Raw genomic sequence first — 203,069 nt, forward strand, 5'->3', positions numbered from 1 at the left:
AATTTGTTAGTCTCTAAGGTGCCACAAGGACTCCTCGTTGTTTTTGCTGATACAGACTAACACGGTTACCACTCTGAAACCTGTCAATTCTTGTTGGTTTAAGTTACAGCTGAGGGTGCTTAATCCCTCTGGGAGGCACTCAGCACCCACAGATTTTGGTTCTAAGGGCTAGCTTGTGACATTAGGCACAGCCCCCATCACAGGCTAGTGTGTAAGCTGAACTTCCCCCACACCTCCGAGTCACAATTCCTCTTCCTCTTGCGCCTGGGAAATGGTAATTTACAACTGGCCTATATTAGCTGCAAATTATAACACCCAATGCGCTAGCTCAGCTGTGCTGGCCAGCAAGTAGGGGGAGTGAAACCAAAGTTCCACTCAGTCCCATCCCTATTCATTCCTGGCCTACCTGCTGCACGCTATGTGCCCCTTTCTCCTGTGTACCTGGATTCAAGGTCTGGATAAGTCACACACAGGTGTAAGGGACGTCCTTATCATCCCTAAAATAAAAAAATAAATTAATGTAGATATCCTATCTCCTAGAACTGGAAGGGACCTTGAAAGGTCATTGAGTCCAGCCCCCTGCCTTCACTAGCAGGACCAAGTACTGATTTTGCCCCAGATCCCTAAGTGGCCCCCTCAAGAACTGAATTCACAACCCTGGGTTTAGCAGGCCAATGCTCAAACCAACAGAGCTATCCATCCCTCCCTTATATTCTTGCACAGGCATGCTGTCCAAACCATTCCTAGCCCAAAGTTAGTACTAGATGAGTCAGTTTTCCCATTGTAGCCAATAAATAAGAAGTTCAGCTACTCCACTCGGCTTTTAGAGCTTTCTTTTCTTGTTACTTTACTAAGTAAAATAAAGTTCTTCTGTTCTGGCAAAAGACAAAGAAGGGAAACCCTTCTATTTCTTTCATCCCTCCCCCTTTTCCTCAATAACTTTGTAATGCCCAAGCCATACAGTATATATGGCTGAGAGACACATTTTTCTTTCATATTAATTTCAGTTTTATTGTCATGCTTTTATTTCTCTTTTCATGGTACGGTCTCCTTCAGCTAGATCCCAACCCTTGTCGTTAGCTCATTTGTCACCAACGAGAGTTGTGTTCTCAGGGAAGACAGAGTTCCATTAGTTCTAATATCAGATCAAAATCTATCTATGTTTTTAAACCACATTCATCGCCACGGTACCAAAGTGCCTACACTTCATGGAGAATGGCTGCACTTCATGCAGCTAACATCTCAGTCATATAGTATACAGGATGGGTTACAAAGAGCAGTTTTTCTTGTGCACTCATATTTTGAAGTAATCATTTTATTGTGCCTGCAATGGTTATCCATGTTGCTGTCACAGAGGGATCATCTTTGATCCATTGCTGCAATAAAACATGTGTTTTAGTTTATGAACTAAAAGCTCTTGTGAAGTACAGCAGTGTCACACAATCAGAATGGTATAGACTCCTGTGAAATCTTTATTTGCCAGCTGGAGTTTGGTAGGAAACTTGGTGTAATGCGGTATGTACCTTTGTTTAGGCTCGTTAGCAGGAAGTGCCTAAAGTTTTCTGCACTGATATTGAGTGTGCACAATAATGACATCTCTAGTGAGAAAATAGCCAAGCCGGTCAGAAGTACAACCTCATCTGCTGAGGTCAGCCAATATGCCCTTTAACAGCTAATATTTTGGGCTTTCAAAGGGTGGGAAGTTTGCAGACTATTTTTTCCCTTCTCTCCCAGGAGAAAGTATAAATACCAAACAGGCCCATTTGAGATCTGGAAACTAACAGCTGGAGATGAGAAATGAACTTGCTCAAATCATTGAGTGACAGAATTTGAGCCCAGGGATTAATTTAATCTTTCCTGGTGCAAGGAGGGGTAAAGTACACCTTCCTGTGTGGACCTGGCCTGTTGTGCCCCCAGGAGATGGTATGTGGCCTCCCGCTCTGCAATGTAGTGTTGTCTGCCCTCCCTCAGGGTATTTATCAGGGAGGTCAACTTCAGTCTCCCCCCAGGGCTCCATTGCAGCCCTACTGGTAGAGCGATACATGGCATCAGAGCATCCCCTGCCCTAACAAAGCCATAAGCTTGGCCAGCTCTGTCCAAATTTGGGGATAGTTCTGACTGGCTTTGAGCCCTCTTTCCTAAGCTGTTTGGGACACTCTCATTTGTACAGTGCCTAGTACAATAGTGCTCTCCTGGCACTCTCAGGGCACGAAGTACCCCAAAAGGGGAAGGGTGGAAGCAGATTCATAGCTTCTCTACTCCTCATGATCAGTCCCTGGAACTACTTGGGTATGGTGCAGGGAACAGACTGTACCAACCAAAGGCACAATCACTCCCAGAACTTTGCTGAGGCGGGCAGCTCCGCATTGCACCCAATATGTGCTGGTGGCTAAATGCCATAAACTGGCTTCATATTTTCATAAGGCCTGTTACATGACGATCTGAATGAGAAGTTCCCCTCTTCTTACCCTATCGGTAGTTCTGAGGCAAAATGTTCATAATAGCTTGTAAAACAATTACTCTTTGTTACCAAGCGCATTCTAGGATTGTACAAGGAAAAAATAAAAAGCTCATTTGAAAGTGAATTCAGTCATTTCTTATACAAAAAGCACCCTCAGGAAGAATGCAATTTATATTCATATGTGTTTTTTACCTGTCATTCCTTCATCTTGATGGCTGTCAGAATACTAGATTTTTTGTAGAATTGCAATTGCTGAAGAACTTAAATATACCCTGTGATTATATTCTGCAAGGCCGACAGCTGGAATTCTGAATGGCCATCTGTAATGCTATTGGCAATACTATTCTCCCTTTGTTGCAGAAATTCAGGTGCCTGTCTTCTATTGTAATTAGTGTTTGATGTTTGGAATAGTTTTTTTTCCCCTCTCTCTCTTTTTTTTAACATTACTGATACAGTCAAAAACTGCATAAATTATTATTTCACCCAGCTTCGGAAGCGGGGTTCCAGCTTGATTATTTGACCTTATGGACATGTAGACTAGTCTGTTTCAAAAATCCTTGGCAAACTATACAAAACTGTGTGCTTTCTAGGGACCACTGGCAATCTATAATGTAAGTAAGAAGAACAATCACATGATATTTGATTGGCCAGCATGGTAACATTGCAGTTACTAATAACAGAGTTTATCTAAAAATTAAATGTGACAAAATTTTATAGCCAATATAAGGAAACAATCATGTGTTGAGGGTTGTTTGTTTTTTGAGAGAGAAATGGTAATCAAACATTAAATATTTCAGAGAGGCTAAAATGTCTTTAAAGGAGCAGACAGCTTTATTCTTGTTACATGTTTTAATTATTTGCTTTTCTGCATACTTCCCCATTCAACATATATATATAGGGGAAGTGTACAGAAAATATATATACATATATAGTTAACATGTTTTTGTTCAGGGTAAAATGGTGGACAGTGAAACTAGAACCAAGAAATGGCAAGATATGGGAGGTTTTTTTTCCAAACTGTCATTCTATTCTTGAAAAAAAAAAAAAAAAAAAACCATTCACCTTAACACCTGTGGAAAAATCCAATCCATATTTCTTTTCCAATGCATTTACAGTGAAGATATCAATTATTTTCTGAGCTATCGTGAACTGGCATGCCAGCTTGTGGTAACCAGAAATGTTACCTGCCATGCTACTGGACAAGTTAATTTGCATTGTGTGATGTATGGAGGCATGGCCTGTACATGAGTGTTGGGGCTGTACAAACACTGCAGTTTATGTGGGCCAAACTGAATCCTGCAGGGTCTAATCAAGTGCTGGCAGCAAACCAAACCTCACACATTTTCTTTGAAGTACATTAACCCAGTAAAACCATTTAAATCCAGTTACAGTATCTGCCTCCATATGGCACAGCTAATGCATTTTAGCTAGACCTCAGCATTTTACCTGAGGGGGAAATGTCCTCTACTCTCCAAAAATATTTATTATTCTAACATGATTTAGTCACTACTATCTCAAGAAAAGCTAGAGTTAAAAACCAGTGCTTTATATAGTGAATGCTTGAAATTCTGGCTTTCAAATGTAAAGCACAAATGACTAACTCCAGCTTTTAATGAGATAACAGACACTATCAGAACTGAAGTGGAAAATGCCAAAGTGGTAGTCAGGATGGTGGCCTATGGGCAGATTATTTAGTAGCTGCCTAGTGCAAAGTTCCTATGCCTTCCTCTGAAACAACTGGTACGGGCTACTGTTGGAAGGAGGATACCGGACCACGTGGAGCACTGATTTGTCTTCCTATGTCTGCTGTCTTGGAATATTCAAGGGCTGCAAATGAATGCTATGCAACCCCAGAAGACTGAGAATCCCCTGATGTGTAGTGTATGTTTTGCTTCTACTACATAGAATTTACAAGACATTGAACCTTAAACCTGTCACTGTTCTCTGACTAATGGTAATTCTTTTGAGCTGGCCCAGGATTCAGTATAAGGGCTGGTCTACACTGGGGGGGGGGGGGGGGTCGATCCAAGATACGCAACTTCAGCTACGCTATTCGCGTAGCTGAAGTCGAAGTATCTTGGATCGAATTACCTGGGGTCCACACAGCGCAGGATCGACGGCCGCGGCTCCCCCGTCGACTGCGCTACCGCTGATCGCTCTGGTGGAGTTCCGGAGTCGACGGTGAGCGCGTTCGGGGATCGATATATTGCGTCTTAACGAGACGTGATATATCGATCTCGGATAAATCGATTGCTACCCGCCGATACGGCGGGTAGTGAAGACGTACCCTAAGTCCCTGACCTTGGACTAGTGTAATATTTATTCCCTGAGAGGATTCCTTTATAGAGGGTAGGAGAATATCATCAGCTAAGCCTGGGCTGAGATTCACAAATATATAAGACACCATAACCCTCCCTTAATACTAAAGTTCCATGTGAATGGTCACAGCTCTTTCATTTAGGGCTAGATCCTACAGTCTTTACTTAAGAAAAATATCTTTTGAAATCAATGGGGCATTTGCTTGAGTAAGGCCTGCTTTAAGGACTTTAACAGTAAGTTCACTGTGCTAAGTCATGTATATATACTACATATTGACATGGAGAGTGGTTAACACAAATGCCCACAGCCCTGCTAGAGTTAGAATGTCCTTTATTTTGTTCCCTGTTCCAGTGCAAGTTGCCAACTGGAAGTCAGTTAGACAGCCATTCAAAGTTGAAAGACCAATAAACAATTGAGTCAGATCTGTCATTTACTAGGTTGACATTTCCAAAAAGAACTGGTGCACTTGATTACTGAATATATTATTTCTGTGCACAGAATATAAATGAAAAGGAGTTAAAATAAGACTCTCTTACCCTGCCTGAAAGTCTGACTGCTAGCTGTCCCTCCCAGGCCTTTCAGATTTGAATAGCTAGCCAATGCCTATGACCTAAACTAGCAGCTACATGTGTAAAGATGTGGGGTTTATAAGTACAGTGTGAAAGATAGAAACAAAAGGAGATATACAGGATCTGATTCTCCCCTATAGCTAACAGAATGTTGGGAATCATTAGGAAAAGGATATATAATAAGACAGAAAATATCGTATTGCCTCTATATCCATGGTACGCCCACATCTTGAATACTGAGTGCAGATCTGGTCGCCCCATTTCAAAAAAGATATATTGTAATTGTATAAGGTTCAGAAAGGGGCAACAAAAATGATTGGTATGGAGCAGCTTCCATATGAGGAGCTATTAATAAGACTGGGACTTTTCAGGTTGGAAAAGAGACACCTAAGGGGGCGGGCGGGATATAATAGAGGTCTATACAATCATGACTGATGTGGAGAAAGTAAATAAGGAAGTGTTATTTACTCCTTCTCATAACACAAGAACTAGGGGTCACCAAATGAAATTAATAGGCAGCAGGTTTAAAACAAACAAAATGAAGTATTTCTTCACATAATGCACAGTCAACCTGTGGAACTCTTTGCCAGAGGATGTTGTGAAGGCCAAAACTATAACAGATTTCAAAAATGAACTATCATAGATAAATTCATGGGGGATAGGTCCATCAATGGCTATTAGCCAGGATGGGGAGGGATGCAAAAACAAGCTCTGAAGTGTCCCTAACCTCTGTTTGCCAGAAGCTGGGAATGAACAATGGGATGGATCACTTGATGATTACCTGTTCTGTTCATTCCCTCTGAAGCACCCAGCATTGGTCACTGTCGGAAGACAGGATACTGGGCTAGATGGACCATTGATCTGACCCGGTATGGCCATTCTTATGTTCATATGTTCCCCTTATGTCCCCTGGTGTAAATGAGGAGTAACCTTTTGATGTCAATGAGAATTCACTGATATAAAGCCATTGTAAAGGAGAGGAGAATCAGTCTGACTATCTTTATGGGTAGTTTTCTCATACTATACTAAAACTTACTTTAAATGTATATGGCGTAGACCTACATTTTCAAATAATCTTTGCATACACACATATAGTGTTATGCTGTATCTGAGCACTCTTCTGTATGTAGGAAATGGGATCTGTTTTCAAAGACATATGTGGATGCCTAGGGTAATCTGAAAATTAGGCCCGAATAGTGAGTGAGCAAAGTCTAAGTGCTGTGTGTGTATGCACAGATTTGAGATTTTGGATAAGGGGCTTTAGTTTGTCATAGAAGATCTCTGTGTAAGCTCGAAAGCTTGTCTCTCTCACTAACAGAAGTTGGTCCAAATGCCCACTTTTGAGTGGCTTGGGCCAGCCACATGCAGGGAGGGGCACTCGGGCCAGCCCCAGGTGGGAGTAGGGACTCAAGTGGCTCGAGCCAGCCCCACATGGTGGGGGGGGGGGGATAAGTGTGTGGGGGGGAGATTTGGGCTAGCCCTACGCAATGTCCTGTTTTCCCTTTGGGAAATATGGTCACCCTACACATGAGGCTTTTTTTCCTGAAGGCTGCTCCAAGAACTGAACTGTGTTCAGAAGCAAAGGATGTGTGAGAGAATAATCCCCTGTTAGCACTGTGAGTGCTCACAGGAGTGCTCAAGTACAGTGAAATCGCACAGCTAATTGCAATGGTCCACAGCAACTGTTGCTAGGTATTTGGGCAACGTACAAAGACAATACCAAAAGACGTGGAATTTTCAACGAATTTAGTGCTTGTGAAAAGTATCAGATCAAGGCCTCAGTCCTCTATCCCCAGAAGAACAGATAGAGCACAGACAGCATCTATGTAAACTTCTCCAAGCTTTGTTTCCTTTGTGCCTACACCTTAGCCTGGAAGGATCACCATTGGTGTGTGCAGTAAGGCGAAGTTGCCTCCTTCTGAGTTGACAGGAAGGAACCACTCCCCTCCCTCTGGTGGAAGGAGCCAGGCCGGACCTGCTCCTCATGCTAGAAGCGGAGGGGTGGAACAGGAAGTATAAGAGGCGGGGCCTCCAGCTCAGTTGGGCCAGCGCCAGGGAAGGAGTCAGACACCTCTATCATGCTGCTTGCCCCTCCATCAGGGACCAATCTGTGCCGACCCCTGCTCCTGGAGGAGGACCGCAAGAGAAGAGAGCTTCTGAGGCTGCCATCAGCCAAGTACCCCAAGAAACTGCTGGGACTGCTGGTTTCTGAGGAGCCTGAGGACCTGTAAGCAACAGAGCCCTACAAACAAGTAGGGGTAGGAAGTAGCCCAGGGAAACCAGACATTATAGATTCATAGATTCTAGGACTGGAAGGGACCTCGAGAGGTCATCGAGTACAGTCCCCTGCCCTCATGGCAGGACAAAATACTGTCTAGACCATCCCTAATAGACATTTATCTAACCTACTCTTAAATATCTCCAGAGATGGAGATTCCACAGCCTCACTAGGCAATTTATTTCAGTGTTTAACCACCCTGACAGTTAGGAACTTTTTCCTAATGTCCAACCTAAACCTCCCTTGCTGCAGTTTAAGCCCATTGCTTCTTGTTCTATCCTTAGAGGCTAAGGTGAACAAGTTTTCTCCCTCCTCCTTATGACACCCTTTTAGATACCTGAAAACTGCTATCATGTCCCCTCTCAGTCTTCTCTTTTCCAAACTAAACAAACCCAATTCTTTCAGCCTTCCTTCATAGGTCATGTTCTCCAGACCTTTAATCATTCTTGTTGCTCTTCTCTGGACCGTCTCCAATTTCTCCACATCTTTCTTGAAATGCGGTGCCCAGAACTGGACACAATACTCCAGCTGAGGCCTAACCCTAGTCCGGTTGTGTTGCTGAAACCACAGTCATCATGGGAAGGATCCCTACTGATCCAGTTGTGGGACCACTCACCACTGATAGGGATCTGGGCTGAAACCTGGTGGAGTAGGGTGGGCCTGGGTCCCTCTATCCACTGCTGGCAACCCCATCCCTGGGGTGACAGCCTACCCACCTGAGACCGGATGGCCTGTGTCTGTTTGCTGTCTGACCCAGCCAAAGAGCTGGGCTCAAGACTGCTACTGTCCTGCCAAAGGTGCTTGAGCCTGACTGTCTTTTCTGTCTGACCCAGCCAGGGAGTCGGTCTCTAGACTGCTAATTGCAATGCCCCTAGGGGCCAGAGACTTAGACTCTTTACTGACACATACCACGCTAATCTCCTGCCAGTTGGCTATCAGCTGCTAGGTGGCGTAGCTTGGCGGAGTGATCTCCCGCCGCGGCTGACAGGGAGGAACCACGCAGAGCCACTACAGTGGGGAAAGAATAATTTAGGCCCACTTTCCTACATAATTGTACAAATGATCCTGTATTGCTTTTAGCTGTCTTATCGCAGATAGGAAAAAATATGGCTTGGGGTGGGGGGAGTTCTCCAGTATCTCTTGTGTGCAAATCTGAAAGAGAAGTTGGCAGATGGATTGTAGAAGGCAACCCTTCCCACATACAAGGTGACTATTCTTGCAGATCCAAATGTGCAGCAGTTCCTGTTTGAACTCAGTATAGTAATGGATCAGCCTGCCTCCCCTTGCTCCTCTCTCAGCCTTCCCCAGAATACATCAGTATGGGAATGCAGAGGTAACCTCCATGGAATTGGATTCCATAATAAGGGTGGGAACCAGTTTTCCTATCCCGTGAAAATTTGTGAGATTCTGAAAAATCTTCCCATCCCAAATTGGGAAGAAAAGTAAAAATCTCAAAAATATTTGTGAATTGAAAATAAAAAATATATATATATGTGTTCAGGTCAATTGAAACATTTCATTTCAATAACTTTAAAATATTTTCTTTAGATTTCATTTTTATACTGTCCTTAAATTTCTAAACAAAAAGTCATTTGAACATGAAAAACTGAAGTTTTTCATTTAAAAAATGTTGAAATAAACATTTCAATAATTTAAAACTTTAAAAAAAATTTCTAGTAAAATAAAGTTCATTGAATTCAACCCTTTCACACAAGACGTTTGTTTCAAATAGGCATTTTTAGGACAAAAACATGTTGACTGTGTACTCTACTCCACAGTACATAAGGATCCCCAACTCCTGCCTCCTAAGTACAGCAGAGCCATACTGGTTCTGCTACAGGCCAGGCTTTGTGCAAGCACAGACAAGGGGCTGAATTTTTCTCCTAACACAGGAAGCTGTCTTAAAATATAAATAGCTCTGCTGTTGGCGCAACAAATGCAAGGGTTGCTATTGCACAGTAGAGCCTGTAGTCTCAAAAAGAAAACCAGAAGTATGTAAACTGGCAAGGAAAACTGTTCTTAGTTCAATTTTTCACAAGGGAGAAATATATAAATATGACACACTTCTATATTTGTCTAATGAGACCTATTAACCCACCACCATTACTGATCAGGAAAATATATACATTGTTTTAAATGGAATATAGAGTATTTCTGCATATTGCACTTAAAGAACAAACAGAAGAGACAACAAAACAGTTATGTATTTAAGTGTTGTGTAAAATTTTATCTGCATGAATCCCATTGAGGATTCACTCCTTCACACTGCTCTGAAATTTTCGGTGAAAATTGTATATACTTAAGAGTGGATAAAGCATTGAGAAGACTTGAATGGAACACAAAATATTTCACACTTTTATTTTGTTTTTTGCTTCCGCTTCTCCATTAAGGGAATGTGCTGTAATTACATAGCGATAAACTTTGACCTTAGCAGCAATTCATTAGATTTCTTGACTGCATTTCAAGGCGAGAATCTGGAGAGACAAAAATAAAGAGTCCTTCTTACAAGGACAAATTCCAAGCTGACGAGTGTACAAAGAACCCAGCTGATTCCAGCTGTCTTTCGCTGACTGTAGATGCATACTTCAATGTTCAAAATAATCCATCCTGAAGATCATTCACCTCTAATATTACAGAACATTGCCAAGAACAGGATATCAGTTTGCAGTACCAAGTCACAGTAAAAGCCATTAAAATAATAACATTTGCCAATGGTTATCACACAGTGACCACCAGTGTCTCTTTTTCCAAATGTTTTAGCAGCAGAGAGGAACAAGACAGGGAATAATCTTAAGAGGCCATGAATAGATCATTCTTCCCCCAACATTCCTCTGTATACACCAGCAGGATCTCTCAGCCTGACAGATTTCCTGATTCCCCCAGTAACCCTTTTTTCAATTTGAGTCTCATTTTATACTGAACTGAATTTGAAGTATAATCTGTATAATCACAGATGCCACTGTGTAGAGCCTGTTGGCAAATGTACCTGTGTCAGGTATTGTTGGCAGCAACAAGGGCCAGGTTCAAATAGTTACGGTCCACTCTTAAAACTAACAAACCCCATTGACTCGAGCCCCACCCAGAATTTCTGGGATCATTAACTACGTATCCTGGGTGCTCTTAATAGGTGATATGTCCCTATTCACAAGCAGGGAGTCTGTGTATAAAATAGGGAGAACACAATGGGGCAAAGGGAATATAGCAAAAATATATCTAAATAAATGAAAAGTAAAATACACCCCCTGTGGCAATTTTGGCAGTAACTGATTAGCTTGGCTCTCCACACACCAGTGTGAATGTCCAATTGGCAAATATCTCCCTTTACCACATCACGTTCCCAGTCCCTCACTCATGGTTTGGTATCAGTAGGTAGTATAGTCCCAGAGTCCTGAGGTGCACTCGGGCAGGCCTGTATCCAGTCCCTTAGGAAGTGCTGCCTGATCCTGTCCTGAGGCTCTACTGCACCACTGAGAGATTTCAGCTTTATTTAGTGGCTGTAAGAGAGGCCTCACCAAAGGCCACACAGCTCTGCTGCTGTCCTCTGTGGCTTCAGCAAACAGGCATCTCTGCGCTGCACCTGTTGAGAAGCCACCTCTGCGTCATGTCTCTTATCCTGAAATCCTCAGTCTGTGTCAGCTCTCTTCACCAAGGCCTCTCAACTGCACAGGATCCTCAGAAGAGGTGAAACAGTGGCACGTAGGAGTAGGACTCTTGTCTTGAGCAGAGTCCTTGCTTCTGGAGAGACACTTCATACTGCAAGATAGGAACCCTTTTCCCCCTCGTTTAGTTCCACTAACCAGCCAGTTCTGAGTTTGTGTACTATGGTGGTGTCCAGAGTATCACTGGAGGAATTCTTGGAAGAAAGGTCATGCAATTGAAGTGCTCTCTGTAACCATACTTATCCTGTTCACCACAGGGTGGGGGCACAGAGCTCCTTTCCCTTTGGAGCATCTGTCCATCTGGAGTTCTGAGTACATAGTCATGCAGATGAAACAGTCTGTGGCCATTCTTCCCCCGTTCACCAACAGATGGAAGCAGAGAGCTTTTTACTCCTTGGGACTTCAGTATTGGGCCCCCATATAAATCTTTTAATGACAACCACTGAGGCCTTCTGCAGTCTAGTCCCCTCCCTCATTATTGCCTTCCTCCCCTCACTTTTACTTCTCCCAGCCCCATCCACTTCACTATTTGCAAACGATAAACACATATTTTTTGATTCTATCATTCAAAGTTCAACCATCACACTGATATGTTAACTGGTTAGCTGCATAATAGACTGTGAATGTACATGTGACTTATGTATCTATCTACATTTCAATAACATTTGTTTCTGGTTGGGTTTTTGTGTGTGTGTTTCTTTTGTTTTTAGCAGTGTGTACTATATAATGGATCTGACTTTTTGAAAGTCATATTCAACTTTGCTTGCTTTTTTTGTCTGGTGTATGGTATGTGGTGATGCTAGCAATGGCTCAGACTCTCAGCAAGTGTAGGTCACAGTAGTTCCATTGGCCTCAATGGCGCTTCAAGGATTTAGACCAGCTGAAGATCCAGCTCTTTAATTTTAGAATAATAGCTGTCAATAACTCATTAAATAATGTAGCACCATCAGGTTAGAATTAAGTGCATTGCACCGTGTTTTTCTGTTTTCTGATGTGTGCATTGTGGGTGATGGTATTGTTGTTAATCCCTGCTCTGATCAATACTAGTAAGATCCATTTTGAAATATTAATTTGTTCAACTTTGTAGATTTGTGAAGACATTTAGCAGGAGTCAAAATGGGATTAAGAAGATACTGCAGTTTATTATAGATTTTAAAGCAGTGTAATTTCAATCTATTTGATAACCAGGCAGTCCCACATTATACATTTACATCTTACTCTCGCCCTTTCACATCTCCAGCCTCTGACTTGCTGGTCTAATTCTGGAACTGGTTAATTTATACAACATTTAGTGTAGCCGTATAGCTTTAAAGCCCTGTTTTAGTTATCTTTTAGCAGTTCATTATCTGATTTCTTCTTTTATCTTGTTCCCATACTAGTTTAAAAAGGCCTTACTATTCATCTTCTTCTCTATTTAGATGTAGAGATTAATAAAGTTTTATACTTGAATGGCTTTGTCCCCTTAAGTAAAAAATGGCTGATTTTTATCATTAGTAGACGGAACCGAATATTTCTTGAAGACAGTGATGGAGTTGCATTTCCAAAATACTCGTATGCACTAAAAGTGGGCATTACTATCCCACTAGTAACTGAAAGTCCTTGCTGTAGCATGGTTGTAATTCATAAAGTCATGTGTGTAAAAAAGCCAAAAATGTCTGAGAACTTAAATATTGGATAGTAAGAGATGGTGAATCCCAATGATGATTGAACCTGGTGATAGTCCAAACAAAAAGACATCTCAGCCATGTTTGTAGCTGTTTCCATCACTTCACACTGACTTAATAGATGTTCTAGGCTTCCGAGTGATGTTTGATTATAGTGGATGTGGCTTGTGTTGTGCTGAGAGAGTTGTGTGGACTGCTGCAGGTAGCAAATGAGGGTGTGTGCTGTTGCAAGGGGCTATATATACTTGGAGTTAATGCATATGCTGGTTGTGTTGATTTGTTTGTAGGGGGTTGTGCTGGGAGATTTGTGTGGATTTGTGAGGCAATTGAGCACCTGGGGGTGGCAGTTGGGCCAAGTAATCCCTCATGTGTGCTGTCTCCCTCATACACCAATTATATTGTTGTATGCAAATTAGCTGTAAAGTAAGGGTAGTGATTGGATTAGTTACCTCTCCTATCACAATGGTCTAGGGGAGTCTTGGCATGGCATAGATACACGCCTTACTGTAACTATATACCACACAGGTATAATTTGTAAAGTCAAAATGGCAGAGAACTTAAAAATTGGATGGTAACAGATCACAAAGCCCAATGATGATTGAACCTAGTGATATTCTAAACAAAAAGAGCCCTGAACCATGATTGTGGCTGTTTCTTTTGCGTTACACTGACTCAACAGACATTCTAGGCTTCAGAGAGACACAGAGAGTGAGAATCCTGGAATCTTATTACATAGATTGATGACAAGCCTAAGACCACTTTATATGTTTTCTCTTCCCATTATCTTCAGCATGTTAACTTTCTATATATTCAGGATTATTGTTTATTTCAAATATGTCATCAAAGTTACACCAGCAGTATCAGGCCCACAAGGACTCAGATGAAGGCCAGGCACTGTGCACTCTGGCCTTACCCTGACATGGAGGGGAGCAGCCTGGTGGCATAGGGATAGGTTCACTGGCTGTACACCACCCAAGAGTCCCCTGCCTTGTGGGAATCCTCAGCTGCCCCTTGTGCTGTCAGGTCAGGTACCAAAGATCTGGTCCTAAGCTCCTCTCCTTCAACAGGAAATCTGGAAGGAAGGCTGTGCCATCTATTTCCCCTGGGAGTGAATCCCCCCTTGATTCAGGTGGGCAGGCTGTTGCAGAGCAGTGTAATTCACACCTTGCTGAACCAGCTTCAGCGAATCTGGGTAAATATCTCCATGTATATATAACTGTTAGTATATATATATATATATATAATTTTTAACCCTGGAGCATGGTAGTAATACTTGCCATTCCTGATATGAACTCCTTGCCCTGAACTTTCCGTCTGACGAAAGCCAGGCAAACATTTATGAAAAGTGTAACATTTCCAGCAGTTCACGAACTGTTATTGAATACAAACCTCAGATTCCATCCTATTTCTTGTTTAAAGAACAGTAGTGTTCTGAATAAATCTTAGCTAGAATTTCACCCGTAGTCTCTTTTCACACTGGTTCCTTTGATGCTGTTTTAATTCCACTGACATCAGTGCAGTTACTCCTGATTTCCATTGGTACAGGGGCCCATTCCAGCTGCCATTGAAATCAGTTAAATCTCCCACTGCAAGACTGGACACTAAAGTGGGGCAGAATCAGGTTCAATGGGGCCTGTCCTTCAGTTCTTCCTTAAGGTCAATTCCCATTGTAGCCCATGAGAGTCTTGCCTGAGTAATAAGGGCAGTATTGCAGCCATGGTCCTCAATAAGCAGGCATGAAGAATTGACTATGGGCATAATGATACTGCCCTCCTTTGTAAAGCACTTTGAGATTTACCAATTCAAAGTGTTAGGTGGTGTGATGCTGTATTATTGAAATATGATCATTTCTATCAATGATATTGCCACTATTAAACAATTGCAACAAATCTTACAAGAAGTATATCATGTAAGGTGTCAATGGAAAAGTTATGATTTGCTAAATATGATGATCCTGTTTATATGCCTGTATCATTATCTGAAGTTAAGAATATTGGCTATGCACTGGTATCTTATATATGTGCTGTATTCCTACGCAATGCCCATCAGATAAGATTTGCATCTAGGCTAGACAGCTTTGTGTTGATGGCCCATCAGAGATACTTAGTTGTCACAATGGGCCATAGAAGAAACTCATTCTGCCCGGATGGTTCTTCCTGAAGATGCCTCAGTCTCCGAGGGGACAATGACCTGTGAGTCCTCAAGCCATGCAAGGACATATGATATGCTCATGTGACCCTGGAATCCATCTTGTGACAGTAACATTCCACAGACTGGGCTGTGAGCTTTGTTTGACACAGAAAATTTCCAGGCACATAGCAAAGGGTATAAAAGACCCATGGAATGACTCCATTTTGCCTCTTTCCTGCTCTGATTCTCTGGACTGTGGATTTACAACTAAAAGGAGAATATTGGCTATGGACTAAGGAACTTCCAATCTTTTGGAAGTTACCAGAGACTTTAAAAGGCTACACATCTGATATAAGAACCTTCCCATTATTGTATGTAAATGATCTATTAACCATTTTTAACTCTCTTATTTTCTTTTATTAATAAACCTTTAGATTTCAGTTGCTAAAGGATTGGCAGCAGCATGATTATTAGGTAAGATCTGAGTTACATATTCACCTGGCTACGTGGCTGATCTCTTGAGATCAGAAGAACCCTTTGTTTGATGAAACTGGTTTTCAATAACCACTCATCATAAAGTCTAGTGTCTGGGTGGTGAATCTGGAAGGCTGGAATGACTTCTTATTAACCAATGTGGTGAGACAGAAGTTTACTTTTGTTCCTGGTGTGGTATATCTAATGATAAAATAACCACCAGTTTGGGGTGAGTCTGCCCTATTTTTCAGCAGTTTGTCCTGAATCTGGCATTCTCAGCTGTGACCCACTGAGGCATGATGACAGATGGTATTATTATTATATGATTAACTAGGGTCTGACACATCCCTAGAATACCGGGCACTCTTGTACTTCCAGTAATGGCAAGGGCCTGCCCCTGCCTGCATGTTCCCACCACGGGGTTGCTGCATACAACAGCATAGAGAACACCATTTTGAAGAGCATGTTGCTCAGCTTCTGCCACTGTGACTTTGCACACATGGTGCACTCTTCAAAATAGCATCCTCCATGTGTGATAGCAGAGAAAACCACGTCCAATTTAATATCAGAACTGGACAGAGTACAAACCATACAAAAACAGGACTTCCTGGTTAAAACCAGATGAATGACCTGCCTAGGCACTGATCCTATAGGCCTTACTCAGGTGAGGCTCAAGTTACAGGAATGGGCTCTCAATATTCGTAAGTAGAGCTGTGCGAACAAATGCTTTTTTCTTTTTTGGTTCTCTGGCCATATAAAAAAAATCAAGAAAAAAAACTGTGTTTGTCTTTTGAGCTCTTTAACAATTTTTAAATAAAATTGAAGTAATTTTTTAAATTAAAAGTGGTTTCAAATAGAAAAATTGAAACATTTCATTTCAATATTTTTAAACAAAACATTTCAATTTTTTCAGAATGTTTTTTCTGCCAAAACAATTCAGTGACTTTGATACAAATTCACAAAACATTTTTGTCAACCTGAATCTGCATTTTTCAGTGGAAAAAAAGTTTCAGCCAAAAGATTTCAACCAGCTCTATTTGTAAACACTTTGTAGATTAAACACACTATATACATGCTAAGTATTATTCTATAGGATTAGTAATTGGGATTGGGGGTTGTTGGAAAAAATGTATTCATAAGAATTTTTTTTGATGTGTGAGAGGTTCTGAAAAAGGCACTTTTCTCACAAAGTGGCAAACTGGATAATATTACCAATAAATTATTAGTGGTAACAGACTGAAATAAAAATGTTGGAGTTTTAAGAAGTATTTTAGCTTCTTATTTGTTCTTATTGTGCTAACTCAAGCTACCCAGAGAGTAGGATTAGAATGTTCTAGTTTTTAAAATTGAGATTAAAAGGGTAAAACAAAGCAGACTTGTGTTAAACTGATGGGAACTGACTAATGTAATATCTTTGTACATAAAAGGCAGCTCTCCAGCTAGCAACTAAAATAAGAGTGAGAACAACTCAGCATGTGCCCATACTTACAATGTTACTCCTCTCCTAAAACAATAATCTCCCAAGGTTTGATCTCACTGAGTTCAGTGGGGAGACTCCCTTGACTTTCATGAACTTTGGATCAGGCCCATAATGTTTGTTCTTATTGGAAATTATACTGAAATACAGAATAGAAATGGATAGAAGTTTGTCTTTCGATGAATCGTAACCTCTTTGGGGCAGAGCCAGAGGGGCAGATCCTCAGCTGATGTCAATCAGTATAACTCCATTGATGTCAATAGGGCTATGTTGATTGTCACCATCTGCGCATCTGGTCCCAAGTCTTCAAATATGTTTCAAAAGCACTGGGCACATTAATAGGCAGTACTCCAATCCTCACCATAATAAATAGCCAAATAATTTTCTCCATTTAATGCTTGAGCCCCTTCACTAGGTGACATTTTAGTAGCTATATTTTAAGTTGTTATATCATTGTATCCAAATGTCATACTACATTTTAAAACACCTTTAAATGTTATATAAATAGTTTCACAAAAGTGCAATGTTTTCTGATCCTGCAATCCTTCCTTCCTTCCTTCCTTATTGCCTCTGGCATTAATGGTACTATGCAAGTGAGTAAGAGCTCAAGGACTTTGTCCTTTAGTTACTTGAGTTTTAAAAACAAAGGACCAGAGTGCAGTTGGCCCTGATGTAGTGGAGAAGGGTGGAAAGAGAGCACAAGCCTCTTTCATACTAAGCCACTCTCTGTAGGTCTGGCCACAAGGCAGCCCAGCATCCCATGCTGCACTTCCTAAGACATGGCACATCAGCCATGCTCAGTAGGGGAGTTATAGGGAGCAATATGCCCTACTGAGGCACAGTGCCTCCCAGAGTTCCCCATGGGGCAGCTACACACCATCCTCTGCTCAGAGCTGTGCCTTCGTGACATTCCAGCTCAATGTTTAGTTAAAAGTACAGTTCTAGTAACATCTGATATGAATTTTCTATTAGAGATTGGCCAAATCAGTGGCTCAGATTCTTCCTAGCTCTCAGCTCCATCTGTTTCTGAACTCTGGGAGCTTTATCCTGATACCAAAACCCTACAGGTTGCCTCTGATTTCAATCACCCTTTGGTTTATACCAGAGATATCTAGAGCTGCGTATCTGATGCTGAAAAGTTTTAGAATCCTATGGGATACAGGGGGAAACTCTGAATTTTGTTCCCAAAACTTTGTTTCAGTTACTCCCCAGTGCTGGGCAGCAAATATAAACTTTCCATATTTTCTAGTTTAAATTTATGTGCTCATCACCAAACAAGATACTGCTTGCCCTTGCAGCTCACTTCATAACACTCAACTAGAGCTTCCATCACTCCAGCTGCTGATGCTGTGGTTTTTCCACTACTAGCCTGCCAAAAACAAAACTGAGTGTTTAAAACAGCAAATGCCATTACCAATGAGGTAAACCACTCATAACAACTAACAAGTGAATCGCACTCAGAATAAACAAAGAGAAATAGTCAGGCATCCTGCATTGTAAGCTTACTGCATACTGAGAGCTCCAGCAAGCTGATTCCTTTCTGATTAGCAAAGAAAGCTGAGTGATTTTCACAGATCTCTGCCACATATCCAGCACTTTGGCTCTGGAAAGACTGTGTGAGCCCTTCATCCTTGAGAAGCAGTTCCACGCACATTTTCTGTACGTGAAATTCATTTCTGTGGAAAAGACCAATACAGGACCTATAAATGCACCACATACATATGAATTAAATTCACCCAGTGTGAGATTCTTTTGGCCAGGGCCGGCTCCAGGCACCAGCCGACCAAGCACGTGCTTGGGGCAGCACCTTGTAAGGGGCGGCCAATCTTCGGGTGGCGGGGCAGCGCTGTGGGTTATTTGTTTTTTTTTTTTTTTGGTTTGGAAGGGCGGCGCTCAAGGGGTTTTTTTTGTTTGCATCAGTGGGGCAGGGCGGCGCTCAGGGGGGGTTGTTTCGGCGGCGTGGCGCTGGGGCGGTTTGTTTCGGCGGGGCAGGGCAGTGCTCGGGGGGGTTTCGGCGGGGCAGGGTGGCGCTGAGGGAGATTGTTTCGGCGAGGCAGAGCGGCGCTTGGGGGGGTTGTTTCGGCGGGGCAGGGCGGCGCTGGTGGGGGGGTGTTTCAGCGGAGCAGCGCTGCTTTTATTTATTTATTTATTTTTTTTTTTTTTTTTTTGCTTGGGGCGGAAAAAAAGTTAGAGCCGGCCCTGCTTTTGGCTAACGTCTTCATATCCATGGTCTTGCCTGCTCTGTGTGGAGCATATTGTTAAGGCTTGTCCTGGCATCCTCAGCCAAAAACTCCATGGTCTGGCTGCAATCCTCAACCCCCTATGTGGCTGCATTTCAATGGCAAATTGATTCCTACATGCACATAGTTTGTAAATAACTGTTTCTTTGGAATGAAAGAGGCAATAAATAAAAGCTGTTATAATAAATGCACAAAAGTAGTGTTAATACAGCCCTAAGGATGTGAGAAAGCATAGTCAGAAGTCAGGAAATTCTAGAAGATAAGGTTGTTCCAATAACCTTAACTCAGCCATTGCTGTATATCCTATATACTTTATGGAATAGATTCATAACAAAATAATGTATTAAGGTTTACAACTGGTGCTCAGTCCTGCAATCCTTACTCATGTGAGTAATTTGTACTCATTTGAGCAAACCTAGTGACTTCAATGTGATGTGGCTGTGAAAAAGGAAAACGCAATCTTAGATTGTATCAGGCGAGACATTTCCAATAGAGATAGAGAAATATTAATGCTATTGTACAAGGCACTGGTAAGACAGCTTCTGAAATACTGTGTACAATTCCAGTCACCCATGTTCAAGAAGATGAATTCAGACTAGAACAGGTACAGAGAAGAGCTACTAGAATGATCAGGAGAATGGAGGGCCTGTCTTATGTGAGTAGACTGGAAGAGCTTGGCTTTAGTTTAGCAAAAAGAAGTCTGAGGGTGAATATGATTGCTCTCTGTCATTAGGGGGGCAAATACCAGGGATGGTGAAGAACTATTTAAGCATTTAAGATAATATTGCGACAGGAACAAATGGATATAAACTCATCATGAACAAATTCAGGCTAGAAATTAGAAGAAAAGGTCTAACCATTAGAGGGATTCTGGAACAAGCTTCCCAGTAGGAGTTGTGGGGACAAACAACTTAATTAGTTTTAAGAGAGAGCTGGACAAATTTATGAGTGCAATTGTGATGATGGGGGCAGGGCTTAACAACCTTGGGGCTCAATTCTGGTTTACATTTTATGTTCCTAAAAGCTCATGCTTCATGGTTTCAGTTGGCCAGCTGCAGTGGTCAGGAAGGGATTTCCTTTTCCCCCCATATTGTATTCTGTTGTTTGGGGTTTTTTTCTCTCCTTCCTCTGAAGCATTAGGGATGGCCAGCGCTGGAGAAGGGAGATTGGACAGGGTGGGCCAGGGCTCTGAGGTTTCCCCAAACAATTCTCTCTCTCAGATGCTTGGCTGGCTGGTTATTGCTCACATGTACAGAACCTAACTGATCGCCATATGTAGGGTCAGGAAGGAAGTTCCCCCTCAGGTCAGACTGGCAGTGACTTTGAGGGATTTTTGCCTTCCTCTGCAGTGTGTGGGTATATTTCTTTTTTAATCATTTCCTTGTCACTGTGAAGGCCTCGGGCACTGGTGCACCTCAGTCCCTTCTATTCTCTGCCTGCAGTGTAAAACATTCTAGTTTCCCATGGGCTGTAATATTTTGGTCTAATTACAGTTATTGGGTTTAATGTGTGGGTGCTGGGTGGTTTTGGTGGCCGGTGATATACTACTCAGACAAGGTGATCTGATGATCCTTTCTGGCCTTAAACTCTGACTGTAATGGGACTGTTTGCTCAATCAAGGATTACATGAGGAAAGGTTGCAGGACTGAATCCTTAACAAGAGAAAGAGAAAATATTACATACTATATTTGCTGTGTGGTCAAATTAATATTGCTGGAGTAATTCTAACTTTGAACATCCTGACTCTTGAATACTTGATCTCATAACCTTAGCATTGCAATAATGTGTTTGTGGTTTGGTTTAGAATTTTTTAATGTCATACGTTTTTTAAGGGGAAACCTGTAAAAGAAAGAGAATGTGGAGCCAGTGGAATTTGTGTTCTTTGAATAAATAAGTGCAAACATATCTATCTGTGCACACATGTATGTTTCAGCCAAATTTCAGGTAGCTGGTCATTTTAATCTGTGAATACCCACTAAATAGTTTTCAAATGCTTGGGTATTTGTTAAATCAAATACAGGGCTTTTGGGTTTTGCGCTTTCCCCCCCCAAAAATCAAACAAAAGTGTTATTTCTCTGTGATGGGTTGTGTACCCCACACAGGCCCTGAATGGGTTAAAGTGGGCCTAAGAGGCCAATTAACATACCTGGTAGCACCTGTGAGAGAGAAAAGGCGGGGCTTCACTGATGATGAAGCCCAGCTGAGGAGGGGCTGGGCAGTGATTAGGAAGCCAGGAAGTTGAGAGCAGAACGGACAGCCGGGGAAGAGAGTCTGTATTCACTCTCTAGGAACAGAGAGGTCGTAAGGAGGAAGCCCAGGGGGTAGAATAAGTCCTGGGATCCTAGCCTGACTAGAAGAAGCCAACCAGCAACCAGGGAGACATGAAGCAGCCACTGAAGTGCAGCAGGCTCTGGGATTTGGACTGCCATGGAGAGAGAGAACCCTGGAGGAGGTGGATTAAATTGTCACTTGGCCGGAGGGCCAAGTTATGGGAAGAGAGACCACCACAGCAACAGAGTGACCATTGACAGGGGGCGCCAGACAGCTGCTATGCAATGTGTGGCCAGAAAGAGCATGCTCTGGTTCATAAACCTCTTCACACCCTGAAAAAGGCCTGTTTTCATGTCAAGTTTTGTTTCAAACCTCAGCTCTTTTAGCCAAGATCCTGTCTAAAAGGCTATGGTTACAACTTTTGAAAAACAGGAAAAGGATTTTTCTCACACACCCAAACTCAAAAAAAAAAATGGCTGCTGGGATTTTGCTCAAATTTTCCAAATACAAATTGCCTTTAGCCAGAGAAAAATCATGTAAAAGTATAGCCTACATTTTGAATATTTTTGGAGAGTTATGAGAACACAAAAACACAGGGCCTTAATGGAATTTTAACTTAAACAGATGCTATAAGAATTCTTTATAATAATCACATACCAACAGCAGTCCAGCTCTGAAGGGCTGTCTATCATATTTTGACAGAACCTTCCAATGGCATTTCACCCACGTAAGTACTACAGGATTGGACTCTAGGATCTAGAGTCTTTCCAAGTGCAGAAAAACCCATGTAGTGGTGGGAAACTCCTATCTAATTTTATCATATTTGTGGAGTACCTGTTACTATATTATCTGAGTGCTGTCTCAGGGGTTCTCTGACCTACTCCCTTTCAACAAGTGGCACAAACTTTTGAAAAATATTCTTAGAAAAAACATTGGATTGTGGGATTAGAAGCAGGAAGGGTTAACTTTGTAACATTATGAGAATGGGTTCATGTTGTGTTCTTTTCTATTTTAGTTACACAGATTATCATAAGAATGAGATTTTTAATCCCTCCTTGTTCACTGAAAGACTCTGGGGTAGCCTACTACACTGGCCTTTTAAAGGTTCCATAATTTGATTGGCCTTTCCTATTCCCCTCACTTTCCTGTCTGAGCAGCCAGAGCGTGGTAGAACAACCATTCAGCCAAAACACAAAATATTTTAAAAGGTCACTATAGCAGTACAAAATTCTGTTTATTACAAAACAAACTGGATTTGACATTAAAACTCTTGCTTGGCAGATGCAAACCAGTCAAGCCAAACCACAGCATTGTTATCAACAATGTTCAAGGCACAAAGACCTCCAGGAAATTGAGTAATTTTACCGTCCTCAACAATATGTGTCATGATTTGTGACTGCTCACATCGACATAGTGGACTGTCTCTAAAATGCCACCAAAATTCCACTGCAACACAAATTCCATGTCCAGTATGAAAGCAGTTCAGAAGGCTCCATTGCCTTTTCAGTAAATCAAACCCGGTTTGACACTGAGTGGGGTCCAAGACAAGATAATTATTTGTCACTTTCTCTGCGGACCATGAAGCTCGTCATGTGTTCTCTACTATTAATCCCTCACCCAGTAAATTTATCCACAATGGGCGACGTGAGGGCAGACGACCAGGTGGTGGATTAAACAACTCTTTAATTAACAGTAGATGTGGCATATCATGCAGTTTTATCACGACCTTTGCTACACTTTCCTCTATGCGAACACTGGAGCAATATTGCAGAGAACTGGTAACCATGGTAGAAGAGTAGATTTAAGTGTGCCTGAAATAATACGCATGTTGGAATTAAGCTATACATCAATCATCTTTGTGTGAGACGAGCAAGCCCATACTGGAGCGCAATACTCCGCTGCTGAATAACAGAGTGCCAAGGGTGAAATTCGTAACATTTGGGCATTGGCGCTCCATGTTATTAAGGCCAGTTTTCCGAGCAGGTTGTTGGGCATTTTGACCTTAGTCACAGTCTTTGTAAGATGGTCACAATATGTGGGAGAGATATTCTTGCTATTATGAATGAAAAATAGGACAAGTGACACTGTTTTGCTTCTCATCAAGATCTGTAATTTGCTCACTTCTCTTAACACCAACAGATACATTGTACCACCCTGTTCTTGTTTGACTTAAAAGTATTGCTTATGTTGTATGCTGAACACTGGTGATTTCAGTTGCAAACCTAAGGTAATTGTTAAGTATGCAATGTGACATTACGATGCAATACATAGATGGTGCAAGGCTGAAGGTCAAAAGACTTTAACCACTCTACAACTGCAATTATTACCCTGCATTGTACTACCTTGTTTCCTATTGATATCTAAAATTAAATTTCCATTTAAAAAAAAAACTAGACATAGTGTTATCGACTTGGAACAGTAGACCTGAGAATTGCATATTGCAATTGACAACCAACTAAAAAGCTCTTGTCATGTCCAAAATTTATGTGCTATTTCAGGTGTTTTTGTGCATGTGTCCCATGTTTTCAGGTATGTTCGGAAAGACTGATGATGATTACTAAAATGCTTCACCATAAATCTGCTTTGCAATTGAAAAGCAAAACAATCAGTTATCGCTGCTTACTGATCACATGGGTGTCAGAAAATTGGCCATACAGATACATGAACAAGGAAACTGATATCTGTTGGCCCTCCTGGTACAATGTAAAGAAGCTCCTACTACCTGAGAAATAACTTCTTCTTTTTTTTTTCACTGAAAAACTGAAAGTGAATTTTAAACATAATGTAGACATTTTTTTTGTCTATAAGCTTCTCTCCCTCATCCCCAAAATATCCAAGAGGTGAAAAGTATGTTTGAAATGGGATCTTTAAGTTTTGTTTTACAATAGCTCTGACAAGTCATTTGAACTCCCTGTTGTGTTCCAAAGACCGTTGCAGGTAATCAGAAGCTATAGTTGTATCAAATCTACCCGCTCTTGCCATCAGCCTTGCAAGTAATACCAACTGCAGGTGTGACTGGTGGCTAATATTTGGGACCTCCAGACCTAACCGCATAAGTCTCTACAGCTTGAACTAAAACACCAGGCTATCTCAAGCTAACAGCTGTGACATGACTGCATGCTTTATGGTTTAGGCCCAGAGAGGGACATATCAACCAGTGAGTTATACAACCTCTTCAAATTCGATAAAAAATAGGCTGAGGCTGTTACAGTGAATATAAAACCATAATTTACTGAAAGAGGCTACTTATTGTAAATGGAACCAATCCCAAAGTCCTTACTCAGTTTGAAATCAATAGTTTTGCCTGAGAAAGGATTGTAGGGTCCAGATTCTTTCCTTCTGCAGAGGAAAAACAAGCCAAAACAGAAAGAGGACAGGAAACTCCACCAGGTTCCAGTCAGAGTACCCACCCACCTCCATGGAACTGGCACTTCCCCTCACATCCACCCTGATTTCTGAGAATCCATCAGAGACCCGAGTATTCCCTGTGGCAGCCCTATGTCTCCCCAGTGACTCCTGATACTCTATGGCTTTCCTCATTCCTCTGTCAGCACAATGGTGATGGAGCTATGTTGGCAGGGCTTTTGCTTTATGAAGCAACTCTAAGAGGTGTCAGGGGATTCCACACAATCCAATGGTAACAAATTCATAGTGGAGCTCTCGGTAGTTTTCAGGTGGAACAATGCACATGACACACCTATTGTCCCAGTCTCTGTCCTCCCACAGATCTCCTCTCCATGGAGGGCTTTCCACAGAGTTGTAGAGTAAGTTGGGGAGAACAGTGGTTAGAGGTGGCACTCAACCCCCTTCTATGCAGACAAGGATTGCATGGCTCTAGCTTTATTTCCTTCCAGGACCAAAAACTAGAGCAGCTGTAAGGATAAGCCTGCCATATGCTAGAGACACACCGATTACAAAACAGGATCTATACCCTTAGTGCCATAATATCCATCAGTCAGTCTGAGACTGGACAAGGCTGAGGTCTGATCATGTCAATATCAGAAAAAAATGAAGCCAAAGCTAGTGAGAAACTGAAAGAAAATAAAAAATAGTATTAAAAATTCCTGAGATGCAAAGGGCTCTAAAAGATGTGTTAAGAAACAAAAACTCCACTGTGATTCTAGCCAGGAATCGGGATTGGCTGGTTATCTGCTTAAACAGCTCTCAGACTGTCCCGGCAGCAGAATGTCCTCCTCAGCCCGTATGACCAAAGCCACAGTTATTGGAAAAACTTCAAGAAATATAACATAATTCTGATGTACTCCAGAAACTTCACAGTAACTAAAAGCTCTTTCTCTTCATTCAGTAAATAACTGCAGCTCCCTGTTGAAAGACAGGCAATGGAATGTCTCACTTTTCGCCTGGCTGGGAGTTCAAGCTCCTGGGAAAAGGTGAGAACCACTTTTACCCTGAATGTTTATGCTAAAAATTGCCATTGCACACACAACCCATTGTTCAGCTACTTGCAGCAAGTGCAGTTTCCTTTCAGGCACTGGCTACATTATTTATTTGGGATGGGCGGTTCACTGTGCGGTTCATTTTGTGTTAAAATGGCACAAGTCTATTTGAGGTCATCTATTGTTTAGTTACTTTCACTTACAAATTAGATGACTTGAACAAAAAGAAAAATACCCAATGTTATCACAGAGAAAGAACCTTGAACAATTTCCAAGGAATCTTTAAACAAGCCCTGAGACGTAAAGAGTGTGAAGAGATACAAAGTGTTTATGGGGGGTGGGGGAGAGAAGGAAGAGGGATAAGCCAGCAATAAACAAAAATCATATGGGATAAATTCTTATCCTACTGATGTTGATGGCAAAACTCCTGTTGATTTCAGTGGGCATAAGATTGCCTATAATTCAATTTCTGGAATAACTACAAAGCAAGATTAACTATGGAGATAGAAATGTAACAAAATTGCAATAAGGAAGAAGAGACCTTGTGAGACCCTCTTTGCCACTTAAATCCCATACAAGATGTCATGGAAGCAATCCCTATGCATCCCAGAGATTCACTTTGTACTGGCTTTGAATTTCACCAATAGATTAATCTAATTTATGTGTGGTCTGGTTTAGGATTTTGTGTCCATTTACAGTTCCTTAAGTCATTCTAACATTTTTGTTCCAATTGGTTGTCTAAAGGAATTTATTTTTTGTCAGTTGTAGTGAAGTGGCCTGGCTCCCGACGGCCCCTGAGAGGGAGGAGCCAGAACAGCCACCCAGGTGGGCGGAGCCAACCCCAGAGGGGGAAGAGCCAGAGCCGCCACTCAAGTGGGCGGAGCTACCACCACCTGTTCCCGCCCCCCGGAAGTCAAGGGGCGGGACAGGAAGTATAAAAGCCCGGCCCCAACACTCAGTTGGAGCCGAGCGGCCAGAGAGGACAGACGTTCCGGCCCGAGCTCCTGCGAGACGGAGCCTACCCCGAGCCCGGTACCTGGACGCAGACGGGCCGAGCCTCCCCAGACCCAGGCACTCTCATACCCAGCGCCGCTCGAACCTCCCGCTCGGCAGGTACCCCGAGGTGGACTGGCCCAGCCTGCCCCGAGCGCGGTACCCCGAGGCGGACCGACCGAGACTGCCCCAAGGAAAGTACCCCGAGGTGGACTGGCCGAGCCTGCCCCGAGCGCGGTACCCCGAGGCGGACCGACCGAGACTGCCCCAAGGAAGGTACCCCGAGGTGGACTGGCCGAGCCTGCCCCGAGCACGGTACCCCGAGGAGCCACCCGGACCTGAGCCGGACCCGAGACCGGAAGAGCAGCCCGACCTAGATGACCCCCAGCAACCCGAGGAGCCCATGGTGTGGGACCCCGCTGCCGAGCCCAGCGAGGAGCAGGTACCCATGGAGGAGGAGAGGGGAAGTAGCCCGGGGATAGCAGACCCCGAGCCTATGTCAGTGTGTTGCGGGCAGGATCCCCACTGACCCCGCGGCAGACGGACTGCTGCGGATAGGGCCCCGGGCTGGAACACAGTGGAGTGGGTGGGCCTGTGTTCCCCCCTGCCACCCCCACGCCGGGTGGCAGTCTCTCCTCCTCCCTGCCTGAGGGCCTGAGCCCTGAACTGCGTGTGTGTTTGCTCAGCCCCTCCCTGAAGGCCTGAGCCTAGAACTGCTGTTGTGCTGCCCCGCCCTGACTGAGGGCCTGGGCTTAAACCACTGACTTTGTTGCTCAGCCCTACCTAAGGGCCTGAGTTTAGACTGACTGTTCGCTGCCCCGCCCTGATTGAGGGCCTGGGCTTAGACTACTGACTCTGTTGCTCAGCCCTACCTAAGGGCCTGAGTTTAGACTGACTGTTTGCTGCCCCGCCCGGATTGAGGGCCTGGGCGGAATTACTGACTGTGTGCTTGCTCAGCCCCTACCTGAGGGCCTGAGCCTAGAACTGCCGTTTGCTGCCCCGCCCTGACCTAGGGCCTGGGTTGCCGTTATTTGCCTGCTCACTCCCTGACTAAGGGACTGGGCTGATTGACTTTGTTGTGCTCAGCTCCAGCTGCAAGGACCTGAGCTCCCCTGAACTAGTATTTGTCGCCCCGCCCTGACTAAGGGCCTGGGCTTCCTGAGCTTGTTAGCGCTCAGCTCCCGTTGCAAGGACCTGAGCCCCTTTGGACCATTGTTTGTTGCCCGCCCCGACTGAGGGCCTGGGCGTACTGACTTTGTTCGTGCTCAGCTCCTCCTGCAAGGACCTGAGCCCCTTTGTACCCCAGGGATTACCCCGCCCTGAGCTAGCATCCGGGCTTTATTGACGTAACAAGTCCCCAGCTCCGGCTACAGGAACCGGAGCCTGGGACTAGTTCGCTGCCCAGCCCAGTCTGAGGACCGGGGCTCCTTGCAGCGGCAGGGAGCCGCTTGGTTAGCCCCCGCCTAAGGGGCGGAACCCCTAGACCTCCCTAACGCGAGGTCTGACGTGGCCGTGTAGTGAGGCGGCCTGGCGCCCGACGGCCCCTAAGAGGGCACGACCCCCGCACCGGACTATTACACGTGGCGCCCAACGTGGGGCTGGTTGCCTAGCATGTGGGCACGAGCCCTAGACGCCGGTGAGAAGGGGGCGATGGGAGAGAGGCCTCCCGCTAGAGAGGGAGACCTATCCCAGCTCCTGACCCGCCTGACCGAGAGTCAGGAGCAGCAACCGGCGGCCCTGGTGCGGGGCCAACAGGAGCACCAGGCCGCCCAGCAGCAGCAGCAGCAGCTGGTAGAGCAGCTAGGGGTCCAACAACGGCAACTGATCGTCGAACTGGTCGCCCAGCAGCAGGACTTCCAGCAGAAATGCCTCCAGCAGCTTGCAGCGGCCCTAGCCCGACCGGGGGAACCCCTACCTGGGGTCGTCCCAGGGACCCCGCGGCCCAGCCCCCCAATTCGGTTGACGAAGATGGGACCCGAGGATGATCCCGAGGCTTTCCTCGTCACTTTTGAGAGGGTGGCTGTTGTCGCCGGCTGGGTCCCGGAACAGTGGGCCACCATCCTGGCCCCATACTTAACGGGGACTGCCCAGACGGTCTACCGGGGCCTGTCGGCGGAAGCAGCCCAGGACTACAATCTAGTGAAGGCCGCTATTCTGGACGCACTGGATGTGAGTCCAGAGACCTTCCGCCAACGCTTCAGGGACCTGGTCTATCCCCCAGGGGCCCGACCGCGGATGGTGGCGCAGGAACTACAGGAGACTTGCAGAAGGTGGCTGCAACCCGAACGCCGGACAGCAGAAGAGGTAGTGGAACAAGTGATCTTGGAACAATTTACCCAGGTCCTCCCGACGAGGGGAAGATCCTGGGTCCTCCGCCACCGGCCAACGACGGTGTCAGCCGCCGTCACCTTAATGGAAGACTTTCTCGCGGCTGAGGTCCCGTCGGGGTCCGCTGGCCGGGCGGTCCCAGCCCGGACGGAGCGCCCCAACCCTGAAAAGGGGGGGCCGCCCTCCCGGACAGCCACGAGTGTTCCTTCCCGCAGCATGGAAGGCCGGGCCCGGGTGGCCGGGCCCTCCGGAAGGCTCCCACGGAACCCGGTAGCCACTGCCGGGGGATATAGCCGGGCCTTCCCCGGGGGTGACCCAGGGGCACGGCCACGGCCGGAGCAAGCCACCCTGGGACCCTGCTACTCCTGCGGCAAGTATGGCCATTTGCGGCGGGATTGTCCTGAACAGGGGTGTGCATTTGGCCAAGTATATTCCGGGGAAGGCCGGGCTCGACGTTCACAAGGGGCCAAGATCACCGTGCCCGTGGCCATTGAGGGACGCCAAGCGGTAGCCCTCCTCGACTCCGGCTGCGGCCAAACGCTGGTCTGCCAGGCCTTAGGTCCACCGGCCGACGGCCACCTGGAGAAGATTCCCCTGCAGTGCATCCACGGAGATGTACGACTCTACCCCAGTGCCCGGACCCAACTGACCATTGACGGGGTCACCCGGCAGATGACGGTGGGGCTGGCGCCCCGGCTGGCGTACCCAGTGATCCTGGGGCGGGACTTGCCCGACTTTACGACCGTCTTACGTCACCATCTCGGGAGCAGCCCGCAGGCCACACCGGCCTTGGGAGGGGAGTCCCCGGAGACCGAGGAGGACGAGACGGAACCCCCCGTCCCCACCAGTTCCCCAAAGGGGTGAGAAAACCCGCCCCGGGGCGGGGGAGAGGATTCCCCGATGCCCACAGATTTCTGCCGGGACCAACGGGCTGACCCCACACTTAGCCGAATCTACGAACAGCTAGCCTCCGTGGACGGGACGATTCTCGACTCCCAGCGAGCGGCGCAATGGCCCCATTTCGAGTTACGACGAGAACGCCTGTACCGCGTAGAGAAGGACCCCCGTACCGGGGACGTCCGGACCCTGCTTCTTGTGCCGAGGTGTCACCGCCGGGCGGTCATGAAACTGGCCCACGACGTCCCGGCGGCTGGGCACCTCGGGCACGACAAAACGCTGGCCCGGATCCTGGGACGTTTCTTTTGGCCCGGGGTCTATCAAGAGGTGAAGGACTATTGCAACTCGTGTCCCGAATGCCAGCTGGCCGCCCCCGCCGGGAACCCGAAGGCCCCCTTAGTACCGATGCCTCTAATAGAAACCCCCTTTGAGCGTGTGGCCGTGGACCTGGTGGGGCCCCTCCCGAAGAGCAGCGCAGGCTTCCAGTACATCCTCGTCATGATGGACTATGCCACCAGGTTCCTGGAGGCCATTCCTCTTCGGAACATCTCGGCCCGCACCATCGCCATGGAGCTGGTAAAGGTCTTTGCCCGTGTAGGTCTGCCCCGGGAGCTCCTCACGGATCAAGGGACCAACTTTACATCCCGGCTGCTCAAGCAAGTCTGTGAAACCCTAGGGGTCAAGCAACTCCGCACCTCCGTCTATCATCCCCAGACCGATGGTTTAGTGGAGAGATTTAACCGGACACTGAAAGGGATGTTGCGTCGGTTCTCCCCGGAGGACCTTCGCCGGTGGGACCAGCTCCTTCCACCTCTGCTGTTGGCCATACGAGAAGTTCCCCAGGCATCGACTAAGTTCTCCCCCTTCGAATTGCTGTATGGGCGGCAACCCCGGGGCCTGCTGGACCTTATGAGAGAGACCTGGGAACAGGCTCCCTCCCCGGCCCGGGGTCTCCTACAGTATGTGCTCCAACTTCAGGAACGCCTAAGGCAGGCGGGGGATCTGGCACGGGAGAACTTAAAAGCCGCCCAAGAGACGCAGGCGGAGACGTATAACCGGGGAGCACAGACTCGGGAGTTCCAACCCGGGGACCGGGTATTGCTCCTTCTCCCATCTAATGAGTCGAAAATCCTGGCCCGATGGCAAGGCCCCTATGAGGTGGTCAGGAAAGTGGGCCCGGTCACGTATGAAATTAATCAGCCGGACCGGAGGAAGAGGATCCAGCGCTATCACGTCAACCTCCTTAAACCTTGGAGGGAGCGAGAAGGGCTGTTGATCAACCCCTGCCCACCAGAACCAGAACTGGGACCCCAGGTTCCCCACCCCGGAGACCCCGAGGAACCCCAGCTCGGGGAGACCTTAACGGAGGACCAGCTCCGACAGACTCGGTGCCTCCTCCGAGCTTTCTCCCGCACGTTTACGGACCAGCCGGGATACACCTCCCTGGTATACCACCGGATACAAACCGAACCTGGGGTAGTGATCCGGGGGACGACCCGGCCCCTGCCCTATCATAGAAGACAAATCGTGGAAAAGGAGGTACAGGCGATGTTGGATCTGGGCGTGGTGGAGCCGTCCCAAAGTGAGTGGCGCAGCCCGGTGGTGTTGGTGCCAAAACCCGACGGATCCCAGCGGTTCTGCATTGACTTCCGACGCGTCAACGCCATCTCCAAGTTCGACGCCTATCCCATGCCTCGGATAGATGAGCTGTTGGCCCGTCTGGGGGAGGCCCAATATATCACCACCCTGGACCTGAGTAAGGGGTACTGGCAGATCCCCCTGGATCCCGCCTCCCGTGAGAAAACTGCCTTTGCCACCCCCACAGGTCTCTATCAGTTCACGAGGATGCCCTTCGGCCTCCACGGAGTCCCGGCCACCTTTCAGCGCCTAATGGACCGCCTCCTCCAGCCCCATCAGGATTACGCGGCCGCCTATCTAGACGACGTTGTGATCTACAGTCCGCGATGGGAGAACCACCTGGAGAGAGTCGCAGCCGTCCTGAGGTCCCTGAGGGAGGCCGGGTTGACCGCAAACCCAAAAAAATGTCGCATCGGCTGGCAAGAGACTAAGTACCTGGGCTACGCTATCGGGCATGGACAGGTAAAACCCCTGATCGGGAAGGTCCAGGCCATCGCTAACTGCCCCCCGCCGACCAAAAAACGCCAGGTGCGGCAGTTCCTAGGCTTGGCCGGATATTATCGGCGATTCATCCCCCGGTTCGCCGCGATTGCAGCCCCCTTAACAGGGCTCCTAACAAAGGACCGCCCACGACAAGTAAACTGGACTACTGAGTGCGACGAGGCCTTTCGGACTCTTAAGAGGTGCCTCTGCAACGAGCCGGTCTTGTATAGCCCCGACTTTAACCTGCCGTTTGTCTTGCAGACCGACGCCTCGGAAGTGGGACTCGGGGCTGTCTTGTCCCAGGACGTAGGGGGTGAGGAACATCCGGTCCTTTATATTAGCCGGAAACTGTTCCCACGAGAAAAGAATTATGCGGTGGTCGAGAAGGAAGCCCTAGCCGTGAAGTGGGCTTGTGAAGCGCTCCGGTATTACATCCTGGGAGTTCCCTTCACCTTGGTCACCGACCATTCCGCCCTTCAATGGTTGGCCCGCATGAAGGACCACAACATGCGGGTGCAACGGTGGTATCTGGCCCTCCAGCCGTTCGCCTTCACGGTTCGCCATAGAGCTGGTAAGGAGCACGCGAACGCGGATTTCCTCTCTCGGCTGGGGGGTGAGGAATGGGCTGGCCCCGCTGCACGGGAACCAGCCTTGAGGGGGGGGCCGTGTAGTGAAGCGGCCTGGCTCCCGACGGCCCCTGAGAGGGAGGAGCCAGAACAGCCACCCAGGTGGGCGGAGCCAACCCCAGAGGGGGAAGAGCCAGAGCCGCCACTCAAGTGGGCGGAGCTACCACCACCTGTTCCCGCCCCCCGGAAGTCAAGGGGCGGGACAGGAAGTATAAAAGCCCGGCCCCAACACTCAGTTGGAGCCGAGCGGCCAGAGAGGACAGACGTTCCGGCCCGAGCTCCTGCGAGACGGAGCCTACCCCGAGCCCGGTACCTGGACGCAGATGGGCCGAGCCTCCCCAGACCCAGGCACTCTCATACCCAGCGCCGCTCGAACCTCCCGCTCGGCAGGTACCCCGAGGTGGACTGGCCCAGCCTGCCCCGAGCGCGGTACCCCGAGGCGGACCGACCGAGACTGCCCCAAGGAAAGTACCCCGAGGTGGACTGGCCGAGCCTGCCCCGAGCGCGGTACCCCGAGGCGGACCGACCGAGACTGCCCCAAGGAAGGTACCCCGAGGTGGACTGGCCGAGCCTGCCCCGAGCACGGTACCCCGAGGAGCCACCCGGACCTGAGCCGGACCCGAGACCGGAAGAGCAGCCCGACCTAGATGACCCCCAGCAACCCGAGGAGCCCATGGTGTGGGACCCCGCTGCCGAGCCCAGCGAGGAGCAGGTACCCATGGAGGAGGAGAGGGGAAGTAGCCCGGGGATAGCAGACCCCGAGCCTATGTCAGTGTGTTGCGGGCAGGATCCCCACTGACCCCGCGGCAGACGGACTGCTGCGGATAGGGCCCCGGGCTGGAACACAGTGGAGTGGGTGGGCCTGTGTTCCCCCCTGCCACCCCCACGCCGGGTGGCAGTCTCTCCTCCTCCCTGCCTGAGGGCCTGAGCCCTGAACTGCGTGTGTGTTTGCTCAGCCCCTCCCTGAAGGCCTGAGCCTAGAACTGCTGTTGTGCTGCCCCGCCCTGACTGAGGGCCTGGGCTTAAACCACTGACTTTGTTGCTCAGCCCTACCTAAGGGCCTGAGTTTAGACTGACTGTTCGCTGCCCCGCCCTGATTGAGGGCCTGGGCTTAGACTACTGACTCTGTTGCTCAGCCCTACCTAAGGGCCTGAGTTTAGACTGACTGTTTGCTGCCCCGCCCGGATTGAGGGCCTGGGCGGAATTACTGACTGTGTGCTTGCTCAGCCCCTACCTGAGGGCCTGAGCCTAGAACTGCCGTTTGCTGCCCCGCCCTGACCTAGGGCCTGGGTTGCCGTTATTTGCCTGCTCACTCCCTGACTAAGGGACTGGGCTGATTGACTTTGTTGTGCTCAGCTCCAGCTGCAAGGACCTGAGCTCCCCTGAACTAGTATTTGTCGCCCCGCCCTGACTAAGGGCCTGGGCTTCCTGAGCTTGTTAGCGCTCAGCTCCCGTTGCAAGGACCTGAGCCCCTTTGGACCATTGTTTGTTGCCCGCCCCGACTGAGGGCCTGGGCGTACTGACTTTGTTCGTGCTCAGCTCCTCCTGCAAGGACCTGAGCCCCTTTGTACCCCGGGGATTACCCCGCCCTGAGCTAGCATCCGGGCTTTATTGACGTAACAAGTCCCCAGCTCCGGCTACAGGAACCGGAGCCTGGGACTAGTTCGCTGCCCAGCCCAGTCTGAGGACCGGGGCTCCTTGCAGCGGCAGGGAGCCGCTTGGTTAGCCCCCGCCTAAGGGGCGGAACCCCTAGACCTCCCTAACGCGAGGTCTGACGTGGCCGTGTAGTGAGGCGGCCTGGCGCCCGACGGCCCCTAAGAGGGCACGACCCCCGCACCGGACTATTACACAGTAAATACTACTGTGTCAGATAAACTCAGGTAAGATTCATGAGATTTTATAGAAGTCAAATAATGCTTTTTAACAGATAATTATCCCTTACAGTGTAAGGAATTATGTAGCCATTCAATAAAATATGGATTTTTTTTTTTAGTTAAATTGTCATTTTAGGGGAATAAGATAGAAGATGAATGTTATCTAATCTCAATATAAGCCATAACCAGAACATTTTCACTTGATTGATTTTATCTCTTGAGGGAAACACTGCATGAATATAATTTTGGAAACCAGCTGTTATATTTCAACTTTTTTGAAAGGCTCTATACAGTGGAAATGAAGAACATGTGCAACAAATATAGTTTTATCTATGGTTCATTTGAGAAAAAAATTACCTTAAACTGGAATGCATGACATCCTGTATGAAGCATTAACCTACACTATGCTTCCTGCAAAACCTCATCTTGTTAATAAAAATTCTCAGCACTTTTTTCTTTAAAAAATGTTAAATACTGGTATTCCATTTATTAAGGATAACTAAAATCCTTGGAAGTGCCAGCAGTAGGATAAAGAGCTCCAGTTTCAGTCATATCCTACATTGTAGTCTCAAACAGCATGATTAGTTTCAACAAAAGCCAGTGTGTCCTGGACTTCAGGAAAAGGAGTGGATGGCTTTTGTGCACCAAACTTCCATAAATCTATGTTTACAAGGAGTTTGCTTTGTTGCAACATTTCTAAATCTGTTGTGATTCTCCCTAGAAAAATGCTGACTTCATTGGGGCATATGGCTATCTGCCTATGCTTTCTTTCCCTAGGGCAAGTGTGTCTGTTGTGGACACATATTAGAACTTGAGATCACATGAAAGATATCATAGCCAAAGCATATAGTAGATGTAAAATATTTTTTTATCAAGCTGGTTATATAATCTCATCAGCTATTTATTGTACCACCTGTTCCAACACTGACCTGTATGATAGGAGATAAACCATAACCTGCCTGATAATGAATATGATAAATAATATGAAAAATGTCCCTGCTTTCTTGATCTCATGATGTCATCTCTGGAGCTTTGGAGGATCCCAGAGACAGTAGGACAACTACAGTTCCACTGCACAGAGACCAAGGCAGGATTTGGTGAGTTGATGTGGGGTGCGGCAGAAATGGTTAGGTAATGGGGTTGGAACTGAGGAATATTTTATGCAAATGAAAACATAAGATTATGAACTGCTTTTTTATCTTATCTCTAAGCAAATATTATAGTATGTTTGTAAGCATGATGTAACTATCATCACCAAAAAATAGTAGGTGGACTCTTTAAGTAACTAATGAAACAGAAACATATTATGTTTGTGTTTGTAACAAGAGGTGCTGCACACCATACATCTATAAGTGTTACAGCTCTGTCAAATCAATAAAGAGAATGGTGAAATGATGTCAGAATAAAAAATGCCCCAATATATATATTGAAAAATATATTATCTTGATTCAAGTTTATGTACTATACTTTATATTTCAATATTATTTTGTTCCCCGTATAATTTTCTGTCCTGGTGTCAAGGAGAAACTTTTATGAAGAGAAGATTAAAAACAAAAACAGGATATTGTTATATCATGTAGTGAGTTTCATTTCAGCACTAAACCTTAGAAATAAAATTAGATAAGATTTAGGTTTACAACATGTCATTTTCGCCTCTAGAAAAGCTTGCTACGTCATGTGTATAATGAACAGGAAACAGATGTCTCCTGGAGATTTTAAAACATATTTACTAAAATGTGAACTTGAATCAAAATACCTACATACCATTAGAGAGATAAGGTGGGTGAGATAGTATCTTTTATTGGACCAACTTCTATCTCACCTATCTTGTCTCTCTAATATCCTGAGATACAACACAGCTATGACTCTGCACACTTACTACTAGTAAGCCAATCTGTTTGGTAACCTAAAATATATAGATTGGTTGCTGTTGGTTGGTTTCTAAATTTACCCACACCATTTCAATAAACTGGTGTAGGAGATACAATTGAATGTTGTGAATGAAAGAGTTTTTCTTTGCATCTGAAACTCAACAAAAGGTTAAAAGTTAATTCCAAGATAAAAACTTTGTTACAGTTGAGTTAAAGTTGAATATACAGATCTGTAACTTTAGGTGAAATTTTCTTATGTGTTTTGAACCTTAAAAGAAAAAAAGTTAAATAGAAAATTAAAAAAAAAAAAAAAAAAAGGAATAGCTCTATCATTAAAAAGCGACAAAGAGTCCTGTGGCACCTTATAGACTAACAGACGTATTGGAGCATAAGCTTTCGTGGGACGAAAGCTTATGCTCCAATACGTCTGCACAAAAGCTTATGCTCCAATACGTCTGTTAGTCTATAAGGTGCCACAGGACTCTTTGTCGCTTTTTACAGATCCAGACTAACATGGCTACCCCTCTGATACTTAGATCTATCATTGTAAACCAGAATCTTCTTGGCCAAATGGGGCTACCACTATCATTCAAACACATTCTCTTATTTTCGCTAGGGCCGTTGTAGAGAGCAGGAGTGAAGAGATGGCTTTATGGCTACTGCTCACATCTTTCCATTAGAAAAACACTGGCAACTGGCATTATCCACTGACACAGAAGTCCACTTCCAGAAAGCTCATCTCTGGATAAGATCCTACAAGATCAATGTTCTCATGAATGATTATCTTATTGCTGAGCCAATCTTGTTGAGAGATCCTTTAGTAAGTACAGCTCTTAGGATCAGTACAGATCTTGCTTCCCTGTGGAAACTCATGATCTTGGTGCTTCTGTGCATAGTCAAGTTGTTTATGGGACCTGATGAAAGATGACATTTGGCTATATGCAATCTTAAAGTCAGCATAGCCGGCAATACTTCCCTCAGCTAATGGTCTTTGTCTTCTCCACCTTAGGCAGAATCCTAGTTGATGAGTTTTCCCCCAGCTACCACCCTGGTAACTTACTGTGTTTCAGACTTCTAGAACTGGAGTCTGGGAAAACAGAGAGGGCCCTTACTCTTCCTTGAAGACTTCTGAGACACTTGGAAGCTGTGGGAATCATAATAGGAAAGCCTACAGAGGGTGCTTCTTACACTGCCTTTTCATCTGAGGCTGTTTTGTCCTGAGGTGGTCAGAAGAGGGGTGCTTATTAATTTGCAGACTCCATTTGTCAGCCCCTTTTGTTCTGAGTAAATGAGGCATAGATTTCTTAGAAAGATACTCAGAGAAAGGGCTGCCATATTTGAAGCAGTAACCACTACCACTGAGCTGCAGCATCACTGAACCCACCCTTCCACATTTTTGTTTAGGATTGGAAAACACTTCCTTTCTTTGTGTGTGAGGGCATATAGGGACCCTCCAAAAGTTGTGACTGTGTGATGGGGTGTCCACCCCACAATTGCCCTGAAAGGGTTAAGGCTGATTGAGAAGGGGGCTAATTAACCCAACAGGCCACAGCTGAAAGGAATCAGGTGGATAAGCAATCCCCTGACTGAGGGAGAAAGCCCAGCTGTGGAGGAACGAGCTGGGCTGGATTTATAAATACAGGAAATTGGAAGCAGAGAGGGCTGCTGGGAAAGTCTGCAGTTGCTCCCTGGGAGAAGGGAGTTGTGTTTGGACTGGCAATCCCAGAGTGGGGGAAACCAGGAAGGTAGGACAGGAATCAAGGAAAGGCAGTAAGGTCTAAGAGGGAACAGACCTTGACTGCTGGCTAGAGGGTCCCTGAGCCAGAACCCAGAGTAGAGAGCAGGCCCAGCTTCCCTTGTCAACCAATGCGGGAGTGGCACTACGAGACAGTGAATAGGAAGACTGCCTGAGCCTGTTTGTTGGAAGAGACTTCCCAACCCAAGAAGGAGAAACTATTATGTGACCTGGCTGGGGACCAAATCACAAAGAGGCAGCAGCAGTTCCTGGAGTGAGAGAGGGACTGCAGATAAGAGATGGAGAGATGGTGTGCTACTGCAGAAGGGGCATCTACCTCACAAACTAATTCCCAGAGCAGCCAGGAGAAGGTGCCATCCCTGTGGTAAGTGGACCACCTTGTCACAGGCAGCTATTGATGAGTTGTAAAATTCAAAATTAACAGTTTTGAACCCTATATCTAGTGATCGCATTTGGGCAAGACAAGCAAGATAAGGCTAAACAAACCCAGCTAAATAGTCTTGAGTCAGTCAATAGTCTCTGAGGCAGTGTTCAGCTTGGGAAGGCCTCTGTGGAGCCCAATACAAAAAGTAACCATCCAGCATGTGCACCGCACTCTCCACAACACCACAGTTGCACAGTGCGCTGTCCTGGATGCCCAGGCAGTCATGGCACAGTGAACCATGCCACACCTGAACCTAGAGGCGACATGGGAGCCCAAAGCCAGGTAGTTGCTCATCTGGCCTGGTGGTGATGTGGGAGTTCCTGTTAGTGGCAGAGACTCTTTCCCATTCTGTCCACCAAAGTGAGCTGAAGATGTTATCAGCTGCATGGAAAGCGTGCAGTACTGTCCCGATAGGATTTCTGCTATACAGTCAGTGGCATATATCTCTGAACACTTCAGTGTGGTATTTGCTGTACCTTGATTAGTTTGTTGGCTGCATTCTGATGCCGGATGTTAGGTGGAGGGATATTGGCTAGGACTGTTTTCTTGGCTTCAGGGCACCTACGATAATTCTGTTGGTATGATTAAGCTGTGCTTCTACCACTCTAGTGCAGGCAGAGCTTAACCAAATGGGCACAGTATTCTTCAACTGAGCAGCAGAGAGTGAGTCCTGTACTATACAGTATTGTCACATTCCCCTGGAGGGTAATCACAGGGTAACCAAAACTGCAACCAACAAACGGAATCTGTTGGATCCTGGTTACTGTGGACATAGACAAGAACAAGGATATGTATTAAATGTTGGCCCAAAGAATTATGAGTATAGTAATTGCTGGATCAGCCTATCTACCTATGTGCAAGAATTTGTGGAAAGAACCATAAATACATACACATAATTAGGTTTGACTAATTCAATTTTTTAAAAATAATTTTGATGGATTCTATCAATGTTTGTTTTTAATCATTTTTTTATCCATTTAAATTTTCACAGTTTTGGGAAATAATAGTGGGTCAGACAGCAATTATTTAATGACAGTAGACATTGATATTCAAAAATTAAACATTTAGCCTTCAAACACAAAGTGTGAGAATCACATGTCAAAATATACAAAGTAAATATGCTTAAATCAAACTCTAGTTCTCAAGCAGCATTTTTTTTCTTTGCCTAACTGTACATTTTTTTTATTATCAGTGGAAATATTTTTTGTCAGTTTGTGTGTATATGATAACATTGATTGTTTGCCAACAGTTACTGATAAAAATTTAATCCTTCTAAGCCTTCCCATAATGGACATTTCAGTTCTGACTCATCTCTAATTCTGAAAGCTAAATGCTTATTCTTTCTTGGAAATACTTCATTCTTTATCCCCCCCTGTCAACAGTGCTCTGAGCAAGGATTCTCACACTTATCCAGTGTAGGAGATTTTCTTGTACATCACTTCCCCTCCTACTCAAAATTACACAATATCCTTGTGACAACTAAGCAACTGCTCACATAGAAAAGCAATCATAAGAAAATTAAGTATTCTTAGCTGTCTTTAGTACAATATGTTTAGTTCTTTATGGAACACAAGTTGAAATTCTGGCCCTGTTGAAGTCATTGGGAGTTTTGTCTTGAGTAGGGTAAGGGTTTAACCTCCACTGTCTACTTTGCTCTCCATTTCATTTCCCACTCTCATCTGCTCTGCTTCCTTCAACTGCAACCAAGAAGGAAAGTCAATGCCATGGTACCAGCCAGCTCTGTATGGACCACCAGTGGTCCACTAATAACCACTTGGGAACCACCAACTCATAGAATATCTATTTCTTTCCTTTATATAAGAATGTTCATTCTTCCCTTGCAGCAGCAGCATCATTGATCAGTATTCTCTGTCATTTAAAATTTCTGGTAAAAGAAAAACTGCACTCTTTGATGTCATACTAGTAAATGGGTAGTGAATAAGAAGGATCCTTGTTAGTGATGTTATGGCCAAGGTTTTCAAAAGTGTTCGGTAACTCAATTGTTAAATACCCCCAATCTGAGACACTATGAAGGGTATTGCTTTTCAGAAAATGCTGAGCATTTCTCCATCCTTTGAAAATCAGGCCCCTTAAAGGTATCTCAAGATGGGAACCAAAAAAATTAGGCACCCAAAAATTACTATTCCCTTTTGAACATCGTGGCCTATTATATAAAAAGGCAATATGCTTTTAATGCCTCATGAGCTTCATCCTTTCCCCATCACTTTGGATAGTGCAGCTTCCTTCCCCAGGATGACCAGTTCTGTGGGCCAGTACCAACAGGGGTATAAAGCATGGCCCTGACTCCACCATGGCCCTCCCTTCCACTTTGGGGCAACTTGCACCCCTGTGAGATATCAGGAGGGAGTAGACCCTGTGTTTTCCTAAGCAGTAGGGTAGCTTTTGTGCCTGGCCCTTGCATGGGGTGCTGTGCGTGGGGAAGGGTAGGGGGAGTCTCTATGCTCCTTAACCCCAGCCAAGTACATCATGCTATGGCCAGATGCAATCCTAAGTACAGATCAGGAGGGAGACTGCAAAGCTGGTGCTCGACCAGTCCCCTGGCATAAATTAGAGCAGCTGTGGTGGGTCTATGCCAGTCAATGCTCACTTTACATAAGGGGAATCCCCAAGTGGTTAGCTCCAATGGGTTAAATTCTGCCAGAGAACTGGGGCCACAATCTTTATCAGGGATGTACACTTCTGGTACTCTATTTCAGCAATACCTTTAAGATTATTTTATATTCAGAATTCTGAAAAAACTTAGAACCTAACATTAATGTAGGTTAAGTTGATGTTTTTGGTCTTGGCTTGTTTAATGGGTACCCTGCAGTACTGTTTATGTTGGGGAATGGAGCAAATACTGTTTGCTAACAGGAAATTAGGTTGCATTCATTATAAACACACTGGTAATCATCTGGAATGTATTTAGAATTGTATTTTAACCCTGTCTTTCCTGCCATATTATACTATCTCATGTTTTCCTCCATACCACCCCTTATGCATGGAAGATCATTGCCAAATTGTTCCATAAAACCACTACCCTTTCCTCCTTGAAATTCTTCCCAAGACCCACTCCCACTGTAATACCTACACGGAAATTGTCTAATTCAATTCCAATCAAACAATAATATAATTTCTATCTATTTACCATGTATGGTAAGTCTTAGCAGCTTCATTATAGATCATAACAACTGATATTTAATCATTCAACAAAGAAAATAGTTTTGACTGCCATAGCTCTGATAATAGTATCAAACATGTCTTTTTAGATAGTTTACCGGTTGATGGTTTTATATGTGTAATCACATTTTCAAAGCAACCAGTTTTCTGCATTCTGGTGCTTATAGACACATACTTGCCTGTAGCAACGGGATGGTGCCTGGTATCCAAAGCCCTATGGGTACAGGTTGAAAAGTAGGCCTGACTGAGAGCACTGAAGGTCTTGGCACCCAAATATTTTGGGCAGAGGACAGTGCAGGGATTTAAAAATGGTCTTGAGTGCATCAGATCTTGACATGTTTAAGAACTCATGGAGGATGGGTGAGGTCCCAGAGGCCTGAAGAAGGACAAACATAGTACTTATCTTTTAAAAGGGAAACAAAGATGACCTGGGAAACTATAGACCAATCAACCTAACTTCAATACCTGGAAACGTACTGGGACAAATTATTAATACTGAGAAAGGAATGCAAGCCAAAATACATACAGAACAGGTTAAAGAATATTTAGATAAGTTAGGTGTATTCAAGTTAGCTGTTGGAAACTTTCACTTCAGTTTCCCTGCTGCCTCTCCATTGCCAGACACTTTCACTACAGCAAAAAAAGGTTCCAGAGTGGGGAGGCAACAGGACACTACACTGCTAAAAATAGCAGTGTAGACATGGGAGGCACTGCTTGGGTAGAGAGCCAATAGGATATATACCATAAAGGTTCTGGTGTGTCTGTACTCTACTAGTCTAAACAGTGCCTCACAATCTACACTGCTGTTTATACCAGGGGCGGGCAAACTTTTTGGCCTGAGGGCTGCATCGGGTTTTGGAAATTGTATGGAAATTGTCTAGGGCCACCCAGAGGATTCAGGGGGCCTGGGGCAAAGTGGGGGAGCGCTTGTACTCACCAGGCGGCGCTCCGAGTCTGCGGCGGCGGCACCGGGTCCTTCAGTTGCTCCGCATCTTCGGTAGCACTGAAGGACCCGCCGCCGAAATGCCACCGAAGACCCAGAGTGACTGAAGGGCCCGCCGCTGCCAAAATGCCGCCGAAGACTGGGAGCGACTGAAGGGCCCCCCGCCGCCGAAGACCCGGACCGCCGCCAGGTGAGGAAAGGGATTCTCGGCCAGGGCGGGCAAATTGCCCCACTCCTCCCCCGCCCCGGGCAGCCCTGAAATTGTCTTGAACCCCAATCCAAAGGCCTCTGCATCTGAGACACCATCCAGGGGCTTGTTAGTAGCTGGTGGGCCAAGTCACTGATGGAACCATAGCCCCACCAAGGTCACTACCCACGGGAGTCCTGATTGGAGGAGCGCCTGACCCCTCTGATTGGTCTGTCTGTGCTAATTAAGCCAGAAAGAAGCACAGAAAATTGTCTAAGCAACTGGGTGAATTCCTGATTGGCCTTTTTACCTGACTCCTCAACTCTACTTCCCTTTTCTTGGTCCTGGGCCCTGCATCCCTGCCTTGTTCCTGATCCCTGCCCTTGGTCTCTGACTCCAACTCTGGCTCTGACCCTTGGCTCAATACTTGATTCTGATTATTGACTCCTGACTTTAGCTCCTTCTCCTACTACTTGGTCTGACTACCCAAGTCCTGGTCCTGGCAGTGATATTCTTGGAAAATGCCAAGTTTTGGTTCTGTCTGTGTTGGTCAGTGATATAAATTTGCCCCCAAACCCCCACTTTTTCCTGTAGACAGGGTGTGATGCTTGCATACCAGGTGCCAGCTCATGCCAAGGCCCCTAGGCCTCAATGAACACTGATAAATGCATAGCTGGAAATGTATCTGGCTTACCTGTGTGTTAGTATTGCTAAAATAGGTATTAGATTTGTAGAGATGTTGTGTTCAGTGTTTAGACTTTAGGAAATGCTTGTGAGTTGCTGCATGCATTAATCTCACTTATAGTATTTGTATCCCATGATATGCAGTAATATTCAAGTATTTGCTTTGTAACTATAAAAGTCTTTGCTCTGAAACTGAAAACCCCCAGGGTCAGGAGAGAAGCATTACCAAATATGAAATACTAGTTTACCACAAGAGGTGTCATTTCCTGTCCAACAAAAGAAGCTGCATAGACACCAGACAAGCCATTGTGGAACATCAGTGGACAAAAGACTTTGTTGATTGCTCACTCCACACCCATGAAGAGGGGATGTGCACAAACAGTCATTCCATTACAGCTTGAACTCTGGAGGGGAGGGATTAAAAATCCCTGTCAAGAAGAAATTATTATCTCTATGCTGCTTGGAATTTGGAGAGGGCAATATTTCTAAGCATAAGCAAGGGATCCCCAAGCTGCTTAGCTAGGTCAGCCCTACAGGTCATATAAATTCAAAAGCTAAGGCTTCTACAGTGAAGTAAGGTTTTTCTTTTTAAATTGATGCCATAAAATATTATATATGTGCAATATGGAGCAGTTCACGTTGCTGCAACCTTTCCTGATGGTGCACCTAAAAAAAAAAATACAACATTGCACTAGGAGTCTTCTTTTGTTGGAGAGGAAGTAACATTCCTTTATAACATTGTTTGGCAGCCGCCTGCTTTGTCCACTGCTTGCAGAAAGAGCAGCCTGTTGGAGCTAGCTGGTGGGGGCTTGGAACCAGGGTGGACCGGCAGCCCCCCTATCAGCTCCCCTAAGTTCCCTGTGTGGCAGCCGCCCAGCAGGCTATCAATTACCGGGCAATTCAGCGGTCCCTCTCCCCACTGCCGTGTGCTCCTCCTGCCCTCTGCCTTGGAGCTGCTCCTGGGAGCTTCCTGCTTGCTGTGCGTGGGGTGGAGGAAAGATGGGTGCTAATGTCAGGATGCCCCCCCTCCCTCTGCTCCTGCCCCCTGCTCCTGTACCTCATATCCACAGAGCGGGGGAAGGGGGGGGCACGACAGGGCTCAGGATGGAGGGAGCTTGCTGGCAGCAGCTGCTGTCTCAACTTGCTGATCTACTTAAAAGGTAGACAGAGCTGATCTACTTTTGAGCTAGAGTCGACAGAGCTCTTCTTCAGCTCCGAGGAAGGAAGCAGAGTGTCTAAGCTAAATACAAGTTGGGACTAATTGTTAAGCAGAAGGGGTAACATGTGTTGGAGGTGATTACTTGAAATGAAATGAGCAATTGGGAGTTAGATTGTTGTGCATAAAGGGTTTCAAAAGCTTGTACCCTCCACCAACACAAATTGATCCAATAAAATCTATCACCTCACCTACCTTGTCTCTCTCCTATCCTAGGACCAACACAGCTACAACAACGCTGTAAACAGGTTCTCTTTAGATATCTATTGTTACATCACTCAATATGTTACATTCCAAAAAAAGACATTTTACTCGTGCTAGAGTCCGGTACAATGTCATGGAGTTCAAAAAAACATAACCTGAGTTAAAAGCAATGCTATAGTACTTCAGAGAATTAAAACGGTATCTCATGAGCAACAGGAAACAGTGAATCAGGTTTTGAGTGTAGGCTGTTGACTATAAAGTAGTTGACAGTAGAAACAGAATAGTACAGAAAACAATGAAAAAAGGGGACTCAACGCACAAATAAATAGAAGCAGCATATGTAAGAATCCTTTCATTCTATTTTATGTGAAAATCCTACTACATTAATAATAAAATAAAACTTACAGTCAGAGTAAAGAGAACAAGTTGAAGTTTGATGGTATTATATAAAAAGAAACTGTCATACATTCATCCCTTTCTGTTTTATGATAATCATGAATACAAAGAAGTCAGCAAGAGAAATGAAGCCTTGATTAGATTTTTCAGATCATGTTATCTTTCCAGAAAGAGCTGAAGTAATAATTACAGTAAGGATTACAAACTCAGGTTGAACACTGAAGAAAACAAAACTCTGCCTTATGAAAATGTGGGAGAGAAAAATCATATAGTAGTAGGTGCAAAGTATTTTGAATCTGATAAGGAGTATGGATCGATTCCTTGTATTTCAGTAGAGATACAGACTAGGGATGAATTTTGCTCAAGGGTATTCTAGGTCAATAGATATATAAACTCATATTCCAAGCCAGGAAGACAAACTGAAGAGAACAATAATTCCTGGCTGTTCCGTTTTTGTGATATCAAAAATAATAAGAAGAAATTTGAATATGAAGCACTTGTATAGTATTTTCCACTTTTAAGATGTTTTACAAACATTAACTAATTGAACTATTACAAGCTGGAAAACAAAATAATATTATGAAGATCCATGTGTCAGGCTGCTTGGAGTGGCTCACAACTGTGAGTGCCAACCTTAGAGAAGACTGTTACAAACCAGGGCACAAACGCTAAATTGGTTGTATGTTCTATAATTAGATTTCACCAACCAAGTATCAAGTGTGAACTCCTCAAACACTGTAACTGCCTTAACATGGAATCACAGACAGTCCCCTTGGGCAATCTGGTCTGTCTTGCCACCCAGGCAAGCTTGCCTTTATGATAGATGGTCCCTTACACCAAAACTCACAACAATATTCACGTTACTCCCAGTCCCAAAGGACCAATCACTTACCCCGATCAATTGTACCTCAGATCTCACACCAAAGACAATACTTGGAACCAATTCTATAATAAACTATCTAAAGATTTATTAACTAGGAAAAAGAAATGAGTTATTTACAACGTTGAAGCAGGTAAACATACACACACAAATGAGTTACAATCTTGGGCTCCAAAAGGTATTGAAATTGCTGTAATATGCAAGCGCTACATGACCTGTAGGGCTGACCTAGCTAAACAGCTTGGGGATCCCTTGCTTATGCTTAGAAATATTGCCCTCTCCAAATTCCAAGCAGTATAGGGATAATAATTTCTTCTTGACAGGGATTTTTAATCCCTCCCCTCCAGAGTTCAAGTTGTAGTGGAATGACTGTTTGTGCACATCCCCTCTTCATGGGTGTGGAGTGAGCAATCAACAAAGTCTTTTGTCCACTGATGTTCCACAATGGCTTGTCTGGTGTCTTTTGTTGGACAGGAAATGACACCTCTTGTGGTAAACTAGTATTTCATATTTGGTAATGCTTCTCTCCTGACCCTGGGGGTTTTCGGTTTCAGAGCAAAGACTTTTATAGTTACTAAGCAAATACTTGAATATTACTGCATAACATGGGATACAAATACTATAAGTGAGATTAATGCATGCAGCAACTCACAAGCATTTCCTAAAGTCTAAACACTGAACACAACATCTCTACAAATCTAATACACATTTTAACAATACTAACACACAGGTAAACCGGATACATTTCCAGCTATGCATTTGTCAGTGTTCATTGAGGCCTAGGGGCCTTGGCATGAGCTGACACCTGGTATGCAAGCATCACACCCTGTCTACAGGAAAAAGTGGGGGTTTGGAGGCAAATTTATATCACTGACCAACACAGACAGAACCAAAACTTAGCATTTTCCAAGAATATCACTGTCAGGACCAGGACTTGGGTAGTCAGACCAAGTGGTAGGAGAAGGAGCTGAGGTCAGGAGTCAATAATCAGAATCAGGTATTGAGCCAAGGGTCAGAGCCAGAGTTGGAGTCAGAGACCAAGGGCAGGGATCAGGAACAAGGCAGGGATGCAGGGCCCAGGACCAAGAAAAGGGAAGCAGAGTTGAGGAGTCAGGCAAAAAGGCCAATCAGGAATTCACCCAGTTGTTTAGACAATTTTCTGTGCTTCTTTCTGGCTTAATTAGCACAGACAGACCAATCAGAGGGGTCAGGCGCTCCTCCAATCAGGACTCCCGTGGGTAGTGACTTTGGTGGGGCTATGGTTCCATCAGTCACTTGGCCCACCAACTACTAAAAAGCCCCTGGATGGTGTCTCAGATGCAGAGGCTTTTGGACTGGGGTTCAAGACCCATGGATCTTCACATCACCCCTGTCCTAGGGCACCTTCAGGGCATCACTGGACCAGGTGTCTAAGGCCAGCTCTTGAAAGGCTTTGACCAGTTTGAGAGTGTGGGCACCTCCACTGGTTCCAAGGAGCATTCCTCAGGCCTGTAGCCCTCCCAATCAAACAAGCACCAAAGTTGTCTCCAAATGACCTTAGAAGCTAGAACCCCATGGACAATACACTTATGTGATCCTGGGCATGAATTGACAGGGAGGATGTGGGGATGTATCATCCTTACGCCAACCTAATGGAAAGTTCCATGAGAAGGTAAGGGTCACGATGGGACACTTGCCTGGCAATGGCTCATGGCCTTGTAAGACAAAGGCGCCCCCTGGTGGTCTAGGGATTATATAAGATGAGGTAAACAAGGTAATAAATCATGGCCTTATGTAAGGCCCCCTGGTGGTCTAGGGATTATATAAGATGAGGTAAACAAGGTAATAAATCATGGCCTTATGTAAGGAACGATTGAACCAATCGGTGTGGGGCTATATATGTGATAAACACATGATTCTCCTTATGTCCAATCTGTAGATGTGTGATTATAGCCTAATTGTGTTATGTAATGTTGAGAGACTATAAAAGAAAGCTTGTAATAAACAGAGTTCGGTTCAGCTTGCTTTATCCGCTCCGCATGGGACGCCACAGGAGGAGGAGAGGAAGTTGGGTTCAGTGATGAAGTGGGTTCTTCATATATGCCTTCAGAAGTGACACATGAAAAACAGGACATATTCTGAGGGATCGAGGAAACTGAAACTCAAAGGTAGCAGGATTGATTTGTCATCAGATCTGATAGGGGCTGAGAAACTGATGATCCAGTTTGCAAGATGGTCTGTCTGTGTGGAGAAGTTTAGCTGAGAGTTGCACCTTCTGGCCTACAGAAAAGGCAAGACCCTTCTGCCATTTTTAGTAAATAAGAACATAAGAATGTCCATACTGGGCAGACCAATGGTCCATCTAGCCCAGTATACAGTCGTCCAACAGTGACCAATGCCAGGTGCTTCAGAGGGAATGAACAGAATAGGAAATTGTCGAGTGATCCATCCCTTGTCATCCACTCCCAGCTTCTGGCAGTCAGAGGTTAGGGAAACCCAGAGCAGGGGTTGCGTCCCTGACCATCTTGGCTAATAGCCATTGATGGATCTATCCTCCATGAACTTACCTAATTCTTTTTTGAACCCCATAATAGTTTTAGCCTTTGCAACATCCACAGGCAACAAATTCCACAAGTTGACTGTGCGTTGTCTGAAGAAGTACTTCCTTTGGTTTGTTTTAAACCTGCTGCCTATTAATTTCATTGGTTGAGCCCTCTGGTTCTTGTGAAGGAGAAAATAACACTTCCTTATTCACTTTCTCCACAGTGTTCATGATTTTATAGAACACTATCATATCCCCCATTAATCATCTCTTTTCCAAGCTGAAAAGTCCAAGTCTTTTTAATCTCTCTTCATATGGAAACTGTTCCATACCCTTAGTAATTTTGTTGACATTCTCTATATCTTTTCCAATACTAATACATATTTTTGAGATGGGGTGACCAGAACTGCACGCAGTATTCAAGGTGTGGGCATACCATTGATTTATACAGTGTTTGTCCCATATAGACAAATAGTTCTCACTTTATACTACTTTATAAAAAATCCTCCATGGATATTTTTGTGACATTTTACAAGAGGGTCAAAGAATTTCCAAGATCTTGAGATTTTTTTTTATTAGTTTTTACTTTTCTTTTCCAGCCAACACAATATATGAGGGTTTTTTTTCTGTGCTACTCTGATCTACTGAACCTGTCAGCATTTGATAGGGTGGTGTTCTGATATAAAAAATTACCTAGCTGTGATGGGTACACAAACCCCACATTGGTCAACAAGGGGTTAGGGAGCTGCTCTGGGCTCAGCCTGCTCTGCCCCACCACACGTGCAAGAGGTGCACAGGCTGAAGGAGGAGTCAAAAGGGAGCAGAACAGCTCACTTGGGGGCACAAGAGGGAAGAGAGCAGACCTGCAACTTGCAGCACCTGAGAGAAGAACTGAGGGAAGGCAGGATCTCTCCCTACAACAACTGCCTAAAGATCCTTCTCTGAGGGAAGGGAGGACCTGCTTCAGGTATACCCTGAGACTGAGGGAGGCATTTCCCCCCTCTTTATCATGTGGACTCAGTTTATTTGTATTAATTATCCTTCTTTTGTTTATGGGCTACCCCTGAAGAGGAGAGATTTGGAACTAACCTGGCTAGAGGGCCAAGGCATGAGAGAAGGCAGCCGCCCCTTCCAGAGGGAGAAAATTACCCTTCCTTGCCTGGCCATGAAGAGCCACCATGTGAACAGGGACAATAGAGGGGTGGTAGGAAGTGGCCCAGGAAGGGCAGCCTTAAGGTGCTTCTGGGTGTTGGACCCTTTGTTGCCCTCATAGGGGCTGAAAGTGATGGCTAGTGGCGTCCTGTTACTTTCTTTTTTGGGCCTGTCCTGTAGTAGGTGACTTCTGGGTACCCTTCTGGCTCTGTCAATCTGTTTCTTCACTTCAGCCCCCAACTAAAACCTCTCCAGCATATCATCAAGGATCTACAACCTATCCTGAAGGACGATCCCTCACTCTCACAGATCTTGGGAGACAGGCCAGTCCTTGCTTACCCCCAACCTGAAGCAAATAGTCACCAGCAACCACACACCACACAACAAAAACACTAACCCAGGAACCTATCCTTGCAACAAAGCCCATTGCCAACTCTGTCCACATATCTATTCAGGGGACACCATCATAGGACCTAACCACATCAGCCACACTATCAGAGGCTCGTTCACCTGCACATCTACCAATGTGATATATGCCAGCAATGCCCCTCTGCCAAGTACATTGGCCAAACCGGACAGTCTCTATGCAAAAGAATAAATGGACACAAATCGGACATCAAGAATTATAACATTCAAAAACCAGTCGGAGAACACTTCAATCTCCCTGGTCACTCAATTACAGACGTAAAAGTGGCAATACTACAACAAAAAAACTTCAAAAACAGACTCCAACAAGAAACTGCTGAATTAGAATTAATTTGCAAACTAGACATCATTAAATTGGGCTTGAAAAAAAAAGACTGGGCATGGATGGATCATTACACAAAGCAGAACTATTCCCCCTACTGTTACTCACACCTGATTATAACTACAAAAGTTTTTTTTTCTCCTGCTGACAATAGCCCACCTTAACTGATTACTCTCATTATAGCTGGTATGGCAACACCCATTTTTTCATGTTCTCTGTGTGTGTGTATATATATATATATCTTCCTACTGTATTTTCCACTGCATGCATCTGATGAAGTGGGTTTTAGCCCACGAAAGCTTATGCTTAAATAAATTTGTTAGTCTCTAAGGTGTCACAAGTACTCCTCGTTCTTTTTGCTATCACTGACAGTAGCCCTTATGAGATACTTTGGATGCTACCACAATACAAATAAATACTGATGATAATAATTCATAGGCAATTGTGAATAACCTTATCATCAGGGATATTTCTAATCCCAAAGAGTTAGTCTTACTCCCAGCCAGTATGTATATTTTCCACATGTGTACAGAAGATCACAGATGTAGTATAGAAATAATTGAAATGGCTTCTTTTTCTTGTATATTTTTCTTTCTTTCTTGAGAATTGTGCCTGGAACAGTTAGTTATACAATAAAAATAAATATTTTGATATACTGTAAAAATGAGAGATGCTCCCCCACAGTTACTTTGTTTATGTGTAAAGATAAGAAGTCAATAAAAAAGATCTTTAAAAGGTAAATATTTGTCTTGCAGAAAACATGCAGAACACTGAGCTCTTCTAACTGATAAGATGCAATCAGACATTTGTAAGATTTCATTAGGAAAAATACTAACTTATCATAACTTTTGCATAAACTCACTCTTTTTATTGCTCGAGATTAGCATTGGTTTGGTTTGATTTTATGCATAACTTTTATATCTGGAGAAAGTTATATTTGGCTTCTTACATGGGCACCAACAGTATCTAAGATCCGGATCCTGCAAAGACTTATATACTTGCTAAACGTTATGAACTGAGAGTAGTCGCATTGAAGTAAACAGGACTACTCAATATGCAAAGTTAAGCACATGCACAAATTTTCACAGGATCAGACCCGCATTGATAAATTCAGCTCTAAATATGTTCAGTCTTCTGAAAATCTGTATTTCTACAGACTTTACATAAAGGAATTATGTTCAGGTGTTCTCATAACACTTAAGGCAGAAATAGAAAACACATTTTAACTATGGCTAATGGCCATTAGTCGCCTTATTTTATTAGCCTCAGAGGAACTGACAAAAATTCACTGAAATCCTGGCTCCAGTTCAAAAAGGGGAGGAGAATTCAGTAATGACCCACAGTCTCTAAGTACTTGAGATAGTGTTTTGAACTCTATTTTCTTGCCATAGTGCAGCAATGCACCATCTCAATGTCCTTTGTTTTGCAGAGTAATACAATAACTTGGTAGTATGTTCAAAGATGAATCTCAGATCAATTGTTTTGAAAGGAATATAACACAAACTGGATACATCTCTGGAACATTAGAAAAGAATAAATATTGCCAGGCACATTTGCAGTGAGTTTAAAATATCCTGAATATAGTCACTGCTCACCCTGAAGTTAGCTCAGCATTATTCATAGGGTTTATTCAGTGATTAATTTGTGAAATTCCTGAGGGAGAATGGAAGGGAGCACACAAAGAGTTTGGAAGTTGTGGGCAGAGCTAATTTTTGTCTTGTGCTTTAATGATAATGCAAAGCACATGCAAATACAGAAGAGAGCATGGAAGAAATGCATGTATCCTCTGTCTGGGAAGCCGTTGATAATTTAGATCTCAGCAACTCGTACTTTGATGGAGGGGGGGAAAATTTCCCCGATTTTCTCCTACAAGCAAGTGACTGGCTTTAGGACTGTGGTACAGCACATACACATTTTTAAAGAGTGATGTAAGTGAGATAAAACTAGCCCAACAAAAGCCACTCAGACTGGAAGTATCTTGTAATCTGGATTTAACGCACTTCTCTTCATCGCTTTGATTTGTTTCATATGCTGAGGGGAGGAAGGGGCACGAGAACAATGACACGCCAGTTGTAATCCAGAGCCGGACATCCAGCTCTCTCCTACTGCCCTCCCACTCCCATCCTGGATCGGGGTTGTCCGGTAGGAGACACCCAGGAATTATAAAAGTGCATATGTTCCTTTAAGGTTTGCTTTGCTCCCTGCAGACTTTAGCCTAAACACTGAGATCTGACTTTATTTGTACATGTCTCTCAGCTCTGGGATCCTGCCACGCGGGGGTTTCAAAGGCTCAGAGACCGTTTGGGGTTAGGGGGGGAGGGAGTGTGTGTCGGGGGGAGGGGGGCAACTCATCTTGATGTGAAGAGAAAACTTGAAGGGATTGAAACAACAAACAGGAAATGCCTAGCCCGGCTGCTGCTCTTGCAGATGCAGAGGGGACCAGAGGCAGTTGCAGCGCACTGAGCTCTTCTCCCTAACAGGCACCGTGTGAACGACCGAGCTACCCAGGGGATCTGCTGCCCCCCGGCCCTGTCCTCCTTCACGGGCTATCCTTGTCACTGCAGCCATGGGCTCCCAGCCCCTCCGTAGCAGAAGCCCAGGCGTCGCTGTCCCATGCGGGATTCTGACAGGTGAGAGAACTCTCTCTCTTTCCCTCTTCTCTGAAGACCCAGATCTGCCAAGTCTCGCTCCTCTGCAGGGAGGCTCCCTTCTTGGGGAGGATGAATCTCTCAGGATATGGCATCCCAGAGTCGCTTCAAATCTCTGCATCCATCATCCCTAGAAACTTCACTCCGCTCAGAGTGCCCCGATTTAAAACAGCTCTTGGGAGTGGGTTTTTAAGAAACTTTTCCTCGCTGGGCGTTAGTCTCCTTTATACCCTAGGATCTAAGGAAAATACTCAAAAAGCAGGAGGGATGGGAGACGAGAACAATACAAGTAGAAGCTGCTGGGTGAAGGGTGGGGTATGCAGGAACAACATTTATGAGTGTGAACTTTTTTTCTTGGTTTCTGATATGGTTGACTGCAAAGGGCAATGTTAACTGTTCAGACTGTGGACGACATAAAAAAATGTTACAGGGACGATAGCTCAGCCCATTAAGCATGTAGTATTTCCATTTAAGGACTTAATGTTGTTGGGGATTTCTTTTGTTTTGCACAAAAATGTGGGGGGGGGGGGAGCAATTCAAGTACTGTATGGACAACAATTTCTGATATGTTGGGGGATCTGTGGCTAAAGCATTTGTATTTGGAGAGAGAAAATTCAAGGAAATGGAAATGAGTTGAGGAAGTGCAAACATTCACACAACTGTGGAATTTGGCTCTCTGGGGTAGTTTTCTTACAATGTGAGCAAGCCAAAACAATTGAGCTGATAAAGTCTGAAATTAACCAATAAGCAAGAAGAAATAAGCTTTATATAAATTATCCAAATGGGGAGTGAGGGAAAGGATAAGATCATTTATATTGTTGAAAGTATTTTGTAACTCTTTTCTTCACTTTGGGATTGTTCTGAAGCGAGATTCATGTAGAAACCTGAACAAGTGTAGTAATCTAGGTTTATCAGGCAGTTGACAGGTAGCACTTTGCAAATGTATATCACATTATTATAATTATCTCCTAAACTATTATTATATGATCCTTTTCCAAATCCTTATACTGTACTTGGTTTTGTGCAAGTGATGGAGGGAGGATACGCAGCTGCAGCAGTCTGAAACACTTATCTCTGGACTCCTTTTCCATCGGAATTGAAAAGTTAACACTTGTACTGGCTACAGATGATTCAGCAAGAAAAGTGCAAATTTAAATGAAGTCAAGAACTGCAAAAGTTAAAGTTCTTTCATGTATGTGCAATGTGGACAAATTAATAGTGCGATTATCTTAACTTTAATTGCCTAACTTTTATCTGACAATTATAACATTGTATACACAGAGATTATTTTAATATCAAAACAATGAGGCTTCCTCAACTTTCACCCTCGCTCACTCTCAATCTGTTTCTACATAGCCCCTGAGCCTTCTCTCTACTGGAGCTCTCTCTCTTCACGGGCACATTAATGTATTATTATTTATTAACCATGTTTATTATGGTAGTTCCTAAGGACCAACCAAGAATGGGCTACACAGAGTAGAAGTGAAAACACAGAGTACCAGATAGTCCCTACCCAGAAGAATTTACAATCTAACTAGACAAGCTAAAAACTATCCCATCCCTTCTTTTCTTACCCCTTCACTACCTCTCTGTTCTTTTCCTCTTGTCCGTAACAATTTCTGTCCTATCATTTCTCAGCTGCTCTCCCCATAGCTTTTTGCATTCAGAGACCTCTTTCCCATTCAGATCCCTCTATCTTGTTCTAGGCTGTTATAAGCTAGGGGAGAGGGATAGCTCAGTGGTTTGCACGTTAGCCTTCTAAACCCAGGAGTTGTAAGTTCAATTCTTGAGGGGGCCACTTAGGGATCTGGGGCAAAATCAGTACTTGGTCCTGCTAGTGAAGGCAGCTGGACTCAATGACGTTTCAGAGTCCCTTCCAGCTCTATGAGATAGGTATAGCTCCATATATTCTATTATAAGCTCAAAAATACATTGGTCACAACCCTTCTTCCTACCAGTGTCACCTCAGTCTTGCCTAAAGAGTCTGCTTTAGCCAGCTACTCTTCGTACAGGTTCTGATCTAAGATAAGCAATGAAAAACAAGTTGATGGTGCAACTTTGGTTTGACTAAGGAGAACTGGGTGACCCAACTGCAAACAAGATATTATCTAATCATAAAGAGGAAACTTTAGAAAATCATATTAACACACGCTATATGAACATGAAAAAATGGGGGTTGCCATACCAACTCTAATGAGACTAATTGATTAAGGTGGGCTATTATCATTATTATTCTCCTGCTGGTAATAGCCCACCTTAATCGATTAGTCTCAGAGTTGGTATGGCAACCCCTATTTTTTCATGTTCTCTGCTCAGTGGTTTGAGCATTGGCCTGCTAAACCCAGAGTTGAGTGTTCAATCCTTGAGGGGGCCATTTAGGGAACTGGGGTAAAAATCTGTCTGGGGATTGGTCCTGCTTTGAGCAGGGGGTTGGACTAGATGACCTCCTGAGGTCCCTCCCAATCCTGATATTCTATGATTCTATATATATCTTCCTACTGTATTTTCCACTGCATGCATCTGATGAAGAGGGCTTTAGTCCATGAAAGCTTATGCTCAAATAAATTTGTTAGTCTCTAAGGTGCCACAAGTACTCCTCTTCTTTTTACTCTCAACTTGAAATCTAGTTTGTTTGTTTTTTTAAATCAGTTAAAAGTAGTTTCAGGTAAAATACTTGTCAATTTTTGTCCTGCTCTTTAGTCTCCCTGCCAGTTTATGTGGTTTTACAATCACAATTTCCTATAAAAAAACAACAACATTGTTCTCTCCCATGTCAGCCACAAAAAAGACCTACACAAATAACAGATAAACTGTTTAAATGACTGAGTTCAATTCTACAGGCATTATGCTTGTGCTTAATTTTACACAACCAAGTAGTTGCAAGAGACCAGATCCTCAGTTATGTAAACTGTCATAGGTCTTCAAAATTTAAACCAGGTGAGGATCTGGCCCATTGACTTTAATGGGATTACTCACATAAAAAAGTTACTCAAATGCTTAACTATTTGCAGGATTGGGATCTCTATGGGACAACAGTGAATCTGATAACAATTGTCAAATGCAAAAAATAAATACATTGGAAATACATAGCAAAATATTTCTTTCCATTATAGTAACCTGAGATGATGATTATTTTAAGAATAGGCACAAAATTTTCAGATAGAAATATGACGTAAGTTGGCAATGTCTCTTTAATTGTAGATGGGATAATTATAGTTTAAGGTCGCTATAAACGTAGTTGTGGATCATTGTTCCTAATTTGTATAAAGTTTTCAGTTTTTTGCTTGAAAAAAGAATCCAGTGTCCCTAGAAATGTCTGCTTCTCTCCACTGCACAACAGAAGTTGATTACTGTATGTGTTGAGTTGCAATCTCTCTTGTAGTCACTATGAAACATAGCAATCTTGTTTAGTTTTGACACACAGAACAGGTCAAAACTTGCATGAACTGAGTATTTATCTATTATTTAGAGATATTAAGCCCTTCTCCTGTCCTTTAAGATGCAGCAGTTCCGTTGACATCAGTGGGACTGCTGGTCTGAGTAAAGATTACAGGACTGGACCCAAAGAGTAAAGGAAAGATCTCTAATTTGAAAATGTATAATAATGCATATAGTTGAGCTGTCAAATAAAAGAGAAGACTTACATTTATGCAGCAAGAAGAAAGTATAAAATCCTTTTACACTTGTTAGTTAAGTACTACTTATAGCTAATTTTCACTTGAGAACAGCATGAGTCGCATTTGAAATTGTGTATATCTTAAGCAGCACAAAGAGTTTAACTGGCCATGTGCTGAGGAGATGCAGAGTGTTAGAGAAGGAAGAAATTTTCTTCCCTCAACCACAGCGCAGTTGTGGAGCCTCTTTAGGTTTCAAAACAATCAGCTGTTAGGATTGTAAAGATGTTAAACTAAGTGCTTGGGGTGTTTCAAATTGTGTTAATTAACTCAAGTCGCCTAACTTGATTTTTAAAAAGCACTTTTTTGCATGGTCACTAAACTCCCAGTGATTGAGGTGACCTCTGCAGGGCTTTCACCTAGTTCTGGAGGTGAGGGGTGGAAGGACACACATGCCTTGCCCCACCATATTCTCTGTGGCATGCTGCTCAGGGGCCTCATGCCAAGCAGGGCTCAGAACCATGCAAAGGGTGCACACCCGCTACCTGGGTTCCTATATCCAGCCCTTCTCTGGCACAGTGGAACCGCACCAATTCAACTGCACAGGAGCCTCTGCAGCTTCAGAGGAGGGAACCTGACTTGTGTCAAGCTGCCAAAAGCAATGTCTGAAAAATGTGTCTCAAAAATCAGCAAAATATTCCCTACTCCAATATGCTGGATAAATAATTGGCTAGCTGAAGCATTTAGAGCCCCCACAAGGTGTTATGCTAAAATATAGAAGCATTTTTAAAAGTGAAAAAGAGAAGCAATATCCAACCTGCAATGCAAGGGAAATGAGAAACTCTCCTCCAGGTTCAGGAAAATGGATATCCCATAAATATTTTAAAAAGGTGGGAGGAAACTCCTAAAGAAAAACTGAACACAACCCCCACCTAGATTGTACAATTTTGTAATTGAAAAGAATGAACAAATATAAGACCCAATCCTAACAGTTACGTCTGTGCTTAACTTGACACCTGTGAGTAGTCCCATTAACTTGCATGGGATTACACATGCTAATAGTTAAGCAAGTATGTAAGTGTTTACAGAATGGAACATTAGGCCTCTTATTCATAAACCCCATTAAATAGTATCCTTTGCCTTTGTGTGATACTTAGGACTCAGTCTTAGGAACTGTAATACCAAATCAGAAATGAGGTCCATCTAGTCCAGTATTTTTCTCCAACAGCAGCCAGCACTAGATGCTTCAGAGGGTGTAAGAACTCCACAGCAGCAGATTTGGGATAATCTGCCCCCCATTAGGTCTCATCCTGAGCTCTAATAGAGATTGGCTTAAACCTTGAAGCATGAGGTTTAACAAACCTTTCAGAATTTTTGCTATTCCTTATGATAACTCTGGAGATTCTGATCTGTATAAACATCCAATCCCTTTTTGAATCCTTCTAAATTCTTGGCCTCAAAGACTTTCAGGAGCAGAGAATTTCAGTCTAACTATGTGTTGCGTGAAAAAATGTTTCTTTTTATCAGTTCTGAATTTGCCACTTTTTTATTTCATTACATGTTCCCTTGCTTTCGTGTCAGGAGACAGGGAGAAATGAAGCACTGTTCATTATTTTATATACTTCTAGTATGTCTCCTCTGATTTATCTCAGTTCTAAATTAAATAATTCCATTCATTTCAATCTCTCTTCACATGAGTTTTTCCATGCCTCTTAGTCATTCTCATAACTCTTCTCTGCACCATTGATTTATATAAAGTGCTTAAAATACTTTCTCTATTGTTCTCCCCCCCCGCCCCCCGCCATTCCTTATGCAACCTAACATAATTTGCATTTTTGACTGCAGCTACACATTGAGATGTATACAGTGATACCCAGCATCCTTTCCTGAGTTGATACATTTAAGTTAGAACCTTCTAAAGTGCAGTAGTTTACACTGTCTCCTGCACTTGTATTACTTTGCATTTGTCAACATCAAACTCCATTTGCCATCATGTTGCCCATTCATCTCTGTGAAGTTTCTCATAGTCCCCTCTGGTCCTGATCTAACCTAAATAACTTTGCCTCATTTGCAAATATTTCCACCTCACTAGTCACCCTATCTTTTCCAGGGTCTTAATAAATATAGTAAACAACACTGGACCTAGTACAGAACCCTGAGGCACCCGGCTATTCATGCTTGGTGGGCTGGTGCCTGGAGCCGGCCCTGAGCATTAGTATTTATCACAAAGATCTTGGAACAAGTGAATAGTGACATATGACTGGCTAACTTTAGATGTTGGTAGAATATCTGAAGTTGACAAAAGAGGCTAAAATGTGTTTGGTTGTCTATTGAAGCTGTATGAGTTTAATTCTTAAAATATTTAACTTGATTCTTTAATATTTATGCAGGTGCTCAGAATGCGTAATTTAGGAGCCTAATTTTAGGAGCACAGGTTTGAAAATTCTGGCACATATTCTTACTATCAATATTGCTTTAGTATACATATGCTGTGGCTTCTATAAGAGCATTGACTGTGCACTGTTATGTTAGCCACTAGATGCACATACAATATCACATAACATAAGCCGCAGAGTGGATGCGGACTATGCTTTCCCCACGACAAAAAAAAAGGTATCTGTTCTCTAGTATTATCTATCTGTTCATTGTATGAATATAAATCTAGATTACAAGAACATAAGAAATCATAGGGATGGAAGAATATCAATTAGAGCCTGTCCACATCCCTTATTTTGTGTTGGATTAGCTGTCTCCCCAATTCTTGTACCTCTGATATTTTTCTTCCAAATACCTTATGGTTTTAAAACTTTATTGTTAGATGCTTCCATGCCTGCTTTTGACAGAACAGAAAAAGATTAGTAACACGAAAAGACAATCTGATTCATTTATATGCCCTTTCAGTTTGTGGTTTTAATTACACTTTCAGCATTAACTGCTCCTTTTGAAGATTAAACTAATGTTTTGACTCCATTGTGTCTATAAAGCATAGCCCCAGACCTCCCAAATGCACAGAAGTAGTATGCTCCCTGCTACCCCCATTAGAGGGGTGCACCATGTAATCCCCTCCACTAGCAGGTACAAAGAGAAACTGAGACCCTTTCCTGTCCCCTCACTTCTTGGATGGTTGTTGTCCACAGAGATACTAGCAATCATCGTTACATCTTTCCTTTCTGTTCCTTCCAGGTTTCTCTGATTTATTGTGGTTGCTTCTCAGTTTCCTTTTTTCAAAAGATTCCAGACCTCTACCCTTTTTGTGTAACTGGTCTTGTGACTTGCTAAGAGTTATTTTTTTAATATAAACAAACTATTCCAAAATCAGAGTTTTCTACTCAGACTTGCACTGAAATACCTGAAAGTACAAACTGCACCTCTAATTTCAATTCCATTTTCCATGTAGACAAGGCCTTAAATGAGGGCTGAGTACGTCCAGTGTCTCAGGGCCTGAGTTTCTCAAATACTTGAGTCCATTTGATTGCCTCTATCATAACAACCTTTAGAATTCAAGATATACATAGAATTAAGTACATTTTAAAAAAATTCCATGCTAGGAAAAAGTTCCTTATATTTTTTTCCAATACTACTGTTTAAAAAACACCCCAATTCTGCAACTTGTTATTTTATTATATATATATATATATATATTATATATATATATATATTTATATATATATATATATTTATATATATATATATATTTATATATATATATATATATATATATATATAGTGCTACACTATGCATACACACAAGGAGAGAACCAAGACAGCTAGAAAATAAAAACTAACTTCTACTAACCCTGACATTTTATTCACAGAGAAGTTCTTATGTGAATGATCTGCACTTAAGATAGTTTCTTATCTTACTTCCTCCAGCTCAATGGCTTTCAACCTGTAGACTGCTGGGGGGGGGGGGCTGGGCTCTACAGACTATATCTAAAATTTCCAAAGGGGTCCCATCTCCATTGGAAAAGTTTTAGGGGTTCACATATGAAAAAAAGATTGAAAACCACTGCTCTAGTAGGCACAATGTTGCTTTTTAACATTTCCCAAAACATGGTTTCATCTTTCTCTCATAGATTCTGAGGCCAGAAGGAACCAGTGTGATCATGTCATCTGACCTCCTGTGTAACACAAGCCATGAATCTAGCTTCATATTTACCTTAGTCTTCAAATTTGGCTTGTTGTGGGGACTGTAATATTGGCAGCTTGTGGGAGCCCAAGAACTGCACTCAGGAGTCTTGGGTGCTCTGCCACTGAACTACTGAGTAACCTTGGGCAAATCACTTCTCTGCACCTCAGTTTCCCCATCTGTGAAATGATACTAACCTCCTTTGTAAAGTGCTTTGAGAGCTATTGATAGTAAGCACTGTATAAAATGTAGGTATTGTTACTAATCACTATTAAATAGAAGAGCCAGTGGCTATGCTTGTGGGCCCGACTGACCAAGGTGTTACTCTAGCTTTGTGCCAAAGGGAAGTGGAACAGAGCAAGGCCGTGCACCAAGGCAGGCCCGGCTCTCTAGCAGGGCAAGAGAGGCTCCAGCGGGAGATGCTCCCTCCACCTCGCTGCCTTCCACCAGGTACCGCAGCCCTCGCACGGCCCACGGGGCCAGCACTGACTGAGCCAGCAACTACTCAGGGGCAGGAGGCGGCAGGGCAGTGGCTGCGCTGGGTCACACGCGGGGGCTGGGAGTAGGGTGACCAGATGTCCTGATTTTATAGGGACAGTCCCGATTTTTGAGTCTTTTTCTTATATAGGCTCCTATTACCCCCCCGTCCCGATTTTTCACACTTGCTGTCTGGTCACCCTAGCTAGGAGCACGGGCTGGGGGGACGCGCTGTGTCAGGAGCTGCCTGACGGGCAAGCACAGCCCCCCTCAGAACAGTGGCGATAGGGCCACGTGCGCCACCCTGATCCCGCTTCTGTCTGTGCCGCGACCGCCGCCGCCCCTACCTCGGTAGCAGCCAAACCCAGCCCCTAACATCCACCCCAACCCTGGCCCCCAGCTCGCTCCTCCCGACCCAGGCACATTCCGCACATGCCCTAAAAGCAGCGGCGGGGGCGCCGGCTTTTCTATGCGCATGCGTGAGTAGGATTCGCCGCGGGCTCCCTGAGCAAGCTTACGTAAGTGCGCCGGAAGTAGTCTCAACGTCTCCGCTCCGGGTCGGCAGTGTACGCATGCGCTGTGTGAAGGAGCTACCCAGCTGGCGCGTACGCGAGGAGACGATGCTGTCGCCTGGCTGCTCCCGACTGTGCCTCGTCCTGTCCCCAGCCAGTGCGCAAGCGCGTCCCGGTGTCGCTGCCGCCGCTGACTGACCGACTGTGGAGTGTCGTCAAGCGCCGCTCGGATCGGCGAGGTTCAGCGGAGCGGTCAGCCCGTTAGCGTCAGGGGTCCGGCGTGCCAGGGCCTGGAGCCGGGCGGCCCCGTCCCACGTGTCTCCTCCGAGAGGCTTCTGCCCCGTCCCCTTCCCGCTGAGAGGACGCAGGGTCCCCAGGCCGTGTGAGGACCCGGGCGGCCCGGACGTGGGCTGAGGAGCTTGCGCCTGCCCCGAGTGCGGGGCGCCGTGCCCTCCCGTTTCCCGGTGAGATCAGAGGGGGGCAGGCCGGGCAGCGGCAGGATGAAGCTGGTGAGGAAGGACATCGAGAAGGATAACGCGGGGCAGGTGACCCTGATCCCCGAGGATCCCGAGGACATATGGCACACCTACAATCTGCTGCAGGTGGGCGACAGCCTGCGGGCATCCACCATCCGCAAGGTGCAGACCGAGTCCGCCACCGGCAGCGTGGGCAGCAACCGCATCCGCACCACCCTCACCCTCTGCGTGGAGACCATCGATTTCGACTCGCAGGCCTGCCAGCTGCGGGTCAAGGGGACCAACATCCAGGAGAATGAGTACGTCAAGATGGGAGCCTACCACACCATTGAGCTGGAGCCCAATCGCCAGTTCACGCTAGCCAAGAAGCAGTGGGACAGTGTGGTGCTGGAGCGCATTGAGCAGGCCTGCGACCCAAGCTGGAGCGCTGACGTGGCAGCAGTGGTCATGCAGGAGGGTCTGGCTCATATCTGTCTCGTTACCCCCAGCATGACACTGACCCGGGCCAAGATTGAAGTGAACATTCCCAGAAAACGAAAGGGTAATTGCAGTCAACATGACCGAGCGCTGGAGAGATTCTATGAGCAGGTGGTGCAGGCAATCCAGCGTCATATCAACTTTGAGATCGTGAAATGTGTTCTGGTGGCCAGTCCGGGATTCGTAAGAGAACAGTTCTGTGACTACATGTTCCAGCAAGCAGTCAAGACTGACAACAAGCTGCTGCTTGAGAACCGGTCCAAATTCCTTCAGGTAAAGTAGATAAGTAACCCTTAAATCAGGAAATCCAAAAAGAGTGAAGAGTTATACAGTGTGACAAAAAGGTGGTATAAGTAAAGTGACATTAACACAAAGAAAACTTAGGCTGAACATCAAGAGAAATGTATTTTTGGTGGGATCTTAAATGATGGGCTAGTAAGGAATGTAGGTGTCCTTTCGTTTGGGATATTTAAATCTCGACTAGATAAAGAAGTAGATAATTAAATGTAACCTCCGCGCCCCCCCACCCCCCCCAAAAAAACCTAACAAAAACTTGATAGTGGCTCATTAAGATGGCAGAAACAACAACAGTTGGGAAATTACATTTCCAGCAGGAATGTCAACTCAGTCGTGTTGTGTCAGACCCTACCAAATTCACGGTCCGTTTTGGTCAATTTCACGGTCATAGGATTTTAAAAATCATAAATTTTATTATTTCAGCTATTTAAATCTGAAATTTCACAGCATTGTAATTGTAGGGGTCCTGACCCAAAAAGGAGTTGGGGGGGGGTGTCATAAGGTTATTGTAGGGGGGGTTGCGGTACTGCTACTCTTACTTCTGTGCTGCTGGTGGTGGTGGCACTGCCTTCAGAGCTGGGCACCTGGGGAGCAGCAGCTGCTGGCAGGGAGCTCAGCTCTGAAGGCAGAGCTGCCGCCAGCAGCAGAGCAGAAGTAAGGATTGCATGGTATGGTATTGCCATCCTTACTTCTGCACTGCTGCCTGCAGAGCTGGGACCTCAGTCAGCAGCTGCCACTCTCTGGCTGCCCAACTCTGAAGGCAGCAGCACAGAAGTAATGGTGGCATGGTATGGTTTTGGTATGCCATCCTTATTTCTGTGCTGCCTTCAGAGCTGGGTGCCCAGCCACCAGCTGTCGCTCTCCAGCCACCCAACTCTGAAGGTAGTGCAGAAGTAAGGGTGGCAATACCACGCCCCTCCCCCCCCAAAAAAATAACCTTGCGGCCCCCCTGCTACTCCTCCAGGACCCCCAATTTGAGAAACGCTGGTCTCCCACGTAAAATCTATATAGTGTAAGGTAAAAGCACACAAAATACCAGAATTCACAGTGGGAGTCCAGATTTCACAGTCTGTGATGCATTTTTCATGGCTGTGAATTTGGTAGGGCCCTAATCATGAGTGTTTAATGACAGATTTAATGCCGCTGTAAAAAAAGCGAACGAAAACATACCTGTAACTGGCAGGACTGAGTTAACATTGCTGTTGAAAACCTTAATATTTGTTTCTCTTGGCTTTTGTCGTCTGCATGACCTTAAGATTTCATTTACGAATTATTTTTCATCTGACTTCTTCGGTATGTTTTAAAGGCTAATGAAAAAAATAAGAAAATCCAGATCTTATTGGCTTCCTGAGTTTACTACTTCTGGCTTCCTAGATTAAGCAGGTCTTTAATCCAAATCAAGCTTCCAAGTGGAGCTTGGAGGTCCCAGTGCATTAAAAATAGATTCAGAAGTATGAAACTGGCATTTGTTTTAACTCAGTGTTTTAACATGGATATGTATCAGGTATTATCGGATTTGCAGTGATGACCAGCATGAGGAGCAGGGTCCAATCACTACTGAAAAGTGCACACTTCCTACATCTGCAGCATGTGCAGTGCATGCCTCATCTGAAGCATATATCTGTAGACTTAGCAGGTTTTTCTTTTCTGAACAGTTGGTATATCGTTTCAGAGATGTAACTTTAGAGAGAAAAACAACCGATCTTTCTTTTCTTTTTTCTTTCTTTTTTTTTCAAATGTAGCAAAAGCACTAGTTCCTATTGAGGATTACCCTGATATCTAGTTTCAGATGTATTTTGCTCTAGGCCAGTGCTCAAGATCCCAGCATGTTTAAAACAAATCTTGAATGATAGAAACATTTTTTTCTATCCTTGCTAAATTCAAAGGTAGCTGAAGGGATTTTGTTCAATATTTCTGAAAAAAAATTCACCTTGAGAAAAAGACTGACGATGGAAAATTTCAGTTCACAAGTGAAACATATAAGACTAAGTAATCAGCATGGACTAAATGATCCATTTTTTCTTCTATCTATAACATTTATTATTGTAGGTCCACTCCTCCTCCGGACATAAATATGCGCTGAAGGAAGCTCTTTGTGACCCAGCTGTGGCCAGCCGTCTCTCTGACACGAAAGCAGCTGGTGAGGTCAAAGCCTTGGATGACTTCTACAAGATGCTGCAACATGAGCCTGATCGGGCTTTTTATGGCCTCAAACATGTGGAAAAAGCCAATGAGGCCATGGCCATTGATACCCTGTTGATCAGTGATGAGCTCTTCAGGCACCAGGATGTGGCTTCTCGCAGCCGATATGTGCGGCTGGTAGATAGTGTGCGGGAGAACATGGGCACAGTGCGCATATTCTCCAGCCTCCATGTGTCTGGGGAGCAGCTTGGCCAGCTGACAGGGGTAGCAGCTATCCTGCGTTTCCCTGTTGCTGAGCTCTCTGACCAAGAGGAGGAATCCAGCTCTGAAGAGGATTGATGACGATGGCTCACTCCACCCTTCCCTCATAGCATAATAAGACTAAAATGACAGTCACGGCACTTCCTTTCCAAATACTGCAAGCAGATGTTCCATGGCATGCAATTTAACTTTTTGAGAACAATATTTTTAAGGTGTCTGGTTTTGTTCAACACGCTCTACTGGATAGCCATATATATTTGCACTTGCTGTGGTAATGATGATGATGGGTATACTATAGGTTGGGGTTGACCATTGTTTGTACAAACTACACTCTGGATCTCCAAGAGCACAACAAACTAATATAAAATTCTCTGATTTGGTTCCTGAAAGCTGCTGATTAGGTATTTTAAAGCAGATGAGTTTCTTTGCCTTTTGGTGAATGTACAAAAAAGGATAATAAATGAAGGGGAAAAAAACTCTAAAATGCCACATTTTTCTGCTTTGAGTTATGTGATTGCAAACAGTACTGCAAAGTATGGGAAGCAACGTGTTAGGTATCACATTATAAAGAATACTGATACTTTTCAATCAGCTATCCAAGGTTTGTCCATGTGAAGGGCTATGTTGACAACTTGGTCAGGAACCCAGGGGCCATACCTTACTGATGTAAAACGGAGTAGATTGCAGTAGGGATGGGAAGAATACCAGATGTGGATCTGTCTTCGTCACGAGTCCAGCCATTTGGCTGAATTTGGTAATATTTAATACTGTTCTATCAGAAATGGAAACTTTAAAAAAAAAAACCCTGAATTGACAGTATCCCTTTAGACATGATGGCAACTGCAGGCCAAGGTGTGAAGCTGTATGTGCCATGCTTTTAACATTTCTTTAAATGCACTACCTCAGATCCCTGTCATGTGAGCTCCAGAAAGTTGTACTATATGCTGATGCTGCAAACCCTTACTTGCATGAGTAAGGTTTGCAGAATTAAGTCCATAGCTTCCCCAGGAATCCTTTTGGCAATAGATAAATGGCTTGCATTACAATCTCATAATCTGGTATTCTCAAGTAGATGTTTTTAAAAACAGGTATGTACAATACAATACCTCTTGGAAGTAGAAGATCTAATTAGAGGCAGGACTTGGGCCTTTTTGAAGATAATGATGGTTAGAAAAAGTTAACTTAGTTATTTCCCAATTGTATTTAATCTATTTATCCATATTTATTAAAGGTGTTCAGAATTGAGGTGATCAAATGGTAATCCAATATTTCCTGGAGTTTATAGTTTGGAAAAAAAGTTTAGCCGGAGGGGAATCTTCAGAATCTGAAACACAATTAAGGTGGCGTTTGGGATGCGGTGTGTGTGTGTGTGTGTCAAGAGTAATAGTGTAATTTTTACATATAAATAATACTCAGTTTTTATAAGGATGTTGTCAGGCAAGGCATGGCCCCAAATTTAGGTTTTTTGTTTTTGTTCTTTAAATACTAACTGTTAAAACTCAAGTTAGGGGCAGCCCTTGAGTTATAACTTGAATTAACTTTGCAGTGAGTTGCAGTGGTCCACTTTGGAAATCTGATTATAGGGATCTTGGCCTTAGAGCCCAATCATGCGAGGTCTTGAACGCCCTCAACTCCTATTGAACGTTTATCTATTTGAGGAATTATAAGTAATCACTGAAATTTTCTGTAACAATTAGCACCGTTTCACTAAAAAAAAAAAAAAAAGGGGGGGGGGGGGACATTCTTGTTGAAAGGCTGTAGTTTATCTGGCAAGAGATCCTGAGCCACTAGCAAGGGTTGGAGTGCCCTCAGCTTACATTAAAGTCAATGTGATTTGACAGATACTCAGCACATTGGCAGAACCAAGTTGCAATAAATAGTCTTAAATCTGACAAGTTAGTTTTATAGCACTAAATGGTTTCACTGTGTCTAAATACTGCATAAGTATTTTCTCCCTTGAGATAGCTGTATTAGGCCTGTATGTTGGTAAGCAAACATCAGTGGTCATTATTAAATATTGCAATAATTTTCAGGATAACGCTATTTATAATTAAGACCAGACTGTAGCACTTAACTTGTATTTGGCATGGATAGCTTAAAATATCTTTACATTGGTATAATTTGTTGAATTATGCTATCCCAGATTGTGGGACGGAAGGGCTTGCTGGTTGTTTGTGTCATGGGTGAAAAAATGAGTTCATTTAAAAAAAATTAAGTGGTACTATATTTTTTAGCCTTTTGTAATACATGAAAGGTACAAAGTCAAAATACTGCAATTCCATACTTCTACACTATGTGCCTCTAAGTGTGACAACATGTACTGTATTGTCAAATACAGCTCTTCAAATAAATACAGCTAACCAATATATCAGTTTTTTGGAAAGGTATAATTCTCAGAAGTATGAGAACTTATTTTTGCAGTCCAGTAACACTTTATTTATAGTGATTTTGTTTCTCTGCAATATTTCTGTTTAAGTTTAGAATTGGAGTTCTGCAGTGAATGCCACTAGTTTACTGGAAGAAATATATACTTCCAGAAAATAAGACACCTGTAAATTTGTTCATAAACACTTTTGTAGTGGAATCAACCCCATAAACAATGCATAAGTAACATGTAGAAAAATGCATCAGGTTTCAGGAAAAAGTGTATGGAATCATCCTCCAAATAGATACAGGAATGCAGACCCCCTACACTTGGCAGAGTTCCATTGATGCTGATACCTTTGTAGTTAGAGGTATTTGACGAAGAGTTCTTTCCATATTGGCACATGTACTTGCAAAGTTAAGGCCTTAAACTTATATAAACCATATACAGGGATACTTCATCCACCAATAGAAGTCAGCAAGTGTTAAACAACACAGCAGTATTACACTACAACTTAGGACAGGAAATGAGTACCTTTTCTAGCCAAAACTGCAATGGAAGTAGAGATCCCTGCGCTAGGATTGGGCCAGAACATGGAGGGCCCCACCCTTAAACTTATGCCTTTGGGTTTTCAGCAATCACAAAGAGGACCTCAGTATTGCCTTTCTGAAAGAAGGATGAGAAGTATAGACTTATATTAACTCTATATAATATGGTTTATACCGTGGTTACCTTATTGATCACCCCTCTCCCCAGATCAGCTGTGACACTTCTGAAGTATATAGAACTTAACATAGAAAGAGGAGTCAGCTCTAGCATACCTGCTTGTAGGATTGGCATGTTGTGACCTGGCCTATGCTTAACATTAAGCGTGTCAGTAGTCCTGTTTATTTTGATCCTGCAACCCCTGTTCCTGGACTGAATACACCACTACCTCGATATAACACGAATTCGGATATAACGCGGTAAAGCAGTACTCTGGGGGGGCGGGGCTATGCACTCCGGTGGATCAAAGCAAGTTCAATATAACGCGGTTTCACCTATAATGCGGTAAGATTTTTTGGCTCCCGAAGACAGCGTTATATTGAGGTAGAGGTGTAATTCACTTGGGAAGAACCACTGCTGATCTCAACATGCAAGTGTTCTGGGATTTTCAGTATGAAATTTACTATGAAAATATAATATGATCAGCAACTAAAAATAAATCCACTTAACTATATATCTTATTTTATTTGCTTTGTAACAGCTTTCTTAGAGAAGAACATGATTAACACAGGCAATCATTTATCTTTTTATTTAGCTTTGAGCAGTTTTTTTTCTCATTCAGGCCACTCAAATAAAATGCTATTAATTATAGACATATAAAGGTTATTTTACTAAACTTAAAACACATTTATAGAGCAGTATTACTCAGTGGTTCAGGAGCCAAATTAGCAATCAACATTACCTAAAAGAGCCACAGTAGTGTGAATTTATTATATAATTGATATATCTATATATATATATGTAATACACACACACACACTTACAGCAAAATGAGTAAGTATTATTTTATCAACTACAAATGGTTAATAACAGTAAAAGCATCCTGATTGGTTAATAACTTAGAATGGTTAATAATTAAATCACACCATGTTTTAATGTGTCTCCTGCAGCTCTTTGCAACACATATTAAAGATCCACTTGCAACTCTTGAGCCTCTGAACCCTCTAATTTGAAACGTCCATTTAAAAGGTAGACACTAAATCTGGACGCAGTGGTAGTGGACTCAGGGATTCATGATAGTGAGCCCTGAAATGTAAAACTTTTTTTTTCAGTTCCTTTTGTTACAGCAACATTGATTAAATAGAAACCATGTAATGATATTAAGGATTATATTCTATTGTTGTATTCTTGGGTCTGACACCCTCCAAAAAAACCTTAAGTACTAGGTTTGGAGCAAACAGAATAGTACCAACTCCACTTCTATTTTTAACTGTTGAAAATATAGATGGACAAATGAATTTTTTCTTCATAATTTGTTACTTAGCATATATTTGACATTTTGTTCTGTTTACTTTGAACTATACATAATGAAAATGTAACCTACTTATAAAAAGTGAACCTATGCATGTAGGCTTTTAATATTCACTTTTGAATTAGCTCAGCTAGACCACTGTTTACATAACTAAAGTTTTCATATTTCTAAACTATGCTTTCTTAAACAGAAAATGGCACTAGTTACCTCATTTTTAGAAGGAAAAATATATCAAGTGTCAAATAGCAAAAAGGTTTAGGCTACTGTTCATCTTATCCCCAGTCTGTCATCTCCAAAGCATGGTCTGTTTCTTATACACAAGATCTCTGAAAGTAATTTTCAAAACAATGAAATTCTTGAAGAGGGCCAACAATTTATGGGAGTGCTTACTGAGAAATCTGAGTTACGTATCAAAAACATAAGGGAAAGATTTAGAAAGATACAGTTTTCATACTTTTGAGGTAGATTCAAACAACCATGAATTTGGAAGATCATTTTTATATAAAGATCTCTAAAGATAGTGAAACATTTTATTGTGTAATAAAATGAATATTTTGAGGTGTGCAATTTAGATAATAGTGAGGTTTTTCTGAGCGGGAATGACTTCAGTATAATTGGTTCCACAGCACCTGTAATTCTCTGATTACTTCCCCAGCTTGTTGGAGAAGCTTGTCACATTCAAATTTTGTGTAGAAAAGTAACTTTATTAAAACTTATAGAACTGTTAACATGGAAATCCTGATTAAGGAAATCTTTATTCAGTGAGGACTGAAGTAAAAAAAATGCCAAACAGTTTAGGTCTTCCAAGTACTATATTACATTCTAAATTCAAGCTCCAGATTGAGACTTTTGTTTTCCCAGCAATGAAAGGAATAAACACAGGCTGGAGAGCTTCTAGTCTGACACTTGCATAAAGAATTGCTCAATGAATAATGTTTAATGCTGCCAAATTTTTTGTTTTTGACTTATTTGGTGTGCAATGGCTCTGATTTTAAGATAATGACCACTTGTATTGCATGAACTATAAAAGGAATGAAAATCTCTTAACACAAAGCTAACCAGTAGTGCAAGCTCTTTCACTATCACGAAGTCAAGTTGTTTTGTAGTGTCCTAATGTCAAACAGAGTGTTAAGAAAAAAATGTTAAATTCTTTCCTCATTGTGCCATTGTTCAAAAATTATTGCCCTTCCCCATCGCAGCTGAGGACTGTAGAAGGTGGGGGAGGGGAGTGAATATTGCTTCGAGCAGCATTAACGCCTGAGTTGATCTCCCTAGCACTGCCAGCTTCTGGCTGATCCCAACTGTCAAATTTAGTTCTGAACAAATATTGGCCCCTGATTTTTTGCCATTCACTTTGGAAAGTCTGAATTCTGCACAAAATGTAGCTGCTGCCATCAAGCTCAAATAAATTAATCATACAGTATAGAAATGCTTAAAAGTTTTTGTGCTGGAAAAATGTTCAACTGACTTTTTACTGGAAGAACTTCAAAGCAAATAAAATATATATTGCTGCAAGAATATGTAATGTCTTCACATGAAAGACAAATTTAATTAAGTCTTTCAGTGAAGCATTAACCTTCAGAAAGCTGGCACTTTTATTTGCCAGCCAAAAGAATGCTTAGGAGGAAGGTTATGTCTTTTTTATTTTATTTTTTTTATGTATTTCTGCAGGCCCCAAATGTTCAACATTTGTGTGTAGAAAAGACCTGATTTGTAAGGTGTTAAACACTATTTCCTTTTTCTTTCTTGTGTGCCTTGGGGAAAAAATTGGCAGCCTGCCAAAATCACAGAATGCTCTTGACCAGGCTAACACTATCATATTAGTAGGCAATACTGCTGAACACCTTTGAGCTGCCACAGCAGCTTTTGGCAGGAGGAGAGGGGCGTAGGAAGGGGTACCACATGGAGCAGGAGTTCCTCAAACTCCCAAGATAGAGAAATCCAAGCTCGGCTCCCATATTATATGGACCCAGCAGCCCATTATCTCTTGTGAGATAGTTCCACGTGGGACAGAAGGTCCCACCTCCTAGGGTGTGTGGGGGAGAGAGAGAGAGCCAGCTACGTTCTGGACATAGCACATAGTTCCCGTCCTCTATCTTGGATAACAGCCTGCTGCCAGCTAATGTGGTTAGTCCTGTAGTTTAAGTGGTAGATGCCTGTGCTGTAGTGTTGAAGGTTCATGTTTCAAACTCTGATGATTATTCATTATGGGGAGGTTGTTACAGTTATACATAAATGGTTTTTAGTTTTGCAAACCAAAAAAACTAGGAAATTACATACAAAAATCTGTGTTAAAAGAATATTTTTTCAAGCATTCTGAAGCATCCATCTCCCTTCTGCATATGTATTTTGATAGTCTCTAACTGCATTATCACATACTATTTTTTTTCACAGAATACCTATTTCATTCAATGCACAGGTTGGATGCAGAGGGGGATGAATTAAAGTTGCACAGACAACTGTAAATCTGGCATTTCCTAACTTTTGAGTGTCTGACTTTGCAACCTAGATAGATAACCTTTAACAGTTAGAATATATAATTTAGAACATATGGAGCCTTTCACTTCTAGAACATAAGCAAAAATTCAGCTCAGGAGCATGGTGACTGAGAGCCATGACTGGGGCCCTACCAAATTAACGGTCCATTTTGGTCAATTTCAGGTAATAGCATACCATAAAATTGTAAATTTCATGATTTCATCTATTTAAATCTGAAATTTCATGGTGGTGTAATTGTAGGGGGTCCTGATCCAAAAAGGAGTTGGGTGGGAGGTGTCACAAGGTTATTGTGGGGGAGGAGAAGATCTTTTAACACAGATTTTTATATGTAATTTCCTTTTGTATGCAAAAGTAAAAACCATTTATGTATAACTGTAACAACCTCCCCATAATGCATGATCATCAGGGTTTGAAACATGAACCTTCAACACTGCAGCACAGACAGCTACCCTTACTTCTGCGCTGCTGCCGGCAGAGGCGCTGCCTTCAGAGCTGGGCAGCTGGAGAGCAGTGGCTACTGGCCAGGAGCCCAAAGGCAGAGCCACGGCCAGCAGCAGCACAGACGTAAGGATGGCCTGGTATGGTATTGCCACCCTTACTTCTGCCCTGCTGACTGCAGAGCTGGGCTCTCAGTCAGCAGCCGCTACTCTCCAGCCGCCCAGCTCTGAAGGTAGCAGCGCAGAAGTAATAGTGGCATGATATGGTATTGCCACCCTTACTTCTGCACTACTGCTGGTGGAGCGCTGACTTCAGAGCTGGGTGCCCAGCCAACAGCTGCCACTCTCTGGCTGCCCAGCTCTGAAGTAAGGGTGGCAATACTGTGACCCTCCTGCATCTCCCTTTTGGGTCAGGATCCCCAAATTAAGAAACTCTGGTCTCCCCCATGAAATCTGTATAGTATAGGGTAAAAGCACACAAAAGACCAGATTTCATGGTCTGACACGTTTTTCATGGCTGTGAATTTGGTAGGGCCCTAGCCATGACTATTTTGGAGGTTGAGTAGCCTTATATGAAATAAATTGGTTGTCTCAATTTAGTTCTTAGTGGGCATTTGTTTACATCACATTAGGACCCCCAACAAGGGCATTGAATGGACAGGGACCATTTTTCACCCCTATAGCTGGTCCTTCCAGACTAGGAATGAGGCACACTTGCAGAGTTCGGTGAAGATGCTTACACTTCTGCTACTTATTCTGCATCTGTTGTGGGAATTAACAATATATCCGTCTCTAGTACCTTTCCAGAGGCCAGCTGAAGCCCCCCACAGAATTCCGTCGACCTACCACTCTCTTCACCAGGGTGTTAGTCTGCTATAGCTATGTCTCTCCAGGGTGTGGATTTTTCACACCCCTGAGAGAGGTAAATGTAAATTCCTAGTGTAGACCAGGGTCAGTATTTAGTATCTAGTTTGGCCTAACAATTTAATACCCTGGGCACTATAGAATTGCCTTGTTAAAATTAAATTATGTGTAGCCACTGTGATTTCTAAAGAATGATGCTTATACCAGGAATGTGTGGATTGACATGGATTGATTGGAATTACAATAAACAGTTTCTGCTCTATGGAACGTGGGCCCTCTGAATCCAGTTCCACTGGTCATGATAATCAGTACAGTAAACAATTATTTCCGTTCTTACTAATAGTTCTTATTAATTAGCCAACCACTATTACAGGTCAAGCCATCTTGTTTAAAGTAACTCAATTATCATTATGTAATAATTGGCCCTTATACAGGACTTTTCACCAGAAGATTTTTAAGTGGTTTACAAACATTGGTGAGGGAACTTGAACTTGGTTGCTCTACTTTTAATCTCCTTTCCCAGGGATTGTAAGTGCTGGATGTGGAAGCTCATAGCTTGTGCAGTCCTTCCCTTCCCCCCACCAAGTAGGAGTTCTAGAATGTTAAATTAAATTGGAAATGTTGCAATATGTAAGAAAATACCTTAAATACACCAGGATAAATAGATTTTTTAACTATAAATTCCTAAACTTGACAAAACTAAGATCCAACTTCTCCGCTACACCCAGTCTCTGTGCAGTACAGCAAGGGTAAGGTCTCAAAGGAGCAAACACAACTTCCTGATTTTTGTGTTTCTTCTCCATTCACCGCAACATAGTTTAGAACAGCCTGGGGTCTGCCCTAAACAATGGCAGCTGTTAACATCCTCCAAGGAGCTGTCAGCTAGCTAAGACTAGTTGAAATACAATAAGGTTCTGGCACACCCTGTAAGCTGAGGCTGGAAGAAAAGGATAACTGGCCAGTTTCCAGCCCCTTTGTACTGCTGGAGCTATAAAGTTGAGAGCCTATTGATGTAAGAGAATATGATAAAACTATAAAGTGAAAGTGTTTATTTACAAGAGTTCATTTCCCTGTACATGTTGGTAGCACTCAATTCTCTCAGACAATTATAGCTTTTTTAAAGAGGTGTTGAGCACTTGCAGCTCCTATTGGCTTCTGAAGATGAGACCATTGACGAGCATTGCCAAAAATGGAGTAATCTACATGAGCCTGGCAACATTCTGCTCACCCAGGACAAGCAGTGTCTAAAATAGTGAATAAAATGCAAGTTTTTTTCCTAACTAGTAAATTTTCAAGTTATCTTTACAAGGCTGATCTAGATGTTCACGGGGAAGAGCAGCAGCATCTTCACTAAATTCTTGTTCTGCTAGGATACTAACTTTCTTATACTCGCTGGAGTCCTAAATGTACCATGGGTGGGAAACGTAAAGTATCGGCAGCAATTATCCATGTATAAAAGCTCTGTTTTTTAGGACTAAATGTGAAAAACTAGATTTCTCCCTTCCTCAGGATTCAAATGTCAAAATTAAGGTTTTAAACTTGAAAAAAAAAATCAGCTTAAATAAATCCTCTGCATGGCTGGTGCCAATCTACCCTTTGTTTTTTATTAGACAGTGGAGCAACATTCACAGTAAAAAAGCCAGATCTTAAATTAAATTAAATTAAATTAAATTTTCAGGACTGTCAGCTAGCTCGCAGATGAAACGTCCTTAAATGACTACTGAGCATCAAACTCCACTGCTACAACACAAAAGGTGCTTAAAGCTCCTGCTGCTGGCCAGATCCTCCACCTCCATGCAGTCTGTGGGCATAGATGTTATGGAAGCCATATATTATACATACAACTGAAGATGCACATTCACTGCTTCAAGTTGAAAATATCTTGAAATTATTTTAGCTCTTTGGAGAAATGATCAATTTATACATAAAAATCTAAAAACCTCATCATTTTAATTCTAAAATTAATGTGATTTTTAGTCTGAACACCTTCCTAAACTGTTAATGATTTTTTTCACCTAAGATTTTCTTGAACTAGTTCAACTGATGAACTGCAGTCTGCAATGGCAATAGCAGGTACATGTCTCTTGAGTATAATGCACTCCAAATAAAGCACACAAAAGAGAATTTTCAGATATAACCACCAGCATCATAATATTTTTGCCCTTACTTCAGCTAACTAAGAGATCCAACTGATAAATTAAGTTCTCAGGGGCTTCATGTGGATTTGTGATGCTCCATGGAGGACTTAAATCCTAGACCAATTAGTGAATCCATTCACAGGAGGTTATCTTTCATCTGACACCTATATATAACATGGATAATATTCCTCTTATAAGTAAAATGAAGTTAACTAACTAACAGGTACTAATATGCAGTACAGTGAGTTTGTAACAGTCTTTGTTTTATCTGTCGCAGACCACAATAGAAGTGAATGTGCTTATATAAAATGTGAGAGAGGGTAGTAGCAAGTTGTGGCGTGCCTCAATTGAATTGACAGTTGTCCATCAATTTAAAAATATATATCTCAAAAAAGATATATCTCAATGAATGAAATAATATAATTCAGAAACATTATAGTGTAAACCATTCTTCATACAGAACTTGATATATGAAAACATCTGTCACTAATGCACTTCTATTTCTGTCTATGACAAACTCAACATATCAACCTAATTACTACCAAAAGATGACACATTTAAACATGTATCTTCTAAAGATGTGCAGTGTTTTGACAGAGCAGAACAGACTATTCTATGTTGGAATTTAGCATCTAGATAATTGGGGATGAGGAGATGCTTCCATTTGACCTCCATTTACAAGAAGTACAGGCTCTCTTTCTTAAAGAGCTGGGGCTCCTCCCTGGCAAAATTCCAACAGTGGAACTAATTGAATATTGCTTTCTTTTCCTGTACTGCTTATAGTAATCACTAAAAATCAATATGCTTCTTGCAGCTGTGACTGCTAGTTATATGTTAAGAATTTTTTTTAAATGACATCTCAAACAATATTACTTAGCAAGTTGATTTCTGTGAAGAATTAGCACACTAAACGTAATGGAAGATGGCAACACTTACAGTGATGCTTTCATGTTAATCTATATTTGATTTCCACTACCATAATTACATATTTTCTTCTGTCTCATTGGCTATTTAACATTTAACATCATCTAATTAACGTCTATGTAAGTATCTTTCCAATAACTACTAATATAGCAAGACACTTCCAAGACATTCACATTGTGTCTAAGAACATAACATGTAGGATCAAACCAATAGTCCATCTAGTCCAATATCCTGTCTTCTGACAGCGGCCAATACCAGATGCTTCAGAGGGAAAAAAACAGAACAGGACAATTATCCAGTGATCCATCCCTTGTCGTCCAGTTCCAGCATCTGGCAGTCCAAGGCTTAGGGACACCCAGAGCATAGGGTTGCATCCCTGACCATCTTGGCTAATAGCCATTGATGGACCTATTCTCCATGAACTTATCTAATTATTTTTTGAATGCAGTTACACATTTGGGCTTCACAAGATCCCCTGGCAATGAGTTACACAGGCTAATAGTTCATTGTGTGAAGTACTTCCACTGGCATGAGCGGCGGGTATCGTAGGCACGGGAAGGCTTTGACGTGTCTCTGCCCATGCTCCACCCCAGACCCCATCCTGCCTGCTGTTCCCTTTGTGCCAGAGGCTTGGGCAGGCAGGATGGGAGCTGCGGTGTACCCCTGGGGCCACGTAACGCTGCCCGTCCTCCCGGTGCTGGGGCCGCGCTGCCTGCCCAGCGCTGGGGCTGGGGGGTTGTCCGGCCGTGCCGCCTGTTCAGGGCTGAGGGCGCTCTGGCCGCACTGCCTGCCCAGCGCTGGGGCTGGCAGTTCCACCAGGGGGGCGTCTTCGGGGGGGCCTGGCCAGGCGGGGGTCAGGCCCGGCAGTTGGCCCGGGGAGGCTGCAGCCGCGCTGCCCTGCACTCCGGGGCCAGGGGCGCTGGAGGCGCTAGCTGGGACAGGGGGCAGAGGCCACAGTCGGGGCTGGGCTCTGGTGGGCATGGACTCAGGTGGAAGGGGTGGGGTTGGGGGGCTAGCCTCCCCAAGCTAGGGGTTCACCCACTGCCCATATCCATTGGTTTATTTTAAACCTGCTGCCTGTTAATTTAATTGGGCCACCCTTGGTTCTAGTGTTATGTGAAGGGGTAAATAACACTTCCTTATTCACTTTCCCCACACCATTCATGATTTTATAGACCTTGATCACATCTCCCCTTAGTCGTCTCTTTTCTAAGCTGAACAGTCCCAGTCTTTTAATCTCTCCTCATATCAAAGCTGTTCCATACGCCTAATCATTTTTGTTGCTCTTCTCTGTACTTTTTCCAATTCTGGCATTATGATATTTTCTGTCTTATCTAACCCTTTCCTAATGGATCCTAACATTCTGTTAGCTTTTTTGACTGCCACTGCACATTGAGCAGGTGTTTTCAGAGAACTATCTACGATGACTCCCAGATCTCTTTCTTGAATGATAACAGCAAATTTAGACCCCATCATTTTGTATGCATGGTTGGGATTATGTTTTCCAATGTGCATTTTTTTGCATATATCAATACTGAATATCATCTGTTATTTTGTTGCAGTCACCCCATTTTGTGAGATCCCTTTGTAACTCTTTGCAATCTGCTTTGGATTTAACTATTTTGAGTAATTTTGTTTTGTCTGCAAACTTTGCCACCTCACTGTTTACCCCTTTTTCTAGATCTTTTATGAATATGTTGAACAGCACACGTTCCAGTACAGATTCTTTGGGGAACCTTCTATTTACTCTTTCCACTATGAAAACTGACCGTTTATCCCTACACTTTGTTTCCTATCTTTTAACCAGTTACTGATCCATGAGAGGACCTTCCTTCTTATCCTATGGTTGCTTACTTTGCTTAAGAGCCTTTGGTGAGGAAACTTTTCAAAGGCTTTCTGAAAGTCCAAGTACCCTATATCCACTGGATCACTGTTATCCAGATCTTTTATTGACCCCCTCAAAGAATTCTAATAGGTTGATGAGGCATGATTTCCCTAAAAACATTTGTTAACACCAAAACATATTTATAACATTTTACAATGTGACCTGGTGTTATGTCCTAACTTATCTCTAATTTGCCTCTAAATTATCTCACTTCACTCATATTTTACTGGGCCTTCTTATTATCAAGCCCAAATTTAGCCCCCAAAACCTATTCTCAACTTCCATTTTAGCACATTTGAGAGTTAGTTGGCATTATTTATTTATTTATTTATTTTGCTAAAAGTATAGAGATTTCTCAAGTCCTGATAAACTAAATATTATGAATAAGAAAAAAATTGAAGGTCATTTTAATATTTTTACATGGGGTCCACTGCAATGGCCATTAAAGTCAACACAAAGGTTCTCTTTGACTTTAATGGACATTGGATCAGGAATATAAACAGTTACTGAACATTGTACTATCTTCCAAATGAAAAACTTAATGTATTATTAGAGTTCCCCATTTATTTTTCCTGCAAAAAACATGAATAGGGCTTTTGTGCTAAGAAATTCCAAGAGTGGAGTATACGTTCCCATCAGACTCTGAAACTTTTTCTTTACCCACTTCCCTGTTTGCATTACAATTGAGTTTTCTATTACATAATTATACAACATATCTGCCATAAGAGAAATTAATGTCACGTCGTAACGAAAGTTAGATGCCTGAAGTCCCAATCCCTGTTCTTACTGATTCCATGGCACAATATTGAGCCTTATATTGATAACAGTTTTTCATATCACTGAGGTATTAATATTTCATCCATGTAGAGCCTTAAGATGAACAATGCATATCCTACATAAGACTACTGGGGCTTTCAGGATACCTGCATGGCTACATACATTTTTGCTGTACCATAGCAAATTACAAGTCTGTCCTTAAACATTCTGTTCCAAGGTCAGTTCTAAAAGCTAGTTGCAATAGGATGTGCAACTGACTTGGAGTTGAGACTAATTCAGTCCTTTGCTCCCTAGGCTAGCTGGGCTTGGGAGGATCACATAAGGATGGTTGCTATTCCTTTTGGAGGATTTCGTCTTTTCCTTCAGCCTGTACTGAGTCAGAATGAGGCCTGAATGTCTATATGTTCAGCATATGGCATGGCAGACACAAGGGTTTGTGGCTATTGAGGATCAAAGAAGTGAGAAAAGTAGCTATTTTCAGAAAAGGTTTATGCTGAAGTTCCATTCCTCAAATTACTTCTACTCTATCTGCCTCTAGCCAGCCAAGCTTTGTGGAGATCTTCTCAGAGAGGGAGAAATCCACAGGGAAGCTGTTTGGGAAGATAAATAATGGTGTAGCCTGGACTGGCTATGAACAAGCCAAGAGGGCAAAAACAGTTCTTGGGCATTTCTAGTGAGATGCGAACAATATTTTTTAGGTAGCCCTCAGTTTTGACAACTGGACTCCGATGCTTATATTTCATAGAATGCAGGAAGAGAGGAGTTATATTTTCTTTTTCCACTCTAGAGATCACTAGATGAGTGTAATGGGGTCCCCGGGGTGCAACTTGGACCATGGGACCATTGAGCCCTCCAAACCCTGGGCTATCCCTCACACTGTGATGCTAGTGTCAAGCTACAAGTCTCTGACAGACACACCACTTACACAGCCATCCACAGGCAGGGACACACCTAACTGAGTTACCTTCTTCCAGCAGCTAGAAAGATTCTTGCTGTGACGGGTCAGGCAGTCTCCATTGGTCAAACAGTCTCCATTGCATATGTGCTTTCTCTAAGGAGCCTCTGGGATAGTGGATTCTTTTTTGATGGGCCATCAATGCCAATCTGGACAGTGCTCCTTTGTCCTTACAGAAAGTCTGGTTGTAGGTGTCTCCCCACCTCGCAACATATTTTAATAGCACATATAGCAGTACTTCATAACTTCACATACAATGACAATACGTACAATCCTTCAGAATATTAATGTTCAACAAATCAAGACTTTTAAAATGATACCTCACAAGGCATACTTTGTACAAAACATATCATAATTATATGACAATGGTGAATATGGGGGTTCCAGGGTGCTACTTTGTCACAATGAGTAATTGTAGAGTGAAATAGCATTGACTGATGTAGAGCAGTTAGTGCCATAGCTTCATATTCCTGGTCAATTAAAATGGGATGGAAATTTTTTATAGCTCACAGCACAGTCCCAATGCATCCAGCCTCATCACTACATTAAGTTGACTGCTGTGTCTAGCAATTTTTCCTGCATTATTGTCAGAGTATTTTTATTGCATTTTTAGAAGATAAAATGCTAAGCCTAACAGCTGACAAGGAAAAATAACATTTTCAACAAGAAACCTAAAATACACAGATACAGGCATTATGAGCTTTTCAATGCGTCTGAACACTGATGGATGGAAAACTGCTCTGTTTCACCTGAAAGAGTGACCACCTTGATAAGTCATAGCTTCAGTCGGGTTAAGATTTAGGTTTCTTCTAGGGCTTGATCCTGTACTTACAAGTAAAATTGGGATTTTTTTCTGTGTGTTGGGTATAAAGCCATGCATCAAGGAGGAAGGTGAGGAGAGAGATTAACAGTCACTTATATGCTTATGATTTAATTACAGAAACAAATCCTTCTCTGGGTGAAGAATAGGCACCACATACATTGTTTAAGGCCCCACTTCTGCAAACATTTATGCACAGGAGTAGACCTACTGATGTATTCCTAAAAGATTGCACATATTTGTGTTACGAGCTTTGACTTCAATATTGTAGAACTTCTCCGATACTAAGACATATCTTTTTCACTGGTTGATTATTGACAACAGAAAGCAGCAGAGTGATACTAATCAAGGATATTATAGCACAGCATTTCTCAAACTGGGGTAACCCCTGGGGGTCCACAAGGGTACTCCACGGAGTCCGTGGGCCCCACTGATCAACTCCTCCCCCTCCCTCCCTCAGCTCCTCCCCCTCCCTCTCAGCGCCTTCTGTTCAGCAGGATGCAGGAGGCACTGGGATGGAGGGGGAGGAGCGAAGATGGGGCATGCTCGGGGGAGGAGGGTGGAAAGAGGCAGGGAAGAGGAGGGGCAGAGGTGGAGCGAGGGTGGGAAGAGGTGGGACCTTGGGGGAAGGGGTAGAATGTGGGCGGGGCCTGGGGCTGAGCAGGGGGATTGGGAGTCTGCGAAAAAAAAATAAATTAAAATGGGGGGCCTCAGATTGCTAAAGTTTGAGAACCGCTGTAGCAGATTTAACCCTGGTGGTAAATTTAAGAAGGTAATGAATGATTTTGTCTCACTAACTTACGTCTGCCAGGTATAGCAAGATACCAGCTGAACTCTTCAGCATGAAGCAGAGGAACAATGTTGAAAAACTTTTCTATAGGGAGGACTGATGTGAGTGGATGGATAACAGTTAGAAAATGAACTACAGTATTTCTGGGAGCTCAGTGTGATAGCAAAAAACTGCAATGCTAATGTAAGAGCTAAAAATATTTCTTTGCTTCCTCCTGTTCAAGTTCATATTTTAGAAATCTGTTCTTAAAAGAATATTATATTTAAAATGAAATCACTTGATGTGATTAATAATACATAGGAACATTGAAGCATGGTAGAAAAAAGTAAGACTGGATACTCAAATGCTACTTGTAGTACTTCAAAGAAATTCTCAGGCTCTAATCAGACATATGTCTTTGTATTTAGGGTAATATTAATATTATGATATTGTGTACAGATGTGTAAAGGCATGTGTTTTTAATTTGGGATAAGAAGCCAGTTTACAAGAAGGGGCATTTGGTGAAAAAATGCCATGGAAGAAGTAATACATGCCCAGGGCTTGGTAAAAGTGTAGTGTAAGTGTTTATTTCTAGAGACAACATAGCTGACAGAAAGTGCTAGATTAGAAAATGCTGCAAAATGCAAAGCATATAGTGTTCACTTAAACTTAACCTTTTGCATGAAATAATTTTCTGTATCATCACACTACTTGGTTTTTTTAAAGGTTTCAATATTTCTTCATAACAAATTATAGCCTAAATAATTTTTAAAGATATTCTAATGCAGGGGTCCCCAACACAGTGCCCGCGGGCACCATGGCACCCGCCGGGGCGTCTAAGTGCACCCGCGTACTGGCCTGTGGACGAGCATCCGCTGAAATGCCGCTGAGAAGCAGTGTCATCCAGAGGCGTCGCCGCCGAAATGCCGCCAAAAATCGGCGGCATTTCGGCGGCGACGCCTCTGGATGACGCTGCTTCTCAGCGGCATTTCAGCGGCGATGCCCACTGACGTTTCCGCTTGTCGGCGGCATTTCGGCGGATGCTTGTCCGCTGCCACGGTCCTCCGTGGCTCATCATCTGGCACCCGCCAGACGAAAAAGTTTGGGGACCACTGTTCTAATGTATTGCTTCCTATGCCTGTATAAAATAAAGATATGTCATCCTTTGTCCAACTAAAAGGTCAGCGGACAGAAGTTGGTGTCTGGTTTAGGGATAAGGTAGAAAATGATATGCCAGGAACTAAGGGAGAAAGTGAGATGTGCAGAAGGAAGTGGACCTGAGAGTCCAAACTGGAGTGGGAACTAAGTTTCTAGAGAGTAGAGTCGAGTCAATGGTATTCATTGGGGGAGGGATATATGAGAAGATGGATGGGAGATCGTTGAATAGATGAGTTGAAGAGTTTTCTAGAATTTGCTGTGTGGTCTTCAGCATATCACTCAGCCTCTCTGTGCCTCAGTTTACATCTATTTAAAAGAGTATAATAATGCTTAACAACCTCACATTTGTAATGCACTCTGGGAACCTCTTGCGTAAGGTGAAATGTGCAAATTGTTAAGAGCTGCATACATACAAATGCCAGTTTCCAGATTTCTGAATTCAATGGGCTTATTCAGATGGTTGTACAATTTAGTAGGTGACATTTTCTAAAACTCTGTTGTATTTAGAAAAGTTTTTCCTATTATACAGTCTTATTCATTCATGAACAGATTACAAAGCTTTGATTCAATACATTTCCAGGCTTGATACCACATTATAAAACTATGTTCCAATACAAATCACTTTGTGCAAGCCAGTAAAGGAAGCTTTTATTTTCTGGTTTGTACAAAGCATTTTATTGAGGTTGAATAAGTCATGACTACTGAATTTGGAGCAACTTGCAAGATATATATTTCTCTGCCTTATTTTATTGGACAATTGTCTACTTTTAATAATGAAAAGTCGTTTTTCAGTGGACTGGAGTCTATCCAGAAAGTCAGTCTTTTGCTCCTCAAAGGTTAAAGATTAAGGAATACTAGTTGGAGGCAATATTATACAAAGGTTCTTTTGTAGTCCAGAGAAATAAAAAGCCTGATTTAAACTGTACTGAAAGGTTTAAAACGTTGAAAACTTTTTATAAAGCTTTATCTGACATACAGACACTGATATTTTGCCAACTAGAATTAAATACAACGTGAACTCCCAGCATAGCTGTCTCAGACTTCTGCTGTGAGGCTAAAGCACTCTGTCGCCTAAGTTCACAGAAGATCATCGTACTACAGATGGATATTTTCTTCCATGTGGAATGTTTGCGACTAGTCCTATTTTTCACTAAGAAGAATACTGTTCTGATAAATAATAGACCAAGATTGTAGAATTCAGTGGTGACATTATCACAACTCAGGCAAAAGTTAAAGTGTGAAGCTTCTCACACTTATCTTACACAATGGAGGAATCCACTTCCGTGTTCTTGAGCCACCAGCTAGTTATTAGCATTTCTGTGAGTGAAGTCTAGAGATAGGCAGGGCCGGCTCTAGCTTTTTTGCCGCCCCAGGCAAAAAAGCCTCCCGCCGCCCCCGGCCCCCCGGCGGGAAGCACGGCAGGGGAGGGCGGCGAGCCCGGCCATGGGCCAGCTCTCCCCGACCGGCCGGAGCGCCGAGAGGAGGGCGGCGAGCCCGGCCGCGGGCCCGCTCTCCCTGACCGGCCGGAGCGCCAGGGGGAGGGCGGCCCCGCTCTCCCCAGCCGGCCGGAGTGCCGGGGGAGGGCGGCGAGCCCGCTGAGGCTCCGCTCTCCCCGGTGGCTGGAGCGCCGCGGGGAGGGCGGGAGCCCAGTCGCGGCCCCGCTCTCGGGCCGGAGCGCCGCCGGGCGCCCCAACAGCCCCAGTATGTTTAAAACAAAAACAAAAAAAACCCAACCCTGAGCGCCGCCCCCCTCCAGGTGCCGCCCCAAGCACATGCTTGGTAGGCTGGTGCCTGGAGCCGGCCCTGGAGATAGGATCCAAGCACTGAGAGGCCCTTCTTGTTTCTATCCTTAGCTCTGCTTTTCACCGACTCACTTGGTTAAGCAACTTCTGACTGTGACTCATTTTCTACATCTATAAAGTGAGGATAACAACACCTACTTTTGTGAAGAGCTTTGGGCCTCAGTTTCAGAGTTGCTTCATGTCCTCAAATGAAAGGTGTAAGTTCAAATTGGTGGTTTTACTTGACTTCTTTTTCACATTAATCGTAGCAGTGAAGCCCAAAAAATACTCCCAGTCAACTGTCCGTTATTGCCATTTCTAAATAACTCTCTTCAGTAATTTGTCAATAACTTGGAAATTTCTTTTTTATCCTATTTATTTCCTATTTTCATATGGACCATAAGAGCACTAATGGAATAGGCAGACTTTTACAAGGCAATAATTTGGTTCCCCATCAGCATAAACTAATGCACAAGGCACTCAGGAACTCGATTATTGCCTCATAAAATGGGACACCCATCCTAGTATCACTTAATTATAAAAGAGTGCATCTTATAAAAATATGTTGATAAGGTCTCAGGTATTCATATATCCTTATAATGGCATTTGATTCATTATGTGTTGCACAAAACATTATAGCAGTATTTTTTTCCTGCATAAGGTTCCTGATTGAACTTGTATACTCTGTACAACATTTTAATCTTCATCTTAAATTCCCCTGTTGTCTTTTATTACCCAGAATCATGGTTAGATAGATGTTGGATTTTCCTAGCTGCTTTTTTTGTAGTTTCCTAAGGTTTTTCAGTTGTATATATTTAGCTTTCTATGAGGTGTTTCAGTCTGTTTTGTTCTTTTTCATTGCACTCAACCCTTTTATTTTTCAGCTTCTTTTTACGAAGTGTCAAACCTTAAGCACCTTTGTACCATTGTGCGCAAAGACTGATATGCATATAGGTTTGGTGTTTGGGGGCCAAAATCAAATACAAATAAGTATGAATTTGATCTTTCCACAAGCTGAGGAAGATGAACATGAAGCCAATATGCAGCCTGTTAGATGTAAGGTACAATCCCTCTTGTGCACCATGGCTGGCCTGTGTCATCTGACTTGGGGTTGCAGGGCTTGGGCTGCGGGGCTGTTTAATTGTGGTGTAGACATTCGGGCTCAGGCTGGAGCCCAGGCTCTGGTACCCTCCCCACTCGCCAGGTTCCAGAAGTGGGTTCCAGCCTGAGCCTGAACATCTACACCACAGTTAGAACCATATATTTATAGACGTTAAGGCCGGAAGGGATTATCGTGATCATCTAGTCTGACCTCTAGCACATTACAGGCCACAGAACCTCACCCAGCCACTCCTGTAATAGACCCATAACTTTTGGCTGAGTTACTGAAGTCCTAAAATCATGATTTAAAGACTTCACGTTACACCATTTACTCTAGTTCAAACCAGCAAGTGACCTGTGCTCCATGCAGCAGAGGAAGGCAAAACTCCCAGATTCTCTGTCAATCTGACCCAGGGGGAAATTCCTTCCCTACCCCAACTATGGTGATCACTTAGAACCTGACCATGTCAGTGACACCCACCAGCCAGACACCTGGAAAAAATTCAGTCTAGTAACTCAGAGCCTTCTCCATCTAGTGTCCCATCTCCAGCTGTTGGAGATATTTGCTCCTAGCAGTCACAAGATGGGCCACATCCCATTATAGGCAATCTCATCATAAACAGCCCCACTGCCTGAGTTCTGCAAGCCTGAGTCAGCTGACATGGGCCAGTCATGGGTGTTTAATTGCAAGGTAGATGTACCCTATAGGGCATGTTAAGGACAGATTTCAGATCTGACCTTTAATTTTTTTCCTGCCTTTTGCTCGTTAAATCAGTAACCAAGGGCATCTCTTCTGGATGATATGTGGTGATTTCTTTTTTCTTCCACAGCACAGCCATGTGTCTGATTTTGTGCTATCATTCTGCCTGTGTTTGCATCAGTCTATTCTGGGAAAATCTGGGCATTTTTCAACCGTACTGTAGTGGAAAATTGACTCAGGCCTAAACTTTGGTTCAGGCCTGAACATTAGTCAAGTCAACCATAAAAGGGGGGGGTGGGTATTGGAGACAGGGTGAAGGAAAAGTCTTAAAGCAGAACTATCTGTAATCACTAGGCTTGTGAAATAGAACTGCCCACGGCTAGTGTTAGAGGAAGCTTATACCACAAAGGGCAAACTGTGACTAACAGGAAAGCTGACTGGTGCTGTTTTTCCCTTTTATGGAAGGTGTATTCCAATTATGGTAAAATTGTTAACAAGGAAGTGTGTATAGCTAATTGTGGTTTTACGCTATATAAGCTGCTGAAAATCTGTATTCGGGGGGACTGCCGGTTCGCTGGTACCCCCCCTTGCATGCTCGTAAATAAAGGAGCCTCAGGCAATTCTGATCCAAACACAACGCGTGGTCGTTTTTCCACAACAGTACTTCAGCAGAAGATAATGTGCCCAGAGGACATGCACACAGAGGGGCACTAACATTAAATTATTATGATGGTTTTCATGATTATAAGGAAAGGAAGGAGTGAGAGCAGCAGAATAAGGACAATGGACTTCAAAATGTAGACTTTAACAAACTCAGAGAACTGGTAGGTAAGGTCCCATCGGAAGAAAATTTAAGGGAAAAAAGTTGTTCAGGAGAGCTGGCAGTTTCTCAAAGAGAAAATATTAAAGGCACAACTGCAAATTATCCTGATGCAAAGAAAAAACAGGAAGGGGCCTGTATGATTCCATCAGATGCTGTTTAATGACCTGAAAAGCAAAAAAAAATCCTACAAAAGTGAGACATGGACAAATTGCTTAGGATAAGTATAAAAGAATAGAATAAGCATGCAGGGACAAAATCAGAGAGGGTAAGGCATAAAATGAGTTATACCTTGTAAGGGACATAAAGGGTAATAAAAAGAGGTACTATAAATACATTGGGAGCAAGAGAAAGATGAAGGAAAGTGTAGGTCCTCTACTTAGCGTGGAAGAAGAGCTAATAATAGATGACATCAAGAAAGCTGACATGTTTAATGCCTATTTTGCATCAGTCTTCACTAAAAGGGTAAATTGTGACCAGACAGTTAACAATGGACTTAGAGTGAATGTAGGTAAGACCAAGGCTAAGATAACTGAGGGAGGAGGACTCTCCATAAACACTATCACAGACAGAGAGCATAAAAGAGTGAAAGACTTTAAATACCTAGATTAATGGTTGCTGATCAATGTGCCCTCATGATTGATGCCTAGCATCAAACTAAAGCTGCCTGGTGCAAATGGTGAGAGCCAGTTTTCTGGGACAAAAAGATGCCAATAAAGTTAAAAACTAGAGTGTATAAAACTGTAATTCAACCCATCCTAATGTACAGACCTGACCAGCCACAGGAAAGGAAATCAGTACGTTCTTCAACGTGGAAACAAAGACGTTGAGATGGCCAAATGATTGAATATTCTGTGATAGGAAACAAAATGAAGTTGTAAGCGGTCTAATGCGGGTTGCTCCAATTGGAGAAAGTTAAGGGAGATTATGCTAAATTGGTATGGGCATATTCAGCGGTGACCTGAGAGCTATCTCGGTTGGATGGCTCTTGCAATGATTGTAGATGGAAGACGACGAATAGGGAGACCAAAGACTTGGTACATGGATTGGATGTCAGCAGATCTCAGAAAGTCCAATCTGTATGATAATCTGGCATACAATCATGTTTCAGAAGAAGGCTATAAAAGTCACCTACCCCAAATAGGGAAATGGCAAGAAAGAACAAGACTGACCAGATACTTAATACAATTAATATTAACAATAAGTGAGAAGGAACACAAGTCAAATTGGGAAAGAACGGGTTAAGCGATATTTGGATAAGTTAGATGTATTCAAATTGGCTGACCCTGATGAAATTCACCCGAGGGTGCTTATGAAACTAGTTGGAACAATCTTGTAACCATTAGTAATTGTGTTAGAGAACTCCTGGAGGACGGGTGAGGTCCCAGAGGATTGAAGAAGGGAGACATAATACCTATCTTTAAAAAGGGGATCAAAGAGGACCTGAGGAATTATATACCAGTTGGCCTAACTTTGATATCTTCAAAGATACAAGACAATTCTTTAATAATTTGTTCCAGTAAGCACCTAGAGAATAATAGAGTTATAAGTAAGGCTAAGTTTTTATCATGGATATTTTTAGTAAAAGTCATGGAACAGGTCACGGGTAATAAACAAAAATTCACGGCAGCCCGTGACCTGTGTCTGACTTTCACTAAAAATATCCCTGGCAAAAGGAGTAGGCGGGTTCAGCACCCGCTGCTGCTGGGGCTCCCTGGTCCCCCACCGCTGCAGTGTGTGAGAACTCTGGAGTCCCCTTACCCGTGGGGTTGGGCTGCTGCGGGGTCCCCTCACCCTCAGGGCAGCTGAGAGCTGCAGGGTCCTCCAGCCACTGGTCATGGCTGGGAAGCTGCTGGGGTCCCTCCACCGCCCACCACAGCTGTGCAGCTGCGGGGTCCACCAGCCCCCTGCCAGGTCTCCGGGGTCCCCCACCAGGGCAGGAGCTGAGAGCTGCGGGGGCGGGGCTGGCTGGGAGTTCCAACCCCAGGGCAGAAAATGTCATGGAGGTCAATGGCAGTCATGGAGTCTTTGACCTCTGTGACATAATTGTAGCCTTAGTTCTAAGAAATAACCAACATGGATTTGGAAAAGCAAATGATGCCAAGCCAATCTAATTTCCTTCTTTGACAGGGTTACTGGGATGGGAGGGACATCTTGATTTTTAGTAAGGCTTTTGACACAGTCTTACATGACATTCTCATAAGCAAACTATGGAAATGTTGTCTAGATGAAATTACTATAAAGTGGGTGCAAAACTGGCTGAAAGACCGTACTCAGAGTAATTACCAATGGTTTGCTGACGTATCTAATGGGGTCTCTCCAGAGTTTCTCCTAGTATCGGTACTCATCAGTATTTTCATTAATGACTAGGAGGCAAGCACAGAGGGTAATTCTGAGGGATCACTGGCTTCATGCCCAGGTCCATGGAGTCCTAGGCAGTGCTCAGGCCACAATTGCTACCCAACAGCTCACCTGAGTAAACTGGAAAGGGTCAGCTTGCAGGGGGCCCAACTCCCAAGGTTCCTGATCCAGCCCCCAAGTTGTCTGAGCAGGTAAAGAAATCCCCTGCTGGCTATTACTATGGAGCCCTCCTGCTTACCTGACTCCTGAGCCTGTATTTCTGCCAGTTCCTGGTTCCTGTCCTCCGTCCTAACCCAGACTTCCATCTACTCCCAGTTCCTACTGTCCTGTCCTACTCCAGGTCCCTACTCCTCCACCTTAGCCCTGACTTTGTCTCTGGCTGTGGCCCCTGGCTGGGCACCTGACGCTGTCTTTGGTTTTGACCGTTGTCTCTGACCACTAAGCATGGCTCCTGCTCTGACTAGTAGGCATGACTGCCCATGCCCTAGTCACTGCAGTAATAGGAAATGAGGAGGAACAAAGCTGAGTGAGAAAAGGAGAATGAACAGATCAGTACAGAGAGAGCATTAGAAGGAGTGCAGGGATCAAGATAGGGAGTGGAAGGAAATGAGACCAGAGATGTAGGTAGGAGTGATCTTTTGCAAGGCCTTGAAGTGAAGAATGAGGAGTTTGAATTTGAGATGATAAAAGAAAAGAAGCAAGTAAAGGACTGGGAAGAAATATGTGTGTGTGATTATGTAATCCTATGCAAAACTCCCATTGCCTTCATTGGGGCCAGGACTTGACCCTACACCTGCTTCCTAATCTAATTTTTCATTCAAGCTTGGTGGGAAACATTTTCCCATCCCAGGAAAAATTTTGAGATTTTGAAAAAAAATTCCTATACCAAATTAGACGAAAAAGTAAATCTTGAAAGTTTTTATGAAAAGACGACAACAACAGAAATCGGTTTGGGTTAACGTTTTGATTTTGATCTTAAATTTTTTTTTACTACACTTATCTTAAATTTTGAAACAAAGTCCTTTTGAACTGGAAAAAATGAATTTTTAATTAAAAAAATATTGAAATGAGACATCTTGTCAATTTTGAAACTATCCCAATTTTTTTCAACATGAGAAATTCATTGAAACCACTCCTTTCCCATGGACAGTTTCAGTTTTGATAAATCAGTATTTTCTGATGAAAAAATGTTTTGTTGAAAAATTCCTAACCATCTTTAATAATCTTACTTTTACCCATTATGGAGAGTGTTACGGTGTCTAGGTTCCTTTCACTGACTGTGTGCTGAAGTTTAGTATTACAGCTTTCTGAATTGCATTAGAACACAGCTTGAACTTGTAAGAAGGCTCATGTATGTATTTCCTTTAATTTTCTGTACAATAAAAATATAGCTGATGTGAATGTATTCTCCATTTGGACACTCTGGTATCAAAACTCTATTCAAATTTCTTCTAGTAAGTTTCTAAAGACCCAATTCATCACAAAAAATTCTGTTTTTACAAGGAACATTGTCTACAGTATTGTGAAGCTAGACAACATTTATTTTCCTTTTTGTTTTGTTAATTGAAATGAATTGGACCCTAACACCAAGTGGATTACGATCATAAAACTCTGTAATAATCTTTCAAGGATAATGGTGGAAGCCTTATCCATGAAGATAATTGAAACAAAGCATGGCAAAAGATGCTATCAGGAACAATTCTATATTAGCAGGGCATTAGATTTCCCAGTCTTATACAGGAGAACAACTCTCATCTCTGTTGTAAACTGTTGAAATTAAGTGTTACACAGGGAATAAAGAGGGGCTATGTCTCGTCCATTACTAATTCCAGTAATTCTATTATTATTTCTATTATTATTATTATTATTATTTATTATTATCTGTGGAATAGGAATTATTATAGTTGTGCTTTGAATTTATATAGAAGCATATTTCTTCCAAGGAGCACTATACAAGCATCCATGAATTAAACTTTACAACACTTCTGTGAGGTGTCCACATTTTACATGTGGGTTAACTGAGGCATGAGATGTTAGGTAATTTATGCAAGGCCGTAGACTGAGTCAGCAGCAAGCTAGTTAAACGAAGTTGAAAAGTGGGCATTCTGAATCCCAGCCTTATTCTTAGCAGTAGACCAGATTCCCTTTTTGTCTTATAGTAAGACAATGTCAAAAATTCATTGTACCAGTTGATTATTTTAAAATATTTGAGATTTAACAAGTCATTTTTATAACAAGTAACATATTTATATCTATCACAAAGCTCTTGAACTTTAAGGAGCAGATTCCACAACCATTCTATGGAACTTCTTGTGTAAGGAACTGTGACGGGTTGGATCACAGAAACCCCCTGGGGGCTGCCAACTGATGTGCCAAGACTACCTCTGCCCTTGCTTTCCCTGCCCTCCCAGTTTGGGATTTTAATACCCTGTCTGGTTTGATCCAGACCCGCTAGTCTGCTGCAAACCCAGACCCAGGTTTGAACCTCATCGCCAACGGTTGTAGGCTTAAACTGAAAGCAGTTTGCAGAAGTGTTTCTGTTTTTAATACTCAGATATCCAACTTCCAATGGGGTTTAAACCCCAAATAATAAAGCTTATACATGGTAAACTTATAAATTGTTCACCCTCTATAACACTGATAGAGAGATATGCACAGCTGTTTGCCCCCCCCAGGTATTAATACGTACTTTGGGTTAATTAATAAATAAAAAGTGATTTTATTAAGTACAAAAAGTAGAATTTAAGTGGGTCCAAGTAGTGACAAACAAAATAAAGTGAATTACCAAGTAAAATAAAATAAAACACGCAAATCTAAGCCTAGTACAGTAATAAAACTAAATACAGATAAAATCTCACCCTCCTGCACAGGGCTGGCGTTGCTGCTTGCCCCTGTGCACGTTCCTCTGTGCTCCGCTAGGGGACACACCCCACTTTTTGGGCAAAACTGGGCATTTGTCCAGATTGCTCTTGCCAACTGATGATCAGTTGGCAAGAGCAAATGGGACAAATGCCCAGTTTTGCCAAAAAAGTCAGGACAGCTGGGACAGGTCTTAAAAAGGACGGTCCCAGCTAAAACTGGACATATGGTCACCCTATCCTTAGCTCATTCAGCCAAGGAGGGGAGAAGGCATCTTCCCTCCAAGAGACTTCTTCTGGCTCTGAAAACTCTACCAATCTCTCTTCCCACCTGACCACTTTCTTCTTGTGCCTTTCTACTTACTGGGTTAATTAGCCCATCCTCCAGCCCATCCTCAGTCTATCAGTTATACACAGCTTTGCCCCTCAAGTTTACTCTGAGGCAGTTTTACTGGTAATCCAATGATCAGAGTGCAGGTACAGCCACTATTGCCCAGCACTCTATCACAAGGAACAAGCCAGACTCTAATTGCAATAAGCCATTCTGACTGAGCATTGATAGGCTATTAGAATAGTCAAGCATAGATATCACAAAGGCATGGATCATCATGATGAACTCTATATGTAGAATTAAAATGTACAACTTCCGGCCTGGTGCTAAAAGCCTGATCTTCCATATTCTGCTCATGGTCAAAAATTACACCCAAAGTGTGAACCTTATTATTACCTTCCTGGAGCACACTTAATTAACAGATAGGAAGAGATCCTGAGTCATCAAAATCCATCCATCCAGAATCCAACCAGTTCTCCCATTCAACAATTTGTAATTCTGTTTTATCCAGCTATCTTGCATCAGCCCTGCAATTCGGCTATTGCAGAAACAGAATCCTCACTATATTTTTGTTTAAAAATTAATTATTAATTTTTACAAAGGAAAATTATGAAACTAATATTAAACCAAGATTAAAACGTAATGTAGTTGCTTAATATTTATTTCTGCTGTCAAAAATGCCATTTTGAGCAAAATGGCTGCCTCCAACAGCAACCTCAGGAAAATCACTTTTAATCAAAATCACAATGGTCACTTTACTCATGGTCTTGATTGTATACATAGTTACATAATGTTGCATGTTACATTGAATTTTTTTTTTAACAGCTCTGCTTCACCTCTGTGCATCTTTCAATGTTGATGTCAAAAATGCAATGACGTTCAGTGGCTCTGTAGAGGACATGTTTGGGTACACTGTTCAACAGTATGAAAATGAGGAAGGAAAATGGTGAGTTTGTTTTTCTAAATAGCATAATATCCTAATTGTAAACTATTTAATAACAGGAATAGCACACATTGGAACTGTATTCTGTTCCATAATTTCAGTAAGTAAGGGCCAGATTCTGCCTTCTTTCATCATGGTAAATATTTCCTTGCTTTGTACAGTTGTCTCTAATGGGTTCTGTCAGTGATTGTCTGCATTGGTTATGCCAACCTGCAGGAAAACTTTTGGATCAAAATATCAAATAATACAATACCCTTTAATTTGGGCTAAAAATGTCTTCTTTGATGAGTATATTGCTGTTTGGTGTTTTGGACCCTCTGCTCATTGCTGCTACATTCTGAAATAAAAGGTTTATTCAGCCAGGTTTGTTGCTGTCTTTGCTTCTTCAGAATGATGCCATGCTAGATGTTCCACTGAGATGGCAATGCTATGAGAAAGCTCAAATCAGAGAGGGGACCATCTCCTCTGCACTGAGAGTGGAATTCAGAATAAGAGTATCCTGTCCCATTACTTGTCCAGTGGAGAGGGAGTTAATCCTCTCTGCAGCTGCACCTTTGAGAATTATTCCTGTTCCCACACTGGTCACTGGTTGGGTAGACTATTGAATTGGGGGTCGGATGACCCAAGAATTGGGAATACTGAAGCATAGCTCTGCAGCAGTCACCATTCTGTGTAGGTTTCCCTATTTTTGAAATGGGCTTCTGCAGCAGTCTAATATTTCTGCTGAACAAGATAGGAAAACAGCCGAGGACAATCTACGGGATTCAGGCCCATGTGGCTATAGATCTATTCTGATAGATCAGGCCATCAGTATGTAGTACCTTCACTAATCTTACGTGCAAATGTAACAACATAGCCGCAGGTTGTTGATGAGGCCATGTACAATATTACTGTCTCACACTCGCTATTACAGAATCACTAGAAAGTATTGAAAGTAATGAAATTGCAGGTGCCACTTTTAAAATACTATTTCATGATTTTCTGGCTTGTGGGTTCTTTAAATATACATTAAGGTAAATGCCAGGCCTACACTGTCCTTCCTTGACCTGGACTGGCTCTTTAGGATACCCTACAAATCCCAGAAATAGGGATTTTGCTAAGTCAACTCCTTGGAAATACAGCAGGCTCTTTCAAAAATAGAAAATACGAACCACGGATAATAATCTTCCTGTGGCATAAGCCCAAAACAACCCCCTGGATTCAACCATCCCCAAAGTTCAAATTCAGAGACAGCCATAGGTGCTGGAACTAGGGGTGCTGCCACACCCACAGGCTTGAAGTGGTTTCCATCATATACGGGGTTTACAGTTTGTTTCAATGGCTCTCAGCACCCCCACTATACAAATTGTTGCAGCACCCCTGGAGACAGATGTGCAATTCATGTCCATCGCTAGTTCAAAGTGGCTGTGTTGAGAGGCTGTATGTCTTTAAGCATTTAAATAGTCCGTGGTATGACATCAGCATGTTATACAGAACAGGAAATCCATACACTGCCTAAAACTAGATTCACAAGGTTTTATGATAATGTAAAAGTGTGGAAACACGTATTAGATACTGCAGAGTTAAAGTTGTTTAGCACTCTGAGTTTCCTGTAAATTTATCTTTGTGTCAGGAAACCAAAGAATCACCTGCAGAAACCCTAATTCAACAAGACAGCCTTTCTTCAAACCATTTATCAAAGTGCTTATAGTTCCTATTTTAAGGTATATTAAACAAAAATTAATGAGAAAAGAAGAATTCTGGGCAGGATCCTGCTGGGTTGTGATCACCACCTGTGAGATGTCAAGCATCCTCAACTTCATCACCTTACAGTTTCTGCTTCTGAAGAAGATTGCTTGTAGAAAATACATATAATGTGGTTGTAGAAAATACATATAATGTGGCATATGAAGAAATAGCATGAAGGAAAATATCACCCTCATCCAATATGTATTCAGAGCATTTTATTTTGAAGAAAAGTTATTGGTTAAAACAATCTGCGCAGATCCCATTGAGTCATGCCAACTTTTGTTTGCTTTAGGGAACTGCACTTGTAAATTGCTGTGAACATATCCTCTGTGCCACATTTTCTGTTATTTTTTGGTGGGGGGCTTTTTTAATCCATAAACTAGCTTTTACATATTATAGTTCATATAGCTTATCCCAAGCTGCTGAGCTCTTTCTTAGGTAGATGTCTCAAGATCAGAAGAGTGATTTCTGAAAATTATACCACAGTAACTTAATTGTCCAGAAATATGCACCTCTAATTTTGTTTGGGGTCCCTAGGCAGTGTAGCTTATGAAGATAAAACTGCGGATAAAACTATTTAAGCAGTCTCTTCATCTCTGGAGATCAGAAGCTCTCATTTTCACTGAAGATTCCTATTGTAGATCTAAGGATGAATATTTAATTCCCAATGCTTATAAAATATAGGATGTGAAAGGTTACAAAACTATAAATCCAGAGTTTATGATTATATCAAACTCTGAAAAAGCCCAACTGTTTGTCAGAATCCTAAAAATGTTAGCTTTAGCCCTCAATCTCTACATGGCCATTATTTTTTATGAATACTGAAAGGGAAGACCCATATCTTTTACACTATTTCTTTAAATTACTTAAGGCCAAATTCTCCCCTTGGATGCCTGTAAATATCTATCATTCCGTAGACCAGGGATCAGCAACCTTTGACACGCGGGCCATCAGGGAAATGCGCTGGCAGGCCGGGACAGTTTGTTTACCTGCAGCATCCGCAGGTTCGGCCGATCGCAGCCCCTGCCGCTTCCTGCAGCCCCCATTGGCCTGAAACGGCGAACCGCAGCCAGTGGGAGCTGCAATTGGCCGAACCTGCGAACGCTGCAGGTAAACAAACCAGCCCAGCCCACCAGCACATTTCCCTGACTGGCCATGTGCCAAAGGTTGCCGATCCTTGCTGTAGACCATTCATAAATTGTAATTTAAACTAAAATGTAAAGAAAAAAATAAAGGAGGAGAGAGAAGATCTTTTAAAAAAGACAAATGCAGATACTTTTTCAAATCTTTTGTCCCCCAAAATGTCCTTGTTTTCTTTTGGCGTTGTCTTTTCCTCCACACATCCATGAACACATACACTCACACACCTCTTTCCTTTTCTGTGTTCCTCTAAAGGAGCAGAAGATGACATGGTTACTTTTCTTTGTCTCTGAACTAAAAATATGATGCCATTTTTCCAGCTGTCTCTCCACCCTGCACACTTATGCAGAGCTTGCTGCAGATGGGCTCCCCAATACGTTTTATAAAGGTGCATTATACTCAGTACTGACTTTCATGTCCACTAATGGAACAAAAGGAAGAAATGTATGCGTTGAGGAGAAAATTCATGTGACTTATTTTGTTTTCAGGGTACTTATTGGTTCTCCATTAGTTGGCCAACCCAAGAAGCGAACAGGAGATGTCTACAAATGCCCTGTAGGGAAGGGCAAATCACCTTGCATAAAACTGAACCTACCAGGTATGAAATAAAATGGCGGTGGCAGAGGACTATCCTTATTCTGTGTGTGTAGCTCCCATAGAGGTGACATCTTAGCAAGTTTATGGCTAAATTTTTTTATTACAATTGTTTACAAAAAAAGATAACTACATTTGTGTAGCTAAATGCTTACATTCTGAAGGATAAAATAACTCATGATAATGAACTAGGAAGTCTTTCAGATCAAGTTGCACATTTGAATATTAATAACAATAGTATTCTGAAGTCTCTTTAGTGCCCTATGTCTGCATGAAATGTGTTGGTGACTTCAGTCCATTTGATGGTGAACCATGGCTATGTTACATAAACACCAGTACAACTGGCACTAATTGACTCTGTCTGGCAGTCCCTACAGAGAGACCAAGGGCTAAATTGTCATGGATTAGCTTTTCAGTATCTGATCCAAACCGCACTGAAGCCAATGAGAGTCTTTCCAATACTTCAATGAGCTTTAGATGAGATTGTAGCTGGCTAGAAGTGGTCTCACCAGAACAAGGATGAAGCAATTAATATATCAATTAGAGTAAGCCTGGATTGCCACCATAACTGTGGCTGGCATTGGGAGATCCTTGATATAGACAGGAAAAGAGGGTCCTGTGGCACCTTTAAGACTAACAGAAGTATTGGGAGCATAAGCTTTCGTGGGTAAGAACCTCACTTCTTCAGATGCATCCAATACTAGTCAATATTTTCATTATAATTTGGATAATGGAGTGGAGTCTTGCATCTGAAGAAGTGAGGTTCTTACCCACGAAAGCTTATGCTCCCAATACTTCTGTTAGTCTTAAAGGTGCCACAGGACCCTCTGTTGCTTTTTACAGATTCAGACTAACACGGCTACCCCTCTGATACTTGACAGGAAAAGAGTTACTGTAAAGCTGAGTTTTACCAGATTTATTATTTAGTTTTAATCTTCACTGAAACCCCTTGCATATCAGTGATTTATTTTGATGTAAAAATCTATAACTTATATAATAGCAGACTTCTATAAAGATGTAATGTTTATTTGTTATAACTGGCAAAATTGTGTGTGAACAGTAATCTCCTGCTTTCATCACACTGCTATTTCTATGTTCTTTTGTGGTTCAGGAAAACTATTTGAGACAGTGACCCAGACAAAATTCTGGGATGAAAGCCAGTTTTTGCATTTTTACTTGTTCATTATACTCCTAATCACTGTTCCGGGAGGAGGAGGAGTGCTAAAATACTTGATAGAACCAAAAACAAGCTGTGTTTTATGTTTGTAAGTTTTATACTAGAGGACATATAATTTAACATCTTTTCACATTTCAAAATACTTAACATTTTGATCTATTTATAGCTAACACTTCAGTTCCTAACGTCGTGGAAGTAAAAGAGAACATGACTCTTGGAACAACTTTAGTGACTAACCCAAAAGGAGGCTTTCTGGTAAGAAAATAATTACATTCCTAACTTTGATAGGGAATTATACATATCCCAAAAGCTTCATTATGTAACTTTTAACCCTTTCTATTTCTTAAAGGCTTGTGGGCCACTCTATGCTTACAAATGTGGGCATTTGCATTACACAACTGGCATCTGTTCTAACGTCAGTTCCACATTTGAAGTTGTAAATGCCATTGCACCATCTGTACAAGGTATGCATACCACAGTAATGTTCTCATGTGTTTGAAAGCATGAAGCACTGAACAAGACAAATGTCTACACACTGGCATACCAAAAAGCATAAACTATTTTTCCAAGCTACCAGCATTACCAAGTTAAGTAAATGTTTTCATTGTCAGTATATAAGCTAACTTCTTGCTACTTTTGGAATAAATATGCAGTGTAAACAATCTCTAGAATGCTATGTAATGTCCAAACATAATTGCTAAAAATAGTCCTGATGCTTTTCCTTATGGTTAGAAGAGTTTCTTTAAATAATGAACGCAAGTTACTGAGACATCTAACAAGCCCAGTCTGGTAAGATATACATTACAAAAACTTAAGATATGTTTAAATGGAAGAACTAGAGTAGGAGAGTAGGAAATTGGAAAATTAAGGGTTTACCTTAATAAAGATCCCAATCCTGTAAACAAACGCATGCCTAACTTTTTGTATGCAATGTTCTACTAATGTTAATGGGACTATTCACACATGTAAAATCCTGGGGCTAAAATGACAAAGCAAATATTGCTGAACACCAGTTTGTTTTAGACCTGTATTTTTAAATGTCAGGCTTAAATGTGATGTCTACAATTATTGGTGCAATGATTATGTATTTGACACTTGTTTGTGACAATTCTCATCTGGCAATTTATGTTGCAGAATGTAAGACCCAACTGGATATTGTCATAGTTCTTGATGGTTCTAATAGTATTTACCCATGGAAGAGTGTCACAGATTTTTTAAACAGCCTTCTGGAAAAAATGGACATAGGCCCTCAACAAACACAGGTAAAGTGATGCTGTTATATTATTCTTGTTTGCAGAAAAATATGGTTTACGGAAAATAAAATGAGAGGAGAGTCCATGCAGAATAAAGTGAGTTTATTACAATGAGGAGTCAAAATAAAATAATTATTTTATCCTCACCTTGTCAGTTTTGCCACAAAGAAAAAGTTCCTTTCTGCTCAGACCCACAGCTTCTTGGAAACACTGTTCAAATAATACCTCCATTACAGGGTGGGGAAGGCGAGCAGCAACCACAGGAGAATGGCTGCTGCCTCATGCCCTCCCGGCCTTCACATACAGGTAGAATAAGGGTGTGAGAGACAATCAACTCTCTCCTCCCCTCTATTCCCCAAGCTTAGCCAATGGCAGCAGAAAAACACAGAGAATCTCTATACCTCTGCCCTCTTTCCCATCAAGGCACCATCTCCATGTGCATTCTGGGTACAGGGAAAGCCTCAGAGCAGCCAAGTCTGATCTGCTCTTCCTTCCTCTTCTCAGGACACCAGAAGTTGTCTTTCCCCTGCCATCAGATCAAACATCCCTTCCCTACTGAGATAGGAGGAATGCTGTGAGAGCATGGGAAATTGAATTCCAGATTACTAAATTGCCCATCAGAGAGGCCCTGATCAGTTGAGATCCCACCCCTCCCCTCTCACTGGGGAGACCCTGATAGACTGGGACTTCCCCCCACCCCCTCCCAGCCTCTCCCCTCTCCCTGGAGAGACCAGTACCACCAGGATTTCTCCCTGCTTCCTCTCCCCTCCCACTGGAGAGACCGGGACCAGCTGGGACCTCTCCCGTCACTTCCCACTGGAGAGACCCTGACTGGCCAGGACTTCTCCTCTACCTCTCCCCTCTCCCTAGAGTGGCCAGGATCTCTCCCCCTTTCCCATCGCTGCCTATGGCCAAGAGGAGTGTGGCTGGGCCCCCTACCCCTCTTATCTATATTTTAAACATGTAGGCCTTATTTTACTCTCACTCACACTGCTTTAAATTCTATTTGATTGGATCAGATTGGATTTGTACAACTGCCTCCATCACTATAATTTCTGAGCACTTTGAAATCCATGGAGTTACACTGATTTCAAGCCAGTGTTCCACAAGTGAAAGGAGAATTGGGTCCCTGCTGTACACTGTAGTTTAGAACGAATTTATAATATGCCTTTGGCTATTAGTTTTACAAAACCATGTTCTGATTGTCTGCTTGAGGCTTTTTGGTTTCTCTCCTCCATGAAAAAATGGTCATCACAGTTACGGCTAAATGAGGTTTCATCTTCTCACTATAACTAAGAAAGAAATGGAGTAAAAGGGGAAGGAAAGAAAAAGTCCTCCATTCTCTATTTTAGAATGATATTTTAAAGCAATAGCTAAAACATTCAGGTACAAAGAGACAAAGTTTGCTGTATTTATTTTTCCTACAAGAACTTCCTCCTCCTCCTCCTCTCTCTTTCCCTAACTGAGCAGAGTGCTCAGCATAGTTTCTCAGGCAGCTGGCCTGCTTTTAAGTTGTACTTGTACATCAGACATGTAATGTATGTTTCCCTGTTCAGCATCAGATGTAAGAGTTCAGCTCAAAAGCAGCCCAGCTGCCGCAGTTCAAAGCAGCCCAATTGTCTCAGCCATGGCTGATGAGAACAGAAGCCGAAATGAAGGAGAAATGTGGCATTCTCCTTTGAAGTTTGGCCACTTGAGAAGCAATCCTGAGAGGGGGTGCCCAAAACTCAAATTGAAAGGTGACATTGCTATTGCTGGTCATGCGAGCAGCAGAGCTGCTCAAGTGGCTGGGTTGAGTGTGGTTGCTTTTTCTGAATGGTGGGGAGAGAACTGAAGGAATATGGGGGAGGGGAGAAGGGGGAAAGGGGTCATGGAGAAAATAGGATGAGAAAAAGAAACAGGAGGAAAGAAACAGTTAAAATAAGAAGTGGGATGAGAAGCTGCAAAGCAAAGAGAAAGTTAAAATGGGGATCATGAATAAAGGAAAAAAGCATTACTGCCTTTTTCATACAAGTTCTTTTTTTCCCTCCTATCTGAGCTATGTCCTATGGCACAAGCCTATGCCGAACAGAAAAAAAAAAAGTTTCATTAAAATTTTGGAGCCATATTACAATGATTTTAAAAGACTCTCAGGCCTATTTTATTGCTGCTTTAATTCACACTTTGAAGGCTATGGGCAAGTGGCTTGTGCTTCATGATGCCCCCCACAGGCTGAATCAATGGGCTAATAAAACATGCCCCGTGGTATCTTAATGATCACTTTTATTTCCAAAGGACAGAAAGGGCATTATATGTATAAAAAATATTGTGGCATTAAGAAGGTTTTGTATGAAGGGAGGATTTAGTGATGGCTTAAACATCATTATGTTTGACTAATGAGGGGCAAGATAGACCAAACAAAATGGCATGGAATAAATCAGACTTTGTCATTACTGAGGAAAGTTCAGCTGGTTCTATATACGTAAAAATGGACCATCTGTTATTGCTTTTCAAGCTTTTTCAGTTTTTAATCTCATCTCAAATAAGTTGGCTAAAACCAATAATTTTCTTTCTCTCCCTCCTCCACATCCCAGTGAGGAATGTCCTGACATTTCATTGCTTTAAATTTTACTGTTTGTTTTTTTAAGAATACAATTGTTTCCATGTATATTTATTAGGACAGCTAACTTATACTTCAAACAAGGGACTGTATTTATTAATAGAAGGAACAACAATATATATTGCTTCAAAAAAGTTTTGTCTTAAAATAGAACAGTCACACAGAACATAGAACTTTTCCTTGAATAGTCTTACAGCGCTTTTGCACGGGAACTTGGGACAATTACAGAACCATTCCCTCATGGAAAATAAAAATGTGTGGAATGTAAGGGAAGAGGACAAAGACATGTTCAATAAGTCATGAGTCAACAAACATGTTCAATAAGCTGTGGTCAGTAAAGCTGGGAAGAAAAAATGTTAGTTTTTCTGAGGCAACACAGAAATACTGCCCCCTAACTAATAGGATCCTATTTCACATATGTAAACCAAGCAAATCAAGACTCATATTACAAGTGTAACCCTTCTGCCGGTCTGAGTTTATTCATAGATTCATAGATTCTAGGACTGGAAGGGACCTCGAGAGGTCATCGAGTCCAGTCCCCTGCCCGCATGGCAGGACCAAATACTGTCTAGACCATCCCTGATAGACATTTATCTAACCTACTCTTAAATATCTCCAGAGATGGAGATTCCACAACCTCCCTAGGCAATTTATTCCAGTGTTTAACCACCCTGACAGTTAGGAACTTTTTCCTAATGTCCAACCTAGACCTCCCTTGCTGCAGTTTAAGCCCATTGCTTCTTGTTCTATCCTTAGAGGCTAAGGTGAACAAGTTTTCTCCCTCCTCCTTATGACACCCTTTTAGATACCTGAAAACTGCTATCATGTCCCCTCTCAGTCTTCTCTTTTCCAAACTAAACAAACCCAATTCTTTCAGCCTTCCTTCATAGGTCATGTTCTCAAGACCTTTAATCATTCTTGTTGCTCTTCTCTGGACCCTTTCCAATTTCTCCACATCTTTCTTGAAATGCGGTGCCCAGAACTGGACACAATACTCCAGCTGAGGCCTAACCAGAGCAGAGTAGAGCGGAAGAATGACTTCTCGTGTCTTGCTCACAACACACCTGTTAATACATCCCAGAATCATGTTTGCTTTTTTTGCAACAGCATCACACTGTTGACTCATATTTAGCTTGTGGTCCACTATAACCCCTAGATCCCTTTCTGCCGTACTCCTTCCTAGACAGTCTCTTCCCATTCTGTATGTGTAAATATACATTGGCAGAAACAAGGGCCGGGTTCAGTATCTAGGGGTTCTGTTTCAATAACGCAATGCAAAACCGGCTCGAGCCCCCATCCAGTGACCTGGGACAATTACATACCACCCCCTGGGCGCCTCTAAGAGGCAATATTTCCCCTCTCGCAAGCACGGAGTCTGAGTGTAGCAGAAAATGTTTAATAACATGAGGTAAACGACATCAGCATTAAATTGGAAAAACATCACAAACAGGATTCATAACACAAACCATGACCAAAAGACCCACCCCAGCAAATTGGGCCATGTCCTTTCCCTTTGGTTCTTGAATCCAACAACCCAAAAATCACCCAAAGTCCCACACCCCAAAAGTCTCTGCCCCTGGTCAGTGCAGCCCCAGAGTTCAAAAGTTTATCTGCAGGGTTTTACCCCGCCCCCAGCCTGGGTGGAAATGGGGAGGGGGAAAAGGGGCACGCAGGGTGTTAAGGGGCACCTTACGTGGTCCGAGGCCGACTGCCCGCCTCTCCGTGGGGTTCCGCTGCAGCCTTCACCATGAGCCGCTCCGCTCCACCAGCTGTCCCGTGAGCTGCTCCTGCCACCCCACGAACTGCTCCGCTCCACTCTGCTCCTCCAGCCGTCCCTGCAAACTGCTCAGCTCCATTTGCCGTTCCATGGGCCACTCCAACTATCCCACAAACTGCTCCGCTCCACCAGCCGTCCCGTAAACTGCTCAGCTCCGCTCGCCATTCCGTGGGCCGCTCCAACCGTCCCACAAACTGCTTCACTCTGCCAGCCGCTCCACCAGCCATCCCGCAAACTGCTCCGCTCTGCCAGCTGCTTAGCAATATAGCTTCAGACTCCCCCACTAGTTAACACAGCACTCAGTGATCTCAGCTCTTAGTAACTTTAGTTCTTTAGTGATTTCAGCTTGTAGTAGGGAAGCCCCAAGGCTGGTGCACCACTGGCCCAAAGTGAATTCCACATAGCAGCCTGTAAGTAGACTCTCAATAGAATCAAAATTAGCTCTGCTATTCAACAGTGGAGAGAGGAGATGGTGCAATTGGTGTTTCAGGCCCTCAAAGGGGCCCTATACTCTCAGATACAAATACCTGTCCCCATCCTCTCTCAATTCACTGGGTTTTGGAACCCATGTCCCTTGTCTAGCGAGTGCTACTTAGGTGATGGTGAGACCCTCTGTCATAAAACAGTTTCATTGTCCTTGATTCACATAATCAGGAACAACACTTTATTCCTCCTGCCCCAATAACAGAGAAACTGGGGATCCCACAGCAGCCAAAGTGACCATTTTGGGCTGCCATGGGCTCATGCTAGGCAGGGTGGGTGTGCCTATGCAAACAAGATCAGCCCCCGGAGTTCTTTTCCACACTCGCCATAATTCACCACCAGATGTCAGGGTAGAGCTCATCCTGACTCTGCTTACACAAGTAAGATCGGGATTAGTAGTCTGATGAGGTATGGGAGTTTGGACAGGATCCTAAGGCAAGGTTACATCAGTCAGATGTGTGCCCAGTATAAAGGCCCCCAAAAGCCCAACCTTCCATTCCTATTACATTAGAGATTTATATCTAATATGGCTCGGGCAGGATCGCTAGTGAGGCATGATACTTTTGCCGTTAAGCAAACACAGCAATTCTTTCCTGGCCTTTCCCACTGATTGCCGTTGCTTTCACGGAAGGAAGGAGGGAGAGGGGCCTGACGACATGTAGCCAAAACCACCCGCGACAAAGTTTTTCCCCATCAGGCATTGGGAGCTTAACCCAGAATTCCAATGGGCAGCGGAGACTGCAGGAACTGTGGGATAGCTACCCATAGTGCACCGCTCTGTAAGTCGATGCTAGCCGCGGTAGTGAGGACGCACTCCGCCAACTTAATGTGCTTAGTGTGGACATACGCAATAGACTGTATAAAATCAAATTCTAAAAAATTGACTTCTATAAAATCGACCTAATTTCGTAGTGTAGATATACCCTAAGAAAAAGAAATCACTGAAAGCCAGCTTCCTTTGACTGGGCACATTTCTCCTTCAACTGCAGTCAAAACACATGCCACAAAATTAGGTGCCTCGGAGGCAAGGGGTTCAGAATTTAACCTTTGACAAGGGATACAATTTTAGCCACACGTCTCCTATGAGCAGTAAATGCCACGTGTGCCTCAGTCTCTTGTGTAACCTAAACAAGAGTTACACATTGTGCAGAATCCACAGGGACACACAGCCCCAGGATATTCCTCATTACAGGAGCAGAAGGGCACATTTTTAGAGGCAATTTTAAAAGGGTGCAACTTATCTTAATGGGGTGAACTTATGTATATTCTTCCTTTAGAAAAAGCAAGCAAATCTGAGATGCAGAAGTTAAAGGTGATAGGATTCTCTGTTATTGTCATATCCCTTTATAATCATACCCCTAACAGGACCATGGGGTTAATGATACTATTACAGTGTCAGTGTTTATTTTATCACAGTATAGGCTATTTATCCCATACTAGCATCATCAGTCTGAATGCTAGTAAACAAAAACTTTTCATAGGCCGAGGGAAATGTTATAAAATTGTCTCAGAAACACATCTATAAAGCAAGTCTAAAACACACACCAAGCCACCTATAAAATAATATGACTGTATAAACATTATAGAGGTCTTATTGATCCTCAATACCTAAATGTTACAGAGCTTTTAATAATAGATGGGTGAAATATAAATATGCCACGTAATAGTGCATTACCCTAAATAACACCAATAAATCGTAAAGCTTAACATAAAATTGAAATATGCTAATGGAATATTGTGTGGATTTTTCCCAGTAAAAGCAGTCAAGAACCTGCCAAAACATTAAAAGAGACGGAGATGAATGAGGGAAATTAATTAATATTTAGAAATACTGCTTATCTTTTTTTTATTTTACATTCTGTTTTTGCAGTAGGTTCACTCAGGCATTTGCAGATTGGCTGTAATTCAGTGTGTCAAGCTCTCACACAAAGACATGTCCAGCTGAGATCTTCTTGGGTTTCCCTTCTTTCCAGTAGCCACCATTTTATTCAAGTTCTCCCCTCTGGCACATGTCAAGCATAAAGAAACTATTGGTTTGGTTTACCTCCTGCTGGGAGAATGGCCTGAGCCTGCACTACCCTCCCTGCTGTCCCTTAAATCAGAGAGCACTGTGCTCTTGATCAAGCTAAAGATCACTGTGATTTTCATCTCCTACTGGGGCCTGAAAACATTAGTGATACTTCTAGTTTTAGTATAGATAATATATTGGATATAACTGAAATGTATTTTAAAAGCATTATAGTATTATTGGATGTGAAATATGTCCTCTTACTCCATAGGCAGTTGTGAAAGCTCACCTGTAGAGCTAGACAATTTTTTTTTTTTTACACAAAACTGGTGAGAGGGAGACTCTCTACAATGTGTTAGTTAAGACACTGGGCTGGCTCTGGATTCAAGCCAGAGTTTTTCTATCCCCGTTCAGACTTGAATCTGGGTCTCCTAACCCCTGGCCGAATGGCCTAACCACCAGGCTATTAGCTATACTGGGGTTGGTCTTGCTCGTACTACCCCCTCCTCCCCTTTTGTGAAAGAGTCCAAAACCAAATTTTGAAACCTCAGTATGTTTTATGAAACACAATAGTTGTTTTCCAAACAAATCTACTCACATGCAAACTATGTATTTATCTCAGGAGAAATTCACGCCAGGACTAAAGCTGAATGAAATTTTTTTGGATGAAATTTTTTTTGCCAAAAAAAAGTATCTTCAGGTCAACCTAAACATCTTATGAATATGTGTTAAATTCACTGAATTGTTTTGGCTGAAACAAAAAAAAAGTTCTGAAAAAGTCTAAATGTTTTGTTTTGACATTTTCTAAATTAAACCTTTTAATTTTTGTATTCAAAATTATTCTTTAAAAAAAACTTCAATTTTATTTTTAAAAAAGGGTTTAAAACATCAAAAAAATAAATCAAATGTTTAATTTGGAATTGGACAAAACATTTCATTAGGCCTGAATAATTATTTTTCCTTTTTTGTTTTATTGGAAATTTTGAAAAAAATTTCATTTTGAGTTGACCTGAAATGAATTTTTTTCCTGATTTTTTTGGCTGCCAATCAGTTACTCACACAGCTCTACCCAGGACTTGTGTTGTGCATACCCATTGCCCTGGCCTTCAGGACAGGCATGTATTTAACCCATTGAGAGAGACTGATGATCACAAAAATGTTCATTATTGAGGGCTTTTTTTTAACAAAAATTGCTTGTTTCAGGTTGGAATTGTTCAATATGGGCAAGAGGTAGTCCATGAATTTAACCTCAATACTTACATGACAACAGATGATGTACTGATTGCAGCCAGCGCGATAACGCAAAGAGGTGGAGCACAAACTATGACAGCCCTTGGAATAGATACAGCAAGGTAAGTGCATACCATTTGATAAAGTAAGGATAAGTTATGGTGGAGATGAATAAAATCAGATGTGTTTGTAGGTTTGGTTTTTATAGATTTTGATTTTGCAAATCAAAATCCGGGGTAGTTTGCATCTGGTTTCCATTGTATCTGAACTAGCAAAGTTTTAGAAGGAGAGATGGACAAAAAGTCCTGATTTTGTCCTGCCTTTACAACAGTTCTCATGCAGTCCCTCACAACTGCAGCCACCTCTTGGGTAGAGGGAAGCAGTGAACCAGCACAGAGCAGATACACTGAACAACCCCCTAATCTTAAGAAAAGTGCTGAGGGATCTTTCATAACCATGCAGAACAGGTTAATTTGTTTTTTAAAGTCTTGTCTAAAATACCTCCATACAGTAAATTACAGGGTTAATTGTCGTGTTAATTTAACTTCCTCAAAAGGATATAGGGATGAATTGAATCTACCAGGATTTGAACCTGCAATTCCCAAGGAGTCTAGAGGTTTCGCATCTGACGTATATACTCTATAGTGCTGAAATTTTACCTTTGTATATATAGTAAAATAAGTGTTAAAAGTTCCTTCTGCGCATCTCCCCTTTTTCCATTCATCTGCTCATTAGCTGGCTGCTTTGGGTTCTGCCTAATTTTGGAAGGACGGAAAGATGGGGGAAATTTCATATTTATTGGAATGTGTTTGTTCTGTTTACTTCTGGTATGATGATCATTTCTAGCTTTTTCTCTATTTAGGCTTAATACTAAAGCTATGTGAATAATGGAGTTTTTTAGTAGTAGATTTAATTTAAATAAGGAGTAAATTTAGAGTAGAGCCAAAAACAATTTTTGTTCAGTAAATAGGAAATTAAAAAAAAATCATTTTGACAAAATGAAAATATTTTGTTTTGATGCTGACCATTTTTAAAGGTTTTTGAATTTTTAAAATGAAATTAAAGGTAATTTAGAAACAAAAATTCATTTGAAACTGAAAAATTAAAATGTTTCATTTCAAAAATGTCAAAGTGAAACATTTTGATTTTTCCAGAATTTTGTTTTTTCTAAATAAACAAGTCCGGAAAATTCACAAAATATTGTGATGTCGCCAGAGCTGCATTATTTATTGAAAAATAGTTTTGGCTATAAAATTTCACCCAGCTCTATTTAACACATCCTTATGCCTGTATAACACATGCAACTTTGTGTATATGAAAGATTTATATTTTTAATATATGAAAGATTTATATTTTTAATTTTTCCCATGCTGTGGTAAATGTTCTTTTTATTTTTTCCTATATAAACTTTGTTTTTTATATCTTATTTTTGTTAAGTGTGGAGGGAATTTGGGTGAAAAAAATGGGAGTTGAACACTGATACTTAGTATTCATTGTCTGTCTATCTTTTTATCTCCCTCTCTACCTACAGACATGGCACAGATGTACTAGCTAACTAGTCTGTCTATATTGCTCCAAGAGCAATACCGTCTGCTTTAATTGTTCTATTATTGTATTTAATAACATCACAATCTACCAAAAAGCCCCTTGGCAATGCAATTTATTACATTATTTTGTTCTCTTCTGTAGTTTATTCAGACCTCATCTCCTCCTCATACCTTAACATCCTATTTCAGTCAGGATCAAAGTGTTCAAATGGGGGGGGGGGGGAGGGAGGAGGAAGCAACCTCACTGAAGGGAAGGTTAATGAGCACAGCAACAGTCATGGGTACTTCTAAAGCTGAGTGGTAGAGGGATTGGTTTCTGATGTTTCTGCTTCTGTTGTTCTGCTCAATACTGTGATACTCTTCAGTAAAACAAATCATGTAGTAGAAAGCTGTAAGAGTCATTCTCTCAGACCCAAACTTAGAAGAATCTGTGATTCGATTAGATGCTGAGCATCAGAACCTTCTGAAAGTACTCGCTCTCAAGCACTGAGCATGCAGGGAGAATTAAAGTCCTTTTTTCTGAATACTGTTACTTTAGGAATCCTCCCTTACCTGCAATACATGAATTCTGGCTTCTGCTGAATAGACAATAAATGCAAAATCAGACTCTCATACAACTGATGTGGACAGCTGTTTGATCAGCACTGTGAATCCATCAGGCTAGCCTGTGAGGTAACTGAAAGAGACAGAGTTCACAGTACACGTAAAAGAAAGAGAAAATAACGTAGGGGTGAGATTTTCAAAAGTGTTCAACATTGATCTAGCTTTGCTCCCATTGAAGACAATGTATACTGCTACATACTTCAAAGAAGAATAGCTGGTGAACATGTTGTATGTTATTTACAGACACAAATACCTTACAGTGGGTAGGAAGGTCGCCCAACAGGTCTGGGTCAGGTAATTAGAAACAGATTTACAATAACAATAGAGGCACAACATAGCTGGCTGGAGATGGATTATGCAGTGTCTCAGAAGAATACAGCAATGCTGCCATAACAAAACACATTGTATACAATGGGATCAGAATTAGGCCAGTGCTGAGAACTTTTGAAAATTCCATCCATTATGTTCTTCTTTCTTCTCTTCTCCTTTCTGTCTGATGTTTGTTTTTCTGTCATAGCAGGATTGCTATATTCTTATAAAACAATTCATTTCCCATCTTCAGACAGCCATGTTGTGCTACTGGTGTGACTATTAATTTCATTCTGATTACCTGACCCAAGTATTGGCAAGTAATTACTAGATGGTTGGGTGACCTTCTCACCTATGTAAAGAATCTGTGGCTGCAAACAAGAGACAGTGCATTTACCAGATATCCTCCTTTGATACAAGCCGGAGAAACCTGTAGTTTTGGAACAGAAAGTCCTGGACTCCATTTTCCAAGCACCCTGTAGATGATGACTGTGCTGTCCCTATGATTTTATTACACCATGAAACATTAATTAATGCATAATTAATTAGTTTGTAAAAATATTTGGCTAAAGACTGTTATAATAATAATTGGTATTTATATTAACATTTGATCAGATTAAGCATTTATGCCTCCCCTCTGCTTATTGGTTGATAACAAGTAGTTTAGTCTCTGATCCATTTTTTTAAAATTCTGTGAAATCAGAATGGTATTTTGCTTTTCTGTATTCTATGTATGTTGCCTAAAGGAAAGAGGCATTCACTGAGGCTCGTGGTGCACGAAGAGGAGTAAAGAAAGTAATGGTTATTGTGACTGACGGGGAATCGCACGACAACTACAAATTAGCAAACGTGATTGAGGACTGTGAACATGAAAACATTCAGAGATTTTCTATTGCCGTAAGTGAAATGATACAGGGAAATTTAGATCTTAAAAGCATGTTTCATCTTTTAAATTGTAATGCCTGTTAAAAAGTTTATTTCACAGCATCTTTATGGAGCTATAATTGTTCAAGAGAGAGGGGGAAATAAGAGAAACTTAAAGAACATAAAATATATCTTTCCAATTTTATAACACATCAGAAAAAGCCAATCAATCCATCCCCCTGGTGTGTGTGTGTGTGTGTGTGTGTGTGTGTGTGTGTGTGTGTGTGTAGGAGAGGAAGCATGTAAAATCTATTTGTTAAGAGCAAAAGTGAATTGAGTGAATTAGTCTGAATCATCCAGCAACTTCTTAAGAGACTCTATCAGGTTTTTAATCATTTTATTCCTCATTGATCTATGCAGTTAGGATACCGAAGTTGCTCTCTCATGGAGGGGGGCAAATCCTGTAAGCCAGGGGAGAATGAAGATAAAATTTGAGATTTTATTTCCTATGTGAAAATAACCTATGCAGAGAAACATGAGGTCCTTAAATATTTGTGTGTGTGAACTATTTACTGTAACTATACACTAGAATTAGTCTCATTATATTTAACTAGTTGATTTTTTAAAAAGTACTTGGTTTATTTTTAATCCCTCTTCAGGATCACATTTCTCTTTACTGCTCCTAACAGGAACACCACAGTTGTATTGCTTCCAGGTTTTGTAGGCAGAGCAGATAACTGCCAGATCCAAGAATCCATTTCCCTGCTACCCCCACTCATGAACAATGCTATCAGGAAGTACTGTTCCTGCAAGGCCAAGCAGCTCACTGCTAATTGTTTAAATAGTAAACATCAGTGTAACTAAATGGCACAAATCACAGGTTTTTAAGAAGAAAACAATATTTGGTCTTAGGCTGCCAGTGTTTTAGTAGTGGCAGATGGTAACACATGAGGCTTTGGTGGTGGTTTCCTTCATTTAGCACAGGTTTTTAAGAAGAAAACAATATTTGATCTTAGGCTGCCAGTGTTTTAGTAGTGGCAGATGGTAACACATGAGGCTTTGGTGGTGGTTTCCTTCATTTAGCAAGAGTTCACCAAATTAAAAATCCCATGTGGAGCTGAAATGTCATAGTTATTGATGGGCTCTAGCAAAATTCAGGTCTCTATCTGGATCTGTATTTCCCCAAAAGCCAGAGGAATTAGGACCTGGAGATAAGTTTCTGGCCTATCGCTAGTAGTAAATAATACTGTAATCCACGGGGAAAATTTTATCCAAGAATCTAAGAGTGCTTTACAAAGTTCAGTTAATTAACCTTCACAACATCCCTGTGAATTAAGGAAGTCTCCCATTTTGCAGTTGAGTAAACTGAGGCCTGGAGAGGTTACATAACTGACAAAGACCTCACAAAGTTGGCAACAGAGCGGGGAACAGAACCTAGCTTTCCTGATTTCCAGTACCATTCTATAGAGTCTAGTCATTAGCACTGCATAGAGGTGCCCTTTATTGTTGTTTATTTTTATAATTCCATAAATTTTCATGACACTTAAATAGAAGAGAGTACTCCTGCCCCAAGGGGCATACAATCTATGCCCCCGATACCGCAATGTGATATGAACTGGTGAACCCTTGCACCTGACAGCACCTCACTAAAACTGTGCATCCCATGTAGGGTTGTGGCCTAAATTACGATGTAACTCGATGGGTGATTTAGAAATGTTGTAGGATATAGGGAAGGATGAGGGTAACAGCGGTTATAACACGTGATTGTTGTGGTGGATATGGCTGATTTTTGCAGAAAAGCTGGGCCTTGGCGTAACTGTAGGGTGATCATATTTCCCTTTGCTGAATATGGGACACCTGGTAAAATTACTCTTATTCAAGTGAGTTCAATGGCAATCAATCAGAACTATGCAGTACAAATGTTCAAATTAACATCAAGTTGATTGAGCCCCTGTTAAAAAGAAATACTGAGTAGTTGGATTCTTTTTATTTACCTTCTTCTCTTTAAGGCTTTAGGGTTCACATGGTGAGAGGTCACACACACACACTCCCATACACCTCTCTCACACTGGGAGGTGACCGACCTACCCGACCCTCCCTGATTGGCACTCTCTGCCCTCCATGCCTGGCTGGGCCCCCAGGACAGACCCGCCTCTCCTGGTACCTGGCTCTGTGTCTTCCCGAGGCAACACATGTGGGGGGGGGGGGGGAGGGGCACAGGATCGCATGCCCCCCCCATACCCAGATTTCTGCCAGGGTTCACACCAGATTATGGCTAGCAGCAGCTTTTCGGCACTGTGCAGGAGGGGAGGGTCAGGAGCTGCTTCCAGCCACGGGGGGTGGGGGGTGGGGGGGAAGAAGAGATGAACTGGCCCCTGTCTTTGCAGAGCTCATCTCTCCTCCACCCACACACTCCCCTGTGGCTGGAAACAGCTTGTCCCTTCCTGCCCGCACAGTGTCGAACACCTCCAGGCTGCTGCTGGCCACTGACATAACCCAGCTGCCTCTGGTCCCCCAGCTCCAGCGCGGGCAGGAAGGGGTTAAGCCTAAGAATGCCTTGTGCACCAGGGCCCTGCAACTGCAGGGGCTTCAGCGAACCCGGCTCAGCATGGGAGGGTGCCTAGGGGACGGAACAGCCCCATGCTCCCTATGGACAGGACAGGACCCAGGGCGGGGGGAGGGCGGGTGAAGAAGGTGCAGCCCCTGCCCCGGGGGGGGAGGGGGATTGCTGTGGAGCCTGCAGGGTTGGGGCACAAACAGGCTGGAAATCACTTCCCCCTGCAATTCCAGCCAGGGGCGGCTCTAGCTTTTTTGCCACCCCAAGCATGGCAGGTAGGCTGCCTTCGGCGCCATGCCTGCGGGAGGTCTCCGGTCCCGCGGATTCGGCGGCATGCCTGCGGGAGGTCCGCCGGTCCCGCGGCTTCGGCATACCCGCTGCCGAATTGCTGCTGAATCCGCGGGACCGGCAGACCTCCCACAGGCATGTCGCCAAAGGCTGCCTGACTGCCGCCCTCGCAGGGACCGACAGGGCACCCCCCACGGCTTGCCGCCCCAGGCACGCGCTTGGAGCACTGGTGCCTGGAGCCGCCGCTGACTCCAGCACTTAGCTGTGGGGCAGAGAGGCTTCCCCATGCCAGCGCTGGGCGGGGCTTTGGCACATGCAGGCTTGGGTTCTCCTGGCCAGCGCCCTGGGCCAGAGGGTTTTGGTCTTTTCTGGGGCTCTGGCCCATCCAGAGGCAGTGGGGGAAGGAAGGAGCCTGCCTGCCAGGCTGTTGGTGAGCTGAGCGCTCCGACTAGGGGCTGGTTCTCCACACAGCTGGGAGCGGGATGTGCCCCGCCGGGGGGGATATGGAGGAGCAGCGGGGCTGGGGGGGATGAAGAGGCAAAGCAGGGAGAGGACACTGAGAGGAGGAGCACGTAAAGGGCTGATGGGTGGGCAGCAGAGGCAACATGTAACCAGCCGCCACGTGGCGCCTGCCTACACTCACCAGCCACCGCAGCTCGCAATGCACCGCCACTGCTGGCCGGAAACGGGATGGGGGGCGGGGCCCTGCTGGCTGAGAGCCGGCATGCAGCAGGGGCTGTGCTGATGGACCAGCAGGGGGAGCGGCCAGCCCTGCACACTGCATCTTCGTCCCTCCACCAGCCTTGCACACCACCACCCCCATTCTCAGCCACTCGCCCCCCCCCAATCACTGCTGGTGAATGGGCAGCCGGCGAGCAGGGATCCAGCCAGCAGCAGGACCCACAAGTACTGATGGGGGGGAGACATAAAATATGGGACAATTTGCCTGTTTTTAAGAAAAAGTCAGAACACCTGCAGGAGGTCTTAAATATGGGACTGTCCCTTTAAAAATGGGATGTCTGGTCATGCCGCTTCTCGCCGCCCCCATTGGCCCGGAACGGCGAACCGCGGCCAGTGGGGGCCACGATCGGCCGAACCTGCCGCGTCAGCAGGTAAATAAAACTGGCCCGGCCCGCCAGGGTGCTTACCCTGGCGAGCCGCGTGCCAAACGTTGCCGACCCCTGGTGTACTCCTTGAAGATACCAGTGGGAACACAGTTGAGCTTTTTTGAAAACCCCACTCTAAATTCACACTTCTATGGAGGTTTCTGGATGTATATATATTCCCTTAAATTTGATGTTTGTGAGAATCTGTTTTTTTGAAGGGAACACGAGAGTTTGTGTCAACTTCTAGACAAACTTTAAAGTTAATATTCATGATCTCACATTACCAAAAGTGCTTTTCTGACACTGTAGGGCTAGTGTTAAGTGGATTGAATTAAGCTAAGGTACTATTTCCCAGTATGCACTGACAATCTGCCTAAAATGTGTCTTTAAAATATAATGTGTGAAATATATTCTTGACATTTTTTTATTGCCTTAGATTCTTGGTAGCTACAGCAGAGGAAATTTAAGTACAGAGAAATTTGTGGAGGAAATAAAATCAATTGCAAGTGAACCTACTGAAAAGCATTTCTTCAATGTCTCAGATGAATTAGCTCTTCTTAGTATTGTTGAAGCACTTGGAGAGAGAATATTTGCCCTAGAAGGTATGAAATTTCTTTAAATTTTAATGTATCCTTGCATTATGACTGAAGTAAATAATGTATCACCTGCTCTTGGGGATGTATTTTACTGGGTAAAGTACAATACATTATATGTTTATTTTTTAGCATGCTGGTCATACAATTGTCTTGCAATACATATCAGTAAGGGTAGATGATGTGAAATGCTATGCTCCGAGGTTGAGTAGATGGAGACAGTAGGCTGGAATAAGTAAAGAAGGTCACTGTATTAAGCACCATTGTGGTAACACACCAACAGTACCAAATCTCTTCCTCCTATATTTATTTCTTTGAAACTTTACCTGGAGTTTGAACTGTTAAATATAATATAAGACACAATGGATCTCTAAATTTCTCCTGGTCTCATTTTACATTTCACTGGTGTTTGCTGGGACAAGGTGATTTTTGGAAACTATTGGGAAAGGAGTGCATTTTGATTTAAAGGATGAAATATTTTACCATGTCTGTCTATCCAACATTTTTCTGTAGTGCCTCTCCACACAGTAGTATCTGACTACTTCCTAAATATTGGTTAGTTATTGATTATAACTAAGGCTGTGAGTTTGTCATGGAGGTCAAAGATTTCATGACGTTCTGGGACCTCCGGGATTTCTGCAGCGGCTGGTGCCACTCAGGCTACCCCTGGCGAGCTGCACCAGCCACTGCTGGGGCAGTCTTGGGCCACCAATGCTCCCCCCCCAGCAGCAGCAGGAGTTTGGGTGTGGGCGGGGGCTCAGGGCTGGGGGTTGGGGCGCAGGAGGGGGTGAAGGCTCTGGGTGGCGCTTACCTCAGGGAGGCTCCCTGGAAGTGGCGACATCCCTCAGCTCCTAGGCGGAGGCATGGCCAGGCAGCTCTGCGCACTGCCTCCACCTGCAGGCACCACACCTTCAGCTCCCATTGGCCGCGGTTCCCAGACAATGGGAGCTGCGGAGCCAGCGCTCGGGGTGGTGGCAGCTTGCAGGGCTGCCTGGCCACATCTCCGCCTAGGAGCTGAGGGAGGGTGATGTCATCGCTTCTGGGGAGGTGCAGAGCCAGGTAGGGAGCCTGTCAGCCCCGACAACTGCCCCCATCAGCACCAGCTGGGGTGTTGGGCCATGCACTGCCGCCTGCTCCCCCCCAGCACCAGCAGGGGTCGCGGGCCACCCTCCCCCAGCTCCCAAAGTGCCCCTGGGATGCCCCCCTCCAGCACCTGAGGTTCCCCCCAGGCCACCCCCACCCAAGATTTAGTCAGGGGTGTATAGTACAAGTCATGGACAGGTCACAGGTCGTGAATTTTTGTTTACTGCCCATGACCAGTCCATGACTTTTACTAAAAATACACGTCACTAACGCGTAGCCTTAATTATAACATATTACTTTGCCACACAAGATAGTTGGGCAAGGAGGTAGAGCTGCACCAAACTAGCCTTTCCTTTTGGAAATGTTCATGGAGTCCAGATTTTTAATAGAGAAGATCCTTTATGTAATAATGGCTGCCACATCCGCCATCCAAATCAGCCCACATCCTCTATTCCAATTAGTCAATATTGTGTTTCAAGTGTGTGGCTAGTAACAGAACACCAAATTGTTTTATTCATCTTAAATTATAGCCACTTTTCAAAAGGATTACATTGCTATGCAGGGAAGACATCTGTATATACTTCACATTTCAATATCTCAACTTTCCAAATAATTAGAATGGGATTGTTTATGGCTAGACCAAAAGATATTATTAACTTTAATGTCACAAAATAATATAAATACAAGAAATAATTTATAAAAACATTTAAATTAGAATTCCCACTATTTAGACACATTTAGACAGCTTGTTGTTATTAAAGCATTTAACTGGATAAAGTACCAATATTTTTAACTGGATTGTTTTAAAATATTAGACAGCTTCTTTCAATTAAGTGTTATATTTTCTTGTTTTCCTTTCTTGGCTTTTGAAGACTTCTAATTTTCTCACTTTTAAACTTTGTTTATTTGAGAAAGGTGAAATAGTGGCATTCAAAAGACAAAGGTTTATCTAAACAAAGAGAAAATACCATATGTTGTTACATACCTCAAAGAAAATGTAGCCTTTTCTCCAGCAATTTTCTAATTTCATGTACATTGGATCAAGATATTGAATGTTTTCAAATTGATACAAAAAGACTTTTTAAATAAGCTCCTGTTTGACACAGGAAAAATAAACTTTCACTTGTATGCAAAAATGATGTTCAGGCAAAATTAAGGTTAATAATTTAAACGTAGAGAAGTCAGGAATTGAAAAATTGAATCAATCCTCATCTGAGCTGGGCTTATGTTTTGTGCAGCTAGAGAGATGGGGAGGAAGGTGGCTCTGAAAATTCTTTCCAACCCACTGATTCTGGGCTGGCCAGGGGCTGAAACCCAAGGCCTGTTCTGAGTTACATCACCTGCCGAAGTCCCATAAGGACTTCACCACACCCTCTAAGGGTAAGATAGAGCATTGGTTGTGCTGTATTTTCCTCTCTGTGGGGTGGGTGGGGGAATGGTGGAGTGGAGCTGGCTATGCTCTATGCCATCTGCACCAGGGAGAATCTTTGGCTGCCCCTTTAGGGAAGCTGGGCTTGGGGCTGAGGGTAGGGACCAAGGTTCTACAGTAACATTGACTGAGGTGCTTGTGGGGTTGGCGGAAGTATTTTTAATAATAAAACCAGAATTTGAAAATACTAAGAGCAAAATCCTACCCCCTCTTCCTTGGCGTGGGAGTTCCCCAAACTCAGCAGAAGCAGTGCAGTCCAGCCGCTCAGAGGCAGCAGAATATGCACTAAGGAGCCCAACTCCCTGGGAACCCCTGTGTACCAATGTGCAGTATAGTCTGTGTGGGGGCTGGACAAGGTGGATTGTGGATTCTGTAGTCATTGCCTCACACAGAGCTGAAGACACAGCTGGAGTTATTCCAGTCTCAGAGCTGCAGCATCAACCATGGCCTCAATGTTGCTAGGGGAGGGGAAGGATTCACTTTGTCCCTGCCCTTGGGTAGCTTCCCTGTGTCAAACACAGCTTCTTGGTTTTGGTGCTGGCTAGAAAGGGTTTGCTAAATGTGCTCTTCTGCAGCACAGCATGAAACTTAATGTTTGAAGCGCCTGACTTTAATGTGTTTAAATTCCAAGTCTAACCAGCATCCCATTAACATAAATCTTACATTGTATTTCCTTGCAGGTTTTGTTTGTTTATAAAAAACGACAAAGGAAAAAAACAGAGAGAGTGCAAAAAACAAAGCCAAGAAACACTGCACAATTCAATTCTGTGCCAGAAAATGCATTTTTGTACATAATCTTTTTCATATGACTCTAAGTCTCATGGCATGGACTGTGGTTTTAACAGCAGTTTTCTGTTTTACCCAACCTTTAGGTTGGCAGAAGTGTTTTTGCACAAAACATCTTTTGTAGAATATTTCGCAGTTTAAAAAAACAAATGGAAAATTAGAGTGGGCACCATTCTCTAATCTATATTCACAGCGGTAACTGTAATATAGTCATCTACACTAGAACAGGAGGATCCCACTTTACCACACTGGCCATAGAGAGGCCAGCATGGGGAGTTTAAGGCTAGCCATGGTAAATATTAAATATCAGCCAATATGTAACATTAGAATTTTCTGCTTTTAAAAATTACCTGTTTTCTTCAGACTTAGTACAATATTTAGGTCTTGTGCAATCTACGGGGCTGTGTCTGCATGTATAATACATCGACTGAGTGCTTGTGATCATGTCTCCCTCTAGTAGCTGACCACAGCAATTAATAGCTTATTGTTGACAAAAAAAATTACTCCTTTTGCTCAAGTGATGGACACCTGTGTTTTATGTACTGAACTTCACAGGCTGAACTTCCTCTGATGCCTTTGGTGACTAATATGCATGTTGCAATGGTTTCTTACAAAGGGGTTTGTTTCACATTCTTTGAGGTTTGCCTGGAGTTAAGGTTCTCAGACTACAGGCAAACAGAGGGTTCTTGCCAAGCAAACCTCAAAGTATGTTTTACAACCCCTTTTTCTCTGTTACCATGGGTTGTTCTCTGGGATGTATCAACCCACGGAATGAGGTAAAGATATTAGTTGAATGTAGCGTTGGGCCAGGAAGCCTTTCTAATCCTGCCATTGATGAAAGGGGGACCGGACAGACTATTTATTCCACTGAGGATATTTGCTGTGCTTCTCAGAAGAGTGAGGAAGCCTACTTTGCCAGTCCCCTAACACTCCAGGTAACAGGAGCTAGACTGACAGCAGTCCCCGAAAATTAAGATGAGGCCAGTTGGCCGCCTCCTGAAGTCTTTTGAAAAGATGCAGTATCATACCAGGCCACCAGAATAGCTCCTTATCCAAAGCCATCTAAAAGAAAGAGTGGGGTGTTCTTGTAGCTTGTTGGAAAAGAATAAGGCTCTCAGCCCTTGTCTGAAGCCAGGTCAGCCAAGTCTTGCCTGAAGCTCAGTGAATCTTTTAGGGGGGGGTTGGGATTCAAAATCCATTGTGTTTATCCCAGTTTAGGGTTTTGGTGTGGAAGGTTCACATGGCTCTAACATTGATTATTCCTTTCTGATAAGGCATATAAACCCTGTCCCTGGCTGGAAGGGGTTAACTGGCAATCTGAGGCTTAACTAGCCATACCCTATCACATCTTAGTTGGCCATTAAGCTTGAAAGGAGAGTTTAAAAAGCGGAAGCCCAACTGTTAGAGGCTGATGTGGAAAGTGGTACAGACAGTCTGTCCTGTGGAAGGCAAGGAGCCTGCCTGGAGACAGGAATCCTGATGCGCTGCAGCCTACCTGAACTGCTAGCAAGGGGAGGAGTGTACTAACCCCTGGACAGTGGTGGTGTTTGAGACACAGGAACCTGCAAAAAGGTGTGGTGAAAATGGTAGAAACTGAGGAACAGGTGGCTTACTGAGCCTGGCTGGGCTGAAGAAATGGTTGCTTTTCATTAGGGCTGTCAATTAATCGAATTAACTGATGTGATTAACTGAAAAAAATTAATTGCAGTTTTAATCACACTGTTAAATAGAATACCAATTGAAATGTATTAAATATTTTTGGATGTTTTTCTATATTTTCAAATATATTGATTTCTGTTGCAACACAGAATGCAAGTGTACAGTGCTCACTTTATATTATTATTTTTATTACAAATATTTGCACTGTAAAAATGATAAACAAAAAAATAGTATTTTTCAATTCACCTCATGAAAGTACTGTAGTGCAATCTCTATATCATGAAAGTGCAACTTACAAATGTAGATTTTTGTTACATAACTGCATTCAAAAACAAAACAATGTAAAACTTTAGAGCCTACAAGTCCACTCAGTCCTACTTCTTGTTCAGCCAATCGCTAAGAGAAATAAGTTTGTTTATATTTATGAGAGATAATGCTGCCCACTTCTTATTTACAATATCACCTGAAAGTGAGAACAGGCATTCGCATGGCACTTTTGTAGCTGGCATTGCAAGGTAGTTACATGCCTGGTATGCTAAACATTTGTATGCCTCTTCATGCTTCGGCCACCATTCCAGAGGACATGCTTCCATGCTGACGATGACTGAACTCCTTGGGGAGAATTGTATGTTTCCTGTTGTTTTACCAGCATTCTGCCATATATTTCATGTTATAGCAGTCTCAGATAATGACCCAGCACATATTGTTCATTTTAAGAACACTTTCACTGCAGATTTGACAAAATGCAAAGAAGGTACCAATGTGAGATTTCTAAAAAGATAGCTATGGCACTCGACTCAAGGTTTAAGAATCTGAAGTGCCTTCCAAAATCTGAGAGGGACGAAGTGTGAAGCATGCTTTCAGAAGTTTTAAAAGCGCAACGCTCTGATGGGGAAACTACAGAACCCGAACCACCAAAAAGGAAAATCAACCTTCTGATGGTGGTATCTGACACAGATGATGAAAATGAATATGCATCAGTCCACTCTGCTTTGGATAGTTATCTAGCAGAACCCGTCATCAGCATGAACGCATGTCCTCTGGAATGGTGGTTGAAGCATGAAGGGACATATAAATCTTTAGCATATCTGGCATGTAAATATCTTGCAACGCTGGCTATAACAGTGCTATACAAACGCCCGTTCTCACTTTCAGATGACATTGTAAACAAGAAGCAGGCAGCATTATCTCCTGCAAATGTAAACAAGCTTGTTTGTCTGAGCAATTGGCTGTACAAGAAATAGGACTGAGTGGACTTTCTAGGCTCTAAAGTTTTATATTATTTTATTTTTAAATGCAGTTATTTTTTGTACATAATTCTCCATTTGTAAGTTCAACTTTCATGATAGAGAGATTGCACTACAGTATTTGTATGAGGTGAATTGAAAAATACTATTTCTTGTTTTTTACAATGCAAATATTTGTAATAAAAATAAATATAAAGTGAGCACTGTACACTTTGTATTCTGTGTTGTAATGAAAATATTAGAAAATGTAGAAAACATCCAGAATAATTAAATAAATGGTTTTCTGTTATTGTTTAACAGCACAATTAATCGCGTGATTAATCACGATTAATGTTTTTAATCGTGCGATTAATCGCGATTAATTTTTTTAATCGCTTGACAGCCCTACTTTTCATATTTTTGTTGGATTTTGGTAACAGCCTCAGAGGCCCTGGAAGGTGTTGGATTTATAAAGTGGTCTGACCAGAGGGCCAGAACACTCCTCTGGCCAGAGTAAGCCAAAGAAGACACTGGGGAAAATGAGGCAGTGTTGCTGCATTACTATATCTGGCCACAAGTGGTGCACTGGAGTGGCAACTTTGCTACATTTTCATTAAAGCTGCCTACCATTTTTGAGTATTTGAGAGAAAAACAAAGGTTGCACAAATAGGGGTTTTATTGTTTACTTAGCTCAAGTGAAAAATAGCTGGGCCAATTTTGATCAGACATACCAAACATATTTACCATTAGGCTGCAGCGGCGGCCTGGGGCGGCAAGCCGCGGGGGGTGCCCTGCCGGTCGCTGTGAGGGCGGCAGTCAGGCTGCCTTCGGCGGCATGCCTGCGGGAGGTCCGCCGGTCCCGCGGATTCAGCGGCAATTCGGCAGCGGGTACGCCGAAGCCGCGGGACCGTCGGACCTCCCGCAGGCGTGCCACCGAAGCCGCGGGACCGAGGACCTCCCACAGGCATGGCGCCGAAGGCAGCCTACCTGCCATGCTTGGGGCGGCAAAAAAGCTAGAGCCTGTTGGGCTGAGGTCAGTCCAAACATTATTTTAAAACAAATTATAATACAATACGTTAGAATGGATACAATGCACTAGAGTGGAAACAGCTTCTTGTTCTTAACAGTAGCACTAATGACTCAGGCCATTAAGTCTGTAATGTTCATTAAATAACGATGCACAATAAACTGTGTTTAGTGAACGGTCTAGTTAATTGCATCATCTCATCCCATCAGGTCAGAGTTTTCATTATATTCTTTTATACTGAAACCATAACATGTTTAAAACTTAAAATGTCCTGTTTGATAGCTACAACAGACCAGCTGGCAGCCTCGTTTGAAATGGAAATGTCTCAAGCTGGCTTCAGTGCTCATTATTCCCAGGTAAATGGACTGTTTGGATGTAAAAAATATTTTTAGAAGGGAAGCAGCTGTTTATTGGTTAATGCATGGATTTGGAATTAGGATTCCTGGATTCTGTGCACAATTTTGTTACTGATTTGCTGTATCACATTTTGGAGCTCTCAATAACTCAGTCATTTGTAAAATGGATGTAAAAATATTTATAAGAATAAGTAATTCCCTCACAGTGTTTTGTGAATCTAAATTAATTAATGCTCACATAGCACCATTAAATCAGCAAATGGTTTTCTATAAATGCAAATTGTTGTTATTGTATTTTAAAAGTAAGAGATGTTATGCCATCTCTTGGAAGGATTTCATATTATTAAATGACAGTTTTAACCATAAAATAGTGAAATATATAAGTTCCATATTACTAGAGGTATAGCATATTTTAATACATTGACTATTTCAAATACAGAAATTCTAAGTGGTAAATATTAATGGAACATCAGTGCAGGGTACTGAAAACTGATAGTAACCAGAAATCATTAACTCTTTATTTATTTTAGAAAATAATATTGTGCCCATTGTGATGATCTAGACAATGTACAAAATTAAAATGTCAATTAAATACTAGGCCCAAAGGATGGAAAGACCTCCACCCTAAGAAAAAAAATAGAGGCAAAGGAAAACAACACAAAGAGAGAGGGAATGAACTGGCGAGTTCATCAGATGAACTGGCCCATGTGAAACCCCCACAGGTTTGAATGCAGTTAGAGTTTAGCATTGATGAAAACTGAGCAACAGACTTTGTTTCATTTGACCTTGCACAAATACTCTGTTTCAGAAATACAATCTCTCCACTTTTACATTGAGGGATATAAAATATAACATGGTAATTATGATTCAGAGAGATCATTAGCCCTTGCACACAGATATTATCCAGACTGACAGCCAAAGGAAGGCTTAAGATCCATTTGGTACTGTATATGGTTGCAGTAGCCAAAGGGTCGAACTGCCAAGATCAGAACCTCATTGCAGGAATGGATTTGTTGGTATTTCAGCAGACTGGAAATGGGACACCTTTACTTTTTCTGGAAGGCCAGATTGACTCCTGCAGGCACAAAAGATCAGCAGATCCACCCCCAGGGGTTTAAAATCCATCTGGAGATCAATAGAAGCACTGTACTAAGAGGCTACCCATTTAATGGCATTAAATGAGTGCATTTCCCAGCTGGCCTTGCCCTGGCTACTTTTGCTGTCTTGCTTATGCTATCTGGCTCTGCAGCCCCCAGTGGAATAAGGCATATTCCACTTTGCCTTTACTCCTTTGGCCCAAAGTTGTTAATAAAAATGGGATGAAAAGTGACTTCACTTTATGATTGTGAGGAACTACTAATGTATGAAAGGCAAGGCTAAATATTGCACGTATATGTGAAACAAAAATCAAAGAATATCAAAGAAAATCCAGAGATGATGATTATGGTTCCTGTAAAGAGCAATGGTTTTTTTTTCTGCATGTAAGGACTGGATCATGCTTGGAGCAGTTGGAGCATATGACTGGAATGGGACAGTAATCATGCAAAAAGACAGCGTGGTTTTAATGCCAAGAAATGATACATTTCGTGACAAGTCTTCAGAAAGAAATGAACCTCTTGCAGCTTATCTAGGTAAGAGAAATGATCCTGCTGAAACCTTTGACCTATGAATTTTGTGTGTTCTCTCTAAAACTCTTCCAAAAATATATTCCCTACAAAATACAGTCCTGGCTTCCAGGTGGCCAGGAAGATTTGGACTCAGGGGCATGTCTAAAATATAATATTTTATCATATTAGAACCTGAGTATGACCAGTCGACTTAGATGACACAATATGACCATGACTCTGCAGTCAATGTAGACCAGGAAACACCCAAACCCTTTGGGTCAGTCTAGACCAGGGGTCGGCAACGTTTGGCACGCGGCTCGCCAGGGTAAGCACCCTAGCAGGCCGGGCCAGTTTATTTACCTGCTGACGTGGCAGGTTCGGCCGATCGCGGCGCCACTGGCTGCGGTTCGCCGTCCCGGGCCAATGGGGGGCGGCGGGAAGCCGCGGCCAGCACATCCCTCGCCCGCGCCGCTTCCCGCCGCCCCCATTGGCCCGGGAGGGCAAACCTGCCACATCAGCAGGTAAATAAACTGGCCCGGCCCGCTAGGGTGCTTACCCTGGCGAGCTGCGTGCCAAACGTTGCCGACCCCTGGTCTAGACTGCAGTTGAGAGCAAGCTTCCCAGCCCGAGCAGATTGACTCGTGCTAGTTTGGCTCAAGCTAACATGCTAAAAATAGCAGTGTGGACATTACAGCACCAGCGGAGGCTCAGGCTAATCACTTGAGCTCAGACCCAGGGGAGTTGATCCAAGGTAGCAGGGGTCCATTTACCTGGGCTAGAAGGCTCACTCCCAGTTGCAGTGTAGATATAACACCGACAGACCCATGTCGTCGGTGGGCAGGATCGAACCAGGGACCTTTGGAGCTTAGTGCATGAGCTAAAAGCCAACTGGCTGTTAGCTAAGGCTAGGTCTACACTACAGCGGGGGTCCGACCTAAGATACGCAACTTCAGCTACGTGAATACCGTAGCTGAAGTTGCGTATTTTAGGTCGGCTTACCTAGCGGTGAGGACGCGGGAAAGTCGACCGCTGCCGCGCTGCCGCCGACTCCGCTGCCGCCTCCTGCCGAGGTGGATTTCCGGAGTCGACGGCAGAGCGATCAGGGATCGATTTTACCGCGTCTTCACTAGACGCGGTAAGCCGATCCCCGATAAACCGATTGCTACCCGCCGGATCGGCGGGTAGTGAAGACAAAGCCTAAGGCTGTAGAGCAGACTCATTTAACTCTCTCTAAGTGGTCTTGGTGCCACTAGATGGGACAGAACACCACACCCAGAAGGTGTGTGGGTTACATAGACACACCCTTACACATCTGCTAGCAGGGCCTCGTGGAAACAAAGTTACACTTGTATGTGTTTTTGCAGTATTGGACCTTAAGATTTTGAATCACAGCAATTATTGCTGCTGCAGTCTGTAAGTGTTACATCTTGAATTATTTTACTTCTCCTAGGATACACTGTAAATTCAGCATCGACACCTGGAGATGTGCTATACATTGCTGGGCAACCTCGCTATAATCACACAGGCCAAGTTATCATTTACAAAATAGTAGGAGGAGATGTAAAAATACTACAGCGGTTAAATGGAGAACAAGTAAGCATGTATTTCACAGTTAAAATGCAGGTGGAATATAGTAAAAAAAACTGTTCACAATTTAATTTGAATGAAAACTATGGATCAGAAAAGCATCTTAGGGAAATTCATAACATATAAGATGTTAACATGCTTACAGGATTCTCCTGTCTACTAAAGAATGCAAAATGGACTTAAACCAACCAGCTATTTCCCCAGGAGAATTCCCCGTGTACAGGGAATCTCAGCCAGTGTATAGCTAGTGGAGGTGGCATAGCCACCTCCTATACCAGCTGCTACTCCTTTCCCTGGGGAGGAGTGGGTATGGCAGGGCAGAGCAGGGGTGTGATTGAGCTAAATTCCACTACACTTGATCTCCCCACTAGTACAAATTCTGCAGCACCTTGTACTAGTGGTGAAAGTTACAGTAGGCCCCCTGCTGCTTTAAATTCCACTGGGCAGCCAGGGACCAGGGAATCACAACCAGCTTCACTGCTGCCATTGTCAAGTATGCCTGAGAACAGCTCGGATGTGGTTGAGAATTGTGATATTTGTATATTGAAGGCAAGAGAGACCTTTTTAATACTCATCCAAATTTCATACTGTGTCATCATAATGAACTTTTATTATGATTAAATTTGTAAAGCTTATACATTAGTTTAGTAGAAAGCTAGAGTCTAACTGTGTTCTTGATACACAATTTCAGGTATATCATGCAATCTTCTTTTAGATGTGTGCACACACACACAGATAAACACACAAACACCCTACATTAAAAGAACATTTAAGTTGCAAAGTTACACACTCAAAATTTAGGAGATATCCAAATTAAGGTTATCTGTGCAACCTTAATTCAGGCTCTGTGTGCATATGCATTGTGATACAGTCTTTAATTACATGATTGCATACATTTTTTTTCCACAGGTACACTGCCTCATTCAGTGCACAAGATGGATGTCGCTCATTTTATGAACAGCTATTCAATATTTTGTTTTCTTCATTCAGTGTGTGGCCCCATATCTTATTTATTGTACATTACTCAAACCCCAATTTCCCAGGACCTCATTCAACTGCCTTAACCATGAGTAAGGCTGCAAGTCTGTCACCGAGGTCATGGAAGTCACGGATTCCGTGACTTCCTGCGACCTCCGTGACTTCTGCAGCGGCCGGTGAGGCTGACCCCAGGGCTGCCCGAGCAACTGGGGCAGTCCCGGGGCTAGCCACACCAGACACTGCTCGGGCGGCCTGAGACCAGCCACCCTGGTTGCTGCTGGAGCAGCCCCAGGGCCAGGCATACCGGCCACTGCTTGGGCGGCCCTGGGGCCAGCCGCACCGGCCGCTGCTTAAGTAGCCTGCGGTGCCCAGGCCTCCCCGGAGCAGCTGCGGTTCCCAGGCCACCGCACCCCCAAGCACCAGCTGTGCTCCAGGTCACCCACCCCTGCCCTGGAGCACCAGCGGTGCCCCTAGCACACATCCCTGCTGCTCCAGAGCAACAACGGCGCCTTGGAGCACCTCCTCCCCCCAGAGCAGCAGCAACGCCCTGGAGCCCCCCCGAGAGCACCTAAGATTTCATGAGGGGTATTTATAGTACAAGTCATGGACAGGTCATGGGCCGTGAATTTTTGTTTATTGCCCGTGACCTGTCCATGACTTTTACTAAAAATACTGCTGTGACTAAATCTTAGACTTAACCATGAGTCACTCCTTTCTCATCCTGTAATCCCCGGCCTCATTCACTACACATCTTCCAACTTCTGCAGCAAATAAGAGAGGGGTCACTACACAACCCTGATCCTTCCTCAGAGCAGTTCCATCTGGTGCACTGAATGAGGCAGGAGTCCTCTGGAAAAACTACTATGTGGTCATGTAATTAAAGACTATATCAAAATACAAATGCACCAGGGGGCCAAATTAAGGGTGCACAGGCAACCCTAATTCTGGCATTTCCTAGCTTCTGAGTGCTTGGCATTGCAATCTTATTAATAGCCTTTAATCAGTTTTTTTTGGGGGGGGGGGGTGGGAGGGGAGATTTCCTAGGTTTTTAAAAAAGCAAACTGAAACATCAGAAATTCCATCATATGGCATCATATTGACATCCACATGGTTCATCAGCTGAGTTGGGACCTTTAGATCCACTGTACAGATCTCAGCCTCTTGAACTAATGGAGTAAAGGATAGCAATAGCAGATTGTCATCCTCTATGTGGAGCAGCCCCAGAGGGGGATGAGAACATACACTGCCAATGAGTGACATAGATACTTGCTGACAGCTGAGGAATGGTGAGACTCAAGAGTCTTGCATTCCATTCCAGGCTTTGAAGGGAAGTGTACTCTAGTAGTCACAGAACCTTCTGCCTGTTTTCTTACCCAAGCTTGACCCTTTCTGTCCTGTTTCCTCCCATCTGTACCTGTCCCAGTCTTTACTCTTCCCCCACCCCCAGCTCCTCATCCCATCCCATTCTCCTTGCCTTCCCAGTCTCCACTCCTCAGGCTTCTCATGCTATTCCCAGTCTCTTTGTCAAGCCAGCACCACGCTTCCCTTCTCTTCCTAGCTCCACATCTGACCTGTCCCAACTGGATCCCAGTGCCACTCCCCATCCCCCCACACACATACAGAGTTTTCCTCACTGGCTCCCTGTCTCCTTGTCCAAGCAGTGCCAGCCTCCCCTCCATCTCCCCCGACACCAACTCCCAGGCCCAGTCTCCTTACCCAACAAATACTAGACTCTCCCCCCACATCCCAGTCATAGTTTTTTCTCTTCTGCCTCATGATGCTCCTTGTTCTAATATGCTCCTTTCCTTTCCCCCGAGTCTGGCTTTTGTGCGCTCTGGATTTGTGTCAAACAGCTTCCTCTTCCATGCTGTCTGGGTACCAGCAGAGAGGGTCACTGAGAGCACCAGAGAGACAGACTCCTCACTGTTACTTCCAGAGCACCCCATTCCACAGCGGCAAAAGCAGGAATTATAGGGAATGTCTGGCTTTGCTCCCCATATCCCTGGGCTTCAGCATGCTCATTTTCTTTGTGGGGATGGTGTATGAATAGTCTGGTCACACGTAGGAGTTATGGAGGGTGGAGCACTAAACTAATTCTCTACTAAAACTAAAAACAGATATTTTTCAAAGGCTTATAACTTGTCCACATTTGGGCAGATTTTCACAGGAAGAGCAAAAGGCACATCCCTGACAGAAAGGCCACTCCCTACCAAATTTCAATTCCCTGCCCCAAAGCAAGGGGGTGCTAAAGCAGTTCAAGGGAAAGGTCCCCACATTTTTTCTAAAGGGCAAAAAAACATATTTCTCTAGTCTGATTCTCAGAAATTGGTGGACCATTTTGGCTGAAATTTTCCAGAAAATGCAGCTTAAAGCAGAAACTTCACTTGTAAAATTTCAGCCCAAATGGTTAATGTCTCACAAAGATATATGCAACTGAAAACAGGGTCTTATAATGGGAAATGTTGAGCCTCTGTAATATTAGGTAGTGCTACCAGTCTCGCCTATAATAAATATATCGTATGTTTTTATTGCAGATTGGGTCATACTTTGGGAGTGTTATTACTACAATTGACATCAATAAAGACTCATTTACAGACATTCTGCTAGTTGGAGCTCCTATGTACATGGGAACTGAAAAAGAGGAACAAGGAAAAGTGTATGTGTATTCTTTGAACAAGGTAACAGCGATACAGTTATTGGCTGGGGAAAAGGGATATGCTCATTAGTTTCTTTGGATCCCTTATTTGAACAAATAATTTGATTAAAATCTTGACTTGGGGATACTCAAATGACAGAAGGTGAGGGAGGTGGCCTACAAAAAGAGGAAAAAGAAAAAGATTTTTTTTAATGACAAATCTTGTTAAATTACCAGCACACAATACAGAGTAGTTCCAAGGAATCTAAAGTAGTATTTTATATGGCTAAGAAATGCATCCTCAGTAGAGCTGGGCGAAAACTGAGTTCAGCCCCCATTCATACTACAACTTTCAACCAGGTTGTCAACAAATTAGGGAAAAACCTTGCTGTACCTGGGGTTTCCTGAGTTAGTTACAACTGCAGTGTGAATGGAACTTGTTGAGTCTTCCTGCTTAAAGAGGAAGGATGATTAGAGTGCTAGCCTGGGTCAGGGGAGAATGGGTTCAGTTCCTTGCTCTGCCACATACTTCCTGCTTGACTCTGGACTTGTCCACATGGGGACACTCAGGGAAATTAATCTAAATTAATGGTTGAAATAGATTATTAGTTAAACCACATTAAGCCCCTTTGTGGACACTATGAATCAGAAGTTAAATGGCCTTTAGCTTAAGCTAAATCAAATTAAGGCTGCTTTAATTCTGAATCAAAGTGTCCACACAGGGGTTTAATCTGGTTTAACTAATCCACTTTAAATTCATATCTTTAGTTAATTTAAGGTAATTTTCCCGAGTGTCCCCATGTAGACAAGCCCCAAGTGCATCCATAAAATAGGTGTAATAGTGCTCCCATACTTTACAGGGGTGCTGTTAGGATGAACATATTAAAGATTGTGAGGTGTGGCGATATTACACTGATAGGGCCCAGGTAGATTCGGATTCACTTCGTTCTCTAACTTCGCAATGATATTCCTGAATGTTCTTCTTCAAATGATTGTCCACGTGGATTCCATTCTTGAGGCGCATGTGCCCTATTCAAATAAGATCAGATTCTTTTGACCAGCAGTGTCTGTTGGGGCTATGCTTGTGCCCTAGATGTCTTCATGCTCCCCTATCCCCACTCCCAGTCATAAAGGGTACTGAGAGCCCAACCATCCCTTAGTTTTTTCTTACTGCCCAAAGCTGTGAGATAGAACCCTTGCAGCGTCTGCCTGCATCTCTATGACTGTTGCAGTTAGCGTTAGTGATTTGTTAGTTATGAGGTAGTTAGTTAACTTTTATTTTGCCCAGTGGCTTAAAAAAAGAACATTTTTATTAATTTTCCTTATATAGTTAATTGGCTCAGGGCCCCAGTCCCCCAGTAATGGGAAAGCTGCATCTTCGGAGTTTAAGACATGCTCCTCATGATGCTTCTGTGCCACTCAACAATAGGCACTCTAAATGCCTGATTTGTTTAGGTGAAGGGCATATCCCTGACCATTGCTCAAGCTGCCGCTCTTTTTCCAAGCACACACAGAAGGGATGCCAGCCTAAGGTTATATTTTCTGGAGTAGGGATAGGAAAGAGCCTCACTCCAGAGATAAGGATACCCTCAGAACTGGGTCACAATTGTCGACATGTGTTAGGGCTTGTGTTGAACTTTGCAGTGGAAGGGCAGCCATTGGCCTAAGATGGGTTCCTCTGGACTCCGATGCCAGCAGTACCAGCTAAATCTAAATCCACTGACCGCCTTTCCTTCAGTACTGACTTTTTGATACCCACAGGACCCAGTGAACTGATATCATCCTTTTTGACACCTATGGCCTATTTGAGACCAAGTGAGCCTGGTACCAGAGTCCCCCCTGCTGACTCATACAACATCAGCTGTGCTAACTAAGCCTTCAGTCACTGAAATTACAGGACCACATACAGCTATGCAGTACCATCTACTTCACCTACCCAGATAGAAGGGTGCAGGAGTTCCCTAGCACAGCAGAATGGGAGCCCCACCACTGGAGGAGGGGTATGTCTTCTCCATCATAGAGACTCATTTCCTGTTCATCCCCCTCCATGGGAAGCACACTGAGAGTCAGGGAGGGATTAGACAGTGAAATTCATGGCCAAGACCCTTGACATCTCACTGGAAGCAATGCAAGAGAAGTCACACAATCAGCTAGATATTCTGTACCGTTCCATATCTGGTAGATTCACCATATGTGTTAATGAGGGACTGTTGCAAGGACGAGGGGCAGACTCCAGCATCAATATCTGTCACTTCAAAGAGGGTGGATAGATGGTACCAAGTTCATCACAAGGGCTTTGAGGAAGCCCCTCACAAGGGCTACTATTCACTTCTGGGGCCAAGCTCACTTGTCATAGCAGCTGTTCAGGAAAGATCTAAGCAGAAAGGGTCTTATAAACAACACCAAGGGAAAAGGATCATAAAAGAGTGGATCTGTTCAGCAAAAAAGTCTACTCCTCTGACAGTTTCCAGATATGCATTGCCAACTGCCAGGTGCTTCTGGCAAAATGTGACTATCTGCCCTGGGACAATTTGTCTCAATTTATAGAAAGACCTCTTGCAGGAGCACACGGAAGAACTAAAATTCATCATGCTAGAGGCACAGCTGATAGCTGGAACTTCCCTGCAAGCTGCTTTGGATGTGTCTGAGACATCTGCATACATCATGACCACACTGGGGGCAATGAGAAGATCCTCCTGGTGCTAGTCACTGGGGATACCAAGGGAGGTCCAAATCATTTGAGGATTTTCCATTTGAGGACTGCAATCTCTTCAACTCAAAGACCAACAAGTCCTTCCACTCATTAAAGGACTCTAGAGCCACTTTGTGTTCTCTAGTCTAGTACACGCCAAAGAGAAAGCAAGCCAGACCTCAAGCCTCCTTCAGCCAGCATTCCTATGCTTCATACTACTATTACCCAGAGGGGGCTCTGGAGCTACCAAGGAAGAAGTAGAGGTTCCAATACAGATGACCCACTGCCTCTGACAGATATGACACATTTGATGTCTTTCTCTTGACAGCAGCTTTCACACCACAGTCAGAACCTTTGGAGATTTCTACCCTTCTCCTCCCCCACTTTGCCTCTTTCGGTAACTGCCTTCCTTTTTTTCAGTAGCCTGGATTGGGATCATCATGGACCAGTGGGTCCAAGAGACTGTCAGTAATGGATATTTGCATACAATTTCAGTCCCTTCCTACCCTCCACCCCCTTTTCCCATCCTCTTCAGGGACCCCTCACAAAATACCATTGAAGCAAGAAGTGGACTCTCTGCTGCATCTCAGAGCAACAAAACAGGTACCCTTAGAGTTCAGAGGTAGGCGGGTTTATTTCTACAATAGTATCATTCCAAAGAAGAAAGAAGGTTCAGTGTCTTAACTGCATATTTCCTATGAGTCAGATGTATCTCACATTTCTAGCAGGAATATCTCGGTATAAATACAGAGTCCTGCCCTTTGGCCTTTCCACAGCACGAAGGGTACTATCAAGTACTTGGCAGGTCATTTAAGGAGATGTATCCCATTGACAGGTTGATCTGAGGAAGATCATCCCCAGCAGGTAACAAACTCAATTCAAGTAACATTACACTGGGCTCAAAGTCAGTGAAAAATCCACACTAACCCTTAATCAAAGCATAGAGGTCATAGGAGTCACATTAGATTCTAGATCAGAAGAGCTTACCTCCCAAAAGAAAGATTCCAAACGATAGCTGACTTCATTAGCCAACTTCAAGCTCATCCAAAAACCTCAGTAAGAGCATGCCTCATACTTCTGGGACACATGTCCTTATGGTCCTATGTGACAGCTTGACAGACTTTGCCTATGCTTCATGCAAGGGTGATTGAAATCAGTGTCTACACAGCAGAGACCACATGGATGTGTTAGTCACAGTTCCACCCTCAAGAAGTCCTCTCCTCATTAGATTGGTGAAAAGACATCTCAGGTGTGCAAGGGACACATCAATGTACCCTTTTCTGCAACGTACCCTTTTCTGCATGTCAACATACCAAGACTCTGGTGACGGATGTCTCATCTCAGGGATAGGGGAATCATCTAAATCACTTTCAGACACAGGGCCTATGGTCAAGAAACTGGTCTGCACAAAAATGTCCTGGAACTCTGAGCTATCCACCTGGCATGCAAACCATTCCTGCCTCTATTCCAGGGATCCACAATGCAAGTGCTGACAGTCAACATCACACCTATGCATTATGTCACCCAGCAGTGGAGGAGCCAGATCATCTCTGCTCTGTCAGCAGGCTATTTGGTTCTGTGTTTAGTGTATTCATCACTCAATTATGCAACAGGCCCTGCATCTTCCATGCATTCAGAACTTGCTCCCATATCACCTCAACAGACATTTCTCAAACTACCACAAGTAGTACCAAATACCAGTTCTGGGTATTTGGTCTGGTGAACTCTCAGTGCAGTTCCTGATCACGTTGCCTGCTTTGCCCGACATAGTCACACAGCACAACAATCAGATCCTACATCCAGATCCACTATTGGGTCTACACCTGACAGCCTGGAAAATGTCACCCAGCAGTGGAGGAGCCAGATCATCTCTGCTCTGTCAGCAGGCTATTTGGTTCTGTGTTTAGTGTATTCATCACTCAATTATGCAACAGGCCCTGCATCTTCCATGCATTCAGAACTTGCTCCCATATCACCTCAACAGACATTTCTCAAACTACCACAAGTAGTACCAAATACCAGTTCTGGGTATTTGGTCTGGTGAACTCTCAGTGCAGTTCCTGATCACGTTGCCTGCTTTGCCCGACATAGTCACACAGCACAACAATCAGATCCTACATCCAGATCCACTATTGGGTCTACACCTGACAGCCTGGAAACTGGCTAGCCGACATCCACTGGAAGAAAGTGTTCAGTGGAAGTTCAGAACATTCTGCTCCAACGCAGGAAAGCCTCAACTAGACTGACTTTTATAAAGCTAAGTGGAAGAAGTCTTTTATTTGGGCGTCTCATCACCAGCTCCCCAACAATACCCATGTCAGCAATATTGGACTATTTCCTAGCCCTGAAACAATTGACTTTTTATTAGTTTCAGATGGATCTATCTAACAATAATATCTATGCATCACCCTCCTATCCAGGGCCACACTGTGTTTTCTTACCCTGCAGTGACCAGATTCCTTACAGGCCTCTTTCATGTTTTTTCTACAGTTCAGGAGCTCCATCCCACTTGGGACCTCAGCATAATATTAATAAGATTGATGGCCTCCCCCCTTTGAGCCCTTAGCAACCTGTTCTCTGTACCACCTATCTATGAAGACTGTCTTTTTAGTAGTCATTACATCAGCTTGAAGGATGGGGCGACTCAGGTCCATAGGTCGGTTCTTCTATACAGTGTTTCATAAGGACCGCTTTATTCTCAGGCCCAGCTTCCTGCCCAGAGTTGTTTCAGAATTCCATATGAACCAATTTATTAATCTCCGAGTTTTCTTCCATGAGGTTAACTCAACCCTAGGGGAAGTTATACTTGATGTAATAAGGGCATTGTCAAGACAAAATCATTCAGGAACACACGTAGGCTGTTTGTGACCTTTGCTTATAGGGTTAAGGATCTCACAATAGCATCATAGAAAGTATCAATATGGGTCTCTAAGTGTATAAGAGTATGTTACAGTTATCCAGGTTAGATCCACCTAGCCACATTACAGCTTATTCCACTAGAGGTCACGCAGCCTCTGCTATCTGATTGAAGAATTTCCCTATTTGTGAAATTTATACGGCTGGCAACATGGAGTTCAGTCCACACATTAACAGGTATTCTTTGATACAGGCTTCCAGATCAGATGCCTACTTTGGTAGGACTGTCCTGCAGGATTCCTAGTGTCCACCTCTACACAAACAGAAAACTGCTTGATGGCCATCAGAAGGGGAATCCATATGAATAATCCTTTGAAGAAGAAAGGATGGTTATGTCCCTTACAGTAACTGTGACTCTTTGAGATGTGTTGTCCACATGGATTCCACAACCTTCCCTCATTCCCTGCTGCTATAGAGACCTACTCCTCTGGCATTCTGTATTGACAAATGAACTGAGGGATGGTTGGGCACGCTCTGCCCTTTATGCCCTCAGGTGGGGGGGCTTGAGGACATCTAGAACCTGGCACAGCCCCAATGGACCCTGATGACCAAAAGAATCCAATCTTGCATTCATGGGGTGACTATTTCAGGGCTAGAAAACAACCCATACTTACCAAGACTGGAATTACAATATTCAGGACAACTGCCATTTGTGATCCAGAATAAACCTTGTTGTATCTTTCCGGTTCAGGGAACTTCTTTTGGAGAGAATACTTGCAGCAGCTTAAAGGGTTAAGTGGTTTAGTTAAAGTACCATACAGACACTATTAGAGGATGCTGTGCCTTCCTATGGCCCATTACTTCAGACAGCTGTCACAGACAGACAAACACACTGCAAATCTCTCCTTTCCTGCTTAGAGTCAGCATGGGAGCCAGAGTTTAGGAACCACAGCTTTTCACCATATATAGAATAATATTTTAACACCACATGGTTTCTGTTAAGTGATTTAACTTTGTGTAATGTATCTGTTTGTCTTGAATCCACGTGCTTTTAAAAGCCTGCTTTGCTGTAAAGTCAACAGCAGTCCCTAAACATTACATTTATCCTTTTCACAGACAACATTTGAATATCAGATGAGCCTTGAACCTATGAAGCAAACTTGCTGTTCATTGTTAAAGCACAGCTCCTGCAAAAATCACAAGAATGAACCTTGCGGTGCGCGCTTTGGGACTGCAATTGCTCCAGTAAAGGACCTCAACCTTGATGGGTTTAACGATATTGTAATAGGAGCGCCTTTAGAGGATGATCATCGAGGAGCTGTGTACATATATCATGGCAATGGCAGTAATATAAGGAAAGAATATGCCCAGGTAGGAGTCTGTGATAGAGTGTACAAACCCCACACTGGGCTACAAGGGGTTAAGGGACTATTTTGGGCGAAGCCAGCCCTGCTCTGCCACACCTGCAGCAAATGCTCCATCTGCTGGAGGAATTAAAAGGCAGGGAATTAGCTCATTTAGGTGGCAGATCTGGAGGTGAGCTGGGTGGCAGATCTGCAGCTAGCAGAGCAGAGCAGAGCAGAGCAGAGGGAAGCCTAAGACTCTGACACAGCTGCCCAAAGGGTCCTCCCTTCCCTCAGGGAGGACCCACCTCGGAGACAACCAGTGAAGGAAGTATCCTGTGGACTTTGGACATTGGTAACCCCCTCTTACTTATTCTGATTGGGTTTCCCCAACAGGGGAAAGCCTTGGACTAAGCTGATCCCAGGGGGGTGGACAAGAGGAAGAGGCCCAGGGAGGACAGCTTTAAGCAGCCTGGGTTTTCAGATTACTGGTAGCCCAAATGGTCCTGGGTTGGAGCCTGGTGGAATGGGAGAGCCTGGGCTCCCCTCCCTGCAATCCCCTTGGCAGTCAGAAGTTGCAGCCATGACCACTAGGCCACGCTCCCCAAGTGAGGACCGTTACAGAGTCAAACATATAGATTAGCAGCAGTTATAAGAACAGTGTGTTTTAACAGACATCCTTTGATTAGGCTGGAGTCATTACTCCTTTAGGGCTTGATCCAACACCTATTGAAATGAGTGGAAGTCTTTCCATTTACTCTGGATTGTTTCTTTACTACAGCACTCAATCCAACTGTAACTGTAACTATTGACTTCAGTCAGAGTTTGATAGACCCCATTGAAGTCAATGGGAGTTTTTTCACCAACTTCAGTAGGGTCAAATTGTGACCTCCGCAACCTCAACAGCTTCCTTTTAAGAATGCTAAGTACAGTTAAACTCATTCTGACTTTACTAAATTTGACTATTATGATCTATTGTTATAAAACACTTTTTCTTGTTTTTATCATGTCTTCTATTGTATTTTCATTAGAAACCTTCTAAATATGCTCTGTATGGATAGATAAAGGAGACACTTAACAATTCCTAAAGGATCCAGTGATGTAGCTGGGCATTTTATATTGTGCTCATCACCATGGTAACTCTTTTAGAAGGTCTATAACAGGGCGGCCAAACTTACTGACCCTCTGAGTCACATAAGACAATCTTCAGCAGTTCGAGAGCCAGGGCGAAGCTGCCGGGGCTCGGGACTTCAGCCCCGTGGGAGGTGCCTGCCGGGGCTTCAGCCCTGCTCCTGTTGAAGCCCCGAGCCCTGGCACGTGTACCCCGCAGAGCTGAAGCCTCGGACCCCACTGGGCAGAAGCCCTGAGCCCTGGCAGGTGCACCCCATGGGGCTGAAGCCTCGAGGCCCCGCTCCTCACTGGGCAGAAGCCCCTACCCCACCACCCCACTGTAAGACAGAGGTCCTGAGCTCTCCCCCTCCTTCCCACCAGTCTGGTAGGTGGAGAATGGGGAGGTGCATGGGGGGGGGGGCTCCGTGAGCTGCACTTTAATGGTAAAAGAGCTGCATGTGACTCACAAGCCACAGTTTGGCCACCCCTGGTCTATAATGAAAATTCAGTGTTAAAATTCTAAAAAGCCTATTCACACCCAACTCATCCATCCTTAATTTATTTATATGAGTTGTTGTATACTACATAATGCTATTAATTCTTTTTCACAGCGTATTCCATCAGGTGGAGATGGGGAAAAAGTGAAATTTTTTGGTCAGTCTATACATGGAGAAATGGATTTAAATGGTGATGGTCTAACGGATGTCACCATTGGAGGCCTTGGTGGTGCTGCCCTCTTTTGGTATGTATATTAAAAGCATTTGTTTAAAGGGGAAAAGCCTAAATCACCTGTAGATTGTTGGCTGTTCTCTGTTGGTAGACTAAAGTTTTCATGTTGACTGTTTTCCTTATTCCCTGTAGTGTTGTATTAATTTAGATGGAATAAAAGGGCCTAAAGAGTCATAGGCATGAATATGACCTGAAACTTTCCAACATTAAACAGAGTTAAACAAGGTTCAGGATTTGGTATACAGAGACCTCAGCCTACTTAGTACGTGCCATGGCAAACAAACCATCAAGCATCCTTTTATTAAAGTTACAGAAAAATAAGGAAAAGCAGTTAAAGCATTTGAAATGCAAAGCATTAAATAAGGTTTTCATTTTAACAACATTCCTTGTTCCCTGGAGAGAATCTTTAGAAGGAATTCCCACCTCTACCCCATCCCCCTCCACACCGTGTTTGACATTTTTATAGATGGTAATAATTGTTCTCTTTGGGAAAAGAGCTGGGCTAGAAGACACAACAAGTTGCGCGCGCACACACACACACACACACACACGTGGGAGAGAAAAAAATAGCAAAGAGAAAATACAGCTTCTCTCACTTCCAGCCTCACTGGGTGGAGAAACACAAGCACTGCTCATGGTCTTGTTAGTCACTCCAAGATCTGGCAAACTTGTACCAACATTGGGCAGTTTAGGGCATTGCATTTATCTTCCTGTTTCATGTCAGAGGTTTAGAGCAGTGTTGCAAAATATATAGTGTTGGCCAACTAAGCCAGACTCTTGTTAGACAGAAGGAAAAAAGGAGAGGGATAGCAAAGAGAAGAAATAAGGTGGGGAAGGAAAAGAACATACAAGTCTCACATCCCAGGTAGTATTTGGGATTTAGCCAAAGCCAGTGAAGGTGATGATGTAATCTGGTTCCCTCACTCAAGTCTGGTCTAGTCAGGACATCTTTCAGGATTAGTATGAAGAAGGTTGGGGTCCCAGGAGACAGAATGGGTAGCAGCCATGATAGTGAAGCTTGCTCCTTTCCCAGTCAACCAGCATCACAGTAGCTAGCTTTTCCTCTCAAAGTCTCTTTTTGAGGACCCCAAAAGGGGAATGATGAGCAGACTAGCCCATCCTTTCAGTATTGTCCATCTATTAGGCCTAGTTTCTAGCACATCAATTTTGGATTACTGATTTTCAGTTCTACACTTTTCTTGTTTACCAAACAGGATCTTAGCACATTCCTTGAGTTATATTAATAGGCCTTTTTGTTCAGACTAATTTATTTTTTCTGTCGCCTTTTTGCACCTTTTTCCTTCAATATTTGTTACAGGTTATTGTGACATCTTTTAAACTTACACTTACTTTTTACATTTGACCTTACAATTAGGGTAACTTTGTAGGCCCAATTATTATAGTTGTGTGTGTGTGTGTGTGTCCATTAAAATAATAATAGGTGCTTAACTTGTGCTAATTAATTAACATACACACTCCCGATTGAAGGGTGGACTATTGCAGGAAAACGATGTCTCTCACCTGTATTTGTACTTGTTTCATCTCATATTTTAGTATTATATATGGATCTTAATATTTCTAATGTCTCCCTGAGAGGAGAAATAATGAAAAAATGAAACTTGCTATATTATTAAAGTAATCATAATTTTAATTTTTTTATCTAAAAAAAAGACCCTATTCTTTTAGAATATAGACAAAATAGAACCTACAACATTTTCACTGAGCTAACTGTGGCTTAATATGTAATGGCAAAATTAAGCATACATTATTACATCCAAGGTCAAAAGAATAAATAACAAATCCTGCACTTCCTGTAATAATAGTAATTAAACATATAAAATCCTGTTCTAATTTAAATGAATACCTGAGACTAAATTTAGTATTTGTGATGAGTTGTGATTACTGTCTGAATGACAGCTAGTCTGTTCTAAGCAGATCCTATGTTTTGTTTCCCCATTTTTCTTCTTCCCCCTTCCAACCTACTTCTTTGTCTCATCCAATTGTCTTGTCTTTTAGGCCCCAGTTTCGCAATGGAACAACTCTCAGTGGGTAAAGTTAAGCATGTGTATAAGTCTTTGCAGGATCAGGGGCCTTAGACTGTCTCTCTTTGGGGCAGGGACTCAATGTTAACAACCCCAAAAGTTCAAAATCATGAGTCAGGCTCCAAAAATCATCAGATTTTCTTAACAATCATAAGAAATTTTAAAAATAATAGGTATGGGGTCGTCTTCTTTACATTCTGGCTTTTTAACCATTAAGGTGCCCTTGGGTTACATTTTCAAGCTTTTCTTTGTGACTACAAGGACTAGAAGCTTACTTTTTCTTTTTAAATGACAGCTAAGATTCTTACCTAATCAGTGATCTCCAGGAGCTGGGGCTTTAAGCAAAACACCAAATATCACAAGACTCATAACAAAATCATAAGAGTTGGCAGCATGGGGATTGTCATTTACTATATATGCCTGGTACAACGGAGGCCTGACCTGGTTGAGACATCTAGGTACTACAACATTAGATATGTTAAGTCATAATAGTGAAAGCAGATACAACTTCTGAAGCCAATGAATGTTGTGCCTGTTTATACTGGGCTGGATTTAACCCTTGAAGTCAATAAGAACAGGAGTACTTGTGGCACCTTAGAGACTAACAAATTTATTAGAGCATAAGCTTTCGTGGGCTACAACCCACTTCTTCGGATGCATATAGAGTGAAACATATATTGAGGAGATATATATACACACATACAGAGAGCATGAACAGGTGGGAGTTGTCTTACCAACTCTGAGAGGCCAATTAAGTAAGAGGGAAAAAAACTTTTGAAGTGATAATCAAGATAGCTCAGTACAGACAGTTTGATAAGAAGCATCTTATCAAGCATTCTTAAAACTACAATACCCACCTGCTGAAGTGAAAAAGCAGATTGACAGAGCCAGACGAGTACCCAGAAGTCACCTCCTACAAGACAGGGCCAACAAAGAAAATAACAGAACACCACTAGCTGTCACCTTCAGCCCCCAACTAAAACCTCTCCAGCGCATCATCAGAGATCTACAACCTATCCTGAAAGATGATCCTTTACTCTCACAGATCTTGGGAGACAGACCTGTCCTCGCTTACAGACAACCCCCCAACCTAAAGCAAATACTCACCAGCAACCACACATCACTGAACAAAAACACTGACCCAGGAACCTATCCTTGTAACAAAGCCCGATGCCAACTCTGTCCACATATCTATTCAAGTGACATCATCATAGGGCCTAATCACATCAGCCATACCATCAGGGGCTCGTTCACCTGCACATATACCAATGTGATATATGCCATCATGTGCCAGCAATGCCCCTCTGCCATGTACATTGGCCAAACCGGACAGTCTCTACGCAAAAGAATTAATGGACACAAATCTGACATCAGGAATCATAATACTCAAAAACCAGTGGGAGAACACTTTAACCTGTCTGGCCATTCTATGACAGACCTGCGGGTGGCTATCTTAAAACAGAAAAACTTCAAAAACAGACTCCAACGAGAGACTGCTGAGCTGGAATTGATATGCAAACTAGACACAATCAACTCAGGATTAAATAAGGACTGGGAATGGCTGAGCCATTACAAACATTGAATCTATCTCCCCTTTTAAGTATTTTCACACTTGCTTCTTATCAAACTGTCTGTACTGAGCTATCTTGATTATCACTTCAAAAGTTTTTTTTCCTCTTACTTAATTGGCCTCTCAGAGTTGGTAAGACAACTCCCACCTGTTCATGCTCTCTGTATGTGTGTGTATATATATATCTCCTCAATATATGTTTCACTCTATATGCATCCGAAGAAGTGGGTTGTAGCCCACGAAAGCTTATGCTCTAATAAATTTGTTAGTCTCTAAGGTGCCACAAGTACTCCTGTTCTTTTTGCGGATACAGACTAACACGGCTGCTACTCTGAAACTTGAAGTCAATGAAAGTTTTCATAGACAAATCAGTGTCGTCTTGTAAATACAGAGAATAGAAATCAGCATAACAAATAATCCTTCTGTCAAGACTTTACCAACCAGAATTTTGGACTTAGAACTACTTTTATTTTTTGCTATTAATACATTTTATGTTGCCTCAGTGTGGTTTTAATTTGCTGGCTTTTACATACTTTTCTGATGTTTGCAAAATAAGAAGTAAAAACCATTTTGGATAAAATTTTCAAAAGCACCAAAATGACTTAGCAGCCTAAGTCCCATTTCCGTTTGACTTACAATGAGATTTAGGCTCCTAAGTACCTAACAATCTCTTTAGAAAATGGGACTTAGGCTTCTAAGTCACTTAGCTGCTTCTGAAAATCTTATCCTTTGTGCATGTCTAAGGAAGGTCTGAAGAGTATTCCAGTAACTGCTCCCTTCCCATTATACAGTATACCTTTATAGTATGTAGAGTATATGTCATTATCTGCCTATATCACTATATACATGTTCAGTAATGTACAGTATTGCATAGTTTGACAAGTTTGTTTTTAAAATGCTAAAAGAATTACATTATTATTTAAGGGTCTTCTTTCCTATTGGTGTTTTCTTAAGGTCTCGTGATGTAGCTGAAGTAAATGTTTCCATGAATTTCATACCCAATAAAATCAATATAGAAAAGAAAAACTGTAATACGGATAAAAAAGAGACAGTATGCATAAATGCCACAATTTGTTTTGAAGTCAGACTAAAGTCTAAAGAAGATACAATATATGAAACCAGTAAGTAGACAGCACCAAGTCATCGAATCTTTGCATGAAAACCTGCTCTATTTGCATTTGGGTTTGATGGGTTTGTTTTGGGTTATTTGTTGTTTTGGTTTGTTTTTTGGTTTTGGTAGGTTGGTTTGGGTTCCCTCCTCCCCCCCAAAAAACAGCATGCAACTATGAAATTATTTTTTAAGTTTGGTATTCAACATTTATAACAAAATTAAAATTGTTAAAATGTTGTTAGTTTTTTTTTTGTTTTAAAACAGCAAAAATAAACTGGGAGAGAAGAGTAGGGAGATGTCTATTGCTTATAATCCTATCCACATAGGTTGTATTATTTCAATTATCTTTGTAGGTATACAGTATTGGGCTACACTTGATTCACAAAGACAGATACCTCGAAGCTTGTTCATGGAAAGTCAAGAAAGGAAGATACAAAAAAATATCACTGTCAAAGGGTCAGAATGTATTAAACATAACTTCTACGTGTTGGCAAGTAAATCATATAAAGTGGCTATATTTTCTCATTGTTACACTACAGTTATCTCTAAGTGCATTTTATTGCATTAATGCTAAAATAGATTAAAAAGGCTCCTTACATTCACAATCATTGTCAATAGCCAGTATACACATTATTAATCCAATTTCATAGTATTAATATTTCTTTGACTATATATTAAATTATCCTAGCTCAATTTATTTTTATTTCTTAGCTATTTATATTTAAAAGGCAAATAACACAATTGGGCTGAATTCATCAGCCATGTAAAGGATGGTGGATGACTTAGATGTGGGCAAAAGAGTCAGCGGAAAGATGTGAGATGAAAGTGTACTTTGCACATGTAACTCTAAATCTCCATAATTAGGGTTGGGACAGAGTATGTGTGAGATGACCAGAGCTAGACCTCTTTACTGTAAAAAAAGAAATGTAAAGCAGTTAGTATGAAAGGTCCATTATGATCATTGGCTTTATAGAATCAATAGGGATTTACACTATTTGATACCTATTCTTAAAACATCTAAAGCTGAATGCTCAAAAGGATTTAGGCATTGTGACACTGAGCCCAATGACTGGCCCAACTGACTCTTTACTCAGGAAAGAATGAGCGCACAATCATGAAAATGACTCTGTAGCCTGATGCTTGGAGTACTCACCCAGGATATGAGAGACCCAGCTTCCAGTCCCCCTGCTTCAATGATACTTTCATTATTTATCCACAGTGCAACATCTTCAACAGGAGAGACAGAGGAGCTCCCTATATCAGAATATCTCAAAGCCTAATGGTTAGAGTATCAAAGCTACTTTGTGTAAGTTCACTTATGGGAGCCCAATCCATTAGGCAGCCTGTGAGCACGTCTACTGCATTGGGCCTCTTGGGCGAGTTAGGGGGCCAAACACCTTGCTTCTCCTGGTCTGTGAATCATGCAGGGTCTTAGGCATCTGGACACTCACAGGGAGGCAGCAGTGCACATGCTCAGAAACACAGGTGCCTTGGGAGCTTTTACAGCAAAAACTCAGGTGGTGGGTGAGTTTAGATGCCTACAAGGTCATTGGGAGTTTTGTGTATCACAGTGGTCCCAGAACTGTGACATAGGCACCTAACATAGGGACTTAGGTGCCTAACTCCTTTTGTGTGCCCAGATCCTAGCAACTCCACAGTTGCTTGCTGAAAAAATTACCCTACTGGTATATGATGCATAACACATAGATTTGCTTGAACGTGCAATATGTGTAAGAATAATGGGCACAAATTCATCCCTGGCACAAAAGGGTACTCCATTCATGTCAGTGGGCCTCGTATCTGCCTATTCCAGGGCTACCTTTGGTTCATTGAGAAGAATAAAAGTAACTATAAATCTTGACGCTTTTAAGATGAGCTTGAATGATCGTGCATTGGTAGAGGGATGGACTAGATGACCTTTCGTGATCCTGTGGGATATGTATTTTGAAGGTTTTGTTTGGAAACATGCCGGTTTGTCATCATTAGCTAACTACACCAAGTTGTTCCTTTTTCAGATATTTTTCCTACACTGTGGTTCGGGTGAGAATGTGACTGAGAAATATAGCACCTGGGAGGTTCTCCATATTTATTCTCCTTTAGCGGCTTCCATACCAATGGTGGTTTTAAGGGAAAATTTCATAATAACAGTTTCATTTGTTTCATTTCTAGGACAAGCCTGATTTTCAGGACTCTGTAAAGGTTTTGTTGGAGTTCAATTTTTCCGATCCAGAGAATGGTCCAGTTCTCGATAGCGACCAGCCGAATGCAGTGTATGAATATGTAAGACATTAAGGTTCATTGCTAATATCTAGAGTATTTAAGATGAGATTCACCCCTCTCCAGACAGCCCCTGCAAGGCCCAGAGCTGGATGGCTTAGTCCATAAATTGGCTAGGGCTGGCCAGTGAGGGTGGAGGGGCTAGGCTGGGAGATGCATTCTCCCATGAAACCTCCATTGGTGAGGACTTTGACTTCAGTGGGATTTGAATCAGGTTGTGAAGCTCTAACTGAATTTTAAAGCTGAGTGACCTGCCCACATAGGACACTCAATGAAAGGAGGCAACTGTATCTAATCTACAAATTAGAGCAGGGGAATGTGTCAGGACTCATTGGTACTATTCACAATTTTGCCACTTATTCACTCTGTGATCTTGGGTAAATCACTTAACCTTTCTGTTCACCCATTTATAGGCATCCCCCTTCTGCAGTTGGGTAATAACACCTAACTATTTCACAGGGTCGAGGCTTCATTAACTAATACCAACAAAGGTCTCTATGACAGTCCTACAAAAGGTGTTTTATAATGTAAAATACGATAATGACTTGAAATGATGATACTTACATTTTGATTATACTTATAACAAAATGTGAATACAACTATCAATATTATTGTTGCAGATTCCTTTCACAAAAGACTGTGGAATAAAAAATAAATGTATTACAGATCTGGTTCTGAATATAACAGCAAGTATAGCTGGAGACAGGTAACTACACTGAAACTTAATATAGCTGCCATACTAATAAAATAGAGATTCTGTGCTCTAATAGAATACTAGTGATCAGTGTTTTCTCAATCAAAGACAAAACAGTATGACCATGGAAAAAGTTCCATAGCTTAATTTTTTTTATCAGTTTGGAAAGTAAAGATAATTAACACAATTCTTTTATTTTATTTTACAGTTCCCCTCCATTCATCATAAAGTCAAGCAATGATAAGTTCAACGTGTTACTGTCTGTCAAGAATAAAAAAGACAGTGCCTATAATACCAGAGTCTTAGTACAGTACTCTCCAAACATTATTTTTGCTGGAATTGAGGTATAGATTTTTCAATTTATTACAATCTGGGTTGGTGGAGAGATTTGAGGGGGTTGCTGTATTAATCTGCTAAACTAGGGACATCAATTTGAGAATTATCATGGGACTAAAATTTCTTAGGCCAGTACAAACCAAGCACCATTATGGCCTTTAAGGAAATGGGTGAGAAACGGTACTGTTCAATTGAAGATGGTGTCAGAGTAGTGAAGATACATAAGACCTAAATCTGCCTTCACTTACACAAGAGAGATGGGTGGGGGAGGTAATATCTTTTATTGGACCAACTTCTGTTGGTGAGAGGGACAAGCTTTCAAGCTTCACAGAGCTTCTCCTCATGTTCCTCAGCTTTAGTCTCGACACTCTGGTTATCTTCTCCAGACCTGAGGAAGAGCTCTGAAGTTTGAAAGCTCATCCCTTCTATCAACCGAAGTGGGTCCAATAAAAGATATTACCTCACCCACCTTGTCTCTCTTATATCCTGGGACCAACACAGCAAAAGCAGCAAAGCAAATTCACTTACATCAGGAAGATGGTGTAACTCTTTTGACTTAAAGGGACCATATTCATTGGTATAAGTGAGAGGAGAAATCAGTTCCATGAATGCAGTCTTGGAGGAGGCTGTGCATCAAGTCATCATAGTTGAAGGGCAAGAAGGAGCACCTACATCAGCAACAGTTGGGAAGAGGGGGATTATGAAATGCACGGGAAGGAGAGAATAACAATAGGTGCTTTGCTGACATTCTGATGTCCGGGGTATGAGGAAGCACCTTATCAGTTAAAACAAATATTAATAATAATAAACATGATGACCTCAGGGCTATAGAAAGTTAATGATAAACAATTCTGAAGTTACCAAGATGACCTGTTTGATTAGATGTCAAGGATTTAAAATGTTTTTGATCTATTTATCATGGGCCTGATTTTTAAAAATGTGCATGTAATTATGTGCCTAAGCTGTGTACACAGTTTCCACCATTATGTGTACAAATCAAGTATTTGTGCATACAAATGGCCAGTTGGACCCAGTGCTTGATTGCACGATTCCTGGTGTGTGCTAAGTAAATGCTAGATTTATGTGGAGTCATGGTAATTGTGTCTGCAAGTAGGTGTCATTGTGCATGCATTTTTGTGCATTCTGGGTACGAAACAAGAACATTACAGGATAAGTGTAAACAAGCCAAGACAGCTGGGAAAGAAGAAGTAAAAGCATTGCACAAAGCGGTGAGGAAATCACAAATGTTGGACAAGAAAAGTCTTGGAATGAAGAGGCTCAACAACTGGCAGAAGCAGCAACAAAGCAAGATATGAAAACGATATACAAAAAGGTTAAGTTGTATAGAAACACAATCAGGCCAACAATGCAAGTTGTAAGATAGGCTTCAGTGAACTAACAACAAATGCCAAAGAGGTGATGGAAGTCTGGAAGGAGCATTTTGACAAAATGCTGAACCCTGTAGCTAATCCAGATGTAAGTTTTCCAGATATGCTAGCTGAACAGGGCAGAATGAATATCAGCACTGAACTACCATCAGAAAAAGAAATAGAAAGAGCAGTGAAGCAGTTTAAACATGGAAAAGCTGCAGAAATGAACAGCATAACAGCTGATCTGCTAAAACCAGTGGGACAAGTGCTATCAGAGCATTAGGAAGTACCAGGTGACTTGTTAAAGGCAATAGTTGTGCCAATCCTGAAGAAAGGAGATCTTGCCAGTCTGAATAATTATAAAGGTCTAAGCTAATTATCAGTACTGGGGGAAAATAATGTTGAAAATAATTGTTAGCAGATTAAGGCAAGTTTTAGAGTAAGTAAGTAAGGAGGAAGTGTGGCTTCAGACCAGGGCGAAGTTGCATTAATCAGATATTTACAATCTGACAGTCAATAGGGGGGGGAGGGAGTGGGAATGTGGATTAAAGATGTCTGCTGTTTTCATCAACTTCACAAAGGCATTTAATTTGGTTTGGAGTGAAACATTGTGGAAAGTAGTAAAATCTATATGGAGTTCCAACTAGGATAACTGCAGTGAAAAAAGTTATGTACGAAGTCTCCTGTACTTCTTGTGGAAGATTAAGCATCTGATTCAAGTTAGAGGGGTGTAAGACAAGAGGGCATGGAATAATCATCACTTTTTATCATGTTCCTAAATTAGAAGTAAAGAATGGTAGATGAGATGGAGGGTGTGACATTGTGTGATCTAGAATTAAGTTCTTTAGCTTATGCAGATGACATTGTACAACTGCCAGACACCTTTGATTTAAATATGATACTCTTCACTACCATGGAAAATTGGTGTAGTCAACTTGGACTTACAATAAATGCCAAGAAGATGAAGTGGTTGCATCTTGTGAAATGGACAATAGATGAAGTGTTGAAAAGCAGCAGTGGTGAAGCCACAGAACAAATGAAATCTTGTGTGTACCTAGGAAGCTTGATCATTGTCGATGGTTCCCTCAAGGATGATCTTAAAACATGTACTTTGGCTACCAAAGTGAAAATTTATCAAGCCAGTTTATTAACAGTAGAACTCTGGAAGTAGCTGCATTAAATGGAATGGATATCAGAAGGCTTTAGGCAGGAGAGATCAGAGTTCTTTGAAAGATGGCAGGTATAAAGTGGGATGATGATGATAAAAGAAATGAAGTTAGGAGGAGAGTAGAATGTGAAATCAGAGATTGTTATGAGATTGGCTGCAATAAAAAATGATTCTGATGGTGGCGACATTGGACAAGATAAACGGTAGATAGGAAGACAAAGAAAATAATGCAAAACACAACCAGGGTCAGTGAGACCTAGAGAACGACCAGAGACTTGGTGATGGAACATCATATGCAGGGACATGACCAAGCTGGGCTTCATGGAGGTACAAATCATGGTCAGGAATGAATCATAGGACTGGAAGGGACCTCAAGAGGTCATCTAGTCCAGTCCCCTGCACTCATGGCAGGACTAAGTATTATCTAACCCATTCCTGACAGGTGTTTGTCTAACCTGCTCTTAAAAATCTCCAATGATGGAGATTCCACAAACTCCCTAGGCAATTTATTACAGTGCTTAACCACCCTCAGAGTTAGGAAGTTTTTCCTAAAGTCCAACCTAAACCTCCCTTGCTGCAATTTAAACCCATTGCTTCTTGTCCTATCCACAGAGGTTAAGAAAAACAATTTTTCTTCTTCCTCCTTGTAACAACCTTTTACGTACTTGAAAACTGTTATCATGTCCCCTCAGTCTTCTCTTTTCCAGACTAAACAAACCCAGTTTTTTTCAGTCTTCCCTCATAGGTCATATTTTCTAGACCTTTAATCATTTTTGTCACTCTTCTCTGGATTTTCTTCAATTTGTCCACATCCTTCCTGAAATGTGGCACCCAGAACTGGACACAATATTCCACTTGAAGCCTAACCAGCACAGAGTAGAGTGGAAGAATTACTTCTCGTGTCTTACTTACAACACTCCTACTAATACATCCCAGAATGAAGTGTGGGTTTTTTTGTTGTTGTGTGGGTGTTTTTCTTTTTCTTTTCTTTTTTTTTTTTTTTTTTTTGCAACAGCATTACACCGTTGACTCATGTTTAGCTTGTGGTCCACTATGACCCCCAGACCTCTTTTTCCCAGTACTCCTTCCTAGGTAGTCCTTTCCCCTTTTGTATGTATGCAACTGATTGTTCCTTCCTAAGTGGAGTACTTTGCATTTGTCCTTATTGAATTTCATCCTATTTACTTCAGACCATTTCTCCAGTTTGTCCAGATCATTTTGAATTTTAATCCTATCCTCCAAAGCTCTTGCAACCCCTCCCAGCTTGGTATCGTCTGCAAACTTTATAATTGTAATCTCTATGCCATTATCCAAATCATTGATAAAGATATCGAACAGAAACGGACCCAAAACTGATCCCTGTGGGACCCCACTCATTATGTCCTTCCAGCATTACTGTGAACCACTGATAACTACTCTCTGGGAATGGTTTTCCAACCAGTTTTGCACCCACTTTATAGTAGCTCCATCTAGGTTGCATTTCCCCCTAGTTTGTTTATGAGAAGGTCATGTGAGACAGTATCAAAAGCTTTACTGAAGTCAAGATATACCACGTCTACTGCTTCCCTCCTAGCCACAAGGCTTGTTACCCTGTCAAAGAAAGCTATCAGGTTGGTTTGACATGATTTGTTTTTGACAAATCCATGCTGACTGTCACTTATCACCTTATTATCTTCTAGATGTTTGCAAATTGATTGCTTAAGTATTTGCTCCATTATCTTTACGGGTACAGAAGTTAAGCTGACTGGTCTGTAATTCCCTGGGTTGTCCTTATTTCCCTTTTTATAGATAGGAAAAGGGCAAATATAGTGCCAGTCTTCTGGAATCTCTCCAGTCTTCCATGACTTTTCAAAGATAATCACTAATGGCTCAGATATCTTCTCAGTCAGCTCCTTGAGTATTCTAGGATGCATTTCATCAGGCCCTGGTGACTTGAAGACATCTAATTTGTCTATGTAATTTTTAACTTATTCTTTCCCTATTTTAACCTCTTCTGATCCTACCTCATTTTCACTGGTAGTCACTATGTTAGACGTCCAATCACCACCAACCTTCTTGGTGAAAAACGAAACAAAGAAGTCATTAAGCACCTCTGCCATTTCCACATTTTCTGTTATTATTTTCCCCCTTCATTGAGTAATGGGCCTACCCAGTTCTTTTTCTTCCTCTTGCTTCCAGTGTATTTGTAGAATGTTTTCTTGTTACCCTTTATGTCACTAGCTAGTTTGATCTTGTTTTGTGCCTTGACCTTTCTAATTTTGTCCCTACATACTTGTGTTAGTTGTTTAGGTCAAATTACAAAGGATGAATGTAGTTTCCACATTTTGTAGGACTCTTTTTTATTTTTAGATCATTGAAGATCTCCTGGTTAAGCTTAGGTGGTCTCTTCCCATACTTCCTATTTTTCTTATGCAGTGGGATAGTTTGCTCTTGTGCCCTTAATAATGTCTCTTTGAAAAACTGCCAACTGTCTTCAGTTGTTTTTCCCCTTAGACTAGCTTCCCATAGGATCTTATCTACCAATCCCTGAGTTTGCTAAAGTCTACCTTCCTGAAATCCATTGTCTTTATTTTGTTGTTCTCCCTCCTACCATTCCTTAGAATCATGACCTCCTCATTTCATGAACACTTTCACTCAAGCTGAAAATCAAATCTATTTGTCAAAATCAAATCTAGAACAGCCTCTCCCCTAGTAGCTTTCTCCACCTTCTGAAATAAAAAATTGTCTCCAATACATTCCAAGAACTTGTTGGATACTCTGTGCCCTGCTGTGTTATTTTCCCAACCGATGCCTGAGTAGTTGAAGTCCCCCATCACTGAATGGTGACACTGTACTGCTCCCCATATTTGTAAAGATGCATTGGGATGAGAAGAGAATTCTTTTGCACATATACATATTTTAAACTCGAGCCCTTTGCATTTTGTGAAGTTCTCTGTACACTTTCACTGATAAACAATAGTAACTCTGATATAACAATATTATGATAAAAATATTTTACATATGTTATGAAACAAAAATGTAGACAGTCCTATCCATTAACAATTTGAATTTTAAATTATGATGATGATGATGATGATGGAAAGTGACAATTATTACAAAGAATATGTGATATACTTCTGGACTGTTTAATTTTTAATTAAAACTTTTTTTTTTAAATGTTGCACATAAAAGTGAAATCATTCTTGTAATGATGTGACTCTTTCTGTCTAGGATATACAGAAAGATAGTTGTGAATCCAATCACAATATTACCTGTAAAGTGGGATACCCTTTCCTAAAGTCTGGAGAAGAGGTAGGAAACTGTTAATGGAATATTTTTGGAGAGGGCAGCAGCCCTGTATGGCAGCTGTCCATCCTGATCAGTTATGTATTTACGCACTAATTAAGGTTTCTAGATGTAAATAAATCTCAAATCTAAATCTCAAACAACTCATGTCAATGAAAAAAGAACCCTCACATGCGAGATAGACAGGCAAACATCAAACTTTCCCCAGATCGCTCTGGGGCTTACTCAAGAGATAGGTGTCTGGATTCTTCTAGTGAGGCAGTAGTGCACATGCCCAGAGAGAGCTTTTACCCTGGAAATATAGGCACTGATTTTACATGCCTAAGGGTTCAGCAGGAGTTTTGTGGATCACAGTGGAGCCTGAACTAGAGATTTAGGTACCTAAACCTGAAATTTAATCCCCTAGTACCTTGTGAATCCCACCTCTTGTGCCGCTACACTGGCTCCAGGTCCCTACTAACTCTGTCCTGGCTCCTTGGAAGTGAGGCATCAATGCTAGAGATGGTGTTCAAGGGAGTTCTCCAGCACAGAGTGGCTTATAACCTCTACATTAATGATGTAGCCCATTGCTCTGTTTGTGGTGTGGAAAACTATATTCATATGAAATCTCAGCTTCTTTTAGACTTTCCATGAGTGACCTGGCTGAGTTTATAAAATATAAATTAGCTAGATGAAAGAAAATGTTCTATAACCTCAACATTTTGCACAAGAAATGTTTAAACAATTGTAACCCATTTCTTTATATTTTAGGAATAAATTTCTGGTAGCCCAGATGTATTCTTTGGTGATTAAATCAAATGTCCAAATGCAGCATTTTAAATTGGGACTTCAATGTTTGTAAAATAGCTTAAAATAAGGACAATAAATTGCTCTAGGATAAAATATCTTATTCCTTTGGGGTATACCAAATCTTGTGTAGATATAATAAATTACCTTAGATTCTCTCTCACACACCAACATACACACTTTTCCAATTCCAGTCTCTGACCAGTAGCAACTAGATAAGCTGTTCTTACCGTGTAGACAAATCAGGACAAAACCCACTACTTATTGTTCCCTTCACAGCTTAAGAGTCTTCTCATTTTACTTTCCAACTGAAATTGCCAGTTTGTCTGTGGCTAGAGTCCTTCAATTCCCACTCAATCTGAAAATCTAGATGTTTCATACCCTCATTTGCATTCAGATATTAATTCATCTAATTGGCTGATAAACAGTCCCAGCAAATTCCTGTTCTAGGCCTCTTCCTGACTTCCTTATATGCTCAAATTGCCCAGACAATGTTCTCTGGGTCTTTTATACAAAAGTTGTGCACACAATTAAACCAATGGAGAAATAAAGAGCTTGAATTCAAACTCCTTTAGATTAACAAACTGTAAGCTTGTTATATCACATAATTACCAAATGCTACATTTTCATTAAACCAAAGCAAAACTGCTACAGTGTAATCTGTCTAGTGATGCTGAGAGGCATGTTTAGAACAGAGCTTCCAAAACCTTCCAAGTGACCATGTTAGGCTATATTGGCCTTAATTATAGTCATCAGTAAATTGTTGTAAAATTCAGGATTCTTTATTTGTTTAGATTTATTCAATAGATTTAAAAAATGCTTATTCAACACTCTAGGTACCTTTGCCATGTATTAAAAGTGCCATCACATTAGTATGAAGAAATGAAAACCCAGCAGCCTCTTCTAAATGAGGAAGGGAAACAGCCCACTCCAGCTATACTACCAAGGCTTTGTGTACAGATCCCTCCCCAAAGGCCTGATAGCTGTTGTACCAGGCTCTCGGGATCAACAGATGTAGGATTCTTAAATCAAGGAAATTAAATTTACAAATTGGAATTTAAATATGCAATTTTATTTTAATGACCTTTTTTACACATATTATATATTCAATTTTATTCTGGGTCACCAGTTTTGAAAAATTGGCCCTGCAGTGTAGTAATCTGGTTGCTATTGGATTTCCTTTTTATTTTGGGCAAAATCCTACTCATTCAGTTAGAGGGGTAGCCGTGTTAGTCTGGATCTGTAAAAAGCGACAGAGTCCTGTGTCACCTTATAGACTAACAGATGTATTGGAGCATAAGCTTTCATGGGTGAATACCCACTTCATCAGACGCTGTTAGTCTATAAAGTGCCACAGGACTCTTTGTCGCTTCATTCAGTTAGATGGACTAAAAACTGAGTATGGACTCCAAGATTTTTGACTTAGGAATTTAGCCAGTTTTCATCTGAATACCTTTTAATGTTTAGCTGAGTTTTACTCTCCTTTTCTTAGTATCTTTTTAAAATATGTTTTCTCCCCCAGATTTCTTTCAGAATAGTATTCCAATTCAATGCTTCTTATCTTCTGGAAAATGCTACTGTTCAGGTGTATGTAACAAGGTTAGTTACCAAAATTACTGCTTTTATATCTCAAGCTTTCCTTTTAGTCACTGTATAGCTTGCACTCCAGCTGGTATGACAGAGATGTTTTTTTTTTGTTTTTTTTGGGGGGGGGGGGGTTGGTTTGTTTTTTTTGTTCAAAAGAGAATATTGAATGTCTAGAATGGCCAGCTTTAGAAATGTACAGAACCATTGGTTGGATTGAGGCTATCAAATGAGATAGATTAAATAAATGGACATTCATTTATAGAGGCCAATGAGACACAAGTGACTCAGATTTGCTAGCCTCAACCACAGAAGACATCTGTTCTGATCACAAAATGACCATACATTGTAATACAATTTGCAGTCTCTGCCAAGGAGAGAGGCCTAGGCCTTAAATAGCAATGGTGTTGCAGCAAGTCAAGATTGAGGTACCTTGCCATAGCTGCATGGGTAAATTGTACTGCACCTGCCTGTAATATATGCTGTCACAGGAAATTACAGGGATTGTGTGATAGAGATGGCCCCTACTTGATATAATGTAGCTATTTTCAATCTACAGCAGTTTGTATTCTCATTTCTACAAGGGTGTAATTTTGACTTTGGCCTAATGCAGTATGTACCTTTTACTTACTGGAAAGAGCCATTTCAATTTATTTTTAAAAGACCATAATTAACTTGAAGTGGCCAGTGGGGTTTTTTATATCCACAGCTGCAGGTATTTCAGTCTCTCAGAGCCCTCCCCACCAACTATACATACTGTGTACTGAGGAGTATCATAATCTGACCAGAGTGGTGTGTGTTCTGTTCTAGTGACAGCGAAGAACCACTCGAGACCCTGACTGACAATGGAGGAGACATTAGAATCCCAGTAAAATATGAAATAGGATTAAAATTTTTCAGGTATTAATGTTTTTCTGTACTTAATTTTCTAGTATTGGATCCAGCAAACATTTAACAGACTATGTTAGCTTGTACTTGGTAATGTACACAAAAGACAAACAATGGTCTCGTGAATAAAAGGCAAGGGGTTTATTGAAATGGACCAGACACTGTCCATAGCAGACTGCAGCCACTTTTTATTTATTTGCATGTGATTTATAGTGACTAGTGCAATAGCAGCTTTTGCTGACTCTCAGACTTTGTTCTGTTTATTCAGAGGTGTGTCAGGTGCATTAGAAAGCACAGCTTTCCCCTCCCAGTGAAAACTAGCATTTTGTATTGTCCCTCTATTGTATTTTATTGATAAGATTTCATAAATTAGCCTTAATTTCCAGATTCTCAAAAGCCTTTTATCAGTTCACATATACATTTTTAACTCAAGGGTTCTGCCATAGTAAAAATATATTCTTTGCTCTCAGGAACAGTTGAAATTAAGTTGAGTTCTATCCTTAGAAATATGTGTAAAGGGTATGCCTACATATATCAATATGGGATGTGCTGTGTGTGTATTTGTATATGTAAATGATTAGGCTAAATTCATTCCAACTGGGATTTTCAAAGCATCTTAAGGCAGTTAAGTGCCTAACTCCCTTTTGTGCTTCTGAAAAACATTTCCCGCTCTTTGTGTTACTTCATTGACTTAAATCATCCCTAATAAATGGATGTCAAATCAAGCTTTGAATATAAGTCCTACCCATATGGAATAGAGCTAAATTTGGCCCATCTGTTTTTATCCTCCTTGCTCTTTTCTGTTTGTTTACTAGGATTCTGACCATTTTGCATGGCACTAGGGTTGGCATGAAGTACTACTCAACTTGAGCAAGGCAGTGTAGAATCAGGCCTTGAATCCATCTTTCTTTTATGAATGATTTGTTCTGATATAGTTTTAACTAAACAAGGGATTTGTAATGTACATAATATTTAAAAAGACAAGCACTTTGTAGAAAACCAATGACTTCTGCATTAATGGAAATAGTAGCACACTTACTGTAACAAAATTAGCCCTGGAGGATTAACTTAAGTAACAAAAAGATCTTTATAATTAACTTAGAGTGCATGATTATAAAGGTTTTGTTATTTTTTTTAACCCACAGTAATTTCAAAGATCCCAAAGAATGCCATATTATAATTGCAGCAAATGATACAGTTCCTGCTTATATTAATACAACTGAAAACATTGGGGATGAAGTTAACATAAACTATACGGTAAGTAACAGGAGCTACAATGGAATTGTAAAGGGACTAGTTCTATGTTTTTGAACTTGGTTGAATGCATTTATGTCCTTTGCTAACCTATTACCTAAGTGTCACATATGCAACATATTAAATCTCCTACAGCAGCATTTTGTGCCTTTTGCTTTCAAAATATTATATATCCACGGTATTCAAATGTGATCTGTGGGCCATGGAGCCATTCCAGATGGTCAATGGGAAAATATGTGCCATTGAAACTAGAAGCTGCCCTTAATTCATTACAGTTTGTATTTATTGTTGAGAATTGATATTTCCAGAAACCAGCCAGCTTTGAAGAAAGGAAGTGCAATGCTCTAAGGACTTTGCATTTCTAATTAAATGAAGATGGCAAAGTAGAATAGTTGGGCTGGAAAAGACATTTAGTGGGTTATAAATCCCTCACATTGTAGCAGGACTGATTTTAATTATCCCTAAAACATCCCTGTTTCCCAGTTTTAAATCTAGCATTGAATATTAGTCCTATCCATTTGAAAAGTCTGAATCAGCAACTTTCTGTCTGTAATAGATGGGCGTTGGGAAAGGACTAACTCTTTCTATACAGTAATTACAAAGGTGAAATTGTTATCCCTCTGTTATATTATATCCCACCCATACTTTTTAAACATTAACATTTAGATACAATATTCTCCAATCTTTGTCTTAATTTTAACATTAAGAGAATGTTTTAGGTGGGATTGTCTGATTTCTAAACCCTACCTGACTGAATAAAGGCAGGAGCTGAAAGGCTGCAGAGCAGGTAGTCAGAGATCTGATAGAGTGTCCCTGCTACTAGCTTGGGACCCTGCTTATAAGTGATAGTCCTCCTCCCCACCCCCTCCTGCAGAGTGCCAATTCAGAAGGAGCAGAAATTTGTGTGTGTGTGTGTGTATGTGAGAGAGAGAGAGAGAGAGAGAGAGAGAAGCCACTGTGATATCAGAAACAAGTCAGACTGAGCTGAGATAGGGAAGGAGTGGAGCTGCAAGAAGGCTGTTGCTTTACAGCTGCACTAAGGGTCTTTGGGGAAGAACGTTCCTTTGAGCCAGCCAGTACTGCTGCCAAAAGCCATTTCCTTTTCCCAACAATGGCTCTTCTACTGCATTGTTTTGGACTTGAACACAGAGTTCAAAAGAGAAAGAAAAGTCACAAGGAACTCATGTAATACAAGTGCTAAAGGGAAAGCAGATGAGCTATACAAGGGAGTGGCAAGAAATGTAGAACATGTCAAAATAGAAACTCGGACTGAATCCTTTCTTTCTCTTGCTTTCTTTCTGCATCCACCTATTTATTCATCAGACACACAGTAAACTGTATTTGCTAATTCTGGAGAACAATTAATACCTGTCTGCTGCTGGAATAAAAGTAATGGAGCTCACATCATGCTCCCTTTCACCATTGGCTGACTACATAATTATGAAGGGTTAAGTTTAGAGGTGAAAGCAACAAGGGTGATGTCATGGTGGGTGTGTGCCATAGACCACCGGATCAAAAGGATGAGGTAGATGAGGCTTTCTTCGGACAACTAACTGAAGTTTCCAGATCACAGGCCCTGGTTCTAATGGGGGACTTCAATCACCCTGACATCTGCTGGGAGAGCAATACAGCAATGCACAGACAATCCAGGAAGTTTTTGGAGAGTGTTGGGGACAAGTTCCTGGTACAAGTGCTGGAGGAACCAACTAGGGGTCGTGCTCCTCTTGACCTGCTGCTTACAAACAGGGAAGAATTGGTAGTGGAAGTAAAAGTGGGTGGCAACCTAGGCAGCAGTGACCATGAGATGGTTGAGTTCAGGATCCTGACAAAAGGAAGAAAGGAGAGTAGCAAAATACGGACCCTGGACTTTAGAAAAGCAGACTTAGACTCCCTTAGGGAACTGATGGGCAGGATCCCCTGGGAGGCTAATATGAAGGGGAAAGGAGTCCAGGAGATCTGGCTGTATTTTAAAGAAGCCTTATTGAGGGTGCAGGAACAAACCATCCTGATGTGCAGAAAGAATAGCAAATATGGCAAGCAACCAGCTTGGCTTAACAGTGAAATCTTCGGTGAGCTTAAACTCAGAAAGGAAGCTTACAAGAAGTGGAAATTTGGACAGATGACTAGGGAGGAGTATAAAAATATTGCTAGAGCATGCAGGGGTGTAATCAGGAAGGCCACGGCACGATTGGAGTTGCAGCTAGTAAGGGATGTAAAGGGTAACAAGAAGGGTTTCTACAGGTACGTTAGCAACAAAAAGATGGTCAGGGAAAGTGTGGGTCCCTTAATGAATGGGGGAGGCAACATAGTGACAGATGATGTGGAAAAAGCTGAAGTACTCAAGCTTTTTTTGACTCGGTCTTCACAGACAAGGTCAGCTCCCAGACTGCTGCACTGGGCAACACAGTATGGGGAGGAGGTAAGCAGCCCTCAGTGGTGAAAGAACAGATTAAGGACTATATAGAAAAGCTGGACATGCACAAGTCCATGGGTTCAGATCTAATGCATCCAAGGGTGCTGAGGGAGTTGGCTGATGTAATTGCAGAGCCATTGACCATTATCTTTGAAAATTCCTGGTGCTCAGGGGAGGTCCCGGACAATTGAAAAAAGGCAAATATAGTGCCCATCTTTAAAAAAGGGAAGAAAGAGAACCCAGGGAACTACAGACTAGTCAGCCTCACTTCAGTCCCCGGCAAAATCATGGAGCAGGTCCTCAAGGAATTCATTTTGAAGCACTTGGAGGAGAGGAAGATGATCAGGAACAGTCAACATGGATTCACCAAGGGCAAGTCATGCCTGACCAACCTGATTGCCTTCTGTGATGAGATAACTGGCTCTGTGGATATGGGGAAAGCAGTGGATGTGATATATCTTGACTTTAGCAAAGCTTTTGATATGGTCTCCCACAGTATTCTTGCCAGCAAGTTAAAGAAGTATGGATTGGATGAATGGACTGTAAGGTGGATAGAAAGCTGGCTAGATTGTTGGGATCAATGGGTAGTGATCAATGGCTAAGTTGGCAGCCGGTATCAAGCAGAGTGCCTCGGGGGTCAGTCCTGGGGCCGGTTTTGATCAACATCTTTATTAATGATCTGGATGATGGGATGAATTGCACTCTCAGCAAGTTTGCAGATGACACTAAGCTGGGGGGAGAGATAGATACATTGGAGGGTAGGGATAGGGTCCAGAGTGACCTAGACAAATTGGAGGATTGGGCCAAAAGAAATCTGAGGTTCAACAAGGACAAGTGCAGAGTCCTGCACTTAGAAAGGAAGAATCCCATGCACCGCCACAGGCTGAGGACCGACTGGCTAAGCAGCAGTTCTGCAGAAAAGGCCTGGGGATTACAGTGGATGAGAAGCTGGATATGAGTCAGCAGTGTGCCCTTGTTGCCAAGAAGGCCAACGGCATATTGGGCTGTATTAGTAGGAGCATTGCCAGCAGATCAAGGGAAGTGATTATGCGCCTCTATTCAGTATTGGTGAGGCCACACCTGGAGTATTGTGTCCAGTTTTGGTCTCCCCACTACAGAAGGGATGTGGACAAATTGGAGCAAATCCAGAGGAGGGCAATGAAAATGATTAGGGGGCTGGGGCACATGACTTACGAGGAGAGGCTGAGAGAACTGGGGTTATTTAGTCTGCAGAAGAGAAGAGTGAGGAGGGATTTGATAGCAGCCTTCAACTACTTGAAGGGGGGTTCCAAAGAAGATGTAACTAAACTGTTCTCAGTGGTGGTAGATGAAAACAAGAAGCAATGGTCTCAAGTTGCAGTGAGGGAAGACTAGGTTGGATATTAGGAAACACTATTTCATTAGGAGGGTGGTCAAGCACTGGAATGGGTTACCTAGCGAGGTGGTGGAATCTCCATCCTTAGAGGTTTCTAAGACCCGGCTTGACAAAGCCCTGGCTGGGATGATTTAGTTGGTGTTGGTCCTGCTTTGAGCAGGGGATTGGATTAGATGACCACCTGAGGTCTCTTCCAACTCTAATTTTCTATGATTCTGTAGGGAGGTTGGGGGAGAGAGGGAACAACCCACAGTCAAACACCAATAAGATAAGGAAGGTGCTAACTAGAAAGCAGGAAATACAGAGTTGTTCTTGTTTCTTGTAGATTGAAAAAGGTGAACACTTTCCAGTGCCACAACTCACTCTACAGATTTCATTCCCCAACTTGACTTCATCCAAAAACCCCATTCTCTACCTAACTGGATTGTCATCTTCAGATGTAAGTTATGACTATAAACATGAATTCACCTTCATTTTATTTTAAAGTTTAAATGTTTTTCTTCCTTTTTTGTGCTTGGTGTTAGAAAATGAAAGACTCAATTTGATTACATATGGGCGCTTATATTTAGCTTTGATTGCAATCTAAATGATAACCTGGATTTGGAATAAGAGGTAAACCTTCTTGAAGAATTTCTAGAAATGTAGCCATTCACAAAATAATGCCTGCCTAGCTTTATTTAATGGTGTTTGAACAATAATTTGAAGATATCAAGATTAATTTCATTTATTGTTAAGAGCGTGGCATAGTGGTTAGGGCACTGAAAGGCTTCAGCAGCATCCAGCTTTTTACTGAAGCATGTAGCTACACCTCTACCCCGATATAACGCTGTCCTCGGGAGCCAAAAAATCTTACCGTGTTATAGGTGAAACCGCGTTATATTGAACTTGCTTTGATCCACTGGAGTGTGCAGCCCCGCCCCCCTGGAGCGCTGCTTTACCGCGTTATATCCGAATTCGTGTTATATCAGGTCGCGTTATATTGGGGTAGAGGTGTACATGCACACTACCTACCACCGCCAATGGTGTGCAATTTAGATGTAGCCTAAATTACCTCATAAAAGACTGTGTCATATTTGTAATGAGAAAGGTAATAAAAATAATATGCTTCAAAAGGTATGTCACCTTCATTTTGCTCTTCTACACTCTGGTTATTAACAAATGTATAGAAATGGGTATACTATAAAATGATCTTGTTATTACAGTTGCTAAATCTTAGGAATACTGACCTATTTCTGGAGCTTTTGAATATTATTTTAAACCTTTGGGCAGTAAGAGAGATGGTATTTTTTCTAACAGAATGCAATCTGCCAAACCAGTCACCCTATAAATCCATTCAAGATCAACTCTGGGATGCAGTTTGATCTGGCAAAAATAAAAGAACCTACAAAAGATACAGTGATGGTAAGCCTGTCTAAAATGTGTACATTCATTGCAGTATTTACCGGGAATGTTTTGAGTAGAATATTTCTAATAAATACTGTTAAGACATTGCTCCATATAATTTCGTCTAGTATATTTTAATAGCTGAAGGAGTTACCTTTAAAGGTAACATGCTATCATTTTTATTAGCTCTTGCTGCAAAAGCTGCACATGAAACTGAATTACACATCCTTGGGCCAGATCTTCCACTTGTGTAAATCAGTACAGCTCCGTTGACTTCAGTGGAACTATGCCTATTTACATCAGTGTAAATCTTTTATCCTCGTCCTTCTAGTCTAATGAAACAAATATTAAGTAATATTTTAAAGGCCTGAACTTCCACTTCCTGGCAACTTTGTTTAGTCATTTCCAACTATGCAAAGTAGATACAAAATGCAAGCATTCTGATCTGTTACATTTGCCAGGCAGTTTACCCAGATGTAAATGGCTATGTAAAGTGGAAAGTGATAGGCCTCCATTTTAAGATTGTTGCAAGTTTCTGCATAGATCAATCTACCAAAAACTGTGAATTAAAAAGTAAGTTTGGTTATTTCTATGTAATTTTTTTTGTCTAGCCAAACTCCAGTAATCAATATTCTTTTAGTGTTAATAGCACACACAACTAAACTATAGCAAATTACAAATCACTAGTCTATACATAGGATGTTTTATTCTAGAGAGTCATATTAAAATGTTTAATTACTAATTCCTGTCCATAAACATTTAAACAGGACTGTGATACATACAACTACGCATCTATTAATTGTACTCTGGCCCCATCTGATATAACTCAAGTGAACATTTCATTAAGATTATGGAAACCTACCTTTATAAAAGTAAGTAAGCCTTCTGCACATTCAGTATAACTATGGGTTTGAAACAATATTAAGCCAAATATAATGCTTAGACAGTTATATATTTTTTAATCTTCAGTCTTCTAGTACTTGAAATTGTTCCCTTACTATTTTAAGAATTCTCTTGAAATTAACCTACATATATTTTGTTACTGAGGTACTTAGAACATCAGAATTAAAAATGCATTTTCATCAGAGCTATATAGAGAAGAACTATTATCATAGAATATCAGGGTTTGAAAGGACCTCAGGAGGTCATCTAGTCCAACTCCCTGTGCAAAGCAGGACCAATACTCAGACAGATTTTTGCCCCAGATTCCTAAATGGCCCCCTCAAAGATTGAACTCCCAATCCTGGATTTAGCAGGCCAATGCTCAAACCACTGAGCTATCCCTTGCCCCCAAATATATGGAGATATACCTAACTCATAGAACTGGAAGGGACCTTGTGATGTGATGCCTCTGTGTATATGACCCAAAATAGTATTCAGATTTTAGCTAACATTTCACATTGCAAACTCCTATTTCAGCAATTCAGTTTTTCAAGACTCCATTTCCCTTTAAATATATAAGCTTTGCCTTGTTTTTTGGAGATGAATTAGGCTCCACTCCTGCAAACGCTTATGTATGCACTGAACTTGATGCTCATTAGTTATACCTACATACTTAAGGTATTCACATGTGCAATTTTTGCAGAATCTGGGCTTTAAATATGTGAGTCTTAATTTCATATTTTTTGTTTCTTTCCCATAATTTTAACTATACTTGGGGTTCAATCCTACAAGTACTGAGAGTGCCTGGCATGTTGCAGGATCAGACCATAGGTCCATGTGCATTATTTCTCTGTCTTCACTGTTGTTTGAAACTTTAGCATCATGTGCAGAATTAATGTGCTGTTTACCCACTCGTCTAGATTCATTAATAAAATTGTTCAATAAGATTTGACTTAATAATCCTAGTAGCATGCCACTATGCCTCTCTGTGATTTTTCTATTTATCATTCCATTTTGCTCTCCTACCACCTCACAACCTGAACCTAGTTCTATGCTGTTATTCATCTCTGGAATTTCAGTCTTAAAAATATTTAACATAAAGCGTGGAATCTGTTTTCTTTCAGGCAAGTATTCACAGTTTAAATTTCAGTGTAAGAGCATTACTTCAGAGTGAAAACTCATCACTGATTTTGAGAGGAACCAATCAAAAACAAGAGGTATGTGCGACCCTAGTCTCTGACACCCATTGTAGGATTTACCCTGTTAATGACATGTTTGATATGTTACCTGCTGCAGCGAACCACAGTTCTCTGAGGAAGAGATCCATAATTTTCTATCTATTCAGAGTAAAAAAAAAAAAAAGTCAGAACTAGCTTAAAATAATATTGAATGATAGAAAAACTATGCTATTTATCAATTTACATATGAAGTGGAAAATTATCTACCTAATTTGGAGCTAACCATTGCAGTAAATTTGTGCTTCCCCTATCCATGTGGATATGAGACGCACTTAAAATGAATCTTTTAAAAACATTAATAATTTAAAAAGCAGCTGTCCTAGGTAGTCTTGGAAAAACAAATGTCCTTTAGAAACATTTCTGCTTATATGCAATATTTTCCTCTCATTCTGTTTCCTCCTCTTCATTACCAAGAGTATTTATATGAAAATAAGATTTTATTTCTTAAAGCTACATCTATCCTGGCTGTGCAATCCTCATTTGCAATAGCTCCTATGGCCTGATCAGCTCCTATTAAAGTACATTGCCTGTTAATGGGAGCTAGTATAATCATCTCTGCTATCCTATCTTTTTAAGTTTGTAACTTTTATTTAACTCTTTAAAACATCTTAGAATAGATTGTATAAAACTATACAACATAAATTTATTGTATTGTTTTCTAGGGTAATTTCTGGTTTGTGTAATATTGTATTAGATAACTCCACTGGTAACCCTGGGTAAAAAGCTTACTGTATGTTACTGTGCAGTGCCCCCAAGAATTTCTGAAAGAATGACCTTCAGAATGAATTAGTTCTTGTACATATTGCTTTGAGAACTACAAACTGATTACATGCCAGTGATGAGCCATGAGCTTTTTCTTTATTTTACTACATACACTCCTTTAAAAACACAGATTAAAATTTAAACCATAATCTAAAATGCGGTTTGGCTTCTCTTGAAGATAAACGGAGCTACCTCTACAGTGTGATATGAATCAGAAATACCTTGTTTTAATTATAAGAAATGATTGAAATTAAATGTTTAGTTTACAAATTTTAAGGCCTTGTTACACAAGAGAGTTGCACTGTTTTAACTTAAATTAATTTTTTTAACCAATTTAAGTTTAAAATGGTAAAAGGCCCTGTGTGGACACTCTTATTTCAGTTCAGCTGAAACCAATTACAAATAAAACTGAAAAAACAAAATAAGTCTGGTTTAGAATGAGAAGATTTTCTACACAGCCTTTTATATTGATTTAACTGAATTGGTTTAAAAATCACAAATTTAGTTAAACCACTACAACTTTTTCATGAAGCTAAGCCCTTAACATGCTCTTCTGAATCATGGAGCATGTACTGTAGATACTCCATAGTATGCAGCCTTTCCACATGCATTTTCAGTACTCATGAATGAACACGTCTCTTTTTTAGGAGCTTAACACAAACTTAAATAAAATAAATATTTCCCAGTATTACTAAAAATCCTATCTGTGAATCACAACCATTGATAAACAGGGAAATTTTATGCCAGAATTATAAACTTTTTGTGACAGCCCTCGCTCAGGGTTGGTTGGTAGGAGAGCGCTGCCTAGTGGTTAGGTTAGTGACATGCAGGGGGGTTGTTGGTAGGCGAGCCCTGGCCCTCCCACTCCACTGGGCTCCAACCCAGGGCCCTTTGAGGGCTATCCATGTTCTGACAGCTGGGGAGGCTTAAGGCAGCCCTCCCTGGGCCACTTCCTATCACCTCCCTGCAATTGTCCCAAGGTCGCCATCTGGGGTAAGGCAGCATGAGGGCAACTGCCTCCTCCTTGGGTATGTCCCAGCCTCCTGGGCCAGCTCAGTCCAAGGCTTTCCCCTGTTGGGATAGTTCAAACAAAAATTAAGGGGATCAACCCAGTCCAGAGTTCATATGAGAGGGCAATGCTTCTCTCTCAGTATGTCTCTGCAATAGGCCCTCCCTTCCCTCAGGGAGGGGCCTTTAGGCAGTTGTTTTGGGAGAGAGTCTGCCTTTCCCTCAGCTCATCTCCCTGGAGCTGCTGGTAGCAGGTCTGCCCTTCTCTCTGGTCTGCCCCCAAATGAGCTGCTCTCCTGCCTTTTAGTTCCTTCTCCAGTTGGTACATTTGCTACAGGTGTGGCAGGGTGAAGCTGGCTGAGCCCAGAGTAATTCCTTAACCCCTCAGTCTGGGGTTTGTGCACCCCATCACACTTCAGGAAATATAGTTCATTAGAATACTACAGTGACTCAGTAGCAGAATTATGATAAATAAAACAACGACTGCTAGTTAGAAGGTACTTTGCAGTTTGTTGTAGCCATGATGGTCCCAGGATATGAAAGAGACCAAGCAGGTGGGGTAATGTCTTTAATAAGACCAATTTCTGTTTGTGGAATAGACAAGCCTTCAAGCGTCTCAGAATTTTCTCAGGTCTGGAGGAAAAAACAAGTGTCTGAGCTAAATACAAGGTGGGACAGATTGTTAAGCATAAGGGATTCACACATGCTGTAGGAGACCACTTAAAATGAAGTGAGCAATTAAGGGTTAGCAAGCAGTAGGGTGTGTTACAAATTGTTGTAAGGGTCATAAAAACCAGTGTCTCTATTAAGTCTGTTTTTTGGTGTCCAGCAGATTTACAAATTTAAGTTCCAAGGCTCATTTTTGATGGTGTTGGGCAGGTTTCCTTTGAGGACGAGGACTGAGAGGTGAGATACACAGTGATCATTCTGAGAAAAGTGTTCACCCAGAGGTGATAGGGTATTTCTGCCTTTTATCATTTTTCTGTGTGAGTATCAGAGGGGTAGCCATGTTAGTCTGAATCTGTAAAAAGCAACAGAGGGTCCTGTGGCACCTTTAAGACTAACAGAAGTATTGGGAGCATAAGCTTTCGTGGGTAAGAACCTCACTTCTTCAGATGCAAGTGCTTCTGTTAGTCTTAAAGGTGCCACAGGACCCTCTGTTGCTTTCTGTGTGCGTTCATTTGAGAGTGTAGCAGTTATCTGGTTTCACCTACATAATTGTTGCTGGGGCATTTGATGCACTCTGAGGTATACCACATGTTGTGATAGGCATGTGTGGGACCCATGGATCTTGAAAGGTTTATTCTGGGGCTACCAATCATTGTAGCAGTGGAGATATGTCCACAGGTTTTCCATCTGTTGTTCTGGCAGGGTCTGGTCACACTTTGAGTTAGTGTGTCCTGGTCCGTGGGGAGCTTGTTGAGGTTGGGTGTTGTCTGAAGGCTAGACGGCAGGGTTTGGGAAAGATTTCTTTCAGGATGTGGTCCCCATCAAGTATGGGTTATAATTGTTAGATGATACCCCATGTGGGGTGATAGGTAACAACTGGAAGTGTGTGGTAAGTGAGGTGTTTTTTCCCCCCTATATTGAAGCAGGTTCTTCTGGGTATTTGGGTGGCCCATTCCACGATACAATCTACTTCTTTGATGGTGTGTCCTTGTTTAGTGAAGGCAGATTTAAATGTGTTTAGATGTGTACCCCGGACTTCCTATTTGGATCAAATTCTGTGGTATCTGAGTGCCTGGCTGTAGATAACAGATTTCTTGGCATGTCTGAGGTGGTTGTTGGATCTGTGATGGTAAATGTAATAATCTGTGGGTTTCTTGTATATAGTTGTCTGTAGGGTTCCATTGTTGAATCCAATCATGGTCTTTAGGAAGTTGATGCTGGTGTGACAATGTTGTAGAGAGAGTTTGATGGATCGGTGTGGTGGTTGAAGTTGTGGTAGAAATCTATGAGGAAGTTTAGGTCATCTGTCCAGAGGATGAAAATATCATTGATGTATCTCAGGTATATCATTAATTTTTGTGGTGCATTTTTTCAGAAATTCCTCTGAGGTGTTCCATAAAGAGGTTGCCATCTTACTAGTCATTGCTGTTCCCATAGTTTGGACAACATGTTTGTTGTTAAATATAAAGTAGTTGTTGGTGAGGATGAGTTTGGCTATGCATTTGGGGTGGATTTCTGAGTGTTCATTATTTTGTAGGTATTTGAGGCAGACAGTGATGCCATCATGGTGAGGGATGTTGCTATATAGGGAGATGATATCGATGGTGGTAGGGATGGTGTTATGAAGGAGGTTGTTGATGTTGAAGAGTTTCTGGAGGAAGCTTATAATGTCTTTGAGGAAACTGGCCCTTTGTGTGAATTTTACACATCTTGTGAGACTTTACATAAATATCAATTTTAACACTGAGGGTTAAATTCTCTTTCATCCTTTAAATTCTACCCACAAAATGAAACTATAGGGTTCTTTTGAAAGTCATACTACAATATCTACAGTAGGTGATACAAGTTATGCTACTTTGTTACTTAAAGAAAATATTTGATTTTACCATTTACCTTTCGAATAATTTTCACAGATCATGATTATAATTTCAAGAGAACTTCACCCTGGCAGCATCCCTTTATGGGTCATTTTACTGAGTGCCTTTGCTGGACTCTTGATTCTTGCACTTCTTATATTTGCATTGTGGAAGGTAAGCTACGCATTTGTTTGTTTTGTGTTTAGATTTTTACATAGATGTTTAAGGGCTCAGTCCTGTGTTCTTACCATTAGAACTTGACAAACATAATAAATCCCTAAATTAGTAAAATATCATAATAAATACTTAATGAAATTTCATTTTCCCTAAGTAAAATAGACCATTCTAACCATTTGAGTACAATCAATATGTGCCAGTGAGGTTTCTAGCAGTGAGGTTTCATTAAAATTCGATTCAGTTAGAGTTCTTGTCAGAAAAAAGTGGGTTCTGACACAGTTATGCTTAGAAAAAGTGCTGCTTTGCACTTTTGTCCTACTAACAAGAAATTCTTCCATCTTGTGAAATCATTTCTAAGCCAGCTCAGTCTGGTCATGCTTCAGAGAATCACAATAATGAAAGCTTCACTGAAATACCTTAGAGCCACTCTGTGGAACACTAACACTGATTCACCACAGTGAAGTAGTTAAGGTATACAGTACAGAATGGTAACTAATTTTAGCTAACCGTGCCAGGTTTCTCCTGAGTTCCTTGAATTTTGGGTTGCTTAAGCTGAAATACAGTCTCAGACTTTCTTTAAAATTTGGAAAGTCAAAGCACCTCTGAGGGTCAGGCCCTAAATACCTACTCACAGATATCACGCATTCACTCCGGGTATGTATGGTTTGATCCTGAAAAGTTATGAGTACTTCTTGAAGGTGCTAGGTGCCCTCCACTCTCAGTCAACTCAGTAGGAATTAAGGTTTCTCAGCATCCCACAATAAGCATTTAAAACCTTGCAAGACCTTTAATGATTCAAAGCCATTTCTAATACCTCTTGAAATAGACCATTGTTGTAACCATAAATAGTAAACTAAGATTAGAGTTACTAACTTTCCCAAGCAAAATTTCTATACCATGAAAAGGGAGAAGAGTCAAACTCCATAAAGTCCACTTGCTATTGCCAGTCTGTTTTATACCTTACAGCAGTACCTTAGAGAGATGGTGCTAGTAAAATTTTAGTATTGGTACTGATTCATAACCTTTTTCTCTTTTAACAATAAAACTGTATACTTAGGCTACATTTTTTTAAAGTGGAAGTCTTGAGGTCCATATCCAAGAATGCACATATAATTTCACACATTCATCCATGCAGATACACTACTTCACATGTACAGCCATTTGAACATATAAGTAAACTGATTACATTCTTAGCTAGCCATTTACACACACACAGTCACTTGATTTGCATGTACACTCATGGTAGGCACAACATTTTGCTCATATTTCTTCAGTTGATCTCAACCCTTTATTTTTATATGATATATGTATAAAAATATGAATTAGGCAATAAAGTCAAAAGTGAATAGTGATTTTTGGGTGCCCGACTTGAGACACATTAAAGGGGCCTGATTATCAGAAAGTGCTATGCATCCACTATCTGAAAACCAGGCCCTTTCAAGGTGTCGAGTTTAGCAAACAAAATCATTAGTGAATTTCAAAATGTAGGTTTTGTGTCATTAGTACCTATTAACTGATTCTTAATCATTGCAGAATTAAAATGAAGTAACGATGAAAATACCTCCAGCGCTTACATATTTACAAAATCAGCAGAACTAGTAGAAAACTAACAAATACCTTGATATGTTGGGGCCAGTTTTCAAAAGTGGCCACCACTACCTTTGCATCTTCAAAATTGCGCATCTAAAATTCACAGATAATTTTAGACATGAAATTACCAGATTTTCATGCACAAAAGCAGGTTTTGTTTGTGCCATGTTGCAGGTTAACAAAAACTGGCCTGTTAAGTGGTGATTCTGAGTAGAATAAATATGCTGTATAACTAGCTGTCTGTTGCCCTCATCAACACTGCAAAATATAATAATATATTTGTTATTAGCTGAAAAATTAAATGAAGAGTGTAGCATTATAAAAATATTTTTTTATTGACTTCAGGCTTGATATTCTTCAGCAATTCAAATTTCATATTATAATTTAAAGACAGATATTCTGTTTTACTGCTGTGCTTAAATATTTTGCCACAAGTGGGCAGTCTCCTCAAAGCCAAAACTCAGTTAGTATGTTAGTAATTAGTATGCATAGCCACTGGAAAATCTGGAATTTAAACAGTAAACTAATATTTATTCAACAGTCTTCTAGTTTGTTTGAAGACTTGACAAATCTTTGACACTTTCCATCAGCATAACAATGATTCAGCAATCATTGTACATTAACTTTGCTCTCAGTTCGTCTGTTAGTGTGAGATATTTCATTATTGTTCCAATCCATTAAAGCAACATTGTACTTCAGTGATAAGTGAATTTGTATCATCTATAAGCATTAAAACAGTAAATAAAAACATTTAAGCATTGCCAAAATGTCTCATGTTTCTAAAATTCCAGTTTTGAATTGCATTCTCTTTTTTCTGCCATATACAGGTTGGATTTTTCAAAAGGCCACTAAAGAAGAAAATGGAGAAATAAAGAATTCTACCAAAGGAGAATATGTTGCAATTAAACAATGATCTGTCCTCAGATCTGCCTCAAATATATGACTGTAAAGCTATAAATATAGTTATAAATGTGATGGTCACAACATTTTCTAAACTCCATCATGGACTAATCAAGGTGTTTATTAAAAAGAGAAAAAAACAACAACAAACAAATCAAGTATATAGGTGGATGTTAAAAAGGGAAAACAACAACCCTATAGTATTTTGTAATATGTTAGGAAATACCTTTAGCTGTTACTCATTTTTGGAGAGTAATTCCATTTTAAAATTCTGGGTTGTTTTGTATAGGGAAAATAGTCTATTCATGTTTTTTATCAAGTGAAATAATTCTTCAGCCCAAATTATGCAAGAAACCAAGTTGTAAGTAGTAATCATAATCTCTTTACCTCATGTTCCTTATTTTCAAAAGAACAAAGTATTCAAAAGTCATTTCTCATAATGGACTGGCAATTGGCTAAGCCAGACTTTCAAACCTTGAGCATGCATCAAATGCAGTCAGGTATATTTGACAAAGGGATAATCCAGAGGAAAGGGGCAATTGCAGAGCTTGCATGAAACTTGCAATTCCAAGGGCTTTTCTTCCCTCTTAATGTAGTTCATCCAGATGTAGAAACGGCCATTCCATGAAATAAATTTCTATTAACAAAACTATTCAGGATTGATCCCTTTAGTCATACAAGTGTCTGAACCAGAATCTGACTTTTAGCAGGCCTGTAAAATTATGCTCACAATAATTACAAGCACAGCCGATTGCACATTGTTTGCAAATAAGCAGATGCACATTTGGACTCTCAAACTGATGTGCCCAGCCAGGGGCGGCTCCACGCACCAGTGCAGCAAGCGGGTGCCTGGGGCGACAAGCCACGGGGGGCGGCCTGCCAGTCGCTGTGAGGGTGGCAGACAGGCAGTCTTCGGCGGCATGCCTGCAGGAGGTCCGCCGATCCCGCGGCTTTGGCGGCAATTCGGCGGTGGGTACGCCGAAGGCGTGTGACTGGCAGATCACCCGCAGAAACGCCGCCGAATCCGCTTGACCAGCTGACCGCCCACAGAAGGCCGCCTGACTGCCGTGCTTGGGGCAGCAAAAAACATAGAGCCGCCCCTGTGCCCAGCAATACTGTAAGTGTTGTGTTTTCTAGAGGCACCCTCACTTTGTATCTTGGAGTAGCCAGTAGGGTTGCTTCTTGAACTATCCAAGAAAAGTTACTGTGTAGCTATTTAATTCAGTAGGTTAAAAGTGCCCAACCACATAATTATCAAAAGAGCTGTTAGAAAAGCACTGACAAGCTTTTTGTATTACAAACCACACTTTAAAAATAACAGGAGTACTTGTGGCACCTTAGAGACTAACAAATTTATTAGAGCATAAGCTTTCGTGGGCTACAACCCACTTCTTCGGATGCATATAGAGTGAACCATATATCTATCAGTGTTATAGAGGGCGAACAATTTATGAGTTTGCCCTGCATAAACTTTATGCAGGGTAAAACGGATTTATCTGGGTTTAGACCCCATTGGGAGTTGGGCATCTGAGTGCTAAAGACAAGCACACTCCTGTGAGCTGGTTTCGGGTAAACTTGCAGCTTTGGGACTAGTAATTCAGACCCTGAGTCTTTGTTAGAGCAGACTGAAGTGTCTGGCTCAGCAAGACAGGGTGCTGGAATCCTGAGCTGGCAGGGAAAACAGAAGCAGGGGTAGTCTTTGCACATCGGGTGGCAGCTCCCAAGGGGGTTTCTTAGTCTTTGCACATTGGGTGGCAGCTCCCAAGGGGGTTTCTGTGATCCAACCCGTCACATATAGAGTGAACTATATGCATCCGAAGAAGTGGGTTGTAGCCCACGAAAGCTTATGCTCTAATAAATTTGTTAGTCTCTAAGGTGCCACAAGTACTCCTGTTATTTTTGCGGATACAGACTAACACGGCTGCTACTCTGAAACCACACTTTGTTACTTACAAGTTTAAGAATTGATGCAAAATGTGTTCACTGACCAAGCACTTAACAAATGTTGTTTATTTTGTATCAAAGCTTTAAAATGTTATATAATGCACTGAAACATAGATACTAAAATTATATTTCTCTAAACCCATTTAGAATGCTAATCATTTTTAATATAAAGCTGCCTCTTTCTTTCACATGGGTCACCTTCCTTCTACAGAATGAGCATATGTGGATATGCCTTCATCTTCCAAAAGCAGCCCAGCATTTATTCATCTCCTTGATACAAATTTCACTGAAATGCAAAAACCACTGCAGTTTTTCCAAAGGACATAACATGTCAGGCATATTTGTTCTATTCTTTGACAATAGTTTTATCAAGTGTACTGTTACTTCTTAATACGAGTGTATATTTTTCTAAAGTGACCATAGGTTGAATTATATATGTTGGCAAATAGAGCTCTGGAAATTTAGGAGGTGCTTCATATTTGAAAGAAGATATCAGGGAGTAAATCATGGAGTCCCTTGTATCTACTTTTTGGCTTATATGGGAGCCATTGGCAGGGCTGGCTCCAGCGTTTTTGCCACCCCAAGTGGCCAAAAAAAAAAAAAGCCGCGATCGGCGGCAGCTCTACCGCTGTCGCTTCATTCTTCGGCGGCAATTCGGTGGCAAGTCCTTCCCTCCGAGAGGGACTAAGGGACCCGCTGCCAAATTGCCGCCGAAGAGCCGGATGTGCCGCCTCCTTCCATGGGCCACCCCAAGCACCAGCTTGCTGTGCTGGTGCCTGGAGCCAGCCCTGGCCATTGGGATGGGTTGAAACTCATGAATATAGCTAGTATGAGTTAGTTTGAAAGTGTTTGTAAACTTTCTTTCATATGCGAGAAATTATGATTGCACAATCATAGCCTGACTGGAATTGCCCATGTCTAGTATTTTAATGAATATAATTCATTAGAAAGTGTGGCAGAGTCACAACATGGACTTTATAAATAACTGTGCCTCTACTGTTCCATGGGGTTTATGAAATTCAGAGTAATTCCACCAAAGTCAATGGACTTACTACAAAGGTACACAGGTATAACTGAGAGCAGAAGTCCCTCAAATGCAATGATGTTATCTGTCTGAGGTACTTAGTATGGTGATGAGGGCCATATATCTGCGTGCCTCCCAATTATTAATGTATTTATCCTCATACCATCCCTGGGAGATGGGGAAAGTGCTATTATCCCTATTTTTGCAGAGAGATTGAGTGACTCCCCTATGGTCACACGGGAAGTCTGTGGCAGAGCAGGAACTGAACCCCCAGTCTCCTAAATCTCTGTCTAGTGCTTTAACCACAAGGCCATTCTTCTTCCCCACCTGTGATTAACTGCTGTATAAAAATGCATATGTTATAATATAATGGGACAGTGCTAAGATACGTAATTTTAACTGTAGCATGTCCTGACTTTTAAGCGCTTCATGTAGCAGTAGCAACTGTGATGATCTGTTAAGCAGTATTTTTAATGAAATGTTGCATTAATTTCTGAGCAATGCTGTTATTGAATAATATGCATCAGCAACCACGTTAGTTTTTGTATACAGTATATTTCCCTAGAGAGAGAGTACATAAGTATTTGTCCTAGGTACAGCACATTTCCACTCATTTTAGTCACACTTTGCCTCATACATGCAATAATAGGCTTTATATCATTGCCTTTCTTCTCTGTTTGTACCATGGCTCTTTCTTCCTGCTCATTCTTGCTCTCTTAGATTTTCAATTAAAAAAAAAAAAAGAAACAATTTAAACATAATAATATGTAAAGTAAGTACTGCCATGGAATACTTCCTTATCCCATAACTTGCATTAGCAATGCACCATTTCTACTCCATAGAACCTTTGTGCACACCATCCCACAAACACCATGGCAGCAGCTCCCAGTTCCCCCGCCTCCCCTGGAGGACTCCTGACCAACTTAACAGCACAATACACAGCACAAAGCCTTTGTTTAAGTATTTTAGCATATGTATTGTGCTGTTAAACCCATATAAGGAATGAATGTCCTCCCTAGCTGTGTTCTGCTCCTTTAAGGAGCAGAGTGCAACTCCACCCCCCTCCAGTCGGGGGGGCTAGCCCCAAGTCTTTCCGGTACCCCATACCCACTAAAACTCTTACCAGTACTGCATACTAGAGTGTACCATCCTACTTGCACTCCTGGCTGGCCCTGCCCTTATCACAAACCCTATGCCAAGGCTTGCAAAGAGGTCTTCAGAGGGCAGCCTTATGACTGTGTTCTGCAGTGCCTGCACTAAGGGAGGTCTTCCAGATGGAACCAGGGCTTTTGAGGCCCCATTACACTGGTCCAGTGTTTTTGCCCGGCATACAGAGGCCAGAGCGGGGATAAGGATTGCACCAAGGTGAGCTATATGTTTTAAGTTTTATGCTTCTGCACAACCTAATTTTTCAAATCTTCTATCAAATACTGCATACAGGATCATCCTATTTTGCAATTATATTTCTTGTTTTTAACTAAAAGCAAAGGCAAAAGGATGCACATCAGAACAGAGCTCTTGCAAATGCATGCACCTTATCGGAAACTTTAAGTGAAAATTTCTCCCAGGCCCAATTTTATCCAACTTGTGCATTTTTCTCATTACTTGAAAATGTAAAGAATTGGCTGGATTTCTGCCATGAGTCCCTCACACAGTGTAAAGCACTATGTACTCTTTCAGCACAATATAAATGATTAATAATGTTTTTAGTAGACCCAAAGAAAAATAATGTATTATGTAGGATTTTTAATTATGTCCTCATTTATTCATAAACTTGTGAACAGTTCATCAGCTGGTGTAAATTGTCATAGCTCCATTCCATCAGCTGGGTATTTACCCCACCTAAATAAGTATTTGGAACATGAATATTTGTATGTAATTAAAGGCAACATTTTAAACATTGATATCTAATGCAAACCATCAAATATGCAGACATTTTGAACATGCAAATGCATATTTTGCACATACAGGGAGTGCATGCAGTTATTTTATGGATGCAACTTAAGCATCAGTGTTAGAAAAACTGACCTCATATGTTTCTTTTAATCTGCCCTGAAATTTTGTTGCTGTCACATAGCATTAAATTCCTCCACCACTAGTTGAGATTTTCCAGCTTTTTGACTTATTATTTTAATATTGATGGGGATCTTATCCCACAGAATTTTTGTATAAGGCAGCTAAAGAACTCTACATGCTGATGAAAAGGTATTATACTGTACATATGGTGATGGCAAAAGCCCTCTTTCTCAAACACCATATATTTAGGAAGGAGTTAGAACCTCAGTCAAAGTCACAGATGGCTCATTAGGCTGACATGGTTTAAGGCACATCAGTGGTACACCAGAGAGTGAGGTGGCTAGTATCACATCCAACCATCTTTAACTTGTCTAACTCTGGGACTCACATACCTGTTTTGCAGGTGGGTGAACTAGAGGCTGCCTTTCAATGTGAGAGCAAGCGAGACAAAAACCCACCACCTTCAGGATGGTCATCAACTGCCTTAACCACTCAGCCCCCACACCTCTACTAGAACCTTACTATAGACTTTTAAAAAAGATGTATCTTGGAAAATAGTTCTAAGCAGGGCACCATATGAACAAAACATGGCCATCAGTGGTGGCAGGGGGAGAGAGACCAAAGGAGAGAGCACCACTGTTTATTATACCACTTAACAGTAATAACTGTTGGAATTTTGCACACTTTTTAAGAGAAGGAATCGTAAGAAAACCTGTTAAATTCTGCATGTTTGCTTTTCTTCTATAAAATTGTTCCATACATTTTATCAATAAATAATAACAATGTTTCCAGCCTGGTTGACTATTTTGTTTGTTTGATATAATGTTGCTCCCTAGACAATATGAAAGAACCATAATATGAGAGCAAAGGTGTTTGTCATGTGAATAGAAAAAGTATTGTAGAAGTACGCATTGGGGCAAAACTATAAGAGCAAGGAAATTTTGGCCATTATTAAGTATGAAATTACTGCAGCTAAAATAACGATATAATATCTGACATCCTGAGCCAAATTTTCAAAAGAGCCCCTGAAGCTGTACACATTTTGTGTACACACATTTTGTGTGCACACACCATTTTGGAAACTTTTAAAATACCAAGCATACACAAAACATTCATACATCTACACAATATGTCTAAACCCCTAATACTGACAAGAGTTCACATTACCATGGAAATTAAAAATGAAAGCATATTGTCTCATATTATCTGTCCCTCTGGCCAATCCACAATGTTCTTGAATACTGAGCTGTCTTGTCTAGTCTAAAATGACTCATCACCTCCTCCACAGCCTATCAAAATACTTCACATAGAATTTCCTGGAAGGCAAAGGTTGCAACTTTTATTTCACAATACAATGTTTTTGTAAAATGTAAATCAACTACACTCCTAAAATTTTTTTTTATCTAAGTGATCTTATCAGATAGAAACCTGCTTCAACTGTGACTCAGTATTAATAACATCCTGTCCCATGTTGAGACAATGTTTACCAAGACTTCTATGATGTACATGTCTAATAATAAGAACTGGCTGAAAAATTTCCATTGAAAAAACATTTTGAAAAAAATGGGGTTGGCAGAGGATCACAAAACTTTTTGCACCCCCCCCCATTTTCTGGTCCCCTTTAATGACAATACTCCATATGAATAAAACAGACCAGAGTTACATCCTCAAGTAAGCCTTGTAGCATATTGTATTAGTGATACAAAACTGGATCTAAATTGATCAAATTAAATAGTCCTAGTCCTGGAACCAGCACACTTTAAAGACACTGGCACTGTCCAGTTCACTTCAGTGAGTGCAGGATTAAACCCTGTAAGAGTGAAAGAAAACCAAAAAATGAAGGGGCTATGTCTGCTGCAGCTACACCACTTTAGCGTTTTAAGTGTAGACACTCCATCTCCCCAAGAGGCAGTAGCTAGGTCTGGTGGGGTGGGGGGTTAGGTCAGTTTAATTACGTCCCTGTCGGGTGTGAAAAATTCACACCCCTGAGAGATGTAGCTATACTGATATAATTTTTTCAACATAGACCAGCCCAAAGACTAAGAGAGTTCCAAAATCATAGTAAAAGAGTTATGTGGGCAATCATCTGAACACTGAAGAGATATAGATACAGCTACCTAATCATTCTTCTGATAGAAGACAGTCACTGTACTCATGGTTAATACTTACATAGCACTTTGCAGATGTAAAATGCTGTAGCTAGACTGGCCCCTTGCAATCTTCCTTAAAATAAGAGGAAAAGTGTAGTTGTGCTGCCCCATGAGCAGGCCAGGGAACAAACTGTGACCCAGCGTTACAATTCAGTTCATGCTTCTCCCTTTCTCTCAAGCGGATGTAAGCCATGCTAGCCCTTTTCCTGGTATGGCTTACTTCCTCTTTAGGTGCATTGGCTCAATGCTGCTGATGGGGGCATGAGGGGGATTGGGGGTGATAAGGCCCCATCACTTCACGTGTGGAGGTGGAGGAGGAGTAGACTGGCAGGTTCCCCATCTCAACAGGGGGAGATATTTGATTGACCAGAAGGAGAAACACACCCCCTGGGATTCTGAAAGGAGAGAAGAAGGGAAGAGGCAGGCTTGGTTGGTCTGGGACTTTCATTCCTCTCCTTATCTGGAACATATATGGAAATTGAGTATGTCAGTGAAGAATTCTCTACCTCTCCCAGCTGCGATTGGTTAGGCTTTGGGAGCAACGGAAGGTTGATGCCTCTTGCATCCTGCCTGGTCTTGTATTTGGAGCTCTCTGACGGAGCTTTGCTGTGGTTGCAGCCCCATTCTCCCTGCCCTCTAATGGAGGTGCACTTGGAACTGTGTTTCCAGGATGCAATGGATCTGATAGATTGCTAGTTTTGGGGATCAAGAAGGAATTTTTCCCTTGGAACTAGATTGACAAGGTGTCCAGTGGATTTGTGGCGGGAAGAGGGGTTATTTTAGGTTTTTTGCCTTCTTTGTAGTATCCTGGAGGCCATTGGTTTTAGGATGATAAAAAGTCAGGATGGATTTAAAAGTTGTAAATTTAAAATGGAGTTTGTAACCTTGTCACAGCTGGTGGCCCATTTCCAGTGTGGGTGAGAGGCCCAAAGAGAGCAGCTCCCAGAGATAACCATGAGATCCAGGAGATAACTGATTGACCCTAGTAACCTTGAGAAAGAAGTGGAGATCTTAAGCCTTCACAGACTCGGATATCCTTCATCTATACCACAATATATATTATTATGTGTATGTAGCGGGGCAGTTACCTCGCTCCCAGGGGGGTGGGGGAGTAGGTTGATTGGGGAAGCAGCCACAGCTGTGGCCACACCCAATCAGACCACCCCTGGACCTGTTATAAGGGCTCAGGGAGGCACTGGGTCAGTTTCTCTCTAGCTTTGGGGAGAGAAGGGCCTAGCTGCCTGGGAACACAAGGGTACCTGAAGCAGAGTGGGGAGCTCAAGCCTGGCAACTCCCTGTGCTGAGGCCTTCGTAAAGGCCTAAGGAGGTACTGGGGATGCAGAGGTGCAGCCCGGGGATAGGCAGAGGCCGCTGTCCAACCCCCTTGCCAGTGATGAGTGGCCATTACAGTCTGAAGTCTTCCCCAGGGAAAGGGGGTTAAATGATGACTGGCAGTAGCCACTGAGGCAAGGTGGGTATGGGGGTGGGGGGGAGTTGGGGTTCCCCTGAGGAGGGAAGACCCGGAGTATGGGGGTGACTGCTGTAAGGCAGCACCCCAAGGTAAAGGGAACTGGGGTCCGCGATGGACATGGGGCCTGCGGCAGGTGAGACACTGGCCAGCAGGAGGCGCTCCAGGGCTGGAAAAGAGCTAATTCCCAGACTGACCAGCAGGAGGCGCTGCGGCAGTGAGTCTGCTACAGCGTACCACAATTATTCTCGCAGCAAAATGACTAACCAAGTACTATTATTTTATGAACTACAATTGGTTAATAACAGTGAAAGCATCCCAATTGGTTAATAATTAAATCACAGTGTTTTAATATCATGTGCTGCAAAGAGCCGCAGGAGACATGTTAAAAAGCCACTTGTGGCTCGTGCGCCGCACTCTGAGTATCACTGTTTTAGATTAATCTCCAACAATGAGCACTCATTCCGGGTTCCGGGAACCCTTAACAATTGCTTTTAAACATACAAATGCTAGTCTTCCTTCCAAATTGCAACACCAGCAGCAGAAAAAATGTAACTAACTTTTAATATAACCTCCTGCCCCCAAAGAATCCCCATTAGAATGTCCCTTTTGTAATACCAACCTCAAGTAGGGTTTTATCATATAAGCCAAGGAGAATCTATGGGCCTTGCCATCTACCTTGAAGGTCAACAAAGGCAGGTTATTACCCACCAAGAAATAATTACTGTGTAATAAAAAATTATTAGAACAATTACTTGGAACCGTTCTTTTGTTCTGTGGGTCAGATCTTCAGATGCTCTTCTGCCACTGTGCGCTGCACTGCTGATGTACTTGCTGTGTGAACCCTGACTAACCAGCCAAGGAAAGATCACTGGAGTGATATAGCAGTGGCTGAAAGCCAATATAGGAGCTCATTCTCTGCACACCTTCCCTGCTTCCAGCATAGAGGGAAGAGGAGCACGACTAGGGAAAAGGGGATGTGGTTGGGATACTCATGTCATTCCTGCTCTGCATTTCTAAAGCCTGATGCAAATTAGATCATCCCTCAGGCTGCTTTAACAGCACAGCAGGTACTGGTACTGCATATACAGACGGGGCGGCTCCAGGCACCAGTGCTCCAAGCACGTGCCTGGGGCGGCAAGCCGCAGGGGGCAGCCTGCCGGTCGCCGTGAGGGTGGCAGTTAGGCTGCCTTCGGCAGCATGCCTGCAGGAGGTTCGCCGGTCCCGCGGCTTTGGCAGCAATTCGGCGGCGTGTACGCCATAGGCGCGGGACCGTGGGACCTCCCACAGGCATGCCGCTGAATCCACGTTACCAGCGGACCTCCCACAGGCATGCCACCAAAAGTCGCCTGACTGCCATGCTTGGGGCGGCAAAATACATAGAGCCGCCCCTGTATACAGAACAAGATCAGGGCAGTGCTTAGGAGAGCTTGACGCCACCTTTTCCCACCCTCTCTGATTTATGTTTTGGGCATTGGGTCTATGCACCAGGCAGCATCTGATTCATAAGACTCATGCTGGCAGTGTTTCCACCTCTTGTGATATTTGGTATTTTTTCTTAAGTCCCAGCTGATGGAGGGAAGTGCTTATATGGCAATCTCAGTGCTCATTTAAAGAAAGAATATATTTTAGCCCTCATAGTTGTGGGGGGAAATGATGCTTAGTGTGCACTAAGGCAAATAAAAAGGATGCAAACATATTATTTGTTTTTTTAAAAATAATTATTTTAAGTCAATCTCATGAAATTTGAATACCTAATGTTTTTGTCTGGAGTGACTGATGAAGAACTGTGAATTGAGTTGATTCTGTCAGAGAAGGGTTTGAAAAGCAGTAAAATAGAAAAAATAGATGAAAAGAAAAGCTTTTTATGTTTTGTAAATCTGTGGCACTTAGAATCATGGAAATGTTGAGCTGACAGGGATCTCAAAAAGTTGTCTAGTCCAGCCCCCAGCATTGAGGCAGGATCAAGTATGCCTGGACCACCTCTGACCTTTATCTAACCTTTTCCTTAAAACCTCCAATGATGGGGATTTCACAACCTCTGTTGGAAGCTGTCATAACTATAAAGGGAAGGGTGACAGCCATACTGTGTACAGTACTAAAGTCCCTCCTGGTCAAAGACTCTAAAATCCTTTTACCTGTAAAGGGTTAAGAAGCTCGGGTAACCTGGCTGACACCTGACCCAGAGGACCAATAAGGGGACAAGATACTTTCAAATCTTGGGGGGGGAAAGGCTTTTGTGTGTGTCCTTTGTTTAAGGGGTTGTTCGCTCTTGGGACTGAGAGGGACCAGACATCAATCCAGGTTCTCCCCATCTTTCTAAACAAGTCTCTCTTATTTCAAAATTGTAAGTAAAAGCCAGGCAAGGCGTCTTAGATTTACTTTGTTTTCTCAACTTGTAAATGTACCTTTTACCAAAGTGCTTATCTTGTTTGCTATACTTTGAACCTAAGACAGAGGGGATTCCTCTGAGCTCTTTGAGTTTAATTACCCTGTAAAGTTATTTTCCATACTGATTTTGCAGAGATGATTTTTACCTTTTGCTTTAATTAAAAGCCTTCTTTTTAAGAACCTGATTGATTTCTCCTTGTTTTAAGATCCAAAGGGGGTTTGGATCTGTATTCACCAGGAGTTGGTGAAAGGAAGGAGGGGGGAAGGGTCAATCTCTCCTTGTTTAAGATCCAAGCAGTTTGGATCTGTATTCACCAGGGAATTGGTGAAAGGTTTCTCAAGGCTTCCCAGGGAGGGAATCCATCGAAAATGGTGGCAGCGGGACCAGAGCTAAGCTGGTAGATAAGCTTAGCAGTTTTCATGCAGGCCCCTACATTTGTACCCTAAAGTTCAAAGTAGGGATACAGCCTTGACATGGTGGCACAGCGGTGGGATCGTTTTAAACCCAAAAGCCAGTAAGAGATTTTTTTTCCCTTCTAGCTGCTTGGAGAGCAGAGCTGAAGGTAGATGCATATCTTATCTCTCCTTGCCTGAAGGCAGAGGTGTTAAGTTTTTTTAACAAGGTCCTTTGTTAAGAGAAGGGTTCAATTAATGAGCAAACAACTGGTAAAAATAATTTACAAGGTGAATTGTGTTTTTTTTCTTTTTTACATCCTCGGAAGTAGCTAGTTAGAAACTCTCTGTTAACTCAGCAGCACTCAGCAGGAGCCTGAGCTAAATACATCCCAGTTTCAGTCAACTGCAGAGGGTGAGACCCAGCACAAAAAAACCAGGAAAATGACTACCAAAGAAAAAAAAGCTAAAGAGGAGGCCCACAAGAGAGCTATGGAGCTGAAAGAAAAAGAAATAGAGCTGAGAGACAGAGAAAAGAAAGCCAAAGAGGGGGCCCACAAGAGAGAGATGGAGCTGGAGAAAGCCAAAGAGGGGGCCCACAAGAGAGAGATGAAGCTGAGAGACAGAGAAGAAAAAGCCAAACAGGAGGCACACAAGAGAGAAATGGAGCTGGAAAAAGCCAAACAGGAGGCACACAAGAGAGAAATGGAGCTGGAAAAAGCCAAACAGGAGGCCCATGAAAGAGAAGAAAAAGCCAAAGAGGAGGCCCACAAGAGAGAGATGGAGCTGGAAAAAGCCAAAGAGGAGGCGAGAAAAAAAGAAAGGAAGCATGAACTGGAAGCAGCAAGTGCTAAGCAGGATGCATCAGACCATCCTAACAATTCCTCTCCAAGTACCACTTCCCATCCCAGGAAATTCCCCACCTACAAGGCAGGCGATGATACTGAGGCCTTCTTAGAAAATTTTGAAAGGGCCTGCCTTGGATACGACATCCCTCCAACCCAGTACATGGTAGAGCTGAGGCCGCAGCTCAGTGGACCCTTAGCAGAAGTGGCGGCTGAAATGCCTAAGGAACACATGAACAGTTATGAACTTTTTAAAAACAAGGCCAGACTCAGAATGGGGCTAACACCCGAGCATGCCCGTCGGCGGTTCAGAGCCCTAAGGTGAAAACCAGATGTGTCATTTACCCGGCATGCCTACCACATTGACAAAAATTGTGATGCCTGGGTATCAGGAGCAAATGTTAAATCTCTGGAAGATCTGGTTTCCCTAGTAAAAATGGAGCAGTTTTTAGAGGGTGTTCCTGAGGAAATAGAAAGGTACATCCTAGATGGGAAGCCCAAAACTGTAACCGAGGCGGGGGAGATTGGAGCCAAATGGGTGGAGGTGACAGAAAAGAAAAAAGCTAGTAGCAGTTGGAGCAAATATCAGAAGGGGCAAGCCGAAACAAAACCTTATCACCGGGGACAACCCAAGGCCCCACCCACATCCCAAGGGAAACCCCAGACGCCTTCTCACCCCACCACACCAGTCTCCAGCAACCAACATCGCCCCGGTGATACCTTAGCAGGGCGATGTTTTAAATGTAATGAACTGGGGCATATAAAGGCTCACTGCCCCAAGAACCCCAACCGATTACAGTTCATTACACCCCAATCACACCAAAAAACCCCAGACCCAGATGCCTCTCTCATACCCTCGGAACGAAGGGAAACCTTGAAAGTGGGCGGAAAGAAGGTTATCGCTTGGAGGGACACTGGGGCACAAGTGTCAACTATTCACCAATCCCTAGTGGACCCCAAACTCATCAACCCGGAGGCTACAGTGACAATTCAACCCTTCGTGTCACAGTCTGTAACCTTGCCTACAGCCAAGTTGCATGTCCAGTACAAGGGCTGGTCAGGAATGTGGACTTTTGCAGTCTATGACAATTATCCCATTCCCATGCTACTGGGGGAAGACTTGGCCAACCATGTGAAGCTAGCCAAGAGGGTGGGAATAGTCACCCGCAGCCAGGCTAAGCAAGCTTTCACCCCCATCCCTGTTCCTGAGCCGTCCACCAGGGCCCCGTCTGTGTTACCGGAGACCCAAACACAGGTGGTGGAACCGGATCCCCTGCCAACGACTGCAACAGCCGTAGTGGATCCAATCCCAGAGACCCAGCCAAAGCCAGTCCCAGAACCGGAACTGGCAACGCAACCAGCACCAGAACCATTGCCAGCACTGAGTCCAGCGCTTGCAACCCCGTCTACAACTCCAATGCCAGAGGACACCAGAGAGCCTAAACTGGCGGAAGCAGCAGATAACCCTACCCAAGAGGCTCAGCCAGAGCCTGAAATACCACATAGTGCACCAGCGGACAGCGGTTCACAGTCAATGAAAAAAGCCCCAGCACCTACATCGCTTCCAGAGGGACCAAGCCCCAGTCCACAGTCCAAGGAGGAACTGATGTCTCCAGCATCAAGGGAACAGTTCCAGGCCGAGCAGGAAGCAGATAACAGCCTTCAGAAAGCTTGGGCGGCGGCACGGAGCACCCCACCGCCTCTCAGCTCTTCTAACCGATCCCGGTTTGTTGTAGAACAAGGACTTTTATACAAGGAGACTCTTTCTGGTGGGCACCAAGAAGACTGGCATCCTCAAAGACAGCTGGTAGTTCCCACTAAGTATCGGGTAAAACTCTTGAGCTTAGCCCATGATCATCCCAGTGGCCATTCTGGGGTGAACAGAACCAAAGACCGGTTGGGGAAGTCCTTCCACTGGGAGGGAATGGGCAAGGACGTTGCTAATTATGTCCGGTCTTGTGAGGTGTGCCAACAAGTGGGAAAGCCCCAAGACCAGGTTAAAGCCCCAATCCAGCCACTACCCATAATTGAGGTCCCATTTCAGCGAGTAGCTGTGGATATTCTGGGTCCTTTCCCAAAAAAGACACCCAGAGGAAAGCAGTACGTACTGACTTTCATGGATTTTGCTACCCGATGGCCGGAAGCTGTACCCTTAAGCAACACCAAGACTAAAAGTGTGTGCCAGGCATTAGCAGACATTTTTGCCAGGGTAGGGTGGCCCTCCGACATACTTACAAATTCGGGAACTAATTTCCTGGCAGGGAACATAAAAAACCTGTGGAAAGCTCATGGGGTGAATCACTTGGTTGCCACCCCTCATCACCATCAAACCAATGGTCTGGTGGAGAGGTTTAATGGAACTTTGGGGGCCATAATACGTAAATTCGTAAATAAACACTCCAATGATTGGGACCTAGTGTTGCAGCAGTTGCTTTTTGCCTACAGGGCTGTACCACATCCCAGTTTAGGGTTTTCACCATTTGAACTTGTGTATGGCCGCGAGGTTAAGGGGCCATTACAGTTGGTAAAGCAGCAATGGGAGGGGTTTACGCCTTCTCCAGGAACTAACATTCTAGACTTTGTAAGCAACCTACAAAACACCCTCCGACACTCTTTAGCCCTTGCTAAAAAAAACCTAAAAAATGCTCAGGAAAAGCAAAAGGCCTGGTATAATAAACATTCCAAAGAACGGTCCTTCAAAGTAGGAGACCAAGTCATGGTCTTAAAGGCGCTCCAGGCCCATAAAATGGAAGCGTCGTGGGAAGGACCATTCACGGTCCAGGAGCGCCTAGGAGCTGTTAACTATCTCATAGCCTCCCCCACCTTCAACATAAAGCCTAAGGTATACCATGTTAATTCTCTTAAGCCCTTTTATTCTAGAAAATTAAACGTTTGCCAGTTTACAGCCCAGGAAACTGATGACGCGGAGTGGCCTGCAGGTGTCTACTATGAAGGGGAAAAAAATGGTGGCGTGGAAGAGGTGAACCTCTCCACGACCCTGGGACGTCTGCAGCGACAGCAAATAAAGAAGCTGTGCACAAGCTTTGCACCGATTTTCTCAGCCACTCCAGGACGGACCAAACGGGCATACCACTCCATTGACACAGGTAATGCTCACCCAATTAGAACCCCACCCTACCGGGAGTCACCTCATGCCCAAGCGGCTATACAAAGGAAAATCCAGGACATGCTACAAATGGGTATAATCCGCCCCTCTACCAGTGCATGGGCATCTCCAGTGGTTCTAGTTCCCAAACCAGATGGGGAAATACGCTTTTGCGTGGACTACCGTAAGCTAAATGCTGTAACTCGTCCTGACAACTATCCAATGCCACGCACAAATGAGCTATTAAAAAAATTGGGACATGCCCAATTCATCTCTACTTTAGACTTAACCAAAGGGTACTGGCAAGTACCACTAAATAAACCCGCTAAGGAAAGGTCAGCCTTCGTCACCCAGGCAGGGGTGTATGAATTCAATGTACTCCCTTTCGGGTTGCGAAATGCACCCGCCACCTTCCAAAGACTTGTAGATGGTCTCCTAGCAGAATTGGGAGAATCTGCAGTTGCCTACCTCGATGATGTGGCCATTTTTTCTAATTCATGGACAGAACACCTGGAGCACCTAAAAAAAGTCTTCGAGCGCATCCGGCAGGCAGGACTAACTGTTAAGGCTAAAAAGTGTCAAATAGGCCAAAACAGAGTAACGTACCTGGGGCACCAGGTGGGTCAAAAAACTATAAATCCCCTACAGGCCAAAGTGAATGCTATCCAAAAATGGCCGGTTCCAAAGTCAAAAAAACAGGTCCAATCCTTCTTAGGCTTGGCCGGATATTATAGGCGATTTGTACCACACTACAGCCAAATCGCCGCCCCGCTGACAGACCTAACCAGAAAAAAACAGCCAAATGCAGTTCAGTGGACTAATAAGTGTCAAAAGGCCTTTAACCAGCTTAAGGCAACACTCATGTCTGACCCTGTGCTAAGGGCCCCAGACTTTAACAAACCGTTCCTAGTAACCACAAATGCTTCCGAGCGAGGCGTGGGAGCAGTTTTAATGCAGGAAGGACCAAATCAAGAATTCCATCCTGTCGTGTTTCTCAGCAAAAAACTGTCTGAGAGGGAAAGCCACTGGTCAATCAGCAAAAAAAAATGCTACGCCATTGTGTACGCGCTAAAAAAGCTACGCCCATATGTTTGGGAACAGCGCTTCCAACTACAAACAGACCATGCTGCGCTACAGTGGCTTCATACCGCCAAGGGGAATAACAAAAAACTTCTTCGGTGAAGTTTAGCTCTCCAAAATTTTAATTTTAAAATACAACACATTTCGGGAGCTTCTAACAAAGTGGCTAATGCACTCTCCCGGGAAAGTTTCCCAGAGTTAACTGGTTAACAATTGTTCTTGTAATAAAACATATTGTTAGTTTTTATATAATCAGTAGTATGTCTAAAGGTACATGTATCTTGTTAACTCTGTTTTCTCCTAAAACTCCAGGAAAAAATCACAGCCAGTGTGGAACCAAACGTCCAACACTATCTGTGATTTGGGGGGCGTGTCATAACTATAAAGGGAAGGGTGACAGCCATACTGTGTACAGTACTAAAGTCCCTCCTGGTCAAAGACTCTAAAATCCTTTTACCTGTAAAGGGTTAAAAAGCTCGGGTAACCTGGCTGACACCTGACCCAGAGGACCAATAAGGGGACAAAATACTTTCAAATCTTGGGGGGGGAAAGGCTTTTGTGTGTGTCCTTTGTTTAAGGGGTTGTTCGCTCTTGGGACTAAAAGGGACCAGACATCAATCCAGGTTCTCCCCATCTTTCTAAACAAATCTCTCTTATTTCAAAATTGTAAGTAAAAGCCAGGCAAGGCGTCTTAGATTTACTTTGTTTTCTCAACTTGTAAATGTACCTTTTACCAAAGTGCTTATCTTGTTTGCTATACTTTGAACCTAAGACAGAGGGGATTCCTCTGAGCTCTTTGAGTTTAATTACCCTGTAAAGTTATTTTCCATACTGATTTTGCAGAGATGATTTTTACCTTTTGCTTTAATTAAAAGCCTTCTTTTTAAGAACCTGATTGATTTCTCCTTGTTTTAAGATCCAAAGGGGGTTTGGATCTGTATTCACCAGGAGTTGGTGAAAGGAAGGAGGGGGGAAGGGTCAATCTCTCCTTGTTTAAGATCCAAGCAGTTTGGATCTGTATTCACCAGGGAATTGGTGAAAGGTTTCTCAAGGCTTCCCAGAAAGGGAATCCATCGAAAATGGTGGCAGCGGGACCAAAGCTAAGCTGGTAAATAAGCTTAGCAGTTTTCATGCAGGCCCCTACATTTGTACCCTAAAGTTCAAAGTAGGAATACAGCCTTGACAGAAGCCTATTCCAGTACTTAATTATCTTCATCGTTTGAAAATTTCTCTAATATCTAACCTAAATCTCCCTTGCTGCAGTTTCAGCCCACTACTTCTTGTGTCTATGCCTTCAGTGCATTTGGAGAACAATTGATCACCACCTTCTTTATAATAGTCCTTTACATATTTGAAGACTTATCAGATCCCTTCTCAGTCTTCTTTTCTCATGACCAACCATGCCCAGTTTTTTAACCTTTCCTCATCGGATACGTTTCTAAACCTTTTATCAATTATGTTGCTCTCCTCTGGATTCTCTTGGGTTTGTCCACATCTTTCCTAAAGTGTGGCACCCAGAACTGGACACAATACTCCAAGTAAGACCTCACCAATGCTTAGTGGAGTGGAACAATTACCTCCCATGTCTTAGCTACAACACTCCCAAAATGATATTAGCCTTTTTCACAGCTGCATCACATTATTGACTCTCATGCAATTTGTGATCCACTATAACCCCCAGATCCTTTTCAGCAGTATTACACCTACACAGTTATTCCTCATTTGATTTTCCCTTCTTCTGAATCTGAAAATTTTATAAACAGACTTTCCACTCCATTATCCAATGGATTAATGAAAATATTGAATAGTACTGGACCCAGGACTGACCCATATGGGACTCCACTACAGCCATCCTCCCAGTCTGACAGCTAACCATTTATAACCATTCTTTGAGTATGGTCTTTCAACCAGTTGTGCACCTACCTTACATTAATTTCATCTAGACTACTTACTGCTGCAGAATATAACGTAGGGGGAAAACATAGTAAGATTTTTCTTTAAATGTTAGACATTTATTTGAATACACTTATTATCTGCAATATTGATAGACAAGAAAGAAGAAGTGGGACTGCTAAACACTCAGGATGGAGTAGAGGTTAAGGATAATCTAGGCGTGGCCCAATATCTAAACAAATACTTTGCCTCAGTCTTTAATGAGGCTAATGAGGAGCTTAGAGATAATGGTGGGATGACAAATGGGAATGAGGATATGGAGGTAGATATTACCACATCCGAGGTAGAAGCCAAACTCGAACAGCTTAATGGGACTAAATTGGGGGGCCCAGATAATCTTCATCCAAGAATGTTAAAGGAACTGGCACATGAAATTGCAAGCCCATCAGCAAGAATTTTTAATGAATCTGTAAACTCAGGGGTTGTACTGCATGACTGGAGAATTGCTAACATAGTCCCTATTTTTAAGAAAGGGAAAAAAAGTGATCCGGGTAACTACAGGCCTGTTAGTTTGACATCTATAGTATGCAAGGTCTTGGAAAGAATTTTGAAGGAGAAAGTAGTTAAGGAGTTTGAGGTCAATGGTAATTGTGACAAAATACAACATGGTTTTTCAAAAGGTAGATCATGCCAAACCAACCTGATCTCCTTCTTTGAGAAGGTAACAGATTTTTTAGACAAAGGAAACACAGTGGATCTAATTTACCTCAATTTCAGTAAGGCATTTGATACAGTTCCACATGGGGAATTATTAGTTAAATTGGAAAAGATGGGGATCAATATGAAAATTGAAAGGTGGGTAAGAAACTGGTTAAAAGGGAGACTGCAATGGGTCATACTGAAAGGTGAATTGTCAGGCTGGAGGGAGGTTACTAGTGGAGTTCCTCAGGGATCGGTTTTGGGACCAATATTATTTAATCTTTTTATTACTGACCTTGGTACAAAAAGTGGGAGTGTGCTAATAAAGTTTGTGGATGACACAGAGCTGGGAGGTATTGCCAATACAGAGAAGGACTGGGATATCATACAGGAAGATCTGGATGACCTTGTAAACTGGAGTAATAGTAATAGGATGAAATTTAATAGTGAAAAGTGCAAGGTCATCCATTTAGGGATTAATAACAAGAATTTTTGTTATAAGCTAGGGACGCGTCAGTTGGAAGTAACAGAGGAGGAGAAGTATTGATCACAGGATGACTATGAGCTGCCAATGTGATATGGCCGTGAAAAAAGCTAATGTGGTCTTGGAATGCATTAGGAGAGGTATTTCCAGTAGAGATAAGGAGGTGTTAGTACCGTTATACAAGACACTGTATTGTGAGGTACTCCCTTCTCTTCATGTGTCATTATATAATGCCTGTATCTGTAACTTTCACTCGATGCATCTGAAGAAGTGAGATTTTTTTACCCATGAAAGCTTATGCCCAAATAAATCTGTTAGTCTTTAAAGTGCCACCGGACTCCTTGTTGTTTTTACAAGACACTGGTGAGACCTCATCTGGAATACTGTGTGCAGTTCTGGTCTCCCATGTTTAAGAAGGATGAATTCAAACTGGAACAGGTACAGAGAAGGGCTACTAGGATGATCCGAGGAATGGAAAACCTGTCTTATGAAAGGACACTCAAAGAGCTTGGCTTGTTTAGCCTAACCAAAAGAAAGCTGAGGGGAAATATGATTGCTCTCTATAAATATATCAGAGGGATAAATACCAAGGAGGGAGAGGAATTATTTAAGTTCAGTACCAATGTGGACACAAGAAAAATGGATATAAACTGGCCATCAGGAAGTTTAGACTTGAAATTAGACAAAGGTTTCTAACCATCAGAGGAGTGAAGTTCTGGAACAGCCTTCCAAGGGGAGCAGTGGGGGCAAAAGACATATCTGGCTTCAAGACTGAGCTTGATAAGTTTATGGAGGGGATGGTATGATGGGATAGCCTAATTTTGGCAATTAATTGATCTTTGACTATCAGCGGTAAATATGCCCAATGGCCTGTGATGGGATGTTAGATGGGGTGGGATCTGAGTTACTACAGAGAATTCTTGTGGTGAGTCTTGCCCACATGCTCAGGGTTTATCTGATCGCCATATTTGGGGTCAGGAAGGAATTTTCCTCCCGGGCAGATTGGCAGAGGACCTGGGGTTTTTTCGCCTTCCTCTGCAGTGTGGGGCACGGGTCACTTGCTGGAGGATTCTCTGAACCTTGAAGTCTTTAAACCATGATTTGAGGACTTCAATAGCTCAGACACAGGTTAGGGTTTTTTTACAGGAGTGGGTGGGTGAGATTCTGTGGCCTGTGTTGTGCAGGAGGTCAGACTAGACGATCATAATGGTCCCTTCTGACCTTAAAGTCTATGATTCTATAAAGATAAAAATCGTAAGGTTTTTTATTATTAATGCTCACATTACTGGGCATAGGTAGGTCAATTGCTGATGTCATATAAATCTACCAAAGGACTAGTTGAGACAGTGCCAGTTCTGCAACTGTGAATACGCTGAAAACTATTTTCTCTCTTGAAGTTTCAGTATCTTTAAACTGACAATATAAAAACACTACTGGACAAATCCAGCGCACCTCAAAAGACCTATTTGCTTCAACTGGAGTTGTAATTTGGTTTGAAGTGTACTTATCAAAGGATTAATAACCTCTTCAGTTCAGACTATCAAAACAGAAGCATGAATAGGTTTTGATTTCACATATCAGAAAACAGTCCATGTGGTTTCAAAACAAGAATGGTCTAAAAATGGATGAAGAATGTAAATACAAAATATTTTGATGAAAAAAAAATGCCAGCCTGCTCAGAATGTACTTAAATCTCTTAACTGGAAAGTGTTTGGCAGAAGAGGTTGGTTATTGTTAGTTATAAGGATTAAACTCTCATTGGAACTGTACCAAGGTTAATGCTTTTGTAAATGTGCTGAATTTATGTAGAATAGATTGGGGAAACACATGCATTGTTTCAGAGGTGGATGGGCCCTTACATGAAATTCACTGGGATTATACAGTATTTGTATCTAACTTTTTCACTGTGTGTGTCACATGCTAATGAAGAAATTCCCCCACAGACCACCTTGCCTCCCCTTCGTGATTACATGAACCATGTCTGCTCTCACTGTAGACCAAATAACATCCTTGTGGCAGCTCTAGCATTTGCTTACATGGCAAAGGAATAGGAAGAAAGTATTTCATGCTTGTTTTAATGCAATTTAGCAACTGAAAACAAGGAAGAGACTGCCTCATATAGTCTACATGTGTGCCATGAACCACTGGTGGTCTGTGGACTACAGTATGGGGACCACCTCCACACAGTATCCGAGCACCTGGAAATCAGAAGTTTCAGATCAGAGTAGAGTGGACTGAGGCCCAAATTGCCATTTTCATAGCAACTTTTCAGAGTACAGTCCCTCTTTAAATGTTTTCAAAGTTCTCCTACATAGATGTTGTAACCGGGGTCCTAGTGGGGAGCCAGCTGTGGTCACTCAATTAGGGTGAACTGCAAAGAATGGGGCAGCCAAACCCCCAAAAGCTGGTGGATATTCCAATACTTAGATTTACCAAGCCAGCATAAAACAGCTTTTTTATTACCTTACTGGTTACTCAGAACTCCAAACAACACAATTCCCTTAAAGTGATCCAGCCTCAGGCCTCCATCCAGCACCCACATCAAATATGATGAAAATTTCTGTAAATCTTATTTCATCATATAAAAGAACAGGTTCTACCAATCCCAAAGGATCGGCCACATTATTTCCCAGGTTAATGAATGTTTCAGATCTTACCCAAATATATGCTACAGCCAATTTTTATTAACTAAACTAAAATCTATTAAAAAACAAAAGAGAAGGAGTATGGTTAAAAGATCAATATACATACAGACATGAGTTCATTTCTTGAGGTTCAGATTCACAACAGAGATGGTGAGTTTTGTAATTGCAAAGAGTTCTTTTAGAAATAGTTCATATTTCATAGTCCAATGTCCAAATCTCATATTCAGGGTGTACCAGCATAACTGGGACCTCAGTCTTGTGACTCAAACTTCCCCTGATGAAGCCTAAGCAGATCTGAGATGAGAGAATCAGGATCCAAGGATCTTTTATACAATTTCATGTCTTTTGACAAGTTGGAATTTCCTCGGGGAACAAAAGGTAATCTTGGATGACTTTGAAGGAGGTCCATCACTGGTACTTAGCTATACAAAATACCATAAGGCCATTTGCTTGTTCCTCCACCATTCACAGTATATTTCAAAGAGAGATGAATACTGAGATATCCCATGTTTACAATTCATTTAAATGCCAGTATCTTCTTTTGATCACTGAATTATCAGAATACAGCATAGACAGGGACTGTTGATTACATTGTGGACCCTACTCATACATTTGTAAATACACAAAAACACAAACATCTCCCCACATGTCTTTTGAGGGTTATTTATTTTGCAGGATGTTTAACCCTTTCTAGCCATGCTTCACAGATGTTATTTAGCTCAAAACAATTTGATGATTTTCTTTAGCCATAGGACAAAACAAATGTTGGGCTATAGCTTGTGTGCTTTCTCTACATAAAGGACACATCTAGTTTCTTCAATCCTGTATCCTCCTTCCCAGCTGTTTTGTATCTTCCCCCATTGTCAGAGAGTCAAGTACATGCTAACAATTAAGCTTTATAACATTCCACAATAGCCCACTCCTGATCTATCCATCTTTCTCTGTTTGTCAAGTTGCTTCCTCTCCCTTTCAATCCTAACAACTCTTGTAGGAGAGTCAGGTTATTTGGTATTAACTCAGACCCTGTATTTATGCTTACTTTCCCTTGAGAAAATTTGCTTCCCAAAGTGAATTTAAGTGATTCTCAAAGTGTTAGGAGTGAGAAGATATGTAGCTTGAAGCAAGGAATCAATACAGTTGGAGGTGTGACATGAGAGATGGAAATCAAGGACTTCCAATAAGAAAATGACCTTTTCAACTGAGAACTACGATTTGGAATAGGCACTAAAATTTTCCAGTCACTGACATCTTGGGGGAAGAAAAATAACCTGGCCAAATGTCTCTAACCCACAGTGCCTGGAGTGTGAAGGTTGCCAATAAACAGTCTAGTTTGTGAACAGTGCAGTGAAATCACAGCCAATGAAATTCATGAATGGGAAAGACAAACTGTGAATTCCATTTTGGCTATTCTGAAGTGTCAAATCTTCATAAGCAAAATATTTCTGCAGGATTAGCCACTATGCTAGTTTTGCCTTTTTTCCCTTATCCTTATCATTACATTATACAAACACAGAAGCCAAAAATATAAAAAATAGTTCACTGAACGATTAATATTGCCTGTGTGAATTCAACTGAGTAACTGCGCTTCCTCATTACTACAGAGCTACTCATTATGCTGTGTGTGTGTTAGTATATTTTTAATCTCTAGATATATTCAAAGTATGATTTGACAGAGCCTGACTAAATTGTACAGACAGATAAGGTATTATTGGCTTCTAAAATTAAAAATATAAAAAGACTCAGATATCACAGATCCTAGTGATCCCTGCTGTCCACCCACTAGGACTGCTGTGAGGGGAATCCAAGCCTCTGATGCTCTGGATCTCCTGGGGCGTGTTAAGCTTCTGGAGCCTCAGCAGCCTGCAGCACTGGTTTCTGCCTCAGCCTTTCTGGCACATTTCCTGGGTACTGACTCTGTCTGCTACTATTTCTCACAAGTGGAGCTCTCTTTATATTACTATTTTTATTACAAATATTTGCACTGTAAAAATGATAAACAAAAGAAATTGTATTTTTCAGTTCATCTCATACAAGTACCATAATGCAATCTCTTTATCATGAAAATGCAACTTACAAATGTAGATTTTTTGTTACATAACTGCATTCAAAAACAAAACAATGTAAAACTTTAGAGCCTACAAGTCCACTCAGTCCTACTTCTTGTTCAATCACTTAGCCAATCACTAAGACAAACAAGTTTGCTTACATTTATGGGAGATATTGCTGCTTTAAACTGATGCTTCTTATTTACAATATCACCAGAAATTGAGAATAGGCATTCAAATAGCACTTTTGAAGCCAGCGTTGCAAGGTATTTATGTGCCAGATATGCTAAACATTCGTATGCCCCTTCATGCTTTGACCACCATTCCAGAGGACATGCTTCCATGCGGATGATGCTCGTTAAAAAAATAATGCATTAATTAAATTTGTGTCTCAACTGGGGGAGAATTGTATGTCTCCTGCTCTGTGTTTTACCCATAAGCGATATATTTCATGTTATAGCAGTCTCAGATGATGACTCATTTTAAGAACACTTTCACAGCAGATTTGACAAAACACAAAGAAGGTACCAATGTGGGATTTCTAAAAATAGCTACAGTACTTGACCCAAGGTTTAAGAATCTGAAGTGCCGTCCAAAATCTGCGAAGACGAGGTGTGGAGTATGCTTTCAGAAGACTTAAAAGAGCAACACTCAGATGCGGAAACTACAGAACCTGAACCACCAAAAAAAGAAAATCAACCTTCTAACTCAGATGATGAAAATGAACATGCGTCAGTCAACTCTACTTTGGATTGTTATCAAGCAGAACCCATCATCAGCATGAACTCATGTCCTCTGGAATGGTGGTTGAAGCATGAAGCGACATATGAATCTTTAGTGCATCTGACACGTAAATATCTTGCAACACTGGCTACAATAGTGCCATGAGAACACCTGTTCTCACTTTCAGGTGACATTGTAAACAAGACGTAGGCAGCATTATCTCCTGCAAATGTAAACAAACTTGTTTGTCTGAGCAATTGGCTGAAGTAGGACTGAGTGGACTTGTAGGCTCTACAATTTTACATTGTTTTATTTTTTAATGCAGTTATTTTCTGAACATAATTCTACATTTGTAAGTTAAACTTTCATGAAAAAGAGATTGCACTTCAGTACTTGTATTAGATGAATTGGAAAATACTATTTATTTTGTTTTTTACAGCGCAAATATTTGTAATAAAAAATAAATATAAAGTGAGCACTGCACATTTTGTATTCTGTGTTGTAATTGAAATCAATATATTTGAAAATGTAGAAAACATCCAAAAATATTTAAATAAATGGTATACTATTATTTTTTAACAGCGTGATTAATCGCATGATCAATCACGATTAATTTTTTAAATCGCTTGATAGCCCTATAAATAATAGTACTAGTTTCACTCAAAACTAATATATCTAGGGAACACTTAGATATTTTGGTAACAGGTGCTATAGAAAACCCTAAAGTAAGTATATAGGTGGCTTGATTCTTGTGATGTGGATTGCTCTACTGGTGATCTTCTCCTAGCTCTAATTTAAAAGAAAAAGTAGTCTGTCCAAAATTATAAAAATGAAATGGACTGAAATGTTTTTATATTATTAAATCCTGCTGAAACAGAAGAGAACAAATTTTCACATTATTGGCTTAGAAACAATGAATATGGGCCAGAACCTTCCCCTCACCCCAGAACTGAACCATGCTGAACCTTTTTCTCATATTGAGATAACTCCGTTCTTCCTTCCTATTTAGTCTTCAAGTGACCCCCCCCCCAGCTGCTGATCCCTTAATTTAAGAATTTTGAGACATATATCCAAGCTGAATGTGCTGTGGTTCATTCATTAACTTTTAGTATAGGGTTTTTTTTCTCAAAAGCAGCTATCAGAGCAGGACCCATACCCACCATAGAACAAACTGATCTCTGAAGTCCTTTAATTTGGGTGAAGCTATGCTAAGGAGGAATGTGGCCCAGTGTCTGTATAATACAACTGAAGAGAATGGGAAATGGATGAGATGGCACTGTTTTCCTATCATATGTAAGATACAGTACCAGTTTATATGATAACAATACAGTAGTATCAAAATCTTCTTAAATCTGCTTAAAATTGAAGCATTCCCATTTAAGGTCACATTTTAAATAGTATGGTATTTCTATGGCACTTATTCAGCCATGTCCTATTCAGTTTATGTGTGGGAGACAAAACTCCCTTTGCCTTTGTCTGTGCATGAGGAACTATTTTTCAGCATGACGTGTGTGAGAGAGAATTTCATATCCTTAGGCCATATTTACAATGAGAGTGGTGTAACTGAGTCTAGGATATGGGGAAACTGAAGGTGAGGCACTTGAGACACCCTTGCTCTCTGGGCTTTGTGTTTCAGTATGTTTTCCCCATGTCTGACCACAGGAATGAACATTGGTAATCTTCCCCTTACCATAAACTTCATGTACAGGGATGCTACGTTTCTCTGTTTGTTTTATGCTGTAGGTTTCTAGATTTAAATTAAGTGATTTTTTTTCTTTTAGTAGAGTCTACTGCCATTTCTCCCTTTGCCTTGGGCTATATTTATACTATTGGGAACCACAAAGGGAGAGCCCCGGTACAAAAATCAGCCAGAGTCCCTCCAGCAAGGAGCCCCTCCCATTGTTATTTTATAGCCCATGGCAGTTACATAACAAGTTACATAACAATACCAAAGTATGGGGCATTTCTCCCGCTAACCATATGTGTGCTTTTATGTGTATAAGCATAGTCTAGAAGACCAGGAGTGACCAGTGCAGTGCTTCAGATCTCCTAACTTGACCATGCATTGTATTTGTATTCAGTATTGCAGCTGAAATCTTCCAGTGTTTGTACATCTTGAGGGTGTGTATGCAGGTCAGAGTATGTCTCAATGAAGGAGAAGCTGAGTGACTGTATTCAGAGAGCGGTGGGTCAATCCTAGTAAGTGACTGAGTATTTAGGGAAAAAAGAACAGGAGTACTTGTGGCATCTTTCCATTATTTACCTATTTCCTGGCACACAACCACTTACTAACCCTGACACACATACTCATGAACCCACATATTGAGTCACTCGCTTTACTCCCAGAAAAAATATAGTTACTTACTAACCCTTAAACATCCCCCCCTGAATACTGGTTTCAGAGTAGCAGCCGTGTTAGTCTGTATCCGCAAAAAGAACAGGAGTACTTGTGGCACCTTAGAGACTAACAAATTTATTTGAGCATAAGCTTTCGTGGGCTACAGCCCACTTCATCAGATGCATAGAATGGAACATATAGTAAGAAATATATATGCATACAGAGAACATGAAAAGGTGGAAGTACCTTCTTGTCAACTGTCTAAAATGGGCCATCTTGATTATCACTACAAAAGGTTTTTTTTTTCTTTTCTTCCTCCTGCTGATACCTCATCTTAATTAATTAGCCTCTTACAGTTGGTATGGCTACGTCCCCCTTTTCATGTTCTCTGTATGAAAAGGGGGAAGTAGCCTTACTATATGTTCTCTGTATGAAAAGGGGGAAGTAGCCTTAATATATGTTCCATTCTATGCATCTGATGAAGTGGGCTGTTGCCCATGAAAGCTTATGCTCAAATAAATTTGTTAGTCTCTAAGGTGCCACAAGTACTCCTGTTCTTTTTGTGGATACAGACTAACACGGCTGCTACTCTGAAACCAGTATTCAGGGGGGGATGTTTAAGGGTTAGTAAGTAACTATATGTTTTCTGGGAGTAAAGCGAGTGACTCAATATGTGGGTTCATGAGTATGTGTGTCAGGGTTAGTAAGTGTTGTGTGCCAGGAAATAGGTAAATAATGGAAAGATATTCATAAGTGAGTTATATGGCAAGTCCCTCCTCCCTTTTCTCAGTTATGGGAAACATTTAATTTACTCAGGAAGCAATGCTGGTGATATTTACAGATCAGAAGTATGTTCAAACAGAGCAAGATCCCAGTACAACCACCCACATTTAGTTTTTTGAATTTCCTGCTGTTCCTAAAGAATCAGTGCCCGGTATTTATAATTAGTTGTTGAACAGATTCATCTGTGTCAGCAGATATGTTCATTTTAACTTGGAGTGCTGATTCAGAAGTTAAAATATAAATTAGGAACTGGGAGAATATTTGTTAGACTATTATTAAAACAGAAGCTAAGGGCTTGTTTACAGCTAAGGGTTTATGCCATTTTGAAAGTAATCCTTATTCCAGGATTACTCCAGGGGAATTTTACCAATTGTCCCCATGTAAACAAGCCCTAAATTTAAATTTACTCACCAAAGAATCATTGTTATAGTAGATTCCAAACAGAATGAAAAAAGGGAGCAATATGAATTTGGACACGTTCAAATTTTGGGAAAGAGAAGGGGAATATTTGTCCACTGCTTTGAATATATTCAGATAGTGGTATTAGTGCTAACTGGCTAAAAACAGCATGGGTGTCCAGCATTTTACACTGGCTTTCCCTATTCAATTTCAAATCTGTTTCCAATCCTGACCTTTAAGTTCTCAGTGGGGCTAGACCTTTGTTGTGTTAAAGACACATATATGGCATATTAACTAGGACACTGCTGACAATGTCCTGTGTATTCTATAGCAACTGGATTCAATTCTTTGGCAAGATTCCTAGATTCTGCAGTACTCTGGTATGGCAGAATGGAAATTCTGTGGCAGATTCATTTAGATTAAAAGATATAGGTTTTTAATTAAACCTGAGATTAAATAATCTGTACAGTATCCACTGTTGTTTATTTTTATGGTAAACTCAATTGATTTTACAATGTCTCGGTTTTCAATTTTTTACTTACTCCGTAAGTGAAATGATGAGTTCACATTTCTCAAAACTATTGTTTCAGGCTGTCTACAGACTGAAGAATAGAATATTGTTTATAAGGGCTAGAAATGTATGTTATATATACAGTGTGTTTGTGGATATATGTATAACGTATACAGAGACATACATGAAAGCTCAGATTTTAGAGCACAACTCTGTTGGTAGCAAATCCCATGGTGAAAGAATCACAGTCCACAGAACACATGCAGCCCTGATGTTGGGTTGACAGTGCACAAAGTCAAATACTGAGCAGCAGTCCTAGGGTAGCCTTTCTCAGTGGAAGACCCCTTGGCCATACAATTTCCAACAGAGATGTTGGGAGGCTAAGCCCAGCTCCTGCTACATTCAGAACATGCAGCAAAACTCATATCTTTCTGCAGGATCCAATATATGGCGTCAGCTTAGTGAAAGGAGCTGCGTATGCTGGTGGAGGGGAATAGATCTTAGATCAGGTTAATGAAGGGCAGTGCGTGGTGAGGGGATATGTCCTGAGAGGTTGTGTGAGTTGGATTCTTTGCTTGCAGATGCAGATTAATGGGGTGGGGTGTGTTTGGAGGGGCAGGTTAGTGTGCGGTGGAGGGACAGGTTAGTGGGTTGCAGTGTGTTTTGAAGGGCAAGTTAGTGTGTCATGGGGGACAGGTTGGTGGGGTTTGAAGGGGCAAGTTAGTGTGTGGTTGGGGGACAGGTTAGTGGAGTGTATTTGGAGGGGCAGTTTAGTCTGTGGTTAGACAGGTTAGTGGGGTGGGCTGTTTGGAGTGACAGCTTAGTCTGTGGTTGGGGGGCAAGTTAGTGGGGTGGGGTGTTTGGAGGGCAGGTTAGTGTGTGGTGAGGTGACAGGTTAGTGGGTTGGGGTGTGTTTGGAGGTGCAGGCTAGTGTGTGGTGAGGGGACAGTTTATTGGATTGGGGTTTTTGTAAGGGCAGGTTAATGTGTAGTGAGGGGCAGGTTAGTGGGCTGGAGTGTTTGGAGGGGCAAGTTAGTGTGTGGTTGGCAGGACAGGTTAGTGGGGTGGGGTGTGTTTGGAGTGACAGGTTAGTGTGTGGTGGGGGACAGGTTGGTGGGACAGGGTGTGTTTGGAGGGGCAGGTTATTGGGGTGGGGTGTTTGGAGGGGCGAGTTAGTGTGTGGTTAGGGGACAGTTTAGTGGGGTGGGGTGTGTGTGTGGAGGGGCAGGTTAGTGGGTTGGGGTGTGTTTGGAGGGGCAGGTTAGTAGGGAGGTTGGAATGTGTTTGGAGGGGCAGGTTGGTGGGGTGTTTGGAGCGGCAGGTTAGTGTGTGGTTGGGGGAAAGGTTGGTGGGGTGGGGTGGAGTGTGTTTGGAGGGGCAGGTTAGTGTGTAGTGGGGAAGTAGGTTAGTGTGGTGGGGTGTGTTTGGAGGAACAGGTTAGTGTGTGTTTGGGGGACAGTTTATTGGGTTGGCATTTTTGTAGGGGCAGGTTTGTATGTGGTGGAGGACAGGTTAATGGGGTGGGGTGTGTTTGTAGGGACAGATTACTGGCGTGGGGTGTTTGGAGGGGCAGGTTAGTGTGTGGTTGGGGGACAGGTTAGTGGGGTAGGGTGTTTTTGGAGGGGCAGGTTAGTGTGTGGTGGGGGGCAGGTTATTGGTTTTGAGTGCATTTGGAGGGGCAGGTTAGTGTGTTAGGGGACAGATTAGTGGGTTGGGGTGTGTTTGGAGGGGCAGGTTAGTGGAGTGTGGTGGGAGGGGAGGTTAGTGGAGTGAATTGGAGTGTGTTTGGAGGGGCAGGTTAGTATGTGGTGGAGGGACAGGTTAGTGGGTCGGGGTGTGTTTGGAGGGGCAGGTTAGTGTGTGGTGGAGGGACAGGTTAGTGGGTTGGGGTGTGTTTGGAGGGGCAGGCCAGTGGGGTAGGGTGTTTGGAGTGGCAGGATAGTGTGTGGTTGGGGGGCAAGTTAGTGGGGTGGGGTGTTTGGAGGGCAGGTTAGTGTGTGACTGGGGGGAAGGTTAGTGGGGTGGTGTGTTTGGAGTGACAGGTTAGTGTGTGGTGGGGGGCAGGTTGGTGGGGTGGGG

At 42.4% G+C, this 203,069-nt stretch overlaps 2 protein-coding genes across 2 annotated transcripts; both read left to right on the plus strand.

The window, feature by feature from the left end:
* Positions 1-53,506: 53,506 nt before the first annotated feature.
* ITGA1 (integrin subunit alpha 1) lies at positions 53,507-172,025 on the plus strand. Its single transcript, XM_065406048.1, has 30 exons — positions 53,507-53,570; positions 94,359-94,479; positions 97,833-97,942; positions 99,282-99,370; positions 99,465-99,579; positions 100,250-100,377; positions 108,439-108,587; positions 111,671-111,821; positions 116,176-116,341; positions 123,825-123,898; positions 125,385-125,529; positions 126,956-127,098; positions 130,605-130,748; positions 137,370-137,624; positions 139,318-139,448; positions 144,002-144,168; positions 144,512-144,648; positions 146,328-146,438; positions 147,056-147,141; positions 147,338-147,473; positions 153,214-153,294; positions 155,597-155,673; positions 156,469-156,558; positions 157,692-157,803; positions 161,914-162,027; positions 162,885-162,989; positions 163,739-163,843; positions 164,978-165,070; positions 169,444-169,560; positions 171,981-172,025. The coding sequence occupies exons 1-30, from the start codon at positions 53,507-53,509 to the stop codon at positions 172,023-172,025; spliced, it is 3,561 nt and encodes a 1,186-aa protein (XP_065262120.1).
* On the plus strand, positions 62,813-67,675 carry PELO (pelota mRNA surveillance and ribosome rescue factor). Its single transcript, XM_065406049.1, has 2 exons — positions 62,813-63,546; positions 65,620-67,675. Exons 1-2 carry the CDS (start codon positions 62,821-62,823, stop codon positions 66,049-66,051), a joined length of 1,158 nt encoding a protein of 385 aa, XP_065262121.1. The 5' UTR covers positions 62,813-62,820; the 3' UTR covers positions 66,052-67,675.
* Positions 172,026-203,069: the final 31,044 nt, after the last annotated feature.

Source organism: Emys orbicularis, chromosome 6 (genome assembly GCF_028017835.1).
Source record: "Emys orbicularis isolate rEmyOrb1 chromosome 6, rEmyOrb1.hap1, whole genome shotgun sequence".
Taxonomy (NCBI): domain Eukaryota; kingdom Metazoa; phylum Chordata; order Testudines; family Emydidae; genus Emys; species Emys orbicularis.

Coding starts and splice junctions, on each gene's coding strand:
- ITGA1 (XM_065406048.1), top strand. CDS start 53,507: ATGGGCTCCCAGCCCCTCCGTAGCAGAAGCCCAGGCGTCGCTGTCCCA. Junction 144,169..144,511: donor AGATACAATATATGAAACCA/GTAAGTAGACAG, acceptor TTATCTTTGTAG/GTATACAGTATTGGGCTACA. Junction 147,474..153,213: donor TTATTTTTGCTGGAATTGAG/GTATAGATTTTT, acceptor CTTTCTGTCTAG/GATATACAGAAAGATAGTTG.
- PELO (XM_065406049.1), top strand. CDS start 62,821: ATGAAGCTGGTGAGGAAGGACATCGAGAAGGATAACGCGGGGCAGGTG. Junction 63,547..65,619: donor ACCGGTCCAAATTCCTTCAG/GTAAAGTAGATA, acceptor TTATTATTGTAG/GTCCACTCCTCCTCCGGACA.